A 269,894-nucleotide genomic window follows, 5' to 3' on the forward strand; every position below is an offset into this window, starting at 1 on the left:
TAGGGGACGGGGACGGTTTAGGGTCCAGGTGAGGGTACGGCAACGCTTTAGGGGGAGCGTGCGTGTGAGGGCGCGGGTTAGTGTTAGCGTACGGTTTAGGATTAGGGGACAGGTGAGGGTCAGGCTTCGGAGAAGGGTTAGGGTTAGGGTTCGGGCTAGGGTTACGGTTAGGAGACGGGGACGGTTTCGGGTCCAGGTGAGGGTACGGCAACGCTTTAGGGGGAGCGTGCGTGTGAGGGCGCGGGTTAGTGTTAGCGTATGGGTTAGGATTAGGGGACGGGTGAGTGTCAGGCTCCGGGGAAGGGTTAGGGTTAGGGTTCGGGCTAGGGTTACGGTTAGGGGACGGGGACGGTTTCGGGTCCAGGTGAGGGTACGGCAACGCTTTAGGGGGAGCGTGCGTGTGAGGGCGCTGGTTAGTGTTAGCGTACGGGTTAGGATTAGGGGACGGGTGAGGGTCAGGCTTCGGGGAAGGGTTAGGGTTAGGGTTCGGCTAGGGTTAGTTTTAGGGGACGGGGACGGTTTAGGGTCCAGGTGAGGGTACGGCAACGCTTTAGGGGGAGCGTGCGTGTGAGGGCGCGGGTTAGTCTTAGCGTACGGGTTAGGATTAGGGGACGGGTGAGTGTCAGGCTTCGGGGAAGGGTTAGGGTTAGGGTTCGGGCTAGGGTTAGGGTTAGGGGACGGGGACGGTTTAGGGTCCAGGTGAGGGTACGGCAACGCTTTAGGGGGAGCGTGCGTGTGAGGGCGCGGGTTAGTGTTAGCGTACGGGTTAGGATTAGGGGACGGGTGAGTGTCAGGCTTCGGGGAAGGGTTAGGGTTAGGGTTCGGGCTAGGGTTAGGGTTAGGGGACGGGGACGGTTTCGGGTCCAGGTGAGGGTACGGCAACGCTTTAGGGGGAGCGTGCGTGTGAGGGCGCGGGTTAGTGTTAGCGTACGTGATAGGATTAGGGGACGGGTGAGGGTAAGGCTTAGGGGAAGGGTTCGGGTTAGGGTTCGGGCTAGGGTTAGGGTTAGGGGACGGGGATGGTTTAGGGTCCAGGTGAGGGTACGGCAATGCTTTAGGGGGAGTGTGCGTGTGAGGGCGCGAGGTAGTTTTAGCGTATGGGTTAGGATTATGGGACGGGTGAGGGTCAGGCTACGGGGAAGGGTTAGGGTTAGGGTTCGGGCTAGGGTTAGGGTTAGGGGACGGGGACGTTTTAGGGTCCAAGTGAGGGTACGGCAACACTTTAGGGGGAGCGTGCGTATGAGGGCGCGGGGTAGTGTTTGCATACGGGTTAGGATTAGGGGACGGGTGAGGGTCAGGCTTCGGGGAAGGGTTATGGGTAGGATTCGGGCTAGGGTTAGGGTTAGGGGACAGGGACGGTTTAGGGTCCAGGTGAGGGTACGGCAACGCTTTAGGGGGTGCGTGCGTGTGAGGGCGCGGGTTAGTGTTAGCGTACGGTTTAGGTTTAGGGGACGGGTGAGGGTCAGTCTTCGGGGAAGGGTTAGGGTTAGGGTTCGGGCTAGGGTTAGGGTTAGGGGACGGGGACGGTTTAGGATCCAGGTGAGGGTACGGCAACGCTTTAGGGGGAGCGTGCATGTGAGGGCGCGGGTTAGTGTTAGCGTACGGGTTAGGATTAGGGGATGGGTGAGGGTCAGGCTTCGGGGAAGGGTTAGGGTTAGGGTTCGGGCTAGGGTTAGGGTTAGGGGACGGGGACGGTTTAGGGTCCAGGTGAGGGTACGGCAACGCTTTAGGGGGAGCGTGCGTGTGAGCGCGCGGGTTAGTGTTAGCGTAGGGGTTAGGATTAGGGGACGGGTGAGGGTCAGGCTTCGGGGAAGGGTTAGGGTAAGGGTTCGGGCTAGGGTTAGGGTAAGGGGACGGGGACGGTTTAGGGTCCTGGTGAGGGTACGGCAACGCTTTAGGGGGAGCGTGCGTGTGAGGGCGCGGGTTAGTGTTAGCGTACGGGTTAGGATTAGGGGATGGGTGAGGGTCAGGCTTCGGGGAAGGGTTAGGGTTAGGGTTCGGGCTAGGGTTAGGGTTAGGGGACGGGGATGGTTTAGGGTCCAGGTGAGGGTACGGCAACGCTTTAGGGGAAGAGTGTGTGTGAGGGCGCGGGTTAGTGTTAGCGTACGGGTTAGGATTAGAGGACGGGTGCGGGTCAGGCTTCGGGGAAGGCTTAGGGTTAGGGTTCAGGCTAGGGTTAGGGTTAGGGGACGGGGACGGTTTAGTGTCCAGGTGAGGGTACGGCAACGCTTTAGGGGGAGCGTGCATGTGAGGGCGCGGGTTAGTGTTAGCGTACGGGTTAGGATTAGGGGACGGGTGAGGGTCAGGCTTCGGGGAAGGGTTAGGGTTAGGGTTCGGGCTAGGGTTAGGGTTAGGGGACGGGGACGGTTTAGGGTCCAGGTGAGGGTACGGCAACGCTTTAGGGGGAGCGTGCGTGTGAGGGCGCGGGTTAGTGTTAGCGTACGGGTTAGGATTAGGGGACAGGTGAGGGTCAGGCTTCGGGGAAGGGTTAGGGTTAGGGTTCGGGCTAGGGTTAGGGTTAGGGGACGGGGACGGTTTCGGGTCCAGGTGAGGGTACGGCAACGCTTTAGGGGGAGCGTGCGTGTGAGGGCGCGGGTTAGTGTTAGCGTACGGGTTAGGATTAGGGGACGGGTGAGGGTCAGGCTTCGTGGAAGGGTTAGGGTTAGGGTTCGGGCTAGGGTTAGGGTTAGGGGACGGAGACGGTTTAGGGTCCAGGTGAGGGTACGGCAACGCTTTAGGGGGAGCGTGCGTGTGAGGGCGTGGGTTAGTGTTAGCGTACGGGTTAGGATTAGGGGACGGGTGAGGGTCAGGCTTCGGGGAAGGGTTAGGGTTAGGGTTCGGGCTAGGGTTAGGGTTAGGGGACGGGGACGGTTTAGGGTCCAGGTGAGGGTACGGCAACGCTTTAGGGGGAGCGTGCGTGTGAGGGCGCGGGTTAGTGTTAGCGTACGGTTTAGGATTAGGGGACAGGTGAGGGTCAGGCTTCGGAGAAGGGTTAGGGTTAGGGTTCGGGCTAGGGTTACGGTTAGGAGACGGGGACGGTTTCGGGTCCAGGTGAGGGTACGGCAACGCTTTAGGGGGAGCGTGCGTGTGAGGGCGCGGGTTAGTGTTAGCGTATGGGTTAGGATTAGGGGACGGGTGAGTGTCAGGCTCCGGGGAAGGGTTAGGGTTAGGGTTCGGGCTAGGGTTACGGTTAGGGGACGGGGACGGTTTCGGGTCCAGGTGAGGGTACGGCAACGCTTTAGGGGAAGCGTGCGTGTGAGGGCGCTGGTTAGTGTTAGCGTACGGGTTAGGATTAGGGGACGGGTGAGGGTCAGGCTTCGGGGAAGGGTTAGGGTTAGGGTTCGGGCTAGGGTTAGGTTTAGGGGACGGGGACGGTTTAGGGTCCAGGTGAGGGTACGGCAACGCTTTAGGGGGAGCGTGCGTGTGAGGGCGCGGGTTAGTCTTAGCGTACGGGTTAGGATTAGGGGACGGGTGAGTGTCAGGCTTCGGGGAAGGGTTAGGGTTAGGGTTCGGGCTAGGGTTAGGGTTAGGGGACGGGGACGGTTTAGGGTCCAGGTGAGGGTACGGCAACGCTTTAGGGGGAGCGTGCGTGTGAGGGCGCGGGTTAGTGTTAGCGTACGGGTTAGGATTAGGGGACGGGTGAGTGTCAGGCTTCGGGGAAGGGTTAGGGTTAGGGTTCGGGCTAGGGTTAGGGTTAGGGGACGGGGACGGTTTCGGGTCCAGGTGAGGGTACGGCAACGCTTTAGGGGGAGCGTGCGTGTGAGGGCGCGGGTTAGTGTTAGCGTACGTGATAGGATTAGGGGACGGGTGAGGGTAAGGCTTAGGGGAAGGTTTCGGGTTAGGGTTCGGGCTAGGGTTAGGGTTAGGGGACGGGGATGGTTAAGGGTCCAGGTGAGGGTACGGCAATGCTTTAGGGGGAGCGTGCGTGTGAGGGCGCGGGGTAGTTTTAGCGTATGGGTTAGGATTATGGGACGGGTGAGGGTCAGGCTACGGGGAAGGGTTAGGGTTAGGGTTCGGGCTAGGGTTAGGGTTAGGGGACGGGGACGTTTTAGGGTCCAAGTGAGGGTACGGCAACACTTTAGGGGGAGCGTGCGTATGAGGGCGCGGGGTAGTGTTTGCATACGGGTTAGGATTAGGGGACGGGTGAGGGTCAGGCTTCGGGGAAGGGTTATGGGTAGGATTCGGGCTAGGGTTAGGGTTAGGGGACAGGGACGGTTTAGGGTCCAGGTGAGGGTACGGCAACGCTTTAGGGGGTGCGTGCGTGTGAGGGCGCGGGTTAGTGTTAGCGTACGGTTTAGGTTTAGGGGACAGGTGAGGGTCAGGCTTCGGGGAAGGGTTAGGGTTAGGGTTCGGGCTAGGGTTAGGGTTAGGGGACGGGGACGGTTTAGGATCCAGGTGAGGGTACGGCAACGCTTTAGGGGGAGCGTGCATGTGAGGGCGCGGGTTAGTGTTAGCGTACGGGTTAGGATTAGGGGATGGGTGAGGGTCAGGCTTCGGGGAAGGGTTAGGGTTAGGGTTCGGGCTAGGGTTAGGGTTAGGGGACGGGGACGGTTTAGGGTCCAGGTGAGGGTACGGCAACGCTTTAGGGGGAGCGTGCGTGTGAGCGCGCGGGTTAGTGTTAGCGTAGGGGTTAGGATTAGGGGACGGGTGAGGGTCAGGCTTCGGGGAAGGGTTAGGGTTAGGGTTCGGGCTAGGGTTAGGGTAAGGGGACGGGGACGGTTTAGGGTCCTGGTGAGGGTACGGCAACGATTTAGGGGGAGCGTGCGTGTGAGGGCGCGGGTTAGTGTTAGCGTACGGGTTAGGATTAGGGGATGGGTGAGGGTCAGGCTTCGGGGAAGGGTTAGGGTTAGGGTTCGGGCTAGGGTTAGGGTTAGGGGACGGGGATGGTTTAGGGTCCAGGTGAGGGTACGGCAACGCTTTAGGGGAAGAGTGTGTGTGAGGGCGCGGGTTAGTGTTAGCGTACGGGTTAGGATTAGAGGACGGGTGCGGGTCAGGCTTCGGGGAAGGCTTAGGGTTAGGGTTCAGGCTAGGGTTAGGGTTAGGGGACGGGGACGGTTTAGTGTCCAGGTGAGGGTACGGCAACGCTTTAGGGGGAGCGTGCGTGTGAGGGCGCGGGTTAGTGTTAGCGTACGGGTTAGGATTAGGGGACGGGTGAGGGTCAGGCTTCGGGGAAGGGTTAGGGTTAGGGTTCGGGCTAGGGTTAGGGTTAGGGGACGGGGACGGTTTAGGGTCCAGGTGAGGGTACGGCAACGCTTTATGGGGAGCGTGCGTGTGAGGGCGCGGGTTAGTGTTAGCGTACGGGTTAGGATTAGGGGACGGGTGAGGGTCAGGCTTCGGGGAAGGGTTAGGGTTAGGGTTCGGGCTAGGGTTAGGGTTAGGGGACGGGGACGGTTTCGGGTCCAGGTGAGGGTACGGCAACGCTTTAGGGGGAGCGTGCGTGTGAGGGCGCGGGTTAGTGTTAGCGTACGGGTTAGGATTAGGGGACGGGTGAGGGTCAGGCTTCGTGGAAGGGTTAGGGTTAGGGTTCGGGCTAGGGTTAGGGTTAGGGGACGGAGACGGTTTAGGGTCCAGGTGAGGGTACGGCAACGCTTTAGGGGTAGCGTGCGTGTGAGGGCGTGGGTTAGTGTTAGCGTACGGGTTAGGATTAGGGGACGGGTGAGGGTCAGGCTTCGGGGAAGGGTTAGGGTTAGGGTTCGGGCTAGGGTTAGGGTTAGGGGACGGGGACGGTTTAGGGTCCAGGTGAGGGTACGGCAACGCTTTAGGGGGAGCGTGCGTGTGAGTGCGCGGGTTAGTGTTAGCGTACGGTTTAGGATTAGGGGACAGGTGAGGGTCAGGCTTCAGAGAAGGGTTAGGGTTAGGGTTCGGGCTAGGGTTACGGTTAGGAGACGGGGACGGTTTCGGGTCCAGGTGAGGGTACGGCAACGCTTTAGGGGGAGCGTGCGTGTGAGGGCGCGGGTTAGTGTTAGCGTATGGGTTAGGATTAGGGGACGGGTGAGTGTCAGGCTCCGGGGAAGGGTTAGGGTTAGGGTTCGGGCTAGGGTTACGGTTAGGGGACGGGGACGGTTTCGGGTCCAGGTGAGGGTACGGCAACGCTTTAGGGGGAGCGTGCGTGTGAGGGCGCTGGTTAGTGTTAGCGTACGGGTTAGGATTAGGGGACGGGTGAGGGTCAGGCTTCGGGGAAGGGTTAGGGTTAGGGTTCGGGCTAGGGTTAGGTTTAGGGGACGGGGACGGTTTAGGGTCCAGGTGAGGGTACGGCAACGCTTTAGGGGGAGCGTGCGTGTGAGGGCGCGGGTTTGTGTTAGCGTACGGGTTAGGATTAGGGGACGGGTGAGTGTCAGGCTTCGGGGAAGGGTTAGGGTTAGGGTTCGGGCTAGGGTTAGGGTTAGGGGACGGGGACGGTTTAGGGTCCAGGTGAGGGTACGGCAACGCTTTAGGGGGAGCGTGCGTGTGAGGGCGCGGGTTAGTGTTAGCGTACGGGTTAGGATTAGGGGACGGGTGAGTGTCAGGCTTCGGGGAAGGGTTAGGGTTAGGGTTCGGGCTAGGGTTAGGGTTAGGGGACGGGGACGGTTTCGGGTCCAGGTGAGGGTACGGCAACGCTTTAGGGGGAGCGTGCGTGTGAGGGCGCGGGTTAGTGTTAGCGTACGTGATAGGATTAGGGGACGGGTGAGGGTAAGGCTTAGGGGAAGGGTTCGGGTTAGGGTTCGGGCTAGGGTTAGGGTTAGGGGACGGGGATGGTTTAGGGTCCAGGTGAGGGTACGGCAATGCTTTAGGGGGAGCGTGCGTGTGAGGGCGCGGGGTAGTTTTAGCGTATGGGTTAGGATTATGGGACGGGTGAGGGTCAGGCTACGGGGAAGGGTTAGGGTTAGGGTTCGGGCTAGGGTTAGGGTTAGGGGACGGGGACGTTTTAGGGTCCAAGTGAGGGTACGGCAACACTTTAGGGGGAGCGTGCGTATGAGGGCGCGGGGTAGTGTTTGCATACGGGTTAGGATTAGGGGACGGGTGAGGGTCAGGCTTCGGGGAAGGGTTATGGGTAGGATTCGGGCTAGGGTTAGGGTTAGGGGACAGGGACGGTTTAGGGTCCAGGTGAGGGTACGGCAACGCTTTAGGGGGTGCGTGCGTGTGAGGGCGCGGGTTAGTGTTAGCGTACGGTTTAGGTTTAGGGGACGGGTGAGGGTCAGGCTTCGGGGAAGGGTTAGGGTTAGGGTTCGGGCTAGGGTTAGGGTTAGGGGACGGGGACGGTTTAGGATCCAGGTGAGGGTACGGCAACGCTTTAGGGGGAGCGTGCATGTGAGGGCGCGGGTTAGTGTTAGCGTACGGGTTAGGATTAGGGGATGGGTGAGGGTCAGGCTTCGGGGAAGGGTTAGGGTTAGGGTTCGGGCTAGGGTTAGGGTTAGGGGACGGGGACGGTTTAGGGTCCAGGTGAGGGTACGGCAACGCTTTAGGGGGAGCGTGCGTGTGAGCGCGCGGGTTAGTGTTAGCGTAGGGGTTAGGATTAGGGGACGGGTGAGGGTCAGGCTTCGGGGAAGGGTTAGGGTTAGGGTTCGGGCTAGGGTTAGGGTAAGGGGACGGGGACGGTTTAGGGTCCTGGTGAGGGTACGGCAACGCTTTAGGGGGAGCGTGCGTGTGAGGGCGCGGGTTAGTGTTAGCGTACGGGTTAGGATTAGGGGATGGGTGAGGGTCAGGCTTCGGGGAAGGGTTAGGGTTAGGGTTCGGGCTAGGGTTAGGGTTAGGGGACGGGGATGGTTTAGGGTCCAGGTGAGGGTACGGCAACGCTTTAGGGGAAGAGTGTGTGTGAGGGCGCGGGTTAGTGTTAGCGTACGGGTTAGGATTAGAGGACGGGTGCGGGTCAGGCTTCGGGGAAGGCTTAGGGTTAGGGTTCAGGCTAGGGTTAGGGTTAGGGGACGGGGACGGTTTAGTGTCCAGGTGAGGGTACGGCAACGCTTTAGGGGGAGCGTGCGTGTGAGGGCGCGGGTTAGTGTTAGCGTACGGGTTAGGATTAGGGGACGGGTGAGGGTCAGGCTTCGGGGAAGGGTTAGGGTTAGGGTTCGGGCTAGGGTTAGGGTTAGGGGACGGGGACGGTTTAGGGTCCAGGTGAGGGTACGGCAACGCTTTAGGGGGAGCGTGCGTGTGAGGGCGCGGGTTAGTGTTAGCGTACGGGTTAGGATTAGGGGACGGGTGAGTGTCAGGCTTCGGGGAAGGGTTAGGGTTAGGTTTCGGGCTAGGGTTAGGGTTAGGGGACGGGGACGGTTTAGGGTCCAGGTGAGGGTACGGCAACGCTTTAGGGGGAGCGTGCGTGTGAGGGCGCGGGTTAGTTTTAGCGTACGGGTTAGGATTAGGGGACGGGTGAGGGTCAGGCTTCGGGGAAGGGTTAGGGTTAGGGTTCGGGCTAGGGTTAGGGTTAGGGGACGGGGACGGTTTAGGGTCCAGGTAAGGGTACGGCAACGCTTTAGGGGGAGCGTGCGTGTGAGGGCGCGGGTTAGTGTTAGCGTACGGTTTAGGATTAGGGGACAGGTGAGGGTCAGGCTTCGGGGAAGGGTTAGGGTTAGGGTTCGGGCTAGGGTTACGGTTAGGAAACGGGGACGGTTTCGGGTCCAGGTGAGGGTACGGCAACGCTTTAGGGGGAGCGTGCGTGTGAGGGCGCGGGTTAGTGTTAGTGTACGGGTTAGGATTAGGGGACGGGTGAGGGTCAGGCTTCGGGGAAGGGTTAGGGTTAGGGTTCGGGCTAGGGTTACGGTTAGGAGACGGGGACGGTTTCGGGTCCAGGTGAGGGTACGGCAACGCTTTAGGGGGAGCGTGCGTGTGAGGGCGCGGGTTAGTGTTAGCGTACGGGTTAGGATTAGGGGACGGGTGAGGGTCAGGCTTCGGGGAAGGGTTAGGGTTAGTGTTCGGGCTAGGGTTAGGGTTAGGGTTAGGGGACGGAGACGGTTTAGGGTCCAGGTGAGGGTACGGCAACGCTTTAGGGGGAGGGTACGTGTGAGGGCATGGGTTAGTGTTAGCGTACGGGTTAGGATTAGGGGACGGGTGAGGGTCAGGCTTCGGGGAAGGGTTAGTGTTAGGGTTCGGGCTAGGGTTGGGGTTAGGGGACGGGGACGGTTTAGGGTCCAGGTGAGGGTACGGCAACGCTTTAGGGGGAGCGTGCGTGTGAGGGCGCGGGTTAGGGTTAGCGTACGGTTTAGGATTAGGGGACAGGTGAGGGTCAGGCTTCGGGGAAGGGTTAGGGTTAGGGTTCGGGCTAGGGTTACGGTTAGGAGACGGGGACGGTTTCGGGTCCAGGTGAGGGTACGGCAACGCTTTAGGGGGAGCGTGCGTGTGAGGGCGCGGGTTAGTGTTAGCGTATGGGTTAGGATTAAGGGACGGGTGAGTGTCAGGCTCCGGGGAAGGGTTAGGGTTAGGGTTCGGGCTAGGGTTACGGTTAGGGGACGGGGACGGTTTCGGGTCCAGGTGAGGGTACGGCAACGCTTTAGGGGGAGCGTGCGTGTGAGGGCGCGGGTTAGTGTTAGCGTATGTGTTAGAATTAGGGGACGGTTGAGGGTCAGGCTTCGGGGAAGGGTTAGGGTTAGGGTTCGGGCTAGGGTTAGGGTTAGGGGACGGGGACGGTTTAGGGTCCAGGTGAGGGTACGGCAACGCTTTAGGGGGAGCGTGCGTGTGAGGGCGCGGGTTAGTGTTAGCGTACGGGTTAGGATTAGGGGACGGGTGAGGGTCAGGCTTCGGGGAAGGGTTAGGGTTAGGGTTCGGGCTAGGGTTAGGGTTAGGGGACGGGGACGGTTTAGGGTCCAGGTGAGGGTACGGCAACGCTTTAGGGGGAGCGTGCGTGTGAGGGCGCGGGTTATTGTTAGCGTACGGGTTAGGATTAGGGGACGGGTGAGTGTCAGGCTTCGGGGAAGGGTTAGGGTTAGGGTTCGGGCTAGGGTTAGGGTTAGGGGACGGGGACGGTTTCGGGTCCAGGTGAGGGTACGGCAACGCTTTAGGGGGAGCGTGCGTGTGAGGGCGCGGGTTAGTGTTAGCGTACGGGTTAGGATTAGGGGACGTGTGAGGGTCAGGCTTCGGGGAAGTGTTAGGGTTAGGGTTCGGGCTACGGTTAGGGTTAGGGGACGGGGACGGTTTAGGGTCCAGCTGAGGGTACGGCAACGCTTTAGGGGGAGCGTGCGTGTGAGGGCGCGGGTTAGTGTTAGCGTACGGGTTAGGATTAGGGGACGGGTGAGGGTCAGGCTTCGGGGAAGGGTTAGGTTTAGGTTTCGGGCTAGGGTTAGGGTTACGGGACAGGGACGGTTTAGGGTCCAGGTGAGGGTACGGCAACGCTTTAGGGGGAGCGTGTGTGTGAGGGCGCGGGTTAGTGTTAGCGTACGGGTTAGGAGTAGGGGACGGTTGAGGGTCAGGCTTCGGGGAAGGGTTAGGGTTAGGGTTCAGGCTAGGGTTAGGGTTAGGGGACGGGGACGGTTTAGGGTCCAGGTGAGGGTACGGCAACGGTTTAGGGGGAGCGTGCGTGTGAGGGCGCGGGTTAGTGTTAGCGTACGTGATAGGATTAGGGGACGGGTGAGGGTAAGGCTTAGGGGAAGGGTTCGGGTTAGGGTTCGGGCTAGGGTTAGGGTTAGGAGACGGGGATGGTTTAGGGTCCAGGTGAGGGTACGGCAATGCTTTAGGGGGAGCGTGCGTGTGAGGGTGCGGGGTAGTTTTAGCGTATGGGTTAGGATTATGGGACGGGTGAGGGTCAGGCTACGGGGAAGGGTTAGGGTTAGGGTTCGGGCTAGGGTTAGGGTTAGGGGACGGGGACGTTTTAGGGTCCAAGTGAGGGTACGGCAACACTTTAGGGGGAGCGTGCGTATGAGGGCGCGGTGTAGTGTTTGCATACGGGTTAGGATTAGGGGACGGGTGAGGGTCAGGCTTCGGGGAAGGGTTATGGGTAGGATTCGGGCTAGGGTTAGGGTTAGGGGACAGGGACGGTTTAGGGTCCAGGTGAGGGTACGGCAACGCTTTAGGGGGTGCGTGCGTGTGAGGGCGCGGGTTAGTGTTAGCGTACGGTTTAGGTTTAGGGGACGGGTGAGGGTCAGGCTTCGGGGAAGGGTTAGGGTTAGGGTTCGGGCTAGGGTTAGGGTTAGGGGACGGGGACGGTTTAGGATCCAGGTGAGGGTACGGCAACGCTTTAGGGGGAGCGTGCATGTGAGGGCGCGGGTTAGTGTTAGCGTACGGGTTAGGATTAGGGGATGGGTGAGGGTCAGGCTTCGGGGAAGGGTTAGGGTTAGGGTTCGGGCTAGGGTTAGGGTTAGGGGACGGGGACGGTTTAGGGTCCAGGTGAGGGTACGGCAACGCTTTAGGGGGAGCGTGCGTGTGAGCGCGCGGGTTAGTGTTAGCGTACGGGTTAGGATTAGGGGACGGGTGAGGGTCAGGCTTCGGGGAAGGGTTAGGGTTAGGGTTCGGGCTAGGGTTAGGGTTAGGGGACGGGGACGGTTTCGGGTCCAGGTGAGGGTACGGCAATGCTTTAGGGGGAACGTGCGTGTGAGGGCGCGGGTTAGTGTTAGCGTACGGGTTAGGATTAGGGGACGGGTGAGGGTCAGGCTTCGGGGAAGGGTTAGTGTTAGGGTTCGGGCTAGGGTTAGGGTTAGGGGACGGAGACGGTTTCGGGTCCAGGTGAGGGTACGGCAACGCTTTAGGGGGAGTGTGCGTGTGAGGGCGCGGGTTAGTGTTAGCGTACGGGTTAGGATTAGGGGACGGGTGAGGGTTAGGCTTCGGGGAAGGGTTAGGGTTAGGGTTCGGGCTAGGGTTAGGGTTAGGGGACGGGGACGGTTTAGGGTCCAGGTGAGGGTATGGCAACGCTTTAGGAGGAGCGTGCGTGTGAGGGCGCGGGTTAGTGTTATCGTACGGGTTAGGATTAGGGGACGGGTGAGGGTCAGGCTTCGGGGAAGGGTTACGGTTAGGGTTCGGGCTAGGGTTAGGGTTAGGGGACGGGGACGGTTTAGGGTCCAGGTGAGGTTACGGCAACGCTTTAGGGGGAGCGTGCGTGTGAGGGCGCGGGTTAGTGTTAGCGTACGGGTTAGGATTAGGGGACGGGTGAGGGTCAGGCTTCGGGGAAGGGTTAGGGTTAGGGTTCGGGCTAGGGTTAGGGTTAGGGGACGGGGACGGTTTAGGGTCCAGGTGAGGGTACGGCAACGCTTTAGGGGGAGCGTGCGTGTGAGGGCGTGGGTTAGTGTTAGCGTACGGGTTAGGATTAGGGGACGGGTGAGGGTCAGGCTTCGGGGAAGGGTTAGGGTTAGGGTTCGGGCTAGGGTTAGGGTTAGGGGACAGGGATGGTTTAGGGTCCAGGTGAGGGTACGGCAACGCTTTAGGGGGATCGTGCGTGTGAGGGCGCGAGATAGTGTTAGCGTACGGGTTAGGATTAGGGGACGGGTGAGGGTCAGGCTTCGGGGAAGGGTTAGGGTTAGGGTTCGGGCTAGGGTTAGGGTTAGGGGACGGTGACGGTTTAGGGTCCAGGTGAGGTTACGGCAACGCTTTAGGGGGAGCGTGCGTGTGAGGGCGCAGGTTAGTGTTAGCGTACGGGTTAGGATTAGGGGACGGGTGAGTGTCAGGCTTCGGGGAAGGGTTAGGGTTAGGGTTCGGGCTACGGTTAGGGTTAGGGGACGGGGACGGTTTAGGGTCCAGGTGAGGGTACGGCAACGCTTTAGGGGGAGCGTGCGTGTGAGTGCGCGGGTTAGTGTTAGCGTACGGGTTAGGATTAGGGGACGGGTGAGGGTCAGGCTTCGGGGAAGGGTTAGGGTTAGGGTTCGGGCTAGGGTTAGGGTTAGGGGACGGGGACGGTTTAGGGTCCAGGTGAGGGTACGGCAACGCTTTAGGGGGAGAGTGCGTGTGAGGGCGCGGGTTAGTGTTAGCGTACGGGTTAGGATTGGGGACGGGTGAGGGTCAGGCTTCGGGGAAGGGTTAGGGTTAGGGTTCGGGCTAGGGTTAGGGTTAGGGGACGGGGACGATTTAGGGTCCAGGTGAGGGTATGGCAACGCTTTAGGGGGAGCGTGCGTGTGAGGGCGCGGGGTAGTGTTTGCATACGGGTTAGGATTAGGGGACGGGTGAGGGTCAGGCTTCGGGGAAGGGTTAGGGTTAGGAAGCGGGCTAGGGTTATGGTTAGGGGACAGGGACGGTTTAGGGTCCAGGTGAGGGTACGGCAATGCTTTAGGGGGAGAGTGCGTGTGAGGGCGCGGGTTAGTGTTAGCGTACGGGTTAGGATTAGGGGACGGGTGAGGGTCAGGCTTCGGGGAAGGGTTAGGGTTAGGGTTCGGGCTAGGGTTAGGGTTAGGGGACGGGGACGGTTTAGGGTCCAGGTGAGGGTACGGCAACGCTTTCGGGGGAGCGTGCGTGTGAGGGCGCGGGTTAGTGTTAGCGTACGGTTTAGGATTAGGGGACGGGAGAGTGTCAGGCTTCGGGGAAGGGTTAGGGTTAGGGTTCGGGCTAGGGTTAGGGTTAGGGGACGGGGACGGTTTAGGGTCCAGGTGAGGGTACGGCAACGCTTTAGGGGGAGCGTGCGTGTGAGGGCGCGGGTTAGTGTTAGCGTACGGGTTAGGATTAGGGGACGGGTGAGGGTCAGGCTTCGGGGAAGGGTTAGGGTTAGGGTTCGGGCTAGGGTTAGGGTTAGGGGACGGGGACGGTTTAGGGTCCAGGTGAGGGTACGGCAACGCTTTAGGGGGAGCGTGCGTGTGAGGGCGCGGGTTAGTGTTAGCGTACGGGTTAGGATTAGGGGACGGGTGAGTGTCAGGCTCCGGGGAAGGGTTAGGGTTAGGGTTCGGGCTAGGGTTAGGGTTAGGGGACGGGGACGGTTTAGGGTCCAGGTGAGGGTACAGAAACGCTTTAGGGGGTGCGTGCGTGTGAGGGCGCGGGTTAGTGTTAGCGTACGGGTTAGGATTAGGGGACGGGTGAGGGTCAGGCTTCGGGGAAGGGTTAGGGTTAGGGTTCGGGCTAGGGTTAGGGTTAGGGGACGGGGACGGTTTAGGGTCCAGGTGAGGGTACGGCAACGCTTTAGGCGGAGCGTGCGTGTGAGGGCGCGGGTTAGTGTTAGCGTACGGGTTAGGATTAGGGGACGGGTGAGGGTCAGGCTTCGGGGAAGGGTTAGGGTTAGGGTTCGGGCTAGGGTTAGGGTTAGGGGACGGGGACGGTTTCGGGTCCAGGTGAGGGTACGGCAACGCTTTAGGGGGAACATGCGTGTGAGGGCGCGGGTTAGTGTTAGCGTACGGGTTAGGATTAGGGGACGGGTGAGGGTCAGGCTTCGGGGAAGGGTTAGGGTTAGGGTTCGGGCTAGGGTTAGGGTTAGGGGACGGAGACGGTTTCGGGTCCAGGTGAGGGTACGGCAACGCTTTAGGTGGAGCGTGCATGTGAGGGCGCGGGTTAGTGTTAGCGTACGGGTTAGGATTAGGGGACGGGTGAGGGTCAGGCTTCGGGGAAGGGTTAGGGTTAGGGTTCGGGCTAGGGTTAGGGCTAGGGGACGGGGACGGTTTAGGGTCCAGGTGAGGGTACGGCAACGCTTTAGGGGGAGCGTGCGTGTGAGGGCGCGGGTTAGTGTTAGCGTACGGGTTAGGATTAGGGGACGGGTGAGGGTCAGGCTTCGGGGAAGGGTTAGGGTTAGGGTTCGGGCTAGGGTTAGGGTTAGGGGACGGGGACGGTTTAGGGTCCAGGTGAGGGTACGGCAACGCTTTAGGGGGAGCGTGCGTGTGAGGGCGCGGGTTAGTGTTAGCGTACGGGTTAGGATTAGGGGACGGGTGAGGGTCAGGCTTCGGGGAAGGGTTAGGGTTAGGGTTCGGGCTAGGGTTAGGGTTAGGGGACGGGGACGGTTTAGGGTCCAGGTGAGGGTACGTCAACGCTTTAGGGGGAGCGTGCGTGTGAGGGGGCGGGTTAGTGTTAGCGTACGGGTTAGGATTAGGGGACGGGTGAGGGTCAGGCTTCGGGGAAGGGTTAGGGTTAGGGTTCGGGCTAGGGTTAGGGTTAGGGGACGGGGACGGTTTCGGGTCCAGGTGAGGGTACGGCAACGCTTTAGGGGGAGCGTGCGTGTGAGGGCGCGGGTTAGTGTTAGCGTACGGGTTAGGATTAGGGGACGGGTGAGGGTCAGGCTTCGGGGAAGGGTTAGGGTTAGGGTTCGGGCTAGGGTTAGCGTTAGGGGACGGGGACGGTTTAGGGTCCAGGTGAGGGTACGGCAACGCTTTAGGGGGAGCGTGCGTGTGAGGGCGCGGGTTAGTGTTAGCGTACGGGTTAGGATTAGGGGACGGGTGAGGGTCAGGCTTCGGGGAAGGGTTAGGGTTAGGGTTCGGGCTAGGGTTAGGGTTAGGGGACGGGGACGGTTTAGGGTCCAGGTGAGGGTACGGCAACGCTTTAGGGGGAGCGTGCGTGTGAGGGCGCGGGTTAGTGTTAGCGTACGGGTTAGGATTAGGGGACGGGTGAGTGTCAGGCTTCGGGGAAGGGTTAGGGTTAGGGTTCGGGCTAGGGTTAGGGTTAGGGGACGGGGACGGTTTAGGGTCCAGGTGAGGGTACAGAAACGCTTTAGGGGGTGCGTGCGTGTGAGGGCGCGGGTTAGTGTTAGCGTACGGGTTAGGATTAGGGGACGGGTGAGGGTCAGGCTTCGGGGAAGGGTTAGGGTTAGGGTTCGGGCTAGGGTTAGGGTTAGGGGACGGGGACGGTTTAGGGTCCAGGTGAGGGTACGGCAACGCTTTAGGCGGAGCGTGCGTGTGAGGGCGCGGGTTAGTGTTAGCGTACGGGTTAGGATTAGGGGACGGGTGAGGGTCAGGCTTCGGGGAAGGGTTAGGGTTAGGGTTCGGGCTAGGGTTAGGGTTAGGGGACGGGGACGGTTTCGGGTCCAGGTGAGGGTACGGCAACGCTTTAGGGGGAACATGCGTGTGAGGGCGCGGGTTAGTGTTAGCGTACGGGTTAGGATTAGGGGACGGGTGAGGGTCAGGCTTCGGGGAAGGGTTAGGGTTAGGGTTCGGGCTAGGGTTAGGGTTAGGGGACGGAGACGGTTTCGGGTCCAGGTGAGGGTACGGCAACGCTTTAGGTGGAGCGTGCATGTGAGGGCGCGGGTTAGTGTTAGCGTACGGGTTAGGATTAGGGGACGGGTGAGGGTCAGGCTTCGGGGAAGGGTTAGGGTTAGGGTTCGGGCTAGGGTTAGGGTTAGGGGACGGGGACGGTTTAGGGTCCAGGTGAGGGTACGGCAACGCTTTAGGGGGAGCGTGCGTGTGAGGGCGCGGGTTAGTGTTAGCGTACGGGTTAGGATTAGGGGACGGGTGAGGGTCAGGCTTCGGGGAAGGGTTAGGGTTAGGGTTCGGGCTAGGGTTAGGGTTAGGGGACGGGGACGGTTTAGGGTCCAGGTGAGGGTACGTCAACGCTTTAGGGGGAGCGTGCGTGTGAGGGGGCGGGTTAGTGTTAGCGTACGGGTTAGGATTAGGGGACGGGTGAGGGTCAGGCTTCGGGGAAGGGTTAGGGTTAGGGTTCGGGCTAGGGTTAGGGTTAGGGGACGGGGACGGTTTCGGGTCCAGGTGAGGGTACGGCAACGCTTTAGGGGGAGCGTGCGTGTGAGGGCGCGGGTTAGTGTTAGCGTACGGGTTAGGATTAGGGGACGGGTGAGGGTCAGGCTTCGGGGAAGGGTTAGGGTTAGGGTTCGGGCTAGGGTTAGCGTTAGGGGACGGGGACGGTTTAGGGTCCAGGTGAGGGTACGGCAACGCTTTAGGGGGAGCGTGCGTGTGAGGGCGCGGGTTAGTGTTAGCGTACGGGTTAGGATTAGGGGACGGGTGAGGGTCAGGCTTCGGGGAAGGGTTAGGGTTAGGGTTCGGGCTAGGGTTAGGGTTAGGGGACGGGGACGGTTTAGGGTCCAGGTGAGGGTACGGCAACGCTTTAGGGGGAGCGTGCGTGTGAGGGCGCGGGTTAGTGTTAGCGTACGGGTTAGGATTATGGGACGGGTGAGGGTCAGGCTTCGGGGAAGGGTTAGGGTTAGGGTTCGGGCTAGGGTTAGGGTTAGGGGACGGGGACGGTTTCGGGTCCAGGTGAGGGTACGGCAACGCTTTAGGGGGAGCGTGCGTGTGAGGGCGCGGGTTAGTGTTAGCGTACGGGTTAGGATTAGGGGACGGGTGAGGGTCAGGCTTCGGGGAAGGGTTAGGGTTAGGGTTCGGGCTAGGGTTAGGGTTAGGGGACGGGGACGGTTTAGGGTCCAGGTGAGGGTACGTCAACGCTTTAGGGGGAGCGTGCGTGTGAGGGGGCGGGTTAGTGTTAGCGTACGGGTTAGGATTAGGGGACGGGTGAGGGTCAGGCTTCGGGGAAGGGTTAGGGTTAGGGTTCGGGCTAGGGTTAGGGTTAGGGGACGGGGACGGTTTAGGGTCCAGGTGAGGGTACGGCAACGCTTTAGGGGGAACATGCGTGTGAGGGCGCGGGTTAGTGTTAGCGTACGGGTTAGGATTAGGGGACGGGTGAGGGTCAGGCTTCGGGGAAGGGTTAGGGTTAGGGTTCGGGCTAGGGTTAGGGTTAGGGGACGGAGACGGTTTCGGGTCCAGGTGAGGGTACGGCAACGCTTTAGGTGGAGCGTGCATGTGAGGGCGCGGGTTAGTGTTAGCGTACGGGTTAGGATTAGGGGACGGGTGAGGGTCAGGCTTCGGGGAAGGGTTAGGGTTAGGGTTCGGGCTAGGGTTAGGGCTAGGGGACGGGGACGGTTTAGGGTCCAGGTGAGGGTACGGCAACGCTTTAGGGGGAGCGTGCGTGTGAGGGCGCGGGTTAGTGTTAGCGTACGGGTTAGGATTAGGGGACGGGTGAGGGTCAGGCTTCGGGGAAGGGTTAGGGTTAGGGTTCGGGCTAGGGTTAGGGTTAGGGGACGGGGACGGTTTAGGGTCCAGGTGAGGGTACGGCAACGCTTTAGGGGGAGCGTGCGTGTGAGGGCGCGGGTTAGTGTTAGCGTACGGGTTAGGATTAGGGGACGGGTGAGGGTCAGGCTTCGGGGAAGGGTTAGGGTTAGGGTTCGGGCTAGGGTTAGGGTTAGGGGACGGGGACGGTTTAGGGTCCAGGTGAGGGTACGTCAACGCTTTAGGGGGAGCGTGCGTGTGAGGGGGCGGGTTAGTGTTAGCGTACGGGTTAGGATTAGGGGACGGGTGAGGGTCAGGCTTCGGGGAAGGGTTAGGGTTAGGGTTCGGGCTAGGGTTAGGGTTAGGGGACGGGGACGGTTTCGGGTCCAGGTGAGGGTACGGCAACGCTTTAGGGGGAGCGTGCGTGTGAGGGCGCGGGTTAGTGTTAGCGTACGGGTTAGGATTAGGGGACGGGTGAGGGTCAGGCTTCGGGGAAGGGTTAGGGTTAGGGTTCGGGCTAGGGTTAGCGTTAGGGGACGGGGACGGTTTAGGGTCCAGGTGAGGGTACGGCAACGCTTTAGGGGGAGCGTGCGTGTGAGGGCGCGGGTTAGTGTTAGCGTACGGGTTAGGATTAGGGGACGGGTGAGGGTCAGGCTTCGGGGAAGGGTTAGGGTTAGGGTTCGGGCTAGGGTTAGGGTTAGGGGACGGGGACGGTTTAGGGTCCAGGTGAGGGTACGGCAACGCTTTAGGGGGAGCGTGCGTGTGAGGGCGCGGGTTAGTGTTAGCGTACGGGTTAGGATTAGGGGACGGGTGAGTGTCAGGCTTCGGGGAAGGGTTAGGGTTAGGGTTCGGGCTAGGGTTAGGGTTAGGGGACGGGGACGGTTTAGGGTCCAGGTGAGGGTACAGAAACGCTTTAGGGGGTGCGTGCGTGTGAGGGCGCGGGTTAGTGTTAGCGTACGGGTTAGGATTAGGGGACGGGTGAGGGTCAGGCTTCGGGGAAGGGTTAGGGTTAGGGTTCGGGCTAGGGTTAGGGTTAGGGGACGGGGACGGTTTAGGGTCCAGGTGAGGGTACGGCAACGCTTTAGGCGGAGCGTGCGTGTGAGGGCGCGGGTTAGTGTTAGCGTACGGGTTAGGATTAGGGGACGGGTGAGGGTCAGGCTTCGGGGAAGGGTTAGGGTTAGGGTTCGGGCTAGGGTTAGGGTTAGGGGACGGGGACGGTTTCGGGTCCAGGTGAGGGTACGGCAACGCTTTAGGGGGAACATGCGTGTGAGGGCGCGGGTTAGTGTTAGCGTACGGGTTAGGATTAGGGGACGGGTGAGGGTCAGGCTTCGGGGAAGGGTTAGGGTTAGGGTTCGGGCTAGGGTTAGGGTTAGGGGACGGAGACGGTTTCGGGTCCAGGTGAGGGTACGGCAACGCTTTATGTCGAGCGTGCATGTGAGGGCGCGGGTTAGTGTTAGCGTACGGGTTAGGATTAGGGGACGGGTGAGGGTCAGGCTTCGGGGAAGGGTTAGGGTTAGGGTTCGGGCTAGGGTTAGGGTTAGGGGACGGGGACGGTTTAGGGTCCAGGTGAGGGTACGGCAACGCTTTAGGGGGAGCGTGCGTGTGAGGGCGCGGGTTAGTGTTAGCGTACGGGTTAGGATTAGGGGACGGGTGAGGGTCAGGCTTCGGGGAAGGGTTAGGGTTAGGGTTCGGGCTAGGGTTAGGGTTAGGGGACGGGGACGGTTTAGGGTCCAGGTGAGGGTACGTCAACGCTTTAGGGGGAGCGTGCGTGTGAGGGGGCGGGTTAGTGTTAGCGTACGGGTTAAGATTAGGGGACGGGTGAGGGTCAGGCTTCGGGGAAGGGTTAGGGTTAGGGTTCGGGCTAGGGTTAGGGTTAGGGGACGGGGACGGTTTCGGGTCCAGGTGAGGGTACGGCAACGCTTTAGGGGGAGCGTGCGTGTGAGGGCGCGGGTTAGTGTTAGCGTACGGGTTAGGATTAGGGGACGGGTGAGGGTCAGGCTTCGGGGAAGGGTTAGGGTTAGGGTTCGGGCTAGGGTTAGCGTTAGGGGACGGGGACGGTTTAGGGTCCAGGTGAGGGTACGGCAACGCTTTAGGGGGAGCGTGCGTGTGAGGGCGCGGGTTAGTGTTAGCGTACGGGTTAGGATTAGGGGACGGGTGAGGGTCAGGCTTCGGGGAAGGGTTAGGGTTAGGGTTCGGGCTAGGGTTAGGGTTAGGGGACGGGGACGGTTTAGGGTCCAGGTGAGGGTACGGCAACGCTTTAGGGGGAGCGTGCGTGTGAGGGCGCGGGTTAGTGTTAGCGTACGGGTTAGGATTAGGGGACGGGTGAGGGTCAGGCTTCGGGGAAGGGTTAGGGTTAGGGTTCGGGCTAGGGTTAGGGTTAGGGGACGGGGACGGTTTCGGGTCCAGGTGAGGGTACGGCAACGCTTTAGGGGGAGCGTGCGTGTGAGGGCGCGGGTTAGTGTTAGCGTACGGGTTAGGATTAGGGGACGGGTGAGGGTCAGGCTTCGGGGAAGGGTTAGGGTTAGGGTTCGGGCTAGGGTTAGGGTTAGGGGACGGGGACGGTTTAGGGTCCAGGTGAGGGTACGTCAACTCTTTAGGGGGAGCGTGCGTGTGAGGGGGCGGGTTAGTGTTAGCGTACGGGTTAGGATTAGGGGACGGGTGAGGGTCAGGCTTCGGGGAAGGGTTAGGGTTAGGGTTCGGGCTAGGGTTAGGGTTAGGGGACGGGGACGGTTTCGGGTCCAGGTGAGGGTACGGCAACGCTTTAGGGGGAGCGTGCGTGTGAGGGCGCGGGTTAGTGTTAGCGTACGGGTTAGGATTAGGGGACGGGTGAGGGTCAGGCTTCGGGGAAGGGTTAGGGTTAGGGTTCGGGCTAGGGTTAGGGTTAGGGGACGGGGACGGTTTAGGGTCCAGGTGAGGGTACGGCCACGCTTTAGGGGGAGCGTGCGTGTGAGGGTGCGGGTTAGTGTTAGCGTACGGGTTAGGATTAGGGGACGGGTGAGTGTCAGGCTTCGGGGAAGGGTTAGGGTTAGGGTTCGGGCTAGGGTTAGGGTTAGGGGACGGGGACGGTTTAGGGTCCAGGTGAGGGTACGGCAACGCTTTAGGGGGAGCGTGCGTGTGAGGGCGCGGGTTAGTGTTAGCGTACGGGTTAGGATTAGGGGACGGGTGAGGGTCAGGCTTCGGGGAAGGGTTAGGGTTAGGTTTCGGGCTAGGGTTAGGGTTAGGGGACGGGGACGGTTTCGGGTCCAGGTGAGGGTATGGCAATGCTTTAGGGGGAGCGTGCGTGTGTGGACGCGGGTTAGTGTTAGCGTACGGGTTAGGATTAGGGGACGAGTGAGGGTCAGGCTTGGGGGAAGGGTTAGTGTTAGGGTTCGGGCTAGGGTTAGGGTTAGGGGACGGGGACGGTTTAGGGTCCAGGTGAGGGTACGGCAACGCTTTAGGGGGAGCGTGCGTGTGAGGGCGCGGGTTAGTGTTAGCGTATGTGTTAGAATTAGGGGACGGGTGAGGGTCAGGCTTCGGGGAAGTGTTAGGGTTAGGGTTCGGGCTAGGGTTAGGGTTACGGGACAGGGACGGTTTAGGGTCCAGGTGAGGGTACGGCAACGCTTTAGGGGGAGCGTGCGTGTGAGGGCGTGGGTTAGTGTTAGCGTACGGGTTAGGAGTAGGGGACGGTTGAGGGTTAGGCTTCGGGGAAGTGTTAGGGTTAGGGTTCGGGCTAGGGTTAGGGTTAGGGGACGGGGACGGTTTAGGGTCCAGGTGAGGATACGGCAACACTTTATGGGGAGCGTGCGTGTGAGGGCGAGGGTTAGTGTTAGCGTACGGGTTAGGATTAGGTGACGGGTGAGGGTCAGGCTTCGGGGAAGGGTTAGGGTTAGGGTTCGGGCTAGGGTTAGGGTTAGGGGACGGGGACGGTTTAGGGTCCAGGTGAGGGTACGGCAACGCTTTAGGGGGAGAGTGCGTGTGAGGGCGCGGGTTAGTGTTAGCGTACGGGTTAGGATTGGGGAAGGGTGAGGGTCAGGCTTCGGGGAAGGGTTAGGGTTAGGGTTCGGGCTAGGGTTAGGCTTAGGGGACGGGGACGGTTTAGGGTCCAGGTGACGGTACGGCAACGCTTTAGGGGGAGCGTGCGTGTGAGGGCGCGGGTTAGTGTTAGCGTACGGGTTAGGATTAGGGGACGGGTGAGGGTCAGGCTTCGGGGAAGGGTTAGGGTTAGGGTTCGGGCTAGGTTTAGGTTTAGGTTACGGGGACGGTTTAGGGTCCAGGTGAGGGTACGGCAACGCTTTAGGGGGAGCGTGCGTGTGAGGGCGCGGGTTAGTGTTAGCGTACGGGTTAGGATTAGGGGACGGGTGAGGGTCAAGCTTCGGGGAAGTGTTAGGGTTAGGGTTCGGGCTAGGGTTAGGGTTAGGGGACGGGGACGGTTTAGGGTCCAGGTGAGGGTACGGCAACGCTTTAGGGGGAGCGTGCGTGTGAGGGCGCGGGTTAGTGTTAGCGTACGGGTTAGGATTAGGGGACGCGTGAGGGTCAGGCTTCGGGGAAGGGTTAGGGTTAGGGTTCGGGCTAGGGTTAGGGTTAGGGGACGGGGACGGTTTCGGGTCCAGGTGAGGGTACGGCAACGCTTTAGGGGGAGCGTGCATGTGAGGGCGCGGGTTAGTGTTAGCGTACGGGTTAGGATTAGGGGACGGATGAGGGTCAGGCTTCGGGGAAGGGTTAGGGTTAGGGTTTGGGCTAGGGTTAGGGTTAGGGGACGGGGACGGTTTAGGGTCCAGGTGAGGGTACGGAAACGCTTTAGGGGGAGCGTGCGTGTGAGGGCGCGGGTTAGTGTTAGCGTACGGGTTAGGATTAGGGGACGGGTGAGGGTCAGGCTTCGGGGAAGGGTTAGGGTTAGGTTTCGGGCTAGGGTTAGGGTTAGGGGACGGGGACGGTTTCGGGTCCAGGTGAGGGTATGGCAATGCTTTAGGGGGAGCGTGCGTGTGTGGGCGCGGGTTAGTGATAGCGTACGGGTTAGGATTAGGGGACGAGTGAGGGTCAGGCTTGGGGGAAGGGTTAGTGTTAGGGTTCGGGCTAGGGTTAGGGTTAGGGGACGGGGACGGTTTAGGGTCCAGGTGAGGGTACGGCAACGCTTTAGGGGGAGCGTGCGTGTGAGGGCGCGGGTTAGTGTTAGCGTATGTGTTAGAATTAGGGGACGGGTGAGGGTCAGGCTTCGGGGAAGGGTTAGGGTTAGGGTTCGGGCTAGGGTTAGGGTTAGGGGACGGGGACGGTTTAGGATCCAGGTGAGGGTACGGCAACGCTTTAGGGGGAGCGTGCATGTGAGGGCGCGGGTTAGTGTTAGCGTACGGGTTAGGATTAGGGGATGGGTGAGGGTCAGGCTGCGGGGAAGTGTTAGGGTTAGGGTTCGGGCTAGGGTTAGGGTTAGGGGACGGGGACGGTTTAGGGTCCAGGTGAGGGTATGGCAACGCTTTAGGGGGAGCGTGCGTGTGAGCGCGCGGGTTAGTGTTAGCGTAGGGGTTAGGATTAGGGGACGGGTGAGGGTCAGGCTTCGGGGAAGGGTTAGGGTTAGGGTTCGGGCTAGGGTTAGGGTTAGGGGACGGGGATGGTTTAGGGTCCAGGTGAGGGTACGGCAACGCTTTAGGGGAAGAGTGTGTGTGAGGGCGCGGGTTAGTGTTAGCGTACGGGTTACGATTAGAGGACGGGTGCGGGTCAGGCTTCGGGGAAGGGTTAGGGTTAGGGTTCGGGCTAGGGTTAGGGTTAGGGGACGGGGACGGTTTCGGGTCCAGGTGAGGGTACGGCAACGCTTTAGGGGGAGCGTGCGTGTGAGGGCGCGGGTTAGTGTTAGCGTACGGGTTAGGATTAGGGGACGGGTGAGGGTCAGGCTTCGTGGAAGGGTTAGGGTTAGGGTTCGGGCTAGGGTTAGGGTTAGGGGACGGAGACGGTTTAGGGTCCAGGTGAGGGTACGGCAACGCTTTAGGGGGAGCGTGCGTGTGAGGGCGTGGGTTAGTGTTAGCGTACGGGTTAGGATTAGGGGACGGGTGAGGGTCAGGCTTCGGGGAAGGGTTAGGGTTAGGGTTCGGGCTAGGGTTAGGGTTAGGGGACGGGGACGGTTTAGGGTCCAGGTGAGGGTACGGCAACGCTTTAGGGAGAGCGTGCGTGTGAGGGCGCGGGTTAGTGTTAGCGTACGGTTTAGGATTAGGGGACAGGTGAGGGTCAGGCTTCAGAGAAGGGTTAGGGTTAGGGTTCGGGCTAGGGTTACGGTTAGGAGACGGGGACGGTTTCGGGTCCAGGTGAGGGTACGGCAACGCTTTAGGGGGAGCGTGCGTGTGAGGGCGCGGGTTAGTGTTAGCGTATGGGTTAGGATTAGGGGACGGGTGAGTGTCAGGCTCCGGGGAAGGGTTAGGGTTAGGGTTCGGGCTAGGGTTACGGTTAGGGGACGGGGACGGTTTCGGGTCCAGGTGAGGGTACGGCAACGCTTTAGGGGGAGCGTGCGTGTGAGGGCGCTGGTTAGTGTTAGCGTACGGGTTAGGATTAGGGGACGGGTGAGGGTCAGGCTTCGGGGAAGGGTTAGAGTTAGGGTTCGGGCTAGGGTTAGGTTTAGGGGACGGGGACGGTTTAGGGACCAGGTGAGGGTACGGCAACGCTTTAGGGGGAGCGTGCGTGTGAGGGCGCGGGTTAGTGTTAGCGTACGGGTTAGGATTAGGGGACGGGTGAGTGTCAGGCTTCGGGGAAGGGTTAGGGTTAGGGTTCGGGCTAGGGTTAGGGTTAGGGGACGGGGACGGTTTAGGGTCCAGGTGAGGGTACGGCAACGCTTTAGGGGGAGCGTGCGTGTGAGGGCGCGGGTTAGTGTTAGCGTACGGGTTAGGATTAGGGGACGGGTGAGTGTCAGGCTTCGGGGAAGGGTTAGGGTTAGGGTTCGGGCTAGGGTTAGGGTTAGGGGACGGTTACGGTTTCGGGTCCAGGTGAGGGTACGGCAACGCTTTAGGGGGAGCGTGCGTGTGAGGGCGCGGGTTAGTGTTAGCGTACGTGATAGGATTAGGGGACGGGTGAGGGTAAGGCTTAGGGGAAGGGTTCGGGTTAGGGTTCGGGCTAGGGTTAGGGTTAGGGGACGGGGATGGTTTAGGGTCCAGGTGAGGGTACGGCAATGCTTTAGGGGGAGCGTGCGTGTGAGGGCGCGGGGTAGTTTTAGCGTATGGGTTAGGATTATGGGACGGGTGAGGGTCAGGCTACGGGGAAGGGTTAGGGTTAGGGTTCGGGCTAGGGTTAGGGTTAGGGGACGGGGACGTTTTAGGGTCCAAGTGAGGGTACGGCAACACTTTAGGGGGAGCGTGCGTATGAGGGCGCGGGGTAGTGTTTGCATACGGGTTAGGATTAGGGGACGGGTGAGGGTCAGGCTTCGGGGAAGGGTTATGGGTAGGATTCGGGCTAGGGTTAGGGTTAGGGGACAGGGACGGTTTAGGGTCCAGGTGAGGGTACGGCAACGCTTTAGGGGGTGCGTGCGTGTGAGGGCGCGGGTTAGTGTTAGCGTACGGTTTAGGTTTAGGGGACGGGTGAGGGTCAGGCTTCGGGGAAGGGTTAGGGTTAGGGTTCGGGCTAGGGTTAGGGTTAGGGGACGGGGACGGTTTAGGATCCAGGTGAGGGTACGGCAACGCTTTAGGGGGAGCGTGCATGTGAGGGCGCGGGTTAGTGTTAGCGTACGGGTTAGGATTAGGGGATGGGTGAGGGTCAGGCTTCGGGGAAGGGTTAGGGTTAGGGTTCGGGCTAGGGTTAGGGTTAGGGGACGGGGACGGTTTAGGGTCCAGGTGAGGGTACGGCAACGCTTTAGGGGGAGCGTGCGTGTGAGCGCGCGGGTTAGTGTTAGCGTAGGGGTTAGGATTAGCGGACGGGTGAGGGTCAGGCTTCGGGGAAGGGTTAGGGTTAGGGTTCGGGCTAGGGTTAGGGTAAGGGGACGGGGACGGTTTAGGGTCCTGGTGAGGGTACGGCAACGCTTTAGGGGGAGCGTGCGTGTGAGGGCGCGGGTTAGTGTTAGCGTACGGGTTAGGATTAGGGGATGGGTGAGGGTCAGGCTTCGGGGAAGGGTTAGGGTTAGGGTTCGGGCTAGGGTTAGGGTTAGGGGACGGGGATGGTTTAGGGTCCAGGTGAGGGTACGGCAACGCTTTAGGGGAAGAGTGTGTGTGAGGGCGCGGGTTAGTGTTAGCGTACGGGTTAGGATTAGAGGACGGGTGCGGGTCAGGCTTCGGGGAAGGCTTAGGGTTAGGGTTCAGGCTAGGGTTAGGGTTAGGGGACGGGGACGCTTTAGTGTCCAGGTGAGGGTACGGCAACGCTTTAGGGGGAGCGTGCGTGTGAGGGCGCGGGTTAGTGTTAGCGTACGGGTTAGGATTAGGGGACGGGTGAGGGTCAGGCTTCGGGGAAGGGTTAGGGTTAGGGTTCGGGCTAGGGTTAGGGTTAGGGGACGGGGACGGTTTAGGGTCCAGGTGAGGGTACGGCAACGCTTTATGGGGAGCGTGCGTGTGAGGGCACGGGTTAGTGTTAGCGTACGGGTTAGGATTAGGGGACGGGTGAGGGTCAGGCTTCGGGGAAGGGTTAGGGTTAGGGTTCGGGCTAGGGTTAGGGTTAGGGGACGGGGACGGTTTAGGGTCCAGGTGAGGGTACGGCAACGCTTTAGGGGGAGCGTGCGTGTGAGGGCGCGGGTTAGTGTTAGCGTACGGGTTAGGATTAGGGGACGGGTGAGGGTCAGGCTTCGGGGAAGGGTTAGGGTTAGGGTTCGGGCTAGGGTTAGGGTTAGGGGACGGGGACGGTTTAGGGTCAAGGTGAGGGTATGGCAACGCTTTAGGGGGAGCGTGCGTGTGAGGGCGCGGGTTAGTGTTAGCGTACGGGTTAGGATTAGGGGACGGGTGAGTGTCAGGCTTCGGGGAAGGGTTAGGGTTAGGTTTCGGGCTAGGGTTAGGGTTAGGGGACGGGGACGGTTTAGGGTCCAGGTGAGGGTACGGCAACGCTTTAGGGGGAGCGTGCGTGTGAGGGCGCGGGTTAGTTTTAGCGTACGGGTTAGGATTAGGGGACGGGTGAGGGTCAGGCTTCGGGGAAGGGTTAGGGTTAGGGTTCGGGCTAGGGTTAGGGTTAGGGGACGGGGACGGTTTAGGGTCCAGGTAAGGGTACGGCAACGCTTTAGGGGGAGCGTGCATGTGAGGGCGCGGGTTAGTGTTAGAGTACGGTTTATGATTAGGGGACAGGTGAGGGTCAGGCTTCGGGGAAGGGTTAGGGTTAGGGTTCGGGCTAGGGTTACGGTTAGGAGACGGGGACGGTTTCGGGTCCAGGTGAGGGTACGGCAACGCTTTAGGGGGAGCGTGCGTGTGAGGGCGCGGGTTAGTGTTAGTGTACGGGTTAGGATTAGGGGACGGGTGAGGGTCAGGCTTCGGGGAAGGGTTAGGGTTAGGGTTCGGGCTAGGGTTACGGTTAGGAGACGGGGACGGTTTCGGGTCCAGGTGAGGGTACGGCAACGCTTTAGGGGGAGCGTGCGTGTGAGGGCGCGGGTTAGTGTTAGTGTACGGGTTAGGATTAGGGGACGGGTGAGGGTCAGGCTTCGGGGAAGGGTTAGGGTTAGGGTTCGGGCTAGGGTTAGGGTTAGGGGACGGGGACGGTTTAGGGTCCAGGTGAGGTTACGGCAACGCTTTAGGGGGAGCGTGCGTGTGAGGGCGCGGGTTAGTGTTAGCGTACGGGTTAGGATTAGGGGACGGGTGAGGGTCAGGCTTCGGGGAAGGGTTAGGGTTAGGGTTCGGGCTAGGGTTAGGGTTAGGGGACGGGGACGGTTTCGGGTCCAGGTGAGGGTACGGCAACGCTTTAGGGGGAGCCTGCGTGTGAGGGCGCGGGTTAGTGTTAGCGTACGGGTTAGGATTAGGGGACGGGTGAGGGTCAGGCTTCGTGGAAGTGTTAGGGTTAGGGTTCGGGCTAGGGTTAGGGTTAGGGTTAGGGGACCGAGACGGTTTAGGGTCCAGGTGAGGGTACGGCAACGCTTTAGGGGGAGGGTGCGTGTGAGGGCATGGGTTAGTGTTAGCGTACGGGTTAGGATTAGGGGACGGGTGAGGGTCAGGCTTCGGGGAAGGGTTAGTGTTAGGGTTCGGGCTAGGGTTAGGGTTAGGGGACGGGGACGGTTTAGGGTCCAGGTGAGGGTACGGCAACGCTTTAGGGGGAGCGTGCGTGTGAGGGCGCGGGTTAGGGTTAGCGTACGGTTTAGGATTAGGGGACAGGTGAGGGTCAGGCTTCGGGGAAGGGTTAGGGTTAGGGTTCGGGCTAGGGTTACGGTTAGGAGACGGGGACGGTTTCGGGTCCAGGTGAGGGTACGGCAACGCTTTAGGGGGAGCGTGCGTGTGAGGGCGCAGGTTAGTGTTAGCGTATGGGTTAGGATTAAGGGACGGGTGAGTGTCAGGCTCCGGGGAAGGGTTAGGGTTAGGGTTCGGGCTAGGATTACGGTTAGGGGACGGGGACGGTTTCGGGTCCAGGTGAGGGTACGGCAACGCTTTAGGGGGAGCGTGCGTGTGAGGGCGCGGGTTAGTGTTAGCGTATGTGTTAGAATTAGGGGACGGTTGAGGGTCAGGCTTCGGGGAAGGGTTAGGGTTAGGGTTCGGGCTAGGGTTAGGGTTAGGGGACGGGGACGGTTTAGGGTCCAGGTGAGGGTACGGCAACGCTTTAGGGGGAGCGTGCGTGTGAGGGCGCGGGTTAGTGTTAGCGTACGGGTTAGGATTAGGGGACGGGTGAGTGTCAGGCTTCGGGGAAGGGTTAGGGTTAGGGTTCGGGCTAGGGTTAGGGTTAGGGGACGGGGACGGTTTAGGGTCCAGGTGAGGGTACGGCAACGCTTTAGGGGGAGCGTGCGTGTGAGGGCGCGGGTTATTGTTAGCGTACTGGTTAGGATTAGGGGACGGGTGAGTGTCAGGCTTCGGGGAAGGGTTAGGGTTAGGGTTCGGGCTAGGGTTAGGGTTAGGGGACGGGGACGGTTTCGGGTCCAGGTGAGGGTACGGCAACGCTTTAGGGGGAGCGTGCATGTGAGGGCGCGGGTTAGTGTTAGCGTACGGGTTAGGATTAGGGGACGTGTGAGGGTCAGGCTTCGGGGAAGTGTTAGGGTTAGGGTTCGGGCTACGGTTAGGGTTAGGGGACGGGGACGGTTTAGGGTCCAGCTGAGGGTACGGCAACGCTTTAGGGGGAGCGTGCGTGTGAGGGCGCGGGTTAGTGTTAGCGTACGGGTTAGGATTAGGGGACGGGTGAGGGTCAGGCTTCGGGGAAGGGTTAGGTTTAGGTTTCGGGCTAGGGTTAGGGTTACGGGACAGGGACGGTTTAGGGTCCAGGTGAGGGTACGGCAACGCTTTAGGGGGAGCGTGTGTGTGAGGGCGCGGGTTAGTGTTAGCGTACGGGTTAGGAGTAGGGGACGGTTGAGGGTCAGGCTTCGGGGAAGGGTTAGGGTTAGGGTTCAGGCTAGGGTTAGGGTTAGGGGACGGGGACGGTTTAGGGTCCAGGTGAGGGTACGGCAACGGTTTAGGGGGAGCGTGCGTGTGAGGGCGCGGGTTAGTGTTAGCGTACGTGATAGGATTAGGGGACGGGTGAGGGTAAGGCTTAGGGGAAGGGTTCGGGTTAGGGTTCGGGCTAGGGTTAGGGTTAGGAGACGGGGATGGTTTAGGGTCCAGGTGAGGGTACGGCAATGCTTTAGGGGGAGCGTGCGTGTGAGGGTGCGGGGTAGTTTTAGCGTATGGGTTAGGATTATGGGACGGGTGAGGGTCAGGCTACGGGGAAGGGTTAGGGTTAGGGTTCGGGCTAGGGTTAGGGTTAGGGGACGGGGACGTTTTAGGGTCCAAGTGAGGGTACGGCAAAACTTTAGGGGGAGCGTGCGTATGAGGGCGCGGTGTAGTGTTTGCATACGGGTTAGGATTAGGGGACGGGTGAGGGTCAGGCTTCGGGGAAGGGTTATGGGTAGGATTCGGGCTAGGGTTAGGGTTAGGGGACAGGGACGGTTTAGGGTCCAGGTGAGGGTACGGCAACGCTTTAGGGGGTGCGTGCGTGTGAGGGCGCGGGTTAGTGTTAGCGTACGGTTTAGGTTTAGGGGACGGGTGAGGGTCAGGCTTCGGGGAAGGGTTAGGGTTAGGGTTCGGGCTAGGGTTAGGGTTAGGGGACGGGGACGGTTTAGGATCCAGGTGAGGGTACGGCAACGCTTTAGGGGGAGCGTGCATGTGAGGGCGCGGGTTAGTGTTAGCGTACGGGTTAGGATTAGGGGATGGGTGAGGGTCAGGCTTCGGGGAAGGGTTAGGGTTAGGGTTCGGGCTAGGGTTAGGGTTAGGGGACGGGGACGGTTTAGGGTCCAGGTGAGGGTACGGCAACGCTTTAGGGGGAGCGTGCGTGTGAGCGCGCGGGTTAGTGTTAGCGTACGGGTTAGGATTAGGGGACGGGTGAGGGTCAGGCTTCGGGGAAGGGTTAGGGTTAGGGTTCGGGCTAGGGTTAGGGTTAGGGGACGGGGACGGTTTCGGGTCCAGGTGAGGGTACGGCAATGCTTTAGGGGGAACGTGCGTGTGAGGGCGCGGGTTAGTGTTAGCGTACGGGTTAGGATTAGGGGACGGGTGAGGGTCAGGCTTCGGGGAAGGGTTAGTGTTAGGGTTCGGGCTAGGGTTAGGGTTAGGGGACGGAGACGGTTTCGGGTCCAGGTGAGGGTACGGCAACGCTTTAGGGGGAGTGTGCGTGTGAGGGCGCGGGTTAGTGTTAGCGTACGGGTTAGGATTAGGGGACGGGTGAGGGTTAGGCTTCGGGGAAGGGTTAGGGTTAGGGTTCGGGCTAGGGTTAGGGTTAGGGGACGGGGACGGTTTAGGGTCCAGGTGAGGGTATGGCAACGCTTTAGGAGGAGCGTGCGTGTGAGGGCGCGGGTTAGTGTTATCGTACGGGTTAGGATTAGGGGACGGGTGAGGGTCAGGCTTCGGGGAAGGGTTACGGTTAGGGTTCGGGCTAGGGTTAGGGTTAGGGGACGGGGACGGTTTAGGGTCCAGGTGAGGTTACGGCAACGCTTTAGGGGGAGCGTGCGTGTGAGGGCGCGGGTTAGTGTTAGCGTACGGGTTAGGATTAGGGGACGGGTGAGGGTCAGGCTTCGGGGAAGGGTTAGGGTTAGGGTTCGGGCTAGGGTTAGGGTTAGGGGACGGGGACGGTTTAGGGTCCAGGTGAGGGTACGGCAACGCTTTAGGGGGAGCGTGCGTGTGAGGGCGTGGGTTAGTGTTAGCGTACGGGTTAGGATTAGGGGACGGGTGAGGGTCAGGCTTCGGGGAAGGGTTAGGGTTAGGGTTCGGGCTAGGGTTAGGGTTAGGGGACAGGGATGGTTTAGGGTCCAGGTGAGGGTACGGCAACGCTTTAGGGGGAGCGTGCGTGTGAGGGCGCGAGATAGTGTTAGCGTACGGGTTAGGATCAGGGGACGGGTGAGGGTCAGGCTTCGGGGAAGTGTTAGGGTTAGGGTTCGGGCTAGGGTTAGGGTTAGGGGACGGTGACGGTTTAGGGTCCAGTTGAGGTTACGGCAACGCTTTAGGGGGAGCGTGCGTGTGAGGGCGCAGGTTAGTGTTAGCGTACGGGTTAGGATTAGGGGACGGGTGAGTGTCAGGCTTCGGGGAAGGGTTAGGGTTAGGGTTCGGGCTAGGGTTAGGGTTAGGGGACGGGGACGGTTTAGGGTCCAGGTGAGGGTACGGCAACGCTTTAGGGGGAGCGTGCGTGTGAGTGCGCGGGTTAGTGTTAGCGTACGGGTTAGGATTAGGGGACGGGTGAGGGTCAGGCTTCGGGGAAGGGTTAGGGTTAGGGTTCGGGCTAGGGTTAGGGTTAGGGGACGGGGACGGTTTAGGGTCCAGGTGAGGGTACGGCAACGCTTTAGGGGGAGAGTGCGTGTGAGGGCGCGGGTTAGTGTTAGCGTACGGGTTAGGATTGGGGACGGGTGAGGGTCAGGCTTCGGGGAAGGGTTAGGGTTAGGGTTCGGGCTAGGGTTAGGGTTAGGGGACGGGGACGGTTTAGGGTCCAGGTGAGGGTACGGCAACGCTTTATGGGGAGCGTGCATGTGAGGGCGCGGGTTAGTGTTAGCGTACGGGTTAGGATTAGGGGACGGGTGAGGGTCAGGCTTCGGGGAAGGGTTAGGGTTAGGGTTCGGGCTAGGGTTAGGGTTAGGGGACGGGGACGGTTTAGGGTCCAGGTGAGGGTACGGCAACGCTTTAGGGGGAGCGTGCGTGTGAGGGCGCGGGTTAGTGTTAGCGTACGGGTTAGGATTAGGGGACGGGTGAGGGTCAGGCTTCGGGGAAGGGTTAGGGTTAGGGTTCGGGCTAGGGTTAGGGTTAGGGGACGGGGACGGTTTAGGGTCCAGGTGAGGGTATGGCAACGCTTTAGGGGGAGCGTGCGTGTGAGGGCGCGGGTTAGTGTTAGCGTACGGGTTAGGATTAGGGGACGGGTGAGTGTCAGGCTTCGGGGAAGGGTTAGGGGTACGGTTCGGGCTAGGGTTAGGGTTAGGGGACGGGGACGGTTTAGGGTCCAGGTGAGGGTACGGCAACGCTTTAGGGGGAGCGTGCGTGTGAGGGCGATGGTTAGTTTTAGCGTACGGGTTAGGATTAGGGGACGGGTGAGGGTCAGGCTTCGGGGAAGGGTTAGGGTTAGGGTTCGGGCTAGGGTTAGGGTTAGGGGACGGGGACGGTTTAGGGTCCAGGTGAGGGTACGGCAACGCTTTAGGGGGAGCGTGCGTGTGAGGGCGCGGGTTAGTGTTATCGTACGGTTTATGATTAGGGGACATGTGAGGGTCAGGCTACGGGGAAGGGTTAGGGTTAGGGTTCGGGCTAGGGTTAGGGTTAGGGGACGGGGACGATTTAGGGTCCAGGTGAGGGTACGGCAACGCTTTAGGGGGAGCGTGCGTGTGAGGGCGCGGGGTAGTGTTTGCATACGGGTTAGGATTAGGGGACGGGTGAGGGTCAGGCTTCGGGGAAGGGTTAGGGTTAGGAAGCGGGCTAGGGTTATGGTTAGGGGACAGGGACGGTTTAGGGTCCAGGTGAGGGTACGGCAATGCTTTAGGGGGAGCGTGCGTGTGAGGGCGCGGGTTAGTGTTAGCGTACGGGTTAGGATTAGGGGACGGGTGAGGGTCAGGCTTCGGGGAAGGGTTAGGGTTAGGGTTCGGGCTAGGGTTAGGGTTAGGGGACGGGGACGGTTTAGGGTCCAGGTGAGGGTACGGCAACGCTTTCGGGGGAGCGTGCGTGTGAGGGCGCGGGTTAGTGTTAGCGTACGGGTTAGGATTAGGGGACGGGAGAGTGTCAGGCTTCGGGGAAGGGTTAGGGTTAGGGTTCGGGCTAGGGTTAGGGTTAGGGGACGGGGACGGTTTAGGGTCCAGGTGAGGGTACGGCAACGCTTTAGGGGGAGCGTGCGTGTGAGGGCGCGGGTTAGTGTTAGCGTACGGGTTAGGATTAGGGGACGGGTGAGGGTCAGGCTTCGGGGAAGGGTTAGGGTTAGGGTTCGGGCTAGGGTTAGGGTTAGGGGACGGGGACGGTTTAGGGTCCAGGTGAGGGTACGGCAACGCTTTAGGGGGAGCGTGCGTGTGAGGGCGCGGGTTAGTGTTAGCGTACGGGTTAGGATTAGGGGACGGGTGAGTGTCAGGCTCCGGGGAAGGGTTAGGGTTAGGGTTCGGGCTAGGGTTAGGGTTAGGGGACGGGGACGGTTTAGGGTCCAGGTGAGGGTACAGAAACGCTTTAGGGGGTGCGTGCGTGTGAGGGCGCGGGTTAGTGTTAGCGTACGGGTTAGGATTAGGGGACGGGTGAGGGTCAGGCTTCGGGGAAGGGTTAGGGTTAGGGTTCGGGCTAGGGTTAGGGTTAGGGGACGGGGACGGTTTAGGGTCCAGGTGAGGGTACGGCAACGCTTTAGGCGGAGCGTGCGTGTGAGGGCGCGGGTTAGTGTTAGCGTACGGGTTAGGATTAGGGGACGGGTGAGGGTCAGGCTTCGGGGAAGGGTTAGGGTTAGGGTTCGGGCTAGGGTTAGGGTTAGGGGACGGGGACGGTTTCGGGTCCAGGTGAGGGTACGGCAACGCTTTAGGGGGAACATGCGTGTGAGGGCGCGGGTTAGTGTTAGCGTACGGGTTAGGATTAGGGGACGGGTGAGGGTCAGGCTTCGGGGAAGGGTTAGGGTTAGGGTTCGGGCTAGGGTTAGGGTTAGGGGACGGAGACGGTTTCGGGTCCAGGTGAGGGTACGGCAACGCTTTAGGTGGAGCGTGCATGTGAGGGCGCGGGTTAGTGTTAGCGTACGGGTTAGGATTAGGGGACAGGTGAGGGTCAGGCTTCGGGGAAGGGTTAGGGTTAGGGTTCGGGCTAGGGTTAGGGCTAGGGGACGGGGACGGTTTAGGGTCCAGGTGAGGGTACGGCAACGCTTTAGGGGGAGCGTGCGTGTGAGGGCGCGGGTTAGTGTTAGCGTACGGGTTAGGATTAGGGGACGGGTGAGGGTCAGGCTTCGGGGAAGGGTTAGGGTTAGGGTTCGGGCTAGGGTTAGGGTTAGGGGACGGGGACGGTTTAGGGTCCAGGTGAGGGTACGGCAACGCTTTAGGGGGAGCGTGCGTGTGAGGGCGCGGGTTAGTGTTAGCGTACGGGTTAGGATTAGGGGACGGGTGAGGGTCAGGCTTCGGGGAAGGGTTAGGGTTAGGGTTCGGGCTAGGGTTAGGGTTAGGGGACGGGGACGGTTTAGGGTCCAGGTGAGGGTACGTCAACGCTTTAGGGGGAGCGTGCGTGTGAGGGGGCGGGTTAGTGTTAGCGTACGGGTTAGGATTAGGGGACGGGTGAGGGTCAGGCTTCGGGGAAGGTTTAGGGTTAGGGTTCGGGCTAGGGTTAGGGTTAGGGGACGGGGACGGTTTCGGGTCCAGGTGAGGGTACGGCAACGCTTTAGGGGGAGCGTGCGTGTGAGGGCGTGGGTTAGTGTTAGCGTACGGGTTAGGATTAGGGGACGGGTGAGGGTCAGGCTTCGGGGAAGGGTTAGGGTTAGGGTTCGGGCTAGGGTTAGCGTTAGGGGACGGGGACGGTTTAGGGTCCAGGTGAGGGTACGGCAACGCTTTAGGGGGAGCGTGCGTGTGAGGGCGCGGGTTAGTGTTAGCGTACGGGTTAGGATTAGGGGACGGGTGAGGGTCAGGCTTCGGGGAAGGGTTAGGGTTAGGGTTCGGGCTAGGGTTAGGGTTAGGGGACGGGGACGGTTTAGGGTCCAGGTGAGGGTACGGCAACGCTTTAGGGGGAGCGTGCGTGTGAGGGCGCGGGTTAGTGTTAGCGTACGGGTTAGGATTAGGGGACGGGTGAGTGTCAGGCTTCGGGGAAGGGTTAGGGTTAGGGTTCGGGCTAGGGTTAGGGTTAGGGGACGGGGACGGTTTAGGGTCCAGGTGAGGGTACAGAAACGCTTTAGGGGGTGCGTGCGTGTGAGGGCGCGGGTTAGTGTTAGCGTACGGGTTAGGATTAGGGGACGGGTGAGGGTCAGGCTTCGGGGAAGGGTTAGGGTTAGGGTTCGGGCTAGGATTAGGGTTAGGGTACGGGGACGGTTTAGGGTCCAGGTGAGGGTACGGCAACGCTTTAGGCGGAGCGTGCGTGTGAGGGCGCGGGTTAGTGTTAGCGTACGGGTTAGGATTAGGGGACGGGTGAGGGTCAGGCTTCGGGGAAGGGTTAGGGTTAGGGTTCGGGCTAGGGTTAGGGTTAGGGGACGGGGACGGTTTCGGGTCCAGGTGAGGGTACGGCAACGCTTTAGGGGGAACATGCGTGTGAGGGCGCGGGTTAGTGTTAGCGTACGGGTTAGGATTAGGGGACGGGTGAGGGTCAGGCTTCGGGGAAGGGTTAGGGTTAGGGTTCGGGCTAGGGTTAGGGTTAGGGGACGGAGACGGTTTCGGGTCCAGGTGAGGGTACGGCAACGCTTTAGGTGGAGCGTGCATGTGAGGGCGCGGGTTAGTGTTAGCGTACGGGTTAGGATTAGGGGACGGGTGGGGGTCAGGCTTCGGGGAAGGGTTAGGGTTAGGGTTCGGGCTAGGGTTAGGGTTAGGGGACGGGGACGGTTTAGGGTCCAGGTGAGGGTACAGCAACGCTTTAGGGGGAGCGTGCGTGTGAGGGCGCGGGTTAGTGTTAGCGTACGGGTTAGGATTAGGGGACGGGTGAGGGTCAGGCTTCGGGGAAGGGTTAGGGTTAGGGTTCGGGCTAGGGTTAGGGTTAGGGGACGGGGACGGTTTAGGGTCCAGGTGAGGGTACGTCAACGCTTTAGGGGGAGCGTGCGTGTGAGGGGGCGGGTTAGTGTTAGCGTACGGGTTAGGATTAGGGGACGGGTGAGGGTCAGGCTTCGGGGAAGGGTTAGGGTTAGGGTTCGGGCTAGGGTTACGGTTAGGGGACGGGGACGGTTTCGGGTCCAGGTGAGGGTACGGCAACGCTTTAGGGGGAGCGTGCGTGTGAGGGCGCGGGTTAGTGTTAGCGTACGGGTTAGGATTAGGGGACGGGTGAGGGTCAGGCTTCGGGGAAGGGTTAGGGTTAGGGTTCGGGCTAGGGTTAGCGTTAGGGGACGGGGACGGTTTAGGGTCCAGGTGAGGGTACGGCAACGCTTTAGGGGGAGCGTGCGTGTGAGGGCGCGGGTTAGTGTTAGCGTACGGGTTAGGATTAGGGGACGGGTGAGGGTCAGGCTTCGGGGAAGGGTTAGGGTTAGGGTTCGGGCTAGGGTTAGGGTTAGGGGACGGGGACGGTTTAGGGTCCAGGTGAGGGTACGGCAACGCTTTAGGGGGAGCGTGCGTGTGAGGGCGCGGGTTAGTGTTAGCGTACGGGTTAGGATTAGGGGACGGGTGAGGGTCAGGCTTCGGGGAAGGGTTAGGGTTAGGGTTCGGGCTAGGGTTAGGGTTAGGGGACGGGGACGGTTTCGGGTCCAGGTGAGGGTACGGCAACGCTTTAGGGGGAGCGTGCGTGTGAGGGCGCGGGTTAGTGTTAGCGTACGGGTTAGGATTAGGGGACGGGTGAGGGTCAGGCTTCGGGGAAGGGTTAGGGTTAGGGTTCGGGCTAGGGTTAGGGTTAGGGGACGGGGACGGTTTAGGGTCCAGGTGAGGGTACGTCAACGCTTTAGGGGGAGCGTGCGTGTGAGGGGGCGGGTTAGTGTTAGCGTACGGGTTAGGATTAGGGGACGGGTGAGGGTCAGGCTTCGGGGAAGGGTTAGGGTTAGGGTTCGGGCTAGGGTTAGGGTTAGGGGACGGGGACGGTTTCGGGTCCAGGTGAGGGTACGGCAACGCTTTAGGGGGAGCGTGCGTGTGAGGGCGCGGGTTAGTGTTAGCGTACGGGTTAGGATTAGGGGACGGGTGAGGGTCAGGCTTCGGGGAAGGGTTAGGGTTAGGGTTCGGGCTAGGGTTAGGGTTAGGGGACGGGGACGGTTTAGGGTCCAGGTGAGGGTACGGCCACGCTTTAGGGGGAGCGTGCGTGTGAGGGTGCGGGTTAGTGTTAGCGTACGGGTTAGGATTAGGGGACGGGTGAGTGTCAGGCTTCGGGGAAGGGTTAGGGTTAGGGTTCGGGCTAGGGTTAGGGTTAGGGGACGGGGACGGTTTAGGGTCCAGGTGAGGGTACGGCAACGCTTTAGGGGGAGCGTGCGTGTGAGGGCGCGGGTTAGTGTTAGCGTACGGGTTAGGATTAGGGGACGGGTGAGGGTCAGGCTTCGGGGAAGGGTTAGGGTTAGGTTTCGGGCTAGGGTTAGGGTTAGGGGACGGGGACGGTTTCGGGTCCAGGTGAGGGTATGGCAATGCTTTAGGGGGAGCGTGCGTGTGTGGACGCGGGTTAGTGTTAGCGTACGGGTTAGGATTAGGGGACGAGTGAGGGTCAGGCTTGGGGGAAGGGTTAGTGTTAGGGTTCGGGCTAGGGTTAGGGTTAGGGGACGGGGACGGTTTAGGGTCCAGGTGAGGGTACGGCAACGCTTTAGGGGGAGCGTGCGTGTGAGGGCGCGGGTTAGTGTTAGCGTATGTGTTAGAATTAGGGGACGGGTGAGGGTCAGGCTTCGGGGAAGTGTTAGGGTTAGGGTTCGGGCTAGGGTTAGGGTTACGGGACAGGGACGGTTTAGGGTCCAGGTGAGGGTACGGCAACGCTTTAGGGGGAGCGTGCGTGTGAGGGCGTGGGTTAGTGTTAGCGTACGGGTTAGGAGTAGGGGACGGTTGAGGGTTAGGCTTCGGGGAAGGGTTAGGGTTAGGGTTCGGGCTAGGGTTAGGGTTAGGGGACGGGGACGGTTTAGGGTCCAGGTGAGGATACGGCAACACTTTATGGGGAGCGTGCGTGTGAGGGCGAGGGTTAGTGTTAGCGTACGGGTTAGGATTAGGTGACGGGTGAGGGTCAGGCTTCGGGGAAGGGTTAGGGTTAGGGTTCGGGCTAGGGTTAGGGTTAGGGGACGGGGACGGTTTAGGGTCCAGGTGAGGGTACGGCAACGCTTTAGGGGGAGAGTGCGTGTGAGGGCGCGGGTTAGTGTTAGCGTACGGGTTAGGATTGGGGAAGGGTGAGGGTCAGGCTTCGGGGAAGGGTTAGGGTTAGGGTTCGGGCTAGGGTTAGGCTTAGGGGACGGGGACGGTTTAGGGTCCAGGTGACGGTACGGCAACGCTTTAGGGGGAGCGTGCGTGTGAGGGCGCGGGTTAGTGTTAGCGTACGGGTTAGGATTAGGGGACGGGTGAGGGTCAGGCTTCGGGGAAGGGTTAGGGTTAGGGTTCGGGCTAGGTTTAGGTTTAGGTTACGGGGACGGTTTAGGGTCCAGGTGAGGGTACGGCAACGCTTTAGGGGGAGCGTGCGTGTGAGGGCGCGGGTTAGTGTTAGCGTACGGGTTAGGATTAGGGGACGGGTGAGGGTCAAGCTTCGGGGAAGTGTTAGGGTTAGGGTTCGGGCTAGGGTTAGGGTTAGGGGACGGGGACGGTTTAGGGTCCAGGTGAGGGTACGGCAACGCTTTAGGGGGAGCGTGCGTGTGAGGGCGCGGGTTAGTGTTAGCGTACGGGTTAGGATTAGGGGACGCGTGAGGGTCAGGCTTCGGGGAAGGGTTAGGGTTAGGGTTCGGGCTAGGGTTAGGGTTAGGGGACGGGGACGGTTTCGGGTCCAGGTGAGGGTACGGCAACGCTTTAGGGGGAGCGTGCATGTGAGGGCGCGGGTTAGTGTTAGCGTACGGGTTAGGATTAGGGGACGGATGAGTGTCAGGCTTCGGGGAAGGGTTAGGGTTAGGGTTTGGGCTAGGGTTAGGGTTAGGGGACGGGGACGGTTTAGGGTCCAGGTGAGGGTACGGAAACGCTTTAGGGGGAGCGTGCGTGTGAGGGCGCGGGTTAGTGTTAGCGTACGGGTTAGGATTAGGGGACGGGTGAGGGTCAGGCTTCGGGGAAGGGTTAGGGTTAGGTTTCGGGCTAGGGTTAGGGTTAGGGGACGGGGACGGTTTCGGGTCCAGGTGAGGGTATGGCAATGCTTTAGGGGGAGCGTGCGTGTGTGGGCGCGGGTTAGTGATAGCGTACGGGTTAGGATTAGGGGACGAGTGAGGGTCAGGCTTGGGGGAAGGGTTAGTGTTAGGGTTCGGGCTAGGGTTAGGGTTAGGGGACGGGGACGGTTTAGGGTCCAGGTGAGGGTACGGCAACGCTTTAGGGGGAGCGTGCGTGTGAGGGCGCGGGTTAGTGTTAGCGTATGTGTTAGAATTAGGGGACGGGTGAGGGTCAGGCTTCGGGGAAGGGTTAGGGTTAGGGTTCGGGCTAGGGTTAGGGTTACGGGACAGGGACGGTTTAGGGTCCAGGTGAGGGTACGGCAACGCTTTAGGGGGAGCGTGCGTGTGAGGGCGTGGGTTAGTGTTAGCGTACGGGTTAGGAGTAGGGGACGGTTGAGGGTCAGGCTTCGGGGAAGGGTTAGGGTTAGGGTTCGGGCTAGGGTTAGGGTTAGGGACGGGGACGGTTTAGGGTCCAGGTGAGGATACGGCAACACTTTATGGGGAGCGTGCGTGTGAGGGCGCGGGTTAGTGTTAGCGTACGGGTTAGGATTAGGGGACGGGTGAGGGTCAGGCTTCGGGGAAGGGTTAGGGTTAGGGTTCGGGCTAGGGTTAGGGTTAGGGGATGGGGACGGTTTAGGGTCCAGGTGAGGGTACGGCAACGCTTTAGGGGGAGAGTGCGTGTGAGGGCGCGGGTTAGTGTTAGCGTACGGGTTAGGATTGGGGAAGGGTGAGGGTCAGGCTTCCGGGAAGGGTTAGGGTTAGGGTTCGGGCTAGGGTTAGGCTTAGGGGACGGGGACGGTTTAGGGTCCAGGTGACGGTACGGCAACGCTTTAGGGGGAGCGTGCGTGTGAGGGCGCGGGTTAGTGTTAGCGTACGGGTTAGGATTAGGGGACGGGTGAGGGTCAGGCTTCGGGGAAGGGTTAGGGTTAGGGTTCGGGCTAGGTTTAGGTTTAGGGTACGGGGACGGTTTAGGGTCCAGGTGAGGGTACGGCAACGCTTTAGGGGGAGCGTGCGTGTGAGGGCGCGGGTTAGTGTTAGCGTACGGGTTAGGATTAGGGGACGGGTGAAGGTCAAGCTTCGGGGAAGTGTTAGGGTTAGGGTTCGGGCTAGGGTTAGGGTTAGGGGACGGGGACGGTTTAGGGTCCAGGTGAGGGTACGGCAACGCTTTAGGGGGAGCGTGCGTGTGAGGGCGCGGGTTAGTGTTAGCGTACGGGTTAGGATTAGGGGACGCGTGAGGGTCAGGCTTCGGGGAAGGGTTAGGGTTAGGGTTCGGGCTAGGGTTAGGGTTAGGGGACGGGGACGGTTTCGGGTCCAGGTGAGGGTACGGCAACGCTTTAGGGGGAGCGTGCGTGTGAGGGCGCGGGTTAGTGTTAGCGTACGGGTTAGGATTAGGGGACGGATGAGGGTCAGGCTTCGGGGAAGGGTTAGGGTTAGGGTTTGGGCTAGGGTTAGGGTTAGGGGACGGGGACGGTTTAGGGTCCAGGTGAGGGTACGGAAACGCTTTAGGGGGAGCGTGCGTGTGAGGGCGCGGGTTAGTGTTAGTGTACGGGTTAGGATTAGGGGACGGGTGAGTGTCAGGCTTCGGGGAAGGGTTAGGGTTAGGGTTCGGGCTAGGGTTAGGGTTAGGGGACGGGGACGGTTTAGGGTCCAGGTGAGGGTACGGCAACGCTTTAGGGGGAGCGTGCGTGTGAGGGCGCGGGTTAGTGTTAGCGTACGGGTTAGGATTAGGGGACGGGTGAGGGTCAGGCTTCGGGGAAGGGTTAGGGTTAGGGTTCGGGCTAGGGTTAGGGTTAGGGGACGGGGACGGTTTAGGGTCCAGGTGAGGGTACGGCAACGCTTTAGGCGGAGCGTGCGTGTGAGGGCGCGGGTTAGTGTTACCATACGGGTTAGGATTAGGGGACGGGTGAGGGTCAGGCTTCGGGGAAGGGTTAGGGTTAGGGTTTGGGCTAGGGTTAGGGTTAGGGGACGGGGACGGTTTCGGGTCCAGGTGAGGGTACGGCAACGCTTTAGGGGGAACGTGCGTGTGAGGGCGCGGGTTAGTGTTAGCGTACGGGTTAGGATTAGGGGACGGGTGAGGGTCAGGCTTCGGGGAAGGGTTAGGGTTAGGGTTCGGGCTAGGGTTAGGGTTAGGTGACGGAGACGGTTTTGGGTCCAGGTGAGGGTACGGCCACGCTTTAGGGGGAGCGTGCATGTGAGGGCGCGGTTTAGTGTTAGCGTACGGGTTAGGATTAGGGGACGGGTGAGGGTCAGGCTTCGGGGAAGGGTTAGGGTTAGGGTTCGGGCTAGGGTTAGCGTTAGGGGACGGGGACGGTTTATGGTCCAGGTGAGGGTACGGCAACGCTTTAGGGGGAGCGTGCGTGTGAGGGCGCGGGTTAGTGTTAGCGTACGGGTTAGGATTAGGGGACGGGTGAGGGTCAGGCTTCGGGGAAGGGTTAGGGTTAGGGTTCGGGCTAGGGTTAGGGTTAGGGGACGGGGACGGTTTAGGGTCCAGGTGAGGGTACGGCAACGCTTTAGGGGGAGCGTGCGTGTGAGGGCGCGGGTTAGTGTTAGCGTACGGGTTAGGATTAGGGGACGGGTGAGGGTCAGGCTTCGGGGAAGGGTTAGGGTTAGGGTTCGGGCTAGGGTTAGGGTTAGGGGACGGGGACGGTTTAGGGTCCAGGTGAGGGTACGGCAACGCTTACGGGGGAGCGTGCGTGTGAGGGTGCGGGTTAGTGTTAGCGTACGGGTTAGGATTAGGGGACGGGTGAGGGTCAGGCTTCGGGGAAGGCTTAGGGTTAGGGTTCGGGCTAGGGTTAGGCTTAGGGGACGGGGACGGTTTAGGGTCCAGGTGAGGGTACGGCAACGCTTTAGGGGGAGCGTGCGTGTGAGGGCGCGGGTTAGTGTTAGCGTACGGGTTAGGATTAGGGGACGGGTGAGGGTCAGGCTTCGGGGAAGGGTTAGGGTTAGGGTTCGGGCTAGGGTTAGGGTTAGGGGACGGGGACGGTTTCGGGTCCAGGTGAGGGTACGGCAACGCTTTAGGGGGAACGTGCGTGTGAGGGCGCGGGTTAGTGTTAGCGTACGGGTTAGGATTAGGGGACGGGTGAGGGTCAGGCTTCGGGGAAGGGTTAGGGTTAGGGTTCGGGCTAGGGTTAGGGTTAGGTGACGGAGACGGTTTCGGGTCCAGGTGAGGGTACGGCAACGCTTTAGGGGGAGCGTGCATGTGAGGGCGCGGGTTAGTGTTAGCGTACGGGTTAGGATTAGGGGACGGGTGAGGGTCAGGCTTCGGGGAAGGGTTAGGGTTAGGGTTCGGGCTAGGGTTAGCGTTAGGGGACGGGGACGGTTTAGGGTCCAGGTGAGGGTACGGCAACGCTTTAGGGGGAGCGTGCGTGTGAGGGCGCGGGTTAGTGTTAGCGTACGGGTTAGGATTAGGGGACGGGTGAGGGTCAGGCTTCGGGGAAGGGTTAGGGTTAGGGTTCGGGCTAGGGTTAGGGTTAGGGGACGGGGACGGTTTAGGGTCCAGGTGAGGGTACGGCAACGCTTTAGGGGGAGCGTGCGTGTGAGGGCGCGGGTTAGTGTTAGCGTACGGGTTAGGATTAGGGGACGGGTGAGGGTCAGGCTTCGGGGAAGGGTTAGGGTTAGGGTTCGGGCTAGGGTTAGGGTTAGGGGACGGGGACGGTTTAGGGTCCAGGTGAGGGTACGGCAACGCTTTAGGGGGAGCGTGCGTGTGAGGGCGCGGGTTAGTGTTAGCGTACGGGTTAGGATTAGGGGACGGGTGAGGGTCAGGCTTCGGGGAAGGGTTAGGGTTAGGGTTCGGGCTAGGGTTAGGCTTAGGGGACGGGGACGGTTTAGGGTCCAGGTGAGGGTACGGCAACGCTTTAGGGGGAGCGTGCGTGTGAGGGCGCGGGTTAGTGTTAGCGTACGGGTTAGGATTAGGGGACGGGTGAGGGTCAGGCTTCGGGGAAGGGTTAGGGTTAGGGTTCGGGCTAGGGTTAGGGTTAGGGGACGGGGAGGGTTTAGGGTCCAGGTGAGGGTACGGCAACGCTTTAGGGGGAGCGTGCGTGTGAGGGCGCGGGTTAGTATTAGTGTATGGGTTAGGATTAGGGGACGGGTGAGGGTCAGGCTTCGGGGAAGGGTTAGGGTTAGGGTTCGGGCTAGGGTTAGGGTTAGGGGACGGGGACGGTTTAGGGTCCAGGTGAGGGTACGGCAACGCTTTAGGGGGAGCGTGCGTGTGAGGGCGCGGGTTAGTGTTAGCGTACGGGTTAGGATTAGGGGACGGGTGAGTGTCAGGCTTCGGGGAAGGGTTAGGGTTAGGGTTCGGGCTAGGGTTAGGGTTAGGGGACGGGGACGGTTTAGGGTCCAGGTGAGGGTACGGCAACGCTTTAGGGGGAGCGTGCGTGTGAGGGCGCGGGTTAGTGTTAGCATACGGGTTAGGATTAGGGGACGGGTGAGGGTCAGGCTTCGGGGAAGGGTTAGGGTTAGGGTTCGGGCTAGGGTTAGGGTTAGGGGACGGGGCCGGTTTAGGGTCCAGGTGAGGGTACGGCAACGCTTTAGGGGGAGCGTGCGTGTGAGGGCGCGGGTTAGTGTTAGCGTACGGGTTAGGATTAGGGGACGGGTGAGGGTCAGGCTTCGGGGAAGGGTTAGGGTTAGGGTTCGGGCTAGGGTTAGGGTTAGGGGACGGGGACGGTTTAGGGTCCAGGTGAGGGTACGGCAACGCTTTAGGGGGAGCGTGCGTGTGAGGGCGCGGGTTAGTGTTAGCATACGGGTTAGGATTAGGGGACGGGTGAGGGTCAGGCTTCGGGGAAGGGTTAGGGTTAGGGTTCGGGCTAGGGTTAGGGTTAGGGGACGGGGCCGGTTTAGGGTCCAGGTGAGGGTACGGCAACGCTTTAGGGGGAGCGTGCGTGTGAGGGCGCGGGTTAGTGTTAGCGTACGGGTTAGGATTAGGGGACGGGTGAGGGTCAGGCTTCGGGGAAGGGTTAGGGTTAGGGTTCGGGCTAGGGTTAGGCTTAGGGGACGGGGACGGTTTAGGGTCCAGGTGAGGGTACGGCAACGCTTTAGGGGGAGCGTGCGTGTGAGGGCGCGGGTTAGTGTTAGCGTACGGGTTAGGATTAGGGGACGGGTGAGGGTCAGGCTTCGGGGAAGGGTTAGGGTTAGGGTTCGGGCTAGGGTTAGGGTTAGGGGACGGGGAGGGTTTAGGGTCCAGGTGAGGGTACGGCAACGCTTTAGGGGGAGCGTGCGTGTGAGGGCGCGGGTTAGTATTAGTGTACGGGTTAGGATTAGGGGACGGGTGAGGGTCAGGCTTCGGGGAAGGGTTAGGGTTAGGGTTCGGGCTAGGGTTAGGGTTAGGGGACGGGGACGGTTTAGGGTCCAGGTGAGGGTACGGCAACGCTTTAGGGGGAGCGTGCGTCTGAGGGCGCGGGTTAGTGTTAGCGTACGGGTTAGGATTAGGGGACGGGTGAGTGTCAGGCTTCGGGGAAGGGTTAGGGTTAGGGTTCGGGCTAGGGTTAGGGTTAGGGGACGGGGACGGTTTAGGGTCCAGGTGAGGGTACGGCAACGCTTTAGGGGGAGCGTGCGTGTGAGGGCGCGGGTTAGTGTTAGCATACGGGTTAGGATTAGGGGACGGGTGAGGGTCAGGCTTCGGGGAAGGGTTAGGGTTAGGGTTCGGGCTAGGGTTAGGGTTAGGGGACGGGGCCGGTTTAGGGTCCAGGTGAGGGTACGGCAACGCTTTAGGGGGAGCGTGCGTGTGAGGGCGCGGGTTAGTGTTAGCGTACGGGTTAGGATTAGGGGACGGGTGAGGGTCAGGCTTCGGGGAAGGGTTAGGGTTAGGGTTCGGGCTAGGGTTAGGGTTAGGGGACGGGGACGGTTTAGGGTCCAGGTGAGGGTACGGCAACGCTTTAGGGGGAGCGTGCGTGTGAGGGCGCGGGTTAGTGTTAGCATACGGGTTAGGATTAGGGGACGGGTGAGGGTCAGGCTTCGGGGAAGGGTTAGGGTTAGGGTTCGGGCTAGGGTTAGGGTTAGGGGACGGGGCCGGTTTAGGGTCCAGGTGAGGGTACGGCAACGCTTTAGGGGGAGCGTGCGTGTGAGGGCGCGGGTTAGTGTTAGCGTACGGGTTAGGATTAGGGGACGGGTGAGGGTCAGGCTTCGGGGAAGGGTTAGGGTTAGGGTTCGGGCTAGGGTTAGGCTTAGGGGACGGGGACGGTTTAGGGTCCAGGTGAGGGTACGGCAACGCTTTAGGGGGAGCATGCGTGTGAGGGCGCGGGTTAGTGTTAGCGTACGGGTTAGGATTAGGGGACGGGTGAGGGTCAGGCTTCGGGGAAGGGTTAGGGTTAGGGTTCGGGCTAGGGTTAGGGTTAGGGGACGGGGAGGGTTTAGGGTCCAGGTGAGGGTACGGCAACGCTTTAGGGGGAGCGTGCGTGTGAGGGCGCGGGTTAGTATTAGTGTACGGGTTAGGATTAGGGGACGGGTGAGGGTCAGGCTTCGGGGAAGGGTTAGGGTTAGGGTTCGGGCTAGGGTTAGGGTTAGGGGACGGGGACGGTTTAGGGTCCAGGTGAGGGTACGGCAACGCTTTAGGGGGAGCGTGCGTGTGAGGGCGCGGGTTAGTGTTAGCGTACGGGTTAGGATTAGGGGACGGGTGAGTGTCAGGCTTCGGGGAAGGGTTAGGGTTAGGGTTCGGGCTAGGGTTAGGGTTAGGGGACGGGGACGGTTTAGGGTCCAGGTGAGGGTACGGCAACGCTTTAGGGGGAGCGTGCGTGTGAGGGCGCGGGTTAGTGTTAGCGTACGGGTTAGGATTAGGGGACGGGTGAGGGTCAGGCTTCAGGGAAGGGTTAGGGTTAGGGTTCGGGCTAGGGTTAGGGTTAGGGGACGGGGACGGTTTCGGGTCCAGGTGAGGGTATGGCAATGCTTTAGGGGGAGCGTGCGTGTGAGGGCGCGGGTTAGTGTTAGCGTACGGGTTAGGATTAGGGGACGGGTGAGGGTCAGGCTTCGGGGAAGGGTTAGGGTTAGGGTTCGGGCTAGGGTTAGGGTGACGGGACAGGGACGGTTTAGGGTCCAGGTGAGGGTACGGCAACGCTTTAGGGGGAGCGTGTGTGTGAGGGCGTGGGTTAGTGTTAGCGTACGGGTTAGGAGTAGGGGACGGTTGAGGGTCAGGCTTCGGGGAAGGGTTAGGGTTAGGGTTCGGGCTAGGGTTAGGGTTAGGGACGGGGACGGTTTAGGGTCCAGGTGAGGGTACGGCAACGCTTTAGGGGGAGCGTGCGTGTGAGGGCGCGGGTTAGTGTTAGCGTATGGGTTAGAATTAGGGGACGGGTGAGGGTCAGGGTTCGGGGAAGGGTTAGGGTTAGGGTTCGGGCTAGGGTTAGGGTGACGGGACAGGGACGGTTTAGGGTCCAGGTGAGGGTACGGCAACGCTTTAGGGGGAGCGTGTGTGTGAGGGCGTGGGTTAGTGTTAGCGTACGGGTTAGGAGTAGGGGACGGTTGAGGGTCAGGCTTCGGGGAAGGGTTAGGGTTAGGGTTCGGGCTAGGGTTAGGGTTAGGGACGGGGACGGTTTAGGGTCCAGGTGAGGATACGGCAACACTTTATGGGGAGCGTGCATGTGAGGGCGAGGGTTAGTGTTAGCGTACGGGTTAGGATTAGGGGACGGGTGAGGGTCAGGCTTCGGGGAAGGGTTAGGGTTAGGGTTCGGGCTAGGGTTAGGGTTAGGGGACGGGGACGGTTTAGGGTCCAGGTGAGGGTACGGCAACGCTTTAGGGGGAGAGTGCGTGTGAGGGCGTGGGTTAGTGTTAGCGTACGGGTTAGGATTGGGGACGGGTGAGGGTCAGGCTTCGGGGAAGGGTTAGGGTTAGGGTTCGGGCTAGGGTTAGGGTTAGGGGACGGGGAAGGTTTAGGGTCCAGGTGAGGGTACGGCAACGCTTTAGGGGGAGCATGCGTGTGAGGGCGCGGGTTAGTGTTAGCGTACGGGTTAGGATTAGGGGACGGGTGAGGGTCAGGCTTCGGGGAAGGGTTAGGGTTAGGGTTCGGGCTAGGGTTAGGGTTAGGGGACGGGGACGGTTTAGGGTCCAGGTGAGGGTACGGCAACGCTTTAGGGGGAGCGTGCGTGTGAGGGCGCGGGTTAGTGTTAGCGTACGGGTTAGGATTAGGGGACGGGTGAGGGTCAGGCTTCGGGGAAGGGTTAGGGTTAGGTTTCGGGCTAGGGTTAGGGTTAGGGGACGGGGACGGTTTCGGGTCCAGGTGAGGGTATGGCAATGCTTTAGGGGGAGCGTGCGTGTGTGGACGCGGGTTAGTGTTAGCGTACGGGTTAGGATTAGGGGACGAGTGAGGGTCAGGCTTGGGGGAAGGGTTAGTGTTAGGGTTCGGGCTAGGGTTAGGGTTAGGGGACGGGGACGGTTTAGGGTCCAGGTGAGGGTACGGCAACGCTTTAGGGGGAGCGTGCGTGTGAGGGCGCGGGTTAGTGTTAGCGTATGTGTTAGAATTAGGGGACGGGTGAGGGTCAGGCTTCGGGGAAGGGTTAGGGTTAGGGTTCGGGCTAGGGTTAGGGTTACGGGACAGGGACGGTTTAGGGTCCAGGTGAGGGTACGGCAACGCTTTAGGGGGAGCGTGCGTGTGAGGGCGTGGGTTAGTGTTAGCGTACGGGTTAGGAGTAGGGGACGGTTGAGGGTCAGGCTTCGGGGAAGGGTTAGGGTTAGGGTTCGGGCTAGGGTTAGGGTTAGGGACGGGGACGGTTTAGGGTCCAGGTGAGGATACGGCAACACTTTATGGGGAGCGTGCGTGTGAGGGCGAGGGTTAGTGTTAGCGTACGGGTTAGGATTAGGGGACGGGTGAGGGTCAGGCTTCGGGGAAGGGTTAGGGTTAGGGTTCGGGCTAGGGTTAGGGTTAGGGGATGGGGACGGTTTAGGGTCCAGGTGAGGGTACGGCAACGCTTTAGGGGGAGAGTGCGTGTGAGGGCGCGGGTTAGTGTTAGCGTACGGGTTAGGATTGGGGAAGGGTGAGGGTCAGGCTTCCGGGAAGGGTTAGGGTTAGGGTTCGGGCTAGGGTTAGGCTTAGGGGACGGGGACGGTTTAGGGTCCAGGTGACGGTACGGCAACGCTTTAGGGGGAGCGTGCGTGTGAGGGCGCGGGTTAGTGTTAGCGTACGGGTTAGGATTAGGGGACGGGTGAGGGTCAGGCTTCGGGGAAGGGTTAGGGTTAGGGTTCGGGCTAGGTTTAGGGTTAGGGGACGGGGACGGTTTAGGGTCCAGGTGAGGGTACGGCAACGCTTTAGGCGGAGCGTGCGTGTGAGGGCGCGGGTTAGTGTTAGCGTACGGGTTAGGATTAGGGGACGGGTGAGGGTCAAGCTTCGGGGAAGTGTTAGGGTTAGGGTTCGGGCTAGGGTTAGGGTTAGGGGACGGGGACGGTTTAGGGTCCAGGTGAGGGTACGGCAACGCTTTAGGGGGAGCGTGCGTGTGAGGGCGCGGGTTAGTGTTAGCGTACGGGTTAGGATTAGGGGACGCGTGAGGGTCAGGCTTCGGGGAAGGGTTAGGGTTAGGGTTCGGGCTAGGGTTAGGGTTAGGGGACGGGGACGGTTTCGGGTCCAGGTGAGGGTACGGCAACGCTTTAGGGGGAGCGTGCGTGTGAGGGCGCGGGTTAGTGTTAGCGTACGGGTTAGGATTAGGGGACGGATGAGGGTCAGGCTTCGGGGAAGGGTTAGGGTTAGGGTTTGGGCTAGGGTTAGGGTTAGGGGACGGGGACGGTTTAGGGTCCAGGTGAGGGTACGGAAACGCTTTAGGGGGAGCGTGCGTGTGAGGGCGCGGGTTAGTGTTAGTGTACGGGTTAGGATTAGGGGACGGGTGAGTGTCAGGCTTCGGGGAAGGGTTAGGGTTAGGGTTCGGGCTAGGGTTAGGGTTAGGGGACGGGGACGGTTTAGGGTCCAGGTGAGGGTACGGCAACGCTTTAGGGGGAGCGTGCGTGTGAGGGCGCGGGTTAGTGTTAGCGTACGGGTTAGGATTAGGGGACGGGTGAGGGTCAGGCTTCGGGGAAGGGTTAGGGTTAGGGTTCGGGCTAGGGTTAGGGTTAGGGGACGGGGACGGTTTAGGGTCCAGGTGAGGGTACGGCAACGCTTTAGGCGGAGCGTGCGTGTGAGGGCGCGGGTTAGTGTTAGCATACGGGTTAGGATTAGGGGACGGGTGAGGGTCAGGCTTCGGGGAAGGGTTAGGGTTAGGGTTTGGGCTAGGGTTAGGGTTAGGGGACGGGGACGGTTTCGGGTCCAGGTGAGGGTACGGCAACGCTTTAGGGGGAACGTGCGTGTGAGGGCGCGGGTTAGTGTTAGCGTACGGGTTAGGATTAGGGGACGGGTGAGGGTCAGGCTTCGGGGAAGGGTTAGGGTTAGGGTTCGGGCTAGGGTTAGGGTTAGGTGACGGAGACGGTTTTGGGTCCAGGTGAGGGTACGGCAACGCTTTAGGGGGAGCGTGCATGTGAGGGCGCGGTTTAGTGTTAGCGTACGGGTTAGGATTAGGTGACGGGTGAGGGTCAGGCTTCGGGGAAGGGTTAGGGTTAGGGTTCGGGCTAGGGTTAGCGTTAGGGGATGGGGACGGTTTATGGTCCAGGTGAGGGTACGGCAACGCTTTAGGGGGAGCGTGCGTGTGAGGGCGCGGATTAGTGTTAGCGTACGGGTTAGGATTAGGGGACGGGTGAGGGTCAGGCTTCGGGGAAGGGTTAGGGTTAGGGTTCGGGCTAGGGTTAGGGTTAGGGGACGGGGACGGTTTAGGGTCCAGGTGAGGGTACGGCAACGCTTTAGGGGGAGCGTGCGTGTGAGGGCGCGGGTTAGTGTTAGCGTACGGGTTAGGATTAGGGGACGGGTGAGGGTCAGGCTTCGGGGAAGGGTTAGGGTTAGGGTTCGGGCTAGGGTTAGGGTTAGGGGACGGGGACGGTTTAGGGTCCAGGTGAGGGTACGGCAACGCTTAAGGGGGAGCGTGCGTGTGAGGGTGCGGGTTAGTGTTAGCGTACGGGTTAGGATTAGGGGACGGGTGAGGGTCAGGCTTCGGGGAAGGCTTAGGGTTAGGGTTCGGGCTAGGGTTAGGCTTAGGGGACGGGGACGGTTTAGGGTCCAGGTGAGGGTACGGCAACGCTTTAGGGGGAGCGTGCGTGTGAGGGCGCGGGTTAGTGTTAGCGTACGGGTTAGGATTAGGGGACGGGTGAGGGTCAGGCTTCGGGGAAGGGTTAGGGTTAGGGTTCGGGCTAGGGTTAGGGTTAGGGGACGGGGACGGTTTCGGGTCCAGGTGAGGGTACGGCAACGCTTTAGGGGGAACGTGCGTGTGAGGGCGCGGGTTAGTGTTAGCGTACGGGTTAGGATTAGGGGACGGGTGAGGGTCAGGCTTTGGGGAAGGGTTAGGGTTAGGGTTCGGGCTAGGGTTAGGGTTAGGTGACGGAGACGGTTTCGGGTCCAGGTGAGGGTACGGCAACGCTTTAGGGGGAGCGTGCATGTGAGGGCGCGGGTTAGTGTTAGCGTACGGGTTAGGATTAGGGGACGGGTGAGGGTCAGGCTTCGGGGAAGGGTTAGGGTTAGGGTTCGGGCTAGGGTTAGCGTTAGGGGACGGGGACGGTTTAGGGTCCAGGTGAGGGTACGGCAACGCTTTAGGGGGAGCGTGCGTGTGAGGGCGCGGGTTAGTGTTAGCGTACGGGTTAGGATTAGGGGACGGGTGAGGGTCAGGCTTCGGGGAAGGGTTAGGGTTAGGGTTCGGGCTAGGGTTAGGGTTAGGGGACGGGGACGGTTTAGGGTCCAGGTGAGGGTACGGCAACGCTTTAGGGGGAGCGTGCGTGTGAGGGCGCGGGTTAGTGTTAGCGTACGGGTTAGGATTAGGGGACGGGTGAGGGTCAGGCTTCGGGGAAGGGTTAGGGTTAGGGTTCGGGCTAGGGTTAGGGTTAGGGGACGGGGACGGTTTAGGGTCCAGGTGAGGGTACGGCAACGCTTTAGGGGGAGCGTGCGTGTGAGGGCGCGGGTTAGTGTTAGCGTACGGGTTAGGATTAGGGGACGGGTGAGGGTCAGGCTTCGGGGAAGGGTTAGGGTTAGGGTTCGGGCTAGGGTTAGGCTTAGGGGACGGGGACGGTTTAGGGTCCAGGTGAGGGTACGGCAACGCTTTAGGGGGAGCGTGCGTGTGAGGGCGCGGGTTAGTGTTAGCGTACGGGTTAGGATTAGGGGACGGGTGAGGGTCAGGCTTCGGGGAAGGGTTAGGGTTAGGGTTCGGGCTAGGGTTAGGGTTAGGGGACGGGGAGGGTTTAGGGTCCAGGTGAGGGTACGGCAACGCTTTAGGGGGAGCGTGCGTGTGAGGGCGCGGGTTAGTATTAGTGTACGGGTTAGGATTAGGGGACGGGTGAGGGTCAGGCTTCGGGGAAGGGTTAGGGTTAGGGTTCGGGCTAGGGTTAGGGTTAGGGGACGGGGACGGTTTAGGGTCCAGGTGAGGGTACGGCAACGCTTTAGGGGGAGCGTGCGTCTGAGGGCGCGGGTTAGTGTTAGCGTACGGGTTAGGATTAGGGGACGGGTGAGTGTCAGGCTTCGGGGAAGGGTTAGGGTTAGGGTTCGGGCTAGGGTTAGGGTTAGGGGACGGGGACGGTTTAGGGTCCAGGTGAGGGTACGGCAACGCTTTAGGGGGAGCGTGCGTGTGAGGGCGCGGGTTAGTGTTAGCGTACGGGTTAGGATTAGGGGACGGGTGAGGGTCAGGTTTCGGGGAAGGGTTAGGGTTAGGGTTCGGGCTAGGGTTAGGGTTAGGGGACGGGGACGGTTTAGGGTCCAGGTGAGGGTACGGCAACGCTTTAGGGGGAGCGTGCGTGTGAGGGCGCGGGTTAGTGTTAGCGTACGGGTTAGGATTAGGGGACGGGTGAGGGTCAGGCTTCGGGGAAGGGTTAGGGTTAGGGTTCGGGCTAGGGTTAGGGTTAGGGGACGGGGACGGTTTAGGGTCCAGGTGAGGGTACGGCAACGCTTTAGGGGGAGCGTGCGTGTGAGGGCGCGGGTTAGTGTTAGCGTACGGGTTAGGATTAGGGGACGGGTGAGGGTCAGGCTTCGGGGAAGGGTTAGGGTTAGGGTTCGGGCTAGGGTTAGGCTTAGGGGACGGGGACGGTTTAGGGTCCAGGTGAGGGTACGGCAACGCTTTAGGGGGAGCGTGCGTGTGAGGGCGCGGGTTAGTGTTAGCGTACGGGTTAGGATTAGGGGACGGGTGAGGGTCAGGCTTCGGGGAAGGGTTAGGGTTAGGGTTCGGGCTAGGGTTAGGGTTAGGGGACGGGGAGGGTTTAGGGTCCAGGTGAGGGTACGGCAACGCTTTAGGGGGAGCGTGCGTGTGAGGGCGCGGGTTAGTATTAGTGTACGGGTTAGGATTAGGGGACGGGTGAGGGTCAGGCTTCGGGGAAGGGTTAGGGTTAGGGTTCGGGCTAGGGTTAGGGTTAGGGGACGGGGACGGTTTAGGGTCCAGGTGAGGGTACGGCAACGCTTTAGGGGGAGCGTGCGTGTGAGGGCGCGGGTTAGTGTTAGCGTACGGGTTAGGATTAGGGGACGGGTGAGTGTCAGGCTTCGGGGAAGGGTTAGGGTTAGGGTTCGGGCTAGGGTTAGGGTTAGGGGACGGGGACGGTTTAGGGTCCAGGTGAGGGTACGGCAACGCTTTAGGGGGAGCGTGCGTGTGAGGGCGCGGGTTAGTGTTAGCGTACGGGTTAGGATTAGGGGACGGGTGAGGGTCAGGCTTCGGGGAAGGGTTAGGGTTAGGGTTCGGGCTAGGGTTAGGGTTAGGGGACGGGGACGGTTTCGGGTCCAGGTGAGGGTATGGCAATGCTTTAGGGGGAGAGTGCGTGTGAGGGCGCGGGTTAGTGTTAGCGTACGGGTTAGGATTAGGGGACGGGTGAGGGTCAGGCTTCGGGGAAGGGTTAGGGTTAGGGTTCGGGCTAGGGTTAGGGTGACGGGACAGGGACGGTTTAGGGTCCAGGTGAGGGTACGGCAACGCTTTAGGGGGAGCGTGTGTGTGAGGGCGTGGGTTAGTGTTAGCGTACGGGTTAGGAGTAGGGGACGGTTGAGGGTCAGGCTTCGGGGAAGGGTTAGGGTTAGGGTTCGGGCTAGGGTTAGGGTTAGGGACGGGGACGGTTTAGGGTCCAGGTGAGGGTACGGCAACGCTTTAGGGGGAGCGTGCGTGTGAGGGCGCGGGTTAGTGTTAGCGTACGGGTTAGGATTAGGGGACGGGTGAGGGTCAGGCTTCGGGGAAGGGTTAGGGTTAGGGTTCGGGCTAGGGTTAGGGTTAGGGGACGGGGACGGTTTCGGGTCCAGGTGAGGGTACGGCAACGCTTTAGGGGGAACGTGCGTGTGAGGGCGCGGGTTAGTGTTAGCGTACGGGTTAGGATTAGGGGACGGGTGAGGGTCAGGCTTCGGGGAAGGGTTAGGGTTAGGGTTCGGGCTAGGGTTAGGGTTAGGTGACGGAGACGGTTTCGGGTCCAGGTGAGGGTACGGCAACGCTTTAGGGGGAGCGTGCATGTGAGGGCGCGGGTTAGTGTTAGCGTACGGGTTAGGATTAGGGGACGGGTGAGGGTCAGGCTTCGGGGAAGGGTTAGGGTTAGGGTTCGGGCTAGGGTTAGCGTTAGGGGACGGGGACGGTTTAGGGTCCAGGTGAGGGTACGGCAACGCTTTAGGGGGAGCGTGCGTGTGAGGGCGCGGGTTAGTGTTAGCGTACGGGTTAGGATTAGGGGACGGGTGAGGGTCAGGCTTCGGGGAAGGATTAGGGTTAGGGTTCGGGATAGGGTTAGGGTTAGGGGACGGGGACGGTTTAGGGTCCAGGTGAGGGTACGGCAACGCTTTAGGGGGAGCGTGCGTGTGAGGGCGCGGGTTAGTGTTAGCGTACGGGTTAGGATTAGGGGACGGGTGAGGGTCAGGCTTCGGGGAAGGGTTAGGGTTAGGGTTCGGGCTAGGGTTAGGCTTAGGGGACGGGGACGGTTTAGGGTCCAGGTGAGGGTACGGCAACGCTTTAGGGGGAGCGTGCGTGTGAGGGCGCGGGTTAGTGTTAGCGTACGGGTTAGGATTAGGAGACGGGTGAGGGTCAGGCTTCGGGGAAGGGTTAGGGTTAGGGTTCGGGCTAGGGTTAGGGTTAGGGGACGGGGAGGGTTTAGGGTCCAGGTGAGGGTACGGCAACGCTTTAGGGGGAGCGTGCGTGTGAGGGCGCGGGTTAGTATTAGTGTACGGGTTAGGATTAGGGGACGGGTGAGGGTCAGGCTTCGGGGAAGGGTTAGGGTTAGGGTTCGGGCTAGGGTTAGGGTTAGGGGACGGGGACGGTTTAGGGTCCAGGTGAGGGTACGGCAACGCTTTAGGGGGAGCGTGCGTGTGAGGGCGCGGGTTAGTGTTAGCGTACGGGTTAGGATTAGGGGACGGGTGAGTGTCAGGCTTCGGGGAAGGGTTAGGGTTAGGGTTCGGGCTAGGGTTAGGGTTAGGGGACGGGGACGGTTTAGGGTCCAGGTGAGGGTACGGCAACGCTTTAGGGGGAGCGTGCGTGTGAGGGCGCGGGTTAGTGTTAGCGTACGGGTTAGGATTAGGGGACGGGTGAGGGTCAGGCTTCGGGGAAGGGTTAGGGTTAGGGTTCGGGCTAGGGTTAGGGTTAGGGGACGGGGACGGTTTCGGGTCCAGGTGAGGGTATGGCAATGCTTTAGGGGGAGCGTGCGTGTGAGGGCGCGGGTTAGTGTTAGCGTACGGGTTAGGATTAGGGGACGGGTGAGGGTCAGGCTTCGGGGAAGGGTTAGGGTTAGGGTTCGGGCTAGGGTTAGGGTTAGGGGACGGGGACGGTTTAGGGTCCAGGTGAGGGTACGGCAACGCTTTAGGGGGAGCGTGCGTGTGAGGGCGCGGGTTAGTGTTAGCGTACGGGTTAGGATTAGGGGACGGGTGAGGGTCAGGCTTCGGGGAAGGGTTAGGGTTAGGGTTCGGGCTAGGGTTAGGGTTAGGGGACGGGGACGGTTTAGGGTCCAGGTGAGGGTACGTCAACGCTTTAGGGGGAGCGTGCGTGTGAGGGCGTGGGTTAGTGTTAGCGTATGTGTTAGAATTAGGGGACGGGTGAGGGTCAGGCTTCGGGGAAGGGTTAGGGTTAGGGTTCGGGCTAGGGTTAGGGTTACGGGACAGGGACGGTTTAGGGTCCAGGTGAGGGTACGGCAACGCTTTAGGGGGAGCATGCGTGTGAGGGCGTGTGTTAGTGTTAGCGTACGGGTTAGGAGTAGGGGACGGGTGAGGGTCAGGCTTCGGGGAAGGGTTAGTGTTAGGGTTCGGGCTAGGGTTAGGGTTAGGGACGGGGACGGTTTAGGGTCCAGGTGAGGATACGGCAACACTTTATGGGGAGCGTGCGTGTGAGGGCGAGGGTTAGTGTTAGCGTACGGGTTAGGATTAGGGGACGGGTGAGGGTCAGGCTTCGGGGAAGGGTTAGGGTTAGGGTTCGGGCTAGGGTTAGGGTTAGGGGACGGGGACGGTTTAGGGTCCAGGTGAGGGTACGGCAACGCTTTAGGGGGAGAGTGCGTGTGAGGGCGCGGGTTAGTGTTAGCGTACGGGTTAGGATTGGGGACGGGTGAGGGTCAGGCTTCGGGGAAGGGTTAGGGTTAGGGTTCGGGCTAGGGTTAGGCTTAGGGGACGGGGACGGTTTAGGGTCCAGGTGAGGGTATGGCAATGCTTTAGGGGGAGCGTGCGTGTGAGGGCGCGGGTTAGTGTTAGCGTACGGGTTAGGATTAGGGGACGGGTGAGGGTCAGGCTTTGGGGAAGGGTTAGGGTTAGGGTTCGGGCTAGGGTTAGGGTGACGGGACAGGGACGGTTTAGGGTCCAGGTGAGGGTACGGCAACGCTTTAGGGGGAGCGTGTGTGTGAGGGCGTGGGTTAGTGTTAGCGTACGGGTTAGGAGTAGGGGACGGTTGAGGGTCAGGCTTCGGGGAAGGGTTAGGGTTAGGGTTCGGGCTAGGGTTAGGGTTAGGGACGGGGACGGTTTAGGGTCCAGGTGAGGATACGGCAACGCTTTAGGGGGAGCGTGTGTGTGAGGGCGCGGGTTAGTGTTAGTGTATGGGTTAGAATTAGGGGACGGGTGAGGGTCAGGCTTCGGGGAAGGGTTAGGGTTAGGGTTCGGGCTAGGGTTAGGGTGACGGGACAGGGACGGTTTAGGGTCCAGGTGAGGGTACGGCAACGCTTTAGGGGGAGCGTGTGTGTGAGGGCGTGGGTTAGTGTTAGCGTACGGGTTAGGATTGGGGACGGGTGAGGGTCAGGCTTCGGGGAAGGGTTAGGGTTAGGGTTCGGGCTAGGGTTAGGGTTAGGGGACGGGGACGGTTTAGGGTCCAGGTGAGGGTACGGCAACGCTTTAGGGGGAGCATGCGTGTGAGGGCGCGGGTTAGTGTTAGCGTACGGGTTAGGATTAGGGGACGGGTGAGGGTCAGGCTTCGGGGAAGGGTTAGGGTTAGGGTTTGGGCTAGGGTTAGGGTTAGGGGACGGGGACGGTTTAGGGTCCAGGTGAAGGTACGGCAACGCTTTAGGGGGAGCGTGCGTGTGAGGGCGCGGGTTAGTGTTAGCGTACGGGTTAGGATTAGGGGACGGGTGAGGGTCAGGCTTCGGGGAAGGGTTAGGGGTAGGGTTCGGGCTAGGGTTAGGGTTAGGGGACGGGGACGGTTTCCGGTCCAGGTGAGGGTACGGCAATGCTTTAGGGGGAGCGTGCGTGTGAAGGCGCGGGTTAGTGTTAGCGTACGTGTTAGGATTAGGGGACGGGTGAGGGTCAGGCTTCGGGGAAGGGTTAGGGTTAGGGTTCGGGCTAGGGTTAGGGTTAGGGGACGGGGACGGTTTAGGGTCCAGGTGAGGGTACGGCAACGCTTTAGGGGGAGCGTGCGTGTGAGGGCGCGGGTTAGTGTTAGCGTACGGGTTAGGATTAGGGGACGGGTGCGGGTCAGGCTTCGGGGAAGGGTTAGGGTTAGGGTTCAGGCTAGGGTTAGGGTTAGGGGATGGGGACTGTTTAGTGTCTAGGTGAGGGTACGGCAACGCTTTAGGGGGAGCGTGCGTGTGAGGGCGTGGGTTAGTGTTAGTGTACGGTTTAGGATTAAGGGACGGGTGAGGGTCAGGCTTCGGGGAAGGGTTAGGGTTAGGGGTCGGGCTAGGGTTAGGGTTAGGGGACGGGGACGGTTTAGGGTCCAGGTGAGGGTACGGCAACGCTTTAGGGGGAGCGTGCGTGTGAGGGCGCGGGTTAGTGTTAGCGTACGGGTTATGATTAGGGAACGGGTGAGGGTCAAGCTTCGGGGAAATGTTAGGGTTACGGTTCGGGCTAGGGTTAGGGTTAGGGGACGGGGACGGTTTAGGGTCCAGGTGAGGGTACGGCAACGCTTTAGGGGGAGCGTGCGTGTGAGGGCGCGGGTTAGTGTTAGCGTACGGTTTAGGATTAGGGGACGGGTGAGTGTCAGGCTTCGGGGAAGGGTTAGGGTTAGGGTTCGGGCTAGGGTTAGGGTTAGGGGACTGGGACGGTTTAGGGTCCAGGTGAGGGTACAGAAACGCTTTAGGGGGTGCGTGCGTGTGAGGGCGCGGGTTATTGTTAGCGTACGGGTTAGGATTAGGGGACGGGTGAGGGTCAGGCTTCGGGGAAGGGTTAGGGTTAGGGTTCGGGCTAGGGTTAGTGTTAGGGGACGGGGACGGTTTAGGGTCCAGGTGAGGGTACGGCAAGGCTTTAGGCGGAGCGTGCGTGTGAGGGCGCGGGTTAGTGTTAGCGTACGGGTTAGGATTAGGGGACGGGTGAGGGTCAGGCTTCGGGGAAGGGTTAGGGTTAGGGTTCGGGCTAGGGTTAGGGTTAGGGGACGGGGACGGTTTAGGGTCCAGGTGAGGGTACGGCAACGCTTTAGGGGGAACATGAGTGTGAGGGCGCGGGTTAGTGTTAGCGTACGGGTTAGGATTAGGGGACGGGTGAGGGTCAGGCTTCGGGGAAGGGTTAGGGTTAGGGTTCGGGCTAGGGTTAGGGTTAGGGGACGGAGACGGTTTCGGGTCCAGGTGAGGGTACGGCAACGCTTTAGGTGGAGCGTGCATGTGAGGGCGCGGGTTAGTGTTAGCGTACGGGTTAGGATTAGGGGACGGGTGAGGGTCAGGCTTCGGGGAAGGGTTAGGGTTAGGGTTCGGGCTAGGGTTAGCGTTAGGGGACGGGGACGGTTTAGGGTCCAGGTGAGGGTACGGCAACGCTTTAGGGGGAGCGTGCGTGTGAGGGCGCGGGTTAGTGTTAGCGTACGGGTTAGGATTAGGGGACGGGTGAGGGTCAGGCTTCGGGGAAGGGTTAGGGTTAGGGTTCGGGCTAGGGTTAGGGTTAGGGGACGGGGACGGTTTAGGGTCCAGGTGAGGGTACGGCAACGCTTTAGGGGGAGCGTGCGTGTGAGGGCGCGGGTTAGTGTTAGCGTACGGGTTAGGATTAGGGGACGGGTGAGGGTCAGGCTTCGGGGAAGGGTTAGGGTTAGGGTTCGGGCTAGGGTTAGGGTTAGGGGACGGGGACGGTTTAGGGTCCAGGTGAGGGTACGGCAACGCTTTAGGGGGAGCGTGCGTGTGAGGGCGTGGGTTAGTGTTAGCGTACGGGTTAGGATTAGGGGACGGGTGAGGGTCAGGCTTCGGGGAAGGGTTAGGGTTAGGGTTCGGGCTAGGGTTAGGGTTAGGGGACGGGGACGGTTTAGGGTCCAGGTGAGGGTACGTCAACGCTTTAGGGGGAGCGTGCGTGTGAGGGCGTGGGTTAGTGTTAGCGTATGTGTTAGAATTAGGGGACGGGTGAGGGTCAGGCTTCGGGGAAGGGTTAGGGTTAGGGTTCGGGCTAGGGTTAGGGTTACGGGACAGGGACGGTTTAGGGTCCAGGTGAGGGTACGGCAACGCTTTAGGGGGAGCGTGCGTGTGAGGGCGTGGGTTAGTGTTAGCGTACGGGTTAGGAGTAGGGGACGGGTGAGGGTCAGGCTTCGGGGAAGGGTTAGTGTTAGGGTTCGGGCTAGGGTTAGGGTTAGGGACGGGGACGGTTTAGGGTCCAGGTGAGGATACGGCAACACTTTATGGGGAGCGTGCGTGTGAGGGCGAGGGTTAGTGTTAGCGTACGGGTTAGGATTAGGGGACGGGTGAGGGTCAGGCTTCGGGGAAGGGTTAGGGTTAGGGTTCGGGCTAGGGTTAGGGTTAGGGGACGGGGACGGTTTAGGGTCCAGGTGAGGGTACGGCAACGCTTTAGGGGGAGAGTGCGTGTGAGGGCGCGGGTTAGTGTTAGCGTACGGGTTAGGATTGGGGACGGGTGAGGGTCAGGCTTCGGGGAAGGGTTAGGGTTAGGGTTCGGGCTAGGGTTAGGCTTAGGGGACGGGGACGGTTTAGGGTCCAGGTGACGGTACGGCAACGCTTTAGGGGGAGCGTGCGTGTGAGGGCGCGGGTTAGTGTTAGCGTACGGGTTAGGATTAGGGGACGGGTGAGGGTCAGGCTTCGGGGAAGGGTTAGGGTTAGGGTTCGGGCTAGGGTTAGGTTTAGGGTACGGGGACGGTTTAGGGTCCAGGTGAGGGTACGGCAACGCTTTAGGGGGAGCGTGCGTGTGAGGGCGCGGGTTAGTGTTAGCGTACGGGTTAGGATTAGGGGACGGGTGAGGGTCAAGCTTCGGGGAAGGGTTAGGGTTAGGGTTCGGGCTAGGGTTAGGGTTAGGGGACGGGGACGGTTTAGGGTCCAGGTGAGGGTACGGCAACGCTTTAGGGGGAGCGTGCGTGTGAGGGCGCGGGTTAGTGTTAGCGTACGGGTTAGGATTAGGGGACGGGTGAGGGTCAGGCTTCGGGGAAGGGTTAGGGTTAGGGTTCGGGCTAGGGTTAGTGTTAGGGGACGGGGACGGTTTCGGGTCCAGGTGAGGGTACGGCAACGCTTTAGGGGGAGCGTGCGTGTGAGGGCGCGGGTTAGTGTTAGCGTACGGGTTAGGATTAGGGGACGGATGAGGGTCAAGCTTCGGGGAAGGGTTAGGGTTAGGGTTTGGGCTAGGGTTAGGGTTAGGGGACGGGGACGGTTTAGGGTCCAGGTGAGGGTACGGCAACGCTTTAGGGGGAGCGTGCGTGTGAGGGCGCGGGTTAGTTGTAGTGTACGGGTTAGGATTAGGGGACGGGTGAGTGTCAGGCTTCGGGGAAGGGTTAGGGTTAGGGTTCGGGCTAGGGTTAGGGTTAGGGGACGGGGACGGTTTAGGGTCCAGGTGAGGGTACGGCAACGCTTTAGGGGGAGCGTGCGTGTGAGGGCGCGGGTTAGTGTTAGCGTACGGGTTAGGATTAGGGGACGGGTGAGGGTCAGGCTTCGGGGAAGGGTTAGGGTTAGGGTTCGGGCTAGGGTTAGGGTTAGGGGACGGGGACGGTTTAGGGTCCAGGTGAGGGTACGGCAACGCTTTAGGCGGAGCGTGCGTGTGAGGGCGCGGGTTAGTGTTAGCGTACGGGTTAGGATTAGGGGACGGGTGAGGGTCAGGCTTCGTGGAAGGGTTAGGGTTAGGGTTTGGGCTAGGGTTAGGGTTAGGGGACGGGGACGGTTTCGGGTCCAGGTGAGGGTACGGCAACGCTTTAGGGGGAACGTGCGTGTGAGGGCGCGGGTTAGTGTTAGCGTACGGGTTAGGATTAGGGGACGGGTGAGGGTCAGGCTTCGGGGAAGGGTTAGGGTTAGGGTTCGGGCTAGGGTTAGGGTTAGGTGACGGAGACGGTTTCGGGTCCAGGTGAGGGTACGGCAACGCTTTAGGGGGAGCGTGCGTGTGAGGGCGCGGGTTAGTGTTAGCGTACGGGTTAGGATTAGGTGACGGGTGAGGGTCAGGCTTCGGGGAAGGGTTAGGGTTAGGGTTCGGGCTAGGGTTAGCGTTAGGGGACGGGGACGGTTTAGGGTCCAGGTGAGGGTACGGCAACGCTTTAGGGGGAGCGTGCGTGTGAGGGCGCGGGTTAGTGTTAGCGTACGGGTTAGGATTAGGGGACGGGTGAGGGTCAGGCTTCGGGGAAGTGTTAGGGTTAGGGTTCGGGCTAGGGTTAGCGTTAGGGGACGGGGACGGTTTAGGGTCCAGGTGAGGGTACGGCAACGCTTTAGGGGGAGCGTGCGTGTGAGGGCGCGGGTTAGTGTTAGCGTACGGGTTAGGATTAGGGGACGGGTGAGGGTCAGGCTTCGGGGAAGGGTTAGGGTTAGGGTTCGGGCTAGGGTTAGGGTTAGGGGACGGGGACGGTTTAGGGTCCAGGTGAGGGTACGGCAACGCTTTAGGGGGAGCGTGCGTGTGAGGGCGCGGGTTAGTGTTAGCGTACGGGTTAGGATTAGGGGACGGGTGAGGGTCAGGCTTCGGGGAAGGGTTAGGGTTAGGGTTCGGGCTAGGGTTAGGGTTAGGGGACGGGGACGGTTTCGGGTCCAGGTGAGGGTACGGCAACGCTTTAGGGGGAGCGTGCGTGTGAGGGCGCGGGTTAGTGTTAGCGTACGGGTTAGGATTAGGGGACGGGTGAGGGTCAGGCTTCGGGGAAGGCTTAGGGTTAGGGTTCGGGCTAGGGTTAGGCTTAGGTGACGGGGACGGTTTAGGGTCCAGGTGAGGGTACGGCAACGCTTTAGGGGGAGCGTACGTGTGAGGGCGCGGGTTAGTGTTAGCGTACGGGTTAGGATTAGGGGACGGGTGAGGGTCAGGCTTCGGGGAAGGATTAGGGTTAGGGTTCGGGCTAGGGTTAGGGTTAGGGGATGGGGACGGTTTCGGGTCCAGGTGAGGGTACGGCAACGCTTTAGGGGGAACGTGCGTGTGAGGGCGCGGGTTAGTGTTAGCGTACGGGTTAGGATTAGGGGACGGGTGAGGGTCAGGCTTCGGGGAAGGGTTAGGGTTAGGGTTCGGGCTAGGGTTAGGGTTAGGTGACGGAGACGGTTTCGGGTCCAGGTGAGGGTACGGCAACGCTTTAGGGGGAGCGTGCATGTGAGGGCGCGGGTTAGTGTTAGCGTACGGGTTAGGATTAGGGGACGGGTGAGGGTCAGGCTTCGGGGAAGGGTTAGGGTTAGGGTTCGGGCTAGGGTTAGCGTTAGGGGACGGGGACGGTTTAGGGTCCAGGTGAGGGTACGGCAACGCTTTAGGGGGAGCGTGCGTGTGAGGGCGCGGGTTAGTGTTAGCGTACGGGTTAGGATTAGGGGACGGGTGAGGGTCAGGCTTCGGGGAAGGGTTAGGGTTAGGGTTCGGGCTAGGGTTAGGGTTAGGGGACGGGGACGGTTTAGGGTCCAGGTGAGGGTACGGCAACGCTTTAGGGGGAGCGTGCGTGTGAGGGCGCGGGTTAGTGTTAGCGTACGGGTTAGGATTAGGGGACGGGTGAGGGTCAGGCTTCGGGGAAGGGTTAGGGTTAGGGTTCGGGCTAGGGTTAGGGTTAGAGGACGGGGACGGTTTCGGGTCCAGGTGAGGGTACGGCAACGCTTTAGGGGGAGCGTGCGTGTGAGGGCGCGGGTTAGTGTTAGCGTACGGGTTAGGATTAGGGGACGGGTGAGGGTCAGGCTTCGGGGAAGGGTTAGGGTTAGGGTTCGGGCTAGGGTTAGGGTTAGGGGACGGGGACGGTTTAGGGTCCAGGTGAGGGTACGGCAACGCTTTAGGGGGAGCGTGCGTGTTAGGGCGCGGGTTAGTGTTAGTGTACGGGTTAGGATTAGGGGACGGGTGAGGGTCAGGCTTCGGGGAAGGGTTAGGGTTAGGGTTCGGGCTAGGGTTAGGGTTAGGGGACGGGGACGGTTTAGGGTCCAGGTGAGGGTACGGCAACGCTTTAGGGGGAGCGTGCGTGTGAGGGCACGGGTTAGTGTTAGTGTACGGGTTAGGATTAGGGGACGGGTGAGGGTCAGGCTTCGGGGAAGGGTTAGAGTTAGGGTTCGGGCTAGGGTTAGGGTTAGGGGACGGGGACGGTTTAGGGTCCAGGTGAGGGTACGGCAACGCTTTAGGGTGAGCGTGCGTGTGAGGGCACGGGTTAGTGTTAGCGTACGGGTTAGGATTAGGGGACGGGTGAGTGTCAGGCTTCGGGGAAGGGTTAGGGTTAGGGTTCGGGCTAGGGTTAGGGTTAGGGGACGGGGACGGTTTAGGGTCCAGGTGAGGGTACGGCAACGCTTTAGGGGGAGCGTGCGTGTGAGGGCGCGGGTTAGTGTTAGCGTACGGTTTAGGATTAGGGGACGGGTGAGGGTCAGGCTTCGGGGAAGGGTTAGGGTTAGGGTTCGGGCTAGGGTTAGGGTTAGGGGACGGGGACGGTTTAGGGTCCAGGTGAGGGTATGGCAATGCTTTAGGGGGAGCGTGCGTGTGAGGGCGCGGGTTAGTGTTAGCATACGGGTTAGGATTAGGGGACGGGTGAGGGTCAGGCTTCGGGGAAGGGTTAGGGTTAGGGTTCGGGCTAGGGTTAGGGTGACGGGACAGGGACGGTTTAGGGTCCAGGTGAGGGTATGGCAACGCTTTAGGGGGAGCCTGTGTGTGAGGGCGTGGGTTAGTGTTAGCGTACGGGTTAGGAGTAGGGGACGGTTGAGGGTCAGGCTTCGGGGAAGGGTTAGGGTTAGGGTTCGGGCTAGGGTTAGGGTTAGGGACTGGGACGGTTTAGGGTCCAGGTGAGGATACGGCAACGCTTCAGGGGGAGCGTGCGTGTGAGGGCGCGGGTTAGTGTTAGCGTACGGGTTAGGATTAGGGGACGGGTGAGGGTCAGGCTTCGGGGAAGGGTTAGGGTTAGGGTTCGGGCTAGGGTTAGCGTTAGGGGACGGGGACGGTTTAGGGTCCAGGTGAGGGTACGGCAACGCTTTAGGGGGAGCGTGCGTGTGAGGGCGCGGGTTAGTGTTAGCGTACGGGTTAGGATTAGGGGACGGGTGAGGGTCAGGCTTCGGGGAAGGGTTAGGGTTAGGGTTCGGGCTAGGGTTAGGGTTAGGGGACGGGGACGGTTTAGGGTCCAGGTGAGGGTACGGCAACGCTTTAGGGGGAGCGTGCGTGTGAGGGTGCGGGTTAGTGTTAGCGTACGGGTTAGGATTAGGGGACGGGTGAGGGTCAGGCTTCGGGGAAGGGTTAGGGTTAGGGTTCGGGCTAGGGTTAGGGTTAGGGGACGGGGACGGTTTAGGGTCCAGGTGAGGGTACGGCAACGCTTTAGGGGGAGCGTGCGTGTGAGGGCGCGGGTTAGTGTTAGCGTACGGGTTAGGATTAGGGGACGGGTGAGGGTCAGGCTTCGGGGAAGGGTTAGGGTTAGGGTTTGGGCTAGGGTTAGGGTTAGGGGACGGGGACGGTTTAGGGTCCAGGTGAGGGTACGTCAACGCTTTAGGGGGAGCGTGCGTGTGAGGGCGCGGGTTAGTGTTAGCGTACGGGTTAGGATTAGGGGACGGGTGAGTGTCAGGCTTCGGGGAAGGGTTAGGGTTAGGGTTCGGGCTAGGGTTAGGGTTAGGGGACGGGGACGGTTTCGGGTCCAGGTGAGGGTACAGCAACGCTTTAGGGGGAGCGTGCGTGTGAGGGCGCGGGTTAGTGTTAGCGTACGGGTTAGGATTAGGGGACGGGTGAGGGTCAGGCTTCGGGGAAGGGTTAGGGTTAGGGTTCGGGCTAGGGTTAGGGTTAGGGGACGGGGACGGTTTAGGGTCCAGGTGAGGGTACGGCCACGCTTTAGGGGGAGCGTGCGTGTGAGGGTGCGGGTTAGTGTTAGCGTACGGGTTAGGATTAGGGGACGGGTGAGTGTCAGGCTTCGGGGAAGGGTTAGGGTTAGGGTTCGGGCTAGGGTTAGGGTTAGGGGACGGGGACGGTTTAGGGTCCAGGTGAGGGTACGGCAACGCTTTAGGGGGAGCGTGCGTGTGAGGGCGCGGGTTAGTGTTAGCGTACGGGTTAGGATTAGGGGACGGGTGAGGGTCAGGCTTCGGGGAAGGGTTAGGGTTAGTGTTCGGGCTAGGGTTAGGGTTAGGGGACGGGGACGGTTTCGGGTCCAGGTGAGGGTATGGCAATGCTTTAGGGGGAGCGTGCGTGTGAGGGCGCGGGTTAGTGTTAGCGTACGGGTTAGGATTAGGGGACGAGTGAGGGTCAGGCTTGGGGGAAGGGTTAGGGTTAGGGTTCGGGCTAGGGTTAGGGTTAGGGGACGGGGACGGTTTAGGGTCCAGGTGAGGGTACGGCAACGCTTTAGGGGGAGCGTGCGTGTGAGGGCGCGGGTTAGTGTTAGCGTATGTGTTAGAATTAGGGGACGGGTGAGGGTCAGGCTTCGGGGAAGGGTTAGGGTTAGGGTTCGGGCTAGGGTTAGGGTTACGGGACAGGGACGGTTTAGGGTCCAGGTGAGGGTACGGCAACGCTTTAGGGGGAGCGTGCGTGTGAGGGCGTGGGTTAGTGTTAGCGTACGGGTTAGGAGTAGGGGACGGTTGAGGGTCAGGCTTCGGGGAAGGGTTAGGGTTAGGGTTCGGGCTAGGGTTAGGGTTAGAGACGGGGACGGTTTAGGGTCCAGGTGAGGATACGGCAACACTTTATGGGGAGCGTGCGTGTGAGGGCGAGGGTTAGTGTTAGCGTACGGGTTAGGATTAGGGGACGGGTGAGGGTCAGGCTTCGGGGAAGGGTTAGGGTTAGGGTTCGGGCTAGGGTTAGGGTTAGGGGACGGGGACGGTTTCCGGTCCAGGTGAGGGTACGGCAATGCTTTAGGGGGAGCGTGCGTGTGAAGGCGCGGGTTAGTGTTAGCGTACGTGTTAGGATTAGGGGACGGGTGAGGGTCAGGCTTCGGGGAAGGGTTAGGGTTAGGGTTCGGGCTAGGGTTAGGGTTAGGGGACGGGGACGGTTTAGGGTCCAGGTGAGGGTACGGCAACGCTTTAGGGGGAGCGTGCGTGTGAGGGCGCGGGTTAGTGTTAGCGTACGGGTTAGGATTAGGGGACGGGTGCGGGTCAGGCTTCGGGGAAGGGTTAGGGTTAGGGTTCAGGCTAGGGTTAGGGTTAGGGGATGGGGACTGTTTAGTGTCTAGGTGAGGGTACGGCAACGCTTTAGGGGGAGCGTGCGTGTGAGGGCGTGGGTTAGTGTTAGTGTACGGTTTAGGATTAAGGGACGGGTGAGGGTCAGGCTTCGGGGAAGGGTTAGGGTTAGGGGTCGGGCTAGGGTTAGGGTTAGGGGACGGGGACGGTTTAGGGTCCAGGTGAGGGTACGGCAACGCTTTAGGGGGAGCGTGCGTGTGAGGGCGCGGGTTAGTGTTAGCGTACGGGTTATGATTAGGGAACGGGTGAGGGTCAAGCTTCGGGGAAATGTTAGGGTTACGGTTCGGGCTAGGGTTAGGGTTAGGGGACGGGGACGGTTTAGGGTCCAGGTGAGGGTACGGCAACGCTTTAGGGGGAGCGTGCGTGTGAGGGCGCGGGTTAGTGTTAGCGTACGGTTTAGGATTAGGGGACGGGTGAGTGTCAGGCTTCGGGGAAGGGTTAGGGTTAGGGTTCGGGCTAGGGTTAGGGTTAGGGGACTGGGACGGTTTAGGGTCCAGGTGAGGGTACAGAAACGCTTTAGGGGGTGCGTGCGTGTGAGGGCGCGGGTTATTGTTAGCGTACGGGTTAGGATTAGGGGACGGGTGAGGGTCAGGCTTCGGGGAAGGGTTAGGGTTAGGGTTCGGGCTAGGGTTAGTGTTAGGGGACGGGGACGGTTTAGGGTCCAGGTGAGGGTACGGCAAGGCTTTAGGCGGAGCGTGCGTGTGAGGGCGCGGGTTAGTGTTAGCGTACGGGTTAGGATTAGGGGACGGGTGAGGGTCAGGCTTCGGGGAAGGGTTAGGGTTAGGGTTCGGGCTAGGGTTAGGGTTAGGGGACGGGGACGGTTTAGGGTCCAGGTGAGGGTACGGCAACGCTTTAGGGGGAACATGAGTGTGAGGGCGCGGGTTAGTGTTAGCGTACGGGTTAGGATTAGGGGACGGGTGAGGGTCAGGCTTCGGGGAAGGGTTAGGGTTAGGGTTCGGGCTAGGGTTAGGGTTAGGGGACGGAGACGGTTTCGGGTCCAGGTGAGGGTACGGCAACGCTTTAGGTGGAGCGTGCATGTGAGGGCGCGGGTTAGTGTTAGCGTACGGGTTAGGATTAGGGGACGGGTGAGGGTCAGGCTTCGGGGAAGGGTTAGGGTTAGGGTTCGGGCTAGGGTTAGCGTTAGGGGACGGGGACGGTTTAGGGTCCAGGTGAGGGTACGGCAACGCTTTAGGGGGAGCGTGCGTGTGAGGGCGCGGTTAGTGTTAGCGTACGGGTTAGGATTAGGGGACGGGTGAGGGTCAGGCTTCGGGAAGGGTTAGGGTTAGGGTTCGGGCTAGGGTTAGGGTTAGGGGACGGGGACGGTTTAGGGTCCAGGTGAGGGTACGGCAACGCGCTTTAGGGGGAGCGTGCGTGTGAGGGCGCGGGTTAGTGTTAGCGTACGGGTTAGGATTAGGGGACGGGTGAGGGTCAGGCTTCGGGGAAGGGTTAGGGTTAGGGTTCGGGCTAGGGTTAGGGTTAGGGGACGGGGACGGTTTAGGGTCCAGGTGAGGGTACGGCAACGCTTTAGGGGGAGCGTGCGTGTGAGGGCGCGGGTTAGTGTTAGCGTACGGGTTAGGATTAGGGGACGGGTGAGGGTCAGGCTTCGGGGAAGGGTTAGGGTTAGGGTTCGGGCTAGGGTTAGGGTTAGGGGACGGGGACGGTTTAGGGTCCAGGTGAGGGTACGTCAACGCTTTAGGGGGAGCGTGCGTGTGAGGGCGTGGGTTAGTGTTAGCGTATGTGTTAGAATTAGGGGACGGGTGAGGGTCAGGCTTCGGGGAAGGGTTAGGGTTAGGGTTCGGGCTAGGGTTAGGGTTACGGGACAGGGACGGTTTAGGGTCCAGGTGAGGGTACGGCAACGCTTTAGGGGGAGCATGCGTGTGAGGGCGTGGGTTAGTGTTAGCGTACGGGTTAGGAGTAGGGGACGGGTGAGGGTCAGGCTTCGGGGAAGGGTTAGTGTTAGGGTTCGGGCTAGGGTTAGGGTTAGGGACGGGGACGGTTTAGGGTCCAGGTGAGGATACGGCAACACTTTATGGGGAGCGTGCGTGTGAGGGCGAGGGTTAGTGTTAGCGTACGGGTTAGGATTAGGGGACGGGTGAGGGTCAGGCTTCGGGGAAGGGTTAGGGTTAGGGTTCGGGCTAGGGTTAGGGTTACGGGACGGGGACGGTTTAGGGTCCAGGTGAGGGTACGGCAACGCTTTAGGGGGAGAGTGCGTGTGAGGGCGCGGGTTAGTGTTAGCGTACGGGTTAGGATTGGGGACGGGTGAGGGTCAGGCTTCGGGGAAGGGTTAGGGTTAGGGTTCGGGCTAGGGTTAGGCTTAGGGGACGGGGACGGTTTAGGGTCCAGGTGACGGTACGGCAACGCTTTAGGGGGAGCGTGCGTGTGAGGGCGCGGGTTAGTGTTAGCGTACGGGTTAGGATTAGGGGACGGGTGAGGGTCAGGCTTCGGGGAAGGGTTAGGGTTAGGGTTCGGGCTAGGGTTAGGGTTAGGGGACGGGGACGGTTTAGGGTCCAGGTGAGGGTACGGCAACGCTTTAGGGGGAGCGTGCGTGTGAGGGCGCGGGTTAGTGTTAGCGTACGGGTTAGGATTAGGGGACGGGTGAGGGTCAGGCTTCGGGGAAGGGTTAGGGTTAGGGTTCGGGCTAGGGTTAGGGTTAGGGGACGGGGACGGTTTAGGGTCCAGGTGAGGGTAGGTCAACGCTTTAGGGGGAGCGTGCGTGTGAGGGCGTGGGTTAGTGTTAGCGTATGTGTTAGAATTAGGGGACGGGTGAGGGTCAGGCTTCGGGGAAGGGTTAGGGTTAGGGTTCGGGCTAGGGTTAGGGTTACGGGACAGGGACGGTTTAGGGTCCAGGTGAGGGTACGGCAACGCTTTAGGGGGAGCATGCGTGTGAGGGCGTGGGTTAGTGTTAGCGTACGGGTTAGGAGTAGGGGACGGGTGAGGGTCAGGCTTCGGGGAAGGGTTAGTGTTAGGGTTCGGGCTAGGGTTAGGGTTAGGGACGGGGACGGTTTAGGGTCCAGGTGAGGATACGGCAACACTTTATGGGGAGCGTGCGTGTGAGGGCGAGGGTTAGTGTTAGCGTACGGGTTAGGATTAGGGGACGGGTGAGGGTCAGGCTTCGGGGAAGGGTTAGGGTTAGGGTTCGGGCTAGGGTTAGGGTTAGGGGACGGGGACGGTTTAGGGTCCAGGTGAGGGTACGGCAACGCTTTAGGGGGAGAGTGCGTGTGAGGGCGCGGGTTAGTGTTAGCGTACGGGTTAGGATTGGGGACGGGTGAGGGTCAGGCTTCGGGGAAGGGTTAGGGTTAGGGTTCGGGCTAGGGTTAGGCTTAGGGGACGGGGACGGTTTAGGGTCCAGGTGACGGTACGGCAACGCTTTAGGGGGAGCGTGCGTGTGAGGGCGCGGGTTAGTGTTAGCGTACGGGTTAGGATTAGGGGACGGGTGAGGGTCAGGCTTCGGGGAAGGGTTAGGGTTAGGGTTCGGGCTAGGGTTAGGGTTAGGGGACGGGGACGGTTTCGGGTCCAGGTGAGGGTATGGCAATGCTTTAGGGGGAGCGTGCGTGTGAGGGCGCGGGTTAGTGTTAGCGTACGGGTTAGGATTAGGGGACGGGTGAGGGTCAGGCTTTGGGGAAGGGTTAGGGTTAGGGTTCGGGCTAGGGTTAGGGTGACGGGACAGGGACGGTTTAGGGTCCAGGTGAGGGTACGGCAACGCTTTAGGGGGAGCGTGTGTGTGAGGGCGTGGGTTAGTGTTAGCGTACGGGTTAGGAGTAGGGGACGGTTGAGGGTCAGGCTTCGGGGAAGGGTTAGGGTTAGGGTTCGGGCTAGGGTTAGGGTTAGGGACGGGGACGGTTTAGGGTCCAGGTGAGGATACGGCAACGCTTTAGGGGGAGCGTGTGTGTGAGGGCGCGGGTTAGTGTTAGCGTATGGGTTAGAATTAGGGGACGGGTGAGGGTCAGGCTTCGGGGAAGGGTTAGGGTTAGGGTTCGGGCTAGGGTTAGGGTGACGGGACAGGGACGGTTTAGGGTCCAGGTGAGGGTACGGCAACGCTTTAGGGGGAGCGTGTGTGTGAGGGCGTGGGTTAGTGTTAGCGTACGGGTTAGGATTGGGGACGGGTGAGGGTCAGGCTTCGGGAAGGGTTAGGGTTAGGGTTCGGGCTAGGGTTAGGGTTAGGGGACGGGGACGGTTTAGGGTCCAGGTGAGGGTACGGCAACGCTTTAGGGGGAGCATGCGTGTGAGGGCGCGGGTTAGTGTTAGCGTACGGGTTAGGATTAGGGGACGGGTGAGGGTCAGGCTTCGGGGAAGGGTTAGGGTTAGGGTTTGGGCTAGGGTTAGGGTTAGGGGACGGGGACGGTTTAGGGTCCAGGTGAAGGTACGGCAACGCTTTAGGGGGAGCGTGCGTGTGAGGGCGCGGGTTAGTGTTAGCGTACGGGTTAGGATTAGGGGACGGGTGAGGGTCAGGCTTCGGGGAAGGGTTAGGGGTAGGGTTCGGGCTAGGGTTAGGGTTAGGGGACGGGGACGGTTTCCGGTCCAGGTGAGGGTACGGCAATGCTTTAGGGGGAGCGTGCGTGTGAAGGCGCGGGTTAGTGTTAGCGTACGTGTTAGGATTAGGGGACGGGTGAGGGTCAGGCTTCGGGGAAGGGTTAGGGTTAGGGTTCGGGCTAGGGTTAGGGTTAGGGGACGGGGACGGTTTAGGGTCCAGGTGAGGGTACGGCAACGCTTTAGGGGGAGCGTGCGTGTGAGGGCGCGGGTTAGTGTTAGCGTACGGGTTAGGATTAGGGGACGGGTGCGGGTCAGGCTTCGGGGAAGGGTTAGGGTTAGGGTTCAGGCTAGGGTTAGGGTTAGGGGATGGGGACTGTTTAGTGTCTAGGTGAGGGTACGGCAACGCTTTAGGGGGAGCGTGCGTGTGAGGGCGTGGGTTAGTGTTAGTGTACGGTTTAGGATTAAGGGACGGGTGAGGGTCAGGCTTCGGGGAAGGGTTAGGGTTAGGGGTCGGGCTAGGGTTAGGGTTAGGGGACGGGGACGGTTTAGGGTCCAGGTGAGGGTACGGCAACGCTTTAGGGGGAGCGTGCGTGTGAGGGCGCGGGTTAGTGTTAGCGTACGGGTTATGATTAGGGAACGGGTGAGGGTCAAGCTTCGGGGAAATGTTAGGGTTACGGTTCGGGCTAGGGTTAGGGTTAGGGGACGGGGACGGTTTAGGGTCCAGGTGAGGGTACGGCAACGCTTTAGGGGGAGCGTGCGTGTGAGGGCGCGGGTTAGTGTTAGCGTACGGTTTAGGATTAGGGGACGGGTGAGTGTCAGGCTTCGGGGAAGGGTTAGGGTTAGGGTTCGGGCTAGGGTTAGGGTTAGGGGACTGGGACGGTTTAGGGTCCAGGTGAGGGTACAGAAACGCTTTAGGGGGTGCGTGCGTGTGAGGGCGCGGGTTATTGTTAGCGTACGGGTTAGGATTAGGGGACGGGTGAGGGTCAGGCTTCGGGGAAGGGTTAGGGTTAGGGTTCGGGCTAGGGTTAGTGTTAGGGGACGGGGACGGTTTAGGGTCCAGGTGAGGGTACGGCAAGGCTTTAGGCGGAGCGTGCGTGTGAGGGCGCGGGTTAGTGTTAGCGTACGGGTTAGGATTAGGGGACGGGTGAGGGTCAGGCTTCGGGGAAGGGTTAGGGTTAGGGTTCGGGCTAGGGTTAGGGTTAGGGGACGGGGACGGTTTAGGGTCCAGGTGAGGGTACGGCAACGCTTTAGGGGGAACATGAGTGTGAGGGCGCGGGTTAGTGTTAGCGTACGGGTTAGGATTAGGGGACGGGTGAGGGTCAGGCTTCGGGGAAGGGTTAGGGTTAGGGTTCGGGCTAGGGTTAGGGTTAGGGGACGGAGACGGTTTCGGGTCCAGGTGAGGGTACGGCAACGCTTTAGGTGGAGCGTGCATGTGAGGGCGCGGGTTACTGTTAGCGTACGGGTTAGGATTAGGGGACGGGTGAGGGTCAGGCTTCGGGGAAGGGTTAGGGTTAGGGTTCGGGCTAGGGTTAGCGTTAGGGGACGGGGACGGTTTAGGGTCCAGGTGAGGGTACGGCAACGCTTTAGGGGGAGCGTGCGTGTGAGGGCGCGGGTTAGTGTTAGCGTACGGGTTAGGATTAGGGGACGGGTGAGGGTCAGGCTTCGGGGAAGGGTTAGGGTTAGGGTTCGGGCTAGGGTTAGGGTTAGGGGACGGGGACGGTTTAGGGTCCAGGTGAGGGTACGGCAACGCTTTAGGGGGAGCGTGCGTGTGAGGGCGCGGGTTAGTGTTAGCGTACGGGTTAGGATTAGGGGACGGGTGAGGGTCAGGCTTCGGGGAAGGGTTAGGGTTAGGGTTCGGGCTAGGGTTAGGGTTAGGGGACGGGGACGGTTTAGGGTCCAGGTGAGGGTACGGCAACGCTTTAGGGGGAGCGTGCGTGTGAGGGCGCGGGTTAGTGTTAGCGTACGGGTTAGGATTAGGGGACGGGTGAGGGTCAGGCTTCGGGGAAGGGTTAGGGTTAGGGTTCGGGCTAGGGTTAGGGTTAGGGGACGGGGACGGTTTAGGGTCCAGGTGAGGGTACGTCAACGCTTTAGGGGGAGCGTGCGTGTGAGGGCGTGGGTTAGTGTTAGCGTATGTGTTAGAATTAGGGGACGGGTGAGGGTCAGGCTTCGGGGAAGGGTTAGGGTTAGGGTTCGGGCTAGGGTTAGGGTTACGGGACAGGGACGGTTTAGGGTCCAGGTGAGGGTACGGCAACGCTTTAGGGGGAGCGTGCGTGTGAGGGCGTGGGTTAGTGTTAGCGTACGGGTTAGGAGTAGGGGACGGGTGAGGGTCAGGCTTCGGGGAAGGGTTAGTGTTAGGGTTCGGGCTAGGGTTAGGGTTAGGGACGGGGACGGTTTAGGGTCCAGGTGAGGATACGGCAACACTTTATGGGGAGCGTGCGTGTGAGGGCGAGGGTTAGTGTTAGCGTACGGGTTAGGATTAGGGGACGGGTGAGGGTCAGGCTTCGGGGAAGGGTTAGGGTTAGGGTTCGGGCTAGGGTTAGGGTTAGGGGACGGGGACGGTTTAGGGTCCAGGTGAGGGTACGGCAACGCTTTAGGGGGAGAGTGCGTGTGAGGGCGCGGGTTAGTGTTAGCGTACGGGTTAGGATTGGGGACGGGTGAGGGTCAGGCTTCGGGGAAGGGTTAGGGTTAGGGTTCGGGCTAGGGTTAGGCTTAGGGGACGGGGACGGTTTAGGGTCCAGGTGACGGTACGGCAACGCTTTAGGGGGAGCGTGCGTGTGAGGGCGCGGGTTAGTGTTAGCGTACGGGTTAGGATTAGGGGACGGGTGAGGGTCAGGCTTCGGGGAAGGGTTAGGGTTAGGGTTCGGGCTAGGGTTAGGTTTAGGGTACGGGGACGGTTTAGGGTCCAGGTGAGGGTACGGCAACGCTTTAGGGGGAGCGTGCGTGTGAGGGCGCGGGTTAGTGTTAGCGTACGGGTTAGGATTAGGGGACGGGTGAGGGTCAAGCTTCGGGGAAGGGTTAGGGTTAGGGTTCGGGCTAGGGTTAGGGTTAGGGGACGGGGACGGTTTAGGGTCCAGGTGAGGGTACGGCAACGCTTTAGGGGGAGCGTGCGTGTGAGGGCGCGGGTTAGTGTTAGCGTACGGGTTAGGATTAGGGGACGGGTGAGGGTCAGGCTTCGGGGAAGGGTTAGGGTTAGGGTTCGGGCTAGGGTTAGTGTTAGGGGACGGGGACGGTTTCGGGTCCAGGTGAGGGTACGGCAACGCTTTAGGGGGAGCGTGCGTGTGAGGGCGCGGGTTAGTGTTAGCGTACGGGTTAGGATTAGGGGACGGATGAGGGTCAAGCTTCGGGGAAGGGTTAGGGTTAGGGTTTGGGCTAGGGTTAGGGTTAGGGGACGGGGACGGTTTAGGGTCCAGGTGAGGGTACGGCAACGCTTTAGGGGGAGCGTGCGTGTGAGGGCGCGGGTTAGTTGTAGTGTACGGGTTAGGATTAGGGGACGGGTGAGTGTCAGGCTTCGGGGAAGGGTTAGGGTTAGGGTTCGGGCTAGGGTTAGGGTTAGGGGACGGGGACGGTTTAGGGTCCAGGTGAGGGTACGGCAACGCTTTAGGGGGAGCGTGCGTGTGAGGGCGCGGGTTAGTGTTAGCGTACGGGTTAGGATTAGGGGACGGGTGAGGGTCAGGCTTCGGGGAAGGGTTAGGGTTAGGGTTCGGGCTAGGGTTAGGGTTAGGGGACGGGGACGGTTTAGGGTCCAGGTGAGGGTACGGCAACGCTTTAGGCGGAGCGTGCGTGTGAGGGCGCGGGTTAGTGTTAGCGTACGGGTTAGGATTAGGGGACGGGTGAGGGTCAGGCTTCGTGGAAGGGTTAGGGTTAGGGTTTGGGCTAGGGTTAGGGTTAGGGGACGGGGACGGTTTCGGGTCCAGGTGAGGGTACGGCAACGCTTTAGGGGGAACGTGCGTGTGAGGGCGCGGGTTAGTGTTAGCGTACGGGTTAGGATTAGGGGACGGGTGAGGGTCAGGCTTCGGGGAAGGGTTAGGGTTAGGGTTCGGGCTAGGGTTAGGGTTAGGTGACGGAGACGGTTTCGGGTCCAGGTGAGGGTACGGCAACGCTTTAGGGGGAGCGTGCGTGTGAGGGCGCGGGTTAGTGTTAGCGTACGGGTTAGGATTAGGTGACGGGTGAGGGTCAGGCTTCGGGGAAGGGTTAGGGTTAGGGTTCGGGCTAGGGTTAGCGTTAGGGGACGGGGACGGTTTAGGGTCCAGGTGAGGGTACGGCAACGCTTTAGGGGGAGCGTGCGTGTGAGGGCGCGGGTTAGTGTTAGCGTACGGGTTAGGATTAGGGGACGGGTGAGGGTCAGGCTTCGGGGAAGTGTTAGGGTTAGGGTTCGGGCTAGGGTTAGCGTTAGGGGACGGGGACGGTTTAGGGTCCAGGTGAGGGTACGGCAACGCTTTAGGGGGAGCGTGCGTGTGAGGGCGCGGGTTAGTGTTAGCGTACGGGTTAGGATTAGGGGACGGGTGAGGGTCAGGCTTCGGGGAAGGGTTAGGGTTAGGGTTCGGGCTAGGGTTAGGGTTAGGGGACGGGGACGGTTTAGGGTCCAGGTGAGGGTACGGCAACGCTTTAGGGGGAGCGTGCGTGTGAGGGCGCGGGTTAGGGTTAGCGTACGGGTTAGGATTAGGGGACGGGTGAGGGTCAGGCTTCGGGGAAGGGTTAGGGTTAGGGTTCGGGCTAGGGTTAGGGTTAGGGGACGGGGACGGTTTCGGGTCCAGGTGAGGGTACGGCAACGCTTTAGGGGGAGCGTGCGTGTGAGGGCGCGGGTTAGTGTTAGCGTACGGGTTAGGATTAGGGGACGGGTGAGGGTCAGGCTTCGGGGAAGGCTTAGGGTTAGGGTTCGGGCTAGGGTTAGGCTTAGGTGACGGGGACGGTTTAGGGTCCAGGTGAGGGTACGGCAACGCTTTAGGGGGAGCGTGCGTGTGAGGGCGCGGGTTAGTGTTAGCGTACGGGTTAGGATTAGGGGACGGGTGAGGGTCAGGCTTCGGGGAAGGATTAGGGTTAGGGTTCGGGCTAGGGTTAGGGTTAGGGGATGGGGACGGTTTCGGGTCCAGGTGAGGGTACGGCAACGCTTTAGGGGGAACGTGCGTGTGAGGGCGCGGGTTAGTGTTAGCGTACGGGTTAGGATTAGGGGACGGGTGAGGGTCAGGCTTCGGGGAAGGGTTAGGGTTAGGGTTCGGGCTAGGGTTAGGGTTAGGTGACGGAGACGGTTTCGGGTCCAGGTGAGGGTACGGCAACGCTTTAGGGGGAGCGTGCATGTGAGGGCGCGGGTTAGTGTTAGCGTACGGGTTAGGATTAGGGGACGGGTGAGGGTCAGGCTTCGGGGAAGGGTTAGGGTTAGGGTTCGGGCTAGGGTTAGCGTTAGGGGACGGGGACGGTTTAGGGTCCAGGTGAGGGTACGGCAACGCTTTAGGGGGAGCGTGCGTGTGAGGGCGCGGGTTAGTGTTAGCGTACGGGTTAGGATTAGGGGACGGGTGAGGGTCAGGCTTCGGGGAAGGGTTAGGGTTAGGGTTCGGGCTAGGGTTAGGGTTAGGGGACGGGGACGGTTTAGGGTCCAGGTGAGGGTACGGCAACGCTTTAGGGGGAGCGTGCGTGTGAGGGCGCGGGTTAGTGTTAGCGTACGGGTTAGGATTAGGGGACGGGTGAGGGTCAGGCTTCGGGGAAGGGTTAGGGTTAGGGTTCGGGCTAGGGTTAGGGTTAGAGGACGGGGACGGTTTCGGGTCCAGGTGAGGGTACGGCAACGCTTTAGGGGGAGCGTGCGTGTGAGGGCGCGGGTTAGTGTTAGCGTACGGGTTAGGATTAGGGGACGGGTGAGGGTCAGGCTTCGGGGAAGGGTTAGGGTTAGGGTTCGGGCTAGGGTTAGGGTTAGGGGACGGGGACGCTTTAGGGTCCAGGTGAGGGTACGGCAACGCTTTAGGGGGAGCGTGCGTGTTAGGGCGCGGGTTAGTGTTAGTGTACGGGTTAGGATTAGGGGACGGGTGAGGGTCAGGCTTCGGGGAAGGGTTAGGGTTAGGGTTCGGGCTAGGGTTAGGGTTAGGGGACGGGGACGGTTTAGGGTCCAGGTGAGGGTACGGCAACGCTTTAGGGGGAGCGTGCGTGTGAGGGCACGGGTTAGTGTTAGTGTACGGGTTAGGATTAGGGGACGGGTGAGGGTCAGGCTTCGGGGAAGGGTTAGAGTTAGGGTTCGGGCTAGGGTTAGGGTTAGGGGACGGGGACGGTTTAGGGTCCAGGTGAGGGTACGGCAACGCTTTAGGGTGAGCGTGCGTGTGAGGGCACGGGTTAGTGTTAGCGTACGGGTTAGGATTAGGGGACGGGTGAGTGTCAGGCTTCGGGGAAGGGTTAGGGTTAGGGTTCGGGCTAGGGTTAGGGTTAGGGGACGGGGACGGTTTAGGGTCCAGGTGAGGGTACGGCAACGCTTTAGGGGGAGCGTGCGTGTGAGGGCGCGGGTTAGTGTTAGCGTACGGTTTAGGATTAGGGGACGGGTGAGGGTCAGGCTTCGGGGAAGGGTTAGGGTTAGGGTTCGGGCTAGGGTTAGGGTTAGGGGACGGGGACGGTTTAGGGTCCAGGTGAGGGTATGGCAATGCTTTAGGGGGAGCGTGCGTGTGAGGGCGCGGGTTAGTGTTAGCATACGGGTTAGGATTAGGGGACGGGTGAGGGTCAGGCTTCGGGGAAGGGTTAGGGTTAGGGTTCGGGCTAGGGTTAGGGTGACGGGACAGGGACGGTTTAGGGTCCAGGTGAGGGTATGGCAACGCTTTAGGGGGAGCGTGTGTGTGAGGGCGTGGGTTAGTGTTAGCGTACGGGTTAGGAGTAGGGGACGGTTGAGGGTCAGGCTTCGGGGAAGGGTTAGGGTTAGGGTTCGGGCTAGGGTTAGGGTTAGGGACGGGGACGGTTTAGGGTCCAGGTGAGGATACGGCAACGCTTCAGGGGGAGCGTGCGTGTGAGGGCGCGGGTTAGTGTTAGCGTACGGGTTAGGATTAGGGGACGGGTGAGGGTCAGGCTTCGGGGAAGGGTTAGGGTTAGGGTTCGGGCTAGGGTTAGCGTTAGGGGACGGGGACGGTTTAGGGTCCAGGTGAGGGTACGGCAACGCTTTAGGGGGAGCGTGCGTGTGAGGGCGCGGGTTAGTGTTAGCGTACGGGTTAGGATTAGGGGACGGGTGAGGGTCAGGCTTCGGGGAAGGGTTAGGGTTAGGGTTCGGGCTAGGGTTAGGGTTAGGGGACGGGGACGGTTTAGGGTCCAGGTGAGGGTACGGCAACGCTTTAGGGGGAGCGTGCGTGTGAGGGCGCGGGTTAGTGTTAGCGTACGGGTTAGGATTAGGGGACGGGTGAGGGTCAGGCTTCGGGGAAGGGTTAGGGTTAGGGTTCGGGCTAGGGTTAGGGTTAGGGGACGGGGACGGTTTAGGGTCCAGGTGAGGGTACGGCAACGCTTTAGGGGGAGCGTGCGTGTGAGGGCGCGGGTTAGTGTTAGCGTACGGGTTAGGATTAGGGGACGGGTGAGGGTCAGGCTTCGGGGAAGGGTTAGGGTTAGGGTTTGGGCTAGGGTTAGGGTTAGGGGACGGGGACGGTTTAGGGTCCAGGTGAGGGTACGTCAACGCTTTAGGGGGAGCGTGCGTGTGAGGGCGCGGGTTAGTGTTAGCGTACGGGTTAGGATTAGGGGACGGGTGAGTGTCAGGCTTCGGGGAAGGGTTAGGGTTAGGGTTCGGGCTAGGGTTAGGGTTAGGGGACGGGGACGGTTTCGGGTCCAGGTGAGGGTACAGCAACGCTTTAGGGGGAGCGTGCGTGTGAGGGCGCGGGTTAGTGTTAGCGTACGGGTTAGGATTAGGGGACGGGTGAGGGTCAGGCTTCGGGGAAGGGTTAGGGTTAGGGTTCGGGCTAGGGTTAGGGTTAGGGGACGGGGACGGTTTAGGGTCCAGGTGAGGGTACGGCCACGCTTTAGGGGGAGCGTGCGTGTGAGGGTGCGGGTTAGTGTTAGCGTACGGGTTAGGATTAGGGGACGGGTGAGTGTCAGGCTTCGGGGAAGGGTTAGGGTTAGGGTTCGGGCTAGGGTTAGGGTTAGGGGACGGGGACGGTTTAGGGTCCAGGTGAGGGTACGGCAACGCTTTAGGGGGAGCGTGCGTGTGAGGGCGCGGGTTAGTGTTAGCGTACGGGTTAGGATTAGGGGACGGGTGAGGGTCAGGCTTCGGGGAAGGGTTAGGGTTAGTGTTCGGGCTAGGGTTAGGGTTAGGGGACGGGGACGGTTTCGGGTCCAGGTGAGGGTATGGCAATGCTTTAGGGGGAGCGTGCGTGTGAGGGCGCGGGTTAGTGTTAGCGTACGGGTTAGGATTAGGGGACGAGTGAGGGTCAGGCTTGGGGGAAGGGTTAGGGTTAGGGTTCGGGCTAGGGTTAGGGTTAGGGGACGGGGACGGTTTAGGGTCCAGGTGAGGGTACGGCAACGCTTTAGGGGGAGCGTGCGTGTGAGGGCGCGGGTTAGTGTTAGCGTATGTGTTAGAATTAGGGGACGGGTGAGGGTCAGGCTTCGGGGAAGGGTTAGGGTTAGGGTTCGGGCTAGGGTTAGGGTTACGGGACAGGGACGGTTTAGGGTCCAGGTGAGGGTACGGTAACGCTTTAGGGGGAGCGTGCGTGTGAGGGCGTGGGTTAGTGTTAGCGTACGGGTTAGGAGTAGGGGACGGTTGAGGGTCAGGCTTCGGGGAAGGGTTAGGGTTAGGGTTCGGGCTAGGGTTAGGGTTAGAGACGGGGACGGTTTAGGGTCCAGGTGAGGATACGGCAACACTTTATGGGGAGCGTGCGTGTGAGGGCGAGGGTTAGTGTTAGCGTACGGGTTAGGATTAGGGGACGTGTGAGGGTCAGGCTTCGGGGAAGGGTTAGGGTTAGGGTTCGGGCTAGGGTTAGGGTTAGGGGACGGGGACGGTTTCCGGTCCAGGTGAGGGTACGGCAATGCTTTAGGGGGAGCGTGCGTGTGAAGGCGCGGGTTAGTGTTAGCGTACGTGTTAGGATTAGGGGACGGGTGAGGGTCAGGCTTCGGGGAAGGGTTAGGGTTAGGGTTCGGGCTAGGGTTAGGGTTAGGGGACGGGGACGGTTTAGGGTCCAGGTGAGGGTACGGCAACGCTTTAGGGGGAGCGTGCGTGTGAGGGCGCGGGTTAGTGTTAGCGTACGGGTTAGGATTAGGGGACGGGTGCGGGTCAGGCTTCGGGGAAGGGTTAGGGTTAGGGTTCAGGCTAGGGTTAGGGTTAGGGGATGGGGACTGTTTAGTGTCTAGGTGAGGGTACGGCAACGCTTTAGGGGGAGCGTGCGTGTGAGGGCGTGGGTTAGTGTTAGTGTACGGTTTAGGATTAAGGGACGGGTGAGGGTCAGGCTTCGGGGAAGGGTTAGGGTTAGGGTCGGGCTAGGGTTAGGGTTAGGGGACGGGGACGGTTTAGGGTCCAGGTGAGGGTACGGCAACGCTTTAGGGGGGAGCGTGCGTGTGAGGGCGCGGGTTAGTGTTAGCGTACGGGTTATGATTAGGGAACGGGTGAGGGTCAAGCTTCGGGGAAATGTTAGGGTTACGGTTCGGGCTAGGGTTAGGGTTAGGGGACGGGGACGGTTTAGGGTCCAGGTGAGGGTACGGCAACGCTTTAGGGGGAGCGTGCGTGTGAGGGCGCGGGTTAGTGTTAGCGTACGGTTTAGGATTAGGGGACGGGTGAGTGTCAGGCTTCGGGGAAGGGTTAGGGTTAGGGTTCGGGCTAGGGTTAGGGTTAGGGGACTGGGACGGTTTAGGGTCCAGGTGAGGGTACAGAAACGCTTTAGGGGGTGCGTGCGTGTGAGGGCGCGGGTTATTGTTAGCGTACGGGTTAGGATTAGGGGACGGGTGAGGGTCAGGCTTCGGGGAAGGGTTAGGGTTAGGGTTCGGGCTAGGGTTAGTGTTAGGGGACGGGGACGGTTTAGGGTCCAGGTGAGGGTACGGCAAGGCTTTAGGCGGAGCGTGCGTGTGAGGGCGCGGGTTAGTGTTAGCGTACGGGTTAGGATTAGGGGACGGGTGAGGGTCAGGCTTCGGGGAAGGGTTAGGGTTAGGGTTCGGGCTAGGGTTAGGGTTAGGGGACGGGGACGGTTTAGGGTCCAGGTGAGGGTACGGCAACGCTTTAGGGGGAACATGAGTGTGAGGGCGCGGGTTAGTGTTAGCGTACGGGTTAGGATTAGGGGACGGGTGAGGGTCAGGCTTCGGGGAAGGGTTAGGGTTAGGGTTCGGGCTAGGGTTAGGGTTAGGGGACGGAGACGGTTTCGGGTCCAGGTGAGGGTACGGCAACGCTTTAGGTGGAGCGTGCATGTGAGGGCGCGGGTTAGTGTTAGCGTACGGGTTAGGATTAGGGGACGGGTGAGGGTCAGGCTTCGGGGAAGGGTTAGGGTTAGGGTTCGGGCTAGGGTTAGCGTTAGGGGACGGGGACGGTTTAGGGTCCAGGTGAGGGTACGGCAACGCTTTAGGGGGAGCGTGCGTGTGAGGGCGCGGGTTAGTGTTAGCGTACGGGTTAGGATTAGGGGACGGGTGAGGGTCAGGCTTCGGGGAAGGGTTAGGGTTAGGGTTCGGGCTAGGGTTAGGGTTAGGGGACGGGGACGGTTTAGGGTCCAGGTGAGGGTACGGCAACGCTTTAGGGGGAGCGTGCGTGTGAGGGCGCGGGTTAGTGTTAGCGTACGGGTTAGGATTAGGGGACGGGTGAGGGTCAGGCTTCGGGGAAGGGTTAGGGTTAGGGTTCGGGCTAGGGTTAGGGTTAGGGGACGGGGAAGGTTTAGGGTCCAGGTGAGGGTACGGCAACGCTTTAGGGGGAGCGTGCGTGTGAGGGCGCGGGTTAGTGTTAGCGTACGGGTTAGGATTAGGGGACGGGTGAGGGTCAGGCTTCGGGGAAGGGTTAGGGTTAGGGTTTGGGCTAGGGTTAGGGTTAGGGGACGGGGACGGTTTAGGGTCCAGGTGAGGGTACGTCAACGCTTTAGGGGGAGCGTGCGTGTGAGGGCGTGGGTTAGTGTTAGCGTATGTGTTAGAATTAGGGGACGGGTGAGGGTCAGGCTTCGGGGAAGGGTTAGGGTTAGGGTTCGGGCTAGGGTTAGGGTTACGGGACAGGGACGGTTTAGGGTCCAGGTGAGGGTACGGCAACGCTTTAGGGGGAGCATGTGTGTGAGGGCGTGGGTTAGTGTTAGCGTACGGGTTAGGAGTAGGGGACGGGTGAGGGTCAGGCTTCGGGGAAGGGTTAGTGTTAGGGTTCGGGCTAGGGTTAGGGTTAGGGACGGGGACGGTTTAGGGTCCAGGTGAGGATACGGCAACACTTTATGGGGAGCGTGCGTGTGAGGGCGAGGGTTAGTGTTAGCGTACGGGTTAGGATTGGGGACGGGTGAGGGTCAGGCTTCGGGGAAGGGTTAGGGTTAGGGTTCGGGCTAGGGTTAGGCTTAGGGGACGGGGACGGTTTAGGGTCCAGGTGACGGTACGGCAACGCTTTAGGGGGAGCGTGCGTGTGAGGGCGCGGGTTAGTGTTAGCGTACGGGTTAGGATTAGGGGACGGGTGAGGGTCAGGCTTCGGGGAAGGGTTAGGGTTAGGGTTCGGGCTAGGGTTAGGTTTAGGGTATGGGGACGGTTTAGGGTCCAGGTGAGGGTACGGCAACGCTTTAGGGGGAGCGTGCGTGTGAGGGCGCGGGTTAGTGTTAGCGTACGGGTTAGGATTAGGGGACGGGTGAGGGTCAAGCTTCGGGGAAGGGTTAGGGTTAGGGTTCGGGCTAGGGTTAGGGTTAGGGGACGGGGACGGTTTAGGGTCCAGGTGAGGGTACGGCAACGCTTTAGGGGGAGCGTGCGTGTGAGGGCGCGGGTTAGTGTTAGCGTACGGGTTAGGATTAGGGGACGGGTGAGGGTCAGGCTTCGGGGAAGGGTTAGGGTTAGGGTTCGGGCTAGGGTTAGTGTTAGGGGACGGGGACGGTTTCGGGTCCAGGTGAGGGTACGGCAACGCTTTAGGGGGAGCGTGCGTGTGAGGGCGCGGGTTAGTGTTAGCGTACGGGTTAGGATTAGGGGACGGATGAGGGTCAGGCTTCGGGGAAGGGTTAGGGTTAGGGTTTGGGCTAGGGTTAGGGTTAGGGGACGGGGACGGTTTAGGGTCCAGGTGAGGGTACGGCAACGCTTTAGGGGGAGCGTGCGTGTGAGGGCGCGGGTTAGTTGTAGTGTACGGGTTAGGATTAGGGGACGGGTGAGTGTCAGGCTTCGGGGAAGGGTTAGGGTTAGGGTTCGGGCTAGGGTTAGGGTTAGGGGACGGGGACGGTTTAGGGTCCAGGTGAGGGTACGGCAACGCTTTAGGGGGAGCGTGCGTGTGAGGGCGCGGGTTAGTGTTAGCGTACGGGTTAGGATTAGGGGACGGGTGAGGGTCAGGCTTCGGGGAAGGGTTAGGGTTAGGGTTCGGGCTAGGGTTAGGGTTAGGGGACGGGGACGGTTTAGGGTCCAGCTGAGGGTACGGCAACGCTTTAGGCGGAGCGTGCGTGTGAGGGCGCGGGTTAGTGTTAGCGTACGGGTTAGGATTAGGGGACGGGTGAGGGTCAGGCTTCGTGGAAGGGTTAGGGTTAGGGTTTGGGCTAGGGTTAGGGTTAGGGGACGGGGACGGTTTCGGGTCCAGGTGAGGGTACGGCAACGCTTTAGGGGGAACGTGCGTGTGAGGGCGCGGGTTAGTGTTAGCGTACGGGTTAGGATTAGGGGACGGGTGAGGGTCAGGCTTCGGGGAAGGGTTAGGGTTAGGGTTCGGGCTAGGGTTAGGGTTAGGTGACGGAGACGGTTTCGGGTCCAGGTGAGGGTACGGCAACGCTTTAGGGGGAGCGTGCGTGTGAGGGCGCGGGTTAGTGTTAGCGTACGGGTTAGGATTAGGTGACGGGTGAGGGTCAGGCTTCGGGGAAGGGTTAGGGTTAGGGTTCGGGCTAGGGTTAGCGTTAGGGGACGGGGACGGTTTAGGGTCCAGGTGAGGGTACGGCAACGCTTTAGGGGGAGCGTGCGTGTGAGGGCGCGGGTTAGTGTTAGCGTACGGGTTAGGATTAGGGGACGGGTGAGGGTCAGGCTTCGGGGAAGGGTTAGGGTTAGGGTTCGGGCTAGGGTTAGCGTTAGGGGACGGGGACGGTTTAGGGTCCAGGTGAGGGTACGGCAACGCTTTAGGGGGAGCGTGCGTGTGAGGGCGCGGGTTAGTGTTAGCGTACGGGTTAGGATTAGGGGACGGGTGAGGGTCAGGCTTCGGGGAAGGGTTAGGGTTAGGGTTCGGGCTAGGGTTAGGGTTAGGGGACGGGGACGGTTTAGGGTCCAGGTGAGGGTACGGCAACGCTTTAGGGGGAGCGTGCGTGTGAGGGCGCGGGTTAGTGTTAGCGTACGGGTTAGGATTAGGGGACGGGTGAGGGTCAGGCTTCGGGGAAGGGTTAGGGTTAGGGTTCGGGCTAGGGTTAGGGTTAGGGGACGGGGACGGTTTCGGGTCCAGGTGAGGGTACGGCAACGCTTTAGGGGGAGCGTGCGTGTGAGGGCGCGGGTTAGTGTTAGCGTACGGGTTAGGATTAGGGGACGGGTGAGGGTCAGGCTTCGGGGAAGGCTTAGGGTTAGGGTTCGGGCTAGGGTTAGGCTTAGGTGACGGGGACGGTTTAGGGTCCAGGTGAGGGTACGGCAACGCTTTAGGGGGAGCGTGCGTGTGAGGGCGCGGGTTAGTGTTAGCGTACGGGTTAGGATTAGGGGACGGGTGAGGGTCAGGCTTCGGGGAAGGGTTAGGGTTAGGGTTCGGGCTAGGGTTAGGGTTAGGGGATGGGGACGGTTTCGGGTCCAGGTGAGGGTACGGCAACGCTTTAGGGGGAACGTGCGTGTGAGGGCGCGGGTTAGTGTTAGCGTACGGGTTAGGATTAGGGGACGGGTGAGGGTCAGGCTTCGGGGAAGGGTTAGGGTTAGGGTTCGGGCTAGGGTTAGGGTTAGGTGACGGAGACGGTTTCGGGTCCAGGTGAGGGTACGGCAACGCTTTAGGGGGAGCGTGCATGTGAGGGCGCGGGTTAGTGTTAGCGTACGGGTTAGGATTAGGGGACGGGTGAGGGTCAGGCTTCGGGGAAGGGTTAGGGTTAGGGTTCGGGCTAGGGTTAGCGTTAGGGGACGGGGACGGTTTAGGGTCCAGGTGAGGGTACGGCAACGCTTTAGGGGGAGCGTGCGTGTGAGGGCGCGGGTTAGTGTTAGCGTACGGGTTAGGATTAGGGGACGGGTGAGGGTCAGGCTTCGGGGAAGGGTTAGGGTTAGGGTTCGGGCTAGGGTTAGGGTTAGGGGACGGGGACGGTTTAGGGTCCAGGTGAGGGTACGGCAACGCTTTAGGGGGAGCGTGCGTGTGAGGGCGCGGGTTAGTGTTAGCGTACGGGTTAGGATTAGGGGACGGGTGAGGGTCAGGCTTCGGGGAAGGGTTAGGGTTAGGGTTCGGGCTAGGGTTAGGGTTAGAGGACGGGGACGGTTTCGGGTCCAGGTGAGGGTACGGCAACGCTTTAGGGGGAGCGTGCGTGTGAGGGCGCGGGTTAGTGTTAGCGTACGGGTTAGGATTAGGGGACGGGTGAGGGTCAGGCTTCGGGGAAGGGTTAGGGTTAGGGTTCGGGCTAGGGTTAGGGTTAGGGGACGGGGACGGTTTAGGGTCCAGGTGAGGGTACGGCAACGCTTTAGGGGGAGCGTGCGTGTGAGGGCGCGGGTTAGTGTTAGTGTACGGGTTAGGATTAGGGGACGGGTGAGGGTCAGGCTTCGGGGAAGGGTTAGAGTTAGGGTTCGGGCTAGGGTTAGGGTTAGGGGACGGGGACGGTTTAGGGTCCAGGTGAGGGTACGGCAACGCTTTAGGGTGAGCGTGCGTGTGAGGGCACGGGTTAGTGTTAGCGTACGGGTTAGGATTAGGGGACGGGTGAGTGTCAGGCTTCGGGGAAGGGTTAGGGTTAGGGTTCGGGCTAGGGTTAGGGTTAGGGGACGGGGACGGTTTAGGGTCCAGGTGAGGGTACGGCAACGCTTTAGGGGGAGCGTGCGTGTGAGGGCGCGGGTTAGTGTTAGCGTACGGTTTAGGATTAGGGGACGGGTGAGGGTCAGGCTTCGGGGAAGGGTTAGGGTTAGGGTTCGGGCTAGGGTTAGGGTTAGGGGACGGGGACGGTTTCGGGTCCAGGTGAGGGTATGGCAATGCTTTAGGGGGAGCGTGCTTGTGAGGGCGCGGGTTAGTGTTAGCATACGGGTTAGGATTAGGGGACGGGTGAGGGTCAGGCTTCGGGGAAGGGTTAGGGTTAGGGTTCGGGCTAGGGTTAGGGTGACGGGACAGGGACGGTTTAGGGTCCAGGTGAGGGTATGGCAACGCTTTAGGGGGAGCGTGTGTGTGAGGGCGTGGGTTAGTGTTAGCGTACGGGTTAGGAGTAGGGGACGGTTGAGGGTCAGGCTTCGGGGAAGGGTTAGGGTTAGGGTTCGGGCTAGGGTTAGGGTTAGGGACGGGGACGGTTTAGGGTCCAGGTGAGGATACGGCAACGCTTCAGGGGGAGCGTGCGTGTGAGGGCGCGGGTTAGTGTTAGCGTACGGGTTAGGATTAGGGGACGGGTGAGGGTCAGGCTTCGGGGAAGGGTTAGGGTTAGGGTTCGGGCTAGGGTTAGCGTTAGGGGACGGGGACGGTTTAGGGTCCAGGTGAGGGTACGGCAACGCTTTAGGGGGAGCGTGCGTGTGAGGGCGCGGGTTAGTGTTAGCGTACGGGTTAGGATTAGGGGACGGGTGAGGGTCAGGCTTCGGGGAAGGGTTAGGGTTAGGGTTCGGGCTAGGGTTAGGGTTAGGGGACGGGGACGGTTTAGGGTCCAGGTGAGGGTACGGCAACGCTTTAGGGGGAGCGTGCGTGTGAGGGCGCGGGTTAGTGTTAGCGTACGGGTTAGGATTAGGGGACGGGTGAGGGTCAGGCTTCGGGGAAGGGTTAGGGTTAGGGTTCGGGCTAGGGTTAGGGTTAGGGGACGGGGACGGTTTAGGGTCCAGGTGAGGGTACGGCAACGCTTTAGGGGGAGCGTGCGTGTGAGGGCGCGGGTGAGTGTTAGCGTACGGGTTAGGATTAGGGGACGGGTGAGGGTCAGGCTTCGGGGAAGGGTTAGGGTTAGGGTTCGGGCTAGGGTTAGGGTTAGGGGACGGGGACGGTTTAGGGTCCAGGTGAGGGTACGTCAACGCTTTAGGGGGAGCGTGCGTGTGAGGGCGCGGGTTAGTGTTAGCGTACGGGTTAGGATTAGGGGACGGGTGAGTGTCAGGCTTCGGGGAAGGGTTAGGGTTAGGGTTCGGGCTAGGGTTAGGGTTAGGGGACGGGGACGGTTTCGGGTCCAGGTGAGGGTACAGCAACGCTTTAGGGGGAGCGTGCGTGTGAGGGCGCGGGTTAGTGTTAGCGTACGGGTTAGGATTAGGGGACGGGTGAGGGTCAGGCTTCGGGGAAGGGTTAGGGTTAGGGTTCGGGCTAGGGTTAGGGTTAGGGGACGGGGACGGTTTAGGGTCCAGGTGAGGGTACGGCCACGCTTTAGGGGGAGCGTGCGTGTGAGGGTGCGGGTTAGTGTTAGCGTACGGGTTAGGATTAGGGGACGGGTGAGTGTCAGGCTTCGGGGAAGGGTTAGGGTTAGGGTTCGGGCTAGGGTTAGGGTTAGGGGACGGGGACGGTTTAGGGTCCAGGTGAGGGTACGGCAACGCTTTAGGGGGAGCGTGCGTGTGAGGGCGCGGGTTAGTGTTAGCGTACGGGTTAGGATTAGGGGACGGGTGAGGGTCAGGCTTCGGGGAAGGGTTAGGGTTAGTGTTCGGGCTAGGGTTAGGGTTAGGGGACGGGGACGGTTTCGGGTCCAGGTGAGGGTATGGCAATGCTTTAGGGGGAGCGTGCGTGTGAGGGCGCGGGTTAGTGTTAGCGTACGGGTTAGGATTAGGGGACGAGTGAGGGTCAGGCTTGGGGGAAGGGTTAGGGTTAGGGTTCGGGCTAGGGTTAGGGTTAGGGGACGGGGACGGTTTAGGGTCCAGGTGAGGGTACGGCAACGCTTTAGGGGGAGCGTGCGTGTGAGGGCGCGGGTTAGTGTTAGCGTATGTGTTAGAATTAGGGGACGGGTGAGGGTCAGGCTTCGGGGAAGGGTTAGGGTTAGGGTTCGGGCTAGGGTTAGGGTTACGGGACAGGGACGGTTTAGGGTCCAGGTGAGGGTACGGCAACGCTTTAGGGGGAGCGTGCGTGTGAGGGCGTGGGTTAGTGTTAGCGTACGGGTTAGGAGTAGGGGACGGTTGAGGGTCAGGCTTCGGGGAAGGGTTAGGGTTAGGGTTCGGGCTAGGGTTAGGGTTAGAGACGGGGACGGTTTAGGGTCCAGGTGAGGATACGGCAACACTTTATGGGGAGCGTGCGTGTGAGGGCGAGGGTTAGTGTTAGCGTACGGGTTAGGATTAGGGGACGGGTGAGGGTCAGGCTTCGGGGAAGGGTTAGGGTTAGGGTTCGGGCTAGGGTTAGGGTTAGGGGACGGGGACGGTTTCGGATCCAGGTGAGGGTACGGCAACGCTTTAGGGGGAACGTGCGTGTGAGGGCGCGGGTTAGTGTTAGCGTACGGGTTAGGATTAGGGGACGGGTGAGGGTCAGGTTTCGGGGAAGGGTTAGGGTTAGGGTTCGGGCTAGGGTTAGGGTTAGGTGACGGAGACGGTTTAGGGTCCAGGTGAGGGTACGGCAACGCTTTAGGGGGAGCGTGCATGTGAGGGCGCGGGTTAGTGTTAGCGTACGGGTTAGGATTAGGTGACGGGTGAGGGTCAGGCTTCGGGGAAGGGTTAGGGTTAGGGTTCGGGCTAGGGTTAGGGTTAGGGGACGGGGACGGTTTAGGGTCCAGGTGAGGGTACGGCAACGCTTTAGGGGGAGCGTGCGTGTGAGGGCGCGGGTTAGTGTTAGCGTACGGGTTAGGATTAGGGGACGGGTGAGGGTCAGGCTTCGGGGAAGGGTTAGGGTTAGGGTTCGGGCTAGGGTTAGGGTTAGGGGACGGGGACGGTTTAGGGTCCAGGTGAGGGTACGGCAACGCTTTAGGGGGAGCGTGCGTGTGAGGGCGCGGGTTAGTGTTAGCGTACGGGTTAGGATTAGGGGACGGGTGAGGGTCAGGCTTCGGGGAAGGGTTAGGGTTAGGGTTCGGGCTAGGGTTAGGGTTAGGGGACGGGGACGGTTTAGGGTCCAGGTGAGGGTACGGCAACGCTTTAGGGGGAGCGTGCGTGTGAGGGCGCGGGTTAGTGTTAGCGTACGGGTTAGGATTAGGGGACGGGTGAGGGTCAGGCTTCGGGGAAGGGTTAGGGTTAGGGTTCGGGCTAGGGTTAGGGTTAGGGGACGGGGACGGTTTCCGGTCCAGGTGACGGTACGGCAACGCTTTAGGGGGAGCGTGCGTGTGAGGGCGCGGGTTAGTGTTAGCGTACGGGTTAGGATTAGGGGACGGGTGAGGGTCAGGCTTCGGGGAAGGGTTAGGGTTAAGGTTCGGGCTAGGGTTAGGGTTAGGGGACGGGGACGGTTTCGGGTCCAGGTGAGGGTACGGCAACGCTTTAGGGGGAGCGTGCGTGTGAGGGCGTGGGTTAGTGTTAGCGTACGGGTTAGGATTAGGGGACGGGTGAGGGTCAGGCTTCGGGGAAGGGTTAGGGTTAGGGTTCGGGCTAGGGTTAGGGTTAGGGGACGGGGACGGTTTAGGGTCCAGGTGAGGGTACGGCAACGCTTTAGGGGGAGCGTGCGTGTGAGGGCGCGGGTTAGTGTTAGCGTACGGGTTAGGATTAGGGGACGTGTGAGGGTCAGGCTTCGGGGAAGGGTTAGGGTTAGGGTTCGGGCTAGGGTTAGGGTTAGGGGACAGGGACGGTTTAGGGTCCAGGTGAGGGTACGGCAACGCTTTAGGGGGAGCGTGCGTGTGAGGGCGCGGGTTAGTGTTAGCGTACCGGTTAGGATTAGGGGACGGGTGAGGGTCAGGCTTCGGGGAAGGGTTAGGGTTAGGGTTCGGGCTAGGGTTAGGGTAAGGGGACGGGGACGGTTTAGGGTCCAGGTGAGGGTACGGCAACGCTTTAGGGGGAGCGTGCGTGTGAGGGCGTGGGTTAGTGTTAGCGTACGGGTTAGGATTAGGGCACGGTTGAGGGTCAGGCTTCGGGGAAGGGTTAGGGTTAGGGTTCGGGCTAGGGTTAGGGTTAGGGGACGGGGACGGTTTCAGGTCCAGGTGAGGGTACGGCAACGCTTTAGGGGGAGCGTGCGTGTGAGGGAGCGGGTTAGTGTTAGCGTACGGGTTAGGATTAGGGGACGGGTGAGGGTCAGGCTTCGGGGAAGGGTTAGGGTTAGGGTTTGGGCTAGGGTTAGGGTTAGGGGACGGGGACGGTTTAGGGTCCAGGTGAGGGTACGGCAACGCTTTAGGGGGAGCGTGTGTGTGAGGGCGCGGGTTACTGTTAGCGTACGGGTTAGGATTAGGGGACGGGTGAGGGTCAGGCTTCGGGGAAGGGTTAGGGTTAGGGTTCGGGCTAGGGTTAGGGTTAGGGGACGGGGACGGTTTAGGGTCCAGGTGAGGGTACGGCAACGCTTTAGGGGGAGCGTGCGTGTGAGGGCGCGGGTTAGTGTTAGCGTACGGGTTAGGATTAGGGGACGTGTGAGGGTCAGGCTTCGGGGAAGGGTTAGGGTTAGGGTTCGGGCTAGGGTTAGGGTTAGGGGACAGGGACGGTTTAGGGTCCAGGTGAGGGTACGGCAATGCCTTAGGGGGAGCGTGCGTGTGAGGGCGCGGGTTAGTGTTAGCGTACGGGTTAGGATTAGGGGACGGGTGAGGGTCAGGCTTCGGGGAAGGGTTAGGGTTAGGGTTCGGGCTAGGGTTAGGGTAAGGGGACGGGGACGGTTTAGGGTCCAGGTGAGGGTACGGCAACGCTTTAGGGGGAGCGTGCGTGTGAGGGCGTGGGTTAGTGTTAGCGTACGGGTTAGGATTAGGGCACGGTTGAGGGTCAGGCTTCGGGGAAGGGTTAGGGTTAGGGTTCGGGCTAGGGTTAGGGTTAGGGGACGGGGACGGTTTCGGGTCCAGGTGAGGGTACGGCAACGCTTTAGGGGGAGCGTGCGTGTGAGGGCGCGGGTTAGGGTTAGCGTACAGGTTAGGATTAGGGGACGGGTGAGGGTCAGGCTTCGGGAAAGTGTTAGGGTTAGGGTTCGGGCTAGGGTTAGGGTTAGGGGACTGGGATGGTTTAGAGTCCAGGTGAGGGTACAGCAACGCTTTAGGGGGAGCGTGCGTGTGAGGGTGCGGGTTAGTGTTAGCGTACGGGTTAGGATTAGGGGACGGGTGAGGGTCAGGCTTCGGGGAAGGGTTAGGGTTAGGGTTCGGGCTAGGGTTAGGGTTAGGGGATGGGGACGGTTTAGGGTCCAGGTGAGGGTACGGCAACGCTTTAGGGGGAGCGTGCGTGTGAGGGCGCGGGTTAGTGTTAGCGTACGGGTTAGGATTAGGGGACGGGTGAGGGTCAGGCTTCGGGGAAGGGTTAGGGTCAGGGTTCGGGCTAGGGTTAGGGTTAGGGGACGGGGACGGTTTCGGGTCCAGGTGAGGGTACGGCAACGCTTTAGGGGGAGCGTGCGTGTGAGGGCGCGGGTTAGTGTTAGCGTACGGGTTAGGATTAGGGGACGGGTGAGAGTCAGGCTTCGGGGAAGGGTTAGGGTTAGGGTTCGGGCTAGGGTTAGGGTTAGGGGACGGGGACGGTTTAGGGTCCAGGTGAGGGTACGGCCACGCTTTAGGGGGAGCGTGCGTGTGAGGGTGCGGGTTAGTGTTAGCGTACGGGTTAGGATTAGGGGACGGGTGAGTGTCAGGCTTCGGGGAAGGGTTAGGGTTAGGGTTCGGGCTAGGGTTAGGGTTAGGGGACGGGGACGGTTTAGTGTCCAGGTGAGGGTACGGCACCGCTTTAGGGGGAGCGTGCGTGTGAGGGCGCGGGTTAGTGTTAGCGTACGGGTTAGGATTAGGGGACGGGTGAGGGTCAGGCTTCGGGGAAGGGTTAGGGTTAGGGTTCGGGCTAGGGTAAGGGTTAGGGGACGGGGACGGTTTCGGGTCCAGGTGAGTGTACGGCAACGCTTTAGGGAGAGCGTGCGTGTGAGGGCGCGGGTTAGTGTTAGCGTACGTGTTAGGATTAGGGGACAGGTGAGGGTCAGGCTTCGGGGAAGGGTTACGGTTAGGGTTCGGGCTAGGGTTAGGGTTAGAGGACTGGGACGGTTTAGGGTCCAGGTGAGGGTACGGCAACGCTTTAGGGGGAGCGTGCGTGTGAGGGCGCGGGTTAGTGTTAGCGTACGGGTTAGGATTAGGGGACGGGTGAGTGTCAGGCTTCGGGGAAGGGTTAGGGTTAGGGTTCGGGCTAGGGTTAGGGTTAGGGGACGGGGACGGTTTAGGGTCCAGGTGAGGGTACGGCAACGCTTTAGGGGGAGCGTGCGTGTGAGGGCGCTGGTTAGTGTTAGCGTACGGGTTAGGATTAGGGGACGGGTGAGGGTCAGGCTTCGGGGAAGGGTTAGGGTTAGGGTTCGGGCTAGGGTTAGGGTTAGGGGACGGGGACGGTTTAGGGTCCAGGTGAGGGTACGGCAACGCTTTAGGGGGAGCGTGCGTGTGAGGGCGCGGGTTAGTGTTAGCGCAGGGGTTAGGATTAGGGGACGGGTGAGGGTCAGGCTTCGGGGAAGGGTTAGGGTTAGGGTTCGGGCTAGGGTTAGGGTTAGGGGACGGGGACGGTTTAGGGTCCAGGTGAGGGTACGGCAACGCTTTAGGGGGAGCGTGCGTGTGAGGGCGCGGGTTAGGGTTAGCGTACGGGTTAGGATTAGGGGACGGGTGAGTGTCAGGCTTCGGGGAAGGGTTAGGGTTAGGGTTCGGGCTAGGGTTAGGGTTAGGGGACGGGGACGGTTTAGGGTCCAGGTGAGGGTACGGCAACGCTTTAGGGGCAGCGTGCGTGTGAGGGCGCGGGTTAGTGTTAGCGTACGGGATAGGATTAGGGGACGGGTGAGGGTCAGGCTTCGGGGAAGGGTTAGGGTTAGGGTTCGGGTTAGGGTTAGCGTTAGGGGACGGGTCGGTTTCGGGTCCAGGTGAGGGTACGGCAACGCTTTAGGGAGAGCGTGCGTGTGAGGGCGCGGGTTAGTGTTAGCGTACGGGTTAGGATTAGGGGACGGGTGAGGGTCAGGCTTCGGGGAAGGGTTAGGGTTAGGGTTCGGGCTAGGGTTAGCGTTAGGGGACGGGGACGGTTTAGGGTCCAGGTGAGGGTACGGCAACGCTTTAGGGGGAGCGTGCGTGTGAGGGCGCGGGTTAGTGTTAGCGTACGGGTTAGGATTAGGGGACGGGTGAGGGTCAGGCTTCGGGGAAGGGTTAGGGTTAGGTTTCGGGCTAGGGTTAGGGTTAGGGGACGGGGACGTTTTAGGGTCCAGGTGAGGGTACGGCAACGCTTTAGGGGGAGCGTGCGTGTGAGGGCGCGGGTTAGTGTTAGCGTACGGGTTAGGATTAGGGGACGGGTGAGGGTCAGGCTTCGGGGAAGGGTTAGGGTTAGGGTTCGGGCTAGGGTTAGGGTTAGGGGACGGGGACGGTTTAGGGTCCAGCTGAGTGTACGGCAACGCTTTAGGGGGAGCGTGCGTGTGAGGGCGCGGGTTAGTGTTAGCGTACGGGTTAGGATTAGGGGACGGGTGAGGGTCAGGCTTCGGGGAAGGGTTAGGGTTAGGGTTCGGGCTAGGGTTAGGGTTAGGGGACGGGGACGGTTTAGGGTCCAGGTGAGGGTACGGCAACGCTTTAGGGGGAGCGTGCCTGTGAGGGCACGGGTTAGTGTTAGCGTACGGGTTAGGATTAGGGGACGGGTGAGGGTCAGGCTTCGGGGAAGGGTTAGGGTTAGGGTTCGGGCTAGGGTTAGGGTTAGGGGACGGGGACGGTTTAGGGTCCAGGTGAGGGTACGGCAATGCTTTAGGGGGAGCGTGCGTGTGAGGGCGCGGGTTAGTGTTAGCGTACGGGTTAGGATTAGGGGACGGGTGAGGGTCAGGCTTCGGGGAAGTGTTAGGGTTAGGGTTCGGGCTAGGGTTAGGGTTAGGGGACGGGGACGGTTTAGGGTCCAGGTGAGGGTACGGCAACGCTTTAGGGGGAGCGTGCGTGTGAGGACGCGGGTTAGTGTTAGCGTACGGGTTAGGATTAGGGGACGGGTGAGGGTCAGGCTTCGGGGAAGGGTTAGGGTTAGGGTTCGGGCTAGGGTTAGGGTTAGGGGACGGGGACGGTTTAGGGTCCAGGTGAGGGTACGGCAACGCTTTAGGGGGAGCGTGCGTGTGAGGGCGCGGGTTAGTGTTAGCGCAGGGGTTAGTATTAGGGGACGGGTGAGGGTCAGGCTTCGGGGAAGGGTTAGGGTTAGGGTTCGGGCTAGGGTTAGGGTTAGGGGACGGGGACGGTTTAGGGTCCAGGTGAGGGTACGGCAACGCTTTAGGGGGAGCGTGCGTGTGAGGGCGCGGGGTAGTGTTAGCGTACGGGTTAGGATTAGGGGACGGGTGAGGGTCAGGCTTCGGGGAAGGGTTAGGGTTAGGGTTCGGGCTAGGGTTAGGGTTAGGGGACGGGGACGGTTTAGGGTCCAGGTGAGGGTACGGCAACGCTTTAGGGGGAGCGTGCGTGTGAGGGCGCGCGTTAGTGTTAGCGTACGGCTTAGGATTAGGGGACGGGTGAGGGTCAGGCTTCGGGGAAGGGTTAGGGTTAGGGTTCGGGCTAGGGTTAGGTTTAGGGGACGGGGACGGTTTAGGGTCCAGGTGAGGGTACGGCAACGCTTTAGGGGGAGCGTGCGTGTGAGGGCGCGCGTTAGTGTTAGCGTACGGCTTAGGATTAGGGGACGGGTGAGGGTCAGGCTTCGGGGAAGGGTTAGGGTTAGGGTTCGGGCTAGGGTTAGGGTTAGGGGACGGGGATGGTTTAGGGTCCAGGTGAGGGTACGGCAACGCTTTAGGGGGAGCGTGCGTGTGAGGGCGCGCGTTAGTGTTAGCTTACGGGTTAGGATTAGGGGACGGGTGAGGGTCAGGCTTCGGGGAAGGGTTAGGGTTAGGGTTCGGGCTAGGGTTAGGGTTAGGGGACGGGGACGGTTTAGGGTCCAGGTGAGGGTACGGCAACGCTTTAGGGGGAGCGTGCGTGTGAGGGCGCGGGTTAGTGTTAGCGTACGGGTTAGGATTAGGGGACGGGTGAGGGTCAGGCTTCGGGGAAGGGTTAGGGTTAGGGTTCGGGCTAGGGTTAGGGTTAGGGGACGGGGACGGTTTAGGGTCCAGGTGAGGGTACGGCAACGCTTTAGGGGGAGCGTGCGTGTGAGGGCGCGGGTTAGTGTTAGCGTACGGGTTAGGATTAGGGGACGGGTGAGGGTCAGGCTTCGGGGAAGGGTTAGGGTTAGGGTTCGGGCTAGGGTTAGGGTTAGGGGACGGGGACGGTTTAGGGTCCAGGTGAGGGTACGGCAACGCTTTAGGGGGATCGTGCCTGTGAGGGCGCGGGGTACTGTTAGCGTACGGGTTAGGATTAGGGGACGGGTGAGGGTCAGGCTTCGGGGAAGGGTTAGGGTTAGGGTTCGGGCTAGGGTTAGGTTTAGGGGACGGGGACGGTTTAGGGTCCAGGTGAGGGTACGGCAACGCTTTAGGGGGAGCGTGCGTGTGAGGGCGCGCGTTAGTGTTAGCGTACGGCTTAGGATTAGGGGACGGGTGAGGGTCAGGCTTCGGGGAAGGGTTAGGGTTAGGGTTCGGGCTAGGGTTAGGGTTAGGGGACGGGGATGGTTTAGGGTCCAGGTGAGGGTACGGCAACGCTTTAGGGGGAGCGTGCGTGTGAGGGCGCGCGTTAGTGTTAGCTTACGGGTTAGGATTAGGGGACGGGTGAGGGTCAGGCTTCGGGGAAGGGTTAGGGTTAGGGTTCGGGCTAGGGTTAGGGTTAGGGGACGGGGACGGTTTAGGGTCCAGGTGAGGGTACGGCAACGCTTTAGGGGGAGCGTGCGTGTGAGGGCGCGGGTTAGTGTTAGCGTACGGGTTAGGATTAGGGGACGGGTGAGGGTCAGGCTTCGGGGAAGGGTTAGGGTTAGGGTTCGGGCTAGGGTTAGGGTTAGGGGACGGGGACGGTTTAGGGTCCAGGTGAGGGTACGGCAACGCTTTAGGGGGAGCGTGCGTGTGAGGGCGCGGGTTAGTGTTAGCGTACGGGTTAGGATTAGGGGACGGGTGAGGGTCAGGCTTCGGGGAAGGGTTAGGGTTAGGGTTCGGGCTAGGGTTAGGGTTAGGGGACGGGGACGGTTTAGGGTCCAGGTGAGGGTACGGCAACGCTTCAGGGGGAGCGTGCGTGTGAGGGCGCGGGTTAGTGTTAGCGTACGGGTTAGGATTAGGGGACGGGTGAGGGTCAGGCTTCGGGGAAGGGTTAGGGTTAGGGTTCGGGCTAGGGTTAGGGTTAGGGGACGGGGACGGTTTAGGGTCCAGGTGAGGGTACGGCACCGCTTTAGGGGGAGCGTGCGTGTGAGGGCGCGGGTTAGTGTTAGCGTACGGGTTAGGATTAGGGGACGGGTGAGGGTCAGGCTTCGGGGAAGGGTTAGGGTTAGGGTTCGGGCTAGGGTTAGGGTTAGGGGACGGGGACGGTTTCGGGTCCAGGTGAGGGTACGGCAACGCTTTGGGGAGAGCGTGCGTGTGAGGGCGCGGGTTAGTGTTAGCGTACGGGTTAGGATTAGGGGCAGGTGAGGGTCAGGCTTCGGGGAAGGGTTACGGTTAGGGTTCGGGCTAGGGTTAGGGTTAGAGGACTGGGACGGTTTAGGGTCCAGGTGAGGGTACGGCAACGCTTTAGGGGGAGCGTGCGTGTGAGGGCGCGGGTTAGTGTTAGCGTACGGGTTAGGATTAGGGGACGGGTGAGTGTCAGGCTTCGGGGAAGGGTTAGGGTTAGGGTTCGGGCTAGGGTTAGGGTTAGGGGACGGGGACGGTTTAGGGTCCAGGTGAGGGTACGGCAACGCTTTAGGGGGAGCGTGCGTGTGAGGGCGCGGGTTAGTGTTAGCGTACGGGTTAGGATTAGGGGACGGGTGAGGGTCAGGCTTCGGGGAAGGGTTAGGGTTAGGGTTCGGGCTAGGGTTAGGGTTAGGGGACGGGGACGGTTTAGGGTCCAGGTGAGGGTACGGCAATGCCTTAGGGGGAGCGTGCGTGTGAGGGCGCGCGTTAGTGTTAGCGTACGGCTTAGGATTAGGGGACGGGTGAGGGTCAGGCTTCGGGGAAGGGTTAGGGTTAGGGTTCGGGCTAGGGTTAGGTTTAGGGGACGGGGACGGTTTAGGGTCCAGGTGAGGGTACGGCAACGCTTTAGGGGGAGCGTGCGTGTGAGGGCGCGCGTTAGTGTTAGCGTACGGCTTAGGATTAGGGGACGGGTGAGGGTCAGGCTTCGGGGAAGGGTTAGGGTTAGGGTTCGGGCTAGGGTTAGGGTTAGGGGACGGGGATGGTTTAGGGTCCAGGTGAGGGTACGGCAACGCTTTAGGGGGAGCGTGCGTGTGAGGGCGCGCGTTAGTGTTAGCTTACGGGTTAGGATTAGGGGACGGGTGAGGGTCAGGCTTCGGGGAAGGGTTAGGGTTAGGGTTCGGGCTAGGGTTAGGGTTAGGGGACGGGGACGGTTTAGGGTCCAGGTGAGGGTACGGCAACGCTTTAGGGGGAGCGTGCGTGTGAGGGCGCGGGTTAGTGTTAGCGTACGGGTTAGGATTAGGGGACGGGTGAGGGTCAGGCTTCGGGGAAGGGTTAGGGTTAGGGTTCGGGCTAGGGTTAGGGTTAGGGGACGGGGACGGTTTAGGGTCCAGGTGAGGGTACGGCAACGCTTTAGGGGGAGCGTGCGTGTGAGGGCGCGGGTTAGTGTTAGCGTACGGGTTAGGATTAGGGGACGGGTGAGGGTCAGGCTTCGGGGAAGGGTTAGGGTTAGGGTTCGGGCTAGGGTTAGGGTTAGGGGACGGGGACGGTTTAGGGTCCAGGTCAGGGTACGGCACCGCTTTAGGGGGAGCGTGCGTGTGAGGGCGCGGGTTAGTGTTAGCGTACGGGTTAGGATTAGGGGACGGGTGAGGGTCAGGCTTCGGGGAAGGGTTAGGGTTAGGGTTCGGGCTAGGGTTAGGGTTAGGGGACGGGGACGGTTTCGGGTCCAGGTGAGGGTACGGCAACGCTTTGGGGAGAGCGTGCGTGTGAGGGCGCGGGTTAGTGTTAGCGTACGGGTTAGGATTAGGGGCAGGTGAGGGTCAGGCTTCGGGGAAGGGTTACGGTTAGGGTTCGGGCTAGGGTTAGGGTTAGAGGACTGGGACGGTTTAGGGTCCAGGTGAGGGTACGGCAACGCTTTAGGGGGAGCGTGCGTGTGAGGGCGCGGGTTAGTGTTAGCGTACGGGTTAGGATTAGGGGACGGGTGAGTGTCAGGCTTCGGGGAAGGGTTAGGGTTAGGGTTCGGGCTAGGGTTAGGGTTAGGGGACAGGGACGGTTTAGGGTCCAGGTGAGGGTACGGCAACGCTTTAGGGGGAGCGTGCGTGTGAGGGCGCGGGTTAGTGTTAGCGTACGGGTTAGGATTAGGGGACGGGTGAGGGTCAGGCTTCGGGGAAGGGTTAGGGTTAGGGTTCGGGCTAGGGTTAGGGTTAGAGGACGGGGACGGTTTAGGGTCCAGGTGAGGGTACGGCAACGCTTTAGGGGGAGCGTGCGTGTGAGGGCGCGGGTTAGTGTTAGCGCAGGGCTTAGGATTAGGGGACGGGTGAGGCTCAGGCTTCGGGGATGGGTTAGGGTTAGGGTTCGGGCTAGGGTTAGGGTTAGGGGACGGGGACGGTTTAGGGTCCAGGTGAGGGTACGGCAACGCTTTAGGGGGAGCGTGCGTGTGAGGGCGCGGGTTAGTGTTAGCGTACGGGTTAGGATTAGGGGACGGGTGAGGGTCAGGCTTCAGGGAAGGGTTAGGGTTAGGGTTCGGGCTAGGGTTAGGGTTAGGGGACGGGGACGGTTTAGGGTCCAGGTGAGGGTACGGCAGCGCTTTAGGGGCAGCGTGCGTGTGAGGGCGCGGGTTAGTGTTAGCGTACGGGATAGGATTAGGGGACGGGTGAGGGTCAGGCTTCGGGGAAGGGTTAGGGTTAGGGTTCGGGCTAGGGTTAGGGTTAGGGGACGGGGTCGGTTTCGGGTTCAGGTGAGGGTACGGCAACGCTTTAGGGAGAGCGTGCGTGTGAGGGCGCGGGTTAGTGTTAGCGTACGGGTTAGGATTAGGGGACGGGTGAGGGTCAGGCTTCGGGGAAGGGTTAGGGTTAGGGTTCGGGCTAGGGTTAGGGTTAGGGGACGGGGACGGTTTAGGGTCCAGGTGAGGGTACGGCAACGCTTTAGGGGGAGCGTGCGTGTGAGGGCGCGGGGTAGTGTTAGCGTACGGGTTAGGATTAGGGGACGGGTGAGGGTCAGGCTTCGGGGAAGGGTTAGGGTTAGGGTTCGGGCTAGGGTTAGGGTTAGGGGATGGGGACGGTTTAGGGTCCGGGTGAGGGTACGGCAACGCTTTAGGGGGAGCGTGCGTGTGAGGGCGCGGGGTAGTGTTAGCGTACGGGTTAGGATTAGGGGACGGGTGAGGGTCAGGCTTCGGGGAAGGGTTAGGGTTAGGGTTCGGGCTAGGGTTAGGGTTAGGGGACGGGGACGGTTTAGGGTCCAGGTGAGGGTACGGCAACGCTTCAGGGGGAGCGTGCGTGTGAGGGCGTGCGTTAGTGTTAGCGTACGGCTTAGGATTAGGGTACGGGTGAGGGTCAGGCTTCGGGGAAGGGTTAGGGTTAGGGTTCGGGCTAGGGTTAGGGTTAGGGGACGGGGACGGTTTAGGGTCCAGGTGAGGGTACGGCAACGCTTTAGGGGGAGCGTGCGTGTGAGGGCGCGCGTTAGTGTTAGCGTACGGCTTAGGATTAGGGGACGGGTGAGGGTCAGGCTTCGGGGAAGGGTTAGGGTTAGGGTTCGGGCTAGGGTTAGGGTTAGGGGACGGGGATGGTTTAGGGTCCAGGTGAGGGTACGGCAACGCTTTAGGGGGAGCGTGCGTGTGAGGGCGCGCGTTAGTGTTAGCGTACGGGTTAGGATTAGGGGACGGGTGAGGGTCAGGCTTCAGGGAAGTGTTAGGGTTAGGGTTCGGGCTAGGGTTAGGGTTAGGGGACGGGGACGGTTTAGGGTCCAGGTGAGGGTACGGCAACGCTTTAGGGGGAGCGTGCGTGTGAGGGCGCGGGTTAGTGTTAGCGTACGGGTTAGGATTAGGGGACGGGTGAGGGTCAGGCTTCGGGGAAGGGTTAGGGTTAGGGTTCGGGCTAGGGTTAGGGTTAGGGGACGGGGACGGTTTAGGGTCCAGGTGAGGGTACGGCAACGTTTTAGGGGGAGCGTGCGTGTGAGGGTGCGGTTTAGTGTTAGCGTACGGGTTAGGATTAGGGGACGGGTGAGGGTCAGGCTTCGGGGAAGGGTTAGGGTTAGGGTTCGGGCTAGGATTAGGGTTAGGGGCGGGGACGGTTTAGGGTCCAGGTGAGGGTACGGCAACGCTTTAGGGGGAGCGTGCGTGTGAGGGCGTGGGTTAGTGTTAGCGTACGGGTTAGGATTAGGGGACGGTTGAGGGTCAGGCTTCGGGGAAGAGTTAGCGTTAGGGTTCGGGCTAGGGTTAGGGTTAGGGGACGGGGACGGTTTAGGGTCCAGGTGAGGTTACGGCAACGCTTTAGGGGGAGCGTGCGTGTGAGGGCACGGGTTAGTGTTAGCGTACGGGTTAGGATTAGGGGACGGGTGAGGGTCAGGCTTCAGGGAAGGGTTAGGGTTCGGGCTAGGGTTAGGGTTAGGGGACGGGGACGGTTTAGGGTCCAGGTGAGGGTACGGCAACGCTTTAGGGGGAGCGTGCGTGTGAGGGCGCGGGTTAGTGTTAGCGTACGGGTTAGGATTAGGGGACGGGTGAGGGTCAGGCTTCGGGGAAGGGTTAGGGTTAGGGTTCGGGCTAGGGTTAGGGTTACGGGTCGGGGACGGTTTAGGGTCCAGGTGAGGGTACGGCAACGCTTTAGGGGGAGCGTGCGTGTGAGGGCGCGGGTTAGTGTTAGCGTACGGGTTAGGATTAGGGCACGGGTGAGGGTCAGGCTTCTGGGAAGGGTTAGGGTTAGGGTTCGGGTTAGGGTTGGGTTTAGGGGACGGGGACGGTTTAGGGTTCAGGTGAGGGTACGGCAACGCTTTAGGGGGAGCGTGCGTGTGAGGGCGCGGGTTAGTGTTAGCGTACGGGTTAGGATTAGGGGACGGTTGAGGGTCAGGCTTCGGTGAAGGGTTAGGGATAGGGTTCGGGCTAGGGTTAGGGTTAGGGGACGGGGACGGTTTAGGGTCCAGGTGAGGGTACGGCAACGCTTTAGGGGGAGCGTGCGTGTGAGGGCGCGGGTTAGTGTTAGCGTACGGGTTAGGATTAGGGGACGGGTGAGGGTCAGGCTTCGGGGAAGGGTTAGGGATAGGGTTCGGGCTAGGGTTAGGGTTAGGGGACGGGGCCGGTTTAGGGTCCAGGTGAGGTTACGGCAACGCTTTAGGGGGAGCGTGCGTGTGAGGGCACGGGTTAGTGTTAGCGTACGGGTTAGGATTAGGGGACGGGTGAGGGTCAGGCTTCAGGGAAGGGTTAGGGTTCGGGCTAGGGTTAGGGTTAGGGGACGGGGACGGTTTAGGGTCCAGGTGAGGGTACGGCAACGCTTTAGGGGGAGCGTGCATGTGAGGGCGCGGGTTAGTGTTAGCGTACGGGTTAGGATTAGGGGACGGGTGAGGGTCAGGCTTCGGGGAAGGGTTAGGGTTAGGGTTCGGGCTAGGGTTAGGGTTAGGGGACGGGGACGGTTTAGGGTCCAGGTGAGGGTACGGCAACGCTTTAGGGGGAGCGTGCGTGTGAGGGCGCGGGTTAGTGTTAGCGTACGGGTTAGGATTAGGGGACGGGTGAGGGTCAGGCTTCGGGGAAGGGTTAGGGTTAGGTTTCGAGCTAGGGTTAGGGTTAGGGGACGGGGACGGTTTAGGGTCCAGGTGAGGGTACGGCAACGCTTTAGGGGGAGCGTGCGTGTGAGGGCGCGGGTTAGTGTTAGCGTACGGATTAGGATTAGGGGACGGGTGAGGGTCAGGCTTCGGGGAAGGGTTAGGGTTAGGGTTCGGGCTAGGGTTAGGGTTAGGGGACGGGGACGGTTTAGGGTCCAGGTGAGGGTACGGCAACGTTTTAGGGGGAGCGTGCGTGTGAGGGTGCGGTTTAGTGTTAGCGTACGGGTTAGGATTAGGGGACGGGTGAGGGTCAGGCTTCGGGGAAGGGTTAGGGTTAGGGTTCGGGCTAGGATTAGGGTTAGGGGCGGGGACGGTTTAGGGTCCAGGTGAGGGTACGGCAACGCTTTAGGGGGAGCGTGCGTGTGAGGGCGTGGGTTAGTGTTAGCGTACGGGTTAGGATTAGGGGACGGTTGAGGGTCAGGCTTCGGGGAAGAGTTAGCGTTAGGGTTCGGGCTAGGGTTAGGGTTAGGGGACGGGGACGGTTTAGGGTCCAGGTGAGGTTACGGCAACGCTTTAGGGGGAGCGTGCGTGTGAGGGCACGGGTTAGTGTTAGCGTACGGGTTAGGATTAGGGGACGGGTGAGGGTCAGGCTTCAGGGAAGGGTTAGGGTTCGGGCTAGGGTTAGGGTTAGGGGACGGGGACGGTTTAGGGTCCAGGTGAGGGTACGGCAACGCTTTAGGGGGAGCGTGCGTGTGAGGGCGCAGGTTAGTGTTAGCGTACGGGTTAGGATTAGGGGACGGGTGAGGGTCAGGCTTCGGGGAAGGGTTAGGGTTAGGGTTCGGGCTAGGGTTAGGGTTACGGGTCGGGGACGGTTTAGGGTCCAGGTGAGGGTACGGCAACGCTTTAGGGGGAGCGTGCGTGTGAGGGCGCGGGTTAGTGTTAGCGTACGGGTTAGGATTAGGGCACGGGTGAGGGTCAGGCTTCTGGGAAGGGTTAGGGTTAGGGTTCGGGCTAGGGTTGGGTTTAGGGGACGGGGACGGTTTAGGGTTCAGGTGAGGGTACGGCAACGCTTTAGGGGGAGCGTGCGTGTGAGGGCGCGGGTTAGTGTTAGCGTACGGGTTAGGATTAGGGGACGGTTGAGGGTCAGGCTTCGGTGAAGGGTTAGGGATAGGGTTCGGGCTAGGGTTAGGGTTAGGGGACGGGGACGGTTTAGGGTCCAGGTGAGGGTACGGCAACGCTTTAGGGGGAGCGTGCGTGTTAGGGCGCGCGTTAGTGTTAGCGTACGGGTTAGGATTAGGGGACGGGTGAGGGTCAGGCTTCGGGGAAGGGTTAGGGTTAGGGTTCGGGCTAGGGTTAGGGTTAGGGGACGGGGACGGTTTAGGGTCCAGGTGAGGGTACGGCAACGCTTTAGGGGGAGCGTGCGTGTGAGGGCACGGGTTAGTGTTAGCGTACGGATTAGGATTAGGGGACAGGTGAGGGTCAGGCTTCGGGGAAGGGTTAGGGTTAGGGTTCGGGCTAGGGTTAAGGTTAGGGGACGGGGACCGTTTAGGGTCCAGTTGAGGGTATGGCAACGCTTTAGGGGGAGCGTGCGTGTGAGGGCGCGGGTTAGTGTTAGCGTACGGGTTAGGATTAGGGGACGGGTGAGGGTCAGGCTTCGGGGAAGGGTTAGGGATAGGGTTCGGGCTAGGGTTAGGTTTAGGGGACGGGGACGGTTTAGGGTCCAGGTGAGGTTACGGCAACGCTTTAGGGGGAGCGTGCGTGTGAGGGCACGGGTTAGTGTTAGCGTACGGGTTAGGATTAGGGGACGGGTGAGGGTCAGGCTTCAGGGAAGGGTTAGGGTTCAGGCTAGGGTTAGGGTTAGGGGACGGGGACGGTTTAGGGTCCAGGTGAGGGTACGGCAACGCTTTAGGGGGAGTGTGCATGTGAGGGCGCGGGTTAGTGTTAGCGTACGGGTTAGGATTAGGGGACGGGTGAGGGTCAGGCTTCGGGGAAGGGTTAGGGTTAGGGTTCGGGCTAGGGTTAGGGTTAGGGGACGGGGACGGTTTAGGGTCCAGGTGAGGGTACGGCAACGCTTTAGGGGGAGCGTGCGTGTGAGGGCGCGGGTTAGTGTTAGCGTACGGGTTAGGATTAGGGGACGGGTGAGGGTCAGGCTTCGGGGAAGGGTTAGGGTTAGGTTTCGAGCTAAGGTTAGGGTTAGGGGACGGGGACGGTTTAGGGTCCAGTTGAGGGTACGGCAACGCTTTAGGGGGAGCGTGCGTGTGAGGGCGCGGGTTAGTGTTAGCGTACGGATTAGGATTAGGGGACGGGTGAGGGTCAGGCTTCGGGGAAGGGTTAGGGTTAAGGTTCGGGCTAGGGTTAGGGTTAGGGGACGGGGACGGTTTCGGGTCCAGGTGAGGGTACGGCAACGCTTTAGGGGGAGCGTGCGTGTGAGGGCGCGGGTTAGTGTTAGCGTACGGGTTAGGATTAGGGGACGGGTGAGGGTCAGGCTTCGGGGAAGGGTTAGGGTTAGGGTTCGGGCTAGGGTTAGGGTTAGGGGACGGGGACGGTTTAGGGTCCAGGTGAGGGTACGGCAACGCTTTAGGGGGAGCGTGCGTGTGAGGGCGCGGGTTTGTTAGCGTACGGGTTAGGATTAGTGGACGTGTGAGGGTCAGGCTTCGGGGAAGGGTTAGGGTTAGGGTTCGGGCTAGGGTTAGGGTTAGGGGACGGGGACGGTTTCGGGTCCAGGTGAGGGTACGGCAATGCCTTAGGGGGAGCGTGCGTGTGAGGGCGCGCGTTAGTGTTAGCGTACGGCTTAGGATTAGGGGACGGGTGAGGGTCAGGCTTCGGGGAAGGGTTAGGGTTAGGGTTCGGGCTAGGGTTAGGTTTAGGGGACGGGGACGGTTTAGGGTCCAGGTGAGGGTACGGCAACGCTTTAGGGGGAGCGTGCGTGTGAGGGCGCGCGTTAGTGTTAGCGTACGGCTTAGGATTAGGGGACGGGTGAGGGTCAGGCTTCGGGGAAGGGTTAGGGTTAGGGTTCGGGCTAGGGTTAGGGTTAGGGGACGGGGAGGGTTTAGGGTCCAGGTGAGGGTACGGCAACGCTTTAGGGGGAGCGTGCGTGTGAGGGCGCGCGTTAGTGTTAGCTTACGGGTTAGGATTAGGGGACGGGTGAGGGTCAGGCTTCGGGGAAGGGTTAGGGTTAGGGTTCGGGCTAGGGTTAGGGTTAGGGGACGGGGACGGTTTAGGGTCCAGGTGAGGGTACGGCAACGCTTTAGGGGGAGCGTGCGTGTGAGGGCGCGGGTTAGTGTTAGCGTACGGGTTAGGATTAGGGGACGGGTGAGGGTCAGGCTTCGGGGAAGGGTTAGGGTTAGGGTTCGGGCTAGGGTTAGGGTTAGGGGACGGGGACGGTTTAGGGTCCAGGTGAGGGTACGGCAACGCTTTAGGGGGAGCGTGCGTGTGAGGGCGCGGGTTAGTGTTAGCGTACGGGTTAGGATTAGGGGACGGGTGAGGGTCAGGCTTCGGGGAAGGGTTAGGGTTAGGGTTCGGGCTAGGGTTAGGGTTAGGGGACGGGGACGGTTTAGGGTCCAGGTGAGGGTACGGCAACGCTTTAGGGGGAGCGTGCGTGTGAGGGCGCGGGTTAGTGTTAGCGTACGGGTTAGGATTAGGGGACGGGTGAGGGTCAGGCTTCGGGGAAGGGTTAGGGTTAGGGTTCGGGCTAGGGTTAGGGTTAGGGGACGGGGACGGTTTAGGGTCCAGGTGAGGGTACGGCACCGCTTTAGGGGGAGCGTGCGTGTGAGGGCGCGGGTTAGTGTTAGCGTACGGGTTAGGATTAGGGGACGGGTGAGGGTCAGGCTTCGGGGAAGGGTTAGGGTTAGGGTTCGGGCTAGGGTTAGGGTTAGGGGACGGGGACGGTTTCGGGTCCAGGTGAGGGTACGGCAACGCTTTGGGGAGAGCGTGCGTGTGAGGGCGCGGGTTAGTGTTAGCGTACGGGTTAGGATTAGGGGCAGGTGAGGGTCAGGCTTAGGGGAAGGGTTACGGTTAGGGTTCGGGCTAGGGTTAGGGTTAGAGGACTGGGACGGTTTAGGGTCCAGGTGAGGGTACGGCAACGCTTTAGGGGGAGCGTGCGTGTGAGGGCGCGGGTTAGTGTTAGCGTACGGGTTAGGATTAGGGGACGGGTGAGTGTCAGGCTTCGGGGAAGGGTTAGGGTTAGGGTTCGGGCTAGGGTTAGGGTTAGGGGACGGGGACGGTTTAGGGTCCAGGTGAGGGTACGGCAACGCTTTAGGGGGAGCGTGCGTGTGAGGGCGCGGGTTAGTGTTAGCGTACGGGTTAGGATTAGGGGACGGGTGAGGGTCAGGCTTCGGGGAAGGGTTAGGGTTAGGGTTCGGGCTAGGGTTAGGGTTAGGGGACGGGGACGGTTTAGGGTCCAGGTGAGGGTACGGCAATGCCTTAGGGGGAGCGTGCGTGTGAGGGCGCGCGTTAGTGTTAGCGTACGGCTTAGGATTAGGGGACGGGTGAGGGTCAGGCTTCGGGGAAGTGTTAGGGTTAGGGTTCGGGCTAGGGTTAGGTTTAGGGGACGGGGACGGTTTAGGGTCCAGGTGAGGGTACGGCAACGCTTTAGGGGGAGCGTGCGTGTGAGGGCGCGCGTTAGTGTTAGCGTACGGCTTAGGATTAGGGGACGGGTGAGGGTCAGGCTTCGGGGAAGGGTTAGGGTTAGGGTTCGGGGTAGGGTTAGGGTTAGGGGACGGGGATGGTTTAGGGTCCAGGTGAGGGTACGGCAACGCTTTAGGGGGAGCGTGCGTGTGAGGGCGCGCGTTAGTGTTAGCTTACGGGTTAGGATTAGGGGACGGGTGAGGGTCAGGCTTCGGGGAAGGGTTAGGGTTAGGGTTCGGGCTAGGGTTAGGGTTAGGGGACGGGGACGGTTTAGGGTCCAGGTGAGGGTATGGCAACGCTTTAGGGGGAGCGTGCGTGTGAGGGCGCGGGTTAGTGTTAGCGTACGGGTTAGGATTAGGGGACGGGTGAGGGTCAGGCTTCGGGGAAGGGTTAGGGTTAGGGTTCGGGCTAGGGTTAGGGTTAGGGGACGGGGACGGTTTAGGGTCCAGGTGACGGTACGGCAACGCTTTAGGGGGAGCGTGCGTGTGAGGGCGCGGGTTAGTGTTAGCGTACGGGTTAGGATTAGGGGACGGGTGAGGGTCAGGCTTCGGGGAAGGGTTAGGGTTAGGGTTCGGGCTAGGGTTAGGGTTAGGGGACGGGGACGGTTTAGGGTCCAGGTGAGGGTACGGCACCGCTTTAGGGGGGGCGTGCGTGTGAGGGCGCGGGTTAGTGTTAGCGTACGGGTTAGGATTAGGGGACGGGTGAGGGTCAGGCTTCGGGGAAGGGTTAGGGTTAGGGTTCGGGCTAGGGTTAGGGTTAGGGGACGGGGACGGTTTCGGGTCCAGGTGAGGGTACGGCAACGCTTTGGGGAGAGCGTGCGTGTGAGGGCGCGGGTTAGTGTTAGCGTACGGGTTAGGATTAGGGGCAGGTGAGGGTCAGGCTTCGGGGAAGGGTTACGGTTAGGGTTCGGGCTAGGGTTAGGGTTAGAGGACTGGGACGGTTTAGGGTCCAGGTGAGGGTACGGCAACGCTTTAGGGGGAGCGTGCGTGTGAGGGCGCGGGTTAGTGTTAGCGTACGGGTTAGGATTAGGGGACGGGTGAGTGTCAGGCTTCGGGGAAGGGTTAGGGTTAGGGTTCGGGCTAGGGTTAGGGTTAGGGGACAGGGACGGTTTAGGGTCCAGGTGAGGGTACGGCAACGCTTTAGGGGGAGCGTGCGTGTGAGGGCGCGGGTTAGTGTTAGCGTACGGGTTAGGATTAGGGGACGGGTGAGGGTCAGGCTTCGGGGAAGGGTTAGGTTTAGGGTTCGGGCTAGGGTTAGGGTTAGAGGACGGGGACGGTTTAGGGTGCAGGTGAGGGTACGGCAACAATTTAGGGGGAGCGTGCGTGTGAGGGCGCGGGTTAGTGTTAGCGCAGGGCTTAGGATTAGGGGACGGGTGAGGCTCAGGCTTCGGGGATGGGTTAGGGTTAGGGTTCGGGCTAGGGTTAGGGTTAGGGGACGGGGACGGTTTAGGGTCCAGGTGAGGGTACGGCAACGCTTTAGGGGGAGCGTGCGTGTGAGGGCGCGGGTTAGTGTTAGCGTACGGGTTAGGATTAGGGGACGGGTGAGGGTCAGGCTTCAGGGAAGGGTTAGGGTTAGGGTTCGGGCTAGGGTTAGGGTTAGGGGACGGGGACGGTTTAGGGTCCAGGTGAGGGTACGGCAACGCTTTAGGGGCAGCGTGCGTGTGAGGGCGCGGGTTAGTGTTAGCGTACGGGATAGGATTAGGGGACGGGTGAGGGTCAGGCTTCGGGGAAGGGTTAGGGTTAGGGTTCGGGCTAGGGTTAGGGTTAGGGGACGGGGTCGGTTTCGGGTCCAGGTGAGGGTACGGCAACGCTTTAGGGAGAGCGTGCGTGTGAGGGCGCGGGTTAGTGTTAGCGTACGGGTTAGGATTAGGGGACGGGTGAGGGTCAGGCTTCGGGGAAGGGTTAGGGTTAGGGTTCGGGCTAGGGTTAGGGTTAGGGGACGGGGACGGTTTAGGGTCCAGGTGAGGGTACGGCAACGCTTTAGGGGGAGCGTGCGTGTGAGGGCGCGGGGTAGTGTTAGCGTACGGGTTAGGATTAGGGGACGGGTGAGGGTCAGGCTTCGGGGAAGGGTTAGGGTTAGGGTTCGGGCTAGGGTTAGGGTTAGGGGATGGGGACGGTTTAGGGTCCGGGTGAGGGTACGGCAACGCTTTAGGGGGAGCGTGCGTGTGAGGGCGCGGGGTAGTGTTAGCGTACGGGTTAGGATTAGGGGACGGGTGAGGGTCAGGCTTCGGGGAAGGGTTAGGGTTTGGGTTCGGGCTAGGGTTAGGGTTAGGGGACGGGGACGGTTTAGGGTCCAGGTGAGGGTACGGCAACGCTTCAGGGGGAGCGTGCGTGTGAGGGCGTGCGTTAGTGTTAGCGTACGGCTTAGGATTAGGGTACGGGTGAGGGTCAGGCTTCGGGGAAGGGTTAGGGTTAGGGTTCGGGCTAGGGTTAGGGTTAGGGGACGGGGACGGTTTAGGGTCCAGGTGAGGGTACGGCAACGCTTTAGGGGGAGCGTGCGTGTGAGGGCGCGCGTTAGTGTTAGCGTACGGCTTAGGATTAGGGGACGGGTGAGGGTCAGGCTTCGGGGAAGGGTTAGGGTTAGGGTTCGGGCTAGGGTTAGGGTTAGGGGACGGGGATGGTTTAGGGTCCAGGTGAGGGTACGGCAACGCTTTAGGGGGAGCGTGCGTGTGAGGGCGCGCGTTAGTGTTAGCGTACGGGTTAGGATTAGGGGACGGGTGAGGGTCAGGCTTCAGGGAAGTGTTAGGGTTAGGGTTCGGGCTAGGGTTAGGGTTAGGGGACGGGGACGGTTTAGGGTCCAGGTGAGGGTACGGCAACGCTTTAGGGGGAGCGTGCGTGTGAGGGCGCGGGTTAGTGTTAGCGTACGGGTTAGGATTAGGGGACGGGTGAGGGTCAGGCTTCGGGGAAGGGTTAGGGTTAGGGTTCGGGCTAGGGTTAGGGTTAGGGGACGGGGACGGTTTAGGGTCCAGGTGAGGGTACGGCAACGTTTTAGGGGGAGCGTGCGTGTGAGGGTGCGGTTTAGTGTTAGCGTACGGGTTAGGATTAGGGGACGGGTGAGGGTCAGGCTTCGGGGAAGGGTTAGGGTTAGGGTTCGGGCTAGGATTAGGGTTAGGGGCGGGGACGGTTTAGGGTCCAGGTGAGGGTACGGCAACGCTTTAGGGGGAGCGTGCGTGTGAGGGCGTGGGTTAGTGTAAGCGTACGGGTTAGGATTAGGGGACGGTTGAGGGTCAGGCTTCGGGGAAGAGTTAGCGTTAGGGTTCGGGCTAGGGTTAGGGTTAGGGGACGGGGACGGTTTAGGGTCCAGGTGAGGTTACGGCAACGCTTTAGGGGGAGCGTGCGTGTGAGGGCACGGGTTAGTGTTAGCGTACGGGTTAGGATTAGGGGACGGGTGAGGGTCAGGCTTCAGGGAAGGGTTACGGTTCGGGCTAGGGTTAGGGTTAGGGGACGGGGACGGTTTAGGGTCCAGGTGAGGGTACGGCAACGCTTTAGGGGGAGCGTGCGTGTGAGGGCGCGGGTTAGTGTTAGCGTACGGGTTAGGATTAGGGGACGGGTGAGGGTCAGGCTTCGGGGAAGGGTTAGGGTTAGGGTTCGGGCTAGGGTTAGGGTTACGGGTCGGGGACGGTTTAGGGTCCAGGTGAGGGTACGGCAACGCTTTAGGGGGAGCGTGCGTGTGAGGGCGCGGGTTAGTGTTAGCGTACGGGTTAGGATTAGGGCACGGGTGAGGGTCAGGCTTCTGGGAAGGGTTAGGGTTAGGGTTCGGGTTAGGGTTGGGTTTAGGGGACGGGGACGGTTTAGGGTTCAGGTGAGGGTACGGCAACGCTTTAGGGGGAGCGTGCGTGTGAGGGCGCGGGTTAGTGTTAGCGTACGGGTTAGGATTAGGGGACGGTTGAGGGTCAGGCTTCGGTGAAGGGTTAGGGATAGGGTTCGGGCTAGGGTTAGGGTTAGGGGACGGGGACGGTTTAGGGTCCAGGTGAGGGTACGGCAACGCTTTAGGGGGAGCGTGCGTGTGAGGGCGCGGGTTAGTGTTAGCGTACGGGTTAGGATTAGGGGACGGGTGAGGGTCAGGCTTCGGGGAAGGGTTAGGGATAGGGTTCGGGCTAGGGTTAGGGTTAGGGGACGGGGACGGTTTAGGGTCCAGGTGAGGGTACGGCAACGCTTTAGGGGGAGCGTGCGTGTGAGGGCGCGGGTTAGTGTTAGCGTACGGGTTAGGATTAGGGGACGGGTGAGGGTCAGGCTTCGGGGAAGGGTTAGGGATAGGGTTCGGGCTAGGGTTAGGGTTAGGGGACGGGGCCGGTTTAGGGTCCAGGTGAGGTTACGGCAACACTTTAGGGGGAGCGTGCGTGTGAGGGCACGGGTTAGTGTTAGCGTACGGGTTAGGATTAGGGGACGGGTGAGGGTCAGGCTTCAGGGAAGGGTTAGGGTTCGGGCTAGGGTTAGGGTTAGGGGACGGGGACGGTTTAGGGTCCAGGTGAGGGTACGGCAACGCTTTAGGGGGAGCGTGCATGTGAGGGCGCGGGTTAGTGTTAGCGTACGGGTTAGGATTAGGGGACGGGTGAGGGTCAGGCTTCGGGGAAGGGTTAGGGTTAGGGTTCGGGCTAGGGTTAGGGTTAGGGGACGGGGACGGTTTAGGGTCCAGGTGAGGGTACGGCAACGCTTTAGGGGGAGCGTGCGTGTGAGGGCGCGGGTTAGTGTTAGCGTACGGGTTAGGATTAGGGGACGGGTGAGGGTCAGGCTTCGGGGAAGGGTTAGGGTTAGGTTTCGAGCTAGGGTTAGGGTTAGGGGACGGGGACGGTTTAGGGTCCAGGTGAGGGTACGGCAACGCTTTAGGGGGAGCGTGCGTGTGAGGGCGCGGGTTAGTGTTAGCGTACGGATTAGGATTAGGGGACGGGTGAGGGTCAGGCTTCGGGGAAGGGTTAGGGTTAGGGTTCGGGCTAGGGTTAGGGTTAGGGGACGGGGACGGTTTAGGGTCCAGGTGAGGGTACGGCAACGTTTTAGGGGGAGCGTGCGTGTGAGGGTGCGGTTTAGTGTTAGCGTACGGGTTAGGATTAGGGGACGGGTGAGGGTCAGGCTTCGGGGAAGGGTTAGGGTTAGGGTTCGGGCTAGGATTAGGGTTAGGGGCGGGGACGGTTTAGGGTCCAGGTGAGGGTACGGCAACGCTTTAGGGGGAGCGTGCGTGTGAGGGCGTGGGTTAGTGTTAGCGTACGGGTTAGGATTAGGGGACGGTTGAGGGTCAGGCTTCGGGGAAGAGTTAGCGTTAGGGTTCGGGCTAGGGTTAGGGTTAGGGGACGGGGACGGTTTAGGGTCCAGGTGAGGTTACGGCAGCGCTTTAGGGGGAGCGTGCGTGTGAGGGCACGGGTTAGTGTTAGCGTACGGGTTAGGATTAGGGGACGGGTGAGGGTCAGGCTTCAGGGAAGGGTTAGGGTTCGGGCTAGGGTTAGGGTTAGGGGACGGGGACGGTTTAGGGTCCAGGTGAGGGTACGGCAACGCTTTAGGGGGAGCGTGCGTGTGAGGGCGCGGGTTAGTGTTAGCGTACGGGTTAGGATTAGGGGACGGGTGAGGGTCAGGCTTCGGGGAAGGGTTAGGGTTAGGGTTCGGGCTAGGGTTAGGGTTACGGGTCGGGGACGGTTTAGGGTCCAGGTGAGGGTACGGCAACGCTTTAGGGGGAGCGTGCGTGTGAGGGCGCGGGTTAGTGTTAGCGTACGGGTTAGGATTAGGGCACGGGTGAGGGTCAGGCTTCTGGGAAGGGTTAGGGTTAGGGTTCGGGCTAGGGTTGGGTTTAGGGGACGGGGACGGTTTAGGGTTCAGGTGAGGGTACGGCAACGCTTTAGGGGGAGCGTGCGTGTGAGGGCGCGGGTTAGTGTTAGCGTACGGGTTAGGATTAGGGGACGGTTGAGGGTCAGGCTTCGGTGAAGGGTTAGGGATAGGGTTCGGGCTAGGGTTAGGGTTAGGGGACGGGGACGGTTTAGGGTCCAGGTGAGGGTACGGCAACGCTTTAGGGGGAGCGTGCGTGTTAGGGCGCGCGTTAGTGTTAGCGTACGGGTTAGGATTAGGGGACGGGTGAGGGTCAGGCTTCGGGGAAGGGTTAGGGTTAGGGTTCGGGCTAGGGTTAGGGTTAGGGGACGGGGACGGTTTAGGGTCCAGGTGAGGGTACGGCAACGCTTTAGGGGGAGCGTGCGTGTGAGGGCACGGGTTAGTGTTAGCGTACGGATTAGGATTAGGGGACAGGTGAGGGTCAGGCTTCGGGGAAGGGTTAGGGTTAGGGTTCGGGCTAGGGTTAAGGTTAGGGGACGGGGACCGTTTAGGGTCCAGTTGAGGGTATGGCAACGCTTTAGGGGGAGCGTGCGTGTGAGGGCGCGGGTTAGTGTTAGCGTACGGGTTAGGATTAGGGGACGGGTGAGGGTCAGGCTTCGGGGAAGGGTTAGGGATAGGGTTCGGGCTAGGGTTAGGTTTAGGGGACGGGGACGGTTTAGGGTCCAGGTGAGGTTACGGCAACGCTTTAGGGGGAGCGTGCGTGTGAGGGCACGGGTTAGTGTTAGCGTACGGGTTAGGATTAGGGGACGGGTGAGGGTCAGGCTTCAGGGAAGGGTTAGGGTTCGGGCTAGGGTTAGGGTTAGGGGACGGGGACGGTTTAGGGTCCAGGTGAGGGTACGGCAACGCTTTAGGGGGAGTGTGCATGTGAGGGCGCGGGTTAGTGTTAGCGTACGGGTTAGGATTAGGGGACGGGTGAGGGTCAGGCTTCGGGGAAGGGTTAGGGTTAGGGTTCGGGCTAGGGTTAGGGTTAGGGGACGGGGACGGTTTAGGGTCCAGGTGAGGGTACAGCAACGCTTTAGGGGGAGCGTGCGTGTGAGGGCGCGGGTTAGTGTTAGCGTACGGGTTAGGATTAGGGGACGGGTGAGGGTCAGGCTTCGGGGAAGGGTTAGGGTTAGGTTTCGAGCTAGGGTTAGGGTTAGGGGACGGGGACGGTTTAGGGTCCAGTTGAGGGTACGGCAACGCTTTAGGGGGAGCGTGCGTGTGAGGGCGCGGGTTAGTGTTAGCGTACGGATTAGGATTAGGGGACGGGTGAGGGTCAGGCTTCGGGGAAGGGTTAGGGTTAAGGTTCGGGCTAGGGTTAGGGTTAGGGGACGGGGACGGTTTCGGGTCCAGGTGAGGGTACGGCAACGCTTTAGGGGGAGCGTGCGTGTGAGGGCGCGGGTTAGTGTTAGCGTACGGGTTAGGATTAGGGGACGGGTGAGGGTCAGGCTTCGGGGAAGGGTTAGGGTTAGGGTTCGGGCTAGGGTTAGGGTTAGGGGACGGGGACGGTTTAGGGTCCAGGTGAGGGTACGGCAACGCTTTAGGGGGAGCGTGCGTGTGAGGGCGCGGGTTAGTGTTAGCGTACGGGTTAGGATTAGTGGACGTGTGAGGGTCAGGCTTCGGGGAAGGGTTAGGGTTAGGGTTCGGGCTAGGGTTAGGGTTAGGGGACGGGGACGGTTTCGGGTCCAGGTGAGGGTACGGCAACGCTTTAGGGGGAGGGTGCGTGTGAGGGCGCGGGTTAGTGTTAGCGTACGGGTTAGGATTAGGGGACGGGTGAGGGTCAGGCTTCGGAGAAGGGTTAAGGGTAGGGTTCGGGCTAGGGTTAGGGTTAGGGGACGGGGACGGTTTCGGGTCCAGGTGAGGGTACGGCAACGCTTTAGGGGGAGCGTGCGTGTGAGGGCGCGGGTTAGTGTTAGCGTACGGGTTAGGATTAGGGGACGGGTGAGGGTCAGGCTTCGGGGAAGGGTTAGGGTTAGGGTTCGGGCTAGGGTTAGGGTTAGGGGACGGGGACGGTTTAGGGTCCAGGTGAGGGTACGGCAACGCTTTATGGGGAGCGTGCGTGTGAGGGCGCGGGTTAGTGTTAGCGTACGGGTTAGGATTAGGGGACGGGTGAGGGTCAGGCTTCGGGGAAGGGTTAGGGTTAGGGTTCGGGCTAGGGTGAGGGTTAGGGGACGGGGACGGTTTAGGGTCCAGGTGAGGGTACGGCAACGCTTTAGGGGGAGCGTGCGTGTGAGGGCGCGGGTTAGTGTTAGCGTACGGGTTCGGATTAGGGGACGGGTGAGGGTCAGGCTTCGGGGAAGGGTTAGGGTTAGGGTTCGGGCTAGGGTTAGGGTTAGGGGACGGGGACGGTTTAGGGTCCAGGTGAGGGTACGGCAACGCTTTAGGGGGAGCGTGCGTGTGAGGGCGCGGGTTAGTGTTAGCGCAGGGGTTAGGATTAGGGGACGGGTGAGGCTCAGGCTTCGGGGAAGGGTTAGGGTTAGGGTTCGGGCTAGGGTTAGGGTTAGGGGACGGGGACGGTTTAGGGTCCAGGTGAGGGTACGGCAACGCTTTAGGGGGAGCGTGCGTGTGAGGGCGCGGGTTAGTGTTAGCGTACGGGTTAGGATTAGGGGACGGGTGAGGGTCAGGCTTCGGGGAAGGGTTAGGGTTAGGGTTCGGGCTAGGGTTAGGGTTAGGGGACGGGGACGGTTTAGGGTCCAGGTGAGGGTACGGCAACGCTTTAGGGGGAGCGTGCGTGTGAGGGCGCGGGTTAGTGTTAGCGTACGGGATAGGATTAGGGGACGGGTGAGGGTCAGGCTTCGGGGAAGGGTTAGGGTTAGGGTTCGGGCTAGGGTTAGGGTTAGGGGACGGGGTCGGTTTCGGGTCCAGGTGAGGGTACGGCAACGCTTTAGGGAGAGCGTGCGTGTGAGGGCGCGGGGTAGTGTTAGCGTACGGGTTAGGATTAGGGAACGGGTGAGGGTCAGGCTTCGGGGAAGGGTTAGGGTTAGGGTTCGGGGTAGGGTTAGTGTTAGGGGACGGGGACGGTTTCGGGTCCAGGTGAGGGTACGGCAACGCTTTAGGGGGAGCGTGCGTGTGAGGGCGCGGGTTAGTGTTAGCGTACGGGTTAGGATTAGGGGACGGGTGAGGGTCAGGCTTCGGGGAAGGGTTAGGGTTAGGGTTCGGGCTAGGGTTAGGGTTAGGGGACGGGGACGGTTTAGGGTCCAGGTGAGGGTACGGCAACGCTTTAGGGGGAGCGTGCGTGTGAGGGCGCGGGTTAGTGTTAGCGTACGGGTTAGGATTAGGGCACGGGTGAGGGTCAGGCTTCTGGGAAGGGTTAGGGTTAGGGTTCGGGCTAGGGTTGGGTTTAGGGGACGGGGACGGTTTAGGGTTCAGGTGAGGGTACGGCAACGCTTTAGGGGGAGCGTGCGTGTGAGGGCGCGGGTTAGTGTTAGCGTACGGGTTAGGATTAGGGGACGGTTGAGGGTCAGGCTTCGGTGAAGGGTTAGGGATAGGGTTCGGGCTAGGGTTAGGGTTAGGGGATGGGGACGGTTTAGGGTCCAGGTGAGGGTACGGCAACGCTTTAGGGGGAGCGTGCGTGTTAGGGCGCGCGTTAGTGTTAGCGTACGGGTTAGGATTAGGGGACGGGTGAGGGTCAGGCTTCGGGGAAGGGTTAGGGTTAGGGTTCGGGCTAGGGTTAGGGTTAGGGGACGGGGACGGTTTAGGGTCCAGGTGAGGGTACGGCAACGCTTTAGGGGGAGCGTGCATGTGAGGGCGCGGGTTAGTGTTAGCGTACGGGTTAGGATTAGGGGACGGGTGAGGGTCAGGCTTCGGGGAAGGGTTAGGGTTAGGGTTCGGGCTAGGGTTAGGGTTAGGGGACGGGGACGGTTTAGGGTCCAGGTGAGGGTACGGCAACGCTTTAGGGGGAGCGTGCGTGTGAGGGCGCGGGTTAGTGTTAGCGTACGGGTTAGGATTAGGGGACGGGTGAGGGTCAGGCTTCGGGGAAGGGTTAGGGTTAGGTTTCGAGCTAGGGTTAGGGTTAGGGGACGGGGACGGTTTAGGGTCCAGGTGAGGGTACGGCAACGCTTTAGGGGGAGCGTGCGTGTGAGGGCGCGGGTTAGTGTTAGCGTACGGATTAGGATTAGGGGACGGGTGAGGGTCAGGCTTCGGGGAAGGGTTAGGGTTAAGGTTCGGGCTAGGGTTAGGGTTAGGGGACGGGGACGGTTTCGGGTCCAGGTGAGGGTACGGCAACGCTTTAGGGGGAGCGTGCGTGTGAGGGCGCGGGTTAGTGTTAGCGTACGGGTTAGGATTAGTGGACGGGTGAGGGTCAGGCTTCGGGGAAGGGTTAGGGTTAGGGTTCGGGCTAGGGTTAGGGTTAGGGGACGGGGACGGTTTAGGGTCCAGGTGAGGGTACGGCAACGCTTTAGGGGGAGGGTGCGTGTGAGGGCGCGGGTTAGTGTTAGCGTACGGGTTAGGATTAGGGGACGGGTGAGGGTCAGGCTTCGGAGAAGGGTTAAGGGTAGGGTTCGGGCTAGGGTTAGGGTTAGGGGACGGGGACGGTTTCGGGTCCAGGTGAGGGTACGGCAACGCTTTAGTGGGAGCGTGCGTGTGAGGGCGCGGGTTAGTGTTAGCGTACGGGTTAGGATTAGGGGACGGGTGAGGGTCAGGCTTCGGGGAAGTGTTAGGGTTAGGGTTCGGGCTAGGGTTAGGGTTAGGGGACGGGGACGGTTTAGGGTCCAGGTGAGGGTACGGCAACGCTTTAGGGGGAGCGTGCGTGTGAGGGCGCGGGTTAGTGTTAGCGTACGGGTTAGGATTAGGGGACGGGTGAGGGTCAGGCTTCGGGGAAGGGTTAGGGTTAGGGTTCGGGCTAGGGTGAGGGTTAGGGGACGGGGACGGTTTAGGGTCCAGGTGAGGGTACGGCAACGCTTTAGGGGGAGCGTGCGTGTGAGGGCGCGGGTTAGTGTTAGCGTACGGGTTAGGATTAGGGGACGGGTGAGGGTCAGGCTTCGGGGAAGGGTTAGGGTTAGGGTTCGGGCTAGGGTTAGGGTTAGGGGACGGGGACGGTTTAGGGTCCAGGTGAGGGTACGGCAACGCTTTAGGGGGAGCGTGCGTGTGAGGGCGCGGGTTAGTGTTAGCGCAGGGGTTAGGATTAGGGGACGGGTGAGGCTCAGGCTTCGGGGAAGGGTTAGGGTTAGGGTTCGGGCTAGGGTTAGGGTTAGGGGACGGGGACGGTTTAGGGTCCAGGTGAGGGTACGGCAACGCTTTAGGGGGAGCGTGCGTGTGAGGGCGCGGGTTAGTGTTAGCGTACGGGTTAGGATTAGGGGACGGGTGAGGGTCAGGCTTCGGGGAAGGGTTAGGGTTAGGGTTCGGGCTAGGGTTAGGGTTAGGGGACGGGGACGGTTTAGGGTCCAGGTGAGGGTACGGCAACGCTTTAGGGGGAGCGTGCGTGTGAGGGCGCGGGTTAGTGTTAGCGTACGGGATAGGATTAGGGGACGGGTGAGGGTCAGGCTTCGGGGAAGGGTTAGGGTTAGGGTTCGGGCTAGGGTTAGGGTTAGGGGACGGGGTCGGTTTCGGGTCCAGGTGAGGGTACGGCAACGCTTTAGGGAGAGCGTGCGTGTGAGGGCGCGGGGTAGTGTTAGCGTACGGGTTAGGATTAGGGAACGGGTGAGGGTCAGGCTTCGGGGAAGGGTTAGGGTTAGGGTTCGGGGTAGGGTTAGTGTTAGGGGACGGGGACGGTTTCGGGTCCAGGTGAGGGTACGGCAACGCTTTAGGGGGAGCGTGCGTGTGAGGGCGCGGGTTAGTGTTAGCGTACGGGTTAGGATTAGGGGACGGGTGAGGGTCAGGCTTCGGGGAAGGGTTAGGGTTAGGGTTCGGGCTAGGGTTAGGGTTAGGGGACGGGGACGGTTTAGGGTCCAGGTGAGGGTACGGCAACGCTTTAGGGGGAGCGTGCGTGTGAGGGCGCGGGTTAGTGTTAGCGTACGGGTTAGGATTAGGGGACGGGTGAGGGTCAGGCTTCGGGGAAGGGTTAGGGTTAGGGTTCGGGCTAGGGTTAGGGTTAGGGGACGGGGACGGTTTAGGGTCCAGGTGAGGGTACGGCAACGCTTTAGGGGGAGCGTGCGTGTGAGTGCGCGGGTTAGTGTTAGCGTACGGGTTAGGATTAGGGGACGGGTGAGGGTCAGGCTTCGGGGAAGGGTTAGGGTTAGGGTTCGGGCTAGGGTTAGGGTTAGGGGACGGGGACGGTTTCGGGTCCAGGTGAGGGTACGGCAACGCTTTAGGGGGAGCGTGCGTGTGAGGGCGCGGGTTAGTGTTAGCGCAGGGGTTAGGATTAGGGGACGGGTGAGGGTCAGGCTTCGGGGAAGGGTTAGGGTTAGGGTTCGGGCTAGGGTTAGGGTTAGGGGACGGGGACGGTTTAGGGTCCAGGTGAGGGTACGGCAACGCTTTAGGGGGAGCGTGCGTGTGAGGGCGCGGGTTAGTGTTAGCGTACGGGTTAGGATTAGGGGACGGGTGAGGGTCAGGCTTCGGGGAAGGGTTAGGGTTAGGGTTCGGGCTAGGGTTAGGGTTAGGGGACGGGGACGGTTTAGGGTCCAGGTGAGGGTACGGCAACGCTTTAGGGGGAGCGTGCGTGTGAGGGCGCGGGTTAGTGTTAGCGTACGGGATAGGATTAGGGGACGGGTGAGGGTCAGGCTTCGGGGAAGGGTTAGGGTTAGGGTTCGGGCTAGGGTTAGGGTTAGGGGACGGGGTCGGTTTCGGGTCCAGGTGAGGGTACGGCAACGCTTTAGGGAGAGCGTGCGTGTGAGGGCGCGGGGTAGTGTTAGCGTACGGGTTAGGATTAGGGAACGGGTGAGGGTCTGGCTTCGGGGAAGGGTTAGGGTTAGGGTTCGGGGTAGGGTTAGTGTTAGGGGACGGGGACGGTTTCGGGTCCAGGTGAGGGTACGGCAACGCTTTAGGGGGAGCGTGCGTGTGAGGGCGCGGGTTAGTGTTAGCGTACGGGTTAGGATTAGGGGACGGGTGAGGGTCAGGCTTCGGGGAAGGGTTAGGGTTAGGGTTCGGGCTAGGGTTAGGGTTAGGGGACGGGGACGGTTTAGGGTCCAGGTGAGGGTACGGCAACGCTTTAGGGGGAGCGTGCGTGTGAGGGCGCGGGTTAGTGTTAGCGTACGGGTTAGGATTAGGGGACGGGTGAGGGTCAGGCTTCGGGGAAGGGTTAGGGTTAGGGTTCGGGCTAGGGTTAGGGTTAGGGGACGGGGACGGTTTAGGGTCCAGGTGAGGGTACGGCAACGCTTTAGGGGGAGGGTGCGTGTTAGGGCGCGGGTTAGTGTTAGCGCAGGGGTTAGGATTAGGGGACGGGTGAGGGTCAGGCTTCGGGGAAGGGTTAGGGTTAGGGTTCGGGCTAGGGTTAGGGTTAGGGGACGGGGACGGTTTAGGGTCCAGGTGAGGGTACGGCAACGCTTTAGGGGGAGCGTGCGTGTGAGGGCGCGGGGTAGTGTTAGCGTACGGGTTAGGATTAGGGGACGGGTGAGGGTCAGGCTTCGGGGAAGGGTTAGGGTTAGGGTTCGGGCTAGGGTTAGGGTTAGGGGACGGGGACGGTTTAGGGTCCAGGTGAGGGTACGGCAACGCTTTAGGGGGAGCGTGCGTGTGAGGGCGCGGGGTAGTGTTAGCGTACGGGTTAGGATTAGGGGACGGGTGAGGGTCAGGCTTCGGGGAAGGGTTAGGGTTAGGGTTCGGGCTAGGGTTAGGGTTAGGGGACGGGGACGGTTTAGGGTCCAGGTGAGGGTACGGCAACGCTTTAGGGGGAGCGTGCGTGTGAGGGCGCGGGGTAGTGTTAGCGTACGGGTTAGGATTAGGGGACGGGTGAGGGTCAGGCTTCGGGGAAGGTTTAGGGTTAGGGTTCGGGCTAGGGTTAGGGTTAGGGGACGGGGACGGTTTAGGGTCCAGGTGAGGGTACGGCAACGCTTTAGGGGGAGCGTGCGTGTGAGGGCGCGGGTTAGTGTTAGCGTACGGGTTAGGATTAGGGGACGGGTGAGGGTCAGGCTTCGGGGAAGGGTTAGGTTTAGGGTTCGGGCTAGGGTTAGGATTAGGGGACGGGGACGGTTTAGGGTCCAGGTGAGGGTACGGCAACGCTTTAGGGGGAGCGTGCCTGTGACGGCACGGGTTAGTGTTAGCGTACGGGTTAGGATTAGGGGACGGGTGAGGGTCAGGCTTCGGGGAAGGGTTAGGGTTAGGGTTCGGGCTAGGGTTAGGGTTAGGGGACGGGGACGGTTTAGGGTCCAGGTGAGGGTACGGCAACGCTTTAGGGGGAGCGTGCGTGTGAGGGCGCGCGTTAGTGTTAGCGTACGGCTTAGGATTAGGGGAAGGGTGAGGGTCAGGCTTCGGGGAAGGGTTAGGGTTAGGGTTCGGGCTAGGGTTAGGGTTAGGGGACGGGGACGGTTTAGGGTCCAGGTGAGGGTACGGCAACGCTTTAGGGGGAGCGTGCGTGTGAGGGCGCGCGTTAGTTTTAGCGTACGGCTGAGGATTAGGGGACGGGTGAGGGTCAGGCTTCGGGGAAGGGTTAGGGTTAGGGTTCGGGCTAGGGTTAGGGTTAGGGGACGGGGACGGTTTAGGGTCCAGGTGAGGGTACGGCAACGCTTTAGGGGGAGCGTGCGTGTGAGGGCGCGCGTTAGTGTTAGCGTACGGCTTAGGATTAGGGGAAGGGTGAGGGTCAGGCTTCGGGGAAGGGTTAGGGTTAGGGTTCGGGCTAGGGTTAGGGTTAGGGGACGGGGACGGTTTAGGGTCCAGGTGAGGGTACGGCAACGCTTTAGGGGGAGCGTGCGTGTGAGGGCGCGCGTTAGTTTTAGCGTACGGCTGAGGATTAGGGGACGGGTGAGGGTCAGGCTTCGGGGAAGGGTTAGGGTTAGGGTTCGGGCTAGGGTTAGGGTTAGGGGACGGGGACGGTTTAGGGTCCAGGTGAGGGTACGGCAACGCTTTAGGGGGAGCGTGCGTGTGAGGGCGCGCGTTAGTGTTAGCGTACGGGTTAGGATTAGGGGACGGGTGAGGGTCAGGCTTCGGGGAAGGGTTAGGGTTAGGGTTCGGGCTAGGGTTAGGGTTAGGGGACGGGGACGGTTTAGGGTCCAGGTGAGGGTACGGCAACGCTTTAGGGGGAGCGTGCGTGTGAGGGCGCGGGTTAGTGTTAGCGTACGGGTTAGGATTAGGGGACGGGTGAGGGTCAGGCTTCGGGGAAGGGTTAGGGTTAGGGTTCGGGCTAGGGTTAGGGTTAGGGGACGAGGACGGTTTAGGGTCCAGGTGAGGGTACGGCAACGCTTTAGGGGGAGCGTGCGTGTGAGGACGCGGGTTAGTGTTAGCGTACGGCTTAGGATTAGGGGACGGGTGAGGGTCAGGCTTCGGGGAAGGGTTAGGGTTAGGGTTCGGGCTAGGGTTAGGGTTAGGGGACGGGGACGGTTTAGGGTCCAGGTGAGGGTACGGCAACGCTTTAAGGGGAGGGTGCGTGTGAGGGCGCGGGTTAGTGTTAGCGCAGGGGTTAGGATTAGGGGACGGGTGAGGGTCAGGCTTCGGGGAAGGGTTAGGGTTAGGGTTCGGGCTAGGGTTAGGGTTAGGGGACGGGGACGGTTTAGGGTCCAGGTGAGGGTACGGCAACGCATTAGGGGGAGCGTGCGTGTGAGGGCGCGGTGTAGTGTTAGCGTACGGGTTAGGATTAGGGGACGGGTGAGGGTCAGGCTTCGGGGAAGGGTTAGGGTTAGGGTTCGGGCTAGGGTTAGGGTTAGGGGACGGGGACGGCTTAGGGTCCAGGTGAGGGTACGGCAACGCTTTAGGGGGAGCGTGCGTGTGAGGGCGCGGGTTAGTGTTAGCGTACGGGTTAGGATTAGGGGACGGGTGAGGGTCAGGCTTCGGGGAAGGGTTAGGGTTAGGGTTCGGGCTAGGGTTAGGGTTAGGGGACGGGGACGGTTTAGGGTCCAGGTGAGGGTACGGCAATGCTTTAGGGGGAGCGTGCGTGTGAGGGCGCGGGTTAGTGTTAGCGTACGGGTTAGGATTAGGGGACGGGTGAGGGTCAGGCTTCGGGGAAGGGTTAGGGTTAGGGTTCGGGCTAGGGTTAGGGTTAGGGGACGGGGACGGTTTAGGGTCCAGGTGAGGGTACGGCAACGCTTTAGGGGGAGCGTGCCTGTGAGGGCGCGGGTTAGTGTTAGCGCAGGGGTTAGGATTAGGGGACGGGTGAGGTTCAGGCTTCGGGGAAGGGTTAGGGTTAGGGTTCGGGCTATGGTTAGGGTTAGGGGATGGGGACGGTTTAGGGTCCAGGTGAGGGTACGGCAACACTTTAGGGGGAGCGTGCGTGTGAGGGCGCGGGTTAGTGTTAGCGTACGGGTTAGGATTAGGGGACGGGTGAGGGTCAGGCTTCGGGGAAGGGTTAGGGTTAGGGTTCGGGCTAGGGTTAGGGTTAGGGGACGGGGACGGTTTAGGGTCCAGGTGAGGGTACGGCAACGCTTTAGGGGGAGCGTGCGTGTGAGGGCGCGGGTTAGTGTTAGCGTACGGGTTAGGATTAGGGAACGGGTGAGGGTCAGGCTTCGGGGAAGGGTTAGGGTTAGGGTTCAGGGTAGGGTTAGTGTTAGGGGACGGGGACAGTTTCGGGTCCAGGTGAGGGTACGGCAACGCTTTAGGGGGAGCGTGCGTGTGAGGGCGCGGGTTAGTGTTAGCGTACGGGTTAGGATTAGGGGACGGGTGAGGGTCAGGCTTCGGGGAAGGGTTAGGGTTAGGGTTCGGGCTAGGGTTAGGGTTAGGGGACGAGGACGGTTTAGGGTCCAGGTGAGGGTACGGCAACGCTTTAGGGGGAGCGTGCGTGTGAGGACGCGGGTTAGTGTTAGCGTACGGGTTAGGATTAGGGGACGGGTGAGGGTCAGGCTTCGGGGAAGGGTTAGGGTTAGGGTTCGGGCTAGGGTTAGGGTTAGGGGACGGGGACGGTTTAGGGTCCAGGTGAGGGTACGGCAACGCTTTAGGGGGAGGGTGCGTGTGAGGGCGCGGGTTAGTGTTAGCGCAGGGGTTAGGATTAGGGGACGGGTGAGGGTCAGGCTTCGGGGAAGGGTTAGGGTTAGGGTTCGGGCTAGGGTTAGGGTTAGGGGACGGGGACGGTTTAGGGTCCAGGTGAGGGTACGGCAACGCTTTAGGGGGAGCGTGCGTGTGAGGGCGCGGGGTAGTGTTAGCGTACGGGTTAGGATTAGGGGACGGGTGAGGGTCAGGCTTCAGGGAAGGGTTAGGGTTAGGGTTCGGGCTAGGGTTAGGGTTAGGGGACGGGGACGGTTTAGGGTCCAGGTGAGGGTACGGCAACGCATTAGGGGGAGCGTGCGTGTGAGGGCGCGGGGTAGTGTTAGCGTACGGGTTAGGATTAGGGGACGGGTGAGGGTCAGGCTTCGGGGAAGGGTTAGGGTTAGGGTTCGGGCTAGGGTTAGGGTTAGGGGACGGGGACGGTTTAGGGTCCAGGTGAGGGTACGGCAACGCTTTAGGGGGAGCGTGCGTGTGAGGGCGCGGGTTAGTGTTAGCGTACGGGTTAGGATTAGGGGACGGGTGAGGGTCAGGCTTCGGGGAAGGGTTAGGGTTAGGGTTCGGGCTAGGGTTAGGGTTAGGGGACGGGGACGGTTTAGGGTCCAGGTGAGGGTACGGCAACGCTTTAGGGGGAGCGTGCGTGTGAGGGCGCGGGTTAGTGTTAGCGTACGGGTTAGGATTAGGGGACGGGTGAGGGTCAGGCTTCGGGGAAGGGTTAGGGTTAGGGTTCGGGCTAGGGATAGGGTTAGGGGACGGGGACGGTTTAGGGTCCAGGTGAGGGTACGGCAACGCTTTAGGGGGAGCGTGCGTGTGAGGGCGCGGGTTAGTGTTAGCGCAGGGGTTAGGATTAGGGGACGGGTGAGGCTCAGGCTTCGGGGAAGGGTTAGGGTTAGGGTTCGGGCTAGGGTTAGGGTTAGGGGATGGGGACGGTTTAGGGTCCAGGTGAGGGTACGGCAACACTTTAGGGGGAGCGTGCGTGTGAGGGCGCGGGTTAGTGTTAGCGTACGGGTTAGGATTAGGGGACGGGTGAGGGTCAGGCTTCGGGGAAGGGTTAGGGTTAGGGTTCGGGCTAGGGTTAGGGTTAGGGGACGGGGACGGTTTAGGGTCCAGGTGAGGGTACGGCAACGCTTTAGGGGGAGCGTGCGTGTGAGGGCGCGGGTTAGTGTTAGCGTACGGGATAGGATTAGGGGACGGGTGAGGGTCAGGCTTCGGGGAAGGGTTAGGGTTAGGGTTCGGGCTAGGGTTAGGGTTAGGGGACGGGGTCGGTTTCGGGTCCAGGTGAGGGTCCGGCAACGCTTTAGGGAGAGCGTGCGTGTGAGGGCGCGGGTTAGTGTTAGCGTACGGGTTAGGATTAGGGAACGGGTGAGGGTCAGGCTTCGGGGAAGGGTTAGGGTTAGGGTTCGGGGTAGGGTTAGTGTTAGGGGACGGGGACAGTTTCGGGTCCAGGTGAGGGTACGGCAACGCTTTAGGGGGAGCGTGCGTGTGAGGGCGCGGGTTAGTGTTAGCGTACGGGTTAGGATTAGGGGACGGGTGAGGGTCAGGCTTCGGGGAAGGGTTAGGGTTAGGGTTCGGGCTAGGGTTAGGGTTAGGGGACGGGGACGGTTTAGGGTCCAGGTGAGGGTACGGCAACGCTTTAGGGGGAGCGTGCGTGTGAGGGCGCGGGTTAGTGTTAGCGTACGGGTTAGGATTAGGGGACGGGTGAGGGTCAGGCTTCGGGGAAGGGTTAGGGTTAGGGTTCGGGCTAGGGTTAGGGTTAGGGGACGGGGACGGTTTAGGGTCCAGGTGAGGGTACGGCAACGCTTTAGGGGGAGCGTGCGTGTGAGGGCGCGGGTTAGTGTTAGCGTACGGGTTAGGATTAGGGGACGGGTGAGGGTCAGGCTTCGGGGAAGGGTTAGGGTTAGGGTTCGGGCTAGGGTTAGGATTAGGGGACGGGGACGGTTTAGGGTCCAGGTGAGGGTACGGCAACGCTTTAGGGGGAGCGTGCCTGTGAGGGCACGGGTTAGTGTTAGCGTACGGGTTAGGATTAGGGGACGGGTGAGGGTCAGGCTTCGGGGAAGGGTTAGGGTTAGGGTTCGGGCTAGGGTTAGGGTTAGGGGACGGGGACGGTTTAGGGTCCAGGTGAGGGTACGGCAACGCTTTAGGGGGAGCGTGCGTGTGAGGGCGCGGTTTAGTGTTAGCGTACGGGTTAGGATTAGGGGACGGGTGAGGGTCAGGCTTCGGGGAAGGGTTAGGGTTAGGGTTCGGGCTAGGGTTAGGGTTAGGGGACGAGGACGGTTTAGGGTCCAGGTGAGGGTACGGCAACGCTTTAGGGGGAGCGTGCGTGTGAGGACGCGGGTTAGTGTTAGCGTACGGCTTAGGATTAGGGGACGGGTGAGGGTCAGGCTTCGGGGAAGGGTTAGGGTTAGGGTTCGGGCTAGGGTTAGGGTTAGGGGACGGGGACGGTTTAGGGTCCAGGTGAGGGTACGGCAACGCTTTAGGGGGAGCGTGCGTGTGAGGGCGCGGGTTAGTGTTAGCGCAGGGGTTAGGATTAGGGGACGGGTGAGGGTCAGGCTTCGGGGAAGGGTTAGGGTTAGGGTTCGGGCTAGGGTTAGGGTTAGGGGACGGGGACGGTTTAGGGTCCAGGTGAGGGTACGGCAACGCTTTAGGGGGAGCGTGCGTGTGAGGGCGCGGGGTAGTGTTAGCGTACGGGTTAGGATTAGGGGACGGGTGAGGGTCAGGCTTCGGGGAAGGGTTAGGGTTAGGGTTCGGGCTAGGGTTAGGGTTAGGAGACGGGGACGGTTTAGGGTCCAGGTGAGGGTACGGCAACGCTTTAGGGGGAGCGTGCGTGTGAGGGCGCGGGGTAGTGTTAGCGTACGGGTTAGGATTAGGGGACGGGTGAGGGTCAGGCTTCGGGGAAGGGTTAGGGTTAGGGTTCGGGCTAGGGTTAGGGTTAGGGGACGGGGACGGTTTAGGGTCCAGGTGAGGGTACGGCAACGCTTTAGGGGGAGCGTGCGTGTGAGGGCGCGCGTTAGTGTTAGCGTACGGCTTAGGATTAGGGGACGGGTGAGGGTCAGGCTTCGGGGAAGGGTTAGGGTTAGGGTTCGGGCTAGGGTTAGGGTTAGGGGACGGGGACGGTTTAGGGTCCAGGTGAGGGTACGGCAACGCTTTAGGGGGAGCGTGCGTGTGAGGGCGCGCGTTAGTGTTAGCGTACGGGTTAGGATTAGGGGCCGGGTGAGGGTCAGGCTTCGGGGAAGGGTTAGGGTTAGGGTTCGGGCTAGGGTTAGGGTTAGGGGACGGGGACGGTTTAGGGTCCAGGTGAGGGTACGGCAACGCTTTAGGGGGAGCGTGCGTGTGAGGGCGCGGGTTAGTGTTAGCGTACGGGTTAGGATTAGGGGACGGGTGAGGGTCAGGCTTCGGGGAAGGGTTAGGGTTAGGGTTCGGGCTAGGGTTAGGGTTAGGGGACGGGGACGGTTTAGGGTCCAGGTGAGGGTACGGCAACGTTTTAGGGGGAGCGTGCGTGTGAGTGCGCGGGCTAGTGTTAGCGTACGGGTTAGGATTAGGGGACGGGTGAGGGTCAGGCTTCGGGGAAGGGTTAGGGTTAGGGTTCGGGCTAGGGTTAGGGTTAGGGGACGGGGACGGTTTAGGGTCCAGGTGAGGGTACGGCAACGCTTTAGGGGGAGCGTGCGTGTGAGGGCGTGGGTTAGTGTTAGCGTACGGGTTAGGATTAGGGGACGGGTGAGGGTCAGGCTTCGGGGAAGGGTTAGGGTTAGGGTTCGGGCTAGGGTTAGGGTTAGGGGACGGGGACGGTTTAGGGTCCAGGTGAGGTTACGGCAACGCTTTAGGGGGAGCGTGCGTGTGAGGGCACGGGTTAGTGTTAGCGTACGGGTTAGGATTAGGGGACGGGTGAGGGTCAGGCTTCAGGGAAGGGTTAGGGTTCGGGCTAGGGTTAGGGTTAGGGGACGGGGACGGTTTAGGGTCCAGGTGAGGGTACGGCAACGCTTTAGGGGGAGCGTGCGTGTGAGGGCGCGGGTTAGTGTTAGCGTACGGGTTAGGATTAGGGGACGGGTGAGGGTCAGGCTTCGGGGAAGGGTTAGGGTTAGGGTTCGGGCTAGGGTTAGGGTTACGGGACGGGGACGGTTCAGGGTCCAGGTGAGGGTACGGCAACGCTTTAGGGGGAGCGTGCGTGTGAGGGCGCGGGTTAGTGTTAGCGTACGGGTTAGGATTAGGGGACGGGTGAGGGTCAGGCTTCGGGGAAGGGTTAGGGTTAGGGTTCGGGCTAGGGTTAGGGTTAGGGGACGGGGACGGTTTAGGGTCCAGGTGAGGGTACGGCAACGCTTTAGGGGGAGCGTGCGTGTGAGGACGCGGGTTAGTGTTAGCGTACGGGTTAGGATTAGGGGACGGGTGAGGGTCAGGCTTCGGGGAAGGGTTAGGGTTAGGGTTCGGGCTAGGGTTAGGGTTAGGGGACGGGGACGGTTTAGGGTCGAGGTGAGGGTACGGCAACGCTTTAGGGGGAGCGTGCGTGTGAGGGCGCGGGTTAGTGTTAGCGCAGGGGTTAGGATTAGGGGACGGGTGAGGGTCAGGCTTCGGGGAAGGGTTAGGGTTAGGGTTCGGGCTAGGGTTAGGGTTAGGGGACGAGGACGGTTTAGGGTCCAGGTGAGGGTACGGCAACGCTTTAGGGGGAGTGTGCGTGTGAGGGCGCGGGTTAGTGTTAGCGTACGGGTTAGGATTAGGGGACGGGTGAGGGTCAGGCTTCGGGGAAGGGTTAGGGTTAGGGTTCGGGCTAGGGTTAGGGTTAGGGGACGGGGACGGTTTAGGGTCCAGGTGAGGGTACGGCAACGCTTTAGGGGGAGCGTGCGTGTGAGGGGGCGGGGTAGTGTTAGCGTACGGGTTAGGATTAGGGGACGGGTGAGGGTCAGGTTTCGGGGAAGGGTTAGGGTTAGGGTTCGGGCTAGGGTTAGGGTTAGGGGACAGGGACGGTTTAGGGTCCAGGTGAGGGTACGGCAACGCTTTAGGGGGATCGTGCGTGTGAGGGCGCGGGATAGTGTTAGCGTACGGGTTAGGATTAGGGGACGGGTGAGGGTCAGGCTTCGGCGAAGGGTTAGGGTTAGGGTTCGGGCTAGGGTTAGGGTTAGGGGACGGGGACGGTTTAGGGTCCAGGTGAGGTTTCGGCAACGCTTTAGGGGGAGCGTGCGTGTGAGGGCGCAGGTTAATGTTAGCGTACGGGTTAGGATTAGGGGACGGGTGAGGGTCAGGCTTCAGGGAAGGGTTAGGGTTAGGGTTCGGGCTAGGGTTAGGGTTAGGGGACGGGGACGGTTTAGGGTCCAGGTGAGGGTACGGCAACGCTTTAGGGGGAGCGTGCGTGTGAGTGCGCGGGTTAGTGTTAGCGTACGGGTTAGGATTAGGGGACGGGTGAGGGTCAGGCTTCGGGGAAGGGTTAGGGTTAGGGTTCGGGCTAGGGTTAGGGTTAGGGGACGGGGACGGTTTAGGGTCCAGGTGAGGGTACGGCAACGCTTTAGGGGGAGAGTGCGTGTGAGGGCGCGGGTTAGTGTTAGCGTACGGGTTAGGATTGGGGACGGGTGAGGGTCAGGCTTCGGGGAAGGGTTAGGTTTAGGGTTCGGGCTAGGGTTAGGGTTAGGGGACGGGGACGGTTTAGGGTCCAGGTGAGGGTACGGCAACGCTTTATGGGGAGCGTGCGTGTGAGGGCGCGGGTTAGTGTTAGCGTACGGGTTAGGATTAGGGGACGGGTGAGGGTCAGGCTTCGGGGAAGGGTTAGGGTTAGGGTTCGGGCTAGGGTTAGGGTTAGGGGACGGGGACGGTTTAGGGTCCAGGTGAGGGTACGGCAACGCTTTAGGGGGAGCGTGCGTGTGAGGGCGCGGGTTAGTGTTAGCGTACGGGTTAGGATTAGGGGACGGGTGAGTGTCAGGCTTCGGGGAAGGCTTAGGCTTAGGGTTCGGGCTAGGGTTAGGGTTAGGGGACGGGGACGGTTTAGGGTCCAGGTGAGGGTACGGCAACGCTTTAGGGGGAGCGTGCGTGTGAGGGCGCGGGTTAGTGTTAGCGTACGGGTTAGGATTAGGGGACGGGTGAGTGTCAGGCTTCGGGGAAGGGTTAGGGGTAGGGTTCGGGCTAGGGTTAGGGTTAGGGGACGGGGACGGTTTAGGGTCCAGGTGAGGGTACGGCAACGCTTTAGGGGGAGCGTGCGTGTGAGGGCGCGGGTTAGTTTTAGCGTACGGGTTAGGATTAGGGGACGGGTGAGGGTCAGGCTTCGGGGAAGGGTTAGGGTTAGGGTTCGGGCTAGGGTTAGGGTTAGGGGACGGGGACGGTTTAGGGTCCAGGTAAGGGTACGGCAACGCTTTAGGGGGAGCGTGCGTGTGAGGGCGCGGGTTAGTGTTAGCGTACGGTTTATGATTAGGGGACAGGTGAGGGTTAGGCTTCGGGGAAGGGTTAGGGTTAGGGTTCGGGCTAGGGTTACGGTTAGGAGACGGGGACGGTTTCGGGTCCAGGTGAGGGTACGGCAACGCTTTAGGGGGAGCGTGCGTGTGAGGGCGCGGGTTAGTGTTAGTGTACGGGTTAGGATTAGGGGACGGGTGAGGGTCAGGCTTCGGGGAAGGGTTAGGGTTAGGGTTCGGGCTAGGGTTAGGGTTAGGGGACGGGGACGGTTTCGGGTCCAGGTGAGGGTACGGCAACGTTTTAGGGGGAGCGTGCGTGTGAGGGCGCTGGTTAGTGTTAGCGTACGGGTTAGGATTAGGGGACGGGTGAGGGTCAGGCTTCGGGGAAGGGTTAGGGTTAGGGTTCGGGCTAGGGTTAGGGTTAGGGGACGGGGACGGTTTAGGGTCCAGTTGAGGGTACGGCAACACTTTAGGGGGAGCGTGCGTGTGAGGGCGCGGGTTAGTGTTAGCGTACGGGTTAGGATTAGGGGACGTGTGAGTGTCAGGTTTCGGGAAAAGGTTAGGGTTAGGGTTCGGGCTAGGGTTAGGGTTAGGGGACGGGGACGGTTTAGGGTCCAGGTGAGGGTACGGCAACGCTTTAGGGGGAGCGTGCGTGTGAGGGCGCGGGTTAGTGTTAGCGTACGGGTTAGGATTAGGGGACAGGTGAGGGTCAGGCTTCGGGGAAGGGTTAGGGTTAGGGTTCGGGCTAGGGTTAGGGTTAGGGGACGGGGACGGTTTCGGGTCCAGGTGAGGGTACGGCAACGCTTTAGGGGGAGCGTGCGTGTGAGGGCGCGGGTTAGTGTTAGCGTACGGGTTAGGATTAGGGGACGGGTGAGGGTCAGGCTTCGTGGAAGGGTTAGGGTTAGGGTTCGGGCTAGGGTTAGGGTTAGGGGACGGAGACGGTTTAGGGTCCAGGTGAGGGTACGGCAACGCTTTAGGGGGAGCGTGCGTGTGAGGGCGTGGGTTAGTGTTAGCGTACGGGTTAGGATTAGGGGACGGGTGAGGGTCAGGCTTCGGGGAAGGGTTAGGGTTAGGGTTCGGGCTAGGGTTAGGGTTAGGGGACGGGGACGGTTTAGGGTCCAGGTGAGGGTACGGCAACGCTTTAGGGGGAGCGTGCGTGTGAGGGCGCGGGTTAGTGTTAGCGTACGGGTTAGGATTAGGGGACGGGTGAGTGTCAGGCTTCGGGGAAGGGTTAGGGTTAGGGTTCGGGCTAGGGTTAGGGTTAGGGGACGGGGACGGTTTCGGGTCCAGGTGAGGGTACGGCAACGCTTTAGGGGGAGCGTGCGTGTGAGGGCGCGGGTTAGTGTTAGCGTACGTGATAGGATTAGGGGACGGGTGAGGGTAAGGCTTAGGGGAAGGGTTCGGGTTAGGGTTCGGGCTAGGGTTAGGGTTAGGGGACGGGGATGGTTTAGGGTCCAGGTGAGGGTACGGCAATGCTTTAGGGGGAGCGTGCGTGTGAGGGCGCGGGGTAGTTTTAGCGTATGGGTTAGGATTATGGGACGGGTGAGGGTCAGGCTACGGGGAAGGGTTAGGGTTAGGGTTCGGGCTAGGGTTAGGGTTAGGGGACGGGGACGTTTTAGGGTCCAAGTGAGGGTACGGCAACACTTTAGGGGGAGCGTGCGTATGAGGGCGCGGGGTAGTGTTTGCATACGGGTTAGGATTAGGGGACGGGTGAGGGTCAGGCTTCGGGGAAGGGTTATGGGTAGGATTCGGGCTAGGGTTAGGGTTAGGGGACAGGGACGGTTTAGGGTCCAGGTGAGGGTACGGCAACGCTTTAGGGGGTGCGTGCGTGTGAGGGCGCGGGTTAGTGTTAGCGTACGGTTTAGGTTTAGGGGACGGGTGAGGGTCAGGCTTCGGGGAAGGGTTAGGGTTAGGGTTCGGGCTAGGGTTAGGGTTAGGGGACGGGGACGGTTTCGGGTCCAGGTGAGGGTACGGCAACGCTTTAGGGGGAGCGTGCGTGTGAGGGCGCGGGTTAGTGTTAGCGTACGGGTTAGGATTAGGGGACGGGTGAGGGTCAGGCTTCGTGGAAGGGTTAGGGTTAGGGTTCGGGCTAGGGTTAGGGTTAGGGGACGGAGACGGTTTAGGGTCCAGGTGAGGGTACGGCAACGCTTTAGGGGGAGCGTGCGTGTGAGGGCGTGGGTTAGTGTTAGCGTACGGGTTAGGATTAGGGGACGGGTGAGGGTCAGGCTTCGGGGAAGGGTTAGGGTTAGGGTTCGGGCTAGGGTTAGGGTTAGGGGACGGGGACGGTTTAGGGTCCAGGTGAGGGTACGGCAACGCTTTAGGGGGAGCGTGCGTGTGAGGGCGCGGGTTAGTGTTAGCGTACGGTTTAGGATTAGGGGACAGGTGAGGGTCAGGCTTCAGAGAAGGGTTAGTGTTAGGGTTCGGGCTAGGGTTACGGTTAGGAGACGGGGACGGTTTCGGGTCCAGGTGAGGGTACGGCAACGCTTTAGGGGGAGCGTGCGTGTGAGGGCGCGGGTTAGTGTTAGCGTATGGGTTAGGATTAGGGGACGGGTGAGTGTCAGGCTCCGGGGAAGGGTTAGGGTTAGGGTTCGGGCTAGGGTTACGGTTAGGGGACGGGGACGGTTTCGGGTCCAGGTGAGGGTACGGCAACGCTTTAGGGGGAGCGTGCGTGTGAGGGCGCTGGTTAGTGTTAGCGTACGGGTTAGGATTAGGGGACGGGTGAGGGTCAGGCTTCGGGGAAGGGTTAGGGTTAGGGTTCGGGCTAGGGTTAGGTTTAGGGGACGGGGACGGTTTAGGGTCCAGGTGAGGGTACGGCAACGCTTTAGGGGGAGCGTGCGTGTGAGGGCGCGGGTTAGTCTTAGCGTACGGGTTAGGATTAGGGGACGGGTGAGTGTCAGGCTTCGGGGAAGGGTTAGGGTTAGGGTTCGGGCTAGGGTTAGGGTTAGGGGACGGGGACGGTTTAGGGTCCAGGTGAGGGTACGGCAACGCTTTAGGGGGAGCGTGCGTGTGAGGGCGCGGGTTAGTGTTAGCGTACGGGTTAGGATTAGGGGACGGGTGAGTGTCAGGCTTCGGGGAAGGGTTAGGGTTAGGGTTCGGGCTAGGGTTAGGGTTAGGGGACGGGGACGGTTTCGGGTCCAGGTGAGGGTACGGCAACGCTTTAGGGGGAGCGTGCGTGTGAGGGCGCGGGTTAGTGTTAGCGTACGTGATAGGATTAGGGGACGGGTGAGGGTAAGGCTTAGGGGAAGGGTTCGGGTTAGGGTTCGGGCTAGGGTTAGGGTTAGGGGACGGGGATGGTTTAGGGTCCAGGTGAGGGTACGGCAATGCTTTAGGGGGAGCGTGCGTGTGAGGGCGCGGGGTAGTTTTAGCGTATGGGTTAGGATTATGGGACGGGTGAGGGTCAGGCTACGGGGAAGGGTTAGGGTTAGGGTTCGGGCTAGGGTTAGGGTTAGGGGACGGGGACGTTTTAGGGTCCAAGTGAGGGTACGGCAACACTTTAGGGGGAGCGTGCGTATGAGGGCGCGGGGTAGTGTTTGCATACGGGTTAGGATTAGGGGACGGGTGAGGGTCAGGCTTCGGGGAAGGGTTATGGGTAGGATTCGGGCTAGGGTTAGGGTTAGGGGACAGGGACGGTTTAGGGTCCAGGTGAGGGTACGGCAACGCTTTAGGGGGTGCGTGCGTGTGAGGGCGCGGGTTAGTGTTAGCGTACGGTTTAGGTTTAGGGGACGGGTGAGGGTCAGGCTTCGTGGAAGGGTTAGGGTTAGGGTTCGGGCTAGGGTTAGGGTTAGGGGACGGGGACGGTTTAGGATCCAGGTGAGGGTACGGCAACGCTTTAGGGGGAGCGTGCATGTGAGGGCGCGGTTTAGTGTTAGCGTACGGGTTAGGATTAGGGGATGGGTGAGGGTCAGGCTTCGGGGAAGGGTTAGGGTTAGGGTTCGGGCTAGGGTTAGGGTTAGGGGACGGGGACGGTTTAGGGTCCAGGTGAGGGTACGGCAACGCTTTAGGGGGAGCGTGCGTGTGAGCGCGCGGGTTAGTGTTAGCGTAGGGGTTAGGATTAGCGGACGGGTGAGGGTCAGGCTTCGGGGAAGGGTTAGGGTTAGGGTTCGGGCTAGGGTTAGGGTAAGGGGACGGGGACGGTTTAGGGTCCAGGTGAGGGTACGGCAACGCTTTAGGGGGAGCGTGCGTGTGAGGGCGCGGGTTAGTGTTAGCGTACGGGTTAGGATTAGGGGATGGGTGAGGGTCAGGCTTCGGGGAAGGGTTAGGGTTAGGGTTCGGGCTAGGGTTAGGGTTAGGGGACGGGGATGGTTTAGGGTCCAGGTGAGGGTACGGCAACGCTTTAGGGGAAGAGTGTGTGTGAGGGCGCGGGTTAGTGTTAGCGTACGGGTTAGGATTAGAGGACGGGTGCGGGTCAGGCTTCGGGGAAGGCTTAGGGTTAGGGTTCAGGCTAGGGTTAGGGTTAGGGGACGGGGACGGTTTAGTGTCCAGGTGAGGGTACGGCAACGCTTTAGGGGGAGCGTGCGTGTGAGGGCGCGGGTTAGTGTTAGCGTACGGGTTAGGATTAGGGGACGGATGAGGGTCAGGCTTCGGGGAAGGGTTAGGGTTAGGGTTCGGGCTAGGGTTAGGGTTAGGGGACGGGGACGGTTTAGGGTCCAGGTGAGGGTATGGCAACGCTTTAGGGGGAGCGTGCGTGTGAGGGCGCGGGTTAGTGTTAGCGTACGGGTTAGGATTAGGGGATGGGTGAGTGTCAGGCTTCGGGGAAGGGTTAGGGTTAGGTTTCGGGCTAGGGTTAGGGTTAGGGGACGGGGACGGTTTAGGGTCCAGGTGAGGGTACGGCAACGCTTTAGGGGGAGCGTGCGTGTGAGGGCGCGGGTTAGTTTTAGCGTACGGGTTAGGATTAGGGGACGGGTGAGGGTCAGGCTTCGGGGAAGGGTTAGGGTTAGGGTTCGGGCTAGGGTTAGGGTTAGGGGACGGGGACGGTTTAGGGTCCAGGTAAGGGTACGGCAACGCTTTAGGGGGAGCGTGCGTGTGAGGGCGCGGGTTAGTGTTAGCGTACGGTTTATGATTAGGGGACGGGTGAGGGTCAGGCTTCGGGGAAGGGTTAGGGTTAGGGTTCGGGCTAGGGTTAGGGTTAGGGGACGGGGACGGTTTAGGGTCCAGGTGAGGGTACGTCAACGCTTTAGGGGGAGCGTGCGTGTGAGGGGGCGGGTTAGTGTTAGCGTACGGGTTAGGATTAGGGGACGGGTGAGGGTCAGGCTTCGGGGAAGGGTTAGGGTTAGGGTTCGGGCTAGGGTTAGGGTTAGGGGACGGGGACGGTTTCGGGTCCAGGTGAGGGTACGGCAACGCTTTAGGGGGAGCGTGCGTGTGAGGGCGCGGGTTAGTGTTAGCGTACGGGTTAGGATTAGGGGACGGGTGAGGGTCAGGCTTCGGGGAAGGGTTAGGGTTAGGGTTCGGGCTAGGGTTAGGGTTAGGGGACGGGGACGGTTTAGGGTCCAGGTGAGGGTACGGCCACGCTTTAGGGGGAGCGTGCGTGTGAGGGTGCGGGTTAGTGTTAGCGTACGGGTTAGGATTAGGGGACGGGTGAGTGTCAGGCTTCGGGGAAGGGTTAGGGTTAGGGTTCGGGCTAGGGTTAGGGTTAGGGGACGGGGACGGTTTAGGGTCCAGGTGAGGGTACGGCAACGCTTTAGGGGGAGCGTGCGTGTGAGGGCGCGGGTTAGTGTTAGCGTACGGGTTAGGATTAGGGGACGGGTGAGGGTCAGGCTTCGGGGAAGGGTTAGGGTTAGGTTTCGGGCTAGGGTTAGGGTTAGGGGACGGGGACGGTTTCGGGTCCAGGTGAGGGTATGGCAATGCTTTAGGGGGAGCGTGCGTGTGTGGACGCGGGTTAGTGTTAGCGTACGGGTTAGGATTAGGGGACGAGTGAGGGTCAGGCTTGGGGGAAGGGTTAGTGTTAGGGTTCGGGCTAGGGTTAGGGTTAGGGGACGGGGACGGTTTAGGGTCCAGGTGAGGGTACGGCAACGCTTTAGGGGGAGCGTGCGTGTGAGGGCGCGGGTTAGTGTTAGCGTATGTGTTAGAATTAGGGGACGGGTGAGGGTCAGGCTTCGGGGAAGGGTTAGGGTTAGGGTTCGGGCTAGGGTTAGGGTTACGGGACAGGGACGGTTTAGGGTCCAGGTGAGGGTACGGCAACGCTTTAGGGGGAGCGTGCGTGTGAGGGCGTGGGTTAGTGTTAGCGTACGGGTTAGGAGTAGGGGACGGTTGAGGGTTAGGCTTCGGGGAAGGGTTAGGGTTAGGGTTCGGGCTAGGGTTAGGGTTAGGGGACGGGGACGGTTTAGGGTCCAGGTGAGGATACGGCAACACTTTATGGGGAGCGTGCGTGTGAGGGCGAGGGTTAGTGTTAGCGTACGGGTTAGGATTAGGTGACGGGTGAGGGTCAGGCTTCGGGGAAGGGTTAGGGTTAGGGTTCGGGCTAGGGTTAGGGTTAGGGGACGGGGACGGTTTAGGGTCCAGGTGAGGGTACGGCAACGCTTTAGGGGGAGAGTGCGTGTGAGGGCGCGGGTTAGTGTTAGCGTACGGGTTAGGATTAGGGGACGGGTGAGGGTCAAGCTTCGGGGAAGTGTTAGGGTTAGGGTTCGGGCTAGGGTTAGGGTTAGGGGACGGGGACGGTTTAGGGTCCAGGTGAGGGTACGGCAACGCTTTAGGGGGAGCGTGCGTGTGAGGGCGCGGGTTAGTGTTAGCGTACGGGTTAGGATTAGGGGACGCGTGAGGGTCAGGCTTCGGGGAAGGGTTAGGGTTAGGGTTCGGGCTAGGGTTAGGGTTAGGGGACGGGGACGGTTTCGGGTCCAGGTGAGGGTACGGCAACGCTTTAGGGGGAGCGTGCATGTGAGGGCGCGGGTTAGTGTTAGCGTACGGGTTAGGATTAGGGGACGGATGAGGGTCAGGCTTCGGGGAAGGGTTAGGGTTAGGGTTTGGGCTAGGGTTAGGGTTAGGGGACGGGGACGGTTTAGGGTCCAGGTGAGGGTACGGAAACGCTTTAGGGGGAGCGTGCGTGTGAGGGCGCGGGTTAGTGTTAGCGTACGGGTTAGGATTAGGGGACGGGTGAGGGTCAGGCTTCGGGGAAGGGTTAGGGTTAGGTTTCGGGCTAGGGTTAGGGTTAGGGGACGGGGACGGTTTCGGGTCCAGGTGAGGGTATGGCAATGCTTTAGGGGGAGCGTGCGTGTGTGGGCGCGGGTTAGTGATAGCGTACGGGTTAGGATTAGGGGACGAGTGAGGGTCAGGCTTGGGGGAAGGGTTAGTGTTAGGGTTCGGGCTAGGGTTAGTGTTAGGGGACGGGGACGGTTTAGGGTCCAGGTGAGGGTACGGCAACGCTTTAGGGGGAGCGTGCGTGTGAGGGCGCGGGTTAGTGTTAGCGTATGTATTAGAATTAGGGGACGGGTGAGGGTCAGGCTTCGGGGAAGGGTTAGGGTTAGGGTTCGGGCTAGGGTTAGGGTTACGGGACAGGGACGGTTTAGGGTCCAGGTGAGGGTACGGCAACGCTTTAGGGGGAGCGTGCGTGTGAGGGCGTGGGTTAGTGTTAGCGTACGGGTTAGGAGTAGGGGACGGTTGAGGGTCAGGCTTCGGGGAAGGGTTAGGGTTAGGGTTCGGGCTAGGGTTAGGGTTAGGGACGGGGACGGTTTAGGGTCCAGGTGAGGATACGGCAACACTTTATGGGGAGCGTGCGTGTGAGGGCGAGGGTTAGTGTTAGCGTACGGGTTAGGATTAGGGGACGGGTGAGGGTCAGGCTTCGGGGAAGGGTTAGGGTTAGGGTTCGGGCTAGGGTTAGGGTTAGGGGATGGGGACGGTTTAGGGTCCAGGTGAGGGTACGGCAACGCTTTAGGGGGAGAGTGCGTGTGAGGGCGCGGGTTAGTGTTAGCGTACGGGTTAGGATTGGGGAAGGGTGAGGGTCAGGCTTCCGGGAAGGGTTAGGGTTAGGGTTCGGGCTAGGGTTAGGCTTAGGGGACGGGGACGGTTTAGGGTCCAGGTGACGGTACGGCAACGCTTTAGGGGGAGCGTGCGTGTGAGGGCGCGGGTTAGTGTTAGCGTACGGGTTAGGATTAGGGGACGGGTGAGGGTCAGGCTTCGGGGAAGGGTTAGGGTTAGGGTTCGGGCTAGGTTTAGGTTTAGGGTACGGGGACGGTTTAGGGTCCAGGTGAGGGTACGGCAACGCTTTAGGGGGAGCGTGCGTGTGAGGGCGCGGGTTAGTGTTAGCGTACGGGTTAGGATTAGGGGACGGGTGAGGGTCAAGCTTCGGGGAAGTGTTAGGGTTAGGGTTCGGGCTAGGGTTAGGGTTAGGGGACGGGGACGGTTTAGGGTCCAGGTGAGGGTACGGCAACGCTTTAGGGGGAGCGTGCGTGTGAGGGCGCGGGTTAGTGTTAGCGTACGGGTTAGGATTAGGGGACGCGTGAGGGTCAGGCTTCGGGGAAGGGTTAGGGTTAGGGTTCGGGCTAGGGTTAGGGTTAGGGGACGGGGACGGTTTCGGGTCCAGGTGAGGGTACGGCAACGCTTTAGGGGGAGCGTGCGTGTGAGGGCGCGGGTTAGTGTTAGCGTACGGGTTAGGATTAGGGGACGGATGAGGGTCAGGCTTCGGGGAAGGGTTAGGGTTAGGGTTTGGGCTAGGGTTAGGGTTAGGGGACGGGGACGGTTTAGGGTCCAGGTGAGGGTACGGAAACGCTTTAGGGGGAGCATGCGTGTGAGGGCGCGGGTTAGTGTTAGTGTACGGGTTAGGATTAGGGGACGGGTGAGTGTCAGGCTTCGGGGAAGGGTTAGGGTTAGGGTTCGGGCTAGGGTTAGGGTTAGGGGACGGGGACGGTTTAGGGTCCAGGTGAGGGTACGGCAACGCTTTAGGGGGAGCGTGCGTGTGAGGGCGCGGGTTAGTGTTAGCGTACGGGTTAGGATTAGGGGACGGGTGAGGGTCAGGCTTCGGGGAAGGGTTAGGGTTAGGGTTCGGGCTAGGGTTAGGGTTAGGGGACGGGGACGGTTTAGGGTCCAGGTGAGGGTACGGCAACGCTTTAGGCGGAGCGTGCATGTGAGGGCGCGGGTTAGTGTTAGCTTACGGGTTAGGATTAGGGGACGGGTGAGGGTCAGGCTTCGGGGAAGGGTTAGGGTTAGGGTTTGGGCTAGGGTTAGGGTTAGGGGACGGGGACGGTTTCGGGTCCAGGTGAGGGTACGGCAACGCTTTAGGGGGAACGTGCGTGTGAGGGCGCGGGTTAGTGTTAGCGTACGGGTTAGGATTAGGGGACGGGTGAGGGTCAGGCTTCGGGGAAGGGTTAGGGTTAGGGTTCGGGCTAGGGTTAGGGTTAGCTGACGGAGACGGTTTTGGGTCCAGGTGAGGGTACGGCAATGCTTTAGGGGGAGCGTGCATGTGAGGGCGCGGTTTAGTGTTAGCGTACGGGTTAGGATTAGGTGACGGGTGAGGGTCAGGCTTCGGGGAAGGGTTAGGGTTAGGGTTCGGGCTAGGGTTAGCGTTAGGGGACGGGGACGGTTTATGGTCCAGGTGAGGGTACGGCAACGCTTTAGGGGGAGCGTGCGTGTGAGGGCGCGGGTTAGTGTTAGCGTACGGGTTAGGATTAGGGGACGGGTGAGGGTCAGGCTTCGGGGAAGGGTTAGGGTTAGGGTTCGGGCTAGGGTTAGGGTTAGGGGACGGGGACGGTTTAGGGTCCAGGTGAGGGTACGGCAACGCTTTAGGGGGAGCGTGCGTGTGAGGGCGCGGGTTAGTGTTAGCGTACGGGTTAGGATTAGGGGACGGGTGAGGGTCAGGCTTCGGGGAAGGGTTAGGGTTAGGGTTCGGGCTAGGGTTAGGGTTAGGGGACGGGGACGGTTTCGGGTCCAGGTGAGGGTACGGCAACGCTTTAGGGGGAACGTGCGTGTGAGGGCGCGGGTTAGTGTTAGCGTACGGGTTAGGATTAGGGGACGGGTGAGGGTCAGGCTTCGGGGAAGGGTTAGGGTTAGGGTTCGGGCTAGGGTTAGGGTTAGGTGACGGAGACGGTTTCGGGTCCAGGTGAGGGTACGGCAACGCTTTAGGGGGAGCGTGCATGTGAGGGCGCGGGTTAGTGTTAGCGTACGGGTTAGGATTAGGGGACGGGTGAGGGTCAGGCTTCGGGGAAGGGTTAGGGTTAGGGTTCGGGCTAGGGTTAGCGTTAGGGGACGGGGACGGTTTAGGGTCCAGGTGAGGGTACGGCAACGCTTTAGGGGGAGCGTGCGTGTGAGGGCGCGGGTTAGTGTTAGCGTACGTGTTAGGATTAGGGGACGGGTGAGGGTCAGGCTTCGGGGAAGGGTTAGGGTTAGGGTTCGGGCTAGGGTTAGGGTTAGGGGACGGGGAGGGTTTAGGGTCCAGGTGAGGGTACGGCAACGCTTTAGGGGGAGCGTGCGTGTGAGGGCGCGGGTTAGTGTTAGCGTACGGGTTAGGATTAGGGGACGGGTGAGTGTCAGGCTTCGGGGAAGGGTTAGGGTTAGGGTTCGGGCTAGGGTTAGGGTTAGGGGACGGGGACGGTTTAGGGTCCAGGTGAGGGTACGGCAACGCTTTAGGGGGAGCGTGCGTGTGAGGGCGCGGGTTAGTGTTAGCGTACGGGTTAGGATTAGGGGACGGGTGAGGGTCAGGCTTCGGGGAAGGGTTAGGGTTAGGGTTCGGGCTAGGGTTAGGGTTAGGGGACGGGGACGGTTTAGGGTCCAGGTGAGGGTACGGCAACGCTTTAGGGGGAGCGTGCGTGTGAGGGCGCGGGTTAGTGTTAGCGTACGGGTTAGGATTAGGGGACGGGTGAGGGTCAGGCTTCGGGGAAGGGTTAGGGTTAGGGTTCGGGCTAGGGTTAGGGTTAGGGGACGGGGACGGTTTAGGGTCCAGGTGAGGGTACGGCAACGCTTTAGGGGGAGCGTGCGTGTGAGGGCGCGGGTTAGTGTTAGCGTACGGGTTAGGATTAGGGGACGGGTGAGGGTCAGGCTTCGGGGAAGGGTTAGGGTTAGGGTTCGGGCTAGGGTTAGGCTTAGGGGACGGGGACGGTTTAGGGTCCAGGTGAGGGTACGGCAACGCTTTAGGGGGAGCGTGCGTGTGAGGGCGCGGGTTAGTGTTAGCGTACGGGTTAGGATTAGGGGACGGGTGAGGGTCAGGCTTCGGGGAAGGGTTAGGGTTAGGGTTCGGGCTAGGGTTAGGGTTAGGGGACGGGGAGGGTTTAGGGTCCAGGTGAGGGTACGGCAACGCTTTAGGGGGAGCGTGCGTGTGAGGGCGCGGGTTAGTATTAGTGTACGGGTTAGGATTAGGGGACGGGTGAGGGTCAGGCTTCGGGGAAGGGTTAGGGTTAGGGTTCGGGCTAGGGTTAGGGTTAGGGGACGGGGACGGTTTAGGGTCCAGGTGAGGGTACGGCAACGCTTTAGGGGGAGCGTGCGTGTGAGGGCGCGGGTTAGTGTTAGCGTACGGGTTAGGATTAGGGGACGGGTGAGTGTCAGGCTTCGGGGAAGGGTTAGGGTTAGGGTTCGGGCTAGGGTTAGGGTTAGGGGACGGGGACGGTTTAGGGTCCAGGTGAGGGTACGGCAACGCTTTAGGGGGAGCGTGCGTGTGAGGGCGCGGGTTAGTGTTAGCGTACGGGTTAGGATTAGGGGACGGGTGAGGGTCAGGCTTCGGGGAAGGGTTAGGGTTAGGGTTCGGGCTAGGGTTAGGGTTAGGGGACGGGGACGGTTTCGGGTCCAGGTGAGGGTATGGCAATGCTTTAGGGGGAGCGTGCGTGTGAGGGCGCGGGTTAGTGTTAGCGTACGGGTTAGGATTAGGGGACGGGTGAGGGTCAGGCTTCGGGGAAGGGTTAGGGTTAGGGTTCGGGCTAGGGTTAGGGTGACGGGACAGGGACGGTTTAGGGTCCAGGTGAGGGTACGGCAACGCTTTAGGGGGAGCGTGTGTGTGAGGGCGTGGGTTAGTGTTAGCGTACGGGTTAGGAGTAGGGGACGGTTGAGGGTCAGGCTTCGGGGAAGGGTTAGGGTTAGGGTTCGGGCTAGGGTTAGGGTTAGGGACGGGGACGGTTTAGGGTCCAGGTGAGGGTACGGCAACGCTTTAGGGGGAGCGTGCGTGTGAGGGCGCGGGTTAGTGTTAGCGTATGGGTTAGAATTAGGGGACGGATGAGGGTCAGGGTTCGGGGAAGGGTTAGGGTTAGGGTTCGGGCTAGGGTTAGGGTGACGGGACAGGGACGGTTTAGGGTCCAGGTGAGGGTACGGCAACGCTTTAGGGGGAGCGTGTGTGTGAGGGCGTGGGTTAGTGTTAGCGTACGGGTTAGGAGTAGGGGACGGTTGAGGGTCAGGCTTCGGGGAAGGGTTAGGGTTAGGGTTCGGGCTAGGGTTAGGGTTAGGGACGGGGACGGTTTAGGGTCCAGGTGAGGATACGGCAACACTTTATGGGGAGCGTGCATGTGAGGGCGAGGGTTAGTGTTAGCGTACGGGTTAGGATTAGGGGACGGGTGAGGGTCAGGCTTCGGGGAAGGGTTAGGGTTAGGGTTCGGGCTAGGGTTAGGGTTAGGGGACGGGGACGGTTTAGGGTCCAGGTGAGGGTACGGCAACGCTTTAGGGGGAGAGTGCGTGTGAGGGCGTGGGTTAGTGTTAGCGTACGGGTTAGGATTGGGGACGGGTGAGGGTCAGGCTTCGGGGAAGGGTTAGGGTTAGGGTTCGGGCTAGGGTTAGGGTTAGGGGACGGGGAAGGTTTAGGGTCCAGGTGAGGGTACGGCAACGCTTTAGGGGGAGCATGCGAGTGAGGGCGCGGGTTAGTGTTAGCGTACGGGTTAGGATTAGGGGACGGGTGAGGGTCAGGCTTCGGGGAAGGGTTAGGGTTAGGGTTTGGGCTAGGGTTAGGGTTAGGGGACGGGGACGGTTTAGGGTCCAGGTGAGGGTACGGCCACGCTTTAGGGGGAGCGTGCGTGTGAGGGCGCGGGTTAGTGTTAGCGTACGGGTTAGGATTAGGGGACGGGTGAGGGTCAGGCTTCGGGGAAGGGTTAGGGGTAGGGTTCGGGCTAGGGTTAGGGTTAGGGGACGGGGACGGTTTCCGGTCCAGGTGAGGGTATGGCAACGCTTTAGGGGGAGCGTGCGTGTGAAGGCGCGGGTTAGTGTTAGCGTACGTGTTAGGATTAAGGGACGGGTGAGGGTCAGGCTTCGGGGAAGGGTTAGGGTTAGGGTTCGGGCTAGGGTTAGGGTTAGGGGACGGGGACGGTTTAGGGTCCAGGTGAGGGTACGGCAACGCTTTAGGGGGAGCGTGCGTGTGAGGGCGCGGGTTAGTGTTAGCGTACGGGTTAGGATTAGGGGACGGGTGAGGGTCAGGCTTCGGGGAAGGGTTAGGGTTAGGGTTCGGGCTAGGGTTAGGGTTAGGGGACGGGGACGGTTTCGGGTCCAGGTGAGGGTACGGCAACGCTTTAGGGGGAACGTGCGTGTGAGGGCGCGGGTTAGTGTTAGCGTACGGGTTAGGATTAGGGGACGGGTGAGGGTCAGGCTTCGGGGAAGGGTTAGGGTTAGGGTTCGGGCTAGGGTTAGGGTTAGGTGACGGAGACGGTTTCGGGTCCAGGTGAGGGTACGGCAACGCTTTAGGGGGAGCGTGCATGTGAGGGCGCGGGTTAGTGTTAGCGTACGGGTTAGGATTAGGGGACGGGTGAGGGTCAGGCTTCGGGGAAGGGTTAGGGTTAGGGTTCGGGCTAGGGTTAGCGTTAGGGGACGGGGACGGTTTAGGGTCCAGGTGAGGGTACGGCAACGCTTTAGGGGGAGCGTGCGTGTGAGGGCGCGGGTTAGTGTTAGCGTACGGGTTAGGATTAGGGGACGGGTGAGGGTCAGGCTTCGGGGAAGGGTTAGGGTTAGGGTTCGGGCTAGGGTTAGGGTTAGGGGACGGGGACGGTTTAGGGTCCAGGTGAGGGTACGGCAACGCTTTAGGGGGAGCGTGCGTGTGAGGGCGCGGGTTAGTGTTAGCGTACGGGTTAGGATTAGGGGACGGGTGAGGGTCAGGCTTCGGGGAAGGGTTAGGGTTAGGGTTCGGGCTAGGGTTAGGCTTAGGGGACGGGGACGGTTTAGGGTCCAGGTGAGGGTACGGCAACGCTTTAGGGGGAGCGTGCGTGTGAGGGCGCGGGTTAGTGTTAGCGTACGGGTTAGGATTAGGAGACGGGTGAGGGTCAGGCTTCGGGGAAGGGTTAGGGTTAGGGTTCGGGCTAGGGTTAGGGTTAGGGGACGGGGAGGGTTTAGGGTCCAGGTGAGGGTAAGGCAACGCTTTAGGGGGAGCGTGCGTGTGAGGGCGCGGGTTAGTATTAGCGTACGGGTTAGGATTAGGGGACGGGTGAGGGTCAGGCTTCGGGGAAGGGTTAGGGTTAGGGTTCGGGCTAGGGTTAGGGTTAGGGGACGGGGACGGTTTAGGGTCCAGGTGAGGGTACGGCAACGCTTTAGGGGGAGCGTGCGTGTGAGGGCGCGGGTTAGTGTTAGCGTACGGGTTAGGATTAGGGGACGGGTGAGGGTCAGGCTTCGGGGAAGGGTTAGGGTTAGGGTTCGGGCTAGGGTTAGGGTTAGGGGACGGGGACGGTTTAGGGTCCAGGTGAGGGTACGGCAACGCTTTAGGGGGAGCGTGCGTGTGAGGGCGCGGGTTAGTGTTAGCGTACGGGTTAGGATTAGGGGACGGGTGAGGGTCAGGCTTCGGGGAAGGGTTAGGGTTAGGGTTCGGGCTAGGGTTAGGGTTAGGGGACGGGGACGGTTTAGGGTCCAGGTGAGGGTACGGCAACGCTTTAGGGGGAGCGTGCGTGTGAGGGCGCGGGTTAGTGTTAGCGTACGGGTTAGGATTAGGGGACGGGTGAGGGTCAGGCTTCGGGGAAGGGTTAGGGTTAGGGTTCGGGCTAGGGTTAGGGTTAGGGGACGGGGACGGTTTAGGGTCCAGGTGAGGGTACGTCAACGCTTTAGGGGGAGCGTGCATGTGAGGGCGTGGGTTAGTGTTAGCGTATGTGTTAGAATTAGGGGACGGGTGAGGGTCAGGCTTCGGGGAAGGGTTAGGGTTAGGGTTCGGGCTAGGGTTAGGGTTACGGGACAGGGACGGTTTAGGGTCCAGGTGAGGGTACGGCAACGCTTTAGGGGGAGCATGCGTGTGAGGGCGTGGGTTAGTGTTAGCGTACGGGTTAGGAGTAGGTGACGGGTGAGGGTCAGGCTTCGGGGAAGGGTTAGTGTTAGGGTTCGGGCTAGGGTTAGGGTTAGGGACGGGGACGGTTTAGGGTCCAGGTGAGGATACGGCAACACTTTATGGGGAGCGTGCGTGTGAGGGCGAGGGTTAGTGTTAGCGTACGGGTTAGGATTAGGGGACGGGTGAGGGTCAGGCTTCGGGGAAGGGTTAGGGTTAGGGTTCGGGCTAGGGTTAGGGTTAGGGGACGGGGACGGTTTAGGGTCCAGGTGAGGGTACGGCAACGCTTTAGGGGGAGAGTGCGTGTGAGGGCGCGGGTTAGTGTTAGCGTACGGGTTAGGATTGGGGACGGGTGAGGGTCAGGCTTCGGGGAAGGGTTAGGGTTAGGGTTCGGGCTAGGGTTAGGCTTAGGGGACGGGGACGGTTTAGGGTCCAGGTGACGGTACGGCAACGCTTTAGGGGGAGCGTGCGTGTGAGGGCGCGGGTTAGTGTTAGCGTACGGGTTAGGATTAGGGGACGGGTGAGGGTCAGGCTTCGGGGAAGGGTTAGGGTTAGGGTTCGGGCTAGGGTTAGGGTTAGGGGACGGGGACGGTTTCGGGTCCAGGTGAGGGTATGGCAATGCTTTAGGGGGAGCGTGCGTGTGAGGGCGCGGGTTAGTGTTAGCGTACGGGTTAGGATTAGGGGACGGGTGAGGGTCAGGCTTTGGGGAAGGGTTAGGGTTAGGGTTCGGGCTAGGGTTAGGGTGACGGGACAGGGACGGTTTAGGGTCCAGGTGAGGATACGGCAACGCTTTAGGGGGAGCGTGTGTGTGAGGGCGTGGGTTAGTGTTAGCGTACGGGTTAGGAGTAGGGGACGGTTGAGGGTCAGGCTTCGGGGAAGGGTTAGGGTTACGGTTCGGGCTAGGGTTAGGGTTAGGGACGGGGACGGTTTAGGGTCCAGGTGAGGATACGGCAACGCTTTAGGGGGAGCGTGCGTGTGAGGGCGCGGGTTAGTGTTAGCGTATGGGTTAGAATTAGGGGACGGGTGAGGGTCAGGCTTCGGGGAAGGGTTAGGGTTAGGGTTCGGGCTAGGGTTAGGGTGACGGGACAGGGACGGTTTAGGGTCCAGGTGAGGGTACGGCAACGCTTTAGGGGGAGCGTGTGTGTGAGGACGTGGGTTAGTGTTAGCGTACGGGTTAGGAGTAGGGGACGGTTGAGGGTCAGGCTTCGGGGAAGGGTTAGGGTTAGGGTTCGGGCTAGGGTTAGGGTTAGGGACGGGGACGGTTTAGGGTCCAGGTGAGGATACGGCAACACTTTATGGGGAGCGTGCATGTGAGGGCGAGGGTTAGTGTTAGCGTACGGGTTAGGATTAGGGGACGGGTGAGGGTCAGGCTTCGGGGAAGGGTTAGGGTTAGGGTTCGGGCTAGGGTTAGGGTTAGGGGACGGGGACGGTTTAGGGTCCAGGTGAGGGTACGGCAACGCTTTAGGGGGAGAGTGCGTGTGAGGGCGTGGGTTAGTGTTAGCGTACGGGTTAGGATTGGGGACGGGTGAGGGTCAGGCTTCGGGGAAGGGTTAGGGTTAGGGTTCGGGCTAGGGTTAGGGTTAGGGGACGGGGACGGTTTAGGGTCCAGGTGAGGGTACGGCAACGCTTTAGGGGGAGCGTGCGTGTGAGGGCGCGGGTTAGTGTTAGCGTACGGGTTAGGATTAGGGGACGGGTGAGGGTCAGGCTTCGGGGAAGGGTTAGGGTTAGGGTTTGGGCTAGGGTTAGGGTTAGGGTACGGGGACGGTTTAGGGTCCAGGTGAAGGTACGGCAACGCTTTAGGGGGAGCGTGCGTGTGAGGGCGCGGGTTAGTGTTAGCGTACGGGTTAGGATTAGGGGACGGGTGAGGGTCAGGCTTCGGGGAAGGGTTAGGGGTAGGGTTCGGGCTAGGGTTAGGGTTAGGGGACGGGGACGGTTTCCGGTCCAGGTGAGGGTACGGCAACGCTTTAGGGGGAGCGTGCGTGTGAGGGCGTGGGTTAGTGTTAGTGTACGGTTTAGGATTAAGGGACGGGTGAGGGTCAGGCTTCGGGGAAGGGTTAGGGTTAGGGGTCGGGCTAGGGTTAGGGTTAGGGGACGGGGACGGTTTAGGGTCCAGGTGAGGGTACGGCAACGCTTTAGGGGGAGCGTGCGTGTGAGGGCGCGGGTTAGTGTTAGCGTACGGGTTATGATTAGGGAACGGGTGAGGGTCAAGCTTCGGGGAAATGTTAGGGTTACGGTTCGGGCTAGGGTTAGGGTTAGGGGACGGGGACGGTTTAGGGTCCAGGTGAGGGTACGGCAACGCTTTAGGGGGAGCGTGCGTGTGAGGGCGCGGGTTAGTGTTAGCGTACGGTTTAGGATTAGGGGACAGGTGAGGGTCAGGCTTCGGAGAAGGGTTAGGGTTAGGGTTCGGGCTAGGGTTAGGGTTAGGGGACGGGGACGGTTTAGGGTCCAGGTGAGGGTACGGCAACGCTTTAGGGGGAGCGTGCGTGTGAGGGCGCGGGTTAGTGTTAGCGTACGGGTTAGGATTAGGGGACGGGTGAGGGTCAGGCTTCGGGGAAGGGTTAGGGTTAGGGTTCGGGCTAGGGTTAGGGTTAGGGGATGGGGACGGTTTAGGGTCCAGGTGAGGGTACGGCAACGCTTTAGGGGGAGCGTGCGTGTGAGGGCGCGGGTTAGTGTTAGCGTACGGGTTAGGATTAGGGGACGGGTGAGGGTCAGGCTTCGGGGAAGGGTTAGGGTTAGGGTTCGGGCTAGGGTTAGGGTTAGGGGACGGGGACGGTTTAGGGTCCAGGTGAGGGTACGGCAACGCTTTAGGGGGAGCGTGCGTGTGAGGGCGCGGGTTAGTGTTAGCGTACGGGTTAGGATTAGGGGACGGGTGAGGGTCAGGCTTCGGGGAAGGGTTAGGGTTAGGGTTCGGGCTAGGGTTAGGGTTAGGGGACGGGGACGGTTTAGGGTCCAGGTGAGGGTACGTCAACGCTTTAGGGGGAGCGTGCGTGTGAGGGCGTGGGTTAGTGTTAGCGTATGTGTTAGAATTAGGGGACGGGTGAGGGTCAGGCTTCGGGGAAGGGTTAGGGTTAGGGTTCGGGCTAGGGTTAGGGTTACGGGACAGGGACGGTTTAGGGTCCAGGTGAGGGTACGGCAACGCTTTAGGGGGAGCATGCGTGTGAGGGCGTGGGTTAGTGTTAGCGTACGGGTTAGGAGTAGGGGACGGGTGAGGGTCAGGCTTCGGGGAAGGGTTAGTGTTAGGGTTCGGGCTAGGGTTAGGGTTAGGGACGGGGACGGTTTAGGGTCCAGGTGAGGATACGGCAACACTTTATGGGGAGCGTGCGTGTGAGGGCGAGGGTTAGTGTTAGCGTACGGGTTAGGATTAGGGGACGGGTGAGGGTCAGGCTTCGGGGAAGGGTTAGGGTTAGGGTTCGGGCTAGGGTTAGGGTTAGGGGACGGGGACGGTTTAGGGTCCAGGTGAGGGTACGGCAACGCTTTAGGGGGAGAGTGCGTGTGAGGGCGCGGGTTAGTGTTAGCGTACGGGTTAGGATTGGGGACGGGTGAGGGTCAGGCTTCGGGGAAGGGTTAGGGTTAGGGTTCGGGCTAGGGTTAGGCTTAGGGGACGGGGACGGTTTAGGGTCCAGGTGACGGTACGGCAACGCTTTAGGGGGAGCGTGCGTGTGAGGGCGCGGGTTAGTGTTAGCGTACGGGTTAGGATTAGGGGACGGGTGAGGGTCAGGCTTCGGGGAAGGGTTAGGGTTAGGGTTCGGGCTAGGGTTAGGTTTAGGGTACGGGGACGGTTTAGGGTCCAGGTGAGGGTACGGCAACGCTTTAGGGGGAGCGTGCGTGTGAGGGCGCGGGTTAGTGTTAGCGTACGGGTTAGGATTAGGGGACGGGTGAGGGTCAAGCTTCGGGGAAGGGTTAGGGTTAGGGTTCGGGCTAGGGTTAGGGTTAGGGGACGGGGACGGTTTAGGGTCCAGGTGAGGGTACGGCAACGCTTTAGGGGGAGCGTGCGTGTGAGGGCGCGGGTTAGTGTTAGCGTACGGGTTAGGATTAGGGGACGGGTGAGGGTCAGGCTTCGGGGAAGGGTTAGGGTTAGGGTTCGGGCTAGGGTTAGTGTTAGGGGACGGGGACGGTTTCGGGTCCAGGTGAGGGTACGGCAACGCTTTAGGGGGAGCGTGCGTGTGAGGGCGCGGGTTAGTTGTAGTGTACGGGTTAGGATTAGGGGACGGGTGAGTGTCAGGCTTCGGGGAAGGGTTAGGGTTAGGGTTCGGGCTAGGGTTAGGGTTAGGGGACGGGGACGGTTTAGGGTCCAGGTGAGGGTACGGCAACGCTTTAGGGGGAGCGTGCGTGTGAGGGCGCGGGTTAGTGTTAGCGTACGGGTTAGGATTAGGGGACGGGTGAGGGTCAGGCTTCGGGGAAGGGTTAGGGTTAGGGTTCGGGCTAGGGTTAGGGTTAGGGGACGGGGACGGTTTAGGGTCCAGGTGAGGGTACGGCAACGCTTTAGGCGGAGCGTGCGTGTGAGGGCGCGGGTTAGTGTTAGCGTACGGGTTAGGATTAGGGGACGGGTGAGGGTCAGGCTTCGGGGAAGGGTTAGGGTTAGGGTTTGGGCTAGGGTTAGGGTTAGGGGACGGGGACGGTTTCGGGTCCAGGTGAGGGTACGACAACGCTTTAGGGGGAACGTGCGTGTGAGGGCGCGGGTTAGTGTTAGCGTACGGGTTAGGATTAGGGGACGGGTGAGGGTCAGGCTTCGGGGAAGGGTTAGGGTTAGGGTTCGGGCTAGGGTTAGGGTTAGGTGACGGAGACGGTTTCGGGTCCAGGTGAGGGTACGGCAACGCTTTAGGGGGAGCGTGCATGTGAGGGCGCGGGTTAGTGTTAGCGTACGGGTTAGGATTAGGTGACGGGTGAGGGTCAGGCTTCGGGGAAGGGTTAGGGTTAGGGTTCGGGCTAGGGTTAGCGTTAGGGGACGGGGACGGTTTAGGGTCCAGGTGAGGGTACGGCAACGCTTTAGGGGGAGCGTGCGTGTGAGGGCGCGGGTTAGTGTTAGCGTACGGGTTAGGATTAGGGGACGGGTGAGGGTCAGGCTTCGGGGAAGGTTTAGGGTTAGGGTTCGGGCTAGGGTTAGCGTTAGGGGACGGGGACGGTTTAGGGTCCAGGTGAGGGTACGGCAACGCTTTAGGGGGAGCGTGCGAGTGAGGGCGCGGGTTAGTGTTAGCGTACGGGTTAGGATTAGGGGACGGGTGAGGGTCAGGCTTCGGGGAAGGGTTAGGGTTAGGGTTCGGGCTAGGGTTAGGGTTAGGGGACGGGGACGGTTTAGGGTCCAGGTGAGGGTACGGCAACGCTTTAGGGGGAGCGTGCGTGTGAGGGCGCGGGTTAGTGTTAGCGTACGGGTTAGGATTAGGGGACGGGTGAGGGTCAGGCTTCGGGGAAGGGTTAGGGTTAGGGTTCGGGCTAGGGTTAGGGTTAGGGGACGGGGACGGTTTCGGGTCCAGGTGAGGGTACGGCAACGCTTTAGGGGGAGCGTGCGTGTGAGGGCGCGGGTTAGTGTTAGCGTACGGGTTAGGATTAGGGGACGGGTGAGGGTCAGGCTTCGGGGAAGGCTTAGGGTTAGGGTTCGGGCTAGGGTTAGGCTTAGGTGACGGGGTAGGTTTAGGGTCCAGGTGAGGGTACGGCAACGCTTTAGGGGGAGCGTGCGTGTGAGGGCGCGGGTTAGTGTTAGCGTACGGGTTAGGATTAGGGGACGGGTGAGGGTCAGGCTTCGGGGAAGGGTTAGGGTTAGGGTTCGGGCTAGGGTTAGGGTTAGGGGATGGGGACGGTTTCGGGTCCAGGTGAGGGTACGGCAACGCTTTAGGGGGAACGTGCGTGTGAGGGCGCGGGTTAGTGTTAGCGTACGGGTTAGGATTAGGGGACGGGTGAGGGTCAGGCTTCGGGGAAGGGTTAGGGTTAGGGTTCGGGCTAGGGTTAGGGTTAGGTGACGGAGACGGTTTCGGGTCCAGGTGAGGGTACGGCAACGCTTTAGGGGGAGCGTGCATGTGAGGGCGCGGGTTAGTGTTAGCGTACGGGTTAGGATTAGGGGACGGGTGAGGGTCAGGCTTCGGGGAAGGGTTAGGGTTAGGGTTCGGGCTAGGGTTAGCGTTAGGGGACGGGGACGGTTTAGGGTCCAGGTGAGGGTACGGCAACGCTTTAGGGGGAGCGTGCGTGTGAGGGCGCGGGTTAGTGTTAGCGTACGGGTTAGGATTAGGGGACGGGTGAGGGTCAGGCTTCGGGGAAGGGTTAGGGTTAGGGTTCGGGCTAGGGTTAGGGTTAGGGGACGGGGACGGTTTAGGGTCCAGGTGAGGGTACGGCAACGCTTTAGGGGGAGCGTGCGTGTGAGGGCGCGGGTTAGTGTTAGCGTACGGGTTAGGATTAGGGGACGGGTGAGGGTCAGGCTTCGGGGAAGGGTTAGGGTTAGGGTTCGGGCTAGGGTTAGGGTTAGAGGACGGGGACGGTTTCGGGTCCAGGTGAGGGTACGGCAACGCTTTAGGGGGAGCGTGCGTGTGAGGGCGCGGCTTAGTGTTAGCGTACGGGTTAGGATTAGGGGACGGGTGAGGGTCAGGCTTCGGGGAAGGGTTAGGGTTAGGGTTCGGGCTAGGGTTAGGGTTACGGGACGGGGACGGTTTAGGGTCCAGGTGAGGGTACGGCAACGCTTTAGGGGGAGCGTGCGTGTGAGGGCGCGGGTTAGTGTTAGTGTACGGGTTAGGATTAGGGGACGGGTGAGGGTCAGGCTTCGGGGAAGGGTTAGGGTTAGGGTTCGGGCTAGGGTTAGGGTTAGGGACGGGGACGGTTTAGGGTCCAGGTGAGGATACGGCAACGCTTCAGGGGGAGCGTGCGTGTGAGGGCGCGGGTTAGTGTTAGCGTACGGGTTAGGATTAGGGGACGGGTAAGGGTCAGGCTTCGGGGAAGGGTTAGGGTTAGGGTTCGGGCTAGGGTTAGCGTTAGGGGACGGGGACGGTTTAGGGTCCAGGTGAGGGTACGGCAACGCTTTAGGGGGAGCGTGCGTGTGAGGGCGCGGGTTAGTGTTAGCGTACGGGTTAGGATTAGGGGACGGGTGAGGGTCAGGCTTCGGGGAAGGGTTAGGGTTAGGGTTCGGGCTAGGGTTAGGGTTAGGGGACGGGGACGGTTTAGGGTCCAGGTGAGGGTACGGCAACGCTTTAGGGGGAGCGTGCGTGTGAGGGCGCGGGTTAGTGTTAGCGTACGGGTTAGGATTAGGGGACGGGTGAGGGTCAGGCTTCGGGGAAGGGTTAGGGTTAGGGTTCGGGCTAGGGTTAGGGTTAGGGGACGGGGACGGTTTAGGGTCCAGGTGAGGGTACGGCAACGCTTTAGGGGGAGCGTGCGTGTGAGGGCGCGGGTTAGTGTTAGCGTACGGGTTAGGATTAGGGGACGGGTGAGGGTCAGGCTTCGGGGAAGGGTTAGGGTTAGGGTTCGGGCTAGGGTTAGGGTTAGGGGACGGGGACGGTTTAGGGTCCAGGTGAGGGTACGTCAACGCTTTAGGGGGAGCGTGCGTGTGAGGGCGCGGGTTAGTGTTAGCGTACGGGTTAGGATTAGGGGACGGGTGAGTGTCAGGCTTCGGGGAAGGGTTAGGGTTAGGGTTCGGGCTAGGGTTAGGGTTAGGGGACGGGGACGGTTTCGGGTCCAGGTGAGGGTACGGCAACGCTTTAGGGGGAGCGTGCGTGTGAGGGCGTGGGTTAGTGTTAGCGTACGGGTTAGGATTAGGGGACGGGTGAGGGTCAGGCTTCGGGGAAGGGTTAGGGTTAGGGTTCGGGCTAGGGTTAGGGTTAGGGGACGGGGACGGTTTAGGGTCCAGGTGAGGGTACGGCCACGCTTTAGGGGGAGCGTGCGTGTGAGGGTGCGGGTTAGTGTTAGTGTACGGGTTAGGATTAGGGGACGGGTGAGTGTCAGGCTTCGGGGAAGGGTTAGGGTTAGGGTTCGGGCTAGGGTTAGGGTTAGGGGACGGGGACGGTTTAGGGTCCAGGTGAGGGTACGGCAACGCTTTAGGGGGAGCGTGCGTGTGAGGGCGCGGGTTAGTGTTAGCGTACGGGTTAGGATTAGGGGACGGGTGAGGGTCAGGCTTCGGGGAAGGGTTAGGGTTAGGGTTCGGGCTAGGGTTAGGGTTAGGGGACGGGGACGGTTTCGGGTCCAGGTGAGGGTATGGCAATGCTTTAGGGGGAGCGTGCGTGTGAGGGCGCGGGTTAGTGTTAGCGTACGGGTTAGGATTAGGGGACGAGTGAGGGTCAGGCTTGGGGGAAGGGTTAGGGTTAGGGTTCGGGCTAGGGTTAGGGTTAGGGGACGGGGACGGTTTAGGGTCCAGGTGAGGGTACGGCAACGCTTTAGGGGGAGCGTGCGTGTGAGGGCGCGGGTTAGTGTTAGCGTATGTGTTAGAATTAGGGGACGGGTGAGGGTCAGGCTTCGGGGAAGGGTTAGGGTTAGGGTTCGGGCTAGGGTTAGGGTTACGGGACAGGGACGGTTTAGGGTCCAGGTGAGGGTACGGCAACGCTTTAGGGGGAGCGTGCGTGTGAGGGCGTGGGTTAGTGTTAGCGTACGGGTTAGGAGTAGGGGACGGTTGAGGGTCAGGCTTCGGGGAAGGGTTAGGGTTAGGGTTCGGGCTAGGGTTAGGGTTAGAGACGGGGACGGTTTAGGGTCCAGGTGAGGATACGGCAACACTTTATGGGGAGCGTGCGTGTGAGGGCGAGGGTTAGTGTTAGCGTACGGGTTAGGATTAGGGGACGGGTGAGGGTCAGGCTTCGGGGAAGGGTTAGGGTTAGGGTTCGGGCTAGGGTTAGGGTTAGGGGACGGGGACGGTTTCGGGTCCAGGTGAGGGTACGGCAACGCTTTAGGGGGAACGTGCGTGTGAGGGCGCGGGTTAGTGTTAGCGTACGGGTTAGGATTAGGGGACGGGTGAGGGTCAGGTTTCGGGGAAGGGTTAGGGTTAGGGTTCGGGCTAGGGTTAGGGTTAGGTGACGGAGACGGTTTAGGGTCCAGGTGAGGGTACGGCAACGCTTTAGGGGGAGCGTGCATGTGAGGGCGCGGGTTAGTGTTAGCGTACGGGTTAGGATTAGGTGACGGGTGAGGGTCAGGCTTCGGGGAAGGGTTAGGGTTAGGGTTCGGGCTAGGGTTAGGGTTAGGGGACGGGGACGGTTTAGGGTCCAGGTGAGGGTACGGCAACGCTTTAGGGGGAGAGTGCGTGTGAGGGCGTGGGTTAGTGTTAGCGTACGGGTTACGATTGGGGACGGGTGAGGGTCAGGCTTCGGGGAAGGGTTAGGGTTAGGGTTCGGGCTAGGGTTAGGGTTAGGGGATGGGGACGGTTTAGGGTCCAGGTGAGGGTACGGCATCGCTTTAGAGGGAGCGTGCGTGTGAGGGCGCGGGTTAGTGTTAGCGTACGGGTTAGGATTAGGGGACGGGTGAGGGTCAGGCTTCGGGGAAGAGTTAGGGTTAGGGTTCGGGCTAGGGTTAGGGTTAGGGGACGGGGACGGTTTAGGGTCCAGGTGAGGGTACGGCAACGCTTTAGGGGGAGCGTGCGTGTGAGGGCGCGGGTTAGTGTTAGCGTACGGGTTAGGATTAGGGGACGGGTGAGGGTCAGGCTTCGGGGAAGGGTTAGGGTTAGGGTTCGGGCTAGGGTTAGGGTTAGGGGACGGGGACGGTTTAGGGTCCAGGTGAGGGTACGGCAACGCTTTAGGGGGAGCGTGCGTGTGAGGGCGCGGGTTAGTGTTAGCGTACGGCTTAGGATTACGGGACGGGTGAGGGTCAGGCTTCGGGGAAGGGTTAGGGTTAGGGTTCGGGCTAGGGTTAGGGTTAGGGGACGGGGACGGTTTAGGGTCCAGGTGAGGGTACGGCAACGCTTTAGGGGGAGCGTGCGTGTGAGGGCGCGGGTTAGTGTTAGCGTACGGGTTAGGATTAGGGGACGGGTGAGGGTCAGGCTTCGGGGAAGGGTTAGGGTTAGGGTTCGGGCTAGGGTTAGGGTTACGGGACGGGGACGGTTTAGGGTCCAGGTGAGGGTACGGCAACGCTTTAGGGGGAGCGTGCGTGTGAGGGCGTGTGTTAGTGTTAGCGTACGGGTTAGGATTAGGGGACGGGTGAGGGTCAGGCTTCGGGGAAGGGTTAGGGGTAGGGTTCGGGCTAGGGTTAGGGTTAGGGGACGGGGACGGTTTCCGGTCCAGGTGAGGGTACGGCAACGCTTTAGGGGGAGCGTGCGTGTGAACGCGCGGGTTAGTGTTAGCGTACTGGTTAGGATTAGGGGACGGGTGAGGGTCAGGCTTCGGGGAAGGGTTAGGGTTAGGGTTCGGGCTAGGGTTAGGGTTAGGGGACGGGGACGGTTTAGGGTCCAGGTGAGGGTACGGCAACGCGTTAGGGGGGGCGTGCGTGTGAGGGCGCGGGTTAGTGTTAGCGTACGGGTTAGGATTAGGGGACGGGTGAGGGTCAGGCTTCGGGGAAGGGTTAGGGTTAGGGTTCGGGCTAGGGTTAGGGTTAGGGGACGGGGACGGTTTCCGGTCCAGGTGACGGTACGGCAACGCTTTAGGGGGAGCGTGCGTGTGAGGGCGCGGGTTAGTGTTAGCGTACGGGTTAGGATTAGGGGACGGGTGAGGGTCAGGCTTCGGGGAAGGGTTAGGGTTAAGGTTCGGGCTAGGGTTAGGGTTAGGGGACGGGGACGGTTTCGGGTCCAGGTGAGGGTACGGCAACGCTTTAGGGGGAGCGTGCGTGTGAGGGCGTGGGTTAGTGTTAGCGTACGGGTTAGGATTAGGGGACGGGTGAGGGTCAGGCTTCGGGGAAGGGTTAGGGTTAGGGTTCGGGCTAGGGTTAGGGTTAGGGGACGGGGACGGTTTAGGGTCCAGGTGAGGGTACGGCAACGCTTTAGGGGGAGCGTGCGTGTGAGGGCGCGGGTTAGTGTTAGCGTACGGGTTAGGATTAGGGGACGTGTGAGGGTCAGGCTTCGGGGAAGGGTTAGGGTTAGGGTTCGGGCTAGGGTTAGGGTTAGGGGACAGGGACGGTTTAGGGTCCAGGTGAGGGTACGGCAACGCTTTAGGGGGAGCGTGCGTGTGAGGGCGCGGGTTAGTGTTAGCGTACGGGTTAGGATTAGGGGACGGGTGAGGGTCAGGCTTCGGGGAAGGGTTAGGGTTAGGGTTCGGGCTAGGGTTAGGGTAAGGGGACGGGGACGGTTTAGGGTCCAGGTGAGGGTACGGCAACGCTTTAGGGGGAGCGTGCGTGTGAGGGCGTGGGTTAGTGTTAGCGTACGGGTTAGGATTAGGGCACGGTTGAGGGTCAGGCTTCGGGGAAGGGTTAGGGTTAGGGTTCGGGCTAGGGTTAGGGTTAGGGGACGGGGACGGTTTCGGGTCCAGGTGAGGGTACGGCAACGCTTTAGGGGGAGCGTGCGTGTGAGGGAGCGGGTTAGTGTTAGCGTACGGGTTAGGATTAGGGGACGGGTGAGGGTCAGGCTTCGGGGAAGGGTTAGGGTTAGGGTTTGGGCTAGGGTTAGGGTTAGGGGACGGGGACGGTTTAGGGTCCAGGTGAGGGTACGGCAACGCTTTAGGGGGAGCGTGCATGTGAGGGCGCGGGTTACTGTTAGCGTACGGGTTAGGATTAGGGGACGGGTGAGGGTCAGGCTTCGGGGAAGGGTTAGGGTTAGGGTTCGGGCTAGGGTTAGGGTTAGGGGACGGGGACGGTTTAGGGTCCAGGTGAGGGTACGGCAACGCTTTAGGGGGAGCGTGCGTGTGAGGGCGCGGGTTAGTGTTAGCGTACGGGTTAGGATTAGGGGACGGGTGAGGGTCAGGCTTCGGGGAAGGGTTAGGGTTAGGGTTCGGGCTAGGGTTAGGGTAAGGGGACGGGGACGGTTTAGGGTCCAGGTGAGGGTACGGCAACGCTTTAGGGGGAGCGTGCGTGTGAGGGCGTGGGTTAGTGTTAGCGTACGGGTTAGGATTAGGGCACGGTTGAGGGTCAGGCTTCGGGGAAGGGTTAGGGTTAGGGTTCGGGCTAGGGTTAGGGTTAGGGGACGGGGACGGTTTCGGGTCCAGGTGAGGGTACGGCAACGCTTTAGGGGGAGCGTGCGTGTGAGGGCGCGGGTTAGGGTTAGCGCACAGGTTAGGATTAGGGGACGGGTGAGGGTCAGGCTTCGGGAAAGTGTTAGGGTTAGGGTTCGGGCTAGGGTTAGGGTTAGGGGACGGGGATGGTTTAGAGTCCAGGTGAGGGTACAGCAACGCTTTAGGGGGAGCGTGCGTGTGAGGGTGCGGGTTAGTGTTAGCGTACGGGTTAGGATTAGGGGACGGGTGAGGGTCAGGCTTCGGGGAAGGGTTAGGGTTAGGGTTCGGGCTAGGGTTAGGGTTAGGGGATGGGGACGGTTTAGGGTCCAGGTGAGGGTACGGCAACGCTTTAGGGGGAGCGTGCGTGTGAGGGCGCGGGTTAGTGTTAGCGTACGGGTTAGGATTAGGGGACGGGTGAGGGTCAGGCTTCGGGGAAGGGTTAGGGTCAGGGTTCGGGCTAGGGTTAGGGTTAGGGGACGGGGACGGTTTCGGGTCCAGGTGAGGGTACGGCAACGCTTTAGGGGGAGCGTGCGTGTGAGGGCGCGGGTTAGTGTTAGCGTACGGGTTAGGATTAGGGGACGGGTGAGGGTCAGGCTTCGGGGAAGGGTTAGGGTTAGGGTTCGGGCTAGGGTTAGGGTTAGGGGACGGGGACGGTTTAGGGTCCAGGTGAGGGTACGGCCACGCTTTAGGGGGAGCGTGCGTGTCAGGGTGCGGGTTAGTGTTAGCGTACGGGTTAGGATTAGGGGACGGGTGAGTGTCAGGCTTCGGGGAAGGGTTAGGGTTAGGGTTCGGGCTAGGGTTAGGGTTAGGGGACGGGGACGGTTTAGGGTCCAGGTGAGGGTACGGCACCGCTTTAGGGGGAGCGTGCGTGTGAGGGCGCGGGTTAGTGTTAGCGTACGGGTTAGGATTAGGGGACGGGTGAGGGTCAGGCTTCGGGGAAGGGTTAGGGTTAGGGTTCGGGCTAGGGTTAGGGTTAGGGGACGGGGACGGTTTCGGGTCCAGGTGAGGGTACGGCAACGCTTTAGGGAGAGCGTGCGTGTGAGGGCGCGGGTTAGTGTTAGCGTACGGGTTAGGATTAGGGGACGGGTGAGGGTCAGGCTTCGGGGAAGGGTTACGGTTAGGGTTCGGGCTAGGGTTAGGGTTAGAGGACTGGGACGGTTTAGGGTCCAGGTGAGGGTACGGCAACGCTTTAGGGGGAGCGTGCGTGTGAGGGCGCGGGTTAGTGTTAGCGTACGGGTTAGGATTAGGGGACGGGTGAGTGTCAGGCTTCGGGGAAGGGTTAGGGTTAGGGTTCGGGCTAGGGTTAGGGTTAGGGGACGGGGACGGTTTAGGGTCCAGGTGAGGGTACGGCAACGCTTTAGGGGGAGCGTGCGTGTGAGGGCGCTGGTTAGTGTTAGCGTACGGGTTAGGATTAGGGGACGGGTGAGGGTCAGGCTTCGGGGAAGGGTTAGGGTTAGGGTTCGGGCTAGGGTTAGGGTTAGGGGACGGGGACGGTTTAGGGTCCAGGTGAGGGTACGGCAACGCTTTAGGGGGAGCGTGCGTGTGAGGGCGCGGGTTAGTGTTAGCGCAGGGGTTAGGATTAGGGGACGGGTGAGGGTCAGGCTTCGGGGAAGGGTTAGGGTTAGGGTTCGGGCTAGGGTTAGGGTTAGGGGACGGGGACGGTTTAGGGTCCAGGTGAGGGTACGGCAACGCTTTAGGGGGAGCGTGCGTGTGAGGGCGCGGGTTAGGGTTAGCGTACGGGTTAGGATTAGGGGACGGGTGAGTGTCAGGCTTCGGGGAAGGGTTAGGGTTAGGGTTCGGGCTAGGGTTAGGGTTAGGGGACGGGGACGGTTTAGGGTCCAGGTGAGGGTACGGCAACGCTTTAGGGGCAGCGTGCGTGTGAGGGCGCGGGTTAGTGTTAGCGTACGGGATAGGATTAGGGGACGGGTGAGGGTCAGGCTTCGGGGAAGGGTTAGGGTTAGGGTTCGGGTTAGGGTTAGCGTTAGGGGACGGGTCGGTTTCGGGTCCAGGTGAGGGTACGGCAACGCTTTAGGGAGAGCGTGCGTGTGAGGGCGCGGGTTAGTGTTAGCGTACGGGTTAGGATTAGGGGACGGGTGAGGGTCAGGCTTCGGGGAAGTGTTAGGGTTAGGGTTCGGGCTAGGGTTAGCGTTAGGGGACGGGGACGGTTTAGGGTCCAGGTGAGGGTACGGCAACGCTTTAGGGGGAGCGTGCGTGTGAGGGCGCGGGTTAGTGTTAGCGTACGGGTTAGGATTAGGGGACGGGTGAGGGTCAGGCTTCGGGGAAGGGTTAGGGTTAGGTTTCGGGCTAGGGTTAGGGTTAGGGGACGGGGACGGTTTAGGGTCCAGGTGAGGGTACGGCAACGCTTTAGGGGGAGCGTGCGTGTGAGGGCGCGGGTTAGTGTTAGCGTACGGGTTAGGATTAGGGGACGGGTGAGGGTCAGGCTTCGGGGAAGGGTTAGGGTTAGGGTTCGGGCTAGGGTTAGGGTTAGGGGACGGGGACGGTTTATGGTCCAGGTGAGTGTACGGCAACGCTTTAGGGGGAGCGTGCGTGTGAGGGCGCGGGTTAGTGTTAGCGTACGGGTTAGGATTAGGGGACGGGTGAGGGTCAGGCTTCGGGGAAGGGTTAGGGTTAGGGTTCGGGCTAGGGTTAGGGTTAGGGGACGGGGACGGTTTAGGGTCCAGGTGAGGGTACGGCAACGCTTTAGGGGGAGCGTGCCTGTGAGGGCACGGGTTAGTGTTAGCGTACGGGTTAGGATTAGGGGACGGGTGAGGGTCAGGCTTCGGGGAAGGGTTAGGGTTAGGGTTCGGGCTAGGGTTAGGGTTAGGGGACGGGGACGGTTTAGGGTCCAGGTGAGGGTACGGCAATGCTTTAGGGGGAGCGTGCGTGTGAGGGCGCGGGTTAGTGTTAGCGTACGGGTTAGGATTAGGGGACGGGTGAGGGTCAGGCTTCGGGGAAGTGTTAGGGTTAGGGTTCGGGCTAGGGTTAGGGTTAGGGGACGGGGACGGTTTAGGGTCCAGGTGAGGGTACGGCAACGCTTTAGGGGGAGCGTGCGTGTGAGGACGCGGGTTAGTGTTAGCGTACGGGTTAGGATTAGGGGACGGGTGAGGGTCAGGCTTCGGGGAAGGGTTAGGGTTAGGGTTCGGGCTAGGGTTAGGGTTAGGGGACGGGGACGGTTTAGGGTCCAGGTGAGGGTACGGCAACGCTTTAGGGGGAGCGTGCGTGTGAGGGCGCGGGTTAGTGTTAGCGCAGGGGTTAGTATTAGGGGACGGGTGAGGGTCAGGCTTCGGGGAAGGGTTAGGGTTAGGGTTCGGGCTAGGGTTAGGGTTAGGGGACGGGGACGGTTTAGGGTCCAGGTGAGGGTACGGCAACGCTTTAGGGGGAGCGTGCGTGTGAGGGCGCGGGGTAGTGTTAGCGTACGGGTTAGGATTAGGGGACGGGTGAGGGTCAGGCTTCGGGGAAGGGTTAGGGTTAGGGTTCGGGCTAGGGTTAGGGTTAGGGGACGGGGACGGTTTAGGGTCCAGGTGAGGGTACGGCAACGCTTTAGGGGGATCGTGCCTGTGAGGGCGCGGGGTAGTGTTAGCGTACGGGTTAGGATTAGGGGACGGGTGAGGGTCAGGCTTCGGGGAAGGGTTAGGGTTAGGGTTCGGGCTAGGGTTAGGGTTAGGGGACGGGGACGGTTTAGGGTCCAGGTGAGGGTACGGCAATGCCTTAGGGGGAGCGTGCATGTGAGGGCGCGCGTTAGTGTTAGCGTACGGCTTAGGATTAGGGGACGGGTGAGGGTCAGGCTTCGGGGAAGGGTTAGGGTTAGGGTTCGGGCTAGGGTTAGGGTTAGGGGACGGGGATGGTTTAGGGTCCAGGTGAGGGTACGGCAACGCTTTAGGGGGAGCGTGCGTGTGAGGGCGCGCGTTAGTGTTAGCTTACGGGTTAGGATTAGGGGACGGGTGAGGGTCAGGCTTCGGGGAAGGGTTAGGGTTAGGGTTCGGGCTAGGGTTAGGGTTAGGGGACGGGGACGGTTTAGGGTCCAGGTGAGGGTACGGCAACGCTTTAGGGGGAGCGTGCGTGTGAGGGCGCGGGTTAGTGTTAGCGTACGGGTTAGGATTAGGGGACGGGTGAGGGTCAGGCTTCGGGGAAGGGTTAGGGTTAGGGTTCGGGCTAGGGTTAGGGTTAGGGGACGGGGACGGTTTAGGGTCCAGGTGAGGGTACGGCAACGCTTTAGGGGGAGCGTGCGTGTGAGGGCGCGGGTTAGTGTTAGCGTACGGGTTAGGATTAGGGGACGGGTGAGGGTCAGGCTTCGGGGAAGGGTTAGGGTTAGGGTTCGGGCTAGGGTTAGGGTTAGGGGACGGGGACGGTTTAGGGTCCAGGTGAGGGTACGGCAACGCTTTAGGGGGAGCGTGCGTGTGAGGGCGCGGGTTAGTGTTAGCGTACGGGTTAGGATTAGGGGACGGGTGAGGGTCAGGCTTCGGGGAAGGGTTAGGGTTAGGGTTCGGGCTAGGGTTAGGGTTAGGGGACGGGGACGGTTTAGGGTCCAGGTGAGGGTACGGCACCGCTTTAGGGGGAGCGTGCGTGTGAGGGCGCGGGTTAGTGTTAGCGTACGGGTTAGGATTAGGGGACGGGTGAGGGTCAGGCTTCGGGGAAGGGTTAGGGTTAGGGTCCGGGCTAGGGTTAGGGTTAGGGGACGGGGACGGTTTCGGGTCCAGGTGAGGGTACGGCAACGCTTTGGGGAGAGCGTGCGTGTGAGGGCGCGGGTTAGTGTTAGCGTACGGGTTAGGATTAGGGGCAGGTGAGGGTCAGGCTTCGGGGAAGGGTTACGGTTAGGGTTCGGGCTAGGGTTAGGGTTAGAGGACTGGGACGGTTTAGGGTCCAGGTGAGGGTACGGCAACGCTTTAGGGGGAGCGTGCGTGTGAGGGCGCGGGTTAGTGTTAGCGTACGGGTTAGGATTAGGGGACGGGTGAGTGTCAGGCTTCGGGGAAGGGTTAGGGTTAGGGTTCGGGCTAGGGTTAGGGTTAGGGGACGGGGACGGTTTAGGGTCCAGGTGAGGGTACGGCAACGCTTTAGGGGGAGCGTGCGTGTGAGGGCGCGGGTTAGTGTTAGCGTACGGGTTAGGATTAGGGGACGGGTGAGGGTCAGGCTTCGGGGAAGGGTTAGGGTTAGGGTTCGGGCTAGGGTTAGGGTTAGGGGACGGGGACGGTTTAGGGTCCAGGTGAGGGTACGGCAATGCCTTAGGGGGAGCGTGCGTGTGAGGGCGCGCGTTAGTGTTAGCGTACGGCTTAGGATTAGGGGACGGGTGAGGGTCAGGCTTCGGGGAAGGGTTAGGGTTAGGGTTCGGGCTAGGGTTAGGTTTAGGGGACGGGGACGGTTTAGGGTCCAGGTGAGGGTACGGCAACGCTTTAGGGGGAGCGTGCGTGTGAGGGCGCGCGTTAGTGTTAGCGTACGGCTTAGGATTAGGGGACGGGTGAGGGTCAGGCTTCGGGGAAGGGTTAGGGTTAGGGTTCGGGCTAGGGTTAGGGTTAGGGGACGGGGATGGTTTAGGGTCCAGGTGAGGGTACGGCAACGCTTTAGGGGGAGCGTGCGTGTGAGGGCGCGCGTTAGTGTTAGCTTACGGGTTAGGATTAGGGGATGGGTGAGGGTCAGGCTTCGGGGAAGGGTTAGGGTTAGGGTTCGGGCTAGGGTTAGGGTTAGGGGACGGGGACGGTTTAGGGTCCAGGTGAGGGTACGGCAACGCTTTAGGGGGAGCGTGCGTGTGAGGGCGCGGGTTAGTGTTAGCGTACGGGTTAGGATTAGGGGACGGGTGAGGGTCAGGCTTCGGGGAAGGGTTAGGGTTAGGGTTCGGGCTAGGGTTAGGGTTAGGGGACGGGGACGGTTTAGGGTCCAGGTGAGGGTACGGCAACGCTTTAGGGGGAGCGTGCGTGTGAGGGCGCGGGTTAGTGTTAGCGTACGGGTTAGGATTAGGGGACGGGTGAGGGTCAGGCTTCGGGGAAGGGTTAGGGTTAGGGTTCGGGCTAGGGTTAGGGTTAGGGGACGGGGACGGTTTAGGGTCCAGGTGAGAGTACGGCACCGCTTTAGGGGGAGCGTGCGTGTGAGGGCGCGGGTTAGTGTTAGCGTACGGGTTAGGATTAGGGGACGGGTGAGGGTCAGGCTTCGGGGAAGGGTTAGGGTTAGGGTTCGGGCTAGGGTTAGGGTTAGGGGACGGGGACGGTTTCGGGTCCAGGTGAGGGTACGGCAACGCTTTGGGGAGAGCGTGCGTGTGAGGGCGCGGGTTAGTGTTAGCGTACGGGTTAGGATTAGGGGCAGGTGAGGGTCAGGCTTCGGGGAAGGGTTACGGTTAGGGTTCGGGCTAGGGTTAGGGTTAGAGGACTGGGACGGTTTAGGGTCCAGGTGAGGGTACGGCAACGCTTTAGGGGGAGCGTGCGTGTGAGGGCGCGGGGTAGTGTTAGCGTACGGGTTAGGATTAGGGGACGGGTGAGGGTCAGGCTTCGGGGAAGGGTTAGGGTTAGGGTTCGGGCTAGGGTTAGGGTTAGGGGACGGGGACGGTTTAGGGTCCAGGTGAGGGTACGGCAACGCTTCAGGGGGAGCGTGCGTGTGAGGGCGTGCGTTAGTGTTAGCGTACGGCTTAGGATTAGGGTACGGGTGAGGGTCAGGCTTCGGGGAAGGGTTAGGGTTAGGGTTCGGGCTAGGGTTAGGGTTAGGGGACGGGGACGGTTTAGGGTCCAGGTGAGGGTACGGCAACGCTTTAGGGGGAGCGTGCGTGTGAGGGCGCGCGTTAGTGTTAGCGTACGGCTTAGGATTAGGGGACGGGTGAGGGTCAGGCTTCGGGGAAGGGTTAGGGTTAGGGTTCGGGCTAGGGTTAGGGTTAGGGGACGGGGATGGTTTAGGGTCCAGGTGAGGGTACGGCAACGCTTTAGGGGGAGCGTGCGTGTGAGGGCGCGCGTTAGTGTTAGCGTACGGGTTAGGATTAGGGGACGGGTGAGGGTCAGGCTTCAGGGAAGGGTTAGGGTTAGGGTTCGGGCTAGGGTTAGGGTTAGGGGACGGGGACGGTTTAGGGTCCAGGTGAGGGTACGGCAACGCTTTAGGGGGAGCGTGCGTGTGAGGGCGCGGGTTAGTGTTAGCGTACGGGTTAGGATTAGGGGACGGGTGAGGGTCAGGCTTCGGGGAAGGGTTAGGGTTAGGGTTCGGGCTAGGGTTAGGGTTAGGGGACGGGGACGGTTTAGGGTCCAGGTGAGGGTACGGCAACGTTTTAGGGGGAGCGTGCGTGTGAGGGTGCGGTTTAGTGTTAGCGTACGGGTTAGGATTAGGGGACGGGTGAGGGTCAGGCTTCGGGGAAGGGTTAGGGTTAGGGTTCGGGCTAGGATTAGGGTTAGGGGCGGGGACGGTTTAGGGTCCAGGTGAGGGTACGGCAACGCTTTAGGGGGAGCGTGCGTGTGAGGGCGTGGGTTAGTGTTAGCGTACGGGTTAGGATTAGGGGACGGTCGAGGGTCAGGCTTCGGGGAAGAGTTAGCGTTAGGGTTCGGGCTAGGGTTAGGGTTAGGGGACGGGGACGGTTTAGGGTCCAGGTGAGGTTACGGCAACGCTTTAGGGGGAGCGTGCGTGTGAGGGCACGGGTTAGTGTTAGCGTACGGGTTAGGATTAGGGGACGGGTGAGGGTCAGGCTTCAGGGAAGGGTTAGGGTTCGGGCTAGGGTTAGGGTTAGGGGACGGGGACGGTTTAGGGTCCAGGTGAGGGTACGGCAACGCTTTAGGGGGAGCGTGCGTGTGAGGGCGCGGGTTAGTGTTAGCGTACGGGTTAGGATTAGGGGACGGGTGAGGGTCAGGCTTCGGGGAAGGGTTAGGGTTAGGGTTCGGGCTAGGGTTAGGGTTACGGGTCGGGGACGGTTTAGGGTCCAGGTGAGGGTACGGCAACGCTTTAGGGGGAGCGTGCGTGTGAGGGCGCGGGTTAGTGTTAGCGTACGGGTTAGGATTAGGGCACGGGTGAGGGTCAGGCTTCTGGGAAGGGTTAGGGTTAGGGTTCGGGTTAGGGTTGGGTTTAGGGGACGGGGACGGTTTAGGGTTCAGGTGAGGGTACGGCAACGCTTTAGGGGGAGCGTGCGTGTGAGGGCGCGGGTTAGTGTTAGCGTACGGGTTAGGATTAGGGGACGGTTGAGGGTCAGGCTTCGGTGAAGGGTTAGGGATAGGGTTCGGGCTAGGGTTAGGGTTAGGGGACGGGGACGGTTTAGGGTCCAGGTGAGGGTACGGCAACGCTTTAGGGGGAGCGTGCGTGTGAGGGCGCGGGTTAGTGTTAGCGTACGGGTTAGGATTAGGGGACGGGTGAGGGTCAGGCTTCGGGGAAGGGTTAGGGATAGGGTTCGGGCTAGGGTTAGGGTTAGGGGACGGGGACGGTTTAGGGTCCAGGTGAGGTTACGGCAACGCTTTAGGGGGAGCGTGCGTGTGAGGGCACGGGTTAGTGTTAGCGTACGGGTTAGGATTAGGGGACGGGTGAGGGTCAGGCTTCAGGGAAGGGTTAGGGTTCGGGCTAGGGTTAGGGTTAGGGGACGGGGACGGTTTAGGGTCCAGGTGAGGGTACGGCAACGCTTTAGGGGGAGCGTGCATGTGAGGGCGCGGGTTAGTGTTAGCGTACGGGTTAGGATTAGGGGACGGGTGAGGGTCAGGCTTCGGGGAAGGGTTAGGGTTAGGGTTCGGGCTAGGGTTAGGGTTAGGGGACGGGGACGGTTTAGGGTCCAGGTGAGGGTACGGCAACGCTTTAGGGGGAGCGTGCGTGTGAGGGCGCGCGTTAGTGTTAGCTTACGGGTTAGGATTAGGGGACGGGTGAGGGTCAGGCTTCGGGGAAGGGTTAGGGTTAGGGTTCGGGCTAGGGTTAGGGTTAGGGGACGGGGACGGTTTAGGGTCCAGGTGAGGGTACGGCAACGCTTTAGGGGGAGCGTGCGTGTGAGGGCGCGGGTTAGTGTTAGCGTACGGGTTAGGATTAGGGGACGGGTGAGGGTCAGGCTTCGGGGAAGGGTTAGGGTTAGGGTTCGGGCTAGGGTTAGGGTTAGGGGACGGGGACGGTTTAGGGTCCAGGTGAGGGTACGGCAACGCTTTAGGGGGAGCGTGCGTGTGAGGGCGCGGGTTAGTGTTAGCGTACGGGTTAGGATTAGGGGACGGGTGAGGGTCAGGCTTCGGGGAAGGGTTAGGGTTAGGGTTCGGGCTAGGGTTAGGTTTAGGGGACGGGGACGGTTTAGGGTCCAGGTGAGAGTACGGCACCGCTTTAGGGGGAGCGTGCGTGTGAGGGCGCGGGTTAGTGTTAGCGTACGGGTTAGGATTAGGGGACGGGTGAGGGTCAGGCTTCGGGGAAGGGTTAGGGTTAGGGTTCGGGCTAGGGTTAGGGTTAGGGGACGGGGACGGTTTCGGGTCCAGGTGAGGGTACGGCAACGCTTTGGGGAGAGCGTGCGTGTGAGGGCGCGGGTTAGTGTTAGCGTACGGGTTAGGATTAGGGGCAGGTGAGGGTCAGGCTTCGGGGAAGGGTTACGGTTAGGGTTCGGGCTAGGGTTAGGGTTAGAGGACTGGGACGGTTTAGGGTCCAGGTGAGGGTACGGCAACGCTTTAGGGGGAGCGTGCGTGTGAGGGCGCGGGGTAGTGTTAGCGTACGGGTTAGGATTAGGGGACGGGTGAGGGTCAGGCTTCGGGGAAGGGTTAGGGTTAGGGTTCGGGCTAGGGTTAGGGTTAGGGGACGGGGACGGTTTAGGGTCCAGGTGAGGGTACGGCAACGCTTTAGGGGGAGCGTGCGTGTGAGGGCGCGCGTTAGTGTTAGCGTACGGCTTAGGATTAGGGGACGGGTGAGGGTCAGGCTTCGGGGAAGGGTTAGGGTTAGGGTTCGGGCTAGGGTTAGGGTTAGGGGACGGGGATGGTTTAGGGTCCAGGTGAGGGTACGGCAACGCTTTAGGGGGAGCGTGCGTGTGAGGGCGCGCGTTAGTGTTAGCGTACGGGTTAGGATTAGGGGACGGGTGAGGGTCAGGCTTCAGGGAAGGGTTAGGGTTAGGGTTCGGGCTAGGGTTAGGGTTAGGGGACGGGGACGGTTTAGGGTCCAGGTGAGGGTACGGCAACGCTTTAGGGGGAGCGTGCGTGTGAGGGCGCGGGTTAGTGTTAGCGTACGGGTTAGGATTAGGGGACGGGTGAGGGTCAGGCTTCGGGGAAGGGTTAGGGTTAGGGTTCGGGCTAGGGTTAGGGTTAGGGGACGGGGACGGTTTAGGGTCCAGGTGAGGGTACGGCAACGTTTTAGGGGGAGCGTGCGTGTGAGGGTGCGGTTTAGTGTTAGCGTACGGGTTAGGATTAGGGGACGGGTGAGGGTCAGGCTTCGGGGAAGGGTTAGGGTTAGGGTTCGGGCTAGGATTAGGGTTAGGGGCGGGGACGGTTTAGGGTCCAGGTGAGGGTACGGCAACGCTTTAGGGGGAGCGTGCGTGTGAGGGCGTGGGTTAGTGTTAGCGTACGGGTTAGGATTAGGGGACGGTTGAGGGTCAGGCTTCGGGGAAGAGTTAGCGTTAGGGTTCGGGCTAGGGTTAGGGTTAGGGGACGGGGACGGTTTAGGGTCCAGGTGAGGTTACGGCAACGCTTTAGGGGGAGCGTGCGTGTGAGGGCACGGGTTAGTGTTAGCGTACGGGTTAGGATTAGGGGACGGGTGAGGGTCAGGCTTCAGGGAAGGGTTAGGGTTCGGGCTAGGGTTAGGGTGAGGGGACGGGGACGGTTTAGGGTCCAGGTGAGGGTACGGCAACGCTTTAGGGGGAGCGTGCGTGTGAGGGCGCGGGTTAGTGTTAGCGTACGGGTTAGGATTAGGGGACGGGTGAGGGTCAGGCTTCGGGGAAGGGTTAGGGTTAGGGTTCGGGCTAGGGTTAGGGTTACGGGTCGGGGACGGTTTAGGGTCCAGGTGAGGGTACGGCAACGCTTTAGGGGGAGCGTGCGTGTGAGGGCGCGGGTTAGTGTTAGCGTACGGGTTAGGATTAGGGCACGGGTGAGGGTCAGGCTTCTGGGAAGGGTTAGGGTTAGGGTTCGGGTTAGGGTTGGGTTTAGGGGACGGGGACGGTTTAGGGTTCAGGTGAGGGTACGGCAACGCTTTAGGGGGAGCGTGCGTGTGAGGGCGCGGGTTAGTGTTAGCGTACGGGTTAGGATTAGGGGACGGTTGAGGGTCAGGCTTCGGTGAAGGGTTAGGGATAGGGTTCGGGCTAGGGTTAGGGTTAGGGGACGGGGACGGTTTAGGGTCCAGGTGAGGGTACGGCAACGCTTTAGGGGGAGCGTGCGTGTGAGGGCACGGGTTAGTGTTAGCGTACGGGTTAGGATTAGGGGACGGGTGAGGGTCAGGCTTCGGGGAAGGGTTAGGGATAGGGTTCGGGCTAGGGTTAGGGTTAGGGGACGGGGACGGTTTAGGGTCCAGGTGAGGTTACGGCAACGCTTTAGGGGGAGCGTGCGTGTGAGGGCACGGGTTAGTGTTAGCGTACGGGTTAGGATTAGGGGACGGGTGAGGGTCAGGCTTCAGGGAAGGGTTAGGGTTCGGGCTAGGGTTAGGGTTAGGGGACGGGGACGGTTTAGGGTCCAGGTGAGGGTACGGCAACGCTTTAGGGGGAGCGTGCATGTGAGGGCGCGGGTTAGTGTTAGCGTACGGGTTAGGATTAGGGGACGGGTGAGGGTCAGGCTTCGGGGAAGGGTTAGGGTTAGGGTTCGGGCTAGGGTTAGGGTTAGGGGACGGGGACGGTTTAGGGTCCAGGTGAGGGTACGGCAACGCTTTAGGGGGAGCGTGCGTGTGAGGGCGCGCGTTAGTGTTAGCTTACGGGTTAGGATTAGGGGACGGGTGAGGGTCAGGCTTCGGGGAAGGGTTAGGGTTAGGGTTCGGGCTAGGGTTAGGGTTAGGGGACGGGGACGGTTTAGGGTCCAGGTGAGGGTACGGCAACGCTTTAGGGGGAGCGTGCGTGTGAGGGCGCGGGTTAGTGTTAGCGTACGGGTTAGGATTAGGGGACGGGTGAGGGTCAGGCTTCGGGGAAGGGTTAGGGTTAGGGTTCGGGCTAGGGTTAGGGTTAGGGGACGGGGACGGTTTAGGGTCCAGGTGAGGGTACGGCAACGCTTTAGGGGGAGCGTGCGTGTGAGGGCGCGGGTTAGTGTTAGCGTACGGGTTAGGATTAGGGGACGGGTGAGGGTCAGGCTTCGGGGAAGGGTTAGGGTTAGGGTTCGGGCTAGGGTTAGGGTTAGGGGACGGGGACGGTTTAGGGTCCAGGTGAGGGTACGGCACCGCTTTAGGGGGAGCGTGCGTGTGAGGGCGCGGGTTAGTGTTAGCGTACGGGTTAGGATTAGGGGACGGGTGAGGGTCAGGCTTCGGGGAAGGGTTAGGGTTAGGGTTCGGGCTAGGGTTAGGGTTAGGGGACGGGGACGGTTTCGGGTCCAGGTGAGGGTACGGCAACGCTTTGGGGAGAGCGTGCGTGTGAGGGCGCGGGTTAGTGTTAGCGTACGGGTTAGGATTAGGGGCAGGTGAGGGTCAGGCTTCGGGGAAGGGTTACGGTTAGGGTTCGGGCTAGGGTTAGGGTTAGAGGACTGGGACGGTTTAGGGTCCAGGTGAGGGTACGGCAACGCTTTAGGGGGAGCGTGCGTGTGAGGGCGCGGGGTAGTGTTAGCGTACGGGTTAGGATTAGGGGACGGGTGAGGGTCAGGCTTCGGGGAAGGGTTAGGGTTAGGGTTCGGGCTAGGGTTAGGGTTAGGGGACGGGGACGGTTTAGGGTCCAGGTGAGGGTACGGCAACGCTTCAGGGGGAGCGTGCGTGTGAGGGCGTGCGTTAGTGTTAGCGTACGGCTTAGGATTAGGGTACGGGTGAGGGTCAGGCTTCGGGGAAGGGTTAGGGTTAGGGTTCGGGCTAGGGTTAGGGTTAGGGGACGGGGACGGTTTAGGGTCCAGGTGAGGGTACGGCAACGCTTTAGGGGGAACGTGCGTGTGAGGGCGCGGGTTAGTGTTAGCGTACGGGTTAGGATTAGGGGACGGGTGAGGGTCAGGCTTCGGGGAAGGGTTAGGGTTAGGGTTCGGGCTAGGGTTAGGGTTAGGGGACGGGGACGGTTTAGGGTCCAGGTGAGGGTACGGCAACGTTTTAGGGGGAGCGTGCGTGTGAGGGTGCGGTTTAGTGTTAGCGTACGGGTTAGGATTAGGGGACGGGTGAGGGTCAGGCTTCGGGGAAGGGTTAGGGTTAGGGTTCGGGCTAGGGTTAGGCTTAGGGGACGGGGACGGTTTAGGGTCCAGGTGAGGGTACGGCAACGTTTTAGGGGGAGCGTGCGTGTGAGGGTGCGGTTTAGTGTTAGCGTACGGGTTAGGATTAGGGGACGGGTGAGGGTCAGGCTTCGGGGAAGGGTTAGGGTTAGGGTTCGGGCTAGGATTAGGGTTAGGGGCGGGGACGGTTTAGGGTCCAGGTGAGGGTACGGCAACGCTTTAGGGGGAGCGTGCGTGTGAGGGCGTGTGTTAGTGTTAGCGTACGGGTTAGGAGTAGGGGACGGTTGAGGGTCAGGCTTCGGGGAAGAGTTAGCGTTAGGGTTCGGGCTAGGGTTAGGGTTAGGGGACGGGGACGGTTTAGGGTCCAGGTGAGGTTACGGCAACGCTTTAGGGGGAGCGTGCGTGTGAGGGCACGGGTTAGTGTTAGCGTACGGGTTAGGATTAGGGGACGGGTGAGGGTCAGGCTTCAGGGAAGGGTTAGGGTTCGGGCTAGGGTTAGGGTTAGGGGACGGGGACGGTTTAGGGTCCAGGTGAGGGTACGGCAACGCTTTAGGGGGAGCGTGCGTGTGAGGGCGCGGGTTAGTGTTAGCGTACGGGTTAGGATTAGGGGACGGGTGAGGGTCAGGCTTCGGGGAAGGGTTAGGGTTAGGGTTCGGGCTAGGGTTAGGGTTACGGGTCGGGGACGGTTTAGGGTCCAGGTGAGGGTACGGCAACGCTTTAGGGGGAGCGTGCGTGTGAGGGCGCGGGTTAGTGTTAGCGTACGGGTTAGGATTAGGGGACGGTTGAGGGTCAGGCTTCGGTGAAGGGTTAGGGATAGGGTTCGGGCTAGGGTTAGGGTTAGGGGACGGGGACGGTTTAGGGTCCAGGTGAGGGTACGGCAACGCTTTAGGGGGAGCGTGCGTGTTAGGGCGCGCGTTAGTGTTAGCGTACGGGTTAGGATTAGGGGACGGGTGAGGGTCAGGCTTCGGGGAAGGGTTAGGGTTAGGGTTCGGGCTAGGGTTAGGGTTAGGGGACGGGGACGGTTTAGGGTCCAGGTGAGGGTACGGCAACGCTTTAGGGGGAGCGTGCGTGTGAGGGCACGGGTTAGTGTTAGCGTACGGATTAGGATTAGGGGACAGGTGAGGGTCAGGCTTCGGGGAAGGGTTAGGGTTAGGGTTCGGGCTAGGGTTAAGGTTAGGGGACGGGGACCGTTTAGGGTCCAGTTGAGGGTATGGCAACGCTTTAGGGGGAGCGTGCGTGTGAGGGCGCGGGTTAGTGTTAGCGTACGGGTTAGGATTAGGGGACGGGTGAGGGTCAGGCTTCGGGGAAGGGTTAGGGATAGGGTTCGGGCTAGGGTTAGGGTTAGGGGACGGGGACGGTTTAGGGTCCAGGTGAGGTTACGGCAACGCTTTAGGGGGAGCGTGCGTGTGAGGGCACGGGTTAGTGTTAGCGTACGGGTTAGGATTAGGGGACGGGTGAGGGTCAGGCTTCAGGGAAGGGTTAGGGTTCGGGCTAGGGTTAGGGTTAGGGGACGGGGACGGTTTAGGGTCCAGGTGAGGGTACGGCAACGCTTTAGGGGGAGCGTGCATGTGAGGGCGCGGGTTAGTGTTAGCGTACGGGTTAGGATTAGGGGACGGGTGAGGGTCAGGCTTCGGGGAAGGGTTAGGGTTAGGGTTCGGGCTAGGGTTAGGGTTAGGGGACGGGGACGGTTTAGGGTCCAGGTGAGGGTACGGCAACGCTTTAGGGGGAGCGTGCGTGTGAGGGCGCGGGTTAGTGTTAGCGTACGGGTTAGGATTAGGGGACGGGTGAGGGTCAGGCTTCGGGGAAGGGTTAGGGTTAGGTTTCGAGCTAGGGTTAGGGTTAGGGGACGGGGACGGTTTAGGGTCCAGTTGAGGGTACGGCAACGCTTTAGGGGGAGCGTGCGTGTGAGGGCGCGGGTTAGTGTTAGCGTACGGATTAGGATTAGGGGACGGGTGAGGGTCAGGCTTCGGGGAAGGGTTAGGGTTAAGGTTCGGGCTAGGGTTAGGGTTAGGGGACGGGGACGGTTTCGGGTCCAGGTGAGGGTACGGCAACGCTTTAGGGGGAGCGTGCGTGTGAGGGCGCGGGTTAGTGTTAGCGTACGGGTTAGGATTAGGGGACGGGTGAGGGTCAGGCTTCGGGGAAGGGTTAGGGTTAGGGTTCGGGCTAGGGTTAGGGTTAGGGGACGGGGACGGTTTAGGGTCCAGGTGAGGGTACGGCAACGCTTTAGGGGGAGCGTGCGTGTGAGGGCGCGGGTTAGTGTTAGCGTACGGGTTAGGATTAGTGGACGTGTGAGGGTCAGGCTTCGGGGAAGGGTTAGGGTTAGGGTTCGGGCTAGGGTTAGGGTTAGGGGACGGGGACGGTTTCGGGTCCAGGTGAGGGTACGGCAACGCTTTAGGGGGAGGGTGCGTGTGAGGGCGAGGGTTAGTGTTAGCGTACGGGTTAGGATTAGGGGACGGGTGAGGGTCAGGCTTCGGAGAAGGGTTAAGGGTAGGGTTCGGGCTAGGGTTAGGGTTAGGGGACGGGGACGGTTTCGGGTCCAGGTGAGGGTACGGCAACGCTTTAGGGGGAGCGTGCGTGTGAGGGCGCGGGTTAGTGTTAGCGTACGGGTTAGGATTAGGGGACGGGTGAGGGTCAGGCTTCGGGGAAGGGTTAGGGTTAGGGTTCGGGCTAGGGTTAGGGTTAGGGGACGGGGACGGTTTAGGGTCCAGGTGAGTGTACGGCAACGCTTTAGGGGGAGCGTGCGTGTGAGGGCGCGGGTTAGTGTTAGCGTACGGGTTAGGATTAGGGGACGGGTGAGGGTCAGGCTTCGGGGAAGGGTTAGGGTTAGGGTTCGGGCTAGGGTTAGGGTTAGGGGACGGGGACGGTTTAGGGTCCAGGTGAGGGTACGGCAACGCTTTAGGGGGAGCGTGCGTGTGAGGGCGCGGGTTAGTGTTAGCGTACGGGTTAGGATTAGGGGACGGGTGAGGGTCAGGCTTCGGGGAAGGGTTAGGGTTAGGGTTCGGGCTAGGGTTAGGGTTAGGGGACGGGGACGGTTTAGGGTCCAGGTGAGGGTACGGCAACGCTTTAGGGGGAGCGTGCGTGTGAGGGCGCGGGTTAGTGTTAGCGCAGGGGTTAGGATTAGGGGACGGGTGAGGCTCAGGCTTCGGGGAAGGGTTAGGGTTAGGGTTCGGGCTAGGGTTAGGGTTAGGGGACGGGGACGGTTTAGGGTCCAGGTGAGGGTACGGCAACGCTTTAGGGGGAGCGTGCGTGTGAGGGCGCGGGTTAGTGTTAGCGTACGGGTTAGGATTAGGGGACGGGTGAGGGTCAGGCTTCGGGGAAGGGTTAGGGTTAGGGTTCGGGCTAGGGTTAGGGTTAGGGGACGGGGACGGTTTAGGGTCCAGGTGAGGGTACGGCAACGCTTTAGGGGGAGCGTGCATGTGAGGGCGCGGGTTAGTGTTAGCGTACGGGTTAGGATTAGGGGACGGGTGAGGGTCAGGCTTCGGGGAAGGGTTAGGGTTAGGGTTCGGGCTAGGGTTAGGGTTAGGGGACGGGGACGGTTTAGGGTCCAGGTGAGGGTACGGCAACGCTTTAGGGGGAGCGTGCGTGTGAGGGCGCGGGTTAGTGTTAGCGTACGGGTTAGGATTAGGGGACGGGTGAGGGTCAGGCTTCGGGGAAGGGTTAGGGTTAGGTTTCGAGCTAGGGTTAGGGTTAGGGGACGGGGACGGTTTAGGGTCCAGGTGAGGGTACGGCAACGCTTTAGGGGGAGCGTGCGTGTGAGGGCGCGGGTTAGTGTTAGCGTACGGATTAGGATTAGGGGACGGGTGAGGGTCAGGCTTCGGGGAAGGGTTAGGGTTAAGGTTCGGGCTAGGGTTAGGGTTAGGGGACGGGGACGGTTTCGGGTCCAGGTGAGGGTACGGCAACGCTTTAGGGGGAGCGTGCGTGTGAGGGAGCGGGTTAGTGTTAGCGTACGGGTTAGGATTAGTGGACGGGTGAGGGTCAGGCTTCGGGGAAGGGTTAGGGTTAGGGTTCGGGCTAGGGTTAGGGTTAGGGGACGGGGACGGTTTAGGGTCCAGGTGAGGGTACGGCAACGCTTTAGGGGGAGGGTGCGTGTGAGGGCGCGGGTTAGTGTTAGCGTACGGGTTAGGATTAGGGGACGGGTGAGGGTCAGGCTTCGGAGAAGGGTTAAGGGTAGGGTTCGGGCTAGGGTTAGGGTTAGGGGACGGGGACGGTTTCGGGTCCAGGTGAGGGTACGGCAACGCTTTAGTGGGAGCGTGCGTGTGAGGGCGCGGGTTAGTGTTAGCGTACGGGTTAGGATTAGGGGACGGGTGAGGGTCAGGCTTCGGGGAAGTGTTAGGGTTAGGGTTCGGGCTAGGGTTAGGGTTAGGGGACGGGGACGGTTTAGGGTCCAGGTGAGGGTACGGCAACGCTTTAGGGGGAGCGTGCGTGTGAGGGCGCGGGTTAGTGTTAGCGTACGGGTTAGGATTAGGGGACGGGTGAGGGTCAGGCTTCGGGGAAGGGTTAGGGTTAGGGTTCGGGCTAGGGTGAGGGTTAGGGGACGGGGACGGTTTAGGGTCCAGGTGAGGGTACGGCAACGCTTTAGGGGGAGCGTGCGTGTGAGGGCGCGGGGTAGTGTTAGCGTACGGGTTAGGATTAGGGGACGGGTGAGGGTCAGGCTTCGGGGAAGGGTTAGGGTTAGGGTTCGGGCTAGGGTTAGGGTTAGGGGACGGGGACGGTTTAGGGTCCAGGTGAGGGTACGGCAACGCTTTAGGGGGAGCGTGCGTGTGAGGGCGCGGGTTAGTGTTAGCGCAGGGGTTAGGATTAGGGGACGGGTGAGGCTCAGGCTTCGGGGAAGGGTTAGGGTTAGGGTTCGGGCTAGGGTTAGGGTTAGGGGACGGGGACGGTTTAGGGTCCAGGTGAGGGTACGGCAACGCTTTAGGGGGAGCGTGCGTGTGAGGGCGTGGGTTAGTGTTAGCGTACGGGTTAGGATTAGGGGACGGGTGAGGGTCAGGCTTCGGGGAAGGGTTAGGGTTAGGGTTCGGGCTAGGGTTAGGGTTAGGGGACGGGGACGGTTTAGGGTCCAGGTGAGGGTACGGCAACGCTTTAGGGGGAGCGTGCGTGTGAGGGCGCGGGTTAGTGTTAGCGTACGGGTTAGGATTAGGGGACGGGTGAGGGTCAGGCTTCGGGGAAGGGTTAGGGTTAGGGTTCGGGCTAGGGTTAGGGTTAGGGGACGGGGACGGTTTCGGGTCCAGGTGAGGGTACGGCAACGCTTTAGGGGGAGGGTGCGTGTTAGGGCGCGGGTTAGTGTTAGCGCAGGGGTTAGGATTAGGGGACGGGTGAGGGTCAGGCTTCGGGGAAGGGTTAGGGTTAGGGTTCGGGCTAGGGTTAGGGTTAGGGGACGGGGACGGTTTAGGGTCCAGGTGAGGGTACGGCAACGCTTTAGGGGGAGCGTGCGTGTGAGGGCGCGGGGTAGTGTTAGCGTACGGGTTAGGATTAGGGGACGGGTGAGGGTCAGGCTTCGGGGAAGGGTTAGGGTTAGGGTTCGGGCTAGGGTTAGGGTTAGGGGACGGGGACGGTTTAGGGTCCAGGTGAGGGTACGGCAACGCTTTAGGGGGAGCGTGCGTGTGAGGGCGCGGGGTAGTGTTAGCGTACGGGTTAGGATTAGGGGACGGGTGAGGGTCAGGCTTCGGGGAAGGGTTAGGGTTTGGGTTCGGGCTAGGGTTAGGGTTAGGGGACGGGGACGGTTTAGGGTCCAGGTGAGGGTACGGCAACGCTTTAGGGGGAGCGTGCGTGTGAGGGCGCGGGTTAGTGTTAGCGTACGGGTTAGGATTAGGGGACGGGTGAGGGTCAGGCTTCGGGGAAGGGTTAGGGTTAGGGTTCGGGCTAGGGTTAGGGTTAGGGGACGGGGACGGTTTAGGGTCCAGGTGAGGGTACGGCAACGCTTTAGGGGGAGCGTGCGTGTGAGGGCGCGGGTTAGTGTTAGCGTACGGGTTAGGATTAGGGGACGGGTGAGGGTCAGGCTTCGGGGAAGGGTTAGGGTTAGGGTTCGGGCTAGGGTTAGGGTTAGGGGACGGGGACGGTTTAGGGTCCAGGTGAGGGTACGGCAACGCTTTAGGGGGAGCGTGCGTGTGAGGGCGCGGGTTAGTGTTAGCGTACGGGTTAGGATTAGGGGACGGGTGAGGGTCAGGCTTCGGGGAAGGGTTAGGGTTAGGGTTCGGGCTAGGGTTAGGGTTAGGGGACGGGGACGGTTTAGGGTCCAGGTGAGGGTACGGCAACGCTTTAGGGGGAGCGTGCGTGTGAGTGCGCGGGTTAGTGTTAGCGTACGGGTTAGGATTAGGGGACGGGTGAGGGTCAGGCTTCGGGGAAGGGTTAGGGTTAGGGTTCGGGCTAGGGTTAGGGTTAGGGGACGGGGACGGTTTCGGGTCCAGGTGAGGGTACGGCAACGCTTTAGGGGGAGCGTGCGTGTGAGGGCGCGGGTTAGTGTTAGCGCAGGGGTTAGGATTAGGGGACGGGTGAGGCTCAGGCTTCGGGGAAGGGTTAGGGTTAGGGTTCGGGCTAGGGTTAGGGTTAGGGGACGGGGACGGTTTAGGGTCCAGGTGAGGGTACGGCAACGCTTTAGGGGGAGCGTGCGTGTGAGGGCGCGGGTTAGTGTTAGCGTACGGGTTAGGATTAGGGGACGGGTGAGGGTCAGGCTTCGGGGAAGGGTTAGGGTTAGGGTTCGGGCTAGGGTTAGGGTTAGGGGACGGGGACGGTTTAGGGTCCAGGTGAGGGTACGGCAACGCTTTAGGGGGAGCGTGCGTGTGAGGGCGCGGGTTAGTGTTAGCGTACGGGATAGGATTAGGGGACGGGTGAGGGTCAGGCTTCGGGGAAGGGTTAGGGTTAGGGTTCGGGCTAGGGTTAGGGTTAGGGGACGGGGTCGGTTTCGGGTCCAGGTGAGGGTACGGCAACGCTTTAGGGAGAGCGTGCGTGTGAGGGCGCGGGGTAGTGTTAGCGTACGGGTTAGGATTAGGGAACGGGTGAGGGTCAGGCTTCGGGGAAGGGTTAGGGTTAGGGTTCGGGGTAGGGTTAGTGTTAGGGGACGGGGACGGTTTCGGGTCCAGGTGAGGGTACGGCAACGCTTTAGGGGGAGCGTGCGTGTGAGGGCGCGGGTTAGTGTTAGCGTACGGGTTAGGATTAGGGGACGGGTGAGGGTCAGGCTTCGGGGAAGGGTTAGGGTTAGGGTTCGGGCTAGGGTTAGGGTTAGGGGACGGGGACGGTTTAGGGTCCAGGTGAGGGTACGGCAACGCTTTAGGGGGAGCGTGCGTGTGAGGGCGCGGGTTAGTGTTAGCGTACGGGTTAGGATTAGGGGACGGGTGAGGGTCAGGCTTCGGGGAAGGGTTAGGGTTAGGGTTCGGGCTAGGGTTAGGGTTAGGGGACGGGGACGGTTTAGGGTCCAGGTGAGGGTACGGCAACGCTTTAGGGGGAGGGTGCGTGTTAGGGCGCAGGTTAGTGTTAGCGCAGGGGTTAGGATTAGGGGACGGGTGAGGGTCAGGCTTCGGGGAAGGGTTAAGGGTAGGGTTCGGGCTAGGGTTAGGGTTAGGGGACGGGGACGGTTTCGGGTCCAGGTGAGGGTACGGCAACGCTTTAGGGGGAGCGTGCGTGTGAGGGCGCGGGTTAGTGTTAGCGTACGGGTTAGGATTAGGGGACGGGTGAGGGTCAGGCTTCGGGGAAGGGTTAGGGTTAGGGTTCGGGCTAGGGTTAGGGTTAGGGGACGGGGACGGTTTAGGGTCCAGGTGAGGGTACGGCAACGCTTTAGGGGGAGCGTGCGTGTGAGGGCGCAGGTTAGTGTTAGCGTACGGGTTAGGATTAGGGGACGGGTGAGGGTCAGGCTTCGGGGAAGGGTTAGGGTTAGGGTTCGGGCTAGGGTTAGGGTTAGGGGACGGGGACGGTTTAGGGTCCAGGTGAGGGTACGGCAACGCTTTAGGGGGAGCGTGCGTGTGAGGGCGCGGGTTAGTGTTAGCGTACGGGTTAGGATTAGGGGACGGGTGAGGGTCAGGCTTCGGGGAAGGGTTAGGGTTAGGGTTCGGGCTAGGGTTAGGGTTAGGGGACGGGGACGGTTTAGGGTCCAGGTGAGGGTACGGCAACGCTTTAGGGGGAGCGTGCGTGTGAGGGCGCGGGTTAGTGTTAGCTCAGGGGTTAGGATTAGGGGACGGGTGAGGCTCAGGCTTCGGGGAAGGGTTAGGGTTAGGGTTCGGGCTAGGGTTAGGGTTAGGGGACGGGGACGGTTTAGGGTCCAGGTGAGGGTACGGCAACGCTTTAGGGGGAGCGTGCGTGTGAGGGCGCGGGTTAGTGTTAGCGTACGGGTTAGGATTAGGGGACGGGTGAGGGTCAGGCTTCGGGGAAGGGTTAGGGTTAGGGTTCGGGCTAGGGTTAGGGTTAGGGGACGGGGACGGTTTAGGGTCCAGGTGAGGGTACGGCAACGCTTTAGGGGGAGCGTGCATGTGAGGGCGCGGGTTAGTGTTAGCGTACGGGTTAGGATTAGGGGACGGGTGAGGGTCAGGCTTCGGGGAAGGGTTAGGGTTAGGGTTCGGGCTAGGGTTAGGGTTAGGGGACGGGGACGGTTTAGGGTCCAGGTGAGGGTACGGCAACGCTTTAGGGGGAGCGTGCGTGTGAGGGCGCGGGTTAGTGTTAGCGTACGGGTTAGGATTAGGGGACGGGTGAGGGTCAGGCTTCGGGGAAGGGTTAGGGTTAGGTTTCGAGCTAGGGTTAGGGTTAGGGGACGGGGACGGTTTAGGGTCCAGGTGAGGGTACGGCAACGCTTTAGGGGGAGCGTGCGTGTGAGGGCGCGGGTTAGTGTTAGCGTACGGATTAGGATTAGGGGACGGGTGAGGGTCAGGCTTCGGGGAAGGGTTAGGGTTAAGGTTCGGGCTAGGGTTAGGGTTAGGGGACGGGGACGGTTTCGGGTCCAGGTGAGGGTACGGCAACGCTTTAGGGGGAGCGTGCGTGTGAGGGAGCGGGTTAGTGTTAGCGTACGGGTTAGGATTAGTGGACGGGTGAGGGTCAGGCTTCGGGGAAGGGTTAGGGTTAGGGTTCGGGCTAGGGTTAGGGTTAGGGGACGGGGACGGTTTAGGGTCCAGGTGAGGGTACGGCAACGCTTTAGGGGGAGGGTGCGTGTGAGGGCGCGGGTTAGTGTTAGCGTACGGGTTAGGATTAGGGGACGGGTGAGGGTCAGGCTTCGGAGAAGGGTTAAGGGTAGGGTTCGGGCTAGGGTTAGGGTTAGGGGACGGGGACGGTTTCGGGTCCAGGTGAGGGTACGGCAACGCTTTAGTGGGAGCGTGCGTGTGAGGGCGCGGGTTAGTGTTAGCGTACGGGTTAGGATTAGGGGACGGGTGAGGGTCAGGCTTCGGGGAAGTGTTAGGGTTAGGGTTCGGGCTAGGGTTAGGGTTAGGGGACGGGGACGGTTTAGGGTCCAGGTGAGGGTACGGCAACGCTTTAGGGGGAGCGTGCGTGTGAGGGCGCGGGTTAGTGTTAGCGTACGGGTTAGGATTAGGGGACGGGTGAGGGTCAGGCTTCGGGGAAGGGTTAGGGTTAGGGTTCGGGCTAGGGTGAGGGTTAGGGGACGGGGACGGTTTAGGGTCCAGGTGAGGGTACGGCAACGCTTTAGGGGGAGCGTGCGTGTGAGGGCGCGGGTTAGTGTTAGCGTACGGGTTAGGATTAGGGGACGGGTGAGGGTCAGGCTTCGGGGAAGGGTTAGGGTTAGGGTTCGGGCTAGGGTTAGGGTTAGGGGACGGGGACGGTTTAGGGTCCAGGTGAGGGTACGGCAACGCTTTAGGGGGAGCGTGCGTGTGAGGGCGCGGGTTAGTGTTAGCGCAGGGGTTAGGATTAGGGGACGGGTGAGGCTCAGGCTTCGGGGAAGGGTTAGGGTTAGGGTTCGGGCTAGGGTTAGGGTTAGGGGACGGGGACGGTTTAGGGTCCAGGTGAGGGTACGGCAACGCTTTAGGGGGAGCGTGCGTGTGAGGGCGCGGGTTAGTGTTAGCGTACGGGTTAGGATTAGGGGACGGGTGAGGGTCAGGCTTCGGGGAAGGGTTAGGGTTAGGGTTCGGGCTAGGGTTAGGGTTAGGGGACGGGGACGGTTTAGGGTCCAGGTGAGGGTACGGCAACGCTTTAGGGGGAGCGTGCGTGTGAGGGCGCGGGTTAGTGTTAGCGTACGGGATAGGATTAGGGGACGGGTGAGGGTCAGGCTTCGGGGAAGGGTTAGGGTTAGGGTTCGGGCTAGGGTTAGGGTTAGGGGACGGGGTCGGTTTCGGGTCCAGGTGAGGGTACGGCAACGCTTTAGGGAGAGCGTGCGTGTGAGGGCGCGGGGTAGTGTTAGCGTACGGGTTAGGATTAGGGAACGGGTGAGGGTCAGGCTTCGGGGAAGGGTTAGGGTTAGGGTTCGGGGTAGGGTTAGTGTTAGGGGACGGGGACGGTTTCGGGTCCAGGTGAGGGTACGGCAACGCTTTAGGGGGAGCGTGCGTGTGAGGGCGCGGGTTAGTGTTAGCGTACGGGTTAGGATTAGGGGACGGGTGAGGGTCAGGCTTCGGGGAAGGGTTAGGGTTAGGGTTCGGGCTAGGGTTAGGGTTAGGGGACGGGGACGGTTTAGGGTCCAGGTGAGGGTACGGCAACGCTTTAGGGGGAGCGTGCGTGTGAGGGCGCGGGTTAGTGTTAGCGTACGGGTTAGGATTAGGGGACGGGTGAGGGTCAGGCTTCGGGGAAGGGTTAGGGTTAGGGTTCGGGCTAGGGTTAGGGTTAGGGGACGGGGACGGTTTAGGGTCCAGGTGAGGGTACGGCAACGCTTTAGGGGGAGCGTGCGTGTTAGGGCGCGGGTTAGTGTTAGCGCAGGGGTTAGGATTAGGGGACGGGTGAGGGTCAGGCTTCGGGGAAGGGTTAGGGTTAGGGTTCGGGCTAGGGTTAGGGTTAGGGGACGGGGACGGTTTAGGGTCCAGGTGAGGGTACGGCAATGCTTTAGGGGGAGCGTGCGTGTGAGGGCGCGGGGTAGTGTTAGCGTACGGGTTAGGATTAGGGGACGGGTGAGGGTCAGGCTTCGGGGAAGGGTTAGGGTTAGGGTTCGGGCTAGGGTTAGGGTTAGGGGACGGGGACGGTTTAGGGTCCAGGTGAGGGTACGGCAACGCTTTAGGGGGAGCGTGCGTGTGAGGGCGCGGGGTAGTGTTAGCGTACGGGTTAGGATTAGGGGACGGGTGAGGGTCAGGCTTCGGGGAAGGGTTAGGGTTTGGGTTCGGGCTAGGGTTAGGGTTAGGGGACGGGGACGGTTTAGGGTCCAGGTGAGGGTACGGCAACGCTTTAGGGGGAGCGTGCGTGTGAGGGCGCGGGTTAGTGTTAGCGTACGGGTTAGGATTAGGGGACGGGTGAGGGTCAGGCTTCGGGGAAGGGTTAGGGTTAGGGTTCGGGCTAGGGTTAGGGTTAGGGGACGGGGACGGTTTAGGGTCCAGGTGAGGGTACGGCAACGCTTTAGGGGGAGCGTGCGTGTGAGGGCGCGGGTTAGTGTTAGCGTACGGGTTAGGATTAGGGGACGGGTGAGGGTCAGGCTTCGGGGAAGGGTTAGGGTTAGGGTTCGGGCTAGGGTTAGGGTTAGGGGACGGGGACGGTTTAGGGTCCAGGTGAGGGTACGGCAACGCTTTAGGGGGAGCGTGCGTGTGAGGGCGCGGGTTAGTGTTAGCGTACGGGTTAGGATTAGGGGACGGGTGAGGGTCAGGCTTCGGGGAAGGGTTAGGGTTAGGGTTCGGGCTAGGGTTAGGGTTAGGGGACGGGGACGGTTTAGGGTCCAGGTGAGGGTACGGCAACGCTTTAGGGGGAGCGTGCGTGTGAGTGCGCGGGTTAGTGTTAGCGTACGGGTTAGGATTAGGGGACGGGTGAGGGTCAGGCTTCGGGGAAGGGTTAGGGTTAGGGTTCGGGCTAGGGTTAGGGTTAGGGGACGGGGACGGTTTCGGGTCCAGGTGAGGGTACGGCAACGCTTTAGGGGGAGCGTGCGTGTGAGGGCGCGGGTTAGTGTTAGCGCAGGGGTTAGGATTAGGGGACGGGTGAGGCTCAGGCTTCGGGGAAGGGTTAGGGTTAGGGTTCGGGCTAGGGTTAGGGTTAGGGGACGGGGACGGTTTAGGGTCCAGGTGAGGGTACGGCAACGCTTTAGGGGGAGCGTGCGTGTGAGGGCGCGGGTTAGTGTTAGCGTACGGGTTAGGATTAGGTGACGGGTGAGGGTCAGGCTTCGGGGAAGGGTTAGGGTTAGGGTTCGGGCTAGGGTTAGGGTTAGGGGACGGGGACGGTTTAGGGTCCAGGTGAGGGTACGGCAACGCTTTAGGGGGAGCGTGCGTGTGAGGGCGCGGGTTAGTGTTAGCGTACGGGATAGGATTAGGGGACGGGTGAGGGTCAGGCTTCGGGGAAGGGTTAGGGTTAGGGTTCGGGCTAGGGTTAGGGTTAGGGGACGGGGTCGGTTTCGGGTCCAGGTGAGGGTACGGCAACGCTTTAGGGAGAGCGTGCGTGTGAGGGCGCGGGGTAGTGTTAGCGTACGGGTTAGGATTAGGGAACGGGTGAGGGTCAGGCTTCGGGGAAGGGTTAGGGTTAGGGTTCGGGGTAGGGTTAGTGTTAGGGGACGGGGACGGTTTCGGGTCCAGGTGAGGGTACGGCAACGCTTTAGGGGGAGCGTGCGTGTGAGGGCGCGGGTTAGTGTTAGCGTACGGGTTAGGATTAGGGGACGGGTGAGGGTCAGGCTTCGGGGAAGGGTTAGGGTTAGGGTTCGGGCTAGGGTTAGGGTTAGGGGACGGGGACGGTTTAGGGTCCAGGTGAGGGTACGGCAACGCTTTAGGGGGAGCGTGCGTGTGAGGGCGCGGGTTAGTGTTAGCGTACGGGTTAGGATTAGGGGACGGGTGAGGGTCAGGCTTCGGGGAAGGGTTAGGGTTAGGGTTCGGGCTAGGGTTAGGGTTAGGGGACGGGGACGGTTTAGGGTCCAGGTGAGGGTACGGCAACGCTTTAGGGGGAGGGTGCGTGTTAGGGCGCAGGTTAGTGTTAGCGCGGGGTTAGGATTAGGGGACGGGTGAGGGTCAGGCTTCGGGGAAGGGTTAGGGTTAGGGTTCGGGCTAGGGTTAGGGTTAGGGGACGGGGACGGTTTAGGGTCCAGGTGAGGGTACGGCAACGCTTTAGGGGGAGCGTGCGTGTGAGGGCGCGGGGTAGTGTTAGCGTACGGGTTAGGATTAGGGGACGGGTGAGGGTCAGGCTTCGGGGAAGGGTTAGGGTTAGGGTTCGGGCTAGGGTTAGGGTTAGGGGACGGGGACGGTTTAGGGTCCAGGTGAGGGTACGGCAACGCTTTAGGGGGAGCGTGCGTGTGAGGGCGCGGGGTAGTGTTAGCGTACGGGTTAGGATTAGGGGACGGGTGAGGGTCAGGCTTCGGGGAAGGGTTAGGGTTAGGGTTCGGGCTAGGGTTAGGGTTAGGGGACGGGGACGGTTTAGGGTCCAGGTGAGGGTACGGCAACGCTTTAGGGGGAGCGTGCGTGTGAGGGCGCGGGGTAGTGTTAGCGTACGGGTTAGGATTAGGGGACGGGTGAGGGTCAGGCTTCGGGGAAGGTTTAGGGTTAGGGTTCGGGCTAGGGTTAGGGTTAGGGGACGGGGACGGTTTAGGGTCCAGGTGAGGGTACGGCAACGCTTTAGGGGGAGCGTGCGTGTGAGGGCGCGGGTTAGTGTTAGCGTACGGGTTAGGATTAGGGGACGGGTGAGGGTCAGGCTTCGGGGAAGGGTTAGGTTTAGGGTTCGGGCTAGGGTTACGATTAGGGGACGGGGACGGTTTAGGGTCCAGGTGAGGGTACGGCAACGCTTTAGGGGGAGCGTGCCTGTGAGGGCACGGGTTAGTGTTAGCGTACGGGTTAGGATTAGGGGACGGGTGAGGGTCAGGCTTCGGGGAAGGGTTAGGGTTAGGGTTCGGGCTAGGGTTAGGGTTAGGGGACGGGGACGGTTTAGGGTCCAGGTGAGGGTACGGCAACGCTTTAGGGGGAGCGTGCGTGTGAGGGCGCGGGTTAGTGTTAGCGTACGGGTTAGGATTAGGGGACGGGTGAGGGTCAGGCTTCGGGGAAGGGTTAGGGTTAGGGTTCGGGCTAGGGTTAGGGTTAGGGGACGGGGACGGTTTAGGGTCCAGGTGAGGGTACGGCAACGCTTTAGGGGGAGCGTGCGTGTGAGGGCATGGGTTAGTGTTAGCGCAGGGGTTAGGATTAGGGGACGGGTGAGGGTCAGGCTTCGGGGAAGGTTTAGGGTTAGGGTTCGGGCTAGGGTTAGGGTTAGGGGACGGGGACGGTTTAGGGTCCAGGTGAGGGTACGGCAACGCTTTAGGGGGAGCGTGCGTGTGAGGGCGCGGGGTAGTGTTAGCGTACGGGTTAGGATTAGGGGACGGGTGAGGGTCAGGCTTCGGGGAAGGGTTAGGGTTAGGGTTCGGGCTAGGGTTAGGGTTAGGGGACGGGGACGGTTTAGGGTCCAGGTGAGGGTACGGCAACGCTTTAGGGGGAGCGTGCGTGTGAGGGCGCGCGTTAGTGTTAGCGTACGGCTGAGGATTAGGGGACGGGTGAGGGTCAGGCTTCGGGGAAGGGTTAGGGTTAGGGTTCGGGCTAGGGTTAGGGTTAGGGGACGGGGACGGTTTAGGGTCCAGGTGAGGGTACGGCAACGCTTTAGGGGGAGCGTGCGTGTGAGGGCGCGCGTTAGTGTTAGCGTACGGGTTAGGATTAGGGGACGGGTGAGGGTCAGGCTTCGGGGAAGGGTTAGGGTTAGGGTTCGGGCTAGGGTTAGGGTTAGGGGACGGGGACGGTTTAGGGTCCAGGTGAGGGTACGGCAACGCTTTAGGGGGAGCGTGCGTGTGAGGGCGCGGGTTAGTGTTAGCGTACGGGTTAGGATTAGGGGACGGGTGAGGGTCAGGCTTCGGGGAAGGGTTAGGGTTAGGGTTCGGGCTAGGGTTAGGGTTAGGGGACGAGGACGGTTTAGGGTCCAGGTGAGGGTACGGCAACGCTTTAGGGGGAGCGTGCGTGTGAGGACGCGGGTTAGTGTTAGCGTACGGCTTAGGATTAGGGGACGGGTGAGGGTCAGGCTTCGGGGAAGGGTTAGGGTTAGGGTTCGGGCTAGGGTTAGGGTTAGGGGACGGGGACGGTTTAGGGTCCAGGTGAGGGTACGGCAACGCTTTAAGGGGAGGGTGCGTGTGAGGGCGCGGGTTAGTGTTAGCGCAGGGGTTAGGATTAGGGGACGGGTGAGGGTCAGGCTTCGGGGAAGGGTTAGGGTTAGGGTTCGGGCTAGGGTTAGGGTTAGGGGACGGGGACGGTTTAGGGTCCAGGTGAGGGTACGGCAACGCTTTAGGGGGAGCGTGCGTGTGAGGGCGTGGGGTAGTGTTAGCGTACGGGTTAGGATTAGGGGACGGGTGAGGGTCAGGCTTCAGGGAAGGGTTAGGGTTAGGGTTCGGGCTAGGGTTAGGGTTAGGGGACGGGGACGGTTTAGGGTCCAGGTGAGGGTACGGCAACGCATTAGGGGGAGCGTGCGTGTGAGGGCGCGGGGTAGTGTTAGCGTACGGGTTAGGATTAGGGGACGGGTGAGGGTCAGGCTTCGGGGAAGGGTTAGGGTTAGGGTTCGGGCTAGGGTTAGGGTTAGGGGACGGGGACGGTTTAGGGTCCAGGTGAGGGTACGGCAACGCTTTAGGGGGAGCGTGCGTGTGAGGGCGCGGGTTAGTGTTAGCGTACGGGTTAGGATTAGGGGACGGGTGAGGGTCAGGCTTCGGGGAAGGGTTAGGGTTAGGGTTCGGGCTAGGGTTAGGGTTAGGGGACGGGGACGGTTTAGGGTCCAGGTGAGGGTACGGCAATGCTTTAGGGGGAGCGTGCGTGTGAGGGCGCGGGTTAGTGTTAGCGTACGGGTTAGGATTAGGGGACGGGTGAGGTTCAGGCTTCGGGGAAGGGTTAGGGTTAGGGTTCGGGCTAGGGTTAGGGTTAGGGGACGGGGACGGTTTAGGGTCCAGGTGAGGGTACGGCAACGCTTTAGGGGGAGCGTGCGTGTGAGGGCGCGCGTTAGTGTTAGCGTACGGGTTAGGATTAGGGGACGGGTGAGGGTCAGGCTTCGGGGAAGGGTTAGGGTTAGGGTTCGGGCTAGGGTTAGGGTTAGGGGACGGGGACGGTTTAGGGTCCAGGTGAGGGTACGGCAACGCTTTAGGGGGAGCGTGCGTGTGAGGGCGCGGGTTAGTGTTAGCGTACGGGTTAGGATTAGGGGACGGGTGAGGGTCAGGCTTCGGGGAAGGGTTAGGGTTAGGGTTCGGGCTAGGGTTAGGGTTAGGGGACGAGGACGGTTTAGGGTCCAGGTGAGGGTACGGCAACGCTTTAGGGGGAGCGTGCGTGTGAGGACGCGGGTTAGTGTTAGCGTACGGCTTAGGATTAGGGGACGGGTGAGGGTCAGGCTTCGGGGAAGGGTTAGGGTTAGGGTTCGGGCTAGGGTTAGGGTTAGGGGACGGGGACGGTTTAGGGTCCAGGTGAGGGTACGGCAACGCTTTAAGGGGAGGGTGCGTGTGAGGGCGCGGGTTAGTGTTAGCGCAGGGGTTAGGATTAGGGGACGGGTGAGGGTCAGGCTTCGGGGAAGGGTTAGGGTTAGGGTTCGGGCTAGGGTTAGGGTTAGGGGACGGGGACGGTTTAGGGTCCAGGTGAGGGTACGGCAACGCTTTAGGGGGAGCGTGCGTGTGAGGGCGTGGGGTAGTGTTAGCGTACGGGTTAGGATTAGGGGACGGGTGAGGGTCAGGCTTCAGGGAAGGGTTAGGGTTAGGGTTCGGGCTAGGGTTAGGGTTAGGGGACGGGGACGGTTTAGGGTCCAGGTGAGGGTACGGCAACGCATTAGGGGGAGCGTGCGTGTGAGGGCGCGGGGTAGTGTTAGCGTACGGGTTAGGATTAGGGGACGGGTGAGGGTCAGGCTTCGGGGAAGGGTTAGGGTTAGGGTTCGGGCTAGGGTTAGGGTTAGGGGACGGGGACGGTTTAGGGTCCAGGTGAGGGTACGGCAACGCTTTAGGGGGAGCGTGCGTGTGAGGGCGCGGGTTAGTGTTAGCGTACGGGTTAGGATTAGGGGACGGGTGAGGGTCAGGCTTCGGGGAAGGGTTAGGGTTAGGGTTCGGGCTAGGGTTAGGGTTAGGGGACGGGGACGGTTTAGGGTCCAGGTGAGGGTACGGCAATGCTTTAGGGGGAGCGTGCGTGTGAGGGCGCGGGTTAGTGTTAGCGTACGGGTTAGGATTAGGGGACGGGTGAGGGTCAGGCTTCGGGGAAGGGTTAGGGTTAGGGTTCGGGCTAGGGTTAGGGTTAGGGGACGGGGACGGTTTAGGGTCCAGGTGAGGGTACGGCAACGCTTTAGGGGGAGCGTGCCTGTGAGGGCGCGGGTTAGTGTTAGCGCAGGGGTTAGGATTAGGGGACGGGTGAGGTTCAGGCTTCGGGGAAGGGTTAGGGTTAGGGTTCGGGCTATGGTTAGGGTTAGGGGATGGGGACGGTTTAGGGTCCAGGTGAGGGTACGGCAACACTTTAGGGGGAGCGTGCGTGTGAGGGCGCGGGTTAGTGTTAGCGTACGGGTTAGGATTAGGGGACGGGTGAGGGTCAGGCTTCGGGGAAGGGTTAGGGTTAGGGTTCGGGCTAGGGTTAGGGTTAGGGGGCGGGGACGGTTTAGGGTCCAGGTGAGGGTACGGCAACGCTTTAGGGGGAGCGTGCGTGTGAGTGCGCGGGTTAGTGTTAGCGTACGGGTTAGGATTAGGGAACGGGTGAGGGTCAGGCTTCGGGGAAGGGTTAGGGTTAGGGTTCGGGGTAGGGTTAGTGTTAGGGGACGGGGACAGTTTCGGGTCCAGGTGAGGGTACGGCAACGCTTTAGGGGGAGCGTGCGTGTGAGGGCGCGGGTTAGTGTTAGCGTACGGGTTAGGATTAGGGGACGGGTGAGGGTCAGGCTTCGGGGAAGGGTTAGGGTTAGGGTTCGGGCTAGGGTTAGGGTTAGGGGACGGGGACGGTTTAGGGTCCAGGTGAGGGTACGGCAACGCTTTAGGGGGAGCGTGCGTGTGAGGGCGCGGGTTAGTGTTAGCGTACGGGATAGGATTAGGGGACGGGTGAGGGTCAGGCTTCGGGGAAGGGTTAGGGTTAGGGTTCGGGCTAGGGTTAGGGTTAGGGGACGGGGTCGGTTTCGGGTCCAGGTGAGGGTCCGGCAACGCTTTAGGGAGAGCGTGCGTGTGAGGGCGCGGGTTAGTGTTAGCGTACGGGTTAGGATTAGGGAACGGGTGAGGGTCAGGCTTCGGGGAAGGGTTAGGGTTAGGGTTCGGGGTAGGGTTAGTGTTAGGGGACGGGGACAGTTTCGGGTCCAGGTGAGGGTACGGCAACGCTTTAGGGGGAGCGTGCGTGTGAGGGCGCGGGTTAGTGTTAGCGTACGGGTTAGGATTAGGGGACGGGTGAGGGTCAGGCTTCGGGGAAGGGTTAGGGTTAGGGTTCGGGCTAGGGTTAGGGTTAGGGGACGGGGACGGTTTAGGGTCCAGGTGAGGGTACGGCAACGCTTTAGGGGGAGCGTGCGTGTGAGGGCGCGGGTTAGTGTTAGCGTACGGGTTAGGATTAGGGGACGGGTGAGGGTCAGGCTTCGGGGAAGGGTTAGGGTTAGGGTTCGGGCTAGGGTTAGGGTTAGGGGACGGGGACGGTTTAGGGTCCAGGTGAGGGTACGGCAACGCTTTAGGGGGAGCGTGCGTGTGAGGGCGCGGGTTAGTGTTAGCGTACGGGTTAGGATTAGGGGACGGGTGAGGGTCAGGCTTCGGGGAAGGGTTAGGGTTAGGGTTCGGGCTAGGGTTAGGATTAGGGGACGGGGACGGTTTAGGGTCCAGGTGAGGGTACGGCAACGCTTTAGGGGGAGCGTGCCTGTGAGGGCACGGGTTAGTGTTAGCGTACGGGTTAGGATTAGGGGACGGGTGAGGGTCAGGCTTCGGGGAAGGGTTAGGGTTAGGGTTCGGGCTAGGGTTAGGGTTAGGGGACGGGGACGGTTTAGGGTCCAGGTGAGGGTACGGCAACGCTTTAGGGGGAGCGTGCGTGTGAGGGCGCGGTTTAGTGTTAGCGTACGGGTTAGGATTAGGGGACGGGTGAGGGTCAGGCTTCGGGGAAGGGTTAGGGTTAGGGTTCGGGCTAGGGTTAGGGTTAGGGGAAGAGGACGGTTTAGGGTCCAGGTGAGGGTACGGCAACGCTTTAGGGGGAGCGTGCGTGTGAGGACGCGGGTTAGTGTTAGCGTACGGCTTAGGATTAGGGGACGGGTGAGGGTCAGGCTTCGGGGAAGGGTTAGGGTTAGGGTTCGGGCTAGGGTTAGGGTTAGGGGACGGGGACGGTTTAGGGTCCAGGTGAGGGTACGGCAACGCTTTAGGGGGAGCGTGCATGTGAGGGCGCGGGTTAGTGTTAGCGCAGGGGTTAGGATTAGGGGACGGGTGAGGGTCAGGCTTCGGGGAAGGGTTAGGGTTAGGGTTCGGACTAGGGTTAGGGTTAGGGGACGGGGACGGTTTAGGGTCCAGGTGAGGGTACGGCAACGCTTTAGGGGGAGCGTGCGTGTGAGGGCGCGGGGTAGTGTTAGCGTACGGGTTAGGATTAGGGGACGGGTGAGGGTCAGGCTTCGGGGAAGGGTTAGGGTTAGGGTTCGGGTTAGGGTTAGGGTTAGGAGACGGGGACGGTTTAGGGTCCAGGTGAGGGTACGGCAACGCTTTAGGGGGAGCGTGCGTGTGAGGGCGCGGGGTAGTGTTAGCGTACGGGTTAGGATTAGGGGACGGGTGAGGGTCAGGCTTCGGGCAAGGGTTAGGGTTAGGGTTCGGGCTAGGGTTAGGGTTAGGGGACGGGGACGGTTTAGGGTCCAGGTGAGGGTACGGCAACGCTTTAGGGGGAGCGTGCGTGTGAGGGCGCGCGTTAGTGTTAGCGTACGGCTTAGGATTAGGGGACGGGTGAGGGTCAGGCTTCGGGGAAGGGTTAGGGTTAGGGTTCGGGCTAGGGTTAGGGTTAGGGGACGGGGACGGTTTAGGGTCCAGGTGAGGGTACGGCAACGCTTTAGGGGGAGCGTGCGTGTGAGGGCGCGCGTTAGTGTTAGCGTACGGGTTAGGATTAGGGGCCGGGTGAGGGTCAGGCTTCGGGGAAGGGTTAGGGTTAGGGTTCGGGCTAGGGTTAGGGTTAGGGGACGGGGACGGTTTAGGGTCCAGGTGAGGGTACGGCAACGCTTTAGGGGGAGCGTGCGTGTGAGGGCGCGCGTTAGTGTTAGCGTACGGCTTAGGATTAGGGGACGGGTGAGGGTCAGGCTTCGGGGAAGGGTTAGGGTTAGGGTTCGGGCTAGGGTTAGGGTTAGGGGACGGGGACGGTTTAGGGTCCAGGTGAGGGTACGGCAACGCTTTAGGGGGAGCGTGCGTGTGAGTGCGCGGGCTAGTGTTAGCGTACGGGTTAGGATTAGGGGACGGGTGAGGGTCAGGCTTCGGGGAAGGGTTAGGGTTAGGGTTCGGGCTAGGGTTAGGGTTAGGGGACGGGGACGGTTTAGGGTCCAGGTGAGGGTACGGCAACGCTTTAGGGGGAGCGTGCGTGTGAGGGCGTGGGTTAGTGTTAGCGTACGGGTTAGGATTAGGGGACGGGTGAGGGTCAGGCTTCGGGGAAGGGTTAGGGTTAGGGTTCGGGCTAGGGTTAGGGTTAGGGGACGGGGACGGTTTAGGGTCCAGGTGAGGTTACGGCAACGCTTTAGGGGGAGCGTGCGTGTGAGGGCACGGGTTAGTGTTAGCGTACGGGTTAGGATTAGGGGACGGGTGAGGGTCAGGCTTCAGGGAAGGGTTAGGGTTCGGGCTAGGGTTAGGGTTAGGGGACGGGGACGGTTTAGGGTCCAGGTGAGGGTACGGCAACGCTTTAAGGGGAGCGTGCGTGTGAGGGCGCGGGTTAGTGTTAGCGTACGGGTTAGGATTAGGGGACGGGTGAGGGTCAGGCTTCGGGGAAGGGTTAGGGTTAGGGTTCGGGCTAGGGTTAGGGTTACGGGACGGGGACGGTTTAGGGTCCAGGTGAGGGTACGGCAACGCTTTAGGGGGAGCGTGCGTGTGAGGGCGCGGGTTAGTGTTAGCGTACGGGTTAGGATTAGGGGACGGGTGAGGGTCAGGCTTCGGGGAAGGGTTAGGGTTAGGGTTCGGGCTAGGGTTAGGGTTAGGGGACGGGGACGGTTTAGGGTCCAGGTGAGGGTACGGCAACGCTTTAGGGGGAGCGTGCGTGTGAGGACGCGGGTTAGTGTTAGCGTACGGGTTAGGATTAGGGGACGGGTGAGGGTCAGGCTTCGGGGAAGGGTTAGGGTTAGGGTTCGGGCTAGGGTTAGGGTTAGGGGACGGGGACGGTTTAGGGTCGAGGTGAGGGTACGGCAACGCTTTAGGGGGAGCGTGCGTGTGAGGGCGCGGGTTAGTGTTAGCGCAGGGGTTAGGATTAGGGGACGGGTGAGGGTCAGGCTTCGGGGAAGGTTTAGGGTTAGGGTTCGGGCTAGGGTTAGGGTTAGGGGACGAGGACGGTTTAGGGTCCAGGTGAGGGTACGGCAACGCTTTAGGGGGAGTGTGCGTGTGAGGGCGCGGGTTAGTGTTAGCGTACGGGTTAGGATTAGGGGACGGGTGAGGGTCAGGCTTCGGGGAAGGGTTAGGGTTAGGGTTCGGGCTAGGGTTAGGGTTAGGGGACGGGGACGGTTTAGGGTCCAGGTGAGGGTACGGCAACGCTTTAGGGGGAGCGTGCGTGTGAGGGCGCGGGGTAGTGTTAGCGTACGGGTTAGGATTAGGGGACGGGTGAGGGTCAGGCTTCGGGGAAGGGTTAGGGTTAGGGTTCGGGCTAGGGTTAGGGTTAGGGGACGGGGACGGTTTAGGGTCCAGGTGAGGGTACGGCAATGCTTTACGGGGAGCGTGCGTGTGAGGGCGCGGGTTAGTGTTAGCGTACGGGTTAGGATTAGGGGACGGGTGAGGGTCAGGCTTCGGGGAAGGGTTAGGGTTAGGGTTCGGGCTAGGGTTAGGGTTAGGGGACGGGGACGGTTTAGGGTCCAGGTGAGGGTACGGCAACGCTTTAGGGGGAGCGTGCCTGTGAGGGCGCGGGTTAGTGTTAGCGCAGGGGTTAGGATTAGGGGACGGGTGAGGTTCAGGCTTCGGGGAAGGGTTAGGGTTAGGGTTCGGGCTATGGTTAGGGTTAGGGGATGGGGACAGTTTAGGGTCCAGGTGAGGGTACGGCAACACTTTAGGGGGAGCGTGCGTGTGAGGGCGCGGGTTAGTGTTAGCGTACGGGTTAGGATTAGGGGACGGGTGAGGGTCAGGCTTCGGGGAAGGGTTAGGGTTAGGGTTCGGGCTAGGGTTAGGGTTAGGGGACGGGGACGGTTTAGGGTCCAGGTGAGGGTACGGCAACGCTTTAGGGGGAGCGTGCGTGTGAGGGCGCGGGTTAGTGTTAGCGTACGGGTTAGGATTAGGGAACGGGTGAGGGTCAGGCTTCGGGGAAGGGTTAGGGTTAGGGTTCGGGGTAGGGTTAGTGTTAGGGGACGGGGACAGTTTCGGGTCCAGGTGAGGGTACGGCAACGCTTTAGGGGGAGCGTGCGTGTGAGGGCGCGGGTTAGTGTTAGCGTTCGGGTTAGGATTAGGGGACGGGTGAGGGTCAGGCTTCGGGGAAGGGTTAGGGTTAGGGTTCGGGCTAGGGTTAGGGTTAGGGGACGAGGACGGTTTAGGGTCCAGGTGAGGGTACGGCAACGCTTTAGGGGGAGCGTGCGTGTGAGGGCGCGGGGTAGTGTTAGCGTACGGGTTAGGATTAGGGGACGGGTGAGGGTCAGGCTTCGGGGAAGGGTTAGGGTTAGGGTTCGGGCTAGGGTTAGGGTTAGGAGACGGGGACGGTTTAGGGTCCAGGTGAGGGTACGGCAACGCTTTAGGGGGAGCGTGCGTGTGAGGGCGCGGGGTAGTGTTAGCGTACGGGTTAGGATTAGGGGACGGGTGAGGGTCAGGCTTCGGGCAAGGGTTAGGGTTAGGGTTCGGGCTAGGGTTAGGGTTAGGGGACGGGGACGGTTTAGGGTCCAGGTGAGGGTACGGCAACGCTTTAGGGGGAGCGTGCGTGTGAGGGCGCGCGTTAGTGTTAGCGTACGGCTTAGGATTAGGGGACGGGTGAGGGTCAGGCTTCGGGGAAGGGTTAGGGTTAGGGTTCGGGCTAGGGTTAGGGTTAGGGGACGGGGACGGTTTAGGGTCCAGGTGAGGGTACGGCAACGCTTTAGGGGGAGCGTGCGTGTGAGGGCGCGCGTTAGTGTTAGCGTACGGGTTAGGATTAGGGGCCGGGTGAGGGTCAGGCTTCGGGGAAGGGTTAGGGTTAGGGTTCGGGCTAGGGTTAGGGTTAGGGGACGGGGACGGTTTAGGGTCCAGGTGAGGGTACGGCAACGCTTTAGGGGGAGCGTGCGTGTGAGGGCGCGGGTTAGTGTTAGCGTACGGGTTAGGATTAGGGGACGGGTGAGGGTCAGGCTTCGGGGAAGGGTTAGGGTTAGGGTTCGGGCTAGGGTTAGGGTTAGGGGACGGGGACGGTTTAGGGTCCAGGTGAGGGTACGGCAACGTTTTAGGGGGAGCGTGCGTGTGAGTGCGCGGGCTAGTGTTAGCGTACGGGTTAGGATTAGGGGACGGGTGAGGGTCAGGCTTCGGGGAAGGGTTAGGGTTAGGGTTCGGGCTAGGGTTAGGGTTAGGGGACGGGGACGGTTTAGGGTCCAGGTGAGGGTACGGCAACGCTTTAGGGGGAGCGTGCGTGTGAGGGCGTGGGTTAGTGTTATCGTACGGGTTAGGATTAGGGGACGGGTGAGGGTCAGGCTTCGGGGAAGGGTTAGGGTTAGGGTTCGGGCTAGGGTTAGGGTTAGGGGACGGGGACGGTTTAGGGTCCAGGTGAGGTTACGGCAACGCTTTAGGGGGAGCGTGCGTGTGAGGGCACGGGTTAGTGTTAGCGTACGGGTTAGGATTAGGGGACGGGTGAGGGTCAGGCTTCAGGGAAGGGTTAGGGTTCGGGCTACGGTTAGGGTTAGGGGACGGGGACGGTTTAGGGTCCAGGTGAGGGTACGGCAACGCTTTAAGGGGAGCGTGCGTGTGAGGGCGCGGGTTAGTGTTAGCGTACGGGTTAGGATTAGGGGACGGGTGAGGGTCAGGCTTCGGGGAAGGGTTAGGGTTAGGGTTCGGGCTAGGGTTAGGGTTACGGGACGGGGACGGTTTAGGGTCCAGGTGAGGGTACGGCAACGCTTTAGGGGGAGCGTGCGTGTGAGGGCGCGGGTTAGTGTTAGCGTACGGGTTAGGATTAGGGGACGGGTGAGGGTCAGGCTTCGGGGAAGGGTTAGGGTTAGGGTTCGGGCTAGGGTTAGGGTTAGGGGACGGGGACGGTTTAGGGTCCAGGTGAGGGTACGGCAACGCTTTAGGGGGAGCGTGCGTGTGAGGACGCGGGTTAGTGTTAGCGTACGGGTTAGGATTAGGGGACGGGTGAGGGTCAGGCTTCGGGGAAGGGTTAGGGTTAGGGTTCGGGCTAGGGTTAGGGTTAGGGGACGGGGACGGTTTAGGGTCGAGGTGAGGGTACGGCAACGCTTTAGGGGGAGCGTGCGTGTGAGGGCGCGGGATAGTGTTAGCGCAGGGGTTAGGATTAGGGGACGGGTGAGGGTCAGGCTTCGGGGAAGGGTTAGGGTTAGGGTTCGGGCTAGGGTTAGGGTTAGGGGACGAGGACGGTTTAGGGTCCAGGTGAGGGTACGGCAACGCTTTAGGGGGAGTGTGCGTGTGAGGGCGCGGGTTAGTGTTAGCGTACGGGTTAGGATTAGGGGACGGGTGAGGGTCAGGCTTCGGGGAAGGGTTAGGGTTAGGGTTCGGGCTAGGGTTAGGGTTAGGGGACGGGGACGGTTTAGGGTCCAGGTGAGGGTACGGCAACGCTTTAGGGGGAGCGTGCGTGTGAGGGCGCGGGGTAGTGTTAGCGTACGGGTTAGGATTAGGGGACGGGTGAGGGTCAGGCTTCGGGGAAGGGTTAGGGTTAGGGTTCGGGCTAGGGTTAGGGTTAGGGGACGGGGACGGTTTAGGGTCCAGGTGAGGGTACGGCAATGCTTTAGGGGGAGCGTGCGTGTGAGGGCGCGGGTTAGTGTTAGCGTACGGGTTAGGATTAGGGGACGGGTGAGGGTCAGGCTTCGGGGAAGGGTTAGGGTTAGGGTTCGGGCTAGGGTTAGGGTTAGGGGACGGGGACGGTTTAGGGTCCAGGTGAGGGTACGGCAACGCTTTAGGGGGAGCGTGCCTGTGAGGGCGCGGGTTAGTGTTAGCGCAGGGGTTAGGATTAGGGGACGGGTGAGGTTCAGGCTTCGGGGAAGGGTTAGGGTTAGGGTTCGGGCTATGGTTAGGGTTAGGGGATGGGGACGGTTTAGGGTCCAGGTGAGGGTACGGCAACACTTTAGGGGGAGCGTGCGTGTGAGGGCGCGGGTTAGTGTTAGCGTACGGGTTAGGATTAGGGGACGGGTGAGGGTCAGGCTTCGGGGAAGGGTTAGGGTTAGGGTTCGGGCTAGGGTTAGGGTTAGGGGACGGGGACGGTTTAGGGTCCAGGTGAGGGTACGGCAACGCTTTAGGGGGAGCGTGCGTGTGAGGGCGCGGGTTAGTGTTAGCGTACGGGTTAGGATTAGGGAACGGGTGAGGGTCAGGCTTCGGGGAAGGGTTAGGGTTAGGGTTCGGGGTAGGGTTAGTGTTAGGGGACGGGGACAGTTTCGGGTCCAGGTGAGGGTACGGCAACGCTTTAGGGGGAGCGTGCGTGTGAGGGCGCGGGTTAGTGTTAGCGTACGGGTTAGGATTAGGGGACGGGTGAGGGTCAGGCTTCGGGGAAGGGTTAGGGTTAGGGTTCGGGCTAGGGTTAGGGTTAGGGGACGAGGACGGTTTAGGGTCCAGGTGAGGGTACGGCAACGCTTTAGGGGGAGCGTGCGTGTGAGGACGCGGGTTAGTGTTAGCGTACGGGTTAGGATTAGGGGACGGGTGAGGGTCAGGCTTCGGGGAAGGGTTAGGGTTAGGGTTCGGGCTAGGGTTAGGGTTAGGGGACGGGGACGGTTTAGGGTCCAGGTGAGGGTACGGCAACGCTTTAGGGGGAGCGTGCGTGTGAGGGCGCGGGGTAGTGTTAGCGTACGGGTTAGGATTAGGGGACGGGTGAGGGTCAGGCTTCGGGGAAGGGTTAGGGTTAGGGTTCGGGCTAGGGTTAGGGTTAGGGGACGGGGACGGTTTAGGGTCCAGGTGAGGGTACGGCAACGCATTAGGGGGAGCGTGCGTGTGAGGGCGCGGGGTAGTGTTAGCGTACGGGTTAGGATTAGGGGACGGGTGAGGGTCAGGCTTCGGGGAAGGGTTAGGGTTAGGGTTCGGGCTAGGGTTAGGGTTAGGGGACGGGGACGGTTTAGGGTCCAGGTGAGGGTACGGCAACGCTTTAGGGGGAGCATGCGTGTGAGGGCGCGGGTTAGTGTTAGCGTACGGGTTAGGATTAGGGGACGGGTGAGGGTCAGGCTTCGGGGAAGGGTTAGGGTTAGGGTTCGGGCTAGGGTTAGGGTTAGGGGACGGGGACGGTTTAGGGTCCAGGTGAGGGTACGGCAACGCTTTAGGGGGAGCGTGCGTGTGAGGGCGCGGGTTAGTGTTAGCGTACGGGTTAGGATTAGGGGACGGGTGAGGGTCAGGCTTCGGGGAAGGGTTAGGGTTAGGGTTCGGGCTAGGGTTAGGGTTAGGGGACGGGGACGGTTTAGGGTCCAGGTGAGGGTACGGCAACGCTTTAGGGGGAGCGTGCGTGTGAGGGCGCGGGTTAGTGTTAGCGCAGGGGTTAGGATTAGGGGACGGGTGAGGCTCAGGCTTCGGGGAAGGGTTAGGGTTAGGGTTCGGGCTAGGGTTAGGGTTAGGGGATGGGGACGGTTTAGGGTCCAGGTGAGGGTACGGCAACACTTTAGGGGGAGCGTGCGTGTGAGGGCGCGGGTTAGTGTTAGCGTACGGGTTAGGATTAGGGGACGGGTGAGGGTCAGGCTTCGGGGAAGGGTTAGGGTTAGGGTTCGGGCTAGGGTTAGGGTTAGGGGACGGGGACGGTTTAGGGTCCAGGTGAGGGTACGGCAACGCTTTAGGGGGAGCGTGCGTGTGAGGGCGCGGGTTAGTGTTAGCGTACGGGATAGGATTAGGGGACGGGTGAGGGTCAGGCTTCGGGGAAGGGTTAGGGTTAGGGTTCGGGCTAGGGTTAGGGTTAGGGGACGGGGACGGTTTAGGGTCCAGGTGAGGGTACGGCAACGCTTTAGGGGGAGCGTGCGTGTGAGGGCGCGGGTTAGTGTTAGCGTACGGGTTAGGATTAGGGGACGGGTGAGGGTCAGGCTTCGGGGAAGGTTTAGGGTTAGGGTTCGGGCTAGGGTTAGGATTAGGGGACGGGGACGGTTTAGGGTCCAGGTGAGGGTACGGCAACGCTTTAGGGGGAGCGTGCCTGTGAGGGCACGGGTTAGTGTTAGCGTACGGGTTAGGATTAGGGGACGGGTGAGGGTCAGGCTTCGGGGAAGGGTTAGGGTTAGGGTTCGGGCTAGGGTTAGGGTTAGGGGACGGGGACGGTTTAGGGTCCAGGTGAGGATACGGCAACGCTTTAGGGGGAGCGTGCGTGTGAGGGCGCGGTTTAGTGTTAGCGTACGGGTTAGGATTAGGGGACGGGTGAGGGTCAGGCTTCGGGGAAGGGTTAGGGTTAGGGTTCGGGCTAGGGTTAGGGTTAGGGGACGAGGACGGTTTAGGGTCCAGGTGAGGGTACGGCAACGCTTTAGGGGGAGCGTGCGTGTGAGGACGCGGGTTAGTGTTAGCGTACGGCTTAGGATTAGGGGACGGGTGAGGGTCAGGCTTCGGGGAAGGGTTAGGGTTAGGGTTCGGGCTAGGGTTAGGGTTAGGGGACGGGGACGGTTTAGGGTCCAGGTGAGGGTACGGCAACGCTTTAGGGGGAGCGTGCGTGTGAGGGCGCGGGTTAGTGTTAGCGCAGGGGTTAGGATTAGGGGACGGGTGAGGGTCAGGCTTCGGGGAAGGGTTAGGGTTAGGGTTCGGGCTAGGGTTAGGGTTAGGGGACGGGGACGGTTTAGGGTCCAGGTGAGGGTACGGCAACGCTTTAGGGGGAGCGTGCGTGTGAGGGCGCGCGTTAGTGTTAGCGTACGGGTTAGGATTAGGGGACGGGTGAGGGTCAGGCTTCGGGGAAGGGTTAGGGTTAGGGTTCGGGCTAGGGTTAGGGTTAGGAGACGGGGACGGTTTAGGGTCCAGGTGAGGGTACGGCAACGCTTTAGGGGGAGCGTGCGTGTGAGGGCGCGGGGTAGTGTTAGCGTACGGGTTAGGATTAGGGGACGGGTGAGGGTCAGGCTTCGGGGAAGGGTTAGGGTTAGGGTTCGGGCTAGGGTTAGGGTTAGGGGACGGGGACGGTTTAGGGTCCAGGTGAGGGTACGGCAACGCTTTAGGGAGAGCGTGCGTGTGAGGGCGCGCGTTAGTGTTAGCGTACGGCTTAGGATTAGGGGACGGGTGAGGGTCAGGCTTCGGGGAAGGGTTAGGGTTAGGGTTCGGGCTAGGGTTAGGGTTAGGGGACGGGGACGGTTTAGGGTCCAGGTGAGGGTACGGCAACGCTTTAGGGGGAGCGTGCGTGTGAGGGCGCGCGTTAGTGTTAGCGTACGGGTTAGGATTAGGGGACGGGTGAGGGTCAGGCTTCGGGGAAGGGTTAGGGTTAGGGTTCGGGCTAGGGTTAGGGTTAGGGGACGGGGACGGTTTAGGGTCCAGGTGAGGGTACGGCAACGCTTTAGGGGGAGCGTGCGTGTGAGGGCGCGGGTTAGTGTTAGCGTACGGGTTAGGATTAGGGGACGGGTGAGGGTCAGGCTTCGGGGAAGGGTTAGGGTTAAGGTTCGGGCTAGGGTTAGGGTTAGGGGACGGGGACGGTTTAGGGTCCAGGTGAGGGTACGGCAACGTTTTAGGGGGAGCGTGCGTGTGAGTGCGCGGGTTAGTGTTAGCGTACGGGTTAGGATTAGGGGACGGGTGAGGGTCAGGCTTCGGGGAAGGGTTAGGGTTAGGGTTCGGGCTAGGGTTAGGGTTAGGGGACGGGGACGGTTTAGGGTCCAGGTGAGGGTACGGCAACGCTTTAGGGGGAGCGTGCGTGTGAGGGCGTGGGTTAGTGTTAGCGTACGGGTTAGGATTAGGGGACGGGTGAGGGTCAGGCTTCGGGGAAGGGTTAGGGTTAGGGTTCGGGCTAGGGTTAGGGTTAGGGGACGGGGACGGTTTAGGGTCCAGGTGAGGTTACGGCAACGCTTTAGGGGGAGCGTGCGTGTGAGGGCACGGGTTAGTGTTAGCGTACGGGTTAGGATTAGGGGACGGGTGAGGGTCAGATTTCAGGGAAGGGTTAGGGTTCGGGCTAGGGTTAGGGTTAGGGGACGGGGACGGTTTAGGGTCCAGGTGAGGGTACGGCAACGCTTTAGGGGGAGCGTGCGTGTGAGGGCGCGGGTTAGTGTTAGCGTACGGGTTAGGATTAGGGGACGGGTGAGGGTCAGGCTTCGGGGAAGGGTTAGGGTTAGGGTTCGGGCTAGGGTTAGGGTTAGGGGACGGGGACGGTTTAGGGTCCAGGTGAGGGTACGGCAACGCTTTAGGGGGAGCGTGCGTGTGAGGACGCGGGTTAGTGTTAGCGTACGGGTTAGGATTAGGGGACGGGTGAGGGTCAGGCTTCGGGGAAGGGTTAGGGTTAGGGTTCGGGCTAGGGTTAGGGTTAGGGGACGGGGACGGTTTAGGGTCGAGGTGAGGGTACGGCAACGCTTTAGGGGGAGCGTGCGTGTGAGGGCGCGGGTTAGTGTTAGCGCAGGGGTTAGGATTAGGGGACGGGTGAGGGTCAGGCTTCGGGGAAGGGTTAGGGTTAGGGTTCGGGCTAGGGTTAGGGTTAGGGGACGAGGACGGTTTAGGGTCCAGGTGAGGGTACGGCAACGCTTTAGGGGGAGCGTGCGTGTGAGGGCGCGGGTTAGTGTTAGCGTACGGGTTAGGATTAGGGGACGGGTGAGGGTCAGGCTTCGGGGAAGGGTTAGGGTTAGGGTTCGGGCTAGGGTTAGGGTTAGGGGACGGGGACGGTTTAGGGTCCAGGTGAGGGTACGGCAACGCTTTAGGGGGAGCGTGCGTGTGAGGGCGCGGGGTAGTGTTAGCGTACGGGTTAGGATTAGGGGACGGGTGAGGGTCAGGCTTCGGGGAAGGGTTAGGGTTAGGGTTCGGGCTAGGGTTAGGGTTAGGGGACGGGGACGGTTTAGGGTCCAGGTGAGGGTACGGCAACGCTTTAGGGGGAGCGTGCGTGTGAGGACGCGGGTTAGTGTTAGCGTACGGGTTAGGATTAGGGGACGGGTGAGGGTCAGGCTTCGGGGAAGGGTTAGGGTTAGGGTTCGGGCTAGGGTTAGGGTTAGGGGACGGGGACGGTTTAGGGTCCAGGTGAGGGTACGGCAACGCTTTAGGGGGAGCGTGCGTGTGAGGGCGCGGGTTAGTGTTAGCGCAGGGGTTAGGATTAGGGGACGGGTGAGGGTCAGGCTTCGGGGAAGGGTTAGGGTTAGGGTTCGGGCTAGGGTTAGGGTTAGGGGACGGGGACGGTTTAGGGTCCAGGTGAGGGTACGGCAACGCTTTAGGGGGAGCGTGCGTGTGAGGGCGCGGGGTAGTGTTAGCGTACGGGTTAGGATTAGGGGACGGGTGAGGGTCAGGCTTCGGGGAAGGGTTAGGGTTAGGGTTCGGGCTAGGGTTAGGGTTAGGGGACGGGGACGGTTTAGGGTCCAGGTGAGGGTACGGCAACGCTTTAGGGGGAGCGTGCGTGTGAGGACGCGGGTTAGTGTTAGCGTACGGGTTAGGATTAGGGGACGGGTGAGGGTCAGGCTTCGGGGAAGGGTTAGGGTTAGGGTTCGGGCTAGGGTTAGGGTTAGGGGACGGGGACGGTTTAGGGTCCAGGTGAGGGTACGGCAACGCTTTAGGGGGAGCGTGCGTGTGAGGGCGCGGGTTAGTGTTAGCGCATGGGTTAGGATTAGGGGACGGGTGAGGGTCAGGCTTCGGGGAAGGGTTAGGGTTAGGGTTCGGGCTAGGGTTAGGGTTAGGGGACGGGGACGGTTTAGGGTCCAGGTGAGGGTACGGCAACGCTTTAGGGGGAGCGTGCGTGTGAGGGCGCGGGGTAGTGTTAGCGTACGGGTTAGGATTATGGGACGGGTGAGGGTCAGGCTTCGGGGAAGGGTTAGGGTTAGGGTTCGGGCTAGGGTTAGGGTTAGGGGACGGGGACGGTTTAGGGTCCAGGTGAGGGTACGGCAACGCTTTAGGGGGAGCGTGCGTGTGAGGGCGCGGGGTAGTGTTAGCGTACGGGTTAGGATTAGGGGACGGGTGAGGGTCAGGCTTCGGGGAAGGGTTAGGGTTAGGGTTCGGGCTAGGGTTAGGGTTAGGGGACGGGGACGGTTTAGGGTCCAGGTGAGGGTACGGCAACGGTTTAGGGGGAGCGTGCGTGTTAGGGCGCGGGTTAGTGTTAGCGTACGGGTTAGGATTAGGGGACGGGTGAGGGTCAGGCTTCGGGGAAGTGTTAGGGTTAGGGTTCGGGCTAGGGTTAGGGTTAGGGGACGGGGACGGTTTAGGGTCCAGGTGAGGGTACGGCAACGTTTTAGGGGGAGCGTGCGTGTGAGGGCGCGGGTTAGTGTTAGCGTACGGGTTAGGATTAGGGGACGGGTGAGGGTCAGGCTTCGGGGAAGGGTTAGGGTTAGGGTTCGGGCTAGGGTTAGGGTTAGGGGACGGGGACGATTTAGGGTCCAGGTGAGGGTACGGCAACGCTTTAGGGGGAGCGTGCGTGTGAGGGCGCGGTTTAGTGTTAGCGCAGGGGTTAGGATTAGGGGACGGGTGAGGCTCAGGCTTCGGGGAAGGGTTAGGGTTAGGGTTCGGGCTAGGGTTAGGGTTAGGGGACGGGGACGGTTTAGGGTTCAGGTGAGGGTACGGCAACGCTTTAGGGGGAGCGTGCGTGTGAGGGCGCGGGTTAGTGTTAGCGTACGGGTTAGGATTAGGGGACGGGTGAGGGTCAGGCTTCGGGGAAGGGTTAGGGTTAGGGTTCGGGCTAGGGTTAGGGTTAGGGGACGGGGACGGTTTAGGGTCCAGGTGAGGGTACGGCAACGCTTTAGGGGGAGCGTGCGTGTGAGGGCGCGGGTTAGTGTTAGCGTACGGGTTAGGATTAGGGGACGGGTGAGGGTCAGGCTTCGGGGAAGGGTTAGGGTTAGGGTTCGGGCTAGGGTTAGGGTTAGGGGACGAGGACGGTATAGGGTCAAGGTGAGGGTACGGCAACGCTTTAGGGGGAGCGTGCGTGTGAGGACGCGGGTTAGTGTTAGCGTACGGGTTAGGATTAGGGGACGGGTGAGGGTCAGGCTTCGGGGAAGGGTTAGGGTTAGGGTTCGGGCTAGGGTTAGGGTTAGGGGACGGGGACGGCTTAGGGTCCAGGTGAGGGTACGGCAACGCTTTAGGGGGAGCGTGCGTGTGAGGGCGCGGGTTAGTGTTAGCGCAGGGGTTAGGATTAGGGGACGGGTGAGGGTCAGGCTTCGGGGAAGGGTTAGGGTTAGGGTTCGGGCTAGGGTTAGGGTTAGGGGACGGGGACGGTTTAGGGTCCAGTTGAGGGTACGGCAACGCTTTAGGGGGAGCGTGCGTGTGAGGGCGCGGGGTAGTGTTAGCGTACGGGTTAGGATTAGGGGACGGGTGAGGGTCAGGCTTCGGGGAAGGGTTAGGGTTAGGGTTCGGGCTAGGGTTAGGGTTAGGGGACGGGGACGGTTTAGGGTCCAGGTGAGGGTACGGCAACGCTTTAGGGGGAGCGTGCGTGTGAGGGCGCGGGGTAGTGTTAGCGTACGGGTTAGGATTAGGGGACGGGTGAGGGTCAGGCTTCGGGGAAGGGTTAGGTTTAGGGTTCGGGCTAGGGTTAGGGTTAGGGGACAGGGATGGTTTAGGGTCCAGGTGAGGGTACGGCAACGCTTTAGGGGGAGCGTGCCTGTGAGGGCGCGCGTTAGTGTTAGCGTACGGCTTAGGATTAGGGGAAGGGTGAGGGTCAGGCTTCGGGGAAGTGTTAGGGTTAGGGTTCGGGCTAGGGTTAGGGTTAGGGGACGGGGACGGTTTAGGGTCCAGGTGAGGGTACGGCAACGCTTTAGGGGGAGCGTGCGTGTGAGGGCGCGGGTTAGTGTTAGCGTACGGGTTAGGATTAGGGGACGGGTGAGGGTCAGGCTTCGGGGAAGGGTTAGGGTTAGGGTTCGGGCTAGGGTTAGGGATACGGGACGGGGACGGTTTAGGGTCCAGGTGAGGGTACGGCAACGCTTTAGGGGGAGCGTGCGTGTGAGGGCGCGGGTTAGTGTTAGCGTACGGGTTAGGATTAGGGGACGGGTGAGGGTCAGGCTTCTGGGAAGGGTTAGGGTTAGGGTTCGGGCTAGGGTTGGGTATAGGGGACGGGGACGGTTTAGGGTTCAGGTGAGGGTACGGCAACGCTTTAGGGGGAGCGTGCGTGTGAGGGCGCGGGTTAGTGTTAGCGTACGGGTTAGGATTAGGGGACGGGTGAGGGTCAAGCTTCGGGGAAGGGTTAGGGATAGGGTTCGGGCTAGGGTTAGGGTTACGGGACGGGGACGGTTTAGGGTCCAGGTGAGGGTACGGCAACGCTTTAGGGGGAGCGTGCGTGTGAGGACGCGCGTTAGTGTTAGCGTACGGTTTAGGATTAGGGGACGGGTGAGGGTCAGTCTTCGGGGAAGTGTTAGGGTTAGGGTTCGGGCTAGGGTTAGGGTTAGGGGACGGGGACGGTTTAGGGTCCAGGTGAGGGTACGGCAACGCTTTAGGGGGAGCGTGCGTGTGAGGGCGCGGGTTAGTGTTAGCGTACGGATTAGGATTAGGGGACAGGTGAGGGTCAGGCTTCGGGGAAGGGTTAGGGTTAGGGTTCGGGCTAGGGTTAAGGTTAGGGGACGGGGACCGTTTAGGGTCCAGTTGAGGGTATGGCAACGCTTTAGGGGGAGCGTGCGTGTGAGGGCGCGGGTTAGTGTTAGCGTACGGGTTAGGATTAGGGGACGGGTGAGGGTCAGGCTTCTGGGAAGGGTTAGGGATAGGGTTCGGGCTAGGGTTAGGGTTAGGGGACGGGGACGGTTTAGGGTCCAGGTGAGGTTACGGCAACGCTTTAGGGGGAGCGTGCGTGTGAGGGCACGGGTTAGTGTTAGCGTACGGGTTAGGATTAGGGGACGGGTGAGGGTCAGGCTTCAGGGAAGGGTTAGGGTTCGGGCTAGGGTTAGGGTTAGGGGACGGGGACGGTTTAGGGTCCAGGTGAGGGTACGGCAACGCTTTAGGGGGAGCGTGCGTGTGAGGGCGCGGGTTAGTGTTAGCGTACGGGTTAGGATTAGGGGACGGGTGAGGGTCAGGCTTCGGGGAAGGGTTAGGGTTAGGGTTCGGGCTAGGGTTAGGGTTAGGGGACGGGGACGGTTTAGGGTCCAGGTGAGGGTACGGCAACGCTTTAGGGGGAGCGTGCGTGTGAGGGCGCGGGTTAGTGTTAGCGTACGGGTTAGGATTAGGGGACGGGTGAGGGTCAGGCTTCGGGGAAGGGTTAGGGTTAGGTTTCGACCTAGGGTTAGGGTTAGGGGACGGGGACGGTTTAGGGTCCAGGTGAGGGTACGGCAACGCTTTAGGGGGAGCGTGCGTGTGAGGGCGCGGGTTAGTGTTAGCGTACGGATTAGGATTAGGGGACGGGTGAGGGTCAGGCTTCGGGGAAGGGTTAGGGTTAGGGTTCGGGCTAGGGTTAAGGTTAGGGGACGGGGACCGTTTAGGGTCCAGTTGAGGGTACGGCAACGCTTTAGGGGGAGCGTGCGTGTGAGGGCGCGGGTTAGTGTTAGCGTACGGGTTAGGATTAGGGGACGGGTGAGGGTCAGGCTTCGGGGAAGGGTTAGGGTTAGGGTTCGGGCTAGGGTTAGGGTTAGGGGACGGGGACGGTTTAGGTTCCAGGTGAGGGTACGGCAACGCTTTAGGGGGAGGTGCATGTGAGGGCGCGGGTTAGTGTTAGCGTACGGGTTAGGATTAGGGAACGGGTGAGGGTCAGGCTTCGGGGAAGGGTTAGGTTTAGGGTTCGGGCTAGGGTTAGGGTTAGGGGACGGGGACGGTTTAGGGTCCAGGTGAGGGTACGGCAACGCTTTAGGGGGAGCGTGCGTGTGAGGGCGCGGGTTAGTGTTAGCGTACGGGTTAGGATTAGGGGACGGGTGAGGGTCAGGCTTCGGGGAAGGGTTAGGGTTAGGGTTCGGGCTAGGGTTAGGGTTAGGGGACGGGGACGGTTTAGGGTCCAGGTGAGGGTACGGCAACGCTTTACGGGGAGCGTGAGTGTGAGGGCGCGGGGTAGTGTTAGCGTACGGGTTAGGATTAGGGGACGGGTGAGGGTCAGGCTTCGGGGAAGGATTAGGGTTAGGGTTCGGGCTAGGGTTAGGGTTAGGGGACGGGGACGGTTTAGGGTCCAGGTGAGGGTACGGCAACGCTTTAGGGGGAGCGTGCGTGTGAGGGCGCGGGTTAGTGTTAGCGTACGGGTTAGGATTAGGGGACGGGTGAGGGTCAGGCTTCGGGGAAGTGTTAGGGTTAGGGTTCGGGCTAGGGTTAGGGTTAGGGGACGGGGACGGTTTAGGGTCCAGGTGAGGGTACGGCAACGCTTTAGGGGGAGCGTGCGTGTGAGGGCGCGGGTTAGTGTTAGCGTACGGCTTAGGATTACGGGACGGGTGAGGGTCAGGCTTCGGGGAAGGGTTAGGGTTAGGGTTCGGGCTAGGGTTAGGGTTAGGGGACTGGGACGGTTTAGGGTCCAGGTGAGGGTACGGCAACGCTTTAGGGGGAGCGTGCGTGTGAGGGCGCGGGTTAGTGTTATCGTACGGGTTAGGATTAGGGGACGGGTGAGGGTCAGGCTTCGGGGAAGGGTTAGGGTTAGGGTTCGGGCTAGGGTTAGGGTTAGGGGACGGGGACGGTTTAGGGTCCAGGTGAGGGTACGGCAACGCTTTAGGGGGAGCGTGCGTGTGAGGGCGCGCGTTAGTGTTAGCGTACGGGTTAGGATTAGGGGACGGGTGAGGGTCAGGCTTCGGGGAAGGGTTAGGGTTGGGTTCGGGCTAGGGTTTGGGTTAGGGGACGGGGACGGTTTAGGGTCCAGGTGAGGGTACGGCAACGCTTTAGGGGGAGCGTGCGTGTGAGGGCGCGCGTTAGTGTTAGCGTACGGGTTAGGATTAGGGGACGGGTGAGGGTCAGGCTTCGGGGAAGGGTTAGGGTTAGGGTTCGGGCTAGGGTTAGGGTTAGGGGACGGGGACGGTTTAGGGTCCAGGTGAGGGTACGGCAACGCTTTAGGGGGAGCGTGCGTGTGAGGGCGCGGGTTAGTGTTAGCGTACGGGTTAGGATTAGGGGACGGGTGAGGGTCAGGCTTCGGGGAAGGGTTAGGGTTAGGGTTCGGGCTAGGGTTAGGGTTAGGGGACGGGGACGGTTTAGGGTCCAGGTGAGGGTACGGCAACGCTTTAGGGGGAGCGTGCGTGTGAGGGCGCGCGTTAGTGTTAGCGTACGGGTTAGGATTAGGGGACGGGTGAGGGTCAGGCTTCAGGGAAGGGTTAGGGTTCGGGCTAGGGTTAGGGTTAGGGGACGGGGACGGTTTAGGGTCCAGGTAAGGGTACGGCAACGCTTTAGGGGGAGCGTGCGTGTGAGGGCGCGCGTTAGTGTTAGCGTACGGGTGAGGATTAGGGCACGGGTGAGGGTCAGGCTTCGGGGAAGGGTTAGGGTTAGGGTTCGGGCTAGGGTTAGGGTTAGGGGACGGGGACGGTTTAGGGTCCAGGTGAGGGTACGGCAACGCTTTAGGGGGAGCGTGCGTGTGAGGGCGCGGGTTAGTGTTAGCGTACGGGTTAGGATTAGGGGACGGGTGAGGGTCAGGCTTCGGGGAAGGGTTAGGGTTAGGGTTCGGGCTAGGGTTAGGGTTAGGGGACGGGGACGGTTTAGGGTCCAGGTGAGGGTACGGCAACGCTTTAGGGGGAGCGTGCGTGTGAGGGCGCGCGTTAGTGTTAGCGTACGGGTTAGGATTAGGGGACGGGTGAGGGTCAAGCTTCGGGGAAGGGTTAGGGTTAGGGTTCGGGCTAGGGTTAGGGTTAGGGGACGGGGACGGTTTAGGGTCCAGGTGAGGGTACGGCAACGCTTTAGGGGGAGCGTGCGTGTGAGGGCGTGGGTTAGTGTTAGCGTACGGGTTAGGATTAGGGGACGGGTGAGGGTCAGGCTTCAGGGAAGGGTTAGGGTTAGGGTTCGGGCTAGGGTTAGGGTTAGGGGACGGGGACGGTTTAGGGTCCAGGTGAGGGTATGGCAACGTTTTAGGGGGAGCGTGCGTGTGAGGGCGCGGGTTAGTGTTAGCGTACGGGTTAGGATTAGGGGACGGGTGAGGGTCAGGCTTCTGGGAAGGGTTAGGGTTAGGGTTCGTGCTAGGGTTAGGGTTAGGCGACGGGGACGGTTTAGGGTCCAGGTGAGGGTACGGCAACGCTTTAGGAGGAGCGTGCGTGTGAGGGCGTGGGTTAGTGTTAGCGTACGGGTTAGGATTAGGGGACGGGTGAGGGTCAGGCTTCGGGGAAGGGTTAGCGTTAGGGTTCGGAATAGGGTTAGGGTTAGGGGACGGGGACGGTTTAGGGTCCAGGTGAGGTTACGGCAACGCTTTAGGGGGAGTGTGCGTGTGAGGGCACGGGTTAGTGTTAGCGTACGGGTTAGGATTAGGGGACGGGTGAGGGTCAGGCTTCAGGGAAGGGTTAGGGTTCGGGCTAGGGTTAGGGTTAGGGGACGGGGACGGTTTAGGGTCCAGGTGAGGGTACGGCAACGCTTTAGGGGGAGCGTGCGTGTGAGGGCGCGGGTTAGTGTTAGCGTACGGGTTAGGATTAGGGGACGTGTGAGGGTCAGGCTTCGGGGAAGGGTTAGGGTTAGGGTTCGGGCTAGGGTTAGGGTTACGGGACGGGGACGGTTTAGGGTCCAGGTGAGGGTACGGCAACGCTTTAGGGGGAGCGTGCGTGTGAGGGCGCGGGTTAGTGTTAGCGTACGGGTTAGGATTAGGGGACGGGTGAGGGTCAGGCTTCGGGGAAGGTTTAGGGTTAGGGTTCGGGCTAGGCTTAGGGTTAGGGGAAGGGGACGGTTTAGGGTCCAGGAGAGGGTACGGCAACGCTTTAGGGGGAGCATGCGTGTGAGGGCGCGGGTTAGTGTTAGCGTACGGGTTAGGATTAGGGGACGGGTGAGGGTCAGGCTTCTGGGAAGGGTTAGGGTTAGGGTTCGGGCTAGGGTTGGGTTTAGGGGACGGGGACGGTTTAGGGTTCAGGTGAGGGTACGGCATCGCTTTAGGGGGAGCGTGTGTCTGAGGGCGCGGGTTAGTGTTAGCGTACGGGTTAGGATTAGGGGACGGGTGAGGGTCAGGCTTCGGGGAAGGGTTAGGGTTCGGGCTAGGGTTAGGGTTAGGGGACGGGGACGGTTTAGGGTCCAGGTGAGGGTACGGCAACGCTTTAGGGGGAGCGTGCGTGTGAGGGCGCGGGTTAGTGTTAGCGTACGGGTTAGGATTAGGGGACGGGTGAGGGTCAGGCTTCGGGGAAGGGTTAGGGTTAGGGTTCGGGCTAGGGTTAGGGTTAGGGGACGGGGACGGTTTAGGTTCCAGGTGAGGGTACGGCAACGCTTTAGGGGGAGGTGCATGTGAGGGCGCGGGTTAGTGTTAGCGTACGGGTTAGGATTAGGGAACGGGTGAGGGTCAGGCTTCGGGGAAGGGTTAGGTTTAGGGTTCGGGCTAGGGTTAGGGTTAGGGGACGGGGACGGTTTAGGTTCCAGGTGAGGGTACGGCAACGCTTTAGGGGGAGCGTGCGTGTGAGGGCGCGGGTTAGTGTTAGCGTACGGGTTAGGATTAGGGGACGGGTGAGGGTCAGGCTTCTGGGAAGGGTTAGGGTTAGGGTTCAGGCTAGGGTTAGCGTTGGGGACGGGGACGGTTTAGGGTCCAGGTGAGGTTACGGCAACGCTTTAGGGGGAGCGTGCGTGTGAGGGCACGGGTTAGTGTTAGCGTACGGGTTAGGATTAGGGGACGGGTGAGGGTCAGGCTTCAGGGAAGGGTTAGGGTTCGGGCTAGGGTTAGGGTTAGGGGACGGGGACGGTTTAGGGTCCAGGTGAGTGTACGGCAACGCTTTAGGGGGAGCGTGCGTGTGAGGGCGCGGGTTAGTGTTAGCGTACGGGTTAGGATTAGGGGACGGGTGAGGGTCAGGCTTCGGGGAAGGGTTAGGGTTAGGGTTCGGGCTAGGGTTAGGGTTAGGGGACGGGGACGGTTTAGGGTCCAGGTGAGGGTACGGCAACGCTTTAGGGGGAGCGTGCGTGTGAGGGCGCGGGTTAGTGTTAGCGTACGGGTTAGGATTAGGGGACGGGTGAGGGTCAGGCTTCTGGGAAGTGTTAGGGTTAGGGTTCGGGCTAGGGTTAGGCTTAGGGGACGGGGACGGTTTAGGGTCCAGGTGAGGGTACGGCAACGCTTTAGGGGGAGCGTGCGTGTGAGGGCGCGGGTTAGTGTTAGCGTACGGGTTAGGATTAGGGAACGGGTGAGGGTCAGGCTTCGGGGAAGGGTTAGGGTTAGGGTTCGGGCTAGGGTTAGGGTTAGGGTACGGGGACGGTTTAGGGTCCAGGTGAGGGTACGGCAACGCTTTAGGGGGAGCGTGCGTGTGAGGGCGCGGGTTAGTGTTAGCGTACGGGTTAGGATTAGGGGACGGGTGAGGGTCAGGCTTCGGGGAAGGGTTAGGGTTAGGGTTCGGGCTAGGCTTAGGGTTAGGGGACGGGGACGGTTTAGGATCCAGGTGAGGGTACGGCAACGCTTTAGCGGGAGGTGCATGTGAGGGCGCGGGTTAGTGTTAGCGTACGGGTTAGGATTAGGGAACGGGTGAGGGTCAGGCTTCGGGGAAGGGTTAGGGTTAGGGTTCGGGCTAGGGTTAGGGTTAGGGGACGGGGACGGTTTAGGGTCCAGGTGAGGGTACGGCAACGCTTTAGGGGGAGCGTGCGTGTGAGGGCGTGGGTTAGTGTTAGCGTACGGGTTAGGATTAGGGGACGGGTGAGGGTCAGGCTTCGGGGAAGGGTTAGGGTTAGGGTTCGGACTAGGGTTAGTGTTAGGGGACGGGGACGGGGACGGTTTAGGGTCCAGGTGAGGGTACGGCAACGCTTTAGGGGGAGCGTGCGTGTGAGGGTGCGGGTTAGTGTTAGCGTACGGGTTAGAATTAGGGGACGGTTGAGGGTCATGCTTCGGGGAAGGGTTAGGGTTAGGGTTCGGGTAGGGTTAGGTTTAGGTGACGGGGACGGTTTAGGGTCCAGGTGAGGGTACGGCAACGCTTTAGGGAGAGAGTGCGTGTGAGGGCGCGGGTTAGTGTTAGCGTACGGCTTAGGATTAGGGGACGGGTGAGGGTCAGGCTTCGGGGAAGGGTTAGGGTTAGGGTTCAGGCTATGGTTAGGGTTAGGGGACGGGGACGATTTAGGGTCCAGGTGAGGGTACAGCAACGCTTTAGGGGGAGCGTGCGTGTGAGGGCGCGCGTTAGTGTTAGCGTACGGGTTAGGATTAGGGGACGGGTGAGGGTCAGGCTTCGAGGAAGGGTTAGGGTTAGGGTTCGGGCTAGGGTTAGGGTTAGGGGATGGGGACGGTTTAGGGTCCAGGTGAGAGTACGGCAATGCTTTAGGGGGAGCGTGCGTGTGAGGGCGCGGGTTAGTGTTAGCGCAGGGGTTAGGATTAGGGGACGGGTGAGGGTCAGGCTTCGGGGAAGGGTTAGGGTTAGGGTTAGGGGACGGGGACGGTTTAGGGTCCAGGTGAGGGTACGGCAACGCTTTAGGGGGAGCGTGCGTGTGAGGGCGCGGGTTAGTGTTAGCGTACGGGTTAGGATTAGGGGACGGGTGAGTGTCAGGCTTCGGGGAAGGGTTAGGCTTAGGGTTCGGGCTAGGGTTAGGGTTAGGGGACGGGGACGGTTTAGGGTCCAGGTGAGGGTACGGCAACGCTTTAGGGGGAGGTGCATGTGAGGGCGCGGGTTAGTGTTAGCGTACGGGTTAGGATTAGGGAACGGGTGAGGGTCAGGATTCGGGGAAGGGTTAGGTTTAGGGTTCGGGCTAGGGTTAGGGTTAGGGGACGGGGACGGTTTAGGTTCCAGGTGAGGGTACGGCAACGCTTTAGGGGGAGCGTGCGTGTGAGGGTGCGGGTTAGTGTTAGCGTACGGGTTAGGATTAGGGGACGGGTGAGGGTCAGGCTTCGGGGAAGGGTTAGGGTTAGGGTTCAGGCTAGGGTTAGGGTTGGGGACGGGGACGGTTTAGGGTCCAGGTGAGGTTACGGCAACGCTTTAGGGGGAGCGTGCGTGTGAGGGCACGGGTTAGTGTTAGCGTACGGGTTAGGATTAGGGGACGGGTGAGGGTCAGGCTTCAGGGAAGGGTTAGGGTTCGGGCTAGGGTTAGGGTTAGGGGACGGGGACGGTTTAGGGTCCAGGTGAGTGTACGGCAACGCTTTAGGGGGAGCGAGCGTGTGAGGGCGCGGGTTAGTGTTAGCGTACGGGTTAGGATTAGGGGACGGGTGAGGGTCAGGCTTCGGGGAAGGGTTAGTGTTAGGGTTCGGGCTAGGGTTAGGGTTCGGGGACGGGGATGGTTTAGGGTCCAGGTGAGGGTACGGCAACGCTTTAGGGGGAGCGTGCGTGTGAGGGCGTGGGTTAGTGTTAGCGTACGGGTTAGGATTAGGGGACGGGTGAGGGTCAGGCTTCGGGGAAGGGTTAGGGTTAGGGTTCGGGCTAGGGTTAGGGTTATGGGACGGGGACGGTTTAGGGTCCAGGTGAGGGTACGGCAACGCTTTAGGGGGAGCGTGCGTGTGAGGGCGCGGGTTAGTGTTAGCGTACGGGTTAGGATTAGGGAACGGGTGAGGGTCAGGCTTCGGGGAAGTGTTAGGGTTAGGGTTCGCGCTAGGGTTAGGGTTAGGGGATGGGGACGGTTTAGGGTCCAGGTGAGGGTACGGCAACGCTTTAGGGGGAGCGTGCGTGTGAGGGCGCGGGTTAGTGTTAGCGTACGGGTTAGGATTAGGGGACGGGTGAGGGTCAGGCTTCGGGGAAGGGTTAGGGTTAGGGTTCGGGCTAGGGTTAGGGTTAGGGGACGGGGACGGTTTAGGTTCCAGGTGAGGGTACGGCAACGCTTTAGGGGGAAGTGCATGTGAGGGCGCGGGGTAGTGTTAGCGTACGGGTTAGGATTGGGAACGGGTGAGGGTCAGGATTCGGGGAAGGGTTAGGTTTAGGGTTCGGGCTAGGGTTAGGGTTAGGGGACGGGGACGGTTTAGGTTCCAGGTGGGGGTACGGCAACGCTTTAGGGGGAGCGTGCGTGTGAGGGCGCGGGTTAGTGTTAGCGTACGGGTTAGGATTAGGGGACGGGTGAGGGTCAGGCTTCTGGGAAGGGTTAGGGTTAGGGTTCAGGCTAGGGTTAGGGTTGGGGACGGGGACGGTTTAGGGTCCAGGTGAGGTTACGGCAACGCTTTAGGGGGAGCGTGCGTGTGAGGGCACGGGTTAGTGTTAGCGTACGGGTTAGGATTAGGGGACGGGTGAGGGTCAGGCTTCAGGGAAGGGTTAGGGTTCGGGCTAGGGTTAGGGTTAGGGGACGGGGACGGTTTAGGGTCCAGGTGAGTGTACGGCAACGCTTTAGGGGGAGCGTACGTGTGAGGGCGCGGGTTAGTGTTAGCGTACGGGTTAGGATTAGGGGACGGGTGAGGGTCAGGCTTCGGGGAAGGGTTAGGGTTAGGGTTCGGGCTAGGGTTAGGGTTAGGGGACGGGGATGGTTTAGGGTCCAGGTGAGGGTACGGCAACGCTTTAGGGGGAGCGTGCGTGTGAGGGCGCGGGTTAGTGTTAGCGTGCGGGTTATGATTAGGGGACGGGTGAGTGTCAGGCTTCGGGGAAGGGTTAGGCTTAGGGTTCGGGCTAGGGTTAGGGTTAGGGGACGGGGACGGTTTAGGGTCCAGGTGAGGGTACGGCAACGCTTTAGGGGGAGGTGCATGTGAGGGCGCGGGTTAGTGTTAGCGTACGGGTTAGGATTAGGGAACGGGTGAGGGTCAGGATTCGGGGAAGGGTTAGGTTTAGGGTTCGGGCTAGGGTTAGGGTTAGGGGACGGGGACGGTTTAGGTTCCAGGTGAGGGTACGGCAACGCTTTAGGGGGAGCGTGCGTGTGAGGGTGCGGGTTAGTGTTAGCGTACGGGTTAGGATTAGGGGACGGGTGAGGGTCAGGCTTCGGGGAAGGGTTAGGGTTAGGGTTCAGGCTAGGGTTAGGGTTGGGGACGGGGACGGTTTAGGGTCCAGGTGAGGTTACGGCAACGCTTTAGGGGGAGCGTGCGTGTGAGGGCACGGGTTAGTGTTAGCGTACGGGTTAGGATTAGGGGACGGGTGAGGGTCAGGCTTCAGGGAAGGGTTAGGGTTCGGGCTAGGGTTAGGGTTAGGGGACGGGGACGGTTTAGGGTCCAGGTGAGTGTACGGCAACGCTTTAGGGGGAGCGAGCGTGTGAGGGCGCGGGTTAGTGTTAGCGTACGGGTTAGGATTAGGGGACGGGTGAGGGTCAGGCTTCGGGGAAGGGTTAGGGTTAGGGTTCGGGCTAGGGTTAGGGTTCGGGGACGGGGATGGTTTAGGGTCCAGGTGAGGGTACGGCAACGCTTTAGGGGGAGCGTGCGTGTGAGGGCGTGGGTTAGTGTTAGCGTACGGGTTAGGATTAGGGGACGGGTGAGGGTCAGGCTTCGGGGAAGGGTTAGGGTTAGGGTTCGGGCTAGGGTTAGGGTTATGGGACGGGGACGGTTTAGGGTCCAGGTGAGGGTACGGCAACGCTTTAGGGGGAGCGTGCGTGTGAGGGCGCGGGTTAGTGTTAGCGTACGGGTTAGGATTAGGGAACGGGTGAGGGTCAGGCTTCGGGGAAGTGTTAGGGTTAGGGTTCGCGCTAGGGTTAGGGTTAGGGGATGGGGACGGTTTAGGGTCCAGGTGAGGGTACGGCAACGCTTTAGGGGGAGCGTGCGTGTGAGGGCGCGGGTTAGTGTTAGCGTACGGGTTAGGATTAGGGGACGGGTGAGGGTCAGGCTTCGGGGAAGGGTTAGGGTTAGGGTTCGGGCTAGGGTTAGGGTTAGGGGACGGGGACGGTTTAGGTTCCAGGTGAGGGTACGGCAACGCTTTAGGGGGAAGTGCATGTGAGGGCGCGGGGTAGTGTTAGCGTACGGGTTAGGATTGGGAACGGGTGAGGGTCAGGATTCGGGGAAGGGTTAGGTTTAGGGTTCGGGCTAGGGTTAGGGTTAGGGGACGGGGACGGTTTAGGTTCCAGGTGGGGGTACGGCAACGCTTTAGGGGGAGCGTGCGTGTGAGGGCGCGGGTTAGTGTTAGCGTACGGGTTAGGATTAGGGGACGGGTGAGGGTCAGGCTTCTGGGAAGGGTTAGGGTTAGGGTTCAGGCTAGGGTTAGGGTTGGGGACGGGGACGGTTTAGGGTCCAGGTGAGGTTACGGCAACGCTTTAGGGGGAGCGTGCGTGTGAGGGCACGGGTTAGTGTTAGCGTACGGGTTAGGATTAGGGGACGGGTGAGGGTCAGGCTTCAGGGAAGGGTTAGGGTTCGGGCTAGGGTTAGGGTTAGGGGACGGGGACGGTTTAGGGTCCAGGTGAGTGTACGGCAACGCTTTAGGGGGAGCGTGCGTGTGAGGGCGCGGGTTAGTGTTAGCGTACGGGTTAGGATTAGGGGACGGGTGAGGGTCAGGCTTCGGGGAAGGGTTAGGGTTAGGGTTCGGGCTAGGGTTAGGGTTAGGGGACGGGGATGGTTTAGGGTCCAGGTGAGGGTACGGCAACGCTTTAGGGGGAGCGTGCGTGTGAGGGCGCGGGTTAGTGTTAGCGTGCGGGTTATGATTAGGGGACGGGTGAGGGTCAGGCTTCTGGGAAGTGTTAGGGTTAGGGTTCGGGCTAGGGTTAGGGTTAGGGGACGGGGACGGTTTAGGGTCCAGGTGAGGGTACGGCAACGCTTTAGGGGGAGCGTGCGTGTGAGGGCGCGGGTTAGTGTTAGCGTACGGGTTAGGATTAGGGGACGGGTGAGGGTCAGGCTTCGGGGAAGGGTTAGGGTTAGGGTTCGGGCTAGGGTTAGGGTTAGGGGACGGGGACGGTTTAGGGTCCAGGTGAGGGTACGGCAACGCTTTAGGGGGAGCGTGCGTGTGAGGGCGCGGGTTAGTGTTAGCGTACGGGTTAGGATTAGGGAACGGGTGAGGGTCAGGCTTCGGGGAAGGGTTAGGGTTAGGGTTCGGGCTAGGGTTAGGGTTAGGGGATGGGGACGGTTTAGGGTCCAGGTGAGGGTACGGCAACGCTTTAGGGGGAGCGTGCGTGTGAGGGCGCGGGTTAGTGTTAGCGTACGGGTTAGGATTAGGGGACGGGTGAGGGTCAGGCTTCGGGGAATGGTTAGGGTTAGGGTTCGGGCTAGGGTTAGGGTTAGGGGACGGGGACGGTTTAGGTTCCAGGTGAGGGTACGGCAACGCTTTAGGGGGAGGTGCATGTGAGGGCGCGGGTTAGTGTTAGCGTACGGGTTAGGATTAGGGAACGGGTGAGGGTCAGGCTTCGGGGAAGGGTTAGGTTTAGGGTTCGGGCTAGGGTTAGGGTTAGGGGACGGGGACGGTTTAGGTTCCAGGTGAGGGTACGGCAACGCTTTAGGGGGAGCGTGCGTGTGAGGGCGCGGGTTAGAATTAGCGTACGGGTTAGGATTAGGGGACGGGTGAGGGTCAGGCTTCTGGGAAGGGTTAGGGTTAGGGTTCAGGCTAGGGTTAGGGTTGGGGACGGGGACGGTTTAGGGTCCAGGTGAGGTTACGGCAACGCTTTAGGGGGAGCGTGCGTGTGAGGGCACGGGTTAGTGTTAGCGTACGGGTTAGGATTAGGGGACGGGTGAGGGTCAGGCTTCAGGGAAGGGTTAGGGTTCGGGCTAGGGTTAGGGTTAGGGGACGGGGACGGTTTAGGGTCCAGGTGAGTGTACGGCAACGCTTTAGGGGGAGCGTGCGTGTGAGGGCGCGGGTTAGTGTTAGCGTACGGGTTAGGATTAGGGGACGGGTGAGGGTCAGGCTTCGGGGAAGGGTTAGGGTTAGGGTTCGGGCTAGGGTTAGGGTTAGGGGACGGGGACGGTTTAGGGTCCAGGTGAGGGTACGGCAACGCTTTAGGGGGAGCGTGCGTGTGAGGGCGCGGGTTAGTGTTAGCGTACGGGTTAGGATTAGGGGACAGGTGAGGGTCAGGCTTCTGGGAAGTGTTAGGGTTAGGGTTCGGGCTAGGGTTAGGGTTAGGGGACGGGGACGGTTTAGGGTCCAGGTGAGGGTACGGCAACGCTTTAGGGGGAGCGTGCGTGTGAGGCCGCGGGTTAGTGTTAGCGTACGGGTTAGGATTAGGGAACGGGTGAGGGTCAGGCTTCGGGGAAGGGTTAGGGTTAGGGTTCGGGCTAGGGTTAGGGTTAGGGGATGGGGACGGTTTAGGGTCCCGGTGAGAGTACGGCAACGCTTTAGGGGGAGCGTGCGTGTGAGGGCGCGGGTTAGTGTTAGCGCAGGGGTTAGGATTAGGGGACGGGTGAGGGTCAGGCTTCGGGGAAGGGTTAGGGTTAGGTTTAGGTGACGGGGACGGTTTAGGGTACAGGTGAGGGTACGGCAACGCTTTAGGGGAAGCGTGCGTGTGAGGGCGCGGGTTAGTGTTAGCGTACGGGTTAGGATTAGGGGACGGGTGAGTGTCAGGCTTCGGGGAAGGGTTAGGGTTAGGGTTCGGGCTAGGGTTAGGGTTAGGGGACGGGGACGGTTTAGGTTCCAGGTGAGGGTACGGCAACGCTTTAGGGGGAGGTGCATGTGAGGGCGCGTGTTAGTGTTAGCGTACGGGTTAGGATTAGGGAACGGGTGAGGGTCAGGCTTCGGGGAAGGGTTAGGGTTAGGGTTCGGGCTAGGGTTAGGGTTAGGGGACGGGGACGGTTTAGGTTCCAGGTGAGGGTACGGCAACGCTTTAGGGGGAGCGTGCGTGTGAGGGCGCGGGTTAGTGTTAGCGTACGGGTTAGGATTAGGGGACGGGTGAGGGTCAGGTTTCTGGGAAGGGTTAGGGTTAGGGTTCAGGCTAGGGTTAGGGTTGGGGACGGGGACGGTTTAGGGTCCAGGTGAGGTTACGGCAACGCTTTAGGGGGAGCGTGCGTGTGAGGGCACGGGTTAGTGTTAGCGTACGGGTTAGGATTAGGGGACGGGTGAGGGTCAGGCTTCAGGGAAGGGTTAGGGTTCGGGTTAGGGTTAGGGTTAGGGGACGGGGATGGTTTAGGGTCCAGGTGAGGGTACGGCAACGCTTTAGGGGGAGCGTGCGTGTGAGGGCGCGGGTTAGTGTTAGCGTACGGGTTAGGATTAGGGGACGGGTGAGGGTCAGGCTTCGGGGAAGGGTTAGGGTTAGGGTTCGGGCTAGGGTTAGGGTTAGGGGACGGGGATGGTTTAGGGTCCAGGTGAGGGTACGGCAACGCTTTAGGGGGAGCGTGCGTGTGAGGGCGCAGGTTAGTGTTAGCGTACGGGTTAGGATTAGGGGACGGGTGAGGGTCAGGCTTCTGGGAAGTGTTAGGGTTAGGGTTCGGGCTAGGGTTAGGGTTAGGGGACGGGGACGGTTTAGGGTCCAGGTGAGGGTACGGCAACGCTTTAGGGGGAGCGTGCGTGTGAGGGCGCGGGTTAGTGTTAGCGTACGGGTTAGGATTAGGGGACGGGTGAGGGTCAGGCTTCGGGGAAGGGTTAGGGTTAGGGTTCGGGCTAGGGTTAGGGTTTAGGGGACGGGGACGGTTTAGGGTCCAGGTGAGGGTACGGCAACGCTTTAGGGTGAGCGTGCGTGTGAGGGCGCGGTTTAGTGTTAGCGTACGGGTTAGGATTAGGGGACGGGTGAGGGTCAGGCTTCGGGGACGGGTTAAGGTTAGGGTTCGGGCTAGGGTTAGGGTTAGGGGACGGGGACGGTTTCGGGTCCAGGTGAGAGTACGGCAACGCTTTAGGGGGAGCGTGCGTGTGAGGGCGCGGGTTAGTGTTAGCGCAGGGGTTAGGATTAGGGGACGGGTGAGGGTCAGGCTTCGGGGAAGGGTTAGGGTTAGGGTTAGGGGACGGGGACGGTTTAGGGTCCAGGTGAGGGTACGGCAATGCTTTAGGGGGAGCGTGCGTGTGAGGGCGCGGGTTAGTGTTAGCGTACGGGTTAGGATTAGGGGACGGGTGAGGGTCAGGCTTCGGGGAAGGGTTAGGGTTAGGGTTCGGGCTAGGGTTAGGGTTAGGGGACGGGGACGGTTTAGGGTCCAGGTGAGGGTACGGCAACGCTTTAGGGGGAGCGTGCGTGTGAGGGCGCGGGTTAGTGTTAGCGTACGGGTTAGGATTAGGGGACGGGTGAGGGTCAGGCTTCGGGGAAGGGTTAGGGTTAGGGTTCGGGCTAGGGTTAGGGTTAGGGGACTGGGACGGTTTCGGGTCCAGGTGAGGGTACGGCAACGCTTTAGGGAGAGCGTGCGTGTGAGGGCGCGGGTTAGTGTTAGCGTACGGGTTAGGATTAGGGGACGGGTGAGGGTCAGGCTTCGGGGAAGGGTTAGGGTTAGGGTTCGTACTAAGGTTAGGGTTAGGGGACGGGGACGGTTTAGGGTCCAGGTGAGGGTACGGCAACGCTTTAGGGGGAGCGTGCGTGTGAGGGCGCGGGTTAGTGTTAGCGTACGGGTTAGGATTAGGGGACGGGTGAGGGTCAGGCTTCGGGGAAGGGTTAGGGTTATGGTTCGGGCTAGGGTTAGGGTTAGGGGACGGGGACGGTTTAGGGTCCAGGTGAGGGTACGGCAACGCTTTAGGGGGAGCGTGCGTGTGAGGGCGCGGGTTAGTGTTAGCGTACGGGTTAGGATTAGGGGACGGGTGAGGGTCAGGCTTCGGGGAAGGGTTAGGGTTAGGGTTCGGGCTAGGGTTAGGGTTAGGGGACGGGGACGGTTTAGGGTCCAGGTGAGGGTACGGCAACGCTTTAGGGGGAGCGTGCGTGTGAGGGCGCGGGTTAGTGTTAGCGTACGGGTTAGGATTAGGGGACGGGTGAGGGTCACGCTTCGGGGAAGGGTTAGGGTTAGGGTACGGGCTAGGGTTAGGGTTAGGGGATGGGGACGGTTTAGGGTCCAGGTGAGGGTACGGCAACGCTTTAGGGGGAGCGTGCGTGTGAGGGCGCGGGTTAGTGTTAGCGTACGGGTTAGGATTAGGGGACGGGTGAGGGTCAGGCTTCGGGGAAGTGTTAGGGTTAGGGTTCGGGCTAGGGTTAGGGTAAGGGGACGGGGACGGTTTAGGGTCCAGGTGAGGGTACGGCAACGCTTTAGGGGGAGCGTGCGTGTGAGGGCACGGGTTAGTGTTAGCGTACGGGTTAGGATTAGGGCACGGTTGAGGGTCAGGCTTCGGGGAAGGGTTAGGGTTAGGGTTCGGGCTAGGGTTAGGGTTAGGGGACGGGGACGGTTTCGGGTCCAGGTGAGGGTACGGCAACGCTTTAGGGGGAGCGTGCGTGTGAGGGCGCGGTTTAGTGTTAGCGTACGGGATAGGATTAGGGGACGCGTGAGGGTCAGGCTTCGGGGAAGGGTTAGGGTTAGGGTTCGGTCTAGGGTTAGGGTTAGGGGACGGGGACGGTTTAGGGACTAGGTGAGGGTACGGCAATGCTTTAGGGGGAGCGTGCGTGTGAGGGCGCGGGTTAGGGTTAGCGTACGGGTTAGGATTAGGGGACGGGTGAGGGTCAGGCTTCGGGGAAGGGTTAGGGTTAGGGTTCGGGCTAGGGTTAGGGTTAGGGTTAGGGGACTGTTTCGGGTCCAGGTGAGGGTACGGCAACGCTTTAGGGGGAGCGTGCGTGTGAGGGCGCGGGTTAGTGTTAGCGTACGGGTTAGGATTAGGGCACGGGTGAGGGTCAGGCTTCGGGGAAGTGTTAGGGTTAGGGTTCGGGCTAGGGTTAGGGTTAGGGGACGGGGACGGTTTAGGGTCTAGGTGAGGGTACGGCAACGCTTTAGGGGGAGCGTGCGTGTAAGGGCGCGGGTTAGTGTTAGCGTACGGGTTAGGATTAGTGGACGGGTGAGGGTCAGGCTTCAGGGAAGGGTTAGGGTTAGGGTTCGGGCTAGGGTTAGGGTTAGGGGACGGGGACGGTTTCGGGTCCAGGTGAGGGTATGGCAACGCTTTAGGGGGAGCGTGCGTGTGAGGGCGCGGTTTAGTGTTAGCGTACGGGTTAGGATTAGGGGACGGGTGAGGGTCAGGCTTCGGGGAAGGGTTAAGGTTAGGGTACGGGCTAGGGTTAGGGTTAGGGGACGGGGACGGTTTCGGGTCCAGGTGAGAGTTCGGCAACGCTTTAGGGGGAGCGTGCGTGTGAGGGCGCGGGTTAGTGTTAGCGTACGGGTTAGGATTAGGGGACGGGTGAGGGTCAGGCTTCGGGGAAGGGTTAGGGTTAGTGTTCGGGCTAGGGTTAGGGTTAGGGGACTGGGATGGTTTTGGGTCCAGGTCAGGGTACGGCAACGCTTTAGGGGGAGCGTGCGTGTGAGGGCGCGGGTTAGTGTTAGCGCAGGGGTTAGGATTAGGGGACGGGTGAGGGTCAGGCTTCGGGGAAGGGTTAGGGTTAGGGTTCGGGCTAGGGTTAGGGTTAGGGGACGGGGACGGTTTAGGGTCCAGGTGAGGGTACGGCAACGCTTTAGGGGGAGCGTGCGTGTGAGGGCGCGCGTTAGTGTTAGCGTACGGGTTAGGATTAGGGGACGGGTGAGGGTCAGGCTTCGGGGAAGGGTTAGGGTTAGTGTTCGGGCTAGGGTTAGGGTTAGGGGACTGGGATGGTTTTGGGTCCAGGTGAGGGTACGGCAACGCTTTAGGGGGAGCGTGCGTGTGAGGGCGCGGGTTAGTGTTAGCGTACGGGTTAGGATTAGGGGACGGGTGAGGGTCAGGCTTCTGGGAAGTGTTAGGGTTAGGGTTCGGGCTAGGGTTAGGTTTAGGGGACGGGGACGGTTTAGGGTCCAGGTGAGGGTACGACAACGCTTTAGGGGGAGCGTGCGTGTGAGGGCGCGGGTTAGTGTTAGCGTACGGGTTAGGATTAGGGGACGGATGAGGGTCAGGCTTCGGGGAAGGGTTAGGGTTAGGGTTTGGGGTAGGGTTAAGGTTAGGGGACTGGGACCGTTTAGGGTCCAGTTGAGGGTACGGCAACGCTTTAGGGGGAGCGTGCGTGTGAGGGCGTGGGTTAGTGTTAGCGTACGGGTTAGGATTAGGGGACGGGTGAGGGTCAGGCTTCGGGGAAGGGTTAGGGATAGGGTTCGGGCTAGGGTTAGGGTTAGGGGACGGGGACGGTTTAGGGTCCAGGTGAGGGTACGGCAACGCTTTAGGGGGAGCGTGCGTTTGAGGGCGCGGGTTAGTGTTAGCGTACGGGTTAGGATTAGGGGACGGGTGAGGGTCAGGCTTCGGGGAAGGGTTAGGGTTAGGGTTCGGGCTAGGGTTAGGGTTAGGGGACGGAGACGGTTTAGGGTCCAGGTGAGTGTACGGCAACGTTTTCGGGGGAGTGCGCGTGTGAGGGCGCGGGTTAGTGTTAGCGTACGGGTTAGGATTAGGGGACATGTGAGGGTCAGGCTTCGGGGAAGGGTTAGGGTTAGGGTTCGGGCTAGGGTTAGGGTTAGGGGACGGGGACGGTTTAGTGTCCAGGTGAGGGTACGGCAATGCTTTAGGGGGAGCGTGCGTGTGAGGGCGCGGGTTAGTGTTAGCGTACGGGTTAGGATTAGGGGACGGGTGAGGGTCAGGCTTCGGGGAAGGGTTAGGGTTAGGGTTCGGGCTAGGGTTAGGGTTAGGGGACGGGGACGGTTTAGGGTCCAGGTGAGGGTACGGCAACGCTTTAGGGGGAGTGTGCGTGTGAGGGCGCGGGTTAGTTTTAGCGTACGGCTTAGGATTAGGGGACGGGTGAGGGTCAGGCTTCGGGGAAGGTTTAGGGTTAGGGTTCGGGCTAGGGTTAGGGTTAGGGGACGGGGACGGTTTAGGGTCCAGGTGAGGGTATGGCAACGTTTTAGGGGGAGCGTGCGTGTGAGGGCGCGGGTTAGGGTTAGCGTACGGGTTAGGATTAGGGGACGGGTGAGGGTCAGGCTTCGGGGAAGGGTTAGGGTTAGGGTTCGGGCTAGGGTTAGGGTTAGGGGACTGGGACGGTTTAGGGTCCAGGTGAGGGTACGGCAACGCTTTAGGGGGAGCGTGCGTGTGAGGGCGCGGGTTAGTGTTAGCGTACGGGTTAGGATTAGGGGACGGGTGAGGGTCAGGCTTCGGGGAAGGGTTAGGGTTAGGGTTCGGGCTAGGGTTAGGGTTAGGGGACGGGGACGGTTTAGGGTCCAGGTGAGGGTACGGCAACGCTTTAGGGGGAGCGTGCGTGTGAGGGCGCGCGTTAGTGTTAGCATACGGGTTAGGATTAGGGGACGGGTGAGGGTCAGGCTTTGGGGAAGGGTTAGGGTTAGGGTTCGGGCTAGGGTTAGGGTTAGGGGACGGGGACGGTTTAGGGTCCAGGTGAGGGTACGGCAATGCTTTAGGGGGAGCGTGCGTGTGAGGGCGCGGGTTAGTGTTAGCGTACGGGTTAGGATTAGGGGACGGGTGAGGGTCAGGCTTCGGGGAAGGGTTAGGGTTAGGGTTCGGGCTAGGGTTAGGGTTAGGGGACGGGGACGGTTTAGGGTCCAGGTGAGGGTACGGCAACGCTTTAGGGGGAGCGTGCGTGTGAGGGCGCGGGTTAGTGTTAGCGTACGGGTTAGGATTAGGGGACGGGTGAGGGTCAGGCTTCGGGGAAGGGTTAGGGTTAGGGTTTGGGCTAGGGTTAGGGTTAGGGGACGGGGACGGTTTAGGGTCCAGGTGAGGGTACGGCAACACTTTAGGCGGAGCGTGCGTGTGAGGGCGCGGGTTAGTGTTAGCGTACGGGTTAGGATTAGGGGACGGGTGAGGGTCAGGCTTCGGGGAAGGGTTAGGTTTAGGGTTCGGGCTAGCGTTAGGGTTAGGGGACGGGGACGGTTTAGGGTCCAGGTGAGGGTACGGCAACGCTTTAGAGGGAGCGTGCATGTGAGGGCGCGGGTTAGTGTTAGCGTACGGGTTAGGATTAGGGGACGGGTGAGGGTCAGGCTTCGGGGAAGGGTTAGGGTTAGGTTTCGAGCTAGGGTTAGGGTTAGGGGACGGGGACGGTTTAGGGTCCAGGTGAGGGTACGGCAACGCTTTAGGGGCAGCATGCGTGTGAGGGCGCGGGTTAGTGTTAGCGTACGGATTAGGATTAGGGGACGGGTGAGGGTCAGGCTTCGGGGAAGGGTTAGGGTTAGGGTTCGGGCTAGGGTTAAGGTTAGGGGACGGGGACCGTTTAGGGTCCAGTTGAGGGTACGGCAACGCTTTAGGGGGAGCGTGCGTGTGAGGGCGCGGGTTAGTGTTAGCGTACGGGTTAGGATTAGGGGACGTGTGAGGGTCAGGCTTCGGGGAAGGGTTAAGGTTAGGTTTCGAGCTAGGGTTAGGGTTAGGGGACCGGGACGGTTTAGGGTCCAGGTGAGGGTACGGCAACGCTTTAGGGGGAGCGTGCGTGTGAGGGCACGGGTTAGTGTTAGCGTACGCATTAGGATTAGGGGACGGGTGAGGGTCAGGCTTCGGGGAAGGGTTAGGGTTAGGGTTCGGGCTAGGGTTAAGATTAGGGGACGGGGACCGTTTAGGGTCCAGTTGAGGGTACGGCAACGCTTTAGGGGGAGCGTGCGTGTGAGGGCGCGGGTTAGTGTTAGCGTACGGGTTAGGATTAGGGGACGGGTGAGGGTCAGGCTTCGGGGAAGGGTTAGGGTTAGGGTTCGGGCTAGGGTTAGGGTTAGGGGACGGGAACGGTTTAGGGTCCAGGTGAGGGTACGGCAACGTTTTAGGGGGAGCGTGCGTGTGAGGGCGCGGGTTAGTGTTAGCGTACGGGTTAGGATTAGGGGACGGGTGAGGGTCAGGCTTCGGGGAAGGGTTAGGGTTAGGGTTCGGGCTAGGGTTAGGGTTAGGGGACGGGGACGGATTAGGGTCCAGGTGAGGGTACGGCAATGCTTTAGGGGGAGCGTGCGTGTGAGGGCGCGGGTTAGTGTTAGCGTACGGGTTAGGATTAGGGGACGGGTGAGGGTCAGGCTTCGGGGAAGGGTTAGGGTTAGGGTTCGGGCTAGGGTTGGGTTTAGGGGACGGGGACGGTTTAGTGTCCAGGTGAGGGTACGGCAACGCTTTAGAGGGAGCGTACATGTGAGGGCAGGGTTAGTGTTAGCGTACGGGTTAGGATTAGGGGACAGGTGAGGGTCAGGCTTCGGGGAAGGGTTAGGGATAGGGTTCGGGCTAGGGTTAGGGGACGGTTTAGGGTCCAGGTGAGGGTACGGCAACGCTTTAGGGGGAGCGTGCGTGTGAGGGCGCGGGTTACTGTTAGCGTACGGGTTAGCATTAGGGGACGGGTGAGGGTCAGGCTTCGGGGAAGGGTTAGGGTTAGGGTTCGGGCTAGGGTTAGGGTTAGGGGACGGGGACGGTTTCGGGTCCAGGTGAGGGTACGGCAACGCTTTAGGGGGAGCGTGCGTGTGAGGGCGTGGGTTAGTGTTAGCATACGGGTTAGGATTAGGGGACGGGTGAGGGTCAGGCTTCGGGGAAGGGTTAGGGTTAGGTTTCGGGCTAGGGTTAGGGTTAGGGGACGGGGATGGTTTAGGGTCAAGGTGAGGGTACGGCAACGCTTTAGGGGGAGCGTGCGTGTGAGGGCGCGGGTTAGTGTTAGCGTACGGGTTAGGATTAGGGGACGGGTGAGGGTCAGGCTTCGGGGAAGGGTTAGGTTTAGGGTTCTGGCTAGGGTTAGGGTTAGGGGACGGAGATGGTTTAGGGTCCAGGTGAGGGTACGGCAACGCTTTAGGGGGAGCGTGCGTGTGAGGGCGCGGGTTAGTGTTAGCGTACGGGTTAGGATTAGGGGACGGGTGAGGGTCAGGCTTCTGGGAAGGGTTAGGGTTAGGGTTCGGGCTAGGGTTAGTATTAGGGGACGGGGACGGTTTAGGGTCCAGGTGAGGGTACGGCAACGCTTTAGGGGGAGCGTGCGTGTGAGGGCGCGGGTTAGTGTTAGCGTACGGGTTACGATTAGGGGACGGGTGAGGGTCAGGCTTCGGGGAAGGGTTAGGGTTAGTGTTCGGGCTAGGGTTAGGGTTAGGGGACGGGGAAGGTTTAGGGTCCAGGTGAGGGTACGGCAACGCTTTAGGGGGAGTGTGCGTGTGAGGGCGCGGGTTAGTTTTAGCGTACGGCTTAGGATTAGGGGACGGGTGAGGGTCAGGCTTCGGGGAAGGGTTAGGGTTAGGGTTCGGGCTAGTGTTAGGGTTAGGGGACGGGGACGGTTTAGGGTCCAGGTGAGGGAATGGCAACGTTTTAGGGGGAGCGTGCGTGTGAGGGCGCGGGTTAGTGTTAGCGTACGGGTTAGGATTAGGGGACGGGTGAGGGTCAGGCTTCGGGGAAGGGTTAGGGTTAGGGTTCGGGCTAGGGTTAGGGTTAGGGGACGGGGACGGTTTAGGGTCCAGGTGAGGGTACGGCAACGCTTTAGGGGGAGCGTGCGTGTGAGGGCGCGGGTTAGTGTTAGCGTACGGGTTAGGATTAGGGGACGGGTGTGGGTCAGGCTTCGGGGAAGGTTTAGGGTTAGGGTTCGGGCTAGGGTTAGGGTTAGGGGACGGGGACGGTTTAGGGTCCAGGTGAGGGTACGGCAACGCTTTAGGGGGAGCGTGCGTGTGAGGGCGCGCGTTAGTGTTAGCGTACGGGTTAGGATTAGGGGACGGGTGAGGGTCAGGCTTCGGGGAAGGGTTAGGGTTAGGGTTCGGGCTAGGGTTAGGGTTAGGGGACGGGGACGGTTTAGGGTCCAGGTGAGGGTACGGCAATGCTTTAGGGGGAGCGTGCGTGTGAGGGCGCGGGTTAGTGTTAGCGTACGGGTTAGGATTAGGGGACGGGTGAGGGTCAGGCTTCGTGGAAGGGTTAGGGTTAGGGTTCGGGCTAGGTTAGGGTTAGGGGACGGGGACGGTTTAGGGTCCAGGTGAGGGTACGGCAACGCTTTAAGGGGAGCGTGCGTGTGAGGGCGTGGGTTAGTGTTAGCGTACGGGTTAGGATTAGGGGACGGGTGAGGGTCAGGCTTCGGGGAAGGGTTAGGGTTAGGGTTCGGACTAGGGTTAGGGTTAGGGGACGGGGACGGGGACGGTTTAGGTTCCAGGTGAAGGTACGGCAACGCTTTAGGGGGAGCGTGCGTGTGAGTGTGCGGGTTAGTGTTAGCGTACGGGTTAGAATTAGGGGACGGTTGAGGGTCATGCTTCGGGGAAGGGTTAGGGTTAGGGTTCGGGTAGGGTTAGGTTTAGGTGTCGGGGACGGTTTAGGGTCCAGGTGAGGGTACGGCAACGCTTTAGGGAGAGAGTGCGTGTGAGGGCGCGGGTTAGTGTTAGCGTACGGCTTAGGATTAGGGGACGGGTGAGGGTCAGGCTTCGGGGAAGGGTTAGGGTTAGGGTTCAGGCTACGGTTAGGGTTAGGGGACGGGGACGGTTTAGGGTCCAGGTGAGGGTACAGCAACGCTTTAGGGGGAGCATGCGTGTGAGGGCGCGCGTTAGTGTTAGCGTACAGGTTAGGATTAGGGGACGGGTGAGGGTCAGGCTTCGGGGAAGGGATAGGGTTAGGGTTCGGGCTAGGGTTAGGGTTAGGGGACGGGGACGGTTTAGGGTAGGTGAGGGTACGGCAACGCTTTAGGGTGAGCGTGCGTGTGAGGGCGCGGTTTAGTGTTAGCGTACGGGTTAGGATTAGGGGACGGGTGAGGGTCAGGCTTCGGGGACGGGTTAAGGTTAGGGTTCGGGCTAGGGTTAGGGTTAGGGGACGGGGACGGTTTCGGGTCCAGGTGAGAGTACGGCAACGCTTTAGGGGGAGCGTGCGTGTGAGGGCGCGGGTTAGTGTTAGCGCAGGGGTTAGGATTAGGGGACGGGTGAGGGTCAGGCTTCGGGGAAGGTTTAGGGTTAGGGTTAGGGGACGGGGACGGTTTAGGGTCCAGTTGAGGGTACGGCAACGCTTTAGGGGGAGCGTGCGTGTGAGGGCGCGGGTTAGTGTTAGCGTACGGGTTAGGATTAGGGGACGGGTGAGGGTCAGGCTTCGGGGAAGGGTTAGGGTTAGGGTTCGGGCTAGGGTTAGGGTTTAGGGGACGGGGACGGTTTAGGGTCCAGGTGAGGGTACGGCAACGCTTTAGAGTGAGCGTGCGTGTGAGGGCGCGGTTTAGTGTTAGCGTACGGGTTAGGATTAGGGGACGGGTGAGGGTCAGGCTTCGGGGACGGGTTAAGGTTAGGGTTCGGGCTAGGGTTAGGGTTAGGGGACGGGGACGGTTTCGGGTCCAGGTGAGAGTACGGCAACGCTTTAGGGGGAGCGTGCGTGTGAGGGCGCGGGTTAGTGTTAGCGCAGGGGTTAGGATTAGGGGACGGGTGAGGGTCAGGCTTCGGGGAAGGGTTAGGGTTAGGGTTAGGGGACGGGGACGGTTTAGGGTCCAGGTGAGGGTACGGCAATGCTTTAGGGGGAGCGTGCGTGTGAGGGCGCGGGTTAGTGTTAGCGTACGGGTTAGGATTAGGGGACGGGTGAGGGTCAGGCTTCGGGGAAGGGTTAGGGTTAGGGTTCGGGCTAGGGTTAGGGTTAGGGGACGGGGACGGTTTAGGGTCCAGGTGAGGGTACGGCAACGCTTTAGGGGGAGCGTGCGTGTGAGGGCGCGGGTTAGTGTTAGCGTACGGGTTAGGATTAGGGGACGGGTGAGGGTCAGGCTTCGGGGAAGGGTTAGGGTTAGGGTTCGGGCTAGGGTTAGGGTTAGGGGACTGGGACGGTTTCGGGTCCAGGTGAGGGTACGGCAACGCTTTAGGGAGAGCGTGCGTGTGAGGGCGCGGGTTAGTGTTAGCGTACGGGTTAGGATTAGGGGACGGGTGAGGGTCAGGCTTCGGGGAAGGGTTAGGGTTAGGGTTCGTACTAAGGTTAGGGTTAGGGGACGGGGACGGTTTAGGGTCCAGGTGAGGGTACGGCAACGCTTTAGGGGGAGCGTGCGTGTGAGGGCGCGGGTTAGTGTTAGCGTACGGGTTAGGATTAGGGGACGGGTGAGGGTCAGGCTTCGGGGAAGGGTTAGGGTTATGGTTCGGGCTAGGGTTAGGGTTAGGGGACGGGGACGGTTTAGGGTCCAGGTGAGGGTACGGCAACGCTTTAGGGGGAGCGTGCGTGTGAGGGCGCGGGTTAGTGTTAGCGTACGGGTTAGGATTAGGGGACGGGTGAGGGTCAGGCTTCGGGGAAGGGTTAGGGTTAGGGTTCGGGCTAGGGTTAGGGTTAGGGGACGGGGACGGTTTAGGGTCCAGGTGAGGGTACGGCAACGCTTTAGGGGGAGCGTGCGTGTGAGGGCGCGGGTTAGTGTTAGCGTACGGGTTAGGATTAGGGGACGGGTGAGGGTCACGCTTCGGGGAAGGGTTAGGGTTAGGGTACGGGCTAGGGTTAGGGTTAGGGGATGGGGACGGTTTAGGGTCCAGGTGAGGGTACGGCAACGCTTTAGGGGGAGCGTGCGTGTGAGGGCGCGGGTTAGTGTTAGCGTACGGGTTAGGATTAGGGGACGGGTGAGGGTCAGGCTTCGGGGAAGTGTTAGGGTTAGGGTTCGGGCTAGGGTTAGGGTAAGGGGACGGGGACGGTTTAGGGTCCAGGTGAGGGTACGGCAACGCTTTAGGGGGAGCGTGCGTGTGAGGGCACGGGTTAGTGTTAGCGTACGGGTTAGGATTAGGGCACGGTTGAGGGTCAGGCTTCGGGGAAGGGTTAGGGTTAGGGTTCGGGCTAGGGTTAGGGTTAGGGGACGGGGACGGTTTCGGGTCCAGGTGAGGGTACGGCAACGCTTTAGGGGGAGCGTGCGTGTGAGGGCGCGGTTTAGTGTTAGCGTACGGGATAGGATTAGGGGACGCGTGAGGGTCAGGCTTCGGGGAAGGGTTAGGGTTAGGGTTCGGTCTAGGGTTAGGGTTAGGGGACGGGGACGGTTTAGGGACTAGGTGAGGGTACGGCAATGCTTTAGGGGGAGCGTGCGTGTGAGGGCGCGGGTTAGGGTTAGCGTACGGGTTAGGATTAGGGGACGGGTGAGGGTCAGGCTTCGGGGAAGGGTTAGGGTTAGGGTTCGGGCTAGGGTTAGGGTTAGGGTTAGGGGACTGTTTCGGGTCCAGGTGAGGGTACGGCAACGCTTTAGGGGGAGCGTGCGTGTGAGGGCGCGGGTTAGTGTTAGCGTACGGGTTAGGATTAGGGCACGGGTGAGGGTCAGGCTTCGGGGAAGTGTTAGGGTTAGGGTTCGGGCTAGGGTTAGGGTTAGGGGACGGGGACGGTTTAGGGTCTAGGTGAGGGTACGGCAACGCTTTAGGGGGAGCGTGCGTGTAAGGGCGCGGGTTAGTGTTAGCGTACGGGTTAGGATTAGTGGACGGGTGAGGGTCAGGCTTCAGGGAAGGGTTAGGGTTAGGGTTCGGGCTAGGGTTAGGGTTAGGGGACGGGGACGGTTTCGGGTCCAGGTGAGGGTATGGCAACGCTTTAGGGGGAGCGTGCGTGTGAGGGCGCGGTTTAGTGTTAGCGTACGGGTTAGGATTAGGGGACGGGTGAGGGTCAGGCTTCGGGGAAGGGTTAAGGTTAGGGTACGGGCTAGGGTTAGGGTTAGGGGACGGGGACGGTTTCGGGTCCAGGTGAGAGTTCGGCAACGCTTTAGGGGGAGCGTGCGTGTGAGGGCGCGGGTTAGTGTTAGCGTACGGGTTAGGATTAGGGGACGGGTGAGGGTCAGGCTTCGGGGAAGGGTTAGGGTTAGTGTTCGGGCTAGGGTTAGGGTTAGGGGACTGGGATGGTTTTGGGTCCAGGTCAGGGTACGGCAACGCTTTAGGGGGAGCGTGCGTGTGAGGGCGCGGGTTAGTGTTAGCGCAGGGGTTAGGATTAGGGGACGGGTGAGGGTCAGGCTTCGGGGAAGGGTTAGGGTTAGGGTTCGGGCTAGGGTTAGGGTTAGGGGACGGGGACGGTTTAGGGTCCAGGTGAGGGTACGGCAACGCTTTAGGGGGAGCGTGCGTGTGAGGGCGCGCGTTAGTGTTAGCGTACGGGTTAGGATTAGGGGACGGGTGAGGGTCAGGCTTCGGGGAAGGGTTAGGGTTAGTGTTCGGGCTAGGGTTAGGGTTAGGGGACTGGGATGGTTTTGGGTCCAGGTGAGGGTACGGCAACGCTTTAGGGGGAGCGTGCGTGTGAGGGCGCGGGTTAGTGTTAGCGTACGGGTTAGGATTAGGGGACGGGTGAGGGTCAGGCTTCTGGGAAGTGTTAGGGTTAGGGTTCGGGCTAGGGTTAGGTTTAGGGGACGGGGACGGTTTAGGGTCCAGGTGAGGGTACGACAACGCTTTAGGGGGAGCGTGCGTGTGAGGGCGCGGGTTAGTGTTAGCGTACGGGTTAGGATTAGGGGACGGATGAGGGTCAGGCTTCGGGGAAGGGTTAGGGTTAGGGTTTGGGGTAGGGTTAAGGTTAGGGGACTGGGACCGTTTAGGGTCCAGTTGAGGGTACGGCAACGCTTTAGGGGGAGCGTGCGTGTGAGGGCGTGGGTTAGTGTTAGCGTACGGGTTAGGATTAGGGGACGGGTGAGGGTCAGGCTTCGGGGAAGGGTTAGGGATAGGGTTCGGGCTAGGGTTAGGGTTAGGGGACGGGGACGGTTTAGGGTCCAGGTGAGGGTACGGCAACGCTTTAGGGGGAGCGTGCGTTTGAGGGCGCGGGTTAGTGTTAGCGTACGGGTTAGGATTAGGGGACGGGTGAGGGTCAGGCTTCGGGGAAGGGTTAGGGTTAGGGTTCGGGCTAGGGTTAGGGTTAGGGGACGGAGACGGTTTAGGGTCCAGGTGAGTGTACGGCAACGTTTTCGGGGGAGTGCGCGTGTGAGGGCGCGGGTTAGTGTTAGCGTACGGGTTAGGATTAGGGGACATGTGAGGGTCAGGCTTCGGGGAAGGGTTAGGGTTAGGGTTCGGGCTAGGGTTAGGGTTAGGGGACGGGGACGGTTTAGTGTCCAGGTGAGGGTACGGCAATGCTTTAGGGGGAGCGTGCGTGTGAGGGCGCGGGTTAGTGTTAGCGTACGGGTTAGGATTAGGGGACGGGTGAGGGTCAGGCTTCGGGGAAGGGTTAGGGTTAGGGTTCGGGCTAGGGTTAGGGTTAGGGGACGGGGACGGTTTAGGGTCCAGGTGAGGGTACGGCAACGCTTTAGGGGGAGTGTGCGTGTGAGGGCGCGGGTTAGTTTTAGCGTACGGCTTAGGATTAGGGGACGGGTGAGGGTCAGGCTTCGGGGAAGGTTTAGGGTTAGGGTTCGGGCTAGGGTTAGGGTTAGGGGACGGGGACGGTTTAGGGTCCAGGTGAGGGTATGGCAACGTTTTAGGGGGAGCGTGCGTGTGAGGGCGCGGGTTAGGGTTAGCGTACGGGTTAGGATTAGGGGACGGGTGAGGGTCAGGCTTCGGGGAAGGGTTAGGGTTAGGGTTCGGGCTAGGGTTAGGGTTAGGGGACTGGGACGGTTTAGGGTCCAGGTGAGGGTACGGCAACGCTTTAGGGGGAGCGTGCGTGTGAGGGCGCGGGTTAGTGTTAGCGTACGGGTTAGGATTAGGGGACGGGTGAGGGTCAGGCTTCGGGGAAGGGTTAGGGTTAGGGTTCGGGCTAGGGTTAGGGTTAGGGGACGGGGACGGTTTAGGGTCCAGGTGAGGGTACGGCAACGCTTTAGGGGGAGCGTGCGTGTGAGGGCGCGCGTTAGTGTTAGCATACGGGTTAGGATTAGGGGACGGGTGAGGGTCAGGCTTTGGGGAAGGGTTAGGGTTAGGGTTCGGGCTAGGGTTAGGGTTAGGGGACGGGGACGGTTTAGGGTCCAGGTGAGGGTACGGCAATGCTTTAGGGGGAGCGTGCGTGTGAGGGCGCGGGTTAGTGTTAGCGTACGGGTTAGGATTAGGGGACGGGTGAGGGTCAGGCTTCGGGGAAGGGTTAGGGTTAGGGTTCGGGCTAGGGTTAGGGTTAGGGGACGGGGACGGTTTAGGGTCCAGGTGAGGGTACGGCAACGCTTTAGGGGGAGCGTGCGTGTGAGGGCGCGGGTTAGTGTTAGCGTACGGGTTAGGATTAGGGGACGGGTGAGGGTCAGGCTTCGGGGAAGGGTTAGGGTTAGGGTTTGGGCTAGGGTTAGGGTTAGGGGACGGGGACGGTTTAGGGTCCAGGTGAGGGTACGGCAACACTTTAGGCGGAGCGTGCGTGTGAGGGCGCGGGTTAGTGTTAGCGTACGGGTTAGGATTAGGGGACGGGTGAGGGTCAGGCTTCGGGGAAGGGTTAGGTTTAGGGTTCGGGCTAGCGTTAGGGTTAGGGGACGGGGACGGTTTAGGGTCCAGGTGAGGGTACGGCAACGCTTTAGAGGGAGCGTGCATGTGAGGGCGCGGGTTAGTGTTAGCGTACGGGTTAGGATTAGGGGACGGGTGAGGGTCAGGCTTCGGGGAAGGGTTAGGGTTAGGTTTCGAGCTAGGGTTAGGGTTAGGGGACGGGGACGGTTTAGGGTCCAGGTGAGGGTACGGCAACGCTTTAGGGGCAGCATGCGTGTGAGGGCGCGGGTTAGTGTTAGCGTACGGATTAGGATTAGGGGACGGGTGAGGGTCAGGCTTCGGGGAAGGGTTAGGGTTAGGGTTCGGGCTAGGGTTAAGGTTAGGGGACGGGGACCGTTTAGGGTCCAGTTGAGGGTACGGCAACGCTTTAGGGGGAGCGTGCGTGTGAGGGCGCGGGTTAGTGTTAGCGTACGGGTTAGGATTAGGGGACGTGTGAGGGTCAGGCTTCGGGGAAGGGTTAAGGTTAGGTTTCGAGCTAGGGTTAGGGTTAGGGGACCGGGACGGTTTAGGGTCCAGGTGAGGGTACGGCAACGCTTTAGGGGGAGCGTGCGTGTGAGGGCACGGGTTAGTGTTAGCGTACGCATTAGGATTAGGGGACGGGTGAGGGTCAGGCTTCGGGGAAGGGTTAGGGTTAGGGTTCGGGCTAGGGTTAAGATTAGGGGACGGGGACCGTTTAGGGTCCAGTTGAGGGTACGGCAACGCTTTAGGGGGAGCGTGCGTGTGAGGGCGCGGGTTAGTGTTAGCGTACGGGTTAGGATTAGGGGACGGGTGAGGGTCAGGCTTCGGGGAAGGGTTAGGGTTAGGGTTCGGGCTAGGGTTAGGGTTAGGGGACGGGAACGGTTTAGGGTCCAGGTGAGGGTACGGCAACGTTTTAGGGGGAGCGTGCGTGTGAGGGCGCGGGTTAGTGTTAGCGTACGGGTTAGGATTAGGGGACGGGTGAGGGTCAGGCTTCGGGGAAGGGTTAGGGTTAGGGTTCGGGCTAGGGTTAGGGTTAGGGGACGGGGACGGATTAGGGTCCAGGTGAGGGTACGGCAATGCTTTAGGGGGAGCGTGCGTGTGAGGGCGCGGGTTAGTGTTAGCGTACGGGTTAGGATTAGGGGACGGGTGAGGGTCAGGCTTCGGGGAAGGGTTAGGGTTAGGGTTCGGGCTAGGGTTGGGTTTAGGGGACGGGGACGGTTTAGTGTCCAGGTGAGGGTACGGCAACGCTTTAGAGGGAGCGTACATGTGAGGGCAGGGTTAGTGTTAGCGTACGGGTTAGGATTAGGGGACAGGTGAGGGTCAGGCTTCGGGGAAGGGTTAGGGATAGGGTTCGGGCTAGGGTTAGGGGACGGTTTAGGGTCCAGGTGAGGGTACGGCAACGCTTTAGGGGGAGCGTGCGTGTGAGGGCGCGGGTTACTGTTAGCGTACGGGTTAGCATTAGGGGACGGGTGAGGGTCAGGCTTCGGGGAAGGGTTAGGGTTAGGGTTCGGGCTAGGGTTAGGGTTAGGGGACGGGGACGGTTTCGGGTCCAGGTGAGGGTACGGCAACGCTTTAGGGGGAGCGTGCGTGTGAGGGCGTGGGTTAGTGTTAGCATACGGGTTAGGATTAGGGGACGGGTGAGGGTCAGGCTTCGGGGAAGGGTTAGGGTTAGGTTTCGGGCTAGGGTTAGGGTTAGGGGACGGGGATGGTTTAGGGTCAAGGTGAGGGTACGGCAACGCTTTAGGGGGAGCGTGCGTGTGAGGGCGCGGGTTAGTGTTAGCGTACGGGTTAGGATTAGGGGACGGGTGAGGGTCAGGCTTCGGGGAAGGGTTAGGTTTAGGGTTCTGGCTAGGGTTAGGGTTAGGGGACGGAGATGGTTTAGGGTCCAGGTGAGGGTACGGCAACGCTTTAGGGGGAGCGTGCGTGTGAGGGCGCGGGTTAGTGTTAGCGTACGGGTTAGGATTAGGGGACGGGTGAGGGTCAGGCTTCTGGGAAGGGTTAGGGTTAGGGTTCGGGCTAGGGTTAGTATTAGGGGACGGGGACGGTTTAGGGTCCAGGTGAGGGTACGGCAACGCTTTAGGGGGAGCGTGCGTGTGAGGGCGCGGGTTAGTGTTAGCGTACGGGTTACGATTAGGGGACGGGTGAGGGTCAGGCTTCGGGGAAGGGTTAGGGTTAGTGTTCGGGCTAGGGTTAGGGTTAGGGGACGGGGAAGGTTTAGGGTCCAGGTGAGGGTACGGCAACGCTTTAGGGGGAGTGTGCGTGTGAGGGCGCGGGTTAGTTTTAGCGTACGGCTTAGGATTAGGGGACGGGTGAGGGTCAGGCTTCGGGGAAGGGTTAGGGTTAGGGTTCGGGCTAGTGTTAGGGTTAGGGGACGGGGACGGTTTAGGGTCCAGGTGAGGGAATGGCAACGTTTTAGGGGGAGCGTGCGTGTGAGGGCGCGGGTTAGTGTTAGCGTACGGGTTAGGATTAGGGGACGGGTGAGGGTCAGGCTTCGGGGAAGGGTTAGGGTTAGGGTTCGGGCTAGGGTTAGGGTTAGGGGACGGGGACGGTTTAGGGTCCAGGTGAGGGTACGGCAACGCTTTAGGGGGAGCGTGCGTGTGAGGGCGCGGGTTAGTGTTAGCGTACGGGTTAGGATTAGGGGACGGGTGTGGGTCAGGCTTCGGGGAAGGTTTAGGGTTAGGGTTCGGGCTAGGGTTAGGGTTAGGGGACGGGGACGGTTTAGGGTCCAGGTGAGGGTACGGCAACGCTTTAGGGGGAGCGTGCGTGTGAGGGCGCGCGTTAGTGTTAGCGTACGGGTTAGGATTAGGGGACGGGTGAGGGTCAGGCTTCGGGGAAGGGTTAGGGTTAGGGTTCGGGCTAGGGTTAGGGTTAGGGGACGGGGACGGTTTAGGGTCCAGGTGAGGGTACGGCAATGCTTTAGGGGGAGCGTGCGTGTGAGGGCGCGGGTTAGTGTTAGCGTACGGGTTAGGATTAGGGGACGGGTGAGGGTCAGGCTTCGTGGAAGGGTTAGGGTTAGGGTTCGGGCTAGGTTAGGGTTAGGGGACGGGGACGGTTTAGGGTCCAGGTGAGGGTACGGCAACGCTTTAGGGGGAGCGTGCGTGTGAGGGCGCGGGTTAGTGTTAGCGTACGGGTTAGGATTAGGGGACGGGTGAGGGTCAGGCTTCGGGGAAGGGTTAGGGTTAGGGTTCGGGCTAGGGTTAGGGTTAGGGGACGGGGACGGTTTAGGGTCCAGGTGAGGGTACGGCAACGCTTTAGGCGGAGCGTGCGTGTGAGGGCGCGGGTTAGTGTTAGCGTACGGGTTAGGATTAGGGGACGGGTGAGGGTCAGGCTTCGGGGAAGGGTTAGGTTTAGGGTTCGGGCTAGCGTTAGGGTTAGGGGACGGGGACGGTTTAGGGTCCAGGTGAGGGTACGGCAACGCTTTAGAGGGAGCGTGCATGTGAGGGCGCGGGTTAGTGTTAGCGTACGGGTTAGGATTAGGGGACGGGTGAGGGTCAGGCTTCGGGGAAGGGTTAGGGTTAGGTTTCGAGCTAGGGTTAGGGTTAGGGGACGGGGACGGCTTAGGGTCCAGGTGAGGGTACGGCAACGCTTTAGGGGGAGCGTGCGTGTGAGGGCGCGGGTTAGTGTTAGCGTACGGATTAGGATTAGGGGACGGGTGAGGGTCAGGCTTCGGGGAAGGGTTAGGGTTAGGGTTCGGGCTAGGGTTAAGGTTAGGGGACGGGGACCGTTTAGGGTCCAGTTGAGGGTACGGCAAAGCTTTAGGGGGAGCGTGCGTGTGAGGGCGCGGGTTAGTGTTAGCGTACGGGTTAGGATTAGGGGACGGGTGAGGGTCAGGCTTCGGGGAAGGGTTAGGGATAGGGTTCGGGCTAGGGTTAGGGTTAGGGGACGGGGACGGTTTAGGGTCCAGGTGAGGGTACGGCAACGCTTTAGGGGGAGCGTGCGTGTGAGGGCGCGGGTTAGTGTTAGCGTACGGGTTAGGATTAGGGGACGTGTGAGGGTCAGGCTTCGGGGAAGGGTTAAGGTTAGGTTTCGAGCTAGGGTTAGGGTTAGGGGACCGGGACGGTTTAGGGTCCAGGTGAGGGTACGGCAACGCTTTAGGGGGAGCGTGCGTGTGAGGGCACGGGTTAGTGTTAGCGTACGCATTAGGATTAGGGGACGGGTGAGGGTCAGGCTTCGGGGAAGGGTTAGGGTTAGGGTTCGGGCTAGGGTTAAGATTAGGGGACGGGGCCGTTTAGGGTCCAGTTGAGGGTACGGCAACGCTTTAGGGGGAGCGTGCGTGTGAGGGCGCGGGTTAGTGTTAGCGTACGGGTTAGGTTTAGGGGACGGGTGAGGGTCAGGCTTCGGGGAAGTGTTAGGGATAGGGTTCGGGCTAGGGTTCGGGTTAGGGGACGGGGACGGTTTAGGGTCCAGATGAGGGTATGGCAACGATTTAGGGGGAGCGTGCGTGTGAGGGCACGGGTTAGTGTTAGCGTACGGGTTAGGATTAGGGGACGGGTGAGGGTCAGGCTTTGGGGAAGGGTTAGGGTTAGGGTTCGGGCTAGGGTTAGGGTTAGGGGACGGGAACGGTTTAGGGTCCAGGTGAGGGTACGGCAACGTTTTAGGGGGAGCGTGCGTGTGAGGGCGCGGGTTAGTGTTAGCGTACGGGTTAGGATTAGGGGACGGGTGAGGGTCAGGCTTCGGGGAAGGGTTAGGGTTAGGGTTCGGGCTAGGGTTAGGGTTAGGGGACGGGGACGGTTTAGGGTCCAGGTGAGGGTACAGCAACGCTTTAGGGGGAGCGTGCGTGTGAGGGCGTGGGTTAGTGTTAGCGTACGGGTTAGGATTAGGGGACGGGTGAGGGTCAGGCTTCGGGGAAGGGTTAGCGTTAGGGTTCGGGCTAGGGTTAGGGTTAGGGGACGGGGACGGTTTAGGGTCCAGGTGAGGTTACGGCAACGCTTTAGGGGGAGCGTGCGTGTGAGGGCACGGGTTAGTGTTACCGTACGGTTTAGGATTAGGGGACGGGTGAGGGTCAGGCTTCAGGGAAGGGTTAGTGTTCGGGCTAGGGTTAGGGTTAGGGGATGGGGACGGTTTAGGGTCCAGGTGAGGGTACGGCAATGCTTTAGGGGGAGCGTGCATGTGAGGGCGCAGGTTAGTGTTAGCGTACGGGTTAGGATTAGGGGACTGTTGAGGGTCAGGCTTCGGGGAAGGGTTAGGGTTAGGGTTCGGGCTAGGGTTAGGGTTAGGGGACGGGGACGGTTTAGTGTCCAGTTGAGGGTACGGCAACGCTTTAGGGGGAGCATGCGTGTGAGGGCCCGGGTTAGTGTTAGCGTACGGGTTAGGATTAGGGGACGGGTGAGGGTCAGGCTTCGGGGAAGGGTTAGGGATAGGGTTCGGGCTAGGGTTAGGGTTAGGGGACGGGGACGGTTTAGGGTCCAGGTGAGGGTACGGCAACGCTTTAGGGGGAGCGTGCGTGTGAGGGCGCGGGTTAGTGTTAGCGTACGGGTTAGTATTAGGGGACGGGTGAGGGTCAGGCTTCGGGGAAGGGTTAGGGTTAGGTTTCGAGCTAGGGTTAGGGTTAGGGTACGGGGACGGTTTAGGGTCCAGGTGAGGGTATGGCAACGCTTTAGGGGGAGCGTGCGTGTGAGGGCGCGGGTTAGTGTTAGCGTACGGGTTAAGATTAGGGGACGGGTGAGGGTCAGGCTTCGGGGAAGGGTTAGGTTTAGGGTTCGGGCTAGGGTTAAGGTTAGGGGACGGGGACCGTTTAGGGTCCAGGTGAGGGTACGGCAACGCTTTAGGGGGAGAGTGCTTGTGAGGGCGCGGGTTAGTGTTAGCATACGGGTTAGGATTAGGGGACGTGTGAGGGTCAGGTTTCGGGGAAGGGTTAGGGTTAGGGTTCGGGTTAGGGTTAGGGTTAGGGGACGGTTTCGGGTCCAGGTGAGGGTACGGCAACGCTTTAGGGGGAGCGTGCGTGTGAGGGCGCGGGTTAGTGTTAGCGTACGGGTTAGGATTAGGGGACGGGTGAGGGTCAGGCTTCGGGGAAGGGTTAGGGTTAGGGTTCGGGCTAGGGTTAGGGTTAGGGGACGGGGACGGTTTAGGGTCCAGGTGAGGGTACGGCAACGCTTTAGGGGGAGCGTGCGTGTGAGGGCGCGGGTTAGTGTTAGCGTACGGGTTAGGATTAGGGAACGGGTGAGGGTCAGGCTTCGGGGAAGGGTTAGGGTTAGGGTTTGGGCGAGGGTTAGGGTTAGGGGACGGGGACGGTTTAGGGTCCAGGTGAGGGTACGGCAACGCTTTAGGGGGAGCGTGCGTGTGAGGGCGCGGGTTACTGTTAGCGTACGGGTTAGGATTAGGGGACGGGTGAGGGTCAGGCTTCGGGGAAGGGTTAGGGTTAGGGTTCGGGCTAGGGTTAGGGTTAGGGGACGGGGACGGTTTAGGGTCCAGGTGAGGGTACGGCAACGCTTTAGGGGGAGGTGCATGTGAGGGCGTTGGTTAGTGTTAGTGTACGGGTTAGGATTAGGGAACGGGTGAGGGTCAGGCTTAGGGGAAGGGTTAGGGTTAGGGTTCGGGCTAGGGTTAGGGTTAGGGGACGGGGACGGTTTAGGGTCCAGGTGAGGGTACGGCAACGCTTTAGGGGGAGCGTGCGTGTGAGGGCGCGAGTTAGTGTTAGCGTACGGGTTAGGATTAGGGGACGGGTGAGGGTCAGGCTTCGGGGAAGGGTTAGGGTTAGGGTTCGGGCTAGGGTTAGGGTTAGGGGACGGGGACGGTTTAGGGTCCAGGTGAGGGTATGGCAACGCTTTAGGGGGAGCGTGCGTGTGAGGGCGTGGGTTAGTGTTAGAGTACGGTTTAGGATTAGGGGATGTGTGAGGGTCAGGCTTCGGGGAAGTGTTAGGGTTAGGGTTCGGACTAGGTTTAGGGGACGGGGACGGGGACGGGGACGGTTTAGGGTCCAGGTGAGGGTACGGCAACTCTTTAGTGGGAGCGTGCGTGTGAGGGTGCGGGTTAGTGTTAGCGTACGGGTTAGAATTAGGGGACGGTTGAGGGTCATGCTTCGGGGAAGGGTTAGGGTTAGGGTTCGGGCTAGGGTTAGGGTTAGGGGACGGGGACGGTTTAGGGTCCAGGTGAGGGTACGGCAACGCTTTAGGGGGAGCGTGCGTGTGAGGGCGCGGGTTAGTGTTAGCGTACGGGTTAGGATTAGGGGACGGATGAGGGTCAGGCTTCGGGGAAGGGTTAGGGTTAGGGTTCGAGCTAGGGTTAGGGTTACGGGACAGGGACGGTTTAGGGTCCAGGTGAGGGTACGGCAACGCTTTAGGGGGAGCGTGCGTGTGAGGGCGAGGGTTAGTGTTAGCATACGGGTTAGGATTAGGTGACGGGTGAGGGTCAGGCTTCGGGGAAGGGTTAGTGTTAGGGTTCGGGCTAGGGTTAGGATTAGGGGACGGGGTCGGTTTAGGGTCCAAGTGAGGGTACGGCAACGTTTTAGGGGGAGCGTGCGTGTGAGGGCGCGCGTTAGTGTTAGCGTACGGGTTAGGATTAGGGGACGGGTGAGGGTCAGGCTTCGGGGAAGGGTTAGGGTTAGGGTTCGGGCTAGGGTTAGGGTTAGGGGACGGGGACCGTTTAGGGTCCAGGTGAGGGTACGGCAACGCTTTAGGGGGAGCGTGCGTGTGAGGGCGCAGGTTAGTGTTAGCGTACGGGTTAGGATTAGGGGACGGGTGAGGGTCAGGCTTCGGGGAAGTGTTAGGGTTAGGGTTCGGACTAGGGTTAGGGTTAGGGGACGGGGACGGTTTAGGGTCCAGGTGAGGGTACGGCAACGCTTTAGGGGGAGCGTGCCTGTGAGGGCGCGGGTTAGTGTTAGCGTACGGGTTAGGATTAGGGGACGGGTGAGGGTCAGGCTTCGGGGAAGGGTTAGGGTTAGGGTTTGGGCTAGGGTTAGGGTTAGGGGATGGGGACGGTTTAGGGTCCAGGTGAGGGTACGGCAACGCTTTAGGGGGAGCGTGCGTGTGAGGGAGGGGGTTAGTGTTAGCGTACGGGTTAGGATTAGGGGACGGGTGAGTGTCAGGCTTCGGGGAAGTGTTAGGGTTAGGGTTCGGGCTAGGGTTAGGGTTAGGGGACGGGGACGGTTTAGGGTCCAGGTGAGGGTACGGCAACGCTTTAGGGGGAGCGTGCGTGTGAGGGCGCATGTTAGTGTTAGCGTACGGGTTAGGATTAGGGGATGGGTGAGGGTCAGGCTTCGGGGAAGGGTTAGGGTTAGGGTTCGGACTAGGGTTAGGGTTAGGGGACGGGGACGGGGACGGTTTAGGGTCCAGGTGAGGGTACGGCAACGCTTTAGGGGGAGCGTGCGTGTGAGGGCGCGGGTTAGTGTTAGCGTACGGGTTAGGATTAGGGGACGTGTGAGGGTCAGGCTTCGGGGAAGGGTTAGGGTTAGGGTTCGGGCTAGGTTTAAGGTTAGGGGACGGGGACGGTTTAGGGTCCAGGTGAGGGTACGGCAATGCTTTAAGGGGAGCGTGCGTGTGAGGGCACGGGTTAGTGTTAGCGTACGGGTTAGGATTAGGGGACGGGTGAGGGTCAGGCTTCGGGGAAGGGTTAGGGTTAGGGTTCGGGCTAGGGTTAGGGTTACGGGACAGGGACGGTTTAGGGTCCAGGTGAGGGTACGGCAACGATTTAGGGGGAGAGTGCGTGTGAGGGCGAGGGTTAGTGTTAGCGTACGGGTTAGGATTAGGGGACGGGTGAGGGTCAGGCTTCGGGGAAGTGTTAGTGTTAGGGTTCGGGCTAGGGTTAGGGTTAGGGGACGGGGACGGTTTAGGGTCCAAGTGAGGGTACGGCAACGTTTTAGGGGGAGCGTGCGTGTGAGGGCGCGCGTTAGTGTTAGCGTACGGGTTAGGATTAGGGGACGGGTGAGGGTCAGGCTTCGGGGAAGGGTTAGGGTTAGGGTTCGGGCTAGGGTTAGGGTTAGGGGACGGGGACGGTTTAGGGTCCAGGTGAGGGTACGGCAACGCTTTAGGGGGAGCGTGCGTGTGAGGGCGCAGGTTAGTGTTAGCGTACGGGTTAGGATTAGGGGACGGGTGAGGGTCAGGCTTCGGGGAAGGGTTAGGGTTAGGGTTCGGGCTAGGGTTAGGGTTAGGGGACGGGGACGGTTTAGGGTCCAGGTGAGGGTACGGCAACGTTTTAGGGGGAGCGTGCGTGTGAGGGCGCGCGTTAGTGTTAGCGTACGGGTTAGGATTAGGGGACGGGTGAGGGTCAGGCTTTGGGGAAGGGTTAGGGTTAGGGTTCGGGCTAGGGTTAGGGTTAGGGGACGGGGACGGTTTAGGGTCCAGGTGAGGGTACGGCAACGCTTTAGGGGGAGCGTGCCTGTGAGGGCGCGGGTTAGTGTTAGCGTACGGCTTAGGATTAGGGGACGGGTGAGGGTCAGGCTTCGGGGAAGGGTTAGGGTTAGGGTTTGGGCTAGGGTTAGGGTTAGGGGACGGGGACGGTTTAGGTCCAGGTGAGGGTACGGCAACGCTTTAGGGGGAGCGTGCGTGTGAGGGCGCGGGTTAGTGTTAGCGTACGGGTTAGGATTAGGGGACGGGTGAGGGTCAGGCTTCGGGGAAGTGTTAGGGTTAGGGTTCGGGCTAGGGTTAGGGTTAGGGGACGGGGACGGTTTAGGGTCCAGGTGAGGGTACTGCAACGCTTTAGGGGGAGCGTGCGTGTGGGGGCACGGGTTAGTGTTAGCGTACGTGTTAGGATTAGGGGACGGGTGAGGGTCAGGCTTCGGGGAAGGGTTAGGGTTAGGGTTCGGGCTAGGGTTAGGGGACGTGGACGGGGACGGGGACGGTTTAGGGTCCAGGTGAGGGTACGGCACCGCTTTAGGGGGACCGTGCGTGTGAGGGCGTGGGTTAGTGTTAGCGTACGGGTTAGGATTAGAGGACGGGTGAGGGTCAGGCTTCGGGGAAGGGTTAGGGTTAGGGTTCGGGCTAGGGTTAGGGTTAGGGGACGGGGATGGTTTCGGGTCCAGGTGAGGGTACGGCAACGATTTAGGGGGAGCGTGCGTGTGAGGGCGCGGGTTAGTGTTAGCGTACGGGTTAGGATTAGGGGACGGGTGAGGGTCAGGCTTCGGGGAAGGGTTAGGGTTAGGGTTCGGGCTAGGGTTAGGGTTAGGGGATGGGGACGGTTTAGGGTCCAGGTGATGATACGGCAACGCTTTAGGGGGAGCGTGCGTGTGAGGGCACGGGTTAGTGTTAGCGTATGGGTTAGGATTAGGGGACGGGTGAGGGTCATGTTTCGGGGAAGGGTTAGAGTTAGGGTTCGGGATAGGGTTCGGGATAGGTGACGGGGACGGTTTAGGGTCCAGGTGAGGGTACGGCAACGATTTAGGGGGAGCGTGCATGTGAGGGCGCGGGGTAGTGTTAGCGTACGGGTTAGGATTATGGGACGGGTGAGGGTCAGGCTTCGGGGAAGGGTTAGGGTTAGGGTTCGGGCTAGCTTAAGGGTAAGGGGACGGGGACGGTTTACGGTCCAGGTGAGGGTACGGCAACGCTTTAGGGGGAGCGTGCGTGTGAGGGCGCGGGTTAGTGTTAGCGTACGGGTTAGGATTAGGGGACGGGTGAGGGTCAGGCTTCGGGGAAGGGTTAGGGTTAGGGTTCGGTCTAGGGTTACGGTTAGGAGACGGGGACGGTTTCGGGTCCAGGTGAGGGTACGGCAACGCTTTAGGGGGAGCGTGCGTGTGAGGGCGCGGGTTAGTGTTAGCGTACGGGTTAGGATTAGAGGACGGGTGAGGGTCAGGCTTCGGGGAAGGGTTAGGGTTAGGGTTCGGGCTAGGGTTAGGTTTAAGGGACGGGGACGGTTTCGGGTCCAGGTGAGGGTACGGCAACGCTTTAGGGGGAGCGTGCGTGTGAGGGCGCGGGTTAGTGTTAGCGTACGGGTTAGGATTAGGGGACGGGTGAGGGTCAGGCTTCGGGAAGGGTTAGGGTTAAGGTTCGGGCTAGGGTTAGGGTTAGGGGACGGGGACGGTTTCGGGTCCAGGTGAGGGTACGGCAACGCTTTAGGGGGAGCGTGCGTGTGAGGGCGTGGGTTAGTGTTAGCGTACGGGTTAGGATTAGGGGACGGGTGAGGGTCAGGCTTCGGGGAAGGGTTAGGGTTAGGGTTCGGGCTAGGGTTAGGGTTAGGGGACGGGGACGGTTTAGGGTCCAGGTGAGGGTACGGCAACGCTTTAGGGGGAGCGTGCGTGTGAGGGCGCGGGTTAGTGTTAGCGTACGGGTTAGGATTAGGGGACGGATGAGGGTCAGGCTTCGGGGAAGGTTTAGGGTTAGGGTTCGGGCTAGGGTTAGGGTTAGGGGACGGGGACGGTTTCGGGTCCAGGTGAGGGTACGGCAACGCTTTAGGGGGAGCGTGCGTGTGAGGGCGCGCTTTAGTGTTAGCGTACGGGTTAGGATTAGGGGACGGGTGAGGGTCAGGCTTCGGGGAAGGGTTAGTGTTAGGGTTCGGGCTAGGGTTAGGGTTAGGGGATGGGGACGGTTTAGGGTCCAGGTGAGGGTATGGCAACGCTTTAGGGGGAGCGTTCGTGTGAGGGCGCGGGTTAGTGTTAGCGTACGGGTTAGGATTAGGGGACGGGTGAGGGTCAGGCTTCGGGGAAGGGTTAGGGTTAGGGTTCGGGCTAGGGTTAGGTTAAGGGGACGGGGACGGTTTCGGGTCCAGGTGAGAGTACGGCAACGCTTTAGGGGGAGCGTGCGTGAGAGGGCGTGGGTTAGTGTTAGCGTACGGGTTAGGATTAGGGGACGGGTGAGGGTCAGGCTTCGGGGAAGGGTTAGGGTTAGGGTTCGGGCTAGGGTTAGGGTTACGGACGGGGACGGTTTAGGGTCCAGGTGAGGGTACGGCAACGCTTTAGGGGGAGCGTGTGTGTGAGGGCACGGGTTAGTGTTAGCGTACGGGTTAGGATTAGGGGACCGGTGAGGGTCAGGCTTCGGGGAAGGGTTAGGGTTAGGGTTCGGGCTAGGGTTAGGGTTAGGGGACGGGGACGGTTTAGGGTCCAGGTGAGGGTACGGCAACGCTTTAGGGGGAGCGTGCGTGTGAGGGTGCGGGTTAGTGTTAGCGTACGGGTTAGGATTAGGGGACGGGTGAGGGTCAGGCTTCGGGGAAGGGTTAGGGTTAGGGTTCGGGCTAGGGTTAGGGTTAGGGGACGGGGACGGTTTAGGGTCCAGGTGAGGGTACGGCAACGCTTTAGGGGGAGCATGCGTGTGAGGGCGCGGGTTAGTGTTAGCGTACGGGTTAGGATTAGGGGACGGATGAGGGTCAGGCTTCGGGGAAGGGTTAGGGTTAGGGTTCGAGCTAGGGTTAGGGTTACGGGACAGGGACGGTTTAGGGTCCAGGTGAGGGTACGGCAACGCTTTAGGGGGAGCGTGCGTGTGAGGGCGAGGGTTAGTGTTAGCATACGGGTTAGGATTAGGTGACGGGTGAGGGTCAGGCTTCGGGGAAGGGTTAGTGTTAGGGTTCGGGCTAGGGTAGGGTTAGGGGACGGGGTCGGTTTAGGGTCCAAGTGAGGGTACGGCAACGTTTTAGGGGGAGCGTGCGTGTGAGGGCGCGCGTTAGTGTTAGCGTACGGGTTAGGATTAGGGGACGGGTGAGGGTCAGGCTTCGGGGAAGGGTTAGGGTTAGGGTTCGGGCTAGGGTTAGGGTTAGGGGACGGGGACAGTTTAGGGTCCAGGTGAGGGTACGGCAACGCTTTAGGGGGAGCGTGCGTGTGAGGGCGCAGGTTAGTGTTAGCGTACGGGTTAGGATTAGGGGACGGGTGAGGGTCAGGCTTCGGGGAAGTGTTAGGGTTAGGGTTCGGACTAGGGTTAGGGTTAGGGGACGGGGACGGTTTAGGGTCCAGGTGAGGGTACGGCAACGCTTTAGGGGGAGCGTGCCTGTGAGGGCGCGGGTTAGTGTTAGCGTACGGGTTAGGATTAGGGGACGGGTGAGGGTCAGGCTTCGGGGAAGGGTTAGGGTTAGGGTTTGGGCTAGGGTTAGGGTTAGGGGATGGGGACGGTTTAGGGTCCAGGTGAGGGTACGGCAACGCTTTAGGGGGAGCGTGCGTGTGAGGGAGGGGGTTAGTGTTAGCGTACGGGTTAGGATTAGGGGACGGGTGAGGGTCAGGCTTCGGGGAAGTGTTAGGGTTAGGGTTCGGGCTAGGGTTAGGGTTAGGGGACGGGGACGGTTTAGGGTCCAGGTGAGGGTACGGCAACGCTTTAGGGGGAGCGTGCGTGTGAGGGCGCAGGTTAGTGTTAGCGTACGGGTTAGGATTAGGGGATGGGTGAGGGTCAGGCTTCGGGGAAGTGTTAGGGTTAGGGTTCGGACTAGGGTTAGGGTTAGGGGACGGGGACGGGGACGGTTTAGGGTCCAGGTGAGGGTACGGCAACGCTTTAGGGGGAGCGTGCGTGTGAGGGCGTGGGTTAGTGTTAGCGTACGGATTAGGATTAGGGGACGGGTGAGGGTCAGGCTTCGGGGAAGGGTTAGGGTTAGGGTTCGGGCTAGGGTTAGGGTTAGGGGACGGGGACGGTTTAGGGTCCAGGTGAGGGTACTGCAACGCTTTAGGGGGAGCGTGCGTGTGAGGGCGAGGGTTAGTGTTAGCGTACGGGTTAGGATTAGGGGACGGGTGAGGGTCAGGCTTCGGGGAAGGGTTAGTGTTAGGGTTCGGGCTAGGGTTAGGGTTAGGGGACGGGGACGGTTTAGGGTCCAGGTGAGGGTACGGCAACGTTTTAGGGGGAGCGTGCGTGTGAGGGCGCGCGTTAGTGTTAGCGTACGGGTTAGGATTAGGGGACGGGTGAGGGTCAGGCTTTGGGGAAGGGTTAGGGTTAGGGTTCGGGCTAGGGTTAGGGTTAGGGGACGGGGACGGTTTAGGGTCCAGGTGAGGGTACGGCAACGCTTTAGGGGGAGCGTGCGTGTGAGGGCGCGGGTTAGTGTTAGCGTACGGGTTAGGATTAGGGGACGGGTGAGGGTCAGGCTTCGGGGAAGGGTTAGGGTTAGGGTTCGGGCTAGGGTTAGGGTTAGGGGACGGGGACGGTTTAGGGTCCAGGTGAGGGTACGGCAAGGCTTTAGGGGGAGCGTGCCTGTGAGGGCGCGGGTTAGTGTTAGCGTACGGCTTAGGATTAGGGGACGGGTGAGGGTCAGGCTTCGGGGAAGGGTTAGGGTTAGGGTTTGGGCTAGGGTTATGGTTAGGGGACGGGGACGGTTTAGGTCCAGGTGAGGGTACGGCAACGCTTTAGGGGGAGCGTGCGTGTGAGGGCGCGGGTTAGTGTTAGCGTACGGGTTAGGATTAGGGGACGGGTGAGGGTCAGGCTTCGGGGAAGTGTTAGGGTTAGGGTTCGGGCTAGGGTTAGGGTTAGGGGACGGGGACGGTTTAGGGTCCAGGTGAGGGTACTGCAACGCTTTAGGGGGAGCGTGCGTGTGGGGGCACGGGTTAGTGTTAGCGTACGGGTTAGGATTAGGGGACGGGTGAGTGTCAGGCTTCGGGGAAGGGTTAGGGTTAGGGTTCGGGCTAGGGTTAGGGTTAGGGGACGGGGACGGGGACGGTTTAGGGTCCAGGTGAGGGTACGGCACCGCTTTAGGGGGACCGTGCGTGTGAGGGCGTGGGTTAGTGTTAGCGTACGGGTTAGGATTAGAGGACGGGTGAGGGTCAGGCTTCGGGGAAGGGTTAGGGTTAGGGTTCGGGCTAGGGTTAGGGTTAGGGGACGGGGATGGTTTCGGGTCCAGGTGAGGGTACGGCAACGATTTAGGGGGAGCGTGCGTGTGAGGGCGCGGGTTAGTGTTAGCGTACGGGTTAGGATTAGGGGACGGGTGAGGGTCAGGCTTCGGGGAAGGGTTAGGGTTAGGGTTCGGGCTAGGGTTAGGGATAGGGGATGGGGACGGTTTAGGGTCCAGGTGATGGTACGGCAACGCTTTAGGGGGAGCGTGCGTGTGAGGGCGCGGGTTAGTGTTAGCGTATGGGTTAGGATTAGGGGACGGGTGAGGGTCATGTTTCGGGGAAGGGTTAGAGTTAGGGTTCGGGATAGGGTTCGGGATAGGTGACGGGGACGGTTTAGGGTCCAGGTGAGGGTACGGCAACGATTTAGGGGGAGCGTGCATGTGAGGGCGCGGGTTAGTGTTAGCGTACGGGTTAGGATTATGGGACGGGTGAGGGTCAGGCTTCGGGGAAGGGTTAGGGTTAGGGTTCGGGCTAGCTTAAGGGTAAGGGGACGGGGACGGTTTAGGGTCCAGGTGAGGGTACGGCAACGCTTTAGGGGGAGCGTGCGTGTGAGGGCGCGGGTTAGTGTTAGCGTACGGGTTAGGATTAGGGGACGGTTGCGGGTCACGCTTCAGGGAAGGGTTACGGTTAGGGTTCGGGCTAGGGTTAGGGATAGGGGACGGGGACGGTTTCGGGTCCAGGTGAGGGTACGGCAACGCTTTAGGGGGAGCGTGCGTGTGAGGGCGCGGGTTAGTGTTAGCATACGGGTTAGGATTAGGGGACGGGTGAGGGTCAGGCTTCGGGGAAGGGTTAGGGTTAGGGTTCGGGCTAGGGTTAGGGTTAGGGGACGGGGACGGTTTATGGTCCAGGTGAGGGTACGGCAACGCTTTAGGGGGAGCGTGCGTGTGAGGGCGCGGGTTAGTGTTAGCGTACGGGTTAGGATTAGGGGACGGGTGAGGGTCAGGCTTCGGGGAAGGGTTAGGGTTAGGGTTCGGTCTAGGGTTACGGTTAGGAGACGGGGACGGTTTCGGGTCCAGGTGAGGGTACGGCAACGCTTTAGGGGGAGCGTGCGTGTGAGGGCGCGGGTTAGTGTTAGCGTACGGGTTAGGATTAGAGGACAGGTGAGGGTCAGGCTTCGGGGAAGGGTTAGGGTTAGGGTTCGGGCTAGGGTTAGGTTTAAGGGACGGGGACGGTTTCGGGTCCAGGTGAGGGTACGGCAACGCTTTAGGGGGAGCGTGCGTGTGAGGGCGCGGGTTAGTGTTAGCGTACGGGTTAGGATTAGGGGACGGGTGAGGGTCAGGCTTCGGGAAGGGTTAGGGTTAAGGTTCGGGCTAGGGTTAGGGTTAGGGGACGGGGACGGTTTCGGGTCCAGGTGAGGGTACGGCAACGCTTTAGGGGGAGCGTGCGTGTGAGGGCGTGGGTTAGTGTTAGCGTACGGGTTAGGATTAGGGGACGGGTGAGGGTCAGGCTTCGGGGAAGGGTTAGGGTTAGGGTTCGGGCTAGGGTTAGGGTTAGGGGACGGGGACGGTTTAGGGTCCAGGTGAGGGTACGGCAACGCTTTAGGGGGAGCGTGCGTGTGAGGGCGCGGGTTAGTGTTAGCGTACGGGTTAGGATTAGGGGACGGATGAGGGTCAGGCTTCGGGGAAGGTTTAGGGTTAGGGTTCGGGCTAGGGTTAGGGTTAGGGGACGGGGACGGTTTCGGGTCCAGGTGAGGGTACGGCAACGCTTTAGGGGGAGCGTGCGTGTGAGGGCGCGCGTTAGTGTTAGCGTACGGGTTAGGATTAGGGGACGGGTGAGGGTCAGGCTTCGGGGAAGGGTTAGTGTTAGGGTTCGGGCTAGGGTTAGGGTTAGGGGATGGGGACGGTTTAGGGTCCAGGTGAGGGTATGGCAACGCTTTAGGGGGAGCGTTCGTGTGAGGGCGCGGGTTAGTGTTAGCGTACGGGTTAGGATTAGGGGACGGGTGAGGGTCAGGCATCGGGGAAGGGTTAGGGTTAGGGTTCGTGCTAGGGTTAGGGTAAGGGGACGGGGACGGTTTCGGGTCCAGGTGAGAGTACGGCAACGCTTTAGGGGGAGCGTGCGTGAGAGGGCGTGGGTTAGTGTTAGCGTACGGGTTAGGATTAGGGGACGGGTGAGGGTCAGGCTTCGGGGAAGGGTTAGGGTTAGGGTTCGGGCTAGGGTTAGGGTTACGGACGGGGACGGTTTAGGGTCCAGGTGAGGGTACGGCAACGCTTTAGGGGGAGCGTGTGTGTGAGGGCACGGGTTAGTGTTAGCGTACGGGTTAGGAGTAGGGGACGGTTGAGGGTCAGGCTTCGGGGAAGGGTTAGGGTTAGGGTTCGGGCTAGGGTTAGGGTTAGGGGACGGGGACGGTTTAGGGTCCAGGTGAGGGTATGGCAACGCTTTAGGGGGAGCGTGCGTGTGATGGCGAGGGTTAGTGTTTGCGTACGGGTTAGGATTAGGGGACGGGTGAGGGTCAGGCTTCGAGGAAGGGTTAGGGTTAGGGTTCGGGCTAGGGTTAGGGTTAGGGGACGGGGACGGTTTAGGGTCCAGGTGAGGGTTCGGCAACGGTTTAGGGGGACCGTGCGTGTGAGGGCGTGGGTTAGTGTTAGCGTACGGGTTAGGATTAGAGGACGGGTGAGGGTCAGGCTTCGGGGAAAGGTTAGGGTTAGGGTTCGGTCTAGGGTTAGGGTTAGGGGACGGGGATGGTTTCGGGTCCAGGTGAGGGTACGGCAACGATTTAGGGGGAGCGTGCGTGTGAGGGCGCGGGTTAGTGTTAGCGTACGGGTTAGGATTAGGGGACGGGTGAGGGTCAGGCTTCGGGGAAGGGTTAGGGTTAGGGTTCGGGCTAGGGTTAGGGTTAGGGGATGGGGACGGTTTAGGGTCCAGGTGAGGGTACGGCAACGCTTTAGGGGGAGCGTGCGTGTGAGGGCACGGGTTAGTGTTAGCGTATGGGTTAGGATTAGGGGACGGGTGAGGGTCATGTTTCGGGGAAGGGTTAGAGTTAGGGTTCGGGATAGGGTTAGGGATAGGTGACGGGGACGGTTTAGGGTCCAGGTGAGGGTACGGCAACGATTTAGGGGGAGCGTGCATGTGAGGGCGCGGGGTAGTGTTAGCGTACGGGTTAGGATTATGGGACGGGTGAGGGTCAGGCTTCGGGGAAGGGTTAGGGTTAGGGTTCGGGCTAGGGTTAGGGTAAGGGGACGGGGACGGTTTAGGGTCCAGGTGAGGGTACGGCAACGCTTTAGGGGGAGCGTGCGTGTGAGGGCGCGGGTTAGTGTTAGCGTACGGGTTAGATTAGGGGACGGTTGCGGGTCACGCTTAAGGGAAGGGTTAGGGTTAGGGTTCGGGCTAGGGTTAGGGATAGGGGACGGGGACGGTTTAGGGTCCAGGTGAGGGTACGGCAACGCTTTAGTGGGAGCGTGCGTGTGAGGGCGCGGGTTAGTGTTAGTGTACGGGTTAGGATTAAGGGACGGGTGAGGGTCAGGCTTCGGGGAAGGGTTAGGGATAGGGGTCGGGCTAGGGTTAGGGTTAGGGGACAGGGACGGTTTAGGGTCCAGGTGAGGGTACGGCAACGCTTTAGGGGGAGCGTGGGTGTGAGGGCGTGGATTAGTGTTAGTGTACGGGTTAGGATTAGGGGACGGGTGAGGGTCAGGCTTCGAGGAAGGGTTAGGGTTAGGGTTCGGGCTAGGGTTAGGGTTAGGGGACGGGGACGGTTTAGGGTCCAGGTGAGGGTTCGGCAACGCTTTAGGGGGACCGTGCGTGTGAGGGCGTGGGTTAGTGTTAGCGTACGGGTTAGGATTAGAGGACGGGTGAGGGTCAGGCTTCGGGGAAAGGTTAGGGTTAGGGTTCGGTCTAGGGTTAGGGTTAGGGGACGGGGATGGTTTCGGGTCCAGGTGAGGGTACGGCAACGATTTAGGGGGAGCGTGCGTGTGAGGGCGCGGGTTAGTGTTAGCGTACGGGTTAGGATTAGGGGACGGGTGAGGGTCAGGCTTCGGGGAAGGGTTAGGGTTAGGGTTCGGGCTAGGGTTAGGGTTAGGGGATGGGGACGGTTTAGGGTCCAGGTGAGGGTACGGCAACGCTTTAGGGGGAGCGTGCGTGTGAGGGCACGGGTTAGTGTTAGCGTATGGGTTAGGATTAGGGGACGGGTGAGGGTCATGTTTCGGGGAAGGGTTAGAGTTAGGGTTCGGGATAGGGTTAGGGATAGGTGACGGGGACGGTTTAGGGTCCAGGTGAGGGTACGGCAACGATTTAGGGGGAGCGTGCATGTGAGGGCGCGGGGTAGTGTTAGCGTACGGGTTAGGATTATGGGACGGGTGAGGGTCAGGCTTCGGGGAAGGGTTAGGGTTAGGGTTCGGGCTAGGGTTAGGGTAAGGGGACGGGGACGGTTTAGGGTCCAGGTGAGGGTACGGCAACGCTTTAGGGGGAGCGTGCGTGTGAGGGCGCGGGTTAGTGTTAGCGTACGGGTTAGATTAGGGGACGGTTGCGGGTCACGCTTAAGGGAAGGGTTAGGGTTAGGGTTCGGGCTAGGGTTAGGGATAGGGGACGGGGACGGTTTAGGGTCCAGGTGAGGGTACGGCAACGCTTTAGGGGGAGCGTGCGTGTGAGGGCGCGGGTTAGTGTTAGTGTACGGGTTAGGATTAAGGGACGGGTGAGGGTCAGGCTTCGGGGAAGGGTTAGGGATAGGGGTCGGGCTAGGGTTAGGGTTAGGGGACGGGGACGGTTTAGGGTCCAGGTGAGGGTACGGCAACGCTTTAGGGGGAGCGTGGGTGTGAGGGCGCGGATTAGTGTTAGTGTACGGGTTAGGATTAGGGGACGGGTGAGGGTCAGGCTTCGGGGAAGGGTTAGGGTTAGGGGTCGGGCTAGGGTTAGGGTTAGGGGACGGGGACGGTTTAGGGTCCAGGTGAGGGTACGGCAACGCTTTAGGGGGAGCGTGCGTGTGAGGGCGCGGGTTAGTGTTAGCGTACGGGTTAGGATTAGGGGACGGGTGAGGGTCAGGCTTCGGGGAAGGGTTAGGGTTAGGGTTCGGGCTAGGGTTACAGTTAGGAGACGGGGACGGTTACGGGTCCAGGTGAGGGTACGGCAACGCTTTAGGGGGAGCGTGCGTGTGAGGGCGCGGGTTAGTGTTAGCGTTCGGGTTAGGATTAGGTGACGGGTGAGGGTCAGGCTTCGGGGAAGGGTTAGGGTTAGGGTTCGGGCTAGGGTTAGGGTTAAGGGACGGGGACGGTTTCGGGTCCAGGTGAGGGTACGGCAACGCTTTAGGGGGAGTGTGCGTGTGAGGGCGCAGGTTAGTGTTAGCGTACGGGTTAGGATTAGGGGACGGGTGAGGGTCAGGCTTCGGGAAGGGTTAGGGTTAAGGTTCGGGCTAGGGTTAGGGTTAGGGGACGGGGACGGTTTCGGGTCCAGGTGAGGGTACGGCAATGCTTTAGGGGGAGCGTGCGTGTGAGGGCGCGGGTTAGTGTTAGCGTACGGGTTAGGATTAGGGGACGGATGAGGGTCAGGCTTCGGGGAAGGTTTAGGGTTAGGGTTCGGGCTAGGGTTAGGGTTAGGGGACGGGGACGGTTTCGGGTCCAGGTGAGGGTACGGCAACGCTTTAGGGGTAGCGTGCGTGTGAGGGCGCGCGTTAGTGTTAGCGTACGGGTTAGGATTAGGGGACGGGTGAGGGTCAGGCTTCGGGGAAGGGTTAGTGTTAGGGTTCGGGCTAGGGTTAGGGTTAGGGGATGGGGACGGTTTAGGGTCCAGGTGAGGGTATGGCAACGCTTTAGGGGGAGCGTGCGTGTGAGGGCGCGGGTTAGTGTTAGCGTACGGGTTAGGATTAGGGGACGGGTGAGGGTCAGGCTTCGGGGAAGGGTTAGGGTTAGGGTTCGGGCTAGGGTTAGGGTTAGGGGACGGGGACGGTTTAGGGTCCAGGTGAGGGTACGGCAACGCTTTAGGGGGAGCGTGCGTGTGAGGGCGCGGGTTAGTGTTAGCGTACGGGTTAGGATTAGGGGACGGGTGAGGGTCAGGCTTCGCGGAAGTGTTAGGGTTAGGGTTCGGGCTAGGGTTAGGGTTAGGGGACGGGGACGGTTTATGGTCTACGTGAGGGTACGGCAACGCTTTAGGGGGAGCGTGCGTGTGAGGGCGCGGGTTAGTGTTAGCGTACGGGTTAGGATTAGGGGACGGGTGAGGGTCAGGCTTCGGGGAAGGGTTAGGGTTAGTGTTCGGGCTAGGGTTAGGGTTAGGGGACGGGGACGGTTTAGGGTCCAGGTGAGGGTACGGCAACGCTTTAGGGGGAGCATGCGTGTGAGGGCGCGGGTTAGTGTTATCGTACGGGTTAGGATTAGGGGACGGGTGAGGGTCAGGCTTCGGGGAAGGGTTAGGGTTAGGGTTCGGGCTAGGGTTAGGTTTAGGGGACGGGGACGGTTTAGGGTCCAGGTGAGGGTACGGCAACGCTTTAGGGGGAGCGTGCGTGTGAGGGCGCGGGTTAGTGTTAGCGTACGGGATAGGATTAGGGGACGGGTGAGGGTCAGGCTTCGGGGAAGGGTTAGGGTTATGGTTCGGGCTAGGGTTAGGGTTAGGGGACGGGGACGGTTTAGGGTCCAGGTGAGGGTACGGCAACGTTTTAGGGGGAGCGTGCGTGTGAGGGCGCGGGTTAGTGTTAGCGTACGGGTTAGGATTAGGGAACGGGTGAGGGTCAGGCTTCGGGGAAGGGTTAGGGTTAGGGTTCCGGCTAGGGTTAGGGTTAGGGGACGGGGACGGTTTCGGGTCCAGGTGAGGGTACGGCAACGCTTTAGGGGGAGCGTGCGTGTGAGGGCACGGGTTAGTGTTAGCGTACGGGTTAGGATTAGGGGACGGGTGAGGGTCAGGCTTCGGGGTAGGGTTAGGGTTAGGGTTCGGGCTAGGGTTAGGGTTAGGGGACGGGGACGGTTTAGGGTCTAGGTGAGGGTATGGTAACGCTTTAGGGGGAGCGTGTGTGTGAGGGCGCGGGTTAGTGTTAGCGTACGGGTTAGGATTAGGGGACGGGTGAGGGTAAGGCTTCGGGGAAGGGTTAGGGTTAGGGTTCGGGCTAGGGTTAGGTTTACGGGACGGGGACGGTTTAGGGTCCAGGTGAGGGTACGACAACGCTTTAGGGGAAGCGTGCATGTGAGGGCGCGGGTTAGTGTTAGCGTACGGTTTAGGATTAGGGGACGGGTGAGGGTCAGGCTTCGGGGAAGGGTTAGGGTTAGGGTTCGGGCTAGGGTTAGGGTTAGGGGACGGGGACGGTTTAGGGTCCAGGTGAGGGTACGGCAACGCTTTAGGGGGAGCGTGCGTGTGAGGGCGCGGGTTAGTGTTAGCGTACGGGTTAGGATTAGGGGACGGGTGAGGGTCAGGCTTCGGGGAAGGGTTAGGGTTAGGTTTCGGGCTAGGGTTAGGGTTAGGGGACGGGGACGGTGTAGGGTCCAGATGAGGGTACGGCAACGCTTTAGGGGCAGCGTGCGTGTGAGGGCGCGGGTTAGTGTTAGCGTACGGGTTAGGATTAGGGGACGGGTGAGTGTCAGGCTTCGGGGAAGGGTTAGGGTTAGAGTTCGGGCTAGGGTTAGGGTTAGGGGACGGGGACGGTGTAGGGTCCAGATGAGGGTACGGCAACGCTTTAGGGGCAGCGTGCGTGTGAGGGCGCGGGTTAGTGTTAGCGTACGGGTTAGGATTAGGGGACGGGTGAGGGTCAGGCTTCGGGGAAGGGTTAGGGTTAGGGTTCGGGCTAGGGTTAGGGTTAGGGGACGGGGACGGTTTAGGGTCCAGGTGAGGGTACGGCAACGCTTTAGGGAGAGCGTGCGTGTGAGGGCGCGGGTTAGTGTTAGCGTACGGGTTAGGATTAGGGGACGGGTGAGGGTCAGGCTTCGGGGAAGGGTTAGGGTTAGGGTTCGGGCTAGGGTTAGGGTTAGGGGACGGGGACGGTTTAGGGTCCAGGTGAGGGTATGGCAACGCTTTAGGGGGAGCATGCGTGTGAGGGCGCGGGTTAGTGTTACCGTACGGGTTAGGATTAGGGGACGGGTGAGGGTCAGGCTTCGGGGAAGGGTTAGGGTTAGGGTTCGGGCTAGGGTTAGGGTTAGGGGACGGGGACGGTTTAGGGTCCCGGTGAGGGTACGGCAACGCTTTAGGGGGAGTGTGCGTGTGAGGGCACGGGTTAGTGTTAGCGTACGGGTTAGGATTAGGGGACGGGTGAGGGTCAGGCTTCGGGGAAGGGTTAGGGTTAGGGTTCGGGCTAGGGTTAGGGTTAGGGGACGGGGACGGTTTCGGGTCCAGGTGAGGGTACGGCAACGCTTTAGGGGGAGCGTGCGTGTGAGGGCGCAGGTTAGTGTTAGCGTACGCGTTAGGATTAGGGGACGGGTGAGGGTCAGGCTTCGGGGAAGGGTTAGGGTTAGGGTTCGGGCTAGGGTTAGGGTTAGGGGACGGGGACGGTTTAGGGTCCAGGTGAGGGTACGGCAACGCTTTAGGGGGAGCGTGCGTGTGAGGGCGCGGGTTAGTGTTAGCGTACGGGTTAGGATTAGGGGACGGGTGAGGGTCAGGCTTCGGGGAAGGGTTAGGGTTAGGGTTCGGGTTAGGGTTAGGGTTAGGGGACGGGGATGGTTTCGGGCCCAGGTGAGGGTACGGCAACGCTATAGGGGGAGCGTGCGTGTGAGGGCGCGGTTTAGTGTTAGCGTACGGGTTAGGATTAGGGGACGGGTGAGGGTCAGGCTTCGGGGAAGGGTTAGGGTTAGGGTTCGGGCTAGGGTTAGGGTTAGGGGACGGGGACAGTTTAGGGTCCAGGTGAGGGTACGGCAACGCTTTAGGGGGAGCGTGCGTGTGAGGGCGCGGGTTAGTGTTAGCGTACGGTTTAGGATTAGGGGTCGGGTGAGGGTCAGGCTTCTGGGAAGGGTTAGGGTTAGGGTTCGGGTTAGGGGACGGGGACGGTTTAGGGTCCAGGTGAGGGTACGGCAACGCTTTAGGGGGAGCGTGCGTGTGAGGGCGCGGGTTAGTGTTAGCGTACGGGTTAGGATTAGGGGACGGGTGAGGGTCAGGCTTCGGGGAAGGGTTAGGGTTAGGGTTCGGACTAGGGTTAGGGTTAGGGGACGGGGACGGTTTAGGGTCCAGGTGAGGGTACGGCAACGCTTTAGGGGGAGCGTGCGTGTGAGGGCGCGGGTTAGTGTTAGCGTACGGGTTAGGATTAGGGGACGGGTGAGGGTCAGGCTTCGGGGAAGGGTTAGGGTTAGGGTTCGGGCTAGGGTTAGGGTAAGGGGACGGGGACGGTTTCGGGTCCAGGTGAGGGTACGGCAACGCTTTAAGGGGAGCGTGCGTGTGAGGACGCGGGTTAGTGTTAGCGTACGGGTTAGGATTAGGGGACGGGTGAGGGTCAGGCTTCGGGGAAGGGTTAGGGTTAGGGTTCGGGCTAGGGTTAGGGTTAGGGGACGGGGACGGTTTCGGGTCCAGGTGAGGGTACGGCAACGCTTTAAGGGGAGCGTGCGTGTGAGGGCGCGGGTTAGTGTTAGCGTACGGGTTAGGATTAGGGGACGGGTGAGGGTCAGGCTTCAGGGAAGGGTTACGGTTAGGGTTCGGGCTAGGGTTAGGGTTAGGGGATGGGGACGGTTTAGGGTCCAGGTGAGGGTACGGCAACGCTTTTGGGGAGCGTGCGTGTGAGGGCGCGGGTTAGTGTTAGCGTACGGGTTAGGATTAGGGGACGGGTGAGGGTCAGGCTTCGGGGAAGGGTTAGGGTTAGGGTTCGGGCTAGGGTTAGGGTTAGGGGACGGGGACGGTTTCGGGTCCAGGTGAGAGTACGGCAACGCTTTAGGGGGAGCGTGCGTGTGAGAGCGCGGGTTAGTGTTAGCGTACGGGTTAGGATTAGGGGACGGGTGAGGGGCAGGCTCGGGGAAGGGTTAGGGTTAGGGTTCGGGCTAGGGTTAGGGTTAGGGGACGGGGACGGTTTAGGGTCCAGGTGAGGGTATGGCAACGCTTTAGGGGGAGCGTGCATGTGAGGGCGCGGGTTAGTGTTAGCGTACGGGTTACGATTAGGGGACGGGTGAGGGTCAGGCTTCGGGGAAGAGTTAGGGTTAGGGTTCGGGCTAGGGTTAGGGTTAGGGGACGGGGACGGTTTAGGGTCCAGGTGAGGGTACGGCAACGCTTTAGGGAGAGCGTGCGTGTGAGGGCACGGGTTAGTGTTAGCGTTCGGGTTAGGATTAGGGGACGGGTGAGGGTCAGGCTTCGGGGAAGGGTTAGGGTTAGGGTTCGGGCTAGGGTTAGGGTTAGGGGACGGGGACCGTTTCGGGTCCAGGTGAGGGTACGGCAACACTTTAAGGGGAGCGTGCGGGTGAGGGCGCGGGTTAGTGTTAGCGTACGGGTTAGGATTAGGGGACGGGTGAGGGTCAGGCTTCGGGGAAGGTTTAGGGTTAGGGTTCGGGCTAGGGTTAGGGTTAGGGGATGGGGACGGTTTAGGGTCCAGGTGAGGGTACGGCAACGCTTTGGGGGAGCGTGCGTGTGAGGGCGCGGATTAGTGTTAGCGTACGGGTTAGGATTAGGGGACGGGTGAGGGTCAGGCTTCGGGGAAGGGTTAGGGTTAGGGTTCGGGCTAGGGTTAGGGTTAGGGGATGGGGACGGTTTAGGGTCCAGGTGAGGGTACGGCAACGCTTTGGGGGAGCGTGCGTGTGAGGGCGCGGGTTAGTGTTAGCGTACGGGTTAGGATTAGGGGACGGGTGAGGGTCAGGCTTCGGGGAAGGGTTAGGGTTAGGGTTCGGGCGAGGGTTAGGGTTCGGGGACAGGGACGGTTTAGGGTCCAGGTGAGGGTACGGCAACGTTTTAGGGAGAGCGTGCGTGTGAGGGCGCGGGTTAGTGTTAGCGTACGGGTTAGGATTAGGGGATGGGTGAGGGTCAGGCTTCGGGGAAGGGTTAGGGTTAGGTTTCGGGCTAGAGTTAGGGTTAGGGGACGGGAACGGTTTAGGGTCCAGGTGAGGGTATGGCAACGCTTTAGGGGGAGCGTGCGTGTGAGGGCGCGGGTTAGTGTTAGCGTACGGGTTAGGATTAGGGGACGGGTGAGGGTCAGGCTTCGGGGAAGGGTTAGGGTTAGGGTTCGGGCTAGGGTTAGGGTTAGGGGACGGGGACGGTTTAGGGTCCAGGTGAGGGTACGGCAACGCTTTAGGGGGAGCGTGCGTGTGAGGGCGCGGGTTAGTGTTAGTGTACGGGTTAGGATTAGGGGTCGGGTGAGGGTCAGGCTTCTGGGAAGGGATAGGTTTAGGGTTCGGGTTAGGGGACGGGGACGGTTTAGGGTCCAGGTGAGGGTACGGCAACGCTTTATGGGGAGCGTGCGTGTGAGAGCGCGGGTTAGTGTTAGCGTACGGGTTAGGATTAGGGGACGGGTGAGGGTCAGGCTTCGGGGAAGTGTTAGGGTTAGGGTTCGGGCTAGGGTTAGGGTTAGGGGACGGGAACGGTTTAGGGTCCAGGTGAGGGTACGGCAACGCTTTAGGGGGAGCGTGCGTGTGAGGGCGCGGGTTAGTGTTAGCGTACGTGTTAGGATTAGGGGACGGGTGAGGGTCAGGCTTCGGGGAAGTGTTAGGCTTAGGGTTCGGGCTAGGGTTAGGGTTAGGAGACGGGGACGGTTTAGGGTCCAGATGAGGGTACGGCATCGCTTTAGGGGGAGCGTGCGTGTGAGGGCGCGGGTTAGTGTTAGCGTACGGGTTAGGATTAGGGAACGGGTGAGGGTCAGGCTTCGGGGAAGGGTTAGCGTTAGGGTTCGGGCTAGGTTTAGGGTTAGGGGACGGGGACGGTTTAGGGTCCAGGTGAGGTTACGGCAACGCTTTAGGGGGAGTGTGCGTGTGAGGGCACAGGTTAGTGTTAGCATACGGGTTAGAATTAGGGGACCGGTGAGGGTCAGGCTTCAGGGAAGGGTTAGGGTTAGGGTTCGGGCTAGGGTTAGGGTTAGGGGACGGGGACGGTTTAGGGTCCAGGTGAGGGTATGGCAACGCTTTAGGGGGAGCGTGCGTGTGAGGGCGCGGGTTAGTGTTAGCGTACGGGTTAGGATTAGGGGACGGGTGAGGGTCAGGCTTCGGGGAAGGGTTAGGGTTAGGGTTCGGGCTAGGGTTAGGGTTAGGGGACGGGAACGGTTTAGGGTCCAGGTGAGGGTATGGCAACGCTTTAGGGGGAGCGTGCGCGTGAGGGCGCGGGTTAGTGTTAGCGTACGGGTTAGGATTAGGGGACGGGTGAGGGTCAGGCTTCGGGGAAGGGTTAGGGTTAGGGTTCGGGCTAGGGTTAGGGTTAGGGGACGGGGACGGTTTAGGGTCCAGGTGAGGGTACGGCAACGCTTTAGGGGGAGCGTGCGTGTGAGGGCGCGGGTTAGTGTTAGCGTACGGTTTAGGACTAGGGGTCGGGTGAGGGTCAGGCTTCTGGGAAGGGTTAGGGTTAGGGTTCGGGTTAGGGGACGGGGACGGTTTAGGGTCCATGTGAGGGTACGGCAACGCTTTAGGGGGAACGTGCGTGTGAGGGCGCGGGTTAGTGTTAGCGTACGGGTTAGAATTAGGGGACGGGTGAGGGTCAGGCTTCAGGGAAGGGTTAGGGTTAGGGTTCGGGCTAGAGTTAGGGTTGGGGGACGGGGACGGTTTAGGGTCCAGGTGAGGGTACGGCAACGCTTTAGGGGGAGCGTGCGTGTGCGGGCGTTGGTTAATGTTAGCGTACGGGTTAGGATTAGGGGACGGGTGAGTGTCAGGCTTCGGGGAAGGGTTAGGGTTAGGGTTCGGGCTAGGGTTAGGTTTAGGGGACGGGGACGGTTTAGGGTCCAGGTGAGGGTACGGCAACGCTTTAGGGGGAGCGTGCGTGTGAGGGCGCGGTTTAGTGTTAGCGTACGGGTTAGGATTAGGGGACGGGTGAGGGTCAGGCTTCGGGGAAGGGTTAGGGTTAGGGTTCGGGCTAGGGTTAGGGTTAGGGGACGGGGACGGTTTAGGGTCCAGGTGAGGGTACGGCAACGCTTTAGGGGGAGTGTGCGTGTGAGGGCGCGGGTTAGTGTTAGCGTAGGGGTTAGGATTAGGGGACGGGTGAGGGTCAGGCTTCGGGGAAGGGTTAGGGTTAGGGTTCGGGCTAGGGTTAGGCTTAGGGGCCGGGGACGGTTTAGGGTCCAGGTGAGGGTACGGCAACGCTTTAGGGGGAGCGTGCGTGTGAGGGCGCGGGTTAGTGTTAGCGTACGGGTTAGGATTAGGGGACGGGTGAGGGTCAGGCTTCGGGGAAGGGTTAGGGTTAGGGTTCGGGCTAGGGTTAGGGTTAGGGGACGGGGACGGTTTAGGGTCCAGGTGAGGTTAGGGCAACGCTTTAGGGGTAGTGTGCGTGTGAGGGCACGGGTTAGTGTTAGCGTACGGGTTAGGATTAGGGGACGTGTCAGGGTCAGGCTTCAGGGAAGGGTTAGGGTTAGGGTTCGGGCTAGAGTTAGGGTTAGGGGACGGGGACAGTTTAGGGTCCAGGTGAGGGTACGGCAACGCTTTAGGGGGAGCGTGCGTGTGAGGGCGTGGGTTAGTGTTAGCGTACGGGTTAGGAGTAGGGGACGGGTGAGGGTCAGGATTCGGGGAAGGGTTAGGGTTAGGGTTCGGGCTAGGGTTAGGGTTAGGGGACGGGGACGGTTTAGGGTCCAGGTGAGGGTACGGCAACGCTTTAGGGGGAGCGTGCGTGTGAGGGCGCGGGTTAGTGTTAGCGTACGGGTTAGGATTAGGGGACGGGTGAGGGTCAGGCTTCGGGGAAGGGTTAGGGTTAGGGTTCGGGCTAGGGTTAGGGTTAGGGGACGGGGACGGTTTAGGGTCCAGGTGAGGGTACGGCAACGTTTTAGGGGGAGCGTGCGTGTGAGGGCGCGGTTAGTGTTAGCGTACGGGTTAGGATTAGGGGACGGGTGAGGGTCAGGCTTCGGGGAAGTGTTAGGGTTAGGGTTCGGGCTAGGGTTAGGGTTAGGGGACGGGGACGGTTTAGGGTCCAGGTGAGGGTACGGCAACGCTTTAGGGGGAGCGTGCGTGTCAGGGCGCGGGTTAGTGTTAGCGTACGGGTTAGGATTAGGGGACGGGTGATGGTCAGGCTTCGGGGAAGGGTTAGGGTTAGGGTTCGGGCTAGGGTTAAGTTTACGGGACGGGGACGGTTTAGGGTCCAGGTGAGGGTACGGCAACGCTTTAGGGGGAGCGTGCGTGTGAGGGCGCGGGTTCGTGTTAGCGTACGGATTAGGATTAGGGGACGGGTGAGGTTCAGGCTTCGGGGAAGTGTTAGGGTTAGGGTTAGGGTTAGGGTTAAGGTTAGGGGACGGGGACCGTTTAGGGTCCAGGTGAGGGTACGGCAACGCTTTAGGGGGAGCGTGCGTGTGAGGGCGCATGTTAGTGTTAGCGTACGGGTTAGGATTAGGGGACGGGTGAGGGTCAGGCTTCGGGGAAGTGTTAGGGATAGGGTTCGGGCTAGGGTTAGGGTTAGGGGACGGGGACGGTTTAGGGTCCTGGTGAGGGTACGGCAACACTTTAGGGGGAGCGTGCGTGTGAGGACGCGGGTTAGTGTTAGCGTACGGGTTAGGATTAGGGGACGGGTGAGGGTCAGGTTTCGGGGAAGGGTTAGGGATAGCGTTCGGGCTAGGGTTAGGGTTAGGGGACGGGGACGGTTTAGGGTCCAGGTGAGGGTACGGCAACGCTTTAGGGATAGCGTGCGTGTGAGGGCGCGGGTTAGTGTTAGCGTACGGGTTAGGATTAGGGGACGGGTGAGGGTCAGGCTTCGGGGAAGGGTTAGGGTTAGGGTTCGGGCTAGGGTTAGGGTTAGGGGACGGGGACGGTTTAGGGTCCAGGTGAGGGTACGGCAACGCCTTAGGGGGAGCGTGCGTGTGAGGGCGCGGGTTAGTGTTAGCGCAGGGGTTAGGATTAGGGGACGGGTGAGGGTCAGGCTTCGGGGAAGGGTTAGGGTTAGGGTTCGGGCTAGGGTTAGGGTTAGGGGACGGGGACGGTTTAGGGTCCAGGTGAGGGTACGGCAACAATTTAGGGGGAGCGTGCGTGTGAGGGCGCGGGGTAGTGTTAGCGTACGGGTTAGGATTACGGGACGGGTGAGGGTCAGGCTTCGGGGAAGGGTTAGGGTTAGGTTTCGGGCTAGGGTTAGGGTTAGGGGACGGGGACGGTTTAGGGTCCAGGTGAGGGTACGGCAACGCTTTAGGGGGAGCGTGCGTGTGAGGCCGCGGGGTAGTGTTAGCGTACGGGTTAGGATTAGGGGACGGGTGAGGGTCAGGCTTCGGGGAAGGGTTAGGGTTAGGGTTCGGCTAGGGTTAGGGTTAGGGGACGGGGACGGTTTAGGGTCCAGGTGAGGGTACGGCAACGCTTTAGGGGGAGCGTGCGTGTGAGGGCGCTCGTTAGTGTTAGCGTACGGCTTAGGATTAGGGGACGGGTGAGGGTCAGGCTTCGGGGAAGGGTTAGGGTTAGGGTTCGGGCTAGGGTTAGGGTTAGGGGACGGGGACGGTTTAGGGTCCAGGTGAGGGTACGGCAACGCTTTAGGGGGAGCGTGCGTGTGAGGGCGCGCGTTAGTGTTAGTGTACGGCTTAGGATTAGGGGACGGGTGAGGGTCAGGCTTCGGGGAAGGTTTAGGGTTAGGGTTCGGGCTAGGGTTAGGGTTAGGGGACGGGGACGGTTTAGGATCCAGGTGAGGGTACGGCAACGCTTTAGGGGGAGCGTGCGTGTGAGGGCGCGCGTTAGTGTTAGCGTACGGGTTAGGATTAGGGGACGGGTGAGGGTCAGGCTTTGGGGAAGGGTTAGGGTTAGGGTTCGGGCTAGGGTTAGGGTTAGGGGACGGGGACGGTTTAGGGTCCAGGTGAGGGTACGGCAACGTTTTAGGGGGAGCGTGCGTGTGAGGGCGCGGGTTAGTGTTAGCGTACGGGTTAGGATTAGGGGACGGGTGAGGGTCAGGCTTCGGGGAAGGGTTAGGGTTAGGGTTCGGGCTAGGGTTAGGGTTAGGGGACGGGGACGGTTTAGGGTCCAGATGAGGGTACGGCAACGCTTTAGGGGGAGCGTGCGTGTGAGGGCGTGGGTTAGTGTTAGCGTACGGGTTAGGATTAGGGGACGGGTGAGGGTCAGGCTTCGGGGAAGGGTTAGGGTTAGGGTTCGGGCTAGGGTTAGGGTTAGGGGACGGGGACGGTTTAGGGTCCAGGTGAGGGTACGGCAACGCTTTAGGGGGAGCGTGCGTGTGAGGGTGAGGGTTAGTGTTAGCGTACGGGTTAGGATTAGGGGACGGGTGAGGGTCAGGCTTCGGGGAAGGGTTAGTGTTAGGGTTCGGGCTAGGGTTAGGGTTAGGGGACGGGGACGGTTTAGGGTCCAGGTGAGGGTACGGCAACGTTTTAGGGGGAGCGTGCGTGTGAGGGCGCGCGTTAGTGTTAGCGTACGGGTTAGGATTAGGGGACGGGTGAGGGTCAGGCTTTGGGGAAGGGTTAGGGTTAGGGTTCGGGCTAGGGTTAGGGTTAGGGGACGGGGACGGTTTAGGGTCCAGGTGAGGGTACGGCAACGCTTTAGGGGGAGCGTGCGTGTGAGGGCGCGGGTTAGTGTTAGCGTACGGGTTAGGATTAGGGGACGGGTGAGGGTCAGGCTTCGGGGAAGGGTTAGGGTTAGGGTTCGGGCTAGGGTTAGGGTTAGGGGACGGGGACGGTTTACGGTCCAGGTGAGGGTACGGCAAGGCTTTAGGGGGAGCGTGCCTGTGAGGGCGCGGGTTAGTGTTAGCGTACGGCTTAGGATTAGGGGACGGGTGAGGGTCAGGCTTCGGGGAAGGGTTAGGGTTAGGGTTTGGGCTAGGGTTAGGGTTAGGGGACGGGGACGGTTTAGGTCCAGGTGAGGGTACGGCAACGCTTTAGGGGGAGCGTGCGTGTGAGGGCGCGGGTTAGTGTTAGCGTACGGGTTAGGATTAGGGGACGGGTGAGGGTCAGGCTTCGGGGAAGTGTTAGGGTTAGGGTTCGGGCTAGGGTTAGGGTTAGGGGACGGGGACGGTTTAGGGTCCAGGTGAGGGTACTGCAACGCTTTAGGGGGAGCGTGCGTGTGGGGGCACGGGTTAGTGTTAGCGTACGGGTTAGGATTAGGGGACGGGTGAGGGTCAGGCTTCGGGGAAGGGTTAGGGTTAGGGTTCGGGCTAGGGTTAGGGGACGTGGACGGGGACGGGGACGGTTTAGGGTCCAGGTGAGGGTACGGCACCCCTTTAGGTGGACCGTGCGTGTGAGGGCGTGGGTTAGTGTTAGCGTACGGGTTAGGATTAGAGGACGGGTGAGGGTCAGGCTTCGGGGAAGGGTTAGGGTTAGGGTTCGGGCTAGGGTTAGGGTTAGGGGACGGGGATGGTTTCGGGTCCAGGTGAGGGTACGGCAACGATTTAGGGGGAGCGTGCGTGTGAGGGCGCGGGTTAGTGTTAGCGTACGGGTTAGGATTAGGGGACGGGTGAGGGTCAGGCTTCGGGGAAGGGTTAGGGTTAGGGTTCGGGCTAGGGTTAGGGATAGGGGATGGGGACGGTTTAGGGTCCAGGTGATGGTACGGCAACGCTTTAGGGGGAGCGTGCGTGTGAGGGCGCGGGTTAGTGTTAGCGTATGGGTTAGGATTAGGGGACGGGTGAGGGTCATGTTTCGGGGAAGGGTTAGAGTTAGGGTTCGGGATAGGGTTCGGGATAGGTGACGGGGACGGTTTAGGGTCCAGGTGAGGGTACGGCAACGATTTAGGGGGAGCGTGCATGTGAGGGCGCGGGTTAGTGTTAGCGTACGGGTTAGGATTATGGGACGGGTGAGGGTCAGGCTTCGGGGAAGGGTTAGGGTTAGGGTTCGGGCTAGCTTAAGGGTAAGGGGACGGGGACGGTTTAGGGTCCAGGTGAGGGTACGGCAACGCTTTAGGGGGAGCGTGCGTGTGAGGGCGCGGGTTAGTGTTAGCGTACGGGTTAGGATTAGGGGACGGTTGCGGGTCACGCTTCAGGGAAGGGTTACGGTTAGGGTTCGGGCTAGGGTTAGGGATAGGGGACGGGGACGGTTTAGGGTCCAGGTGAGGGTACGGCAACGCTTTAGGGGGAGCGTGCGTGTGAGGGCGCGGGTTAGTGTTAGCATACGGGTTAGGATTAGGGGACGGGTGAGGGTCAGGCTTCGGGGAAGGGTTAGGGTTAGGGTTCGGGCTAGGGTTAGGGTTAGGGGACGGGGACGGGTTACGGTCCAGGTGAGGGTACGGCAACGCTTTAGGGGGAGCGTGCGTGTGAGGGCGCGGGTTAGTGTTAGCGTACGGGTTAGGATTAGGGGACGGGTGAGGGTCAGGCTTCGGGGAAGGGTTAGGGTTAGGGTTCGGTCTAGGGTTACGGTTAGGAGACGGGGACGGTTTCGGGTCCAGGTGAGGGTACGGCAACGCTTTAGGGGGAGCGTGCGTGTGAGGGCGCGGGTTAGTGTTAGCGTACGGGTTAGGATTAGAGGACAGGTGAGGGTCAGGCTTCGGGGAAGGGTTAGGGTTAGGGTTCGGGCTAGGGTTAGGTTTAAGGGACGGGGACGGTTTCGGGTCCAGGTGAGGGTACGGCAACGCTTTAGGGGGAGCGTGCGTGTGAGGGCGCGGGTTAGTGTTAGCGTACGGGTTAGGATTAGGGGACGGGTGAGGGTCAGGCTTCGGGAAGGGTTAGGGTTAAGGTTCGGGCTAGGGTTAGGGTTAGGGGACGGGGACGGTTTCGGGTCCAGGTGAGGGTACGGCAACGCTTTAGGGGGAGCGTGCGTGTGAGGGCGTGGGTTAGTGTTAGCGTACGGGTTAGGATTAGGGGACGGGTGAGGGTCAGGCTTCGGGGAAGGGTTAGGGTTAGGGTTCGGGCTAGGGTTAGGGTTAGGGGACGGGGACGGTTTAGGGTCCAGGTGAGGGTACGGCAACGCTTTAGGGGGAGCGTGCGTGTGAGGGCGCGGGTTAGTGTTAGCGTACGGGTTAGGATTAGGGGACGGATGAGGGTCAGGCTTCGGGGAAGGTTTAGGGTTAGGGTTCGGGCTAGGGTTAGGGTTAGGGGACGGGGACGGTTTCGGGTCCAGGTGAGGGTACGGCAACGCTTTAGGGGGAGCGTGCGTGTGAGGGCGCGCGTTAGTGTTAGCGTACGGGTTAGGATTAGGGGACGGGTGAGGGTCAGGCTTCGGGGAAGGGTTAGTGTTAGGGTTCGGGCTAGGGTTAGGGTTAGGGGATGGGGACGGTTTAGGGTCCAGGTGAGGGTATGGCAACGCTTTAGGGGGAGCGTTCGTGTGAGGGCGCGGGTTAGTGTTAGCGTACGGGTTAGGATTAGGGGACGGGTGAGGGTCAGGCATCGGGGAAGGGTTAGGGTTAGGGTTCGTGCTAGGGTTAGGGTAAGGGGACGGGGACGGTTTCGGGTCCAGGTGAGAGTACGGCAACGCTTTAGGGGGAGCGTGCGTGAGAGGGCGTGGGTTAGTGTTAGCGTACGGGTTAGGATTAGGGGACGGGTGAGGGTCAGGCTTCGGGGAAGGGTTAGGGTTAGGGTTCGGGCTAGGGTTAGGGTTACGGACGGGGACGGTTTAGGGTCCAGGTGAGGGTACGGCAACGCTTTAGGGGGAGCGTGCGTGTGCGGGCGTTGGTTAATGTTAGCGTACGGGTTAGGATTAGGGGACGGGTGAGTGTCAGGCTTCGGGGAAGGGTTAGGGTTAGGGTTCGGGCTAGGGTTAGGTTTAGGGGACGGGGACGGTTTAGGGTCCAGGTGAGGGTACGGCAACGCTTTAGGGGGAGCGTGCGTGTGAGGGCGCGGTTTAGTGTTAGCGTACGGGTTAGGATTAGGGGACGGGTGAGGGTCAGGCTTCGGGGAAGGGTTAGGGTTAGGGTTCGGGCTAGGGTTAGGGTTAGGGGACGGGGACGGTTTAGGGTCCAGGTGAGGGTACGGCAACGCTTTAGGGGGAGTGTGCGTGTGAGGGCGCGGGTTAGTGTTAGCGTAGGGGTTAGGATTAGGGGACGGGTGAGGGTCAGGCTTCGGGGAAGGGTTAGGGTTAGGGTTCGGGCTAGGGTTAGGCTTAGGGGCCGGGGACGGTTTAGGGTCCAGGTGAGGGTACGGCAACGCTTTAGGGGGAGCGTGCGTGTGAGGGCGCGGGTTAGTGTTAGCGTACGGGTTAGGATTAGGGGACGGGTGAGGGTCAGGCTTCGGGGAAGGGTTAGGGTTAGGGTTCGGGCTAGGGTTAGGGTTAGGGGACGGGGACGGTTTAGGGTCCAGGTGAGGTTAGGGCAACGCTTTAGGGGTAGTGTGCGTGTGAGGGCACGGGTTAGTGTTAGCGTACGGGTTAGGATTAGGGGACGTGTCAGGGTCAGGCTTCAGGGAAGGGTTAGGGTTAGGGTTCGGGCTAGAGTTAGGGTTAGGGGACGGGGACAGTTTAGGGTCCAGGTGAGGGTACGGCAACGCTTTAGGGGGAGCGTGCGTGTGAGGGCGTGGGTTAGTGTTAGCGTACGGGTTAGGAGTAGGGGACGGGTGAGGGTCAGGATTCGGGGAAGGGTTAGGGTTAGGGTTCGGGCTAGGGTTAGGGTTAGGGGACGGGGACGGTTTAGGGTCCAGGTGAGGGTACGGCAACGCTTTAGGGGGAGCGTGCGTGTGAGGGCGCGGGTTAGTGTTAGCGTACGGGTTAGGATTAGGGGACGGGTGAGGGTCAGGCTTCGGGGAAGGGTTAGGGTTAGGGTTCGGGCTAGGGTTAGGGTTAGGGGACGGGGACGGTTTAGGGTCCAGGTGAGGGTACGGCAACGTTTTAGGGGGAGCGTGCGTGTGAGGGCGCGGTTAGTGTTAGCGTACGGGTTAGGATTAGGGGACGGGTGAGGGTCAGGCTTCGGGGAAGTGTTAGGGTTAGGGTTCGGGCTAGGGTTAGGGTTAGGGGACGGGGACGGTTTAGGGTCCAGGTGAGGGTACGGCAACGCTTTAGGGGGAGCGTGCGTGTCAGGGCGCGGGTTAGTGTTAGCGTACGGGTTAGGATTAGGGGACGGGTGATGGTCAGGCTTCGGGGAAGGGTTAGGGTTAGGGTTCGGGCTAGGGTTAGGTTTACGGGACGGGGACGGTTTAGGGTCCAGGTGAGGGTACGGCAACGCTTTAGGGGGAGCGTGCGTGTGAGGGCGCGGGTTCGTGTTAGCGTACGGATTAGGATTAGGGGACGGGTGAGGTTCAGGCTTCGGGGAAGTGTTAGGGTTAGGGTTAGGGTTAGGGTTAAGGTTAGGGGACGGGGACCGTTTAGGGTCCAGGTGAGGGTACGGCAACGCTTTAGGGGGAGCGTGCGTGTGAGGGCGCGTGTTAGTGTTAGCGTACGGGTTAGGATTAGGGGACGGGTGAGGGTCAGGCTTCGGGGAAGTGTTAGGGATAGGGTTCGGGCTAGGGTTAGGGTTAGGGGACGGGGACGGTTTAGGGTCCTGGTGAGGGTACGGCAACACTTTAGGGGGAGCGTGCGTGTGAGGACGCGGGTTAGTGTTAGCGTACGGGTTAGGATTAGGGGACGGGTGAGGGTCAGGTTTCGGGGAAGGGTTAGGGATAGCGTTCGGGCTAGGGTTAGGGTTAGGGGACGGGGACGGTTTAGGGTCCAGGTGAGGGTACGGCAACGCTTTAGGGATAGCGTGCGTGTGAGGGTGCGGGTTAGTGTTAGCGTACGGGTTAGGATTAGGGGACGGGTGAGGGTCAGGCTTCGGGGAAGGGTTAGGGTTAGGGTTCGGGCTAGGGTTAGGGTTAGGGGACGGGGACGGTTTAGGGTCCAGGTGAGGGTACGGCAACGCCTTAGGGGGAGCGTGCGTGTGAGGGCGCGGGTTAGTGTTAGCGCAGGGGTTAGGATTAGGGGACGGGTGAGGGTCAGGCTTCGGGGAAGGGTTAGGGTTAGGGTTCGGGCTAGGGTTAGGGTTAGGGGACGGGGACGGTTTAGGGTCCAGGTGAGGGTACGGCAACAATTTAGGGGGAGCGTGCGTGTGAGGGCGCGGGGTAGTGTTAGCGTACGGGTTAGGATTACGGGACGGGTGAGGGTCAGGCTTCGGGGAAGGGTTAGGGTTAGGTTTCGGGCTAGGGTTAGGGTTAGGGGACGGGGACGGTTTAGGGTCCAGGTGAGGGTACGGCAACGCTTTAGGGGGAGCGTGCGTGTGAGGCCGCGGGGTAGTGTTAGCGTACGGGTTAGGATTAGGGGACGGGTGAGGGTCAGGCTTCGGGGAAGGGTTAGGGTTAGGGTTCGGCTAGGGTTAGGGTTAGGGGACGGGGACGGTTTAGGGTCCAGGTGAGGGTACGGCAACGCTTTAGGGGGAGCGTGCGTGTGAGGGCGCTCGTTAGTGTTAGCGTACGGCTTAGGATTAGGGGACGGGTGAGGGTCAGGCTTCGGGGAAGGGTTAGGGTTAGGGTTCGGGCTAGGGTTAGGGTTAGGGGACGGGGACGGTTTAGGGTCCAGGTGAGGGTACGGCAACGCTTTAGGGGGAGCGTGCGTGTGAGGGCGCGTGTTAGTGTTAGTGTACGGCTTAGGATTAGGGGACGGGTGAGGGTCAGGCTTCGGGGAAGGTTTAGGGTTAGGGTTCGGGCTAGGGTTAGGGTTAGGGGACGGGGACGGTTTAGGATCCAGGTGAGGGTACGGCAACGCTTTAGGGGGAGCGTGCGTGTGAGGGCGCGCGTTAGTGTTAGCGTACGGGTTAGGATTAGGGGACGGGTGAGGGTCAGGCTTTGGGGAAGGGTTAGGGTTAGGGTTCGGGCTAGGGTTAGGGTTAGGGGACGGGGACGGTTTAGGGTCCAGGTGAGGGTACGGCAACGTTTTAGGGGGAGCGTGCGTGTGAGGGCGCGGGTTAGTGTTAGCGTACGGGTTAGGATTAGGGGACGGGTGAGGGTCAGGCTTCGGGGAAGGGTTAGGGTTAGGGTTCGGGCTAGGGTTAGGGTTAGGGGACGGGGACGGTTTAGGGTCCAGATGAGGGTACGGCAACGCTTTAGGGGGAGCGTGCGTGTGAGGGCGTGGGTTAGTGTTAGCGTACGGGTTAGGATTAGGGGACGGGTGAGGGTCAGGCTTCGGGGAAGGGTTAGGGTTAGGGTTCGGGCTAGGGTTAGGGTTAGGGGACGGGGACGGTTTAGGGTCCAGGTGAGGGTACGGCAACGCTTTAGGGGGAGCGTGCGTGTGAGGGTGAGGGTTAGTGTTAGCGTACGGGTTAGGATTAGGGGACGGGTGAGGGTCAGGCTTCGGGGAAGGGTTAGTGTTAGGGTTCGGGCTAGGGTTAGGGTTAGGGGACGGGGACGGTTTAGGGTCCAGGTGAGGGTACGGCAACGTTTTAGGGGGAGCGTGCGTGTGAGGGCGCGCGTTAGTGTTAGCGTACGGGTTAGGATTAGGGGACGGGTGAGGGTCAGGCTTTGGGGAAGGGTTAGGGTTAGGGTTCGGGCTAGGGTTAGGGTTAGGGGACGGGGACGGTTTAGGGTCCAGGTGAGGGTACGGCAACGCTTTAGGGGGAGCGTGCGTGTGAGGGCGCGGGTTAGTGTTAGCGTACGGGTTAGGATTAGGGGACGGGTGAGGGTCAGGCTTCGGGGAAGGGTTAGGGTTA

The sequence above is a fragment of the Stenella coeruleoalba genome (genome assembly GCF_951394435.1).
Source record: "Stenella coeruleoalba genome assembly, contig: scaffold_153, whole genome shotgun sequence".
NCBI classification, from domain to species: Eukaryota; Metazoa; Chordata; class Mammalia; order Artiodactyla; family Delphinidae; genus Stenella; species Stenella coeruleoalba.